Below are 252,734 nucleotides of genomic sequence, written 5' to 3' on the forward strand. Positions count from 1 at the left end.
GGTCTTCCTGATGCTGGGGAGGGAGTCTGGGGTGGAGACGGTTGAGCCTCCAACACACCAGGCACGTTCCCACCCCAGGGCCTTTGCACTTGCTGTTCTTTCCTAGATGATTCTTCCTCCAGATTTCTGTGTGGCTCACCTCCTTACTTCCCTTGGTCTCTGTCTTATTCTCACTTTCTTTTTTTTTTTTTAAAGATTTTATTTATTTATTTGACAGAGAGAGATCACAAGCAGGCAGAGAGGCAGGCAGAGAGAGAGGAGGAAGCAGGCTCCCCGCTGAGCAGAGAGCCCGATGCGGGACTCGATCCCAGGGCTCTGAGATCATGACCTGAGCCGAAGGCAGCGGCTTAACCCACTGAGCCACCCAGGCGCCCCTTATTCTCACTTTCTTAGACAGTTCTCTCCTCATCTCTCTTTTTAGAGCTGCCCACCATCTTCATACTCCCTTCCTGTCTTCCTCTGAACGCTTATGTGTAAAAATATATATGTATCTTTTTCTTCCTCTTCCCCTAAACCTCTGTATATTTGCATTGATTGTGGTTGGCCCCCTCTGGAGTGTCATCTTATAAGGTCATGATCATGCTCGTTTGACTCACCACTGCTTCTCCAGGGCCGTGGTGCCTCCGTGGCACAGAGTAGATGCTCAGTAAGTGGTTGATGTATGAACAAAGGCCTCAAGGGGCAACAGGAAGGGGCAGGTGTAGGCAGCACTGGCCACCAGGGTGCCCGTGTACAGAGGACCCTGGAAGCATCATCTTCCTCACCCAGCCCAGCCCCAGGGGTGGCCTATGGTCATAATAAGCACTGCCTCACCAGGCTGGCTTTGGGGAGAGAAGGGGACTCAGGACATCTTGGGCGCTTGCTCCTGGGCTGGGCCAAGGCCACTGGTTGCACCCCAGTACCCTTTGGCAGCCTGCCTCTCAGTTGGGAACAGTGGGCAACAAGTGCCCACCACATTCCCCTAGCCCTCTCCCTCGGGGGGAGGCATTTGGAGCCACCCAGGGCAGAGCCCCTGGCCATGCAGCCCAGCAGGCGAGGGCGAGGGTGTGATGCTGGGAGGGGGTGCTGGATGCCGGGCTCTGGAGGTACCCCTTCCAGGGGACTCATTTCCAGTAGTTGCCCTGACAATGCGGACAGGCCAGGCAGGTCATTTCTGAACCTCTGGCCTGGCCCTCATGTTCCTCACCCTGCCTTGCCCTGGGCGGGAGGCGGGGGTGTTTCTTTCCTTTGCTGGAAGCAGGGATTGTGTGGGGACCTGGAGGGCAGAAGAAAAGGGGTATCATGGGCCTGTGAGCCCTCCCTGCCTATTTACCTTCCCTCCCCGAGTGGGCTGCCTCCAGCAGCCTCTGCCAAGCCCAGGCCAGCCAGTATCTCTGCCTTCCAAGGGGTTTGTTTGGGCAAATTTTCCCCATAGAATAACAGTGTGAAACTGGCCCCACTAGGAAGTTCTATTTTAAGACACCAACCCTATGTTAGAGGCCATAGGGCCCACGCACACACTCTTGCTTCTATTTTTAGATCCAACCAGACCTACTCTCTGCCCCCGGAGCCCAATTTGGAACTTGAAAGGGGCCCTTTCTATTCTGGGTCCCACTTCCGGGGGCCCTCAAGTTGCGGGGGAGATGGGTGTTTGTATACACGGAACCTTCTCCATTCTCCTCTTCAACCTCCCCACTCAGAAGCTGCTATACCCCGGAGGCCCACGTGACCTCCAGGAAGGCCCCGGGGTCTGGAGGGGGAAGCCCATGAGGCTTGGGAAGGGGAAGCTGTGGCCCTCAGGATGGGATGGCCTCCTGGAGCCCCCAGTAAGCCCCATGTATCAACCTGCCAGGGTCAGGGGACACCCAGCCCTCCTGCCAGCAGTGGACACTGGGATGAGGTGGGACCATGAAGCCTTCCTCCAATAGCCACAGGAGGAATGAGGGTGGTGATCTGGGAGGGCCTCAGCAAGGGAGAATGAGAGAGTCGCTCCCCCAGGCTCCCAGGGCTTCTTTCCTGCCCAGCTGGGCGTCTCACAGGCTCTGGGAGAGTCTCACAGGGCCTGCTGCCACCTGCCCAGGGGCCTACTCCTTTCCCCCTTCCACTCACCCATCCTTGAGAGCAGGCTTTGGCTTCCACTCCCACTCTCATGTCCCACCCCCATCATAGGCTGACAGCTCTATGGCTCCCAGATGCTGGCCTGGGTACCATCCCTCCAAACGTGCCAACCCCGGCCAATCTGTCGAACTGACCTCATGGTGCCCTCCCGTGTTCAAATTCCCACCCAGGCTGAGGGGGAACCCCTCGGCCCCAGGCTCAGTCCCCAGCCAGTCCCCATTGCTGCTTCTGAGCCCCCTGCCCAACCTGCCTTTCCTCCCAACCTTGGACAGTCAGTGGTGGGACCAGAAAGGACGGACATGGCCCGCCCACAGTGGACTTGGGAGCAGCGCCCAGCCCAGAACTGGCTGTGAGAGGGGTGGCAAGTCCAAGGACTCCAAGAACAAAGAGGCTTCCATCTCACAGGGAGGGACAGGAGGTGCATGAGGAGGGGGCTCACTGGGGTGTGGCTGAACCAGGCCCAGGCAGGGGCACCCATGGCCTGCCCCAAGCGCCTCTCATATCCCTTACCCCAACCTATCCTGCAGCCACCACGACATGGCAGGGAGCCCCATGTTCTGAGGCGAAAACCAGGGCTCTGAGAAGTGGAGCTTCTCCACAACCAACTCTGGTTGCAGAGTCTGAGCAAGGCTCTCAGAACAGTGATACAAGGTTGCTGCTTATTTCCTGGTTTCATACTGCCAGAAATTAAGGGAAAGTCACCTGCATTTATCTCAACTCATTCGCAGATAGAGTTGGAATGCCTGACTAACCATTAGACAGAGAAAGAGATCCTACCTCCCATCTTAGGACAAAATAAGTTTCACGCAGATCAAAGACTTAAGATGTGGAAGGAAGGGAGGAAGGGAGAAGAAAGAGATAAATAAATAAATAAGTAAATGGAAGAAGGAAGGAAGAAAGGAAGGAAGGAAGTGGGGAGGGAGGAAAGAGAGAGAGAGAAAGAAAGAAGGACAGACAAACTATGCAAACAGAATGAAGGTGATTATATGAGAAGGGCTCTCCAGGCACAACAGAAAGGCGAAATGACCAGCTTCTGAGGACCAAGGGAAGAACCAGCAGATATGGCAGCATAAAAGTGACCCCCAAAAGGTGAATGTCAGAAACGCCATAAATAAAATTGGAAGGAAAACCACTAGCTGGGAAAGAAGACGTGTAAGAGGAGTATACCGGGGGGGGGGTGAACATAAAAAGCATTTTTACGCTTTATTTACAGGTTTCTATCTTTAGTTAAAAATGGGAACTATGGGGGCACCTGGGTGGCTCGGTGGGTTAAAGTCTCTGCCTTCAGCTCATGTCATGGTCTCAGGGTCCTGGGATCAAGCCCCGCACGGGGCTTTCTCTTCAGTGAGGAGCCTGCTTCCCCCTGTCTCTCTGCCTGCTGCTCTGTCTACTTGTGATGTCTCTTTCTCTGTCCAATAAATAAATAAACTCTTTAAAGAAAAATGGGAACTAGGGACGCCTGGGTGGCTCAGTTGGTTAAGCAGCTGCCTTCGGCTCAGGTCATGATCCCAGCGTCCTGGGATCGAGTCCCACATCTGGCTCCTTGCTTGGCGGGGAGACTGCTTCTCCCTCTGCCTCTGCCTGCCACTCTGTCTGCCTGTGCTTGCTCTCGCTTCTCTCTCTATGACAAATAAATAAATAAATAATCTTTAAAAAAAAAAAAAATGGGAACTGTGTGTTACCATTAACACAACTTTAAACACGTTTTACCTCATTAATAATGAATGAATACCAACAGGAACAATGAGATGGCATTTTCTTATTGACTGAGCTCAAACCTTCTTCCTTGGCACCCCAATATCTAAGAGCATTTTGTCGCTACCTGTTCATGTATTTACTTACTATAAGGAGGCCCTTCCTAGGGCCGCACGAAAATGAGCTGATCTCGAGGCCCACGTTCACATTCCGCCAGTTCACTGGCTCAATGAGACTGGCCATGCAGCCCATTTGAGCGTGTGTTTTAAATTTAGTTTCGACCCATTACCGGAGTTAGAGGTGCATGTAATTTAGAGAGTGACGTCGTTTTATAAGCCTCCTACAAAACACAACTGTCCCCCACCCCTCATTTTCCATGGCAACTTTTAGCTCATTCTTTTGGTTTCACTTCTTTATTCCCAAGTAACACGCCGTTATCACCACTTCCTGACTCTGATATCATGACTCCATCATTTTGTTCAGGTCGACAGTCCTTAGCACATAAACACTGTGCCTTTCTAAGTCCCATGATGTGTCTCAATCACTTTTCCTCTCTTGCTCCACTTCTTGCTTCCCTGAACCTAATGTCACCATTTCTCATGTGGCTGAATTTCTCATAACTAATGCAACTCTAAATTCTGTCAAATGTCCACCTCCCCTCCAAGATGTCCTGGTGTATCACAGCTTCTGTCCACTCAAAATAGACTCTGTTTTCTCAGCTAGGGTCTGCCCCAGCACCCTGACATTTCTTTCATCTTTTTTTCTGAGGATCCCCTGCTTCCTCCGTCCCCTGACTTCCTCTGTTTGGTGGGGCACACTTCCAAGTAGCTTCCCATGAAAGGAGGCTGGGACAGAAGATTTTTGGGGACTTAGCTTTCCAAAAGGTGAATTTTTTTTTTAAGATTATTTATTTATTTATTTATTTGACAGAGAGAGGTCACAAGTAGGCAGAGAGGCAGGCAGAGAGAGAGGAGGAAGCAGGCTCCCTGCTGAGCAGAGAGCCCAATGCGGGACTCGATCCCAGGACCCTGAGATCATGACCTGAGCCGAAGGCAGCGGCTCAACCCACAGAGCCACCCAGGTGCCCCCAAAAGGTGAATTATTATGTCAATTATATTATTATATCAATTATAGGAGGAACTGTCAATAACAGATCTCGAACAGAAGTGTCCTTAGCAGCCTGGAATCCGCGATGACAGGCCCCAACAAGGAAAGATGGACACCACAGCCTCCTACACACTGGCTGTCTTGCAACTCAGTCGATAAGAAACCCTTATCCCCCAATGGGTTTTTGTTGGAAACAGCCTCTCCCCAACGTCCTCCTCCTCCTCCTTCTCCAGAAAAGAAGGTTCCGCTCCTTTGTTTGTTGGACTTGCCTATGGTTTTGCCGTAGCTCGTGTGTCCCAAATAAACCCCATTTTTGCCAATAAGAGAATTTTGATTTTTAAGGTTAACAGAAAATATCTTTCTTCTACCCTCTCTTAATAGTCTGGTTGACTTAATTTCTGGCTTAGAAAGCATTTAACTTTGCAATATAACCTTTTTTTTAAAAAGATTTTATTTATTTAGGGGCGCCTGGGTGGCTCAGTGGGTTAAAGCCTCTGCCTTCGGCTCCGATAGTGATCCCAGGAGGAATTGAGCCCCGCATCAGGCTCTCTGCTTAGCAGGAAGCCTGCTTCCTCCTCTCTCTCTCTCTGCCTGCCTTTCTGCCTACTTGTGATCTCTGTCTGTCAAATAAATGAATAAAATCTAAAAAAAAAATTTTTACTCATTTATTTGACAGAGATCACAAGTAGGCAGAGAGGCAGGCAGAGAGAGAGAGAGGAGGAGGCAGGCCTCCCGCTGAGCAGAGAGCCCAATTCGGGGTTCGATCCCAGGACCCTAGGATCACGACCTGAGCTGAAGGCAGAGGCTTTAACCCACTGAGCCACCCAGGCGCCCCTGGAATATAAACTTTTATCCATTGTCTTCCAGTGGCAAGCTTTGCTGTTCAGAAGTCTGAAGACATTCTGAACCCTGTTGTTCGTACAGTATCTACTATTTCTGTCCAGATACTTGGAAGATCTCCTTGCTCTGGCGCTCTCAAATTCCCCTTTGATGTGGCTTCTGTGTTCATCCACACTCATGCTTGGATTGGAGTGTTTGTAGGTCCTTTTGATCTGGAAATTCAGGTTTCATCTTTTTAAATATTTAATTTATTTATTTAAGAGAAAGAGAGAGAGAGCGAGCGCGCACAAGTAAGGGGAAGGGCAGAGGGAGTGGGAGAAGCAGACTCCCTGCTGAGCAGGGAGCCCAATGTGGGGCTCGATCCCAGGACCCCAGGATCACAGACTGAGCTGAAGGCAGATGCTTTACCTCCTAGACTAGTTCTCTTCCACTTTCCTCTTTTCTTCAACTGTTTGCTTTACATTCTGCAAGATTTCCTTGACCCTAGCTCCTAGCTCTTCCACTGAGTCTTCAATCACCATGACCATATTCTTCCGAATTTCCAAGAGTTCTTTGTAGTAAATGTTCCTTCTTGATAGCACCCAGTTCTTATTTCATGACTATACTTGCTGCTTCCTGAGGACACTGATGATGGTTTTTCTAAGTCATCTTCCAGCACAGTCCCTGTGTCCTCCCAAGGGACCTCTTCTGTTTCATCTTGATCTTCCAGATCACAGGTGTCCCTCAGACATCTGGTCATCCCGGCTAGCTGTTCAGGCTGGACAGTGGGACTTGGGAGTTCAGCTTGTTGACTGTCAGCTTTGCCATGCAGTCAACTGGCAGGAAGTGGCCCCCAGTATCTCCTGGCTGATCAGAGGCCCTGGACCAACTCCCACCCCCATCCTGCCTGGAAGGGAAAGACCCAGTTTCCTGTGTTCTGGGCACAGAGGGTCAGGGGCAGGGACAGGTCTGGGGTTGTGGCATCGTGCAGCTGTGTCTGCACCCTCTCCCCTCTCCTGCCCGATGGCCCAGTCCAGTGACCCTTTGTCTAGCCCACTCCAGCAGAGAAGCCTGGAGCACATGGCCTGGTGGAGGAGGCCTAGAGGCCCCCACTGTGGGTGGGCACTACGGACAGATCCGGTTTTCTGTCCTTTCCCAGCCAGCCCTGCTTACTTTAACTCCACCCCACCCACACTTCTAGAAGCCCCTGGGCCATGAATTCCCCGAGCCTTTTAAAGGGAAGTGGGAGGCCCTGAGGTCAGAAGACATGGGGGGCCCTGCCTCTGTCCTGGGGCCACCAAGGCTAGAGTTAGTCCCTTCCTCTGAAACCCAACTTCCCCATGCATTGGGGGAGGACTGCATTTTCCTGGGGCTCCTCCCACCTGAAGGAATGTTACACCAAAGCATGAGCTTTCCCAGGCTTCAGCAAATACCCTGGGGACCCAACTTACAACCCTAAGAACTCCACTCTTTGGGTCTGTCCTCGGCAGTCTGTTTTCAAAAGTCTTTGTTAAACCCAGGGGCACCTAGGTGGCTCAGTTGGTTAAGTGTCTGTCTTTTGATCTCAGCTCAGGTCTTGATCCCAGGTTTGTGAATTTGAGCCCTGCTTCGGGCTCCACGCTGGGCAGGGAGTCTGCTTAATAAAAAACAAAACAAAAATAAAAAAGCAACATCAGACCCCAATCAGCATTAGGCTTTCATGTTGAACGTCTTAACTCATAGATAACACTTTAGCTGTCACCTGACCCCTATGTGGACAGGTAATATGTTCCTTATCAGCTGACACCTCAAATACCAGCCAGTACCCTTGCTGATTGCCAAGCAGAAGGCTCTGTCTGGGAATGAAATACAGACAGTCCCCCGTGCATGTGAGGGAGGTGAAGCGGGGTGATGGAGGGTGGCTCCGGGAGGAGGAAAACATACCCATGGGTAATGGAGGATCCCAGACCACGTCAGCCTAGGGGACTGGCTAGGGGCTCCAGCGGTATCACCTTCACAGGTGAGGTCATGGTCAGCTTCTGAGCCCATTACCTGCATCCGAAAAGGGTGTCCTCCTTGGGAACAGGGATCACAGCACATGCTGGCCACACTGTGGACACTCCATACAAATGTGTTTAATTAATAAGAAGGTTAGACTATGTATGCCTTCTCTCCAATGAACAGATGCAAACGTTGAGACCAGAGAGGAGATATTTGGGTGTTTTTTAAAAAAAGATTTTATTTATTTATTTGAGACAGAGGGAGAGCGCAAGCGGGGAGGAGGGCCAAAGGGAGAAGGAGAATCAGACTCCTTGCTGAGCAGAGAGCCCGATGAGGGACTTGATTCTGTCCTGGCAACACGACCTGAGCCAAAGGTCAATGGTTAACCAACTGAGCCACCCAGGCTTCCTGAGAGGAGATATTTGTCAAGGGCTCCCCCTCCCCAGGGCTGCACTGGCTTCCTCCCCTGCCTGCCCATGCCCCATAGCCGCCTACCCCTGAAAAGTGCCAAAGGTGCCCAGCCTTCAAGTGCCCCCACCATGGCTCTTGTTTCTTCCCAACCCTGGGACCCTGGCTGGAAGAGCCCTGCGTTACTGATCCCGTTAGAAACCTCCTGCTGCCCAGGTTGGGAAGAGGACACTGAGGGACCCAAGAGTCGGCTTCTTAGCCAAAAGTAGGGCTATCTGGGCCCCTCTGCTTCCAGAAGGCTCAGAACCTTCTTGAATTCTCTCTCTGGGGCCAAAAGTTCTGGAAAGATGTCCCGGCACTCAACATGCCCTGGAAATGAAGCAACATGGAGAGAAACATGACATTTGCATACGGCTCTTGGGGATGTCGCATATGCAATGGGCAGGGAGGGGTCTGCAGGATGGGACTCAAAGGGCAGTCGTAGGGGGCAGCCCCATGATGCCCCAGCCAGGCTTGCCTATCACTCTGGCTGGGCAGGACGAATGTGGAGGCCCCCACCCTGTAAGGCCCCTGGAGTGTGTCTGAGCTCCAGACACTGGCAAAGGGTATGGTTGTCCCTGCCTTCTCCTGGCTTCCCACCCCAGCAATCCCTTGAGACCAGGGCAGGTGGGCGGCGGGGGGGGGTGTCCCAAGCTCAGCCTCGGCCAATGACTTAGTCATTCCTACATGCCACATATATTCACTGAGCCCCAAAACGTTCCCTCCTTCCACAAAGCTCAGTGGGCAGATGTCTCCCACGTGAAGCACCGAGCCAGGTGCTGGGGTGACGGTGAGCAGGCTGGTGGGCTCCTTTCCCCTCCGCACCCCAGGTGGGGGCAGTGCCACCCTCCTCACAGCACAGCCCCACGGTGACTCTCTCACACCCCACCCTGCCCTGTGCATGTTTCCTAGGGCTGCCATGACAATGACATGCATTACCTGACGGTTCCGGAGATCAGAAGCCTGACGTGGGCCTTGTGGGCCTCGAGGGGCGAACAGCAAGGCGTCTGCAGGGCTGCATTCCCTCCATTCCCAGCCCCCCTCCCCCGACAGGGCCGCATTCCTCAGCGGGTCCTCCTGACACTGCCCTTCTGCCCTCTCGGAGCCACAGCAGCAGGCAGGGCCTCTGGGCCTCTCCAAAGCTCCTCCCTCTGCTTAGGAGGCTCTTCCCTCAGATGTCTGCACTTCTCCCTCCTTCAGCCCCTGCAAGTCTTACTTAATGCTACCACCTGCTCCCTGTCCTGGTGTGGCCACCTGGGGCAGCCAGCTAGCAAAGGAGCAAGGTCTCCAAAACTAGATCATGCAGCGAAACCGTAGCCCTGGCTGGTCAGGCCCCGCTTTGTCAGGCTTCTCACGCACTCTGTCTTCTTTCCCTTGGTGGGGCCACAGACTTGCAGCACCCTGGAAAGCTTGTTCAGGGTTCAGAGTCTTGGGCTCCCCTGAGTTCTTTGCATGAACGGTTAACGCAGAGGGAATGGTAGCCCGGGGCCCCTATCCTGAGACCCTGAGCCTCCCCCATTTGCACCCTGTCAAGGGGTCCACGCAGCTCACTACCATGCTCTGTGGACATATCCCTGGGGCTGCACACACCAGCACCACCACCCGCCCTTAGCAAGACAGAGCTGGAGACAGCTCCTGCCAGGGTCGCTTGCCTGGGGACTTCCAGGCCCTGGCCTCCAAAGTGTGGTCTAGGAGAGGGACACAGGCTCTTCTGGCCAAGAGATTCCTACTGTATGGGGAGGACACGGACAGAGGAAGGCAAAGTGGGGTCCAAGGCAGGAGGGTAGCTGCAACTGGAAGATCGGGATTATCACTTGACTAATAGAGACCAGTCAAGATCAGCAAGCTCAGCTAAGGCCCACACCATGTCTGGGAGCCAGCCTTCCCGAAAGCGCTGTGGCCCCTGAGGTCCCTCTCCCAACCCACTTGGACGCCGTCTTAGGGAGAGAATCAGAGGAACGAAGCAATGTGTGAGGGCATGTTTCCTAACAAAGTCTGAACAAACACCTCCTTCAGGTAGCTTCTGGATGTAACCACACTCTGGACCAACAGGACTGAAGTCCAATTTTCCCCCTAGCACACAGGGGCCTGCGCGAGAGAGCAGGCTGGTGTCCCCGCCTCTGCCAGGAACTGGGAGATGAACGAGTGTGGTGAGTCAAGCACAGAGGGCTCCGGGCCAGCAGGGGCAAGCTGTGTACTCCTAGCAGCCAGTGACTGGTTCACAATGAGACGCCCAGGCACCCAGGGCTCAGTTGTGAGGGTTCAAGTGCAGAGTGAGGCTGGGGTTCACACATACTTGGGGTCCTGCCTCTAGTCCCCAAGCCGCTGGTCCCTGGAAGCACTGGGCCACACTGCCCCCTTGTGGATACTCACTTAGAGGATGCCCCAACCCCCACCAAGCAAGGCTGAGGATACAGCCTGGGCATCCAGGGCACCCTAGCCCTCTTGTGAAGGAGGGAGTGCGGGAGGGGGCAACCCAGGTTCCAAGCCAGATGTCCTCGGTGCCCGGGGGTGGGGCTTGGGGGTGCTTTCCTGGGCATCTGACATCCCTGAGCTCTGGCCAGGAGGCGAGCTGCCTTAGCGCCTGTGTGCCCACCAGGAATGAGATTTGAATCCCGCTTGATATGCATTTTGGTCATCAGTCAAGAAACGGCTGTGGGCGCTGGCTCAGGTTCAGTGCCCCAGATGGGACCAACAGTGCCTCTGCTGAGCCCGTTGGGCAGTGTGGCAGGTCCCTCAGCAGGAGGGCCTTCTGGGGGGTGGGGTGGCACCTACACTGAGGGGCCTGTGCAGGCTGCTTCTCTGCTCTCAGGGGCTCTGCTCTCCCTGAAGCTGAGTCCCACTGCTCTCAGCCCCATGCCCACAGGGAGAGAGGGCACAGGTCAGAGATGGCCACGTGGATAGCTGGGGGCCAATGGGACAGCAGTGGTCATCAGGACAGAAGCAAGGGGTGGCCTCCAGCTCAAGCCACCAGGGGTTTAGGCTGTGTGGGGCAGGCTGGCCCTACAGCACCTGAACACAACCTCACCAACTTTGGTCCTCAGGTCCTAGACTTTTCTGTCCAGAATTTTCTGTCCCTTGTCTGCCTCTTGGCGGCAAGTGCTGTGGTGGCTACAAGCATTCCTGGGGGCATACGCTTCAGTTGCATTGGCAGAACGAGGAGGAAAGGATCCCACTGCCCTCGAGCGGAGCTCAGAACATCTGGGAGAAGACCAAGCAGTGGCCCTTGTGTGCACAGGGCATGCTGAGAGTTTTGGGGAAGACCCTGGGCCCCACTGGGGCCCACCGAGTGTCCACATCAGAGTCTCCATCTGTCCGAGTCCCTCTCTTGCCCTTTCCTGTTGCCCAACTCTGGAGGGTCCAGCTTTCTCCGAGGGTCTTGGCCAGACATAACACTCACCCCCAAGACTATGCCCTTGCTGTTCCCTCCACCAAGGTTCTTTGCCTTCTCCTCCCTTCTGGTGTCACGTCATAGGCCACCTGTCTTTCCTGAGATTTCTGAATGGAAACCAGGAAGAGTAGGGTTGGAGCTGGGCTCCTGGTGGGGTCAGAGAAGGCACCTGGAGCAGGAGGGGACATGGAAGAGTGTCTAAAGGTGGGGGGCTCTAACCTCCCCTGTTGCCCCCGGCCAACCGTCCCTCGTGCTTGCCCTTGGTACTTGCCCTCGGTGATAGTCTCCTTGCTGGACCTCTGGGAGCCTCTTGGGGAAACGTGGAGGGATGGAAAGAGGCATGGACTCCGGGCCTGAGAGGGGCAGTGGGGAGCTCAAGACCTCTTCCCCAGGAGCTGAGCCAGCACAGTCTGTTCTATGACCTCCGCAGTGGCCACCTGTGAGCCCCGCCTCCTGGAGGCACCATCACGCGCCCCTGATCCCACAGTCTGATGCCCACTCAACAGTCTGCCACCACTGTCTGATGAGCAAAGCCCCACTCATCATGGCAAGTGGTACAAGACAAACCAGCAGGAACGCCTGGGTGCCTCAATGGGTTAAGCCTCTGTCTTTGGTTCAGGTCATTATCCGGGGTCCTGGACCCCGTGTCGGGCTTTGCTACCCCCTCTCTTTCTGCCTGCTTGTGATTTTTCTCTCTTTGTCAAATAAAAAAATTAAAAAAGACAAACCAGCAGAAGAAGCCAGTAGCACTGATGCCTGAGACCCCTCTTTTAGGATCACCCCTGTGAGGTTGGCAGAGGGCACCTGAGATCGGGGTGCACGGGGAACTGTGGGTTGAGGAAGGCTAGCCCCCTTGGGGTTGGAGCAATGTGGTGAATGTCAGCAGGGGTTCTGAAAAAGCAAGAGAGCATGGCATACCACGAGGTGGGACTCCTGGGTGAGCACCGGGGGTAGTCCCCGAGCAGGTGGTGTGGATGGAGCAGGGTTGGCTTCTGGTATCTGCTGGCCTCCTTGATGTGCGTCGCTCTGTGACTCTGTTTTCACATGGCCTTCTTCTGTGTGTGTCTGTGCCTTCCTTCGTCTGTCTTTTATAAGGTTACTTGTCATCAGGTTTAGGGCCCATCTGGAAAATCCAGGATGATCCCCTCATTTGAGATTCTTAGAACCCATCTGCAAAGGCTTTTTTCCCAAATAAGGTCCCATTCACCAGTCTGGGAGTCAGGATTTGGACATGTCTTTCAGGGGGACACTCTGTAACCCCCTGCTGGAGAAAGCCACCTTGTTGCTCAGGGAATATATCATTTCACGGAAAGCCCAGTGCTTGCCAAGAAGTCCACGAGAGGGCTGGGGATCTGCAACCTTGGGGGAGAAGCATTTGCCCAGCACAGGCTGGGGGCAGCTCCCGGGGGCCACCAAGCTCCCCGAGCTTAGTTCTCTCACCTGCTATCTAGTTGTCCTCCCATGCGAGGTAGCTGTTAGTTGTGCAAAAAGTGGCAGGAACAAACATTCCAGGCAGAGGGAACAGCAGGTGCAAAGTCCTGAGGTGGGAAAGCACTTTTTTTTTTTTTAAATTTTCAAAGACTTTATTTATTAAACAAATAAGGAGATGACAAGTAGGCAGAGAGGCAGGCAGAGAGGCTGAACAGAGAGCCTGAGGCGGGGCTCGATCCTAGGACCCTGGGATAATGACCTGGGTCAAAGGCAGAGGCTTTAACCCACTGAACCACCCAGGCGACCTAACACTTGGTACTTTTAAGGGGCTCTCAGGATGACTGGTCTGCAAAAGGACTATGGCGAGTGGGTGCAGACGTGCATGAAAACAGACAGGGCACAGGCCTCTGTGGCTGCAGCCTCTGGGTAGGGCTTGGCCTAGTTCCACTGTCTCATTCCCATCTGAAATTCCCAGGACTTGCTCTTCAGGGCCCGCGGGGGCCAAGGGGTCAGCCCAAGCGTGACCTCCTCTTGTATGACCTCTGCTGACACCCACAGGCCGGATTCAGTGTCAGTGGCAGGGACATAGTTTTGGCCTACCCTAGTGCAAGTACCCAAAGTCACTTGGCAAAAGGGCATGGCGAGCGGTGGTAGGAGGCTGGGGGCAGCGATCGGTAATGTGCATTCAGTGGGAAGAGCCCTGTTAGGGTTCCCAAGACGCGCTCAGGCTCAGGGACTCCCTAGAAGACTCACAGAACTCGGACATGGTTTTATACTCACAGTTAGGATTTAGTACAGAGAAGGATACGGACGACAATCGGCAAAGGTAGAAGGCACATACGACAGGGGCCAGAGAGCCCAGGCAGCAGCCCTGTGGTCCCGGCCCAGTGGTGTTTATGGACAGCACTTATCGCTCCAGTGACATTGGCCCCAGCAATGGTAAAAATGAGGCTGGACGCAGAATTTAAAAGCACAGGCAAGGTTTTATTGGGGTTTATGCTTTATTTGTTTTTTTTGTTTTGTTTTGTTTGTTTGTTTGGGTCGGGGATGGGGCAGAGGGAGAGGGAGATTTTTTTTTTTAAGATTTTATTTATTAGAGAGAGAGATCACAAGTAGGCAAGAGAGGCAGGCAGAGAGAGAAGAAGGGAAGCAGTCTTCTCGCTGAGCAGAGAGCCTGATGTGGGGCTCAATCCCAGGACCCTGGGATCATGACCTGAGCTGAAGGCAGAGGCTTTAACCCACTGAGCCACCCAGGTGCCCCCCCTTTTTAAAGGTTTTATTTATTTATTTGAGAGAGGGAGAGAGAAATCAAGAGAGGGAACACAAGCAGGGGGAGTGGGAGTGGGAGAAGCAGACTTCCCGCCAAGCAGGGAGCCCGATGTGGGGTTGGATCCCAGGACCCCAGGAACATGACCTGAGCTGAAGGCAGCTGCTTAATGACTGAGCCATCCAGGCACCCCAAGAATCTTGAGCAAAGCCCGAATCGGGGCTCGTCTCATGACCCTGAGATCATAACCTGAGCCAAAATCAGGAGTTGGACACTCGCTCAACAGATCAAGGCCCCTAGGCACCCCTATTGGGGTTTTTGCCAGAACGTGAGGAAGGCAGCACAAAGGAAAGACTCCTTGGGTGGCTCTCCCAGGGGAGGTCAGGGAGTGTTTCTAAAGGAACAGGTGGGAAAAGGGTGCTGTGGGAGCATGAAGAGTCTGGAATTTAGTAGCACCCGTGTGCTTCAAGGTTATGCTGCTTCTTCCTGGCCATGTTGTTTCTTCCTGTGGCTCGTGTCTAATTTGCATGGTAAATATCCACTCCTGGGTGTGATTTTTTTATAAGGAGCAGAAAAGTCAGTGAAAGGTCAGTGCTGGGGTCCATCTTGGTGCAAAATGATTTGGTCCTGTCTTTGCCAGTGTTCATCATAAGTATCCTCCCTCTATGTTCCTGCCAGATAGGCCACTGGAGAGGTGTAGAAGTTTAGCTTCATCCCCTAGACCCCACATGGAGGTAGCCAAAGATTGCTGGATTTGGGGGTCCGAGATGGAGGACCCGAGTCCAGTCCCTATTCTGTCTCACTGCCCACCAGGAAGCTCACCCAACCTTGATGTCACTGTGGAAAGTCAACAAGACTGGCCTTAGTACACGGTCTCTAGTCCCTCCAGGGGGCAAGCTGGTACATCATGCCCCCAGCCCTGCCAGCAATCCTATCATCAGTAAGGAAAGGGCTAAGGTACAGGTACGGAGAGGAGGAGGCCCCTGGCTGGGTTCTGAGACTATTCCTGGCAGCTGGAGTGAACAAGAGGTAGGGAAGCAGACCCCCTGGCCTCGGGGGTCAGAGGTAGGGAGTATTTTTCTTTGGCGGCTACTGTGTAATCACAGAAAATGACCAAACCTCAAAGAATTAAGTCATTAAAAAAAAAAATTAAGTCATTGGTTGTCCGTACTCAAACCAAGACGACACAAGAAACTCCAGGCCACACGCTTGCGGTCAGTTCTCTGGAAACGACTGCCACTAAAAGCCCTCCGTGGCAATCCTTTCTGGGGACCCTGTCTCTCTAGGAGTCTCGCCTTTCCTTTCTGCTCTCACCTTGATAAAATTCCGCTTCACTTCAGGCTGTCGTGTCCACGACATTCATTCTTTGGTTCTGCAAGACAAGAACCCTGAGGTCCTGTGACATCAGCACGCAGTATGAGGGGTGGCCCGAGGCCTCCCTCTGGGTTAGCAGACAGGACAGTCCAAGGTCTTAGAGACGCTCTCCCAGGAGTGGGTAGCTAATCCGTTATTGCACAAAACCAAATACTGCGTAGATGCAGGTCATGAGGGACCCTCTCCCACTGTGGGGCAGGTTCCGAAGAGCTTTATTTCGGGCACGTGAGGCTGGCCCGTGGATTAGGCAGAGGACATTCTTCTGGCTAGGGGGTGCGGAGTGGAGAGGGGCCGGTGGCCAGCCCACAGGGAGGGTAAGAGTGCATTCGCCCCCAGAACTGAGGACTCTTTCCTCAACCTGCCTTTCTTTCTGCTGGTCCAATGTCCAATGCACCAGGTGTAAGGGCTCCCCAGAAAAGCCCACAGTGGAAACAGTACCCCACATGTGAGCTCACTGTCTGCGCGACTGGGAAGGCATGGAGACACCAGGAGCCACAGGGTCTGGGTCCTCTGTCTGCCTCTGCTGGCCAAGGCAGGTATGACAGGACCAAACAGCCTTTCCAGGGGCTGTGATGGGCTCACAGTCCAGGCTCTTAATGGCCACTCCCTGTCCCCGGTCCGTCTCTGTGTTCTCACTTCTTCCCTCTTCCAAAGGGAACTCTCCTCCGTGTGTAGGGCACCTTCTGAAAGAGTAGAAAATACCTTCGTGCTACTCAGTAGTCCCCCACCGTTATAGACTGAATTGTGTCCCCCCCCCCCCAAAACTCATGAGTTGAAGCCCTACAGCCTGAAAGTGACTGTATTTGGAGACATGGCCTTTAAGGAAGTGATTAAGGTTAAATGAGGTCCTTAGGGCGGAGCCCCGATCCAACAGGACTTGGTATCCTTCTAAGAAGAGAGAGACAGCAGGGAAATATGTACACAGAGGAAAGGCCGCATGAGGACTCATGGGGACGGGGTGGGGGGTGGGGGGTGGGGGATAGGGGGGTCTGTGCCAGCCCAGGAGGAACCAGACTGGCTGGCCCCTGGAATTACAACTTCCAGAAGTGGGAGAAATGAAGCCTGCCTTTTAAATTCCGGCCCCGAGGCATTTTGTTAGGGAAGCCAGAGCTGCCTAAGATACTCACCTTCCTCCCAGCAGGAACACTGCATTACAAACACATTGGGAAGGAAAGGGCTTGGGTTTGGGGAGGAGGGGAGGACATGACAGCAGGTGTGTCCAAATGTGAGGTGGTGGGCGGCTTAAGCCCCATGAGTAGCCAGCCTGAGCGGTCACTGTTTAGTGGGTGTGCTTGGCCTGTGGACAGGCTCCCAGGCCCTCCTCATGGTCCTTCTTGGAGCAGCTGTGGCCAGAGGCTGATGGCCCCACTCTGACTGGTATGTCTCTGTAACTCTCCCCAGGCACATTTCCCTTTGCTGGGGGCTCACTCCCTTCTGTGCCTTGGATTGTCCCTGAAACTCCCCTCCATCTGGCTGCCCTCCTGTTTCTCGTCTCTGCTCCTTATTTATTTCCTTACACATCCCCTCTCTTTCCTGTACAAAGTTGCCTTACTTTGCAATCTTTCTTTCCTCCTTCCTTCCTTCCTCCCTGAAAGAGGGTCTGCCTCCACCAAGTGTTTGCCCGTGAATCCCCAGTGCCTGACTCAGAGCCTGGATTTCAGTTGAAGGTGCCAGCATGTTGTTAACAATGCTATGAAGGGTGTTAACCTAAGAATCCTCACAACACCCTGCAAGACACCTGTTATGGGAAGTCTGCCATCCCTCATCCAGAATTCTGAGATCCCAAAAGCTTGGAAATGCAAAATGTTTTTCTTAAAGTTGGTGAGAAATCCTACCTGAAAGCTGTAAGACTTTTGATCATCTTTCTCTCAGTCTGAATAGTCTTCTTGTCTTTGGAGAAATACTAATGGATCTGGTTTTAGGGTGCCGTCCTATGCCTCAGGAGGCACACCACAAGACACTACATGTTGGTTTTCTACTTCTGTGTAACCAAGTACGCACACCTTAGTGGGCAGCTTAACTCGATAAACATGGACTCCGTACAGGTTCTGTGGGTCAGGGGTTCAGAAGCAGTTTCTCTGAATGGTAGTGACTTGGGTGTCCCATGAGGGCATAGGTAAGATGTTGGCTGGGGCTGCATCACCTAAGGGCTTGACTGGGCTGAAGGGTGCAATTCCAAGGAAGCTCACTGACTTCGGTGGGGAAGTTGACTTGACTCTGGCTGTTGGCATGAAGTCCCTCCCCACCCGCATATCTCCTCAGGGCTTCTTGATATCCTCACTATGGTGATATGGCGGGTGGCTTCCCTCAGAGCTGGTGATTCAAGAGAGGGCAAGGCAGTAGCCACAACACCTTAAATTACATTCTATCCTCTCTGTGATGTCCTATTGGGTACCATGGTATTAGGGGCTGAAGTCACTAGAGCTGGATCCCAGGAGCAGGGGGTGGGGGGATTCTTCCTGGAGTCTGGCTACCCCAATTATACGTCCCTACATAAAATCCAAAGATTCTGATTTCCAAAATACATGTGATCCCGAGAGTGTTGGATGAGAGACTGGAATGCCCATTTCACAGCTGAGAACCAGGGTCAAGGGCACTTGAGTGACCTGCCCCAAGTTATACCTATAGCAATAAAATGAGGACTCATCCAGCCCTAGCAGAGCTGGAGCCGCTCCTTTGTGTTCACCTCTGCCTCAGCCAAACAGAATGTAGCGTCCACAGCCATAGCCACGGGGAGTGTGCACTTACACCTTACCTTGTACTCCCCAAAACACCAGCAACACCGTACTGGCTCTGACCTTCCCTGCGCAGAGGAGGAAGTGTGAGCTGGCTTTGCTCATACGCTGGTCTGATTTACAAGCCTGCCAGGGTTTTCCCTGGGCGCAGCCCAAGCTCGTCAGTGGACACATAAAGGGGAAAACCAGATGGGGACAGGGCGGAAGAACGCAGCGGCCGAGAGGGAGGGAGCGGCGGAGAGGGAGGGAAGCTTCGAAACAGCACAGGTCTGCGCGGGCGTCATTGTCGGGGGCGGGGGAGCTCAGACTGTGAAAAAGAAAGCCTGCAGCCAGAAAAACCCTGGGAGTCGGTCTGGGAAGTTGGAGGAAGGAAAAGGATGGAGAAGTGAGGGTAGAACCGGGCAGCTTCCTCCTGCTTTCCGCTCTAAGAATACCTTAGAGAGGGGCACGTGGTGGGTGGGGGCTCCTTGCTCTGGGTCACTGTCCTGCAGCTGGGGGGGGCGGGTAGGACATCGCCCTGGGCTCAGTCTTGGAACCTTGGAACGTTGCCCTGTTCCTGTCGCTCTATGTGGCCAACCTGGCCTGCAGCGCCGGGATGTGGACCCACGCACAGGTCCAGCACTTGAGGTCGCCTTCACCCCTTCTTTCCCTCCCATCATCGCCTGCATCAGGGGCGGGTTTCCCTCCACCTTTCCGTCCCCGCCTTTCCTCCTCCTCCTGGCAGTCTCCCTAAGAACTCGACGCCGGGGCCAGGGGGGAGGGTAGGGGGTGGACGGGAAGGGGGCGGGGCTGCTGGAACAAGGCGGTCACTCCGGGACCTCGGGGCCACAAGACTCGGGCCCACAAGACTCGGGCCTGGGGAGAGGCCGGACTGTCCAAAGGCCTGGGGCGGCCTTTCCGCGCGTCAGGGGCCAGGCAGGTAGCAGTCTGCGAGGCCTGACTGCCTGCGGGGGGCGGACTGCCTGCGGGGGGCGGGGCCAAGAGCGTCTCCGTGGGCGGGGCCGGGCAGGGTCGGCGAGAGAGGCGGGGCGGCCGGGGAGTGGGGAGAAGTGCGGGGCCTGGAGAGTCGCGGTTAAGGGAGGCCGGGCACGTGGAGGAGGGGCGGAGCCAGGCCAGTCGCCGTGGGCGGGGCAGGGCAGTCGGCGGGGGGCGTGGCCAGGAGAGTCGCGGGGGCGGGGGAGGCCGGGCTCCCGGCGGAGGGGCGGGGCCAGGCCAGCTGCCTAGAGCCGGGCCGGGTTGTTGAACGGTCTGGGACGGCCTTTCCGCGGGCCAGGGGCCACGCCGGTTGCCGTGGGCGGGGCGCGCCGGGAAAGTTCCCGGAAGGTGCGCGGCTCGCCCGGACTGGGCGCGGAAGTTGGCGGTGTCAGCGCGGCCGCCGGTCGAGGCCCGCGGCTATGTCCACAGGGGGCGCCGGGTCCGGCGGGCAGGAGGGGGCCGCGCGCGCGGCGGCGGCGCTCTGCGGCCTGTACCACGAGGCCGGGCAGCGGCTGAGGCGCCTGGAGGACCAGCTGGCCGCTCGGGACGCCCTCATTGAGCGCCTGCGCGCCCGCCTGGCCGCGCTCGAGGGGGACGCGGCACCCTCGCTCGTGGAGGCGCTGCTGGAGCAGGTGGCGCGCTTCCGGGAGCAGCTCCGGCAACGGGAGGGCGGCGCGGACGAGGCGGCGCTGCGCCAGGTGCGTCCCCGGGGAGGGAGAGCCGCGCTGGCTCAGCCGGCAGCGGGTTCGGAGCGGGTGAGCCCACACCGAGGCTGAGGGTTTGCGCGGTGCCGGACTCCGAGCGGTTTGCGAGCTGGGGTCCGGTGTGGGGTGTGAGGACGGTGGGGGGCGGTTTCCGAGGTCCGGGGGGCGTCTGCGCGCGTGTGGGCTGTTGTGCCCTCCAGTCGGTTCCGAGGGCGAGCGTCGGCGCTGTTCGCCTTAGAAACACCACTGCCGGGCATTTCCTCAGCGCGGACTGGCCGACTCGCGAACAGCAGAGAACCGCAGACCCGCGAAGCCACCGGGCGGAGGAGGGGAGGCTCTTTTCCAGAGGCGGGGTTGCGGGGTCTGGAGAGCTCGCGCGGCGTGCAGGGCCCCTCTGCTCCTGCTGGCTTCGCGACCGGGCGGGCCGGGGGAGCGCCTTCTGCTGCTGGCTTCGCTGGGGCGGGTGTAGGCGCTGCTTCTGCGGTTTGTGCGGGTTCTGGATTCTAGAGGAGTTTGTGCCCCGTTGGCGGTGAAGGTGGTTCTGGATGAGGGCGTTGGTTCTGGTTGGTTGTGAGGATTGCGTGTCTATGTTAGGTTCTGAGGGGTGCTCTCCACGTCGTGTCAAGGATTGGGTGTCCATTTCTATCTGAAGTTGTGTCAGGTTTAATGGTTGTGAGGCCCTGTTGGTTCTGAGGGGTGTGTGTGCCTGTTTTCGTCCGAAGGTTTGTGTTGGTGTTGCTTCTGAGAGTGTGTTAGTGTGGTAGATTCTGAGCACGGTATCCTGCGTTGGGTCAAAGGCTGTGTATGCTCATGTTGAGGGTTGTGGGTCCTTGTGGGTCTGAAGGTGTGTATGTTGCCATGTTGGGTTTGAGGCATATGATGCCCTTACTAGGTTCTGAGAGGGGCTGTCTACTCCCATGTTGGGTCTGAGGAGGTACGTGTTTGTGTTGGTTCTTAGGGGTGTACTTCCATATTGGGTCTGAGGGTTGGGTTCCACTGAAGCGCTGTCTGTCCTTTTTGCTTCTGAGAGCTGTCTCTCTCTGTTTTGGATCTGAGGGGGTATGTGTGTGTTAATTTTGAGGGGTGTGCTCTCATCCTGGGTTTGAGGTGTGTGCCTGTGTTAGGTTTGGAAGGATGTGTTCCCAAGCTGGGTGAGAGTGTCGTCTGTCTGTTGGTTCTGAGGAGTGTGTGTGCCTGTGTTAGGTCTAAGGGTTATGTGCCCGTGTTGGTTCTACAGTGGTGTGTCTTTGTTGATTTGAGAGGTAATGTACCTGTTTTAGGTTCTAAGGGGTGTGCCTTGGAGTTAGGTTCTGGGGAGTCGGTTCTTGCGTGCCCATGGTGGGTTGTGAGGGCTGTATGTGCCCATGTTAAGTCTGAGGACTGTGTGCCTGCATAGGTTCTACAGGGTTGTATTTATGTTGGGTTCTGAGGGGCATGTGCACCTCAGTGGCTTCTTGGTGGTGTGTGTGTCCATTTTAGGTCTGAGGTGTGTATGTGCATGTTGGTTTCAGATGTTGCGCTCCCATGTTTGAGGGGTGTGTGTGCCCATGTTGGGTCTGAGAGGACTGTGTCTGTGTTGGTTTTGAATAGGGTTTCTGTGGTGGGATCGAGGGGTCTGTGCCCATCTGGGTCTGTGGGGTGTGTTTGCCGGTGTTGGCTTCTGAGAAGTGTGCGTGCCCATCTGGGTCAGAGGATTGTGTGTCTCTTGGTTCTGAGGGGTGTGTATTCTTGTGCTGTGCCCGTGTTGGGTTCAGTGGTTGTATATCCATGTTTCTTTCTGAGGGGGGTATGTGCCAGTGTTGTGTTCTGAGGGTTGTGTGTTCCTGTTAGTTTTGAGGGGTCTTTGTGTTCTTGTGTTGGGTCTAAGGGGTGTGTGTCCCTGTTTTGGGTTCAGAGATGTGTGTTTGACCATGTAGGTTTGAGGTCTGTGTGCCTGTGTCGTGTCTGAGGGATATACATACTCATGTTGGTTCCTGAGGGATTTTTGTGCCCAAGTTGTATATAGAGAGCTGTGAGTAGGTGTTCATTGGGAAGGGGTGTGTGTGTTGGTGTGTTTCCGCTTTGAGTTGAGGATGTGTGCTCTGTGTTGAGTTCTGAGTGGTCTGTATGCCTGTGTTGGGTCTGAGGGTTGTGTGTCTTTGTTGGTTCTGAGGCTGTTTCTGTTTGTGTCAGGATGAGTGGTGAGTGTTGTTGCTGGTTGTGAAGTTTTGTGATTAGGTTTTGAGGAGGCGCTCCCATGTTGGTTCAGAAGGAAAGTTTGTGTGCCTATGGTAGATTCTGGAGGCATGTGTGCATGTTTGTCGTCTTCTTTTTTTATTTTATTTATTTATTTGACAGAGATCAAAGTAGGCAGAGAGGCAGGCAGAGAAAGAGGAAGGGAAGCAGGCTCCCTGCTGAGCAGAGAGCCGGATTCAGGGCTCGATCCCAGGACCCTGGAATCATTACCTGAGCCAAAGGCAGAGGCTTTAACTCACTGAGCCACCCAGGCGCCCCCATGTTTGTCTTCTAAAGTGTCTGTGTGCTGTTATTAGGTGTAAGGTATGTCTGTCCATGTTGGTTGTGAGGGGGATGTGTCTGTGTTGGATCCGAGGGGTATCTGCCTGTCTGGAGTCCTGATGGCTCTGTATTTGAGTTCTAAGAGGCCTGCCCCCTTATTGGGTGTGAGTGTTGTGACTGTATTGTGTTCTGATGGGACGTGTGTGAACATGGACGGTTCTGTGAATATGCGTGTTCATGTTCAGTTCTGTGTTGTGTGTGTAGACACTGGGATCTGGGGTGTTTGTGTGTGTGTAGTACACGAGCATAGGCTCCTGGTATGTATGTATTCATACTGGGTTCTGGGTTATGTGGACCCCGGTTATGTTCTGAGGTGATTTTCAGCTCCAGTCATAAATGAGTCTTTCAGTAGTAACAGCTCTCTTGTGCTGGGAGCGATGACAGCGCTACGGTGCCTGTGAGTGTCGGATAACACACTTTAGTCTCACTTTCCCTCCTCCTCGTCCCTGTCATTGATGTTATGTCTGTCTTTGTGAAGTACCATGGATGCCCAGAACAGGAGCAAGAGGAATAGTACTTGTCTGTAACAGCTATTTGAAGTGCCATACGCATTGAGTGTACTCTAGTGCCCTGTTTGGGCCTTAGCTATTATCTGGATTGTCCCAGAAAAGAAACTAGGTCTGCAGAGAGAGGAGCTGCAGAAGACAATTTTCACTTCTAGACTTGGACCTGCAGCCAGATTTTAGAGTGAAAAAGAGACATGCACCCCTCTGCCCCCCTTTTATTTTACTATAAAAGTTATTTTAAATATCTGAAAAACAGAGGAAAGAGTAAAGAATAAAATAATAGCCACCATAATCCCACAGTCTGGGGATAACTACTGTTCATTTCTTGGCATGCCTCTTCCCTGTTTTTCCTTTACACACCGGGTGTATACACAGTGGCGTGCTTGAGTTCTCGCTGTCTGTACATCTTCATATCACGTTGCAAGGATTTTCTCATCTGCCTCATTTTAGATGCAGGAGCCAGACAAACAGATCTATAATCCTAGATCTATATGTTCCTTTACCCCTGACATACAGGTTTTGTTGTAGGATTTTTAATTATTTAAGAGACATTTTAATAATACAGTATCTTACGCAGTTACATGTTTGTGGCTTACTCCTCCATCTATCTGGGTCTGTCACAGAACTGTGGAGGAATGGAGAGATTTCACACTGTGCAGAGTGAAAACAATGAGAAGAATTGATCAATAGCTTGGTCTCCTCAATGGTCATGTCAGCCAGCCTCTTAGGAATAGCATCGCTGGGTTGGTAGAGTCTAGGGGCTCCCAGAGAGGAGCTGAGGCTGTGTCCTCAGGTGTGCAGAGACTTCCAGGTGACTACTGCATCTGTGGTTGAGCTGTCGCTAGCATGTGATAGGGCCAGGTCGGTCTTGAGAATTCTGGTTCTTTTTGCCACCACAGTAAGACTTGAGACCTTACCTTGCTTGTAACATGAGCCCTATATGGGTAGCTTTACAAAGCTCCTCCAATTAAGACTTTCTGGGATAATGGTGTTAATTTACTATGTGGCCCTTAACTGCTCTATCCAGTCTCATCACCCCCCAGGGTACTAGCCTCACGGGCCCTGCTTGGTCCTGACATACCAGCTTCTTCTCCCGGCTTTTCTTTCCCTGTTCTGCCATGCTTTCTAATGAGAAGAACAGCATACACCCTTTACTATACACATAGGCTGTGTTAGCTGTATGTTTTGTTTTTAACCGTCTATCTCCATACCTTTTTTGATCTTGTAAAACTGAAACACCATACCCATTAAGCAGTAACTCCCCACCTTCCTGTCCCCCAACCTCCACCCTTCGCAGATACCATTCTTCCGTCTGTCTCCATGATTTGACTACTCTAGAGACCTCACAGAAGTAGAATCATCCCTTTGTGACAGACTTATTTCACTTAAAGTCCTACAGGTTTATCTGTGTTGTATCATGTGCTAGAATTTTCTTCTTTTTCAGGCTGAGTGATATTCCATTGTACGTATATACCACATTTGGCTTATCCAAGCTTATAGACACTTGGGTTGCTTTCATATTTCAGCTGTAATGAATAACAGTGCCTCTAGGAATATTTGAGTCCAAATGTATCTTTGAGACCCTGCTTTCAGTTCTTTTGGTTATGTGCCAGAAGTGGACTTGCTAGGTCATAGGGTAATTTGGTGTAGTTTTTTGAGGAACCACCACACTCTTTTTCCACAGCAGCTGCACCATTTTACATTCCCACTAGCAGCGCACAGGGTTGCAGTTTCTCCATGTTCTCCCCAGCATTAGTTATTTTCTGTGTTGTTGTTGTTTTAATAGCAGCCATCCTGATGGGTTTGTGGTGATTTAATACAAAATGATTGTAGTTTTGATTTGCAGTTTCCCAATGATTAGTGATGTGAACCATTCTTTCATGTGTTTATCTTCTTTGAAGAAATGTCAAGTTCTTTGCCCATTTTTTTTCCAATTCATTTATTTTCAGAAAAACAGTATTCATTATTTTTTCACCACACCCAGTGCTCCATGCAAGCCATGCCCTCTATAATACCCACCACCTGGTCTTTGCCCATTTTTGAATTGATTATTTTGTTATTGAGTTTTAGGAATACTCTTCAGGCATACCTCATTTTGCTACACTTCTCAGATTTTGTGTTTTTTTATAAATTGGAACTTGGACGGGGCACCTGCGTAGCTCAGTAGGTGGAGCACGTGACTCTTGATTTCAGGGTTGTGGGTTTGGGCCCTGCACCAGGTGTAGAGATTATTTAAAAGAAAAAGAAAGAAGGAAAGCTTTTAACAGCTCTGCATCAAGTAAGTCTACTGGTACCATTTTTCTAATAGCATTTGCTCACTTCATGTCTCTGTGTCACAGTTTGGTAATTCCTGTGATATTCCAAAATTTTTCATTTATTATTATGTTCATTTTGTGATGTGTGATCAGTGATCTTTGGTGTTACTATTGTACTTGTTTGGGGCACCATGAACTGTGCCCATAAAAGATAGCAAACTTAATCAGCATGTGTGTTTTATGACTGTTGCACTGACCTGCCATTCCCCCATTACTCTCCCTTCTCTGTTCTCTGAGACACAACAATATGGCAGTTAGGCCAAATAATGACCTGTAATGGCCTCTAAGTGCTCAAGTGAAAAGAGTCACACATAACTCACTTGAAATGAAAAGCTAGAAATGATTAAGCTTCGTGAGGAAGGGATTTCTGAAGCCAAGATAGGCCGAAAGGTAGGCCTTTTGTGCCAGACAGCCATGTTGCAAATGCCAAGGAAAAGTTCTTGAAGGAACTTAAGAGCATTACTCCAGGGACCACATGAATGATAAGAAAGCCAAACGGCCTCATTGCTGATAGGGAGAAAATTTGGGTGGTCTGGGTAGGAGATCAGACCCGCCCCAGTATTCCCTTAAGCCAAAGCCTAATCCAGAGCAAGGCCCTGACTCTCAAGTCCAGGAAGGCTGAGGGAGGTGAGGAGGCCGCAGAAGAAAAGTCTGCAGCTAGCAGAGTGGGTTTGTAAGGTTTAAGGAGACACAGAGGGGCCGGGGGGACCAGCATGTGCTGATGGAGAAGCTGCGTTGGGTTCTGCTGGAGATCCAGCTCAGATTGCCCATGGAGGTGACTCCTAAACAGCAGATTCTCCACATGTAGATGCAACGGCCTTATCTGGGGGGAAGATGCCATCTTGGACTGTCTTCGCCGGAGGACAGGTCAGCACCTGGCTTCAGAGGTTCACGGGATAGGCTGGCTCCCTGTTAGGGGCTGGCTCCCTGTTAGGGGCTAATGCAGCTGGTGACTTTCAGCTGAAGCCGGTGCTCCTTTACTATTCTGAAAATTCTTAGGACCCTTAAGAATTGTGTTAGCTCTCCTGTGCCCATGCTCTACCCACAGAACGACACAGCCTGGACGGCAGCATATCTGTTCACAGCGACGTTTACCAAACGTCTCAAGCCCACTGTTGAGACCTACTGCTCAGAAAAAAAGGTTCCTTTCGAAATATGACTGCTTGTTGACGTTGTACCCAGTCACCCAAGAGCTCTGGTGATGTACGGCAAGATGAGTGCCATTTCCCTGCCTGTGAACACAGTATCTGTTCTGCAGCCCACAGAGCAAGGAGTAATTTTGACTTTGAAGTCTTATCATTTAAGAGACACATTTCGCAAGGCGGTAGATGCCGTGGATGGTGATTCCTCCACTTGATCTGGGTGGGATACATTGAGAATCTTCTGGAAAGGATTCACCATGCCAGATGCCATTAAGAAAATGTTCCCATGGCTCAATGTCAGTAGTAACAGGAGTTTGGAAGAAGTGAGCTCCAGCCCTGGTGAGGACTTTGAGGGCTTCAAGACTGAGTGGAGGAAGTCACTGTGCAGATGTGGTGGAAACAGCCAGAGAACCAGAAGTGGAGCCTGGAGAGGTGAGCGACCTGCTGCCCTCGCAGGATAACACTTGCACGGGTGAGGACGTGCTTCCGTGGAGGAGCGAGGAAGGTGATTTCTTGAGCTGGAGTCTGCTCCTGATGACGATGCTGTGGAGATGGTTGAAATCTGACAAGGACTTAGAACATTGCATGACCTTAGTTGATAAGGTGGCAGGGCTTGAGAGGACTGGCTCCATTGTGGAGAGGAGTTCTACTGTGGGTGAGATGCTACCAGACAACATCACATGCTGGGCGCCTGGGTGGCTCAATTGGTTAAGTGACTACCTGTGAACACAACATCTGTTCTGCAGCCCACAGAGCAAGGAGTAATTTTGACTTTGAAGTCTTATCATTTAAGAGACACATTTCGCAAGGCGGTAGATGCTGTGGATGGTGATTCCTCCACTTGATCTGGGTGGGATACATTGACTGGTTAAGTGACTGCCTTCAGCTCAGGTCATGATCCTGGGGTCCTGGGATTGAGTCCCACATTGGCCTCCCCCTACTCTGTGGGGAGCCTGGTTCTCCCTCCCCCTGCTACTCCCCCTGCTTGTGCTCTCTTTCTCTCTGTCAAATAAATAAATAAAATCTTTAAAAAAAAATCACATGCTACAGAGAAATTATTTTGCTTCCTGTGTCCTGGTATCATATCTAAGAAATTATTGCCAAATTCAGTATTGGGAAGCTTTTGCCTATGTTATCTATATATAAGAGTTTTATAGTTTTAGGTCTTATATTTAAGTCTTTGATCCATTTTGAGTTAATTTTTGTATATGGTGTTTGATAAAGAGTCCACCTTTTTTCTTCTGCATGTGGATGTCCAGTTTTTGCTGTAGCATTTGTTGAATAAATTATCCTTTCCCCATTGAATGGTCTTAGCACCCTTATCAACAACCATTTGACCATATATGCAAGGGATTATTTCTGGGATCATTATTCTTTTTTTATTTTTAAATATTTTATTTGAGAGAGAGAGAGAGAGAGCACACAAGCACAAGCTGGGGCAGGCAGAGGAAGAAGCAGACTTCCCACTTAGCAGGGAGTCTAATGGGGGGCTCGATCCCAGGACCCTGGGATCATGACCCTCTGGGCTCATTATTCTGTTCCCTTTGTGTAAATGTCTGTCTTTATGCCAGTACTATCCTGTTTTGGTTACTGTAGCTTTGTAGTCAGCTTTGAATTCAGGTAGCATGAGTCTTGCTTTGTTCTTTTTTTCTTCTAAGATTGTTTTGGGTATTTGGTGTCTCTTGGGATTCTATATGAATTTTAGGATGAATTTTTCTATTTCTGCAAAAAAAAACCACTGGATTTTGATAGGGATTATATTGAATCTGTAGATCACTTTGAGTAATGTTAAATTTAAAAATAAACCTGTCATTTATTTTACCAGCAAAAGTGGGTTTATTCCAGATAGCAGAGATTTGCAGTCCATGCAACCTACAGCAAAACCATAGACAAGTCCAGAGAACAAAGAATGATCTTCTTTGGAGGAAAGGGGGAGCTGGGAGGGCTCTTATAGACAGTCCATTGCTGTAAACTGGGAATTGAAGTGTAGTGACTTTTCATTGTCTGAGTTGTGACAGTCTGTCATGGGCCGGGCTGTTGTGGGGCGAGGAGAGAACACTTCTTCCTTCTGCTGGGGTGGTAAAGTACAGTTAACCCTTGAACAACATGGGGGTTATGGGTGCTGTCCCCCTGTGCACTTGAAAATCCATGTATAACTCCTGACTCTCCAGAAAACTTAACTGTTGATAGTTTGCTGAGAATGGGAAGCCTTACCAATAACATAAACAATAGATTAACACATACTTTGTATGTTACATTTATTATATGCTGTATTCTTGAAGTAAGCTAGCAAAAAGATATGTTCTTGAGAAAATTAATAACGCGCACCTAGGTGGCTTAGTCATTTAAGCGTCTGCCTTTGGTTCAGGTCATGATCTTGAGGTCCCGGGATCAAGCCCTGAGTTGGGCTTCCTGCTTCAGTGGGGAGCCTGCTTATCCCTCTCCTCTGCTCCTCGCCACCCCCAACTTGTACAGTTTTGTGTGCTCTCTCTGTCTCTTCTTCTTGTTTCAAAAATAAAAAATCTTAAAAAAAAATTAAGAGCATTACTGGGGTGCCTGGGTGGCTCAGTTGGTTTTGGCTCAGGTCATGATCTTGGGGTTGGGAGATTGAGCCCCATATTGGGCTCAGTGCTCTGTGGGGAGTGTGCTCGAGATTCTCTTTCCCTCTGACCCTCCCCCTGCTTGCATGTGCACTTGCTCACTCTCTAAAATAAATACATAAATCTTAAAAAAAAATTAAGAACATTCGTATCCAGAATGCAAGATATATCTTTTCCTATTGGTTTTGCAGTTGACGAGTGGTAGGGCATGAGGGCTCCCTGCACTGGCCTCTGATTCCATTTTAGTGAGGTTTCCCTTCATAATTTTCACATTATATTGACATCTTAACAATATAAGTTTCCAATTTAAGAACATGTGTTTCCATTTACTTCTGTCCTAATTTTTTCAGTAACATTTTATATTTTTCACTGTATAAGACTTCCACTTCCTTGAAGGAATTAATTCCTAAGTCTTTTCTCCTTTTTGATGCTGTTGTAAATGGAATTGCTTTTATAATTTCTCTTTCAGATTCTTTATTGTTAGTATGTAGAAATACTGCTGTTTCTCATGTGTTGACTTTGTCTTCTGATATTTGCTGAATTCATTTATTCCAAGTTTTTTGCGTGTCTGTGTGTGTGTGTGGAATAATTAGAGTTTTCTAATAATATTTATTATTATTATTATGTTCATTTCTTTTTAAATTAATTATTTTATTAATATACAATGTATTATTTGCCCGCGGGTACAGGTCTGTGAATTGTCAGGCTTACACATTTCACAGCACTCTGCATATCACATACCCTCCCCAATGTCCATAACCCAACCACCCTCTCCATAACCCCACTTGCCCCGGCAACCCTTAGTTTGTTTTGTGAGATTAAGAGTAAGAGTCTCTTATGGTTTGTCTCCCTCCCAATCCCATCTTGTTTCATTTTTTCCTTCCCTACTACCAAACCCTCACCCTGATTCTCAAATTCCTCATATCAGGCTGATCATATGATAATTGTTTTTCTCTGATGACTTATTTTGCTTAGCACAATACCCTCTAATTCCATCCAGGTTGTTGCAAATGGCAAGATTTCATTTCTTTTGATGGCTGCATAGTATTCCATTGTGTATATATATCCCACATCTTCTTTATCCATTCATCTGTTGATGGACATCTCGGTTCTTTCCATAGTTTGGCTATTGTGGAAATTGCTGCTATTTGGGTGCATGTGCCCCTTTGGATCTCTACATTTGTATCTTTAGGGTAAATACCCAGTAGTATGATTCCTGGGTCATAGGATAGCTCTATTTTAAAGTTTTTGAGGAACCTCCATGCTGTTTTCCAGAGTGGCTGCACCAGCTTGCATTCCCACCAACAGAGTAGGAGGGTCCCCTTTCTCCGCATCCTCTCCGACATCTGTCGTTTCCTGACTGATTAATTTTAGCCATTCTGACTGGTGTGAGGTGGTATCTCATTGTGATTTTGATTTGTATTTCCCTGATGGCGAGTGATGTGGAGCACTTTTTCATGTGTCTGTTGACCATCTCGATGTCTTCTTTGCAGAAATGCAGAAATGTCTGTTCATGTCCTCTGCCCATTTCTTGATTGGATTATTTATTCTTTGGGTGTTGAGTTTGATAAGTTCTTCATAGATTTTGGATACTAGCCCTTTATCTGATATGTCATTTGCGAATATCTTCTCCCATTCTGTCAGTTGTCTTTTGGTTTTTTTGACTTTTCTTTGCTGTGTAAAAGCTTTTGATCTTGATGAAGTCCCAATAGTTCATTTTTGCCCTTGCTTCCCTTGCCTTTGGCAGTGTTTCTAGGAAGAAGTTGCTGTGGCTGAGGTCAAAGAGGTTGCTGCCTGTGTTCTCCTCAAGGATTTTGGTGGATTCCTGTCTCACATTGAGGTCTTCCATCCATTTTGAGTCTATTTGTGTGTGTGTGTGTGGTGTAAGGAAATGGTCCAGTTTCATTCTTCTGCATGTGGCTGTCCAATTTTCCCAATGCCATTTGTTGAAGAGCCTATCTTTTTTCCATTGGACATTCTTTCCTGTTTTGTCAAAGATTTGTTGACCATAGAGTTGAGGGTCTGTTTCTGGGCTCTCTATTCTGTTCCATTGATCTATGTGTTTGTTTTTGTGCCAGTACCATACTGCCTTGATGATGACAGCTTTGTAATAAAGCTTGAAGTCTGGAAATGTGATGCCACAAATCTTGGCTTTCCTTTTCAACATTCCTTTGGCTATTCAGGGTCTTCTGGTTCCATATAAATTTTAGGATTATTTGTTACATTTCTTTGGAAAAAATTGATGGTATTTTGCTAGGGATTGCATTAAATGTGTAGATTCTTTTAGGTAGCATAGACATTTTCACAATATTTGTTCTTCCAAACCATGAACATGGAACATTTTTCCATTTCTTTGTGTCTTCCTCAATTTCTTTCACGAGTACTTTATAGTTTTCTGGGTACAGATTCTTTGCCTTTTTGGTTAGGTTTATTCCTAGGTATCTTATGGTTTTGGGTGCAATTGTAAATGGGATTGACTCCTTAATTTCTCTTTCTTCTGTCTTGCTGTTGGTGTATTGAAATGCAACTGATTTCTGTGCATTGATTTTTATATCCCCACCCCCACACTTTACTGAATTCCTGTGTGAGTTCTAGCAGTTTTGGAGTGGAGTCTTTTGGGTTTTCCGCAGAAAGTATCATATCATCTGCAAAGAGTGAGAGTTTGACTTCTTCTTTGCTGACTTGGATGCCTTTTCTTTCTTCTTCTTCTTCTTTTTTTTTTTTGGATACCTTTTATTTCTTTTTGTTATCTGATTGCTGAGGCTAGGACTTGTAGTACTATGTTGAATAGCAGTGGTGATAGTGGACATCCCTGCCGTGTTCCTAACCTTGGGGGAAAAGCTCTCAGTTTTTCCCCATTGAGAATGATATTTGCTGTGGGCTTTTCATAGATGGCTTTGATGATATTGAGTTATGTACCCTCTATCCCTACACTTTGGAGAGTTTTGATCAAGAAAAGATGCTGTACTTTATCAAATGCTTTTTCAGCATCTCTTGAGAGTATCATATCATTCTTGTTCTCTCTTTTATTAATGTATTGTATCACATGGATTGATTTGCAGATGTTGAAACAACCTTGCAGCCCAGGAAAAAAATCCCACTTGCTCATGGTGAATAATCCTTTTAATGTACTGTTGGATCCTATTGGCTAGTATTATGGTGAGAATTTTTGCATCTGTGTTCATCAAGGATATTGGTTTGTAATTCTCCTTTTGATGGGGGTTTTTGTCTAGTTTTGGGATCAAGGTAATGCTGGCCTCATAAAATGAGTTTGGAAGATTTCCTTCCATTTCTATTTTTTGGAACAGGTTTGGGAGAATAGGTATTAATTCTTCATTAAATGTTTGGTAGAATTCCCCTGGGAAGCTGTCTGGCCCTGGGCTCTTGTTTGTTGGGAGATTTTTGATGAGTGCTTCATGAAATCTCCTTACTGGTTATGGGTCTGTTCAGGTTTTCTGTTTCTTCCTGGTTCAGTTTTGGTAGTTTATACGTCTCTAGGAATGCAACCATTTCTTCCAGATTGTCAAATTTACTGGCGCATAGTTGCTCATAATATGTTTTTATAATTGTTTGTATTTCTTTGGTGTTGGTTGTGATCTCTCCTCTTTCATTCATGGTTTTATTTATTTGGGTCTTTTCTCTTTTCTTTTTGTTAAGTCTGGCCAGGGGCTTATCAATCTTATTAATTCTTTGAAAGAACCAGCTCCTAGTTTTTTTTTTTTTTTTGACAGAGAGAGATCAAAAGTAGGAAGAGAGGCAGGCAGAGAGAGAGGAGGAAGCAGGCTCCCTGCTGAGCAGAGAGCCCGATGCGGGACTCGATCCCAGGACCCTGAGATCATGACCTGAGCCGAAGGCAGCGGCTTAACCCACTGAGCCACCCAGGTGCCCCCAGCTCCTAGTTTTGTTGATTGTTCTACTATTCTTTTGGTTTCTGTTTCATTGATTTCTGCTCTGACCTTTATTTTTTCTCTTCTTCTGCTGGGTTTAGGCTTTCTTTGCTGTTCTTTCTCCAGCTCCTTTAGGTCTAGGGTTAGGTTGTGTGCTTGAGACTTTTCTTGTTTCTTGAGAAAGGCTTGTATCACTATATACTTTCCTCTCAGGACCACCTTTGCTGTGTCCCACAGATTTTGAACAGTTGTGTTTTCATTTTTATTTGTTTACATGAACTTTTTCAATTCTTCTTTAATTTCCTGGTTGACCCATTCATTCTTTAGTAAGATGCTCTTTAGTCTCCATGTATTTGAGTTCTTTCCAACTTTCCTCTTGTGATTGAGTTCTAGCTTTAGAGCATTATGGTCTGAAAATATGCAGGGAATGATCCCAATCTTTTGGTACCGGTTGAGACCTGATTTGTGACCCAGGATGTGATCTATTCTGGAGAATGTTCCATGTGCACTAGAGAAGAATGTGTATTCTGTTGCTTTGGGATGGAATGTTCTGAATATATCTGTGATGTCCATCTGGTCCAGTGTGTCATTTAAGGCCTTTATTTCCTTGTTGATCTTTTGCTTGGATGATCTGTCCATTTCGGTGAGGGGTATTAAGTCCTACTATTATTGTATTATTGTTGATGTGTTTCTTTGATTTTGTTATTAATTGGTTTATATAATTGGCTACTCCCATGTTAGGGGCATAGATATTTAAAATTGTTAGATCTTCTTGCTGGACAGACCCTTCAAGTATGATATAGAGTCCTTCCTCATCTCTTATTATAGTCTTTGGCTTAAAATCTAATTTATCTGCTATAAGGGTTGCCACCCCAGCTTTTTTTTTTTTTTAAAGATTTTATTTATTTACTTGACAGATCACAAGTAGGCAGAGAGGCAGTCAGAGAGAGAGGGGGAAGCAGGCTCCCAGCCGAGCAGAGAGCCCAATGTGGGCCTCGATCCCATGACCTGAGCCGAAGGCAGAGGTTCAACCCACTGAGCCACCCAGGCGCCCACCACCCCAACTTTCTTTTGATGTCCATTAGCATGGTAAATTTTTTTCCACCCCCTCACTTCACTTTTTAAAAAAAATTTTTCTTTTTTAAAAAGATTTTATTTATTTATTTGACAGAGATCACAAGTAGGCAGAGAGGCAGCAGAGAGAGAGAGGGAGGCAGGTTCCCTGCTGAGCAGAGATCCCGATGTGGGACTCGATCACAGGAACGTGAGACCATGACCTGAGCTGAAGGCAGAGGCTTTCACCCACAGAGTCACCCAGGTGCCCCCATCCACTCACTTTAAATCTGGAGGTATCTTTGGGTCTAGTTTTATCTTTGGGTCTTAAATGAGTTTCTTGTAGACAGCATATTGATGGTTCTTGTTTTTTTATCCATTCTGATACCCTGTGTCTTTTGATTGGGGCATTTAGTCCATTTACATTCAGGGTAACTATTGAAAGATATGAATTTAGTGCCATTGTATTACCTGTAAGGTGACTGTTACTGTATATTGTCTCTGTTCCTTTCTGGTCTGCTATTTTCAGGCTCTCTCTTTGTTTAGAGGACCCCTTTCAATATTTCTTGTAGGGCTGGTTTGGTGTTAGCAAATTCTTTTAAATTTTGTTTGTCCTGGAAGCTTTTTATCTCTCCTTCTATTTTTTTTAAAAGATTTTATTTCTTTATTTGACAGAGAGAGATCACAAGTAGACAGAGAGGCAGGCAGAGAGAGAGGGAAGCAGGCTCCCTGCTGAGCAGAGCGCCTGATGCAGGACTCGATCCCAGAACCCAGAGATCATGACCCGAGCCGAAGGCAGCGGCCCAACCCACTGAGTCACCCAGGTGCCCCTCTCCTTCTATTTTCAATGATAGGCTAGTTGGATATAGTATTCTTGGCTGCATATTTTTCTCATTTAGTGCTCTGAATATATCATGCCAGTTCTTTCTGGCCTACCATGTCTCTGTGGATAAGTCTACTGCCAATCTAATATTTCTACCATTGTATGTTACAGACTTCTTTTCCCAAGCTGCTTTCAGGATTTTCTCTTTGTCACTAAGACTTGTAAGTTTTACTACTAGATGATGGGATGTGGACCTATTTTTATTGATTTTGAGGGGGATTTTCTGTGCCTCCTGGATTTTGATGCTTGTTCCCTTTGCCATATTAGGGAAATTCTCTACTATAACTCGCTCCAATATATCTTCTGCAATCCCAATTATTCCAATATTGTTTCATCTTATGGTATCACTTATCTCTCGAATTCTCCCCTCATGGTGCAGTAGTTGTTCACCTTTCTTTTGCTCAGCTTCTTTATTCTCCATCATTTGGTCTTCTATATCACTGATTCTCTTTTCTGCCTCATTTATCCTAGCAGTAAGAGCCTCCATTTTTTATTGCACCTCATTAGTAGCTTTTAAAATTTCAACTAGATTTTAGATTTTAGTTCTTTTATTTCTCCAGAAAGGGATTTTATTTCTCCAGACAGGATTTCTCTAATATTTTCCCTGCCTTTTTTGAGCCCAGCTAGCACCTTGAGAATTGTCATTCTGAACTGTAGTTCTGACATACTACCAATGTCCGTATTGATTAGGTCCCTAGTTGTTGGTACTGCCTCTTGTTCTTTTTTTGTGATGAGTTTTTCCCCCTCATCATTTTATCCAGATAAGAATATATGAATGAGAGAATAAAATACTAGAAGGGTGACAGAGCCCCCCCCCCAAATGTACAGTAACCAAATCAGAAGAGACTCGAAACTGGGGGGAGAATGGGGGGAATAATCTAAAAAATAAAAAATAAATATCTATATCTAAATCTATATCTATATTAGACTGGTGAATAGAACAGAGCCATCCACTTGATTTTGGGTGTATTCTGATCTCTTAGAAGAAACTACCTCTCAAAATTTTAAAGGAAGAAAAACATATATACAAAATAAAGGTAAACATGATGAAGGGCTGGAATATGACTGTAATGATGAAAATTTAAAAAAAACTAAAAAATGAATTGATAAGTTGGTTGGAAAAGGAAAAAGAAAAAGGAGGAGAGAATGTGCTCACACTGGAGACTAGAGCAAAGCCATGTGCTAGTTTTAGGGTATATTTTGATCTGTTAGAAGAAATTGTATCCCAGGGGCACCTGGGTGGCTCAGTGGGTTAAAGCCTCTGCCTTCGGAGCAGATCATGGTCTCAGGGTCCGGCGATCAGGGCCCATGTTGGGCTCTCTGCTCAGCGGGGAGCCTGCTTTCCCTTCTCTCTCTGCCTGCCTCTCTACCTACTTGTGATCTCTGTCAAAATAAATAAATAAGGGGCGCCTGGGTGGCTCAGTGGGTTAAGCTGCTGCCTTCAGCTTGGGTCATGATCTCAGGGTCCTGGGATCGAGCCCCGCATCGGGCTCTCTGCTCAGCGGGGAGCCTGCTTCCTCCTCTCTCTCTGCCTGCCTCTGCCTGCTTGTCATCTCTCTCTGTCAAATAGGTAAATAAAATCTTTAAAAATAAATAAATAAATAAATAAATAAAATTTTTAAAAAAGGAAGAAATTGTATCCCAAAATATTTAAAGAACAAAAACACCTATATGTATACAAAAAATAAGGTTAAATACAATGAAGGGATAAAATATGACTATAACAATGAAGGTTTAAAGAGGTTTTTTTTTTTGAAAGGTATTGTTAAGATAAACTAGTTAAAAATGTTAAAATAGGGAAGAGGAAAAGTTAAAAAAATAAAATAAGAAAATAAAATTTTAAAAAATTTAACTTTGCAAGACTAAAGGATCATGAGGGGAAAGTCATGAATTCTATACTCTGCTTTCCCCTAGCTCTGGAGTTCCGCTGTTCTCATTGATTGGTGAACTTGGTCTTGGCTGGATGTTCTTGGCTAATCTGGGGGAGGGGCCTGTTGCTGTGATTCTCAAATGTCTTTGCCTGAGGTGGAATTGCAGTGGCCTTCCCAGGGGCCAGGCCTGGTAATCTGCTCAGATTCACACCTGGAAGCTTTTCTTCCCTAAACACTTTCTATAGAGCTCTGGAAGACACCATGAAGATGGCAGCCTCCCAATCTGTGGCCCTGTAGGAACTGAGAGCTTGGGGCCCCACTCCTCAGTGCGCCCTCAGAGAGAAGCAGTCAGTCCACCCCCCCAACCCCCATCTCCCTGGTCTCACACTGCACTCTGAGCACACCTGGCCTGTGACTGAGCATTTCTGTCTCTGGCACACACCCCCGTTGGGAGTTTCCAAACCCGGCAGTTTCCTGCCACACGTTCCTGTGCTGTTCCTCCTGGAGGAAGAAGGAGGGGGTCTCTCTGGATCTGCTACTTGTTGGGTCCTGCTCGAAGAGCAGTGGCCCACCTGTGCCTTGGATCATGGTTTAAGGTAACCCGATCTGAAAGCTCATTCCTCGGCTCGTCTCTGTAGCTGGCTTCCCCAATCTGATACCTGGGAGCTTTGCCACGATCAGACACCCCTGGTCTTTCTGTGACCCTGAAGGTCCTGAGACCATGCTGTCCCCATGAGGCCTCCAGCCCCGCTTAGCCTCTGGAGTGATGTCCCTCAGTGGAGCTGACTTCTAAAAGTTTTGATTTTGTGCTCTGCTGCTCCACTGCTTGCTGGGAGCTGGCCCCTCCGCCTGTGGTCTGTCTTCCCGTCGCTTCAGATTTACTTCTCTGCAAGTCCTACCTTCCAGAAGGTGGTCGATTTTCTGTTCCCAGAATTGCTGCTCTTTTCTCCTATCTCCTATTGAGTTTGTAGGTGTTCATAATGGTTTGATAACTACCTTGCTGAACTCCTGGGACCTGATGTCATTTCAGTCTGCTATTCCTCTGCCATCTTGCTTCTCCCTATTATTATTATTATTATTATTTTAATTTGATGGCAAGAGAGAGTGCATGCTTACAAGCAGGGGGAGCAGCAGGCAGAGGAAGAGGGAGAAGCAGGTGCCCTGCTGAGCAGGGATGGGGCTTGATTCCAAGACCCTGGAATCATGACCTGAGCTGAAGGCAGATACTTAACGGACTGAGCCACCCAGGTGCCCCTAGAGTTTTCTACATACAAGGTTATGTCATTTGCGAAATACCATTTTACTTCCTGTTTGGATCTTTTTCTTTCTTTTCTTTTTTTCCCCTTAACTTATTCTGCCTCGAATGTCTAGTCCTATTTTGAATAGAAGTGTTGAAAGTGGGTACTGTTGACTTTTCCTGATCTTAGAGGCAAAGCTTTCAGCCTTTTAACATTGCATATGATGTTTGCTGTGGGTTTTCCAAATATGGTTTTTATTTTATTTATTTTTTAAAAAGATTTCATTTATTTATTTGACAGGGAGGGGGTGAGGGAGACAGCATGAGCCAGGGGGAGAGGCAGAGGGAGAGGGAGAAGCAGACTCCTTGCTGAGCAGGGAGCCTGACACAGGGCTTGGTCCAGGAACCCTGTGATCATCACCTGAGCTAAAAGCAAAAACTTAACTGAGTCACCCAGCTGCCCCAAATATGGCTTTTATTATGTGGAGGATAGCTTTTGCTTCAGTTGATATGATTATGTGGTTTTTTTCCCTTCATCCTGTTAGTGTGGTGTATTACACTGATCAGCTCTCTTTTCTTTCTCCTTCTTCTTTCCTTTCTCTCTTTTTCCTTTTTTCTTTTCTCTTTTCTTCCAAGAAATATATTTGTGAACTTAACTGCAGCAGGATAGTGTATTACCTAAGTCTGTGTTTAACAAATCTAGTGAAAAATTGTCTGATTGGAAAAGTTTAATAACATTTTTTTCAGTCCAAGGTGTTGATGGTGACTCATAGATAGAAAATAAACATCGAGTACATATGTTGTGCTCCTTGTCACCCGAAAGGCTTAATTCTCATGCTGTTATTGTTAGATATTTAGCAACAATTTCTCATTGTCTTTAGGTAGTATAAATGAGAATAAATGATAGTATGTCAAGAACATGACCAATCTGTAACATGTAGAAAGTAGAACTAAAGTGCAAATAATTCAGGAATTCAGGACTTATCAGTACGTAACTAAGATGCTGCTCAGTAATTGTCCAGTTTGGCTAGCTATGCCTCTGATCCTTCTACACTGCTGTCCAGAAGATAAATATGCTGCACCTCTTACTCTTTCAAAAAGCCAGGGATAACCTTTGTCATGAGCATCACCTTTTCATTTTTTTTTTAAGATTTTATTTATTTATTTGACAGAGACACAGCAAGAGAGGGAACACAAGCAGGGGGAGTGGGAGAGGAAGAAGCAAGCTTCCTGCGGAAAAGGGAGCCTGATGCAGGGCTTGATCCTAGGACCCTAGGATCCTGACTTGAGCCCAAGGCAGATGCTTAATGACTGAGCCACCCAGGAGCCCCACCTTTTCATTGTCTTTAAGAGATGAAACTTGCTAAGTTTCCTTGTGGGAAGCTCACAAGAGTAGAAGTACTCTGGGCTATAATACTTGTTCATTATTGGGCACCAAGGGGAAGCAAGTTTTACATTAAACATTGAAGAACAGTATACTTTAAATCTGGTTCTGATGCTTTCTAGCTATGTTACTTTGGGCAAGTCATTTAATGTTCTAGTTTTCTTATCAGTAAAACTAAAATAAGACCTACCTTATAGGACTAATTATGTATTTATTCATTCAGTCATTAGATATTTGTCGCATGCCTATTGTATGCTAGATGTTGTGATAGGCCCTGGAAATGCAGAAAGAATCAAGAAAGGCAGATTCCTATCTTTATGAAGTTTATATACTGGGTGACTGGGTGGCTCAGTCGGTTAAGCATCTGCCTTTGGCTCAGGTCATGATCTCAGGGTCCTGGGATCACAACCCACATGGGGCTCCCTCCTCACCAGGGACTCTGCTTCTCCCGCTTCCTCTGCCACTACCACCCCACCCCATACCCCACTCATGCTCTCTCTCTCTCAGATAAAGTCTTAAAAAAAAAGATGCTGATATGCTAGTTGAGAAAATAGGGATTGTAGCCTTTGTATAAAATATAAAAGTAGATATATAGTAATTATGAGTTTTTATGTTGTAAGGAACGTGATTTAACATATATAAAGAACATAGCATAATCTTTTACATTTACTTGGTACTCAGAAGATGGAAATATCATCCACCATTGCCACTTAAGTGTTTGTTTATTGAGCATCTTCTGTGTAGGAATGGAGTGTGTATGCACAGGCACTGTGGGTTATGTTTTTTCATTTCTCCCAATATTGAGTATCATATATTCATTTCACAAGCTTGTGTGCAGTGTCAGTGTTGTGCCAGGCTCTGGAGTAGTGTTAATCCAGTATAATTAGAGTGAAGAGTGTAGAGAATAACATAGGAAGTGGCTATAAAGTTAAATTGGGGGCAGATTGTGACTACCTTTACTACCTTATAAAGGTGTTAACTGAACATTCTTTTAAGCATGAGCCTAGGGGAATGCCAAGATGATCAAGGTCCAGTTCTTTCTCTTCAAATTTTGGAATCACAATTTGCACATAAATGATCACTTTTTTTCTTCCTTAGCAATTTGGATGCCTTTTTTTTTTTTTTTCCCCTTGCCTGATCACTGTTGCTAGGACTTCCAGTACTATGAAGAGTGAAAGTGGTGAGAGTGGACATCTTTGTCTTGTTACTGATCTTAGAGGAAAATCTCAGTTTATCACCATTTAATATGATGTTAGCTGTGGGTTTTTCATATATGGCCTTTACTATGTTGAGGTATGTTCTCTTTAAATCTACTTTGTTGAGCAGTGGGTTTTTTTGTTTGTTTTTGTTTTAGATTTTGTTTATTTGACAGTGAGAGAGAAAGAGCAAGAGGGCACACGCAAGGAGAGGGAGATGCCTGCTGAGCAAGGAGCCCGATATGGGGCTTGATCCCAGGACCTTGAGATCATAAGCTGAGCCCAAGGCAGATGCTTAACTGACTGAGGCACCCAGGTGCCCCTGTTGAATGGATGATGTACTTTGTCAGATGCTTTTTCTGCATCTATTGATATGATCATATGGGTTTTACCCATTCTTTTATTAGTGTGATGTATCACATTGATTGATTTTTGAATATTAAACCACTGTTGGATCCCTAGAGTAAATCCCATTTGATCATGGTAAAAGATTTTTAAAAAAAATGTATTGTTGGATTCAGTTTGCTAATATTTTGTTGAAGAGTTTTGCATGTATGTTCATCAGAGATCCTGTAGTTTCCTTCTTTCTTTCTTTCAAGTCTTTATCTGGTTTTCGTTATCTGGAGAATGCTGGCCTCATAGAATGAATTTGTAAGCTTTCCTTCCTCTTCTATTTTTTTGGAATAGTTTGAGAAGGATAGGTACTGACTTGTCTTTATTTAAAAAAAATTTTTTTTTTAAAGATTTCATTTATTTATTTGACAGACAGAGATCACAAGTAGGCAGAGAGGCAGGCAGAGAGAGAGAAGGGAGGAAGCAGGCTCCCTGCTGAGCAGAGAGCCCGATGCGGGACTCGATCCCAGGACCCTGAGATCATGACCTGAGCCGAAGGCAGCGGCTTAACCCACTGAGCCACCCAGGCGCCCCTGACCTGTTTTATTGTTTCTTAGTCTCTCATTTATTTCTGCTCTAATCTTTATCATTTCTGGAAGGTTGTTTGAAGTTTTTTTTTTCCTCCTGCTTCTTGAGGTAGACCTGGGTTGCTGTAATCTTCTCTGTTAGAACAGCTTTTCCTGCATCCCAAAGATTTTGGACTGTTGTGTTTTCATTTTCATTTGTCTCCCTGTATTTTTTTGTTCCATCTTCAATTTCTTGATGGATTCATTCATTGTTTAATGGTATGTTATTTAGCCTCTGGATATTTGTGTTCTTTCCAGATTTTTTTTCGTGTGATTGATTTCTACTTTCATTCTGTTGTGGTCAGAAAAGATGTGTGGTATGACTTTGATCTTTTTCAGTTTAAGACTTCTTTTGTAGTCTTACTGTGGAGAATGTTCTAAGAATGTGTAGGGGTGCTTGACTGTCTCACTAAGTAGAACATGTGACTCTTAATCTCAGGGTCGTGAGTTCCAGCCCATGTTGGTTGCAGAGCCTACTTGAAAAAAAAAAAGAAAAAAAAAGTGTATTCTGCTGTTTTTGGATATAATGTTCAGAATATACTGTTAGTTCCATCTGGTCCAGTGTGTCATTCAAAGCCACTCTTTCGGGGCAGCTGGGTGGCTCAGTTGGTTAAGGGTCCTGCCTTTGGCTCAGATCATGATCTCAGGGTCCTGGGATCAAGCCCGGAGTCAGACTCCCTGTTTAGTGGAGGGTCTGCTTCTCCCTCTATCTCTGACCTCCCTTACCCCACTTGTGCACTCTCTCTCAAATAAATAAAATGTTTAAAAAAGGGGGGTCACTATTTCCTTGTTATTTTTCTGTCTGGATAATCAATTGGGTGTTAGAGTCCCTTGCGTATTAGTATCAATGTCTTCTCTTATGTCTATAAATAGTTGCTTTATATATTTGATGCTCCTATGTTGGGTATATTGTAAATACTGTAAATATTTACAATTGTTATATCTTGTTGGAGTGTTCCCTTTGTGATTATGTAGTGTCTTTCTCTGATTTTTTTTTTTAATTTTTAAAAAGATTTTATTTGAGAGAGCGCGAGTGTGGGCAAGCACGAGTGGTGGGCAGAGACAGAGGGAGAAGCAGACTCCCCACTGAGCAAGGAGCCTGATGCAGGGGTTTACCCCAGGACCCTGAGATTTTGACCTGAGCTGAAGGTAGATGCTTAACCAACTGAGCCACCCAGGTAATCCTCTTTGTCTCTTGTTATTGTCTTTGTTTTAATGTCTGTTTGTCTGATACAAGTATTGGTACCCCAGTTTTCTTTTCACTTCTGTTTGCATGATCCCTTCACTTTTCCATCCTTTCACTCTTAATCTACGTCTTTTTTTTAATGTCTCAAATGAGACTCTTATAGGGAGCATATCGATGTGTCTTGCTTTTATATCCATTCAGTCACTCTATATTTTTTGATTGGACCATTTAGTAAATTTACAGTCAAAGTAATTGTTGATAGGCATAGGCTTATTGCTGTTTTGCTACTTGATTTATGGTTGTTTTTGTAGTTCTTTTTTTTTTTTTGCCTCCTTATCATTTGATGGCTTTCTTTAGTGATAAGCTTGGATTCCTTTCTCTTTATATTTTGCTTATCTGTTACAGGTTTTTGATTTGTGGTTACCATTAGGTTTATATATAATATGTTATGCATATAACAGTCATAGTAGGCTGATGGTTGCTTAAGTTTGAATCCATTTGAAAGCACTAAGTTTTTACTCCTCCCATCCCCATGTTTTATGTATATAACATAATTTATATCCTTTTTATTTTGTGAATCCCTTTACTGATTTTTTTAATAGATATCATTGATTTTGCTGCTTCTGTACTTTTTCCTCTGTCCTGGTTTTACAGATGATTAATCTGCTTATTACTTTATGTTTGTATGTACCTGTGAAAATTTTTTCTTTCCTAATTTGCTTACTCCTGATTATGGCCTTTACTTTTTATTCACATAATTCCCTTTAACGTTTTTGTGAAGCTGGCTTAGTGATGATGAGTTCCTTTAGGTTTTGTTTGTCTGGGAAACGCTGTCTCTCCTATTCTGAATGATAACCTTGCTGGGTAGAGTATTCTTGGCTGCAGGTTTTTTCCTTTCAGCACTTTGAATAGGTCATGCCACTCCTGTCTGCCTGGAAAGTTTCTGCTGAAAAATCAGCTGACAGGGGGCGCCTGGGTGGCTCAGTGGGTTAAGCTTCTGCCTTCGGCTCAGGTCATGATCTCAGGGTCCTGGGATCGAGTCCCGCATCGGGCTCTCTGCTCGGCAGGGAGTCTGCTTCCCTCTCTCTCTCTCTGCCTGCCTCTCTGTCTACTTGTGATTTCTCTCTGTCAAATTAATAAATAAAATCTTTAAAAAAAAAATCAGCTGACAGGCTTTTGGGATTTCCCTTGTATGTAACTGTTATCTTTTCTCTTCCTGCTTTTAAAATTCTGTCACTACTTTTTGCTGTTTTAATTACTACGTGTCTTTGTGTAGACCTCCTTGGGATTTGTTGGGGGCTCTCTGTGGATCCTGAATCTGGATTTCTTTTCCTTCCCCAGATTCAGGAAGTTTTTAGCTATTAAGTTGTCAAATTCTCAGCCCCCTGTTCCCTCTCTTCTCTTTCTGGGATCCTTATAATGCAAATGTTGAGCTCCCTTAATCTATTCTCATTTTTTATGTTTTCTTTTTTGCTCTTCGGCTTGTTTGCATTCTATTACTCTGTCTTCCAGTTCAGCGATCCATTTTTCTGCCTCTTCTAATTTGCTGTAGATTCCCTTTAGTATATGTATTTTTTCAGTGATTGGATTATCGCTGATTTTTTTTTTTTAATATTCTCTGTCTCCTTGTTAAAGGTCTCACTGAGGTCCTCCACTCTTCTCTCAGCATAGTGAGTATCTTTATGACCATTATTTTGAATTCTCAATCAGGTGTGTCACTTATCCCCATGTCACTTAGGTCTCTTGCTGTGATTTTGTCCTATTCTTTCATTTGGGGTGTATTCCTTTGTCTCCTCATTTTGTCTGAATCTTTAAGTTTGTTTCTGTGTTAGGAAGTTCAGTTTTGTCTCCTGATCTTGAAAGTAGTGGCTTTAGTAGGAGGTCCTCTAGTGCCCTGCCTGGTCCCCTGTTCACCAGCACCTGGCACTTCAGGGCTGCCTTCTGTTAGTGTTGTGTGTACCCCACTCTTGTGCCTGAACTGTGCTTGCCTTCTAGTCGGCTGCAATGGTCCCCTTTGCCTGTGTGGGTGGGGTTTAGTCTCTGTGTTAAGGGGCCAGTCTGGGGCTGCCTTGGGCTTCTACTTGGTTCAGACCAGATGCCTGCCTTCAGCCTGTTTGCCAGAACTGTGGTTGCACTGAACTGCAGGGTGCTTTCCCTGTTGTCCCGTGCGAGGCTTTTATGCGTGGGCACCAGCTGCAGTCAGACCAGATCCTGCCCCATCTGTTTGTTAGGGCTGCAGTCTCCCTGAACTACAGAACTCTTTCTTCACGTTGCTGTGTGGGAGGTTTTTGTTCATGGATGGGGCGGCCATCAGTCTGCGCCCAGCCTACCATTGGGGCTGCAGTGGAACTGGTGTCTGTGGTTGTCTTCCCTTCTCCCAGGGTAGGAGTCACTTTGGTGTCGGCCACTGTCAGTGCTGCTTGCTGAATGAGATGTTAGCACCTTGGAGGGACTCCTGCTCAGTAGGGCAGGTTGGATGGGGTGGGATCCACAGAAGAATCTGGGGCAGGGAAAGGGGCGTGGTGCTGGCAAGCGGGGTAGTGAGTGTTCATGCTGGTTCTCACAGATTTCTGGGTATCTGGGGTGGCAGGGAGGGGAAGAGAAATGGTGCCCACTAGCTCTTTTCTTTTTGGACAAGGCTGCTAAGAATTCCTGCCCTCCGGTGCATGTTCTGAGATTAGTAAAGAAACTTCCTATATACACCAGGCACTTTTCAAATGCTGCTTCTAGGTGGAACTGTTTGTTGTGCTGTCTCTCTAAGGGTGGAGACTCCGTGTTCTTGATGATAGTCCCCACTGATGTTCCCTTCCGTTTGTGGTTAATCTTGCAGGTTACGTTGGGCCCTTCCGTTTGTGGTTAATCTTGCAGGTTATGTTGGTCCCCAACTGGGACTCTGCCCTTCCTATCATTTTTCATTTTTCTGTGTGACCTTCCCTCTATAGTTAACTGTGGAGAGTCTTTGGTTCATTCTCTGGATTAATTACACTGATGCTTAGATGATCACTTCTTGAAGCAAGTTGTGAAAGGGATGGAGAGATGTGTAGTGGGGAAATACTGAACTCAGTACGTATATAAGTAAGCCAACTTGAGTTTCCGAACCAGAACACTGGTATTACAGTGTCAACTGCTTTTTTTTTTTTTTTTTAATTCAGATATAGTTAACATATCATTGTATTAGTTTCAGGTATGCCACATAATGATTTGATGCTTGTATATATTAAGAAATATAATAATCACCACAATATGTTGTTAACATTCATTGATCAATTTTTTTATGTTTATAATAGCTTTACATTCCAGTAAAAAAATTCCACTTGGTTGTGGTGTATAATGCTTTTAATATGCTGCCTAATTTGGTTTGCTAGTGTTTTGTTGAGGACTTTTACATCTGTGTTCATTGTGGAGGTGAGTCTGTAATTTTCTTTTCTCACAGGGTCTTTGTCTGGCTTTGGTGTCAGGGTAATGCTGACCCCACAGGATGAGTTGAGAGGTGTTCCCTCCTCTTTTTTTGTTTTGGTTTTTTTTGTTTGAAAAGCTTGTGAAGGATTAATATTCTTCAAATGTTTGCTAGAGTTCACCTGTGAAGCTATCAGTTCCAGAGCTTTTCTTTGTTGGAAGAGTTTTGATTACTGATTCAGTCTCCTTACTAGGTAGAAGTGTATTCAGTTTTTCTGTTTCTCTGTGATTTAGTTTTAGTAGGTTTTGTGTTTCTCGGAATTTGCTCATTTCATCTCGGTTACCCAATTTGCTGGTGTACAATTGTTCATAGTATTATAATTCTTTTTATTTCTATAGAATTGGTAGTAATGTCCCCACTTTCATTTCTGATTTTAGTAATTTGTCTTTTTTCTTTAGTCTGTCTAGCTAAAGGTTTGTCAGTTTTGTTCATCTTCTAGAAAAATCAACTATTGGTTTTGATTTTTCTCCCCCCCCATGTCACTTTGCTACAATCTTTATGATTTCTGCCCTTCTGCTAACTTTGGTTTTAGCCTGTTCTTGTTTTTTTAGTTTCTTAAGCTATAAAGTTAAATTGCTAACTGGAGATCTTTAATTATAAAGGCAAGTGTGTATAGCTATAGAATTTCCCCTTAACATTGTTTTCACTGGATCCCATAAGTTTTTTAATTTTCTCTAATTGTTGCTTAATTTTCTTGTGAGTTCTTCTTTGATTAATTGATTTAAAAGTGTGTTGATTAGGGGCGCCTGGGTGGCTCAGTGGGTTAAAGCCTCTGCCTTCGGCTCAGGTCATGATCTCAGGGTCCTGGGTTCGAGCCCCGCATCGGGCTCTCTGCTCAGTGGGGAGCCTGCTTCCTCCTCTCTCTCTGCCTGCCTCTCTGCCTACTTGTGATCTGTCTGTCAAATAAATAAATAAAATCTTTAAAAAAAAAGTGTGTTGATTAATTTCCACAGTTTTGTGTATTTTCCAGATTTACTTCTGTTGTTGTTAAGATTTTATTTATTCATGGGTACCTGGGTGACTCAGTTTTAAGCATCTGCCTCTGGCTTGGGTCATTATCCCGAGGTCTGGGATTAAGCCCTGCATCAGGCTCCCTGCTCAGTAGGAAGCCTGCTTCTCCCTCTCCCCCTGCCTCTGTTCCTCTCTCGCTGTGTCTCTCTCTGTCAAATGAATAAATATTTTTTTCCAATTTATTTATTTTCAGAAAAACAGTATTCATTATTTTTTCACCACACCCAGTGCTCCATGCAAGCCGTGCCCTCTATAATACCCACCACCTGGTACCCCAACCTCCCACCCCCCGCCACTTCAAACCCCTCAGATTGTTTTTCAGAGTCCATAGTCTCTTATGGTTCACCAAATAAAATCTTTTTTTAAAGATAAAAATTTTTATCTTTATTTTTTTTAGTCTTTTTTAAAATTTTTATCTTTTTTTAAAGATAAAAATTAAATCTTTATTTATTCACTTGAGAGAGGGACACACAGCACAAGCAGAGGGAGAGGCAGAGGGAGAGGGAGAAGCAGACTCCCCACTGATCTGGGAGCCTGACATGGGGCTCCCTCCATCCCAGGACCCTGAATCACGAGCTTTCAGCTTAACAGACTGAGTTAAGCAGACACTTAACTGACTGAGCCACCCCGACGCCCCATGTTGTTGATTTTTAATTTCATCCTGTTATGGTTGGAGAAGGCACTTGGAAGATAATTTGTATTTTATTTTATTTATTATTATTATTTGAAAAGATTTTATTTATTTAACAGATGGAGATCACAAGTAGGCAGAAGCAGGCAGAGAGAGAGAAAGGAAGAAGCAGGCTCCCTGCCGAGCTCAATCCCAGGACCCTGAGATTATGACCTGAGCCGAAGGCAGAGGCTTTAACCCACTGAGCCACCCAGGCGCCCGATAATCTGTATTTTTAAATCTATAAACTGTATTTTTAAATCTACTGAGATTTGAGGTGCCTGGGTGCCTCAGTCGGTTAAGTGTTTGTCTTCATCAGGCTCCTTGCTCAGCAGGAAGCCTGTTTCTCCCTCTGCCTGCCACTCCCTCCTGCTTGTGCTCTCTCTTGCTATCTCTCTCTGTCAAATAAATAAAATCTTAAAATAAAAAACAAAACCTACTGAGACTTAATAACGTGGTCTAACATACAGTCTGTTCTGGAAAATATCCCAAATGTACTTGAGAAGATCTTGTATTTGGCCATTGCTGGTGGGTGTTTTGTACATCTGTTAGATCTAGTTGGTTTACTGTAAGTTCTGTTTTCTTACTTAAGTCTGGTTGTTTAATCACTGTCGAGTGGAGTGTTGATGTCTCTAACCATTAGTGTAGAAATATTTCTCTCTTCAGTTGTCAGTTTTTGTTTCATATATTTTTCCAGTCTGTTAATATGTGCACAAATATGCTTATAATTGTTTTATCTTCTTCTTACTGTATTAAACCCTTTCTTACTATATTAAACCTTCTTATTGTATTAAACCTTTTTTTAATGTATAATGTTCTTTGGGGTGCCTGGGGGTGCCTGGGTGGCTCAGTGGGTTAAAGCCTCTGCCTTCAGCTCAGGTCATGATCCCAGGGTCCTGGGATCGAGCCCCACATCAGTGGGGAGCCTGCTTCCTCCTCTCTCTGCCTGCCTCTCTGCCTACTTGTGATCTCTATCTGTTAAATAAATAAAATCTTAAAAAAAAATAATGTTCTTTGTCTTCTGTAACCTTTTTTGCATTGAAGTATTTTGTCTCATATTAGAGGTACCCCTACTCTCCTTTGGTCACTACTTGGAATATGTTTTTCCATCCTTTTTACTTTCAGTCTGTTTGTGTCTTTGTATCTCAGGTGAGTCTCTTGTAGAAAACCTATAGTTGGATCTTTTGTTTTATCCATTCTGCCAATTAATATTAATATTAATTCCATTAATATTTAGGGTAATTACTGATAAGGATGAATTAGATGTCTTATAGCCTTTTTGTTCCTCATTTTCTGCTTTCCTGTCTTTGTGTTTTTCACATATTTGTAGTGAAGTATTAACTTTCTCATTTCTTTGTGTATATTCCACAGCTTTTTAAGTATATGTGCTGCCAAAGCGAGCATTGTTCTACAGCTTTTGTGTGTGAGAGTGTGTATGTGTTTACAACGGGAGTTATGTTTAACATCCTAAAGTTACACTACTCTAAGTTGCTTATCAGGTTAGCTTAAATAACATAAAAAACTCTGCTCCTTTACAATTCTGTCCTCATCCCTTTCAGTTGTTGATGTCACAAAATTACATCTTTATACATCTTGTGCCCGCAAACATAAACCAATCTTTTAATTTTAGAATTAGTTATTTATTTAAGTAGGCCCCATACCCAGTTTGTAGCTCAGTGCAGGGCTTGAACTCATAACCCCAAGATCGAGACCTGAACCAAGATGAAGAGTCAGATCCCCAACTTGTTGAGCCACCCCGGAGACCCATAAACTAATCTTTTAAATACATTAGTAAATACATAAACTAATTAGTAAACACATAAACTAATCTTTTAAATACATTAGTCTCTTAAATTACATGAAGAAATACGAGGTTATAAACCAAAGTTACAATAATACTAGCTTTTAGACTAGTAACTTTTAAAAAGTATCTTAGTCTTTTAAATTGTGTAGAAGGGAAAAATGGAATTATAAACTCTTGTTACAATAATACTAGCTCTCATAGTTGCCCATGCGTTTACACCTTTATTTCTTCATACAGTTTTGAGTTACAGTCTGGTGTCCTTTAATTTCACCCTAAAGAACCCCCATAAACATTTTTTGCCAGGTGGGTCTTGTGGGGACAAACACCCTCAGTTTTTGTTAATCTGGGAATGTTGTGTTTCTCCCTCACTCTGGAAGTACAATTTTGATGGATATAGAATTCTTGGTTTACAGTTTTTTCTTTTAGCATTTGAATATATGGGCTTGCTGCTTTCTAGCTTTAGAAGTGACAGATGAGTAATCTCATGATTATCTCATTGAGGATCCCTTGGATGTGACGAGTAGCTTCTCTCTTGGCTTCCTTCAAGATTCTTTATCTTTAGCTTTCAGAAGTCCGATTATATTGTGTTTTGGTGTTGGTCTTTTTGTGTTCATCTTATTTTGAGTTTGTTGAGCTGCTTGGATGTTTATATTCATGTCTTTCATCAAATTTGGGAAGTTTTTTTTTCAATTGTTCTTTCTATCCCTTTCTCTCACTCCTTCTGAGACATCCACACTGTGTGGACGCTGGTCCGCTTGATGGTATCCCACAGGCCCTAAGGGCTCTGTTCACTTCAGTCTTTTTTTTTTCCTGTTCCTTAGCCTTGATGATTTTCCTTGTTCTAGCTTTAACTTTGCTGATACTTCTGCCAGTTAAAATCATCTTTTGAATCTCTAGTGGATTTTTCATCTCAGTTATTGTACTTTTTAGCCTTAGAATTTCTTTTTGGTTTCTTTTTAGGTTTTTAGAGACTCTTTATTCATATTTGCATTTTGTTCATATTACGCTTTGTTGACATTTTCCACATCTTTTCATTTTCTGTGTATTTTTTAAGACGGTGGTTTTAAAAAGTCTTTGTATAGAAGATCTGCCATCAGGTCTTTTTTTTTTTTTTTTTAAAGATTTTATTTATTTATTTGACAGAGAGAAATCTCAAGTAGATGGAGAGGCAGGCAGAGAGATAGAGAGGGAAGCAGGCTCCCTGCTGAGCAGAGAGCCCGATGCGGGACTCGATCCCAGGACCCTGAGATCATGACCTGAGCCAAAGGCAGCGGCTTAACCCAGAATTAAAGGGATAATTCTATTGATTTAATTTTTTTCCTTTGAATAGGCCATATTTTCCTGTGTCTTTGTGTGCCTTGTGATTTTTTTTGGTTAAGAACTGGACTTTTGATCTAATAGTGTTTTATGTCTGGAAATCAGATTCTTCCCCTTCAAGATTTTATGTTTTTTCCTTTGATTGTTGTAGGCTGTCTCTGTGCCAGGGATCAGCCTGAGGGGTAACTCAGGGTTTGTCAGGTCTCTTCTTAGCCTGCACCTTTTTCTGGTCAAATGTGGGCACTTCCTAAATTTCTCTTTATATGTAGTTGCTTCTGAATGTCCTTGTCTTTATTTTGTGTGTGTATTTTTATGTACATATGTATATATGTAAGTAACCAGGCCTGATATTCTTGTCTTTAGTGTCTGGTTCCCAAAGGGGGTAAAAGAGAAAAATGTAAGGAGGGAAAATGGCTCCCTCCCTTTAAATGTTCAAGTCACTTCAGCTAGAGGAGAGGGTCTTTGCAACCATGGGGGGCAAAGTGGCTGTCTCTTCTCTGTGTCACCCTTGTGACAGGAAGGAGTACTCAATGATGAGAGCATAGACTTCTAGTGTTTGGAAGACAGAGTCTTAGCCTGCCCTGGCTCCTGCAAGATGTGTGCTGGTTGCTGCAGAGACACACACAGGTGGCTGAGTGTGGGAGATGCGCTAAGAGCTGAAATTAGTTGAAATTAACCTCAGTTGAAGGGCCAAGTCCTCCCCTGGAAGTTGGAATGCTTCAGTAGATCCCAGCTTTCCAGAATAATGACATTAGATGGATTTTGCCATTGCAGATGTTTTTCAGGTGGGGAGATAGATTCCTGGTGCTTCCTGCTCCACCGGCTTCCCAGAATCCTCGAAGCTGTGTTAGGTTTTGTCCTTGTCTGTTCGCCTTGCTCTCCACTGCGCTCTTCTGGAGGCCAGGGAGCAGGCTCCTCTCTTATTGCTGCGTCCCAGGGTCCCTCTGAAGTGTTTGGCTCTTGTGTAAAGGCTCAGTTAACTGGCCTTAAAATTCCTGTTTGTTTTCATTCTCTTGCAGTCCCATAGGGGCTGGTCCCATGCAGCCCTGCTCTGGGCTACGATGCTCAGGAAGGAGAGAGAAGGGGGACTGTACTGGGTTGAACAGTGTTCCCCTCACTTTCAAATTCATTTCCATCTGGAACCTGTGAATGGGACCTTTTTTGGAAATTGAGTCTTTGCAAGATGTGATGAATTAGAATGATGTCATATAGATTAGGGTGAATTGATGATTGTTGTCCTTATCAGAAGGCCATGTGAAGACAGAAGCAGAGATTGGAGTGGTGTGTACAAGCGCAGGATTACTGGCAACCACTAGAAGCTGGAAGAGACAAAGATTCTTCCTTTTTGCTGTGGAAGAAGCATGGCCCTACTGATGTCTGGGTTTTGGACTTCTGGCTTCCAGAACTGTGAGATTAATCTTCTGTTAATAGGGTAGCCTGAGCACACTAACAGAGAGAAGAGGACCAAGGGGCTATGCCTCTTATTTTTAAGGCTGATCCACAAGACTACAGAATTCTTCACACTTTCATATTCCCAGCTGCATAGGGTACGTTCCCCAGCAAACCTCCATGTGAGCTAGGTTCGTTTTCTTTTTCCTTCCTTCCTTTCTTTCTTTCTTTCTTTCTTTCAAGACTTTATTTATTTATTTGACAGAGAGATCACAAGTAGGCAGAGAGGTAGGCAGAGAGAGGGAAGCAGACTCCCTGCTGAGCAGAGAGCCCGATGCGGGGCTTGATCCCAGGACCCCTAGATCATGACCTGAGCCAAAGGCAGAGGCTTAACTAACTGACCACCCAGGTGCCCTGAGCTAGGTTCTTTCTAAAGTGGTGTTTGAAAGCTGGTTTTTAAGACAGAAATAAGGCTGGTGAGTCCTTTAGAACTAATCTCACCCTTGTAGTTGGCCATGTGTCTGTGGGGTTTCCGTGTTTGTATTGTGAGCAACCTGAGCAGAGCCCAGGTCCTGACCCTTGTGCTGGCCTGTCTTACTCCCAGACAGTTACTGGGCATTCACATGGGGCTGGGCCTGGTGCACAGGGCTGGAGTGTGGAGACGGAGCATGCAGTCGGGAAGCTCCATGAGCCCCTGAGCCGGGGCACATGCTGCCCCCCCGCCCCCATTTTTAGAGATGATTGTTTCTCCTACTGTCTCCTGTTAACCAGTGAGGAAGGATGTTTAGAACTCAGGTCTTGCCTGCAGCTCCTCCAGCCCCAAGAGGACATGCAAGAGCTAGCAGGGATGATGTGGTGGCCTCTTTACCCAGTCACTCCAGCGGCTGCCGACCCCATAAGCCTTGTCTGCCCGGCTGCTGAATGGGAGAGATGGCAGAAGCTGTCTCATAGGATGTGTGGAAACTGCTTGACTGGTACAGAGAGAGGGTGTAGCAGGCAGGAGCTGCTCCTGCTGTCACTGTGGTCATTTGCTAAATTTATGAGTTTCCTGGAGACCAGCCTTTATGGCTACTGTTTATGGGACTCCCGTCTGATTTCACGTTATGTGTATTTGTAGATGCGTCGGTAATCTGTTTCACACACAGAGATGTATTTACCCTGAACAAATTTCAGTGTTAGGTATCGACAAGGATAGAGACATTTCTCCACTGTGCTAATTTGAATAACTTCAAAATTTTAATGGAAACTACGCTGTCAGGGGGCAGACCTCTTTAGTCACTGTATGTTCACTTCCTACACATCTGAGCCACTGTTGAGGGTAACAAAGTCCAAGATCACAAGCACGGCAATGAAAGGTCTCTGCCCTCAGGCACCTCCTTCCACCAGCGGCAACAAAGCAAGACCAAAGCTGTGATGTAGGTAGAGAGAAACCAAGGCCAGGCCAGGGGATGGACATGCCAGAGGGTGAGGCTCCTGCAGTTCTGTCCAGACATGAGAACATGGGATGGGGCACCTGCTCTCAGTTTTTGAAGAAATTCAAGGCGAATAAAGAGGCCTAGTTTTCAGGCTCAAGGGCACAGGAAGGGTTAGCAATGGGAACCTGAGTTTAGCTTGGGATTTGGCCTTACTTTTCTTATTTATAGAATTTTATGTTAAGGAGGCCGTCTTTTTGGTTCTCAGATTCATGAATGCCCCATCTTGCTATGTCTGGTCATGGCCATGTCCAGGCCAAGCAGGTCCTGCCTCGTTCTGAAGGGCCATCTGCTGGGAGGAAGTACCGATGCTGACAGGTCTGCTTTCAGGGAGGTGACTTCTCTTCCTTGAGTCCAGAAAGGCCTGGACTCTACTCAGGAGTGAGGTCATCATGGCCCTAAAGTAGAAAAGGGAGAGGAATGGCGTCAGCAGGCTATGCAGCCGAGGTGCCCCTGACTCTCGGACATCTGGGAAGGGATGAGGGGACATGGGTGCCAGACACATTGGACAACAGTCCCTGTTTGGGGCTCCTTGCCTACTGTGGTTTCTGTCTTACGCTGTCCCTATCCTGTCTCTCTTGCACTTGCTGTTGGACATGTTCCACTGGCCTCTCTTTTCAGGCCTGTCTTGGGTGTGGGTCTAGAACAGCCTCTTCCTCTAGGCCTTTGCTGAGAGAGCCAGACTGACAGTCCTGACGAGGGCTTTTCTTTCTGGTCTTGCTGTTAACTTCTCGAATGAAGTTGAAGGGAGTAAGAAAGAGAAGGTTTTTTAAAACTCCTTGAGAGGGTGTGAGACTCCCAGAATGCTTTCTGGGTCACCTGGTTAGAGCGATGGAGGTCACTGCAGGCGCATGGGGTGTTTGGGTGCAGGAGCCTTTGTCTCATGGATTCGGGTATGGGCCCAGGAGCTAGGGTGGGCCCCTGAATTCTACCAGTTCTTTCTTTCCTTTTTTTAAGAGATTTTATTTATTTATTTGTCAGAGAGAGAGAGAGAGCGAGCAAACACACACACACAAGCAGGGGTCACAGTAGGCAGAGGGAGAAGGCGGCTCTCCACTGAGCAGGGAGCTCAATGCAGGACTTGATGCCAGGACCCTAGGATCACGACCTGAGCCAAAGGCAGACATTTATCTGACTGAACCGCCCAGGCACCCCCACCAGTCCTGAAATGGTCCAGCTGTGTGACTTCTGGGCATGTCTCTGTGGGGGTACACGCACTCCATCAGCTGAAGGTGTGCTTCACAAACCTGGAATCTTCTCCGGGGTTCCAGGCTGCGGTTGGAAGGAATGAGGCATGTCTGTGCTGCTGTGGAATGAGGTAGTAGGAGCAAGGTGAAGGGCACGCTGTTGTTGGCCCCATCTGTGTGTGAAGACTGCCGCTGTAGATGCTTAGACACATTCTGGAAAGATATGTGCCCAAATGGTGAAGAGGAAATACCTCTGGAAAGTGGTGCTTGAGGTGAAAGGGTCAGTGGGAACAGAGGAATTTCAGTTTTCACAGAATTTCCTTCTGTATGTATGAATTTGTGACAACCACATGCACTGTTTTTGCTTAAAGCAAAATAGGGGTCCTTAAGTAACATGGCCTAGCATCGCCTTCTGCTGGGGGTCCTGGAGTCTGTCCCTCCTCACAGCTGTGGGTGGGGTAAAGGGGCACAAGCTGCCTGGGACTTGGCAGGGAGGCCAGCTCCATTCCCTGCATGCCCTCCTGCCGAAGCCCAGCCTTGCTGGTTTTGCACCTGCAAGCCCCACTCGCTCTCCCTGCCCACCTGCTCTCACTGCAGGTGCTGCAGGCTTCCTTGAAACGGAAAAGCACAAAATTAAGGCCAGACTTCAAACAGACTATAATTTTAAGTTCTTCTTCTTCTTCTTCTTCTTCTTTTTTTAAATGAAGTGATTGGGGTTGGGTGTATTCGTTTCCTTTACCTGCTGTAACAGGTATAAACGGGGCTAGAGTGGAAGCAGTGTCATCTGTCATCTTCTGCACTTCTAGAGGCCAGAGCCTGAGCTGAAAGTGTCGGCAGGGCCACACTCCCTCTGAGGCTCTGGTAGCTTCTGGGGGCTTTCACGGCCCATGCTGCATCTCTTTGCCCTCAGCCCCGTCCTCACTCAGGCTTATGTCTGTGTCCGTACTTCCTTCTCCTACGCACAGCAGTCACTGAATCAGGGCCTGTTCTAACACAGAATGGCTTCCTCTTAACTGGTTACATCTGCAAGGACCCTGCTTTTCAATAAAGTCCTATTCCAAGCACTGGGGGTTGGGACACGAGCGTACTTTGGGGGTTGGCCACTGCAGTTTCTAGCCTTTCCATGAAGAAGCCTTTGGAGCTACCACATTTAGTAATTTGGTGATGTACTATCTAAAATTGTGAACTTGCTCGTGAAAGCTGAATTTTAGATGAACTTTCAGAAAGAACATCAGAAGCTGAGAACCCCAGTTAATTACAGTTCCGAAGCTGACCTCCGAGCGACCTGGTCAGTTAGCGATGGCAGGTCCGTGCTGCTGCCTCTCTTGCTTTATGAACATCTGTTTCTGGCCTTGCTTCTTTCATTCAAATAAACTGTGCTTTGAAATCTTCCCCTTAGGAAATTGAGAGACTTTCAGAGCAACTAGAAGAGAAAGAGAAGGCGGCGCAGCAGCTGATGAGCCAGCCAGAGCACGAGCGGGAGAAGGAGGTGGCCCAGTTGCGGAGGAGCGTGGCAGAGAAGGAACGTGCCCGGGCTGCCAGCGACATCCTGTGCCGCTCCTTGGCTGAGGAGACCCATCAGCTGCGGAGGACTCTGGCCGCCACCGCCCACATGTGCCAGCATCTGGCTAAGTGTCTGGATGAACGACAGCGTGCTCAGGGAGATGTGGGGGACAAGAGCCCCGAGGTAAGCCCATGCCTTTGTGTGCAGAGGACGGAGAAGGCCTCACCGGGGTGGGAGACACAGCGTCAGGGCTGTACCATCCTGCTGCCGTCAGAGGTATTGGGGCACCCAGAGCCCACTGCTCTTCTCAGCCTGAGACCCAGCTGTTGTGGCAAAGCCCAGCCACCCAGAGGCTTCTTCTAGAAGGAGGGAACATGCAAAATGTGATAGGAAGTGAGGGCAGCCTGTTTTACCAGCACCTGCCTCCCGGGATGGCCCTGAGTACTTTGGACTCTTCGGCCTCACTCAGCTGAGGAGCAGAGGGCAGAGCCGGGGCTGCAGGCCTGCTCTGAGCAAGCGTGAGCCCTTGCACATTGGGTAGATGGCAAACTGCCCAGTCCATGCCCCAGCCTGCCACAAGGGCAGTGGGTGCCGGCCTTGCCTGGGGCCTCTTGCATAGCTGGCCGGAGGCGTGTGGGGCAGGGTACTCACGGAGCAGGGTCCTCTCTAGGTGACTCTCTGGAGCTGCCACCACATTCATTTTGGAAACACACTCTGCAGTGTTCCAGGGGGACAGGTACTTCGCAGCATCTTCACTGAGAGCCCGTGTGGGGAGAAGCTTGATCTGAGAACCACTGGTTCCCATTAGTGGGGGGCGGGATTCCATGAAAAGAGAACCTCAGAAAGAACATCTGTATATTCAGAAGCCAGAGGATGAGTGGGCACGCTCAGCTGACTTTGAGTCACTGTGTCATTTCCTTGTGGGAACTTGGAAGTAGCTACGCAGGAGGGGTGGCCTGGGGCTGCTGTGGGGTCGGTGAGGCCCCAGCATCTTTTTCAGCCTGGGATGCAGCTGAGTCACCTGGGGCTTCCTGGGGCCTGCTTGGTGAAGACACACACTTCCTTTATCATTCAAGGGGAATTTTCAGAAACGAGTCACCAAGATACAGCTCCCCATTCTGTGAAATGCACTGAATTTCTCGGATTCAGATGGGACTTCTCATGAGACTTTCCGCTTAGGTCTGCTCACCACTGTTAGGGTTGGTTTGGGATGTGGCTTTTAGGTGTGAACATGGTGTGGGTCAGATTGCTGCATATGGAACCACCGGGGCTGACTGTGACTCCGCAGACACGATGCTGTCATGGGCTTGGAGGAGGGGAGCTGGCTTCCTGGTCAGGCCTGCGCCAGGCAGCCCAGGGCCAGAGCCTTCCCTGCTGCACCATGGGGCTAAGCTGCCTACCCTCCTGACTCCTGTGATGATGGAGCATCTGAGGCTGTGGGAGACCGTGTGACTGTGTGCGAGTCCACGGCAGGGGCGTGGAAACTGCTCTCCGTGGCGGGCCTGGGCGGGGCCAGAGCAAATTGCACTCCCCACCCCCAACCTTTTGACTCTCTGCTTTGCTTCTCTCCTGAATGCACGGCTACCAGGGGACGTGTTGCCAGATGTGGCGACCATCTGGTGCCTCAGTCTGCAGATCTAGCTTCCTCCCTTGTTGCTGCATGTGTCATGTTCAGCAACACGGCATCTTCCCTGTTCCTTTCTTCTGCAGCCAGAGTGTACAGACACAGCTGCCTCTGTCCAGGCCGTTATTGAGAAGTTACGGGAAGAAAATCGACTATTACGACAGAAGGTGACTCATGTGAGTATCTGTCCCCTTTTATTCAACTGTAGGAGAGGGTCCTACCCTCTCAGTGGTGCTCAGGGCTCGTGTCCCCCTTGGGCCACTTGGGCTGACACAAACAGTCCGAGACCTACACATTTTGCCTAAGAGTGCAGAGACCCGGCCTGTGTTCTGCTGTCCCCTGGGTTAACTCTTGGGTCGAGAAAGGAGGTGCAGGAGTTTCTGTCAAGCATGGCTTTTAAGGCAGGAGAATGGCACCCAGTCCATTTCTGTGGAAGACGGTGGCTTGTGGATGTCCTCTCTGCACCTTGTGTGTCTGGTGGTCTCAGTGTCCCCTTGGGACAGAGCAAGCGAGGCAATATGCATTTACGGGGAAGAACTCAGCAGCGTATTATTGCTCACAGAGAGCTTCCCGGCCTTGGCCGCGTCCCCTCAGGTGGAAGACCTTAATGCCAAGTGGCAGCGCTACGACGCCAGCAGGGACGAGTATGTGCGGGGGCTCCATGCGCAAATGCAGGGGCTGCGGGCGCCCCCCGAGCCCACCAGGCCCTCCTGCCCCGAGCTGATGAGGAAGGAGATTTCTAGGCTCAACAGGCAGCTGGAGGAGAAGATCCGTGTCTGCGTGGACGTGAGGCGGGAGCTGGTGGCCGTGCGGGGGGCGCGCGACGCAGCGCTGGAACGGGTGCAGATGCTGGAGCAGCAGGTGTCCGATCGGGGCGCCCGGGGCCCAGTGGTGGGGGTGGTCCGTCCACGGGAACCTTCTCCTTCCCGAGTGAACGCACCTCAGCACCAGGACAGCCCAGTGTCTCACCTCCTTTCAGATCCTCGCTTACAAGGATGATTTCACCTCAGAACGCGCGGACCGAGAGCGGGCCCAGGGCAGGATTCAGGAGCTCGAGGAAGAGGTGGCCTCCTTGCGGCAGCAGGCATCCTGGACACAGGTAGGGCCCGAGCGCTTTTCTCCTCGTTTAGGCTTGGCGTTTCTCTTGTTTTCCTTCTCATGAATTTCGAGCGTCGGTCCAAGACATTTGTCACGGTTCAAGCCCCTTTTGCCCCGCTGGGGTCAGAGCTGCCTTGCCTGGCGCCTGGGGCCTGGGGCACGATGGCGGAAGCCCTCTGTCATGGTGTAACAGCGGAGGTGGCTGGCTGTGGGGCATATCCTGGGCTCCGAGCTCCCTACCAGGCCTTCCTTCATATATGTCCCCTCCTTGCTGTGAGACGGGTAGCGTGGTTACGCCATTCTACAGACCTGGGTACCGAGGCCCCAGGTGCCCACTGGTGTTCCCCAACTCATGGCCTCTGTGCGGAGAGATGGGCCTTTTGGGCCACTGGGCCCACCACCCCACCCAGGGAGGCCTCAGAATTGATGAAGTCTCTCACTGCGGGACCCCTGGCACCCACCTGCCTCTTCCCCTCTCTGCCCTGACCTGCTCACTGCCCTGCAGACGCCCTAGGAAAGCTTAGTTTCTTTAGCCCCTCAGCGAGTACCCACCACACCCCTGGCCCCGGAGTGAACCCTGGGCCCCTCAGAACTTCCATCTGGACGCAGACTGGGCAGTAGAAGCCCCTCTGGGGCTCAACATACTGGGCGGACCTTGGAGCTGCCCCTTCTGGCCTGTAGCGTGGCCACTGGGGTTCGTTGATGTCTCATGTGTTCCCCACTGCGGGTGGGGTATGGGAGTCATGGGGGACCCCCTTTCTCTTTCACACTCGTGTATGCAGTCAATAGCAGTGGGCCTGGCAGAGGCAGCTGTTCCGACTTGTGGGTAAAGTGGGTGGGGACTGTGGCTGAGCTGTGTCCCTGAGTCTGTAGGAGCCCCTGCAGCCTCCTCAGTGTCCTGCGGGGGTTCCTGCTTCTCCTCGGGCACTTGGACTGCAGGCTGTGGTTGAGAATCCTGCCATGTGTGCTGGGTGGGAATGGGGTGTTGTCTGGCTCAGCTGGGCATTTCTTCCCACCATCTGCCTTGGCCTGCGGGTTTTCTTGAGGAAGCACGTGCTCTTGAGTGGAAAGGTCATTAATGGTGTGGAAAGGTCAGTAGCCGTTCAGTGACTCGGGGTTAAGAGGAGTGACCAGAACCAGCTCCAGGTCCCATCCCTGTGAGTGCACGCTGGGGTGCAGGCGTGTCGACTCTGGTTCTGGTCGGAGCAGCAGCACGTGTGGGCTCTGGGCCACTTCAGGAAGTGGGGAGGGGGAGGGGTGCAAGTCCCTCGCAGGATAGAAGAAACACCTCAAGTGCGAGAGCCCAGCACGTGATTTGGGGGCCTCTAGGGCAACCCACATACATGGACCCTTGCCTCTTTTCTAGGAGCGTCGAGAGCCAGGCTCCTGCCGGACTCACATGGGAAACAGAACCTCCAAGTACTTAGAGGCCGATGCTCTGGAGCTTGTGGCGCCCAGTGGATGGAGGGCTGGGACTGGATCTCAGGGGCTAGACTCCCCTGCTGAGGGCCGGTGCCCAGGGGCAGCCCGGAGAGGACAGGGGGACCTTCAGTGCCCTCACTGCCTGCGGAGCTTTGGTGATGAGCAAGGCGAGGAGCTCTTCAGGCACGTGGCTGAGTGCTGCCAGTGAGCCCCATGCCGGGAAAGGGGAGAGCCCTCGAGATCTGGGGCCCAGAATGGGCTGAGGGGGCTTCTGATCCATCTTGGTCCTCCCTGGGCAATGGAACAGACTGGGGACATCTCCTGGGAGGGAGAGTGGCCCCCCAGCTGCCAGACTGAGGCTGGGAACAGCCAGGAGCAGGGAGCCAGCCAATGCCACCAGCCCGCGCTGCCCACCTGCAGCTGGGGCACTGCAGCTGCTGGCAGGAGCGGGCTGCCTGCGGGGATGGCACGTGTGGGCCCCAGGGTGAAAGGTGGCTTGCCTTGTTGTGTTGAATAAGGACCAGGAGGTTTGCAGAAGTGAGCATTGTGGCAGACCTTGCACCTGGGGGCCGGTGTCTGCCACCGAAGAGCCGTGCCTCTGCTCTGTTGTACTGCAGTCGCCTTTGCCACGGATCTGCAAGTCAGGGGACATTTCATATGCACTTACTTTCATAATAAACGTACTTGCCCAGGTGACTGCTCTGCGAGTGCATCCTGGGGGCTGGGGCGCGGGGATGGCAGTATTCCCAGTCAGGAGGGACTTCAGACCAGCTGGTGAGGAGAAACACTCTCGTGTTTGCCACCTGCCAAGGGACAGAGATGGACTGGCCGGAACCCAGGCAGGCATGCCTGTCAGGGCCCACGGGACCTGGGGCCAGCCCAGCTTAGCCTCTGGGCTAGTTCAGCCCCACCCCAGGGTGTGAAGTCAAGGGCTGGAAATAAGGAAAGGAAGCAGATGTGACAGTAAGGGGAAGGTATGGCTGTGTAGGGCCTGTCAGTGGAGCAGGGACAGAAATGAGAAGGCAGGAGGGGAGACCGACGTGCTGCGTTTATTTGCCAGAGTTCATTCATTTAACCCTTGTAGCAATTCCAGGATGTCAACACAGACAAGGAAAATGAGGCACGGAGGGATTAATTAACTTGCCCAAGGTCACACAGTGGTTGAGTGACAAAGCTGGGATTTGAACCCGTGTTTTTAATTGCATAGTCTGTACTTCTTCCTGGAACTCACCCCTCTGTGTGGTTAATAAGTTCTCCTCATGTCAGAATTCAGATGTCTCCTCCTCTGGGACTCCCTGCGCACCTGTCTGCTGGAGCCCAGCTAGAGGGGATCCGGCGTTTGTGGCATGGGGTGGGTAGGCTATAGCAGAAAAGCCTGTCAGAGCTGGAAGAGTCTGTGGACATCTGAACACTGGAAAGAGAGGATGGGGACATCCCAGAGAGAAGGGAGCCACAAAAGGGGGAACCCTCAAATCCTTGGCTGACCTGAAATTGTGTGTGCTTCGAGTAAGACCCCAAGGATTCTGGGGTGAGAACAGCAGATGGAAAACAGCTAAACAGGCATCCCAGTGGCTGAATATTACAGGGTGACAGCTTTAAATCTGGGTCCCTTGAGGTGAGAAGGGCTTGGTAAACACTTTGGGTTTTCCTCTGAAACCCCAGAAGGGCCATGCCTCAGGAATAAAGTTGACATCCCGGGGCCAAAATGGAAATAGCCCTTGCTCTAGGAAGGCATACGACTCCCAGGTAATCAACCAACAAATCATGTGCCTATTGGACTAAGAACCAGCTTTCTTTAGAGACAGGCAGAACCTCGGACCTTGCACTGTACTAACCACAAGTGCGATATGCAAGAGAAAATACTAGATGGGCGCCTGGCTGGCTCAGTCGCTAGAGCATACAACTCTTGATCTTGGGGTTGTGGCTGAACTTAAAAATAAAATCTTGGGGCACCTGGATGCCTCAGTGGGTTAAAGCCTTTGTCTTCGGCTCCGGTCATGATCCCAGAGTCCTGGGATCAAGCCCTGCATCGGGCTCTCTGCTCAGCGGGAAGCCTGCTTCCATTCCTCTCTCTCTGCCTGCCCTTCTGCCTACTTGTGATGATCTCTGTCAAATAAATAAATAAAAATCTTTTTAAAAAAATCTTAAAAAAATACTAGATGTAGGAAAATTAAAAGCAGGATGAAGGTATTTTCAGACCGATACAAGGCAATTAAATTTATATCCGACACTCTACTACAAGAAATCTGTACTATAGAAATGACTCCAGCTGAAGGGAAGTGATTCTGGATAAAAACAAATACAGAAAGGAATGAAGATGGGAGTGGGTAGATAAGGATTACTGACTGTTTAAACAGTTCTCTTTCCAGGCCTTTAAAACATGCCAACGTGACCACAGGAGCTTTCTAGGTGGCAGAGGGAGTATTTGATGACCTTACACAGAATTTTTTACATCGACATAAGGTGGACTGTAAGGCAGTACGGAAGCATATTATAATCTCTTAGAGTAACCACTAAGATAATAATACAAATATTTAACTAAAAAGTAAACAGAACAGAGAAATGTTTTTATTAATCCAAAGCAAGACAAGTTAGGACAACTAAAGGAATATGGAAGAGATGAGACAAACAGAAAACGGATGGCAAGAGGATAGACCTAAACCCAACTCTATCAATAGTTAACTTAAACGGATCAGATACTGACCGAAAGATGATTGTCACGCTGTGTGAAAATAACGAAGTTCACCCATGTACTTGTGAGCAGAGACAGAAACATAAGAACAGAGAATGAAAAGGATAGAAAAAGACATGCCATGCCGAAGCTAACCAAGATAATGGGAATGTATGTAGCCACTCCCAGACCTGGACAAACACACAATCACAGCTGAAGACTGGAACACACCTCTCAGAGAGAAGCAGGAAAAAAGTCAGCAGGGATACAGATTTACCCAAAATACTTAATCAACTTGGCCTTGTTAGGTCCAACAAAAGCCAACTAGAATTCTTTTCAGCTCTATGTGGAACACTTAGCAACAGAGACAAATCTGTGGGCGATAAATCAAGTCACAACATAACCTAAAGAACCAAATCACTGAATTTATGTTCTCTGACCATGGTCAGATTAAACCACAACTCAGTAACAGATAAATACCAAATTCTCAAAACACCTCTAAGTGATCTGTGCACAAAGGGAAAAAACACAACAGAAATGAGAAAATACTCTGAACTGAGTGAAAATGAGGTTAAAATTGAGTGAGCTGAGTGCCCATCAAGAGCTAGGAGAACTGCATTTTAAACTCAAAGAAAGGAAAGGAGAGAATAGAAGAGCAGAAATCAATGAGACAGAAAACAAAATTCAACAAAGCCAAGAGTTCTTTGAAGTGGCAACACCACTGACAAACCAGTAACAAGACATGAGGAAAAGAGAGGAGACAAACTCCCGATAAGCAGGAATGAAAAGGGGGATGTCACCATGGATCTCTAAGAGGACTACTATGAACACTTTATGCTAATAAATCTGACAGAGGAAATGAATAAAATCCTTGAAAAATACAACTTACCAAAACGGATATAAGATACAAAACTTGAGTTGCTCTGTAGCCATTAAGTAAACTGAATCAGTAATTAAAAATATTGTCACACAGAAAAAAAATATATATTGTCACAAAATTATAGACCCAGATGACTTCACTGGTGAACATCTGAGAAAGATATACCAATCTTACACACACTCAGCAAATAGAAGGAATGTTCCCCAACTCATTTTTCTGACACCAAAACCTAAGAAAATGACAAATCTTGCTCATGAACACAGATGCAAACATACTAAACAAAATATTAACAAATTGGGGCACCTGGGTGGCTCAGTGGGTTAAGCCTCTGCCTTCGGCTCAGGTCATGGTCTCAGGGTCCTGGGATTGAGCTCCCCATCGGGCTCTCTGCTCAGCAGGGAGCCTGCTTCCCCTTCTCTCTCTGTCTGCCTCTCTGCCTACTTGTGATCTCTGTCAAATAAAATTTTTAAAAAATTAAATTGAATTATATATAAAAAGGATAGTAAGTCATAAGCAAGTAGAGTTCTAATCAGAGATACAAGATTGATTATTTAAAAAAAAAAAAAAGAAAGAAAAGAAAAAGAAAGCACTAGGGCACCGGGCTGGCTCAGTCAGTTAAGTGCCTGCCTTCGGCTCAGGTCATAATCCCAGAGTCCTAGGATTGAGCCCAAATTGGGCTCTCTGCTCAGCGGGGAGTCTGCTTCTTCCTCTGCCCCTCACCCTGCTTGTGCTCTCTGTCAAATAAATAAATAAAATCTTTATTTTTAAAAAATTTTATTTATTCATTTGTCAGAGAGAGGGAGAGAACATGCAGAGGCAGGGGGAGTGGCAGGCAGAGGGAGAGGGAGAAGCAGGTTCCCCACTGAGCAAGGTCCTGGACGTGGGACTCGATCCCAGGACACCAGGATCATGACCTGAGCTGAAGGCAGCTGCTTAACCGACTGAGCCACCCAGGCGCCCCAAATAATTAAAATCTTGATAAAAACCCCAACACTGATTGTAATTCACTAGAGTAACAGAAAAAACATGATCATCTCAATAGAAGCTGAAAAAGCATATGACAAAATTTAATGTCCACTCATGATAAAAACACTCAGCAAACCAGGAATAGAAGGCATTTCCTCAATCTGATAAAGACATATGTCCAAGACCCTACGGCTACCGTTCTGTCTGATGACAGATACCGAGTGCCATCTGTCCCTGCTCAGGTTTCCATTGAGGCAAGGGTATGCGCCCTTATGGCTGCAATCCTACGTTGTACCAGAGGGTCTACCCAGTGCAGTAAATTAATAAAAGGAATAAAGAACAGAAAAATTAGAAGAAACGGTCCTTATTTGTAGATGACATGATTATAGATGTAAAAAGTCCTAGCTGATCTTGAAGTTTAGAATTGAGTTTGACAATCTCAAGATACAAAGTTCAATGTATGAAAAACCTATCATACTGCCATATATTTGCAGGAATTTAAAACCTGTTTCCCCAAAATGTAAGGTGACTAAAAAGATGTTAAGTCCTAACCCCCAGAACCTGTGAATATGACCTTACTTGGATATAGGGTCTTTGCAGATGTCCTATGAGATGATGATGTGCTTGGATAAGGGTGGGCCCCAAACCCAGTAACTTGCATCCTTACAAGAAGAGGAGAGACAGAGGTGCTGGCTCAACTGGTGGGGCACACAGCTAGCTCTTGATCTCAGGGTTGTGAGTTCAAGCCCCATGTTGGGTGTGATTACTTAAAATCTTAAAAAAAAAAAAAAAAAAAAGACAAGCCACAAATACAGAGATACAGGGAGGAGACCGTATGAAAATGGAGAGAGCCTGGAGGGACATCTCTACAAGCCAAGGATTGCCAAGGAGAAGCCAGGATGGGGACATGGAACTGATGGTTCTTTACAACCTCTAAAAGGAACCAATCCTGTGGATACCTGTGTTTTGCAGTATATATCCCCCCAGGGATTTTGGGTTATATCCTCCAGGACTTTTGAGAATAAACTTTTTTTTCTTCAAGATTTGTTTACTTGACAGAGATAGAGAGAACGTAAGAGAGGGTACTGGGAGAGGGAGAAGCAGGCTGCCCGAGGAGCAGGGAGCCTGATGCAGGGCTCGATCCCAGGACTCCGGGATCATGACCCGAGCTGAAAGCAGATGGTTAATGACTAAGCCACCCAGGCGCCCCACGAGCAAATTTCTGTTGTTAGAAGCCACCCAGTTTATAGCACTTTGTTATGGGAGCCCCAGGAAAATAAAGCATAACCCCATTTACGAGAATGTCAAAAACCTAAAATGCTTAGAAAAAATTCATAGGAAGCATGCAAAATCTCTACAATAAAGGCTACACAATACTGTTGAAATTCAGAGAACACATAAATGAAATCATGTCTGCAGACTAGGAACTCTGTTGTATCAAGATGTTGCTTCGTCCCAAACTGGCCTACAGCCCCAGCACAGCCTCGTCCATAATCCCAGCAAGCTTGTGACAAGCTCATTTTAAATTATGTATGTTGTATGTGTGATACATATGTATATGATACACATGGTATCATATGTATATCATATATTAAGTATTGAGCATTCTAACATACACATGTATCATGATGATATGGTGATCTCATCATATGTGCCATATATGTATGTCATATATGTATCCTATATGTATATCACATGATATACCACATGTAGATCATATATTATATCCTATATGTATGATACATATGATGAGATCACCATATCATCATATGATACATATGTATGTTGGAATGCTCCATACTGTCCTATAGGCTACCATTTTCCATTCTCTTTTCTTCTCAGTGCTTCTTTCTGGTAGTTTCTCTTCTGTGCCATCAAGTTATCAAGTTCATGGGTGTTTTCTAAGGGGTTTTGGATCTGCTGTTAATTCTATCCAGGGTATTTTTTCATTTCAGATATTGTATTTTTTCTTTAGAACTTCATTTAGGACTTTTTTGGATTTTTCATTTCTTCATCTTGTTCGTGATTTCTTTTACATCTTATGTGTATTTTTAAGATGTTTTACAATATCCATTTTACGGTCCCCGTCTGCAAATTCAGCAACTGTCATTTTGTGGTCTGCTTAGTATTTCTCTTGATCATGGTTTTTATTTTCTTTCCTCTTGGAACGGTCTGGTAATTTCTACCTGGATTCCACCATTGTGAATTTCGTCCAGTGTGGGCTGGTTTTGTGTTCCTTAAAGAATGTCGGACTTTGTTCCAGCAGGCAGTTAAGATACTCAGGATCAGTTTGATCCTTTTGGGGTTCTTTATTTTGCTCGAGGGCTGATTTCACCCCACTGCTGAGGTCACAGCTTTCTGAGGCCTCTACTCCGAGGTCTGCACTGTGTGTTACATGGTTTTCTGCCGTGGCTGGTAGAAACACTATTCCAGCCGTTCTACTCAGGAGGTCTGCAGGGCTCTGCCTCCACCCCCAGTGCTGGGCCTGGAAACTGCCTCGGGGCTGGAAGCTGGGGCACCAAGAGACTTACCTTGTTTCCTCCCCTTCGCGCAGAAAACACTGTCATGTGCAGCGTTTCTCCCAACACCCAACACACTGTGTACACAGCTTCCTTGGGTTCACAGTTGCGTGTGGCAGTCTCCGTGGCTGTCATCCTCCTTCCCGGGTGCCACTGCACACGTTTAGGACTCTTCCTTGTAACCACATGGTCTCCTCCAGGAAAGCCAGCCAGGGGCTCCTGGGCACAGCGGGCTCCCGGCTCGTTTCAAGCATTGGTTCCTAACAGTTTGGAAGAACATGGAAGTTGTCCACCCCTCGGGGCTTACGCTTACATTTTAATAGCGGATCCAGGACAGTGGTGCCTGTCACTGTGAAAATGAAGGACCAGGACTCAAGTTACTTCAGTTCCGTCACTCTGTGGGTGACTGAGCGCTTTTATTGGTGTTTAAAACCGAGAAACAGGGGTGCCTGGGTGGCTCAGTGGGTTAAAGCCTCTGCCTTCGGCTCGGGTCATGATCTCAGGGTCCTGGGATCGAGCTCCGCATCGGGCTCTCTGCTCAGCGAGGAGCCTGCTTCCTCCTCTTTCTCTGCCTACTTGTGATCTCTGTGAAATGAATAAATAAAATCTTAAAAAAAAACAACACAAGAAACAGCGGGACCTGTTTTTCCTTCTCCTTTAATATTAATTAAATTAAGAAGCGTTCATCCTTTCTGGTACCATAATACTCCTTTTGATACTATTTTGGTTTAATGGCATGAGGATGTAAACAAAGTTCAATAAAAGGGCATTTTCCTGGCCATTGTTATTTTATTTCATCTCATGATTACCGTTGCCATGTAAAGGAGGTGCTAGTCCATCGTGGTCTATGCGAGGCTCCCCCAGGGATCGACTCCCAGGTCTAGGCCCCATGAAGACAGGAGCATTGGAGCTGGATGTCCCACAGATGCACCTTGGACCTTGGCTTCCCCATCTGTAAATGCAGTGTCTGGGCATTAGGATCCGCGATGACAAGTCTCTAGGCCTGGGCCTACCTCTGGGGACATGGGAGGGGCTGAACCTGGGAAGCCCTGCCAGCCTCGGCCCTCCATCTCCCCGACCCCTGGACTCTCCTGGGCCTCCCAGGCCCCAGATCCATCCTCTGAGAACTGGGATGGTAAAGTGACGACCCCCTCCCCTGCCCTGGGGTAAGAGCCAAAGGAACCAGCAGGAGCAGAAGTGTACAGACCTAGAACAAGGCACAGGTGGCTCGCTTGTGTGTGAGGGGAGCAAGGGTGTGGAAGGTGGCAGGTGGGGCATCAGGAGTGGGCACCCAGGGATTCCCCTCACCACTCATGGCCCTGACAAGGTCCTGCTCATGTCATAGGTGAGAACCTGTAGTTCTTCAGCAGCCAACATGTCCCCCAGATGGAAGTGGAGGCTCAGAGGTGGGACTGTCCTTGGGGAGAAGAGGCTAGGGCAGGGACAAGGTCTTGAAGGGCCTGGGTGGGCAGCTTCCCCAGAGAGCAGGCTCCCCCCACCCCCAGAACCTTCCCAGCCTTTGTTGCTCTGGCCCAGCCAGCCCTGGCTCTCCCTTGCCCTCACCGGGAGCCATGGAGGCCCAGGCCTGGGCTTGGGACTCTTGGAGGCATCAGGGCCTTTTGAGGACACGGCTCCTGCTGTGGTCACTGCCCAGCCCATTCCTCGCTTTGCAGGCTCATTCCATGAGCAAAGGGATATGCTTGTTCTTCCCACCTAGTTAGAAAAAAGCAAAACAAACCAGCCAGCCTCTTGCCTATCTCCTATTTACAGGACCTGCCATTCCCACCCTTGTTTTCCTGCAAACCAGCTCCCACTGGGTTGTGGTCAAAGTCCCCAAAGTGTAGGAGCCCCGGGGTCAGTCCTTGGACCTCACCTTGACCACAGCAGCCCTGCGGTGGCCATTCTTTCCCTGTCTTGTGTCCTCTAGGCTGCCCTCCTCCTCCCACCCTAGTCAATGCTTCTGGCACCTGGACCCCTGACCTGTCTGCACTTGTTCTGCAGTGGCCTTCCGTCCATGAACGGCAATTCCAACGCCGGACGTCTCACCTGGGGGGTCAGATGGGCACGTCAGACTTGACCCCTGCCCCAAGGCAGGCAGCCTCGTGCAGCCCGGGGCTCAGACCAAAGCCTTGGAATCCCTCTTGCCCCCCTCTCTCCTACCTGTATCTCGTCTGTCCAGAAATGCTGCAGACAAAACAAGCAGAGTATTTCCAGAGGCCATTTCCTCTCTTTCCGTCTCCACATGGACGCAGGACCCTCATTGCTCCCCCTTCACTTGGGGACACGCCACATCCCTGCAGCTGCACACAAGCAGGTTTCCCAAGAGGCAGGGCTTGGCCGGGCCCTGGGAAGTGGGTGGGAGCGGCTCCCGCAGAGACTCCTGCAAGCAGCCTGCCTGCAGAGACCGCAGAGGAACCAGGCAGCCGTCCCCCTTCACCCTCCATACCGCCCGTTATTCCTCGTTCACACCCAGTTGAACGCCCATGACTTTTCAGTCTCATTAGAGATCACGCCGCCCCCCCTCCCCTGGGGCTGGATGGGAACCTGCCCGTAAGGCTCTGTGTGGTCCCAGCCTGCTGACCCTTGGGCCACCCGGCTCTGCCTTCCCAGCCCCGTAGGTTAGGGTGTGGTGAGCCCATGCCACTGCTGCTAGGTGTCAGTACTGCTCTCACCAAACTCTCTGGGCACTGGGCTGGACTCTGCCCTGGGGCCTGGTGCTGCCTGGCACGTGGAAGGCCCCGGAGGGTACAGAGGCATGAAGGATACTGGGCAGGAGCCAGGACCCCTAAACTGCTGCCACAGGTGACCCGGGAGATGCTCCAGGGTTGGTGGGCCAGCTTCCCCTTGGGGGGCACTGCCCCCCACTCTCCCCGCACCCTGCCCCCATGCACCACACTCCCCACCACCCCCAGCAGAAAGCAGCCAGACGAGGTCTTCTGCTGTACTAATGTATTCCATCTTTCAAAAAGAAAGACATGATTTTAATATTACTTAACAATATGTTAAAAAAGTAGCCAGGCAGGCCTCCGTGTTAATACAGTCGTACACTCTCTAACAGACTTGATGGTGTGAGTACTGGGTGGGGTTTTGTTTTTGAACTTTCTCATTCTGCAAGGGATCTTACACAAGCTGGCTACAAGTCAGGGGGGTCAGACACAAACAGCGCAACGTGTACACTCTTAAACAGTAGATTGTGGAGGAGAACGGAAGAGCGCCTGCCCGCCCAGCCCGCTTCGGGTGGGATGCAGGGCACACGAGAGCTGAGTGACAGCAGTGCCCTGGCAGGGACAGATGACAGGACAGGGCGAGATGCAGAGGCAACGAGCCACGTGGATGATGAAACGCGTCTCTGGCCACGGCCCCGGCTCCTGGGCCACGCGGTGGGAAGCCGGCGGGAGCTACTGTTGCAATCCAACGGCCGGCGCTGTGCTCACGCCTCACTCACAGATACACGCACAAGAGCCACTGACACAGGCCGAGCGGCAAGTTCTCGGTCTGGGGGCATCAGGTGCGGTGGCCCACCCGGCACAGCCCTGGGCAAGCACAGCAGCTCCGGGGCCTGGCCCACCTTCCGTGCGTCCCTCTCCAGGTGGTCCTCATTCAGTGGGCAGCAAAAGTGGCTTTTTTCAAGCTAAAATTGGACCAGTTGATGGACAGTCTTTGTCGGGTCTGTCTAGCAGAATCCAAACAGAATCTGTGAAGACAAAGAGCCAAACAGTCACAGAAGGAAACAGCCCACAGCTGAGCTGTGTCAGCAAAGTCCAGTGTCCTCCCAGGATGGGAGGGTGGGGGGAGGGCGCTCAAGCATGCCAGACCCGCCGTCAAGGACCCCTCCACATCTGGCCACCCTTCAGAGTGGGGAAAGGCCCTCAGGAGGACGGGGATCCTCTTCTTCAGGGCATAGGCGAGTACCCTCAATGTCCTCTGGTGTCCTGTGTCCTTCTTTTCCAACTTGTCCTCCAGGGAAGCTGCCCAAGGGATGTTTCTGATGAGCCCATCTGAAAACGTACCAATGGCCACCACCCTGCCCTTCTCCACGTGTTAAGCCACGGAGATCCCAGCTGCCCTCACTGATCCACGAATGCACACCCGAGTGCGAGAGGACACAGGACTTCACACGGTGAGACTTGGTCACAGCGCTGCCACCGACCCCCCCCCCCGCACTCAGGGTGGCAGCAGAGGCAGGCCTGCTGCCCTGGGGTCCAGCTCTGGGTCACCCCTGCACACCCAAAAGCATCTGAAAAACACCACGTTCTGCCACCTGCTTCTCAGGAAATACTGGCTGACTCTCTACTAAATGAGGAACACTTCCTTTCAAAAACCTTAACTATGCAGTTTCTGAAGTTCTCACCTGTCCAGCTCTCATCTGAGTAGCAGAAACTTGAATTAAACCTGAAAATGGTTACTGTGGTCACACAGTGTAGCCCAAGTGTGTTCATTTACATCACTCAACCACAACTCCTTGTGCTGCCTGCTAGGCAGTCTGTGTCCAGGTGGATAGAGCCGTGTGTCCGTCCCTGCCCTGCCCCCGAGCAGTGTGCCACCTCCCAGAATTCAACTTCTCTTTCCCTGGCCACAGCTGGTCGAACTCCGAGTCCTAGTGGCGTCACTTTTACAACCTTCGTTGTTCACCTTTACAACCTTACAACCAACCTGCCTGGACCGTGTCCCCCTGCTCTGGCGGCACTCCCAGTGGTCCCAATGAGGCTACATGCATCCTGCCTCTCCACGCGTGATGGCAAGAACGTCCATAGGTGTCTCTGAGCCAGCTGGAGCCAGGCCCCCAGGCCCCCAGCTCTGCCTCCCCGCCAACACCCAAGGATCTGACACTTCCTGCCCATCGGGCCTCCATGTGGTCTGCCAGGGACCGTATTACACGTCTAGAACATGTGTACCCAGGTGACCAGGACCACAAAAGCCTCGATCAGCACACTCCTAACTCAGGTAAGGAAGCCCAACCCTGCCAACCCCATAGCACCATGCCGTCCTCTCCCAGGATGCAGCCCGCACCCTGGTATCTGTGACAACTGCCCACAACCTCGCAGACCCTCACCCATGGTCTGTGTGCGCTGATTTCTGCACTTACAGGAACAGAGTCATCCTGTATCTTTTTCCTCCCGCTTTTACGCAATTCCCCAAGGAGGCCACCATGTGCCCGTTTCCAAGGTTGGAAGAGCTCCCCCCACAGAATAGACAGACAACCGCGGGGCTCCGTAAAACGGATAGCTTCGACTTGACCCGATTCTGCCAAACTTCTGCATGGTCGTTGGAGCCACTCTGTGCCCCCGAGGAGTGGGGGAGCCACTGCCCCTGCACGCCCAGCCCATCAGGCGGGAGGTCTCTCCACAAGTCCCTGGTCACGGGTTTCTGTGACAGCCCATCTGTCCACGCACTGGTCTTTTCCTGTTCTGTCATGTGTATCTGTTCTGGTACTAACCCTCCGTGAGGTGCTGCACACACCATTTCCTCACTTTCTTTAAAGAACTGTTGATTTTAATGTCATTTAATTTATCAATCTTTTTTATTTTATGGTTGGTATTTTTAAGAAATCTGTTCTTACTCTGAGGTCAAAAAGATACCTATATATCAAATAAAAAGGTTTGCTTGTGACATTTAGAGTCTTCCCACCTAGAGCTGACCTTTGAGTAGGATGACGTGAGGATCCAACCGAAAAGTTTCCCTTACATAAACTTTCACAGCTGCATTTATGAACACACCTTCATTTCTACTGCTGATCTGTCTTTTGTCATAAACCAAAGCTCAGCATTGTGTAGTCTGTTTCTGTGACTTTCTAAGTCTTTGTAATGGACAAGAAAAGCAGCTCTGTTCTTCCTATACTTCTAGAAGGATCAGATCAAATTCAAGTTCGTTTGTTCTTTTGTTTTGTTATATATGTATATATATATATTTCAAAGATATTATTTATTTGATGAGAGAGAGCTCACAAGTAGGCAGAGAGGCAGGCAGAGAGAGAGAGGGAAGCAGGCTCCCTGCTGAGCAGAGAGCCCGATGTGGGGCTGGATCCCAGGACCCATGACCTGAGCAGAAGGTAGATGCTTAACCGAGCCACCCAGGCGCTCAGTTCATCTGTTTTTTGTGTGAACATCACACACATGCAGGAGAGAAACCAGATATGCACGCTGAAAGAAACTGAGAAGGCAAACACTGGAGCACTAGCAGCAAGCCTGGGACACCACCTCCAGGCAGTCCCCACCCCAAATCCCAAAAGTAATCACCGTTCTGGCTTTTTAGGATCATTTCCTTGCTTTTCTTTATAGTCTTAACACCTATGTATGGTATAGTATCCCTGAAAATATACATCACTGAGGTATAATTTATGTACAATAAACTGCAGTTACTACAGAGCTCATAGTGCTGATAAATAAATCCAGGTAACTATCCCTCCAATCAAGACACAGAAAACTTCCAGGAAGTCCCTTTGCTGTAATCTCCTCACTGCCCCAGCCCTAGGTGAACAGTGATCTGCTGTCACTGGGATGAATTTGCATTTCCTGGCATCTCAGGTACATGCAACTTCACAGTATGTACCTGCTGTATGCCTTCTTGGCCTGAGCAACTGTCTCTGGGCTCCATCTCCATGTATCATCGGGAGTAAGCTTTTCCCCGGTGAGTGGCATCCACTGGACGGATAGAGCCCAGTTTCTCTGCTCATCTGTGCATACCTGGGTTGTCCCCAGTTTTTGGCTATTACAGGTGAAACTTCTGGAAACATTCACGTACAAATCTTTGTGTGGATACATACTCTGGCTTCTGTTGGGCAGACAGTCAGGAGTGGAGCTGCTGGACTGAATGGTGTACATTAAAAAGTGTACTTCAGTGGAAAGAGCCTGGATGTGCACAACAGGCAAATGGATAAAGAAGATCTGGTTCATCTATACAATGGACTATTACTCAGCCAACAGAAAGGATGAAATCTTACCATTTACATCAACATGGATGGAACTGGAGGGTATTATGCTGAGTGAAATAAGTCAGGGAAAGGCAATTATCATATTATCTCACTCATGTGGAACTGAAGAAACAAAACAGAGGATCAAAGGCGGAGGGAAGGAAAAATAAGAGGAAATCAGAGAGAGAGACAAATCGTAAGAGCCTCTGAACTCTAGGAAACAGACTGAGGGCTGCTGGAGGGGAAGGAGTGGGTGGAGGGAGATGGTGTCCCCACGGGCACCAAGGAGGGCGCGTGATGTAAGGAGTACTGGGTGTGATATGTAACTGATGCATCACTGACCTCCACCTCTGAGACTAATAATGTTAATAATGTTATATTATTATATATTATATAATAATACATACTATATAATACAATATATAATATTAACTAAACTATATTATATAATACTAATAATATGCTAGTAAGGCTAGTATGTTAATAACTGATTTTAAATACAACAATTTAAAAAAATGTAAAAACTGGTTGTGTCTAAAAACATTTGGTTGTGTCTAAACTGAGCTTTCTATAAACAGGGTATCATGTATAGTTGCGTGCTGTGCCTCTGTCCACTCCCGAGTTTGTAGGATCCACACTGCAGACTGTTCTAGCCTGTTCCTCTCCATGGCTGAGCAGCATTCTATGTGTGACTGTATCACATGTCCACCCTACACGAATGTGTTTTAAAAACACTCAATTTTACAAAATCCTTCTTGGGCTTTAAAATCTACAGATAAATTTTGGGAAGTGAGATAGCTTACACGTTTCCTATAAATGAATACGGGATCTATCCCAGGTCTTCCAAATTCTTCCCTCATGCTTGATCTCTTTCTATGCACAGGTCGTTGGCAACTTCTATTAGATTTATTCATGGAAACTGCATAGATTCTGGAGCTGTTACAAATACCGTCTTTATTTAAACTACATTTTCAAATTATGGATGGTATGGAGAAATGTAACTTCTGTACACAGATCCTATAGCCCGTCCCTTCACTAAACTCTTTCTCTTGCTAATTTTTTTGTAATTAACTTTGTAGTCAGTTAGATCAACTGTTAAGTAAAATGGAATTATATCTCCTGCTTTCCATTCTTTAAGTCTTTTCATTTCTTTTCTTCTCTTATTATGCTGCCTAGGAACCATGATTTAAGGCTGAACAGAGATGGAAACAGAGAGCATCTCTGTTTTGCACAAGCTTCCATGCTTCCCATTTGAGAAAATGTTTCATGTAGCATTTCTTTTCTCTCTTTTGGTAAATCTCCTTTTCAGGTTAAGGATATTTCCTTCTACTACTAGTTTACCTTTTTCTTTTTTTCTTTAATTAATGGAATGCTAATATTTTATCAAATTTTTTTTCTGAACCTATGGAAATGATCATATGGTTCTTCTTTAATTATCAATTTAGCAAATAGCATTTGTGGATTTCCTAATAGTAAATATTCCTTGCATTCATTCCTAGGGTACACCAGTTTGGTCAAATATTACTTTTAAAAATACTGTTGGAGGGATGCCTGGGTGGCTCAGTTGGTTAAGTGGCTGCCTTCGGCTCAGGTCATGATCCCAGCGTTCTGGGATCGAGTCCCACATCGGGCTCCTTGCTTGTGGGGAGCCTGCTTCTCCCTCTGCCTCTGCCTGCCACTCTGTCTGCCTGTGCTTGCTCTCGCTTCTCTCTCTATGACAAATAAATAAATAAAAAATCGTTAAAAAAAAATACTGTTGGATTTGGAATGTGAAATTTTTTCACATCCAATTAATACTCATGACCAAAACAGATCTGTGATTTTTCATGTTTTCTGTATTGCTTTTAGCAGATTTTGGTATCAGAATCTTCCTTCTCTCGTAAAATGAAGTGGGGAGTCTTGTGTTGTCTCCTCCTTTCAATTCTCTGGTAGAATCAGTAAAGGGCTGGATCATCTCCATCTCTTTTTTTAAAAGATTTTATTTATTTGACAGAGAGAGAGACAACAAAGGAAGGAACCCAAGCAGGGGGAGGGGGAGAGGGAGAAGCAAGCTCCCCACTGAGCAGGGAAGCCCAATGTGGGGCTTGATCCCAGATGCTTAACCGACTGAGCCACCCAGGTGCCCTGGATCATCTCTTTCAAGTTCTGGGAGAATTCTCTGCACAAATGTCAGAATGCATTGGGATTATCTGTAACTACTACTCTGATTTCTTTGATGGTTACTGGATCATTCAGGCTATTTTGTTACTGCATTGATTTTGTATTTAAGTTTTAAAATTCATTGTGAAGTTGTTCCCAGTGTTCTTGTAGAGTTGAATCACTACAGCACCTGTAGCTATGTCTTCCCTTTCACTTATATAGTCACAGAATTTAAAAAACTCTTCTCATTATGGAAGATGTCACACACACACAAAAGCAGAGTGTGGTGACATCGGTACAGCCACGGTCCAACTTTGATAATTATCAACATGCTGGTTCTTTTTCATCTAATTACTGTATTGTGTCGTTTCTCCCTATTTTATCTTGATCAGTCTCTCAAAGGTTTATTTATCTAGTTAATATTTTCAAAGAGTCAAAGTTTGGCTTTGTTGATCTCCTCTGTATTTGTTTTCTGTTTCATGATTTATGTATTATCCTCTTTTATGCTCTTTGGGCTTATTTGGTTGTTCTTTCCCTAACTTCTCAAACAAAATCCTTAACTCATTAATTTTCAGGTTTTTAAGAACTCACTCGGCAGCCTTAAGGCTTCACTGAAAGAGCACTCAACAGCAAACTGTCCATAGCCCACAGTTTTCATAGTCAGTGTTTTCCTTCTCTTTTAGTTCCAGGTATTTTTAAATGTCTAGAGTGGTTTCTTTTTTTTTTTTTTTTTACAGTGGTTTCTTATTGAACCCATGAGTTAAACATATATACTTTCAGATATCCAAATACTTAGGGACTTAAAAATTTACTTTGGTAAATTGCCAACTTAAATGTGATGCGGTGAGGGCATACAATTACACATATTCATTCCCTTAAACTTCTGACCCTTGCTTTCTGTGGCCCAGTACCCACTCCACTTCTGTGAGTGTTCCCTGTGTGCCCAGAACACAGATTCCCTGTTCCCTGGATGCACTCTCCTCTGTACTCATCTTCCACATCCATGGGGACGATGTCCGAAAGGGACGGTGGATCTAATTCTCTATGCAGCCCAAACTAGTTCCTATTTGTATTCTGAGGCTATTTCATTAAGCACCTAGTTTAAAATTTCTGTGTCTTCCTCACACATTGAATCTTTTAGCACTATACAGCAACCTTTATCAGTCCCTTTTATTAATCCATATTCTCTTTGATAATAACATAGTTATACAACAGCTTCCTTTTCCTCTTTACCTTTCTATTCACTGTGTTTTAGGTATGTTCTTATAAATGGTATGTGTGTGTGCACATCCGCATGTGTGTAAGCGTGTGTGTGTGTGTGTTTAAAACTGTCAACACAATCTGAGAAACTTCTTTATTGTCTATCAAGGCTGCTGATAAAGCTGAACTTGTGTCTCCTGTGTTCTTAAACTTTATTTACTATATTTCTTTATGTTTACTTTTTTGAGTTTTTATTTTTTTCCTTCTACAGATTAGCAATTTACACATCCTATTTCTATTCTTTTTTTTTCTATTTCTATTCTTTTAATGCTTACTTGTAAAAGTGTATCACCCATTTAGCTTCAAGTCTGAATATTAAATATTTAACTGTTAAATACCTCAACAAAAAAGGACTTTTTTTTTTTTTTAAATCTAGCTTATATACTATTGCTGTTCAGTACTGTGGTTCTTTCAGACATGTCAATTAGACATTATTACTCTGTGGTTACAAAGAAAATGTTTTATTTAACATTTATCAGGCAGTTTTTCTCTCCTTCCTGCAAATCACACTGTTTTTCTGAGATGAGTATCTTCTTCTCTTGAAGATATATATATATATATATATATATATATATATATATATATATATATTTTTTTTTTTTAAACACAGATCTCTTTGGAGCAAGTTCCTGCAATTTTTCTTTACTATGGAAAAGAATAGGTTTGTGGGATACATAGTTACAGACTGAGAACTTTCTCTCAAAGCTGTAAATCTCACTCCATGGTCTTCTGGTTTCACATCTGCTATGTTGAGGAATGGATTTTCATTTGTTTATCCCACTGGTGTATGTTGTACAGCTTTTGCATTTGTAGATCTGGATTTCTCATTAGCTCCGCACAATGCCCAGGTGCTGTATCTCTTCAAATACAGCTCTCCTGTAGCCTCCACCATCTCCTCAGGCAGCTCCAGTCAACCGTCTGTCAGACTCAGTCTCTCCTTCATGTGTCTGAGCCTCTTTCCTCTTTTCTAATGTCCTTATATGTGAGTGCATTCTGGGTACATCTTTCAGATCGTTCTTCCAGTTCACTAATTCCCTCTTTAGCACCGTCTACTCTGCTTATCACAAATCTATTAACATCTTGATTTTAATCATTACATTTTTCATTTCTAAATGTTTCTTTTCCCCAGGTCTTATATGTTTGATAATCTTTGTTGATAAGGTCATGCATGATTTTTTTATTTTTTAAAGATTTTATTTATTTATTTGTCAGGGAGAGTGAGCACAGGCAGACAGAGTGACAGGCAGAGGCAGAGGGAGAAGCAGGCTCCCTGCTGAGCAGGGAGCCCGATGTGGGACTCGATCCCAGGACGCCGGGATCATGACCTGCGCCGAAGGCAGCCACTTAACCAACTGAGCCACCCAGGCGTCCCAGGTCATGCATGATTTTAAAGGATATGGTCTATAGGTCTACCTGAGGAAAATATCTCTCCAAAGTTCCGCATTTATCCATGAAATGCTCCCCAGAATCCAGTTTCAGGGCAAATTGTCTTAGTAACTCAAGTGATCTGCCTACAGATTCTTTCAGACTTTGTACATACTTCTGTCACCTGAGAATGACAGTTCCATTTCTTCCTTCTGATTCTTGTCCCTTTTGTTTCTTCTTACACCTTCACAAACAGAAGTTGTAACAATGGGCATCCTTATCTCTTTTCTTTTTTAAAGATTTATTTATTTATTTGACAGACAGAGATCCCAAGTAAGACAGAGAGGCAGGCAGAGAAGAGAGGAGGAAGCAGGCTCTCCGCTGCGGAGAGCTGGATGCGGGGCTCGATCCCAGAACCCTGGGATCATGACCTGAGCTGAAGGCAGAGCTTTAACCCACTGAGTCACCCAGGTGCCCCTTCTTTTTTAATCTCAAGGGACAGCTGTTAATGTTTCACTGTAACTATGGCATTTATAACTATGGCATTTATTGTATTTTATGGATACCTTTTATTATGTTAAGGATATGCCTATCTAGTCCTATGTTAAGAGTTTTTATTAGAATGAACATCCAACTTTAGCAAACACTTTACTCTGCCTGTGGAGATACACACACACACATACACATTATAAAAAAAATATAACTTCCAGAATCATCTATAATTCTATAATATTTCATTTATTTTTATCTTTTGTTTTTTCTAAATAGACTCCACGCTAGGCATGGAGCCCAATGCAGGGTTTGAACTCCTGACCTTGAGATTGAGGCCTGAGCGGAAATCAGTAATCAGATGCTTAATCAACTGAGCTGCCCACACAACCCCACATATTTCAGAAAGGAGTTAATGGCTTTCTGCACTGCAAACTAACTGCTTCTTTGGTGTGTGTATGTGTGTATTATCTGAAACAAACAGGTTAAAGAAGGAACAAGGAACTTTAAAATGAAATTTTCTTGCCATAATTCACAAAGTAGATAAAATACTATTGAACACAGTACTAATGAAATCTGCTTATCAGGAAAACTGAGCGAATCTCTGAAATGTTACCTTTCTCCTTAAAAGTGTGCCGTAACAGTGTGTTCCAATGTTAGCACATGTGGATGGCTGGGGCCACTCATGAGAACACAGCTGTTGGGCCCCTCCCCAGAGTGACTTTGAAGGTCTGGGCAGGGGCCTGTGTGCCTGGGTGATGCTGCTGGTCTGGAGCCACGGTCCTCAACCAGTCTTCACACACAGGGGTGGGGACCAGGTGTGAGGGCGAGTGAGGAGGCCCCTGTGTGTGCTAGCGCTGTGAGGGAACGTGTGTGACAGGCCACTCTGCTAGCTGACAGAAGCTGTGTCCAGGACAGCCGGCAATGCTATGGGAGGGTCAGGAGGGTCATGTCTGGCAGTCATGAAAGCCTCATTATTTCAGACAGAAAGGCTTAACACTTACCTTTTGAAATATTCCACTTCCCTCTCTGTCTCATCCATATCCACACTGTCTAGGTCGATATCTTTAGGCAGAAAGACATCATCTGTAAAATGAAAGAAAAGAGGCAAGTCAGATTACAAAAGAACAGATCACCTGGCTTGGCTTAATTTTAAAAATTTCACGAACTAAAAATTTTCTCAAAAATGAGACTTTACAAATAGCCAAGGAAGGGCAGATATCTCTCACCTGCTTGTGAACATACAGGTTCAACTTCAAAATTATGGAACTCACAAGTCTGCTGAGCACAACTGTGGATCCAGGTCCCACCAGAGACCTGACACCTGGATGCCTGAAGGGACTGGCCTTTACTTGACACATTTACCTGACACGTTTCCATGATGGGAGAAACCTTAAGAAGATTCCTAGAAATCCATCATGCTTGCAAGGCTCAGAGTCTGTCCTATGTCGCTACTAGAGGGTGGGAAGGAGTGAGGCATGCTAGTGAACAGAACCCGAGAAGTCAGCCTCATGGGGAAACAAACACTATCCCTTGCAAGTGTCCCTTGCAGCAACAGGACATGACTAAATCAACCTCTATAGGAAGATGGCTCCCCCAGGCATTTAGTTTCTACATGTAACATCCCACAGACATCATCAAACACTTTTCAGGCTGTTCCAATAAAAAGCAAGGCTGTATTTCACTTTTCAGTTAAATCACCCTCTCCGAAACAGGCCAGATGCAGGGAGACTAAGGATTCAGGATTACTCCAACTCCTAGAATCTCAGCAAGTTTGAGGGCTTCAACTTCTTGCTTCTCTGCCCACCCTGTCTGCTGGGCAGGGTGGGACCTGTGGGATGCTGGGCACTTACTGGCCCTCGGGCGCCAGAGGCTACACCAGTGCACAGCTAGGCTGCTAGGGAGGCTGGCAGTGCAGACACAACACCTTTCCCCAACATCAGTAACACCTGGCCCCATCATCAACAACACCTGGCCCCATCATCAACACCTGGCCCCATCATCAAAGGAACGTACAGAATCTCCACTTCCCTGCAGACTTTAGCACGGGATAATTTTTTGTCATCTTTAAAAAAAAGACATACTTTTTTCCCTTCACTGGGGCACCGCCACAGGAGCATAAGACATGGTTCAGCTGTGTAACAGCAGCTGTCATTTTTGCTGACTTAGACCATCAGGCAGAGGGCCATCCCATCTGCAAGCTCACAGAAAAGTCTGGGAAGAGCTTCCCTACAGGGACTCCTATGACCACAGCCCCTCCCACCACACCTCTGCCAGCACCCAAAGCTCCCTGTGCCCAGCTTTCCTTCCTCCATGGGGATGCCGACACCCTCAAACCTTTACCACTGCCCTAGACTGCTTTCCTGAGTTGCAGGGCCCTGAAGCTAGCTCTACGGGTGCCGTCGGGCATCTGCCCCCTGGTAAGGGCAAAACTGTGTCCCTCACCATCCGCTGCGAGCCTGCTCAGTTTCTGACGGGGTCCCTCTGGCCCTGTGTTACTCTCATGTCAACAAACCTTCTACGGGCCAGGCAAGTTCTCTGTGAACAGTCTGGGACCTCCTATCTCTACCCACTGCTGCCACAACAGTGCTGGCCTTCACCAGCCTCCCAGCTGGGCTCCTTGGGCCCAGTTCCCACCCTGCCCAAGCCAGGCAGCGCAGAGTCATCCTACAACACATCGAGTCACAGCTGCCTGCTTCCACAGCCCAACCATTCTTCCTCAGCCACCAAGACTATTCCGACTGGAACTCCGTCTAGGTGTTCAACATACAGACCTTGCCTGGCTGCCGAGCAGACTTGCTGAGGCCTGGTTCAAAGAAGCGCTAATGCATGAAGAAGGGTGACATGGGGCAGGGGTGTTTAGAGATATAATGAAAGTGAAGTCTAGGAAAGCAAGTCTCTGATGAACAGCTTTCATTACTAGTTCTGGAAGAGGAACAACCACGAAAGGAAACAGATCAGGTATATCTGCTGAAAAAGCTGCCGTACAAATGAAAAAAAATTTTTTTTAAGATTTTTTATTTATTTATTTGACAGAGAGAGATCACAAGTAGGCAGAGAGGCAGGCAGAGAGAGAGAGAGAGGAGGAGGCAGGCTCCCTGCTGATCAGAGAGCCCGATGCGGGACTCGATCCCAGGACCCTGAGATCATGACCTGAGCCGAAGGCAGCGGCTTAACCCACTGAGCCACCCAGGTGCCCCCGTACAAAGCAATTTTTAATCTTCTTTCTTCTGGTAAGAATAATTAATACTGAACATCTTGGTATAAGAAAAAAAAGTGAGAGAACCATAACCAGATTCAGTACCAGGAAGACATTTCTCACAACAGCAAAGCTATGTTAATCAGAGTAGAAAGTGTGACCCAAGGATTCATACCCAGCCAGGCTAGGCTTTCTATATAGGAAACATTTTGCTTTGCAGAGCTCCGAGAATTCTGTACCCCTGACCCTGACTTGAAGACATGTGCCCAAGGGTGAAGAGGACAGGGAACACTTCACAGGAGGACCAACACAAGCATGGGATGTCATCAGCTGGAGACCCATGAATACCCTGTGTCTGACACAGCAGAAATAATCCAGCTGGGAAATGGGAAGAAGACTGTAAAAGGGGGAAGTGAGAAGGATGGAAGCAGCTCATGGACTGTTGTCCAGGAAGAAAGTAGGTGTCAGAGAATCTGCCTTGAAGCCCACTGTGGAAGATAAGCAAGGAAACCAAGGATGCCCAAGGATGGGGCACCAAAGGTCCAAGTGTGGAGGAATGCACTCAGGCAAGACTGCCAAGTTTCCCAAACACCAATGATTTTCAAAAATAAAAGCTAAGAAAACACATCATACAGAAAAAGAAACAGCAAATATAAAATATATAAATTATAAAATAATATAAATTATAAATGTCATTGGAGCTGAGAAGACCACACACAGTAGTAATAAATGCAAATGGGCTTATACAGATAAGATTTTCTATTTGTGGTTCACAAAGCAGGATTGAAGATTTGTGCTGTCTGAAATCAGAGAACAAGCTAACACTAAGGGACGAAGCGATGAGAGCAGAGGTGCCCCGCCAGGTGAATGGAGACAAGGAGAGAAGGGTCAGCGATCACCATCTTAGACAAAGTAGAATTCAAGGCAAAAGCACAAAAACACAACAAAAGGACATTTCTTAGCATTAAACCCCACAATTCACTAAGAAGCTATTACAGTTAGGAATGGGCACCAAATACAAATACCACCTTTATAAAGCAAAACTGCAAGAGAGACAAGAAAACTTAGAAACTCATTAAATAATGAATAACAGAGGACAGGTCAAGAGGACAAAAAACCAGGAAGGAAACAGAAGACCTAACCCTAAATATTATTCATCAATACATCATGCAGCTATATACATTCAATTTTCACCATGGTAACAGAAAAAATGCACATTTATCTCAAGGGTATATAAAGCAGTCAGAAAAGCTGGTCACAAGGAAAATATCAGTAAATTCCATAAAGCAGAAATATTATGAACAATACTCTCTGATTATAATACAGAAAACTTAGAAATTATTAATATAAGACAGGCTCTCCCAGGGGAGCCTGAGTGGCTCATGCTATGATCCCGGGGTTCTGGGATCAAGCCCAGTATTAGGCTCCCTGCTCGGCAGGGAGTCTGCTTCTCCCTCTCCTTCTGCCACCCCAACATCTCCCTCCTTTTCTCTCTCTCAAATAAAAAAATCTTAAAAAAAAAAAAAAAAAAAAAGACTCTCCCACCTGGAAACCTAAAAGGCACTATTCAACTACTGGACAAAGGGGGGATAAAAACAAAGAAATTCCTGAACTTCTTAAAACAAAACAAAACAAAACAACAATACACCAATGGAAACATCATCAGACTGAGGTATATTTAAAGGAATGATCAAAGGAAAATTTGCAATGCTAAATACTAAATACTAAATACAATAAAAATGATGGAATAAAAACAAATGAACTAAATTCCCAAATCAAAAAATTAGAGGGGCGCCTGGGTGGCTCACTCGTTAAGCGGCTGCCTTCAGCTCAGGTCATGATTCCATGATCATGCTCGGCGGGAATCCTGCTTCTCCCTCTCCCACGCCCTCTGTTTGTGTTCCCTCTCTCACTGTGTCTCTCTGTCAAATAAATAAATAAAATCTTTTAAAAAAATTAGATAACGGTAGGAATTGATGAGATATTAGAAAGAACAAAAGTAAACCTGGTTAATGAATTAAGAGCCTGTTTTTGTTTTTTTTAAAAATATGAATAAAACAGATGAACTATTTTTTCTTTTTTTCTTTTTTTTTTAAAGTAGGCTCCATGTCCAATGTGGGGCTTGACCTCATGACCCCGAGATCAAGAGTCATATGTTCCACCCACTGATCCAGTCAGGCAGCCCCAAAATAAAAGACAAACTATTAACTAGCTGAAAGAAGGAGAATGGGAACAGAACACAAATATATAAAACACCGAAGGGTGATGAAAATAAAAATAGCCTCACTGGGAGGCAGGCTACAACGGCACCAGGAAGTAGGAGTAGAAAACCTTAGTTTTATCTGGCCTCAGGAATTCAGCTAGATAACTACCAAATCATTCTGAACACCTGCGAACTCAACCAGAGATCGAAGATAAGAATAGCAGCAACTCTATGAACAGGAAAGCAATCACTTTCTGGACGGTAGGAGGTACGGGAGAAGTGAATCTGGGGCAGTATATGGGAGGACAGACCATGGGGGAGGGAATCTCCATTAAGCCGGCTCCTGGCAGTGAGAGAGCTGTGGAGCACAAAATCAGAACTTTTAGAAGTCTGCTCCATGGAGGGACATCGCTCCAGAGGTTTAAGTGAGGAGTAGAGCCCTCGTGGGGACACTGTGGTTTCAGGACCCACAGGGTCACAGAAAGACCAGGGATACCTGCCTGAGTGTGGCAGAGCTCCCAGGTATCAGAGTGGGAAGGTGGCTACAAGGATACCTAAGATAAATCTAACCCAAGAGGCAGAAGATCTGTACTCAGAAAACTATAGAACACTCATGAAAGAAACTGAGGGAGACCCAAAGAAATGGAAAAATGTTCCATGCTCATGGATTGGAAGAACAAATACTGTTAAAATGTCTATGCTATCCACAGCAAGCTACATATTCAATGCATTCCCTATCAAAATACCACTCACTTTTTCACAGAGCTGGAGCAAATAATCCTAAAATTAGTGTGGAACCTGAAAAGACCCCAAATAGCCAAAGCAATGTTCAGAAAGAAAACCAAAGCTGGGGGCCTCATAAATCTGGACTTCAAGCTCTATTACAAAGCTGCGATCATCCAGACAGTATGGTACTGGCACAAAAACAGACACACAGATCAATGAAACAGAACAGAGAGCCCAGAAATAGACCCTCAATTCTATGGTTAACTAATCTTTGACAAAGCAGCCAAGAATAGCTAATGAAAATAAAACAGGCTCTTCAACAAATGGTGTTGGGAAAATTGGACAGTCACATGCAGAAGAATGAAACTGGACCATTTCCTTACACCACACACAAAAACAGACTTAAAATGGATGAAAGAACTAAATGTGAGGCAGGAATCCACCAAAATCATAGAGGAGAACACAGGCAGCAACCTCTTCGACCACAGCCACAGCAACTTCTTGCTAGACATGTCTCCAAAGGCAAGGAAAACAAAGGCAAAAATAAAACTACTGGAACTTCATCAAGACAAAAAGCTTTTTCACAGCAAAGGAAACAGTGGACAAAACCAAAAAACAACCAACAGAATGGGAGAAGATATTCGTAAATGACATATCGGATATAAGGCTAGTATCCAAAATCTATAAAGAACTTATCAAACTCGATGCCCAAATTATAATCCAATCAAAAACCGGCAGAATAAATGAACAGATATTTTTCCAAAGAAGACAGACAAACGGCCAACAGACATGTGAAAAAATGCTCAACATCACTCAGCATCAGGTAAATACAAATCAAAATCACAATGGCATATTACCTCACACCAGTCAGAACGGCTAAAATTAACAAGTCAGGAAACAACAGGTCTTGGTGAGGATGTGGAGAAAGGGGAACCCTCGTGCACTGTTGGTGGGAATGCAAGCTGGTGCAGCCACTCTGGAAAATATGGAGGTTCCTTAATAAGTTAAAAACAGAACAGCCCTATGACCCAGCAATTGCACTACTGGGTATTTACCCCAAAGATACAAATGTAGTGACCCAAAGGGGCGTATGCGCTCCAATGTTTATGGCAGCAAAGTCCACAACAGATGTTCATTGACATCTGAATGTCATGGATAAAGAACGAATGGATAAAGATGTGGTATACATATACAATGAAATATTACACAGCCATCAAAAAACCAAAATCTGACCATTTGCAATGATGTGGAAGGAACTAGAGGGTATTATGCTAAGCAAAGTAAGTCAATCAGACAATGACAATTATCATATGATTTCAAAAATCTGTGGAACTTAAAAAACAAAAGGATCATAGAAGAGAGAAAAAAATAAGATGAAACAAGGGAGGAAGACAAACCATAAAAGACTCTCAGTCATAGGAAACGAACTGAGGGTTCCTACAGAGGAGGGGGAGGAGATGGAGGGATGGGTAACTAGGTGATGGATGTTAAGGAGACCATGTGATGTAATGAACACTGGGTATTATAGAAGACTGATGAATCACAGGCTTGCACCTCTGAAACCAGTAATACATTATAAATTAATTAATAGAATTTATATTAAAAATGTTAAAAAAGAGAAAACAGCCATTGAAAAATACATTTTTAAATACTATATAGTTTCAGATATCTATGTAAATAAGCTGGAAAATCTAACTAAAAGAATAATTTACTATAGAAATATAGTTTATTAAAATTAACCTTATCAGAAACAGAAATACCAAATTGACCAATTTCCATTTCTCTCTTTCTCAGAGACACCAACGAAGGGTTCCGTGTGGCATGCGGGCACTCAAGTTTGTATGGAAGCACAGACACACATGAACAGCTGGGACCACAGTGGAGAAGAGTAGGGAGGAGAGGCTTCCCTGAAGTGCACGGGGCCCCAGAGTAACCAGCTCAGTGCAGCAGCGGCACATACGGAAGCAAGGAGGAAACGACAGGAAGTCAGTAGATGCAAGGTCACAGGGAAACTGAGTGTAGCACAAGGGAGGCACCCTGAACCATGGGGCAAGATGAATTTTTAGTAACTGGTACTGGGTCAGCGGGCTAACCATTTAAGAAGAGATAATCCTGGACCCATGGCTCACACGATAACCAAGAAGACACTCTCAATGCACCGAGGCTAAATGAGAAAGGCAGAACCCCACAAATGCTGGAAGACACAGGCACACTCCTCTCCTGCTTCAGTGTTAGAGTAACGCTTTCCGACCACTTTATAATCCAGAGACACTGAAATGACTATATAAAACTGAGAAAGAAAACCTCTGCATGGCTGGAAAGCATCACAGACACGGTCCAAAGAAGTATGTATCTGCAGTCTGTGATGCAGGTAAAAGGCCAATTAATATTCCTAATATATGAAAGACTCTTAAAAATGCAAGGAAAGAGACCAAAAACCTAATTCAAAAATAAGAAAAAATACGAACAGAAAACTCACAAAAAAGAGAAAACAGTCCTTTAAAATATGACCTTACTGTAATTAGAGAAAAATGCAAATGAAAGCTACATCGTGGAGTGATGTCACCTCCTGTCTTGGCTCAAGTCACCAGCCTGACAAGACTGTCTGTGCCAGGCCTTCGCCTTCTGACTCGGCACTCCGCTTTGCTGGGAGTTCCCTACCAAATAGCTCCCAGGGCAGCCCCGGGAACCCAGGCGGCCGAGGAAGAGCTCTGTGCTCCCCACGCACCGTGCTTTCTGGAACATGTTCAGTTGGCGGGAGGGGCAGGCAAAGGGCAAAAGCTCTAGCATGCTACCTTTTGTGAAAAAGAAAGAAACTGAGTAGTTAACTACAGAGAGTGGGTGGAAGTGAGGAAGAAAAGGGAAAACCAGGCTGGGGGCGGGGGAAACCAACCCAGAGGAAAGGCAAACAGAAACAAAGGCCTCAATTCAAGCCAGAGTTGAAGCTGCACCTCAATGTGCTGGAGTCCTGGCCCGCTGCTCCCTGCCCCTGCCCACTGCTCCCCACCCTGGGCTGCTGCTCCCTGCCCCAGGCCACTCCTCCCCACCCTGGGGCTGCTGCTTCCCTCCCCAGACCACTGCTCCTGCTTGTGCCCTCAGCCTGGAGATAAAAGAACCATGAAGACATCACTAAGCAAGCCCACTGTTTTTCACAGCAGGGAGGGTGAGCAATTCTAAACCTGCTTTAGTAAAGCACAACCCTGGTGAGAGGAGGCAGGGGGAGAGGTGATGGGGAGTGCTGCTGGAGCCAACCGTGTGAACTTGTGGTTTTCACTATAGAAATGACATCAGATGCTAGTGTAGGCTGTGTGCACCAGCCCTGCTCCACGCCCCGACTCCTGGCTGTGTCAAAGGGAAGGGCCTGGTAGCAACAACACAGCAGCAACACCAAGTTTCTAAATGCCACTCTCCTCTGGAAAGAACCAGGGCTCCCTGGAAAATGGCAGATTCAGCGCTGGGACCGGGAAAATACAGAATAAGGCCAGAACACCTCCCAGTGCAGGGAAGTACGCAAGTGCTCCAAAAATAGTGGGGGACCTTCAAGGGGGCACCCACTGACTGCATCTAGGACAGCCAGAGGACCAAAACATGCAGCGTCAGTAAAGGACTATAATCTATAGCACAAAGTAAGTCTCCATGAATCCACCGTGATATAAATAACTAAACAAATGAAAACCATACATGGGGCATGGGGGAAGGAAAGTGCTCCCAAAGAGCACCAAATAAGAGATGTGCAAGGAATAATGATGTTAGAAACACCACTACGTGGCAAACAACTCGGGAACAACCAACCACTCTGGGCAAGACTTGCCAGTGGATGTTCCCAGCAGCAGGAGACCTACATCCCCCATCAGACACTTCCCCTTCCGTGAGCAGAGGGGGAAGCATGGCCCCACAGCAAGGAGACTCCATGCCCCCCGTGACAGACACCAGCAAGGACCCTGCAACTCCATGGCATTCCCACCCAAAACACACAATCTGAATCTGACCATGAAAAAATGGCACATAAAACCAAACTGAGGGGCACCTGGGTGGCTCAGTGGGTTTAAGCCTCTGCCTTTGGCTCAGGTCATGATCCCAGGGTCCTGGGATTGAGCCCCGAAACCGGCTCTCTGCTCAGCAAGGAGCCTGCTTCTTCTCTTTTTCTCGCTGCCCGCCTCTCTGCCTACCTGTGATCTCTGTCAAATAAATAAATAAAATCTTAAAAAAATAAAGTTGGCCTAATGCTCAGGGACTGATTTATTTAAAAAAAAAAAACTGAAATTATTCCAAATAAATTATTCTAAAAAATAGAGACTGACTCTTTAGAAGTGTCAAGGTCACGAGAAACTGAAGAACCAATTCATTCAAGGAAATTAAGGAGATCTGACAGAGGACCTGGACTGAATCCTGTGTCAGGAACAGGAGAAACAGCATGAAGGTCTATAATTAGATCATTCTACAGTATACAGTATACATTAATTTCTTAATTCTGATAACCATATCTGTGGTTTTGTAAGAGACTATCTTTGTTTCAAGGAAATATACAGTGAAGTATTTAAGGGCAAAGGGGCTTCATGTCTGAAATTACTCTCCTTTCATTCAGAAAAACAATAAAAAAGGGATAAAGAGAAAGCAGATGTGGTAACAGTGATTGGGGGGATTCTTTCTACGTCTATAATTATTCCAAAAGAGCAACACAGAACAACAAGGGCCACATGTGTCTCCTGGCTATGGCAAAGCCACAAGAAGCCCAAAGCCATGAGAGAGGCAAGGCAGACCCGGCGACAGGGGGGCCGGCCACACTCCCCCGGCTCCCTATTTACCGATTGAACTGCTGACTCTGTCTCCTTTCTTCTTCCTGTTTTTCTTGCCCTTGCCCTTGGGCTGCGGAGAGTCCGCAGGCACCAGCTTGCTGTCCTGAGGGTGTTCACTGGGAGAGGCGGGCTCTGGGGGGGCTGGATTCAACCGTTCTTCCTTGACGTGGTTCAGCTGCTTTTTGTTATTGTTGTTACTGTTCACTTTTCTCTCCTCCCTCTTCTGCTCCGCCAGGGAAGTGAGGTCAAGCACTTTCGCCTTCGACTCAGTCTGGGGCCGGGGTCTGGGATGGCCCTCGGAGACTCTGGGAGGCTCGGCCGGCTTCCTTGCTGGCTCGCTGCTGGCCTTGCTGGTCTGCTTGAGCTTCTGCTTGCCGCTCCCTTCTTTGTGCTGATGCACCATGTCAAGGAGAAAAGACAGCGGCTCCTGCTGCTTTGCACTGACCTCCTTTGGGAGGAGGAGCCTGGAGTCCCTGGAGTCCATGGGGCTGGCAGTGTCCCCGTCAGCCCCCGGCCCCAGCCTGGGCTCCGTGTGGTCCCCATGTCTGGCAGGAGAGTGAGATGAGGTTTCTGGTTCTTCCGTTTGCTCTAGTGAGCCATTGTGCATGTTTTCAGAGTTAGATACAGACTCTGCTGCTGCCTGGAAGTTTCTAGCAAGCATGTCCAACTTGGGACAGTCTTTACTTGGCCTCTCCTTCTTCTTCTTTTTCACAGCCCTCAGCTTCTGAAGCTCCTGAAGCCGCTGAAATTCCTCCTCCTCCTCCTGCCGCCTCTGCTCCTCACGGAGGTGGAGGTGCCCCCGGGCCCGGGCCTCTGCTTCCAAGCGAGCCTTCTCCTCCAGCTGCCGTGGGAAAAGAAGAGGCAACTTAAGACAACAGTTGAGTTTTCTTACGTTAAGGCATTAAAAACAACAACAACAACAAAAACCTTAAAAACAAATCATATAGTAAGAACATAAACCCTGAAATAGCTTATAATAAGCCAAATAGCTTAAAACATACCTAGTCCAAATCATTTTACTCTCAAGAATGATCAGATTTAATCTTTCTACTAAAGTGTACACTTGTACTTTATTGGTTGTAGCAGGGGTGGGGGGTGCTGGTTAACAAGATGTCCCTTAGAGCTTTTGCCCTAGTGGCACTTCTTTAAAACAAAGTCAGGGGTGCCAGGTGGCTCAGCCAGTTCAGCATCTGACTCTTGATCTTGGCTCAGGTCTCAATCTCACAGTCCTGAGTTCAAGCCCCGCATCAGGCTCTACACTGGGTGTGGAGCCTGCTAGAAAAATAAATTAATAAAATAAAAGCAAGGTCAAAGCAGCTGCTACATCAGAATCCCGTTGTTGTGCAGCGGCTGGATGACAGGACTCACCAGCTAACCAATGGCTGGCGTGCTGCCTCTCCAGACCAGGCTGGGCCTTCAAGTACATGTCAATGGGGCGGGTACAGAATGTGTACTGAAAACTTGAATTCCTTTTTTCCAGCCTAGCAGAGCATTGAAACTCCCAACATATGTCCACCAGTGTAACAGAGCAAGTGGCACCCTAACATGTTTCCACGTCACACAGCCAACAGACACTAGCTACTTCCGCCCTCCAGCTTGGCATGAAGTTCATTTTCAGTCAAGTGAAAACTGGACTTCACTGGTGACTCCTATTCCAGTCTCCACGGAGACTATTCCTTTTGCTCAGAAAACAAATGAAGGCTGTGAAGAGTGCATGACTCTGCATCCCTGAGCTCCTCCAGTAAAAGACTTTGGCAAATATATTTTATATTTAAAAGTCCTTCCAAAAAAAGAAAAAATGGAATTCAAAAAAATAAAAGTCCTCCCAGGTTTTAGTTATTTTTTACAACATTCCAGTATGCAATATTTGACAAAGACAAATGCTACTTCAAAGAACTTAAATATAAAATTATGTTAAAAATTTAATGGCAGATGTTTTAAAAATTTAACTCAACAGTTCAAGTAAACCTTATTTAAAATCCTTGTTTCATGTGTTCAAAGTGAAGCCTTGGAGGCCACTCCCAGAGTGCCCCCACATCCAGAGTCCAGTGAGCAGAGTGTCTCCCCCAGCACAGGTCGGAGCAAGCCCGCCCCAGAACAAGAGCTGTAGGGAACCCACAAGCAGGTATGTGGGGCCTTCCTTTCAACAACCAGCCTGTCACCCAGACACTCCGCTGAGATGGGGTGCAGGGCACCAAGCACACAGGGTGAGGGGGCCCTGACCTAACACCCAAGTGGAGAACAGGTCTCACTGCCCCGCTCTAGTGGGGCAGGGCCAACCCCCATCTCCTCAAACCCATGAACTGGACCTTGATTAGGACCGTGAGGTATAAGCAGGGCTCCTAGCGGGTGATCCAGTTACAACGGTCTCCACAGCACAAGCAGCTGAAAGTGGAGGCACCATCCCCAGTGCTCTCTGGGAGTATCCTCTTGTTCCATGTCTGCTGGGCCTCGCAGGGGCCTCACCTCTTCCCCAGTCACCCATCCTGCCAGCAGAGGCCCTATCACCCTTGCAGGTTCCCCTCTATGCACAGCCTGGATCTGCCTGCTGCGGCCTGGCTTCTTAGGAAGCTGAAACCAGGACGGCCGCAGTACCACGCAGTCCCGGGCCACTGAGGCATCCCAAAGAGCAGAAGCTATTGGTCCCCTCGCGTGGAGCCGGAACAGGAAATGAAGAGCACCGTGTCTCACTTGCTAGCGGACCGCCTCTGCATGCCATGTCCGCCGCTGGGCCAACTTGTCTAGTCTTGGTAGATGCCTGCTTCCATGCAATCCACACCCTGTGGGGAGGTGCCCAGGGCTGTCCGCAAGGGCTGTCCATCTTACTCTTTGACCCTTGACACCAACGCCGTGTGCCTGCCCTCTTCTGGGATGGCTTTGCCTGACTCTCCTCTGCCAGTGGAGACAAGGAGTGGGGGGTGGGGAGCACTCGGACTATGTCCTAAGAATGCTGCTGTGGCAAAGGGCCTATCCAAGCCTCGTGTCAAAGTAACTTCTTTGCCCACAGTCTCCAAAAGCCCACAGTGGCCCCCTTCTACTCCCTCAATGCCAGGGGCCCCGTCCTCAACCTCCCTGGGAGAGAGGCCAAGGATCTGCTGTGGCCGCCCACATGGGGCACAGGGACCCAAAGGCTTGTTTGAGATCCATCAATAAACCCATGACACAAAAGGGGAAGCCGTGTCCTGAAAACACATCCTGGGGCTTCTGCCCAGCTACGGCTCAGGCTGCAGAGATAGATATGGTCAGGGGCCGTTGTGGCAGCAGCGTGGCCCTGTGGCCCCGAGGCCCGCCACAGCCTGCGCCGGCACGCGGTTTACCTTCCTCTGCTTGTGTCTGGCTCTCTTAGCGGCTCGAGTGCTGCTCACGGGCTTGGTCTCTGAGCTGTTGATGAACTGCAGTAGGTCCTCCACCCTTCGATGGTCAACCACACTCTCTCTGTCCGAGAGCTGGTCTGCTTTTTTAGGCTGCTCTTCCTTCCTCTTGGTCAGCCGCAAACGAAGCTTCTCCCTCATCTCTGCGTAGTTTCTACTTGTCGGAGCGGCCGGAGGCTAAGGCAGTTAAAGGAGAGCGTGTCTGAATGAATCTTCAAGTTTTAATGAGGCTGAATATTGCAAATTTCAGAACATTATTTTTAAAAATGAAAGTTTTTCTTATTACGCCGGTAATACACGTTCACGGTGAAAAATAAGGAAGGTAAACAAGTGGCAGCAGCAAGGAAAACCTGTCCCAGAGTGACCAGAAGGTTAATTCTGGCACCGACCCCTCAACCTTTACACGTTCATGAAAATTATGGTAAAGCATGTACACAAGTAGACATTTTTAAACCAGAAAAGAAAAAAAAAATCACACATACCAATTAATCTACCTCTTACATAATACAGAGTGATTATCTTTTCGTGTCAATAAACGTGTTTGTAGAATCTTTCCGTCCCTTTGTGGGTGTCTTGTTCAGTGCCAAAAGGGAAAAAGAAAACTGCCCTCAACCCCGCTGCCAATACTTCTTCCGGACACTGAACACGTGTGTGCACATGTTTAGCAAATGCAGATGGAACAAAGGTAGAGAAAGAGCAACGACCAGCCCCTGCTTTTCCTCCCAACACCTCCCTCGGCCCCTGCCTGCCCCCCCACCGCCCGGGGCACCATGGCTGCCATGACTTGGAGGGACAGGCCATTAGGAGTCCCCCAGCACACCCCGCACAGCGAGCGCCCCACTGCATGGCCTGCCACGATCCACACCTAATGACTCCCCAGTTGGCTGGTCAGGAGGTCCCCTGCTCCCAAAGAAATGAACACATGCAGTCATGAAACCCTTACAGGGAGATCTTGGGGCGAACATCTGTTACTGTTTCTGGAGGACAAGGGTACCCAAGCAGGAGGCGCCGGCTTCAGAGCTCAGTGCCGACGGGGCCTGCCGGTGCCCGGCGCCCACCCACGGTCCCCGGGGCACTTACCCCGCCATGCCCGAAGAACTCACAGTAGCAGCAGTCACAGTACTTGCCCTCCTTCTGGTTGGTGGAGGTGGAGGTGCTGGAGCTGTGCTCGGAGCAGCTGTCCTCGTCTGCACTCTCATCCCCGTCGTCCTGCTGCGGGTCATACACGCCATTCTCGCAGCGGTGGCCCTCGCAGTCAGGGTCGCTGCAAAGCCATACACAGGCCAGTTACTGGCTGCGCCCCCCTCCCCCACCCACACCAGCGCCCTGTGGGGGAGAGTGGTGGGCAGGCACCAGCTCACCTGCAGACGCTGGGAGGGGCGCTGAGGGGGCCATCAGTCGTGGGGGGCGGGGGGGCTCCTGGGGCCGGACAGAAGCTCTTGCGTGGCTCCACGAAGCCTGGGGACGTGGCGGCACCGCTGGGGAAGGCGGGGGCTGCGAGTCCGGCCAGGTGCGGCGAGGAGGCTGGGCCAAGCGTGGGAAGTGGTGCCAGGCCCGTGGGGCTGTTCCTCGGGGCAGCTGGCACCGTGTGTCGGGGGTCCTCCTTGTTGACGCCGTGGAACACCTCACCTGCGGGCGGGGAGGCGGAGGGGCACTGAGGATGGCAGACCGGAGTCTGTCTGTCTTCACTAGAGCATCCTCGACTGCTTGGTGTGAAGATGCTCAGAGCTGCATGAACTCTGAGGAACGGTGCCAGGAACCCCACCTGTGCCCCTCACCTGCACCCGCCACTGCCAGACACCCCATGGTGTGTATCCCACCCACTCACGCTGCGGGGGCTGCACTCACCCTCTATATCTCAGCGCAAGCCCTGGGCACAAAGCTGCCTGGTGTGACCAGAGCCCGGGCCTGTGCCATCCACGTGACATTCCCAACCCAAGTGCGACCCCATCCCTCTCCCGTCTTCCCTGCAAGGCCATTAGTAGCTCTTCTCCAACCTGGCCTCTTCTAAGCATTTCTCCTGCAGCAACACAGACATTTTCTCCACCAAGGACAGCTGCCCCCCAGTCTGGGCTCATGCTGTTACGTCTAAGTTGACCAAAATATCTTAGGGGCACAACTTCTGCCAAAGCTGCATTGGCTCCTTCCCCCATGACCACACAAGAGGCCGTCATAGGGTCGTTTCATGATGGAGCGGCCACATCCACGATGCTGCTCACACACAGGGAGGACACAGTGTTCCCCACACAGACAGCCACTGTTCTTAATGACCACTGGGGATGATCACCTGGGCTGACAGTCACCCTGCTGGCTGCATGGGGGCATTTTTCTGTCTGTCCTATCAGGGAGCAGCTTCCCTACCCCCTCCTTTCTGAACACCTGGGGGATTCCTGACCATGTGTGCTACTGTCCATCCCATTACTCTTTCCAATGCTCCAGCTGTCCTGACTGTGGCTAGCAAGCGCCCTTAGAGCCAGTTTTTGTGGGCCCCCGACCTCTGCTTCCAGAACCCTGCTCCCTATGCTCATGCCAGCACAGGCAGCCACGTCCTCCACACACCACAGACGCAGTGGCAGCAGGGGCTGCACCCCAGGCCGGCCAGCAGCCCTACCGGCTCCCTCTCCACCAGGCTTCTGTTTTCAGGAGACTAAGAATTCCTCCATGTGACCCGACAGCAGCGACCTCTTCCTCTCACAAAGCAGCAGGTACCGAGAAAGGCAAGCCGGCATAGCAAATCCCCAGAGGAAGTTTGTGGGGCAGTGAAACTCAGGTCCAACTCCCAGAGGATGTGCTGTCTGCATGAGAGCATTCTCTGGCATTGGTTACACCAGGCCTCTGGCCACACCAGGGACACGGCAATCACGGAGATGCTGAGGAAGCAGTGGACACACTGAGCTGCCCTGAGGGTCCTGTGAGCTGGTGGGCCTTACCTATGGAAGGAGGCCTTTTGGACGACACTTTGAACTGGCTGTTGCTGGACTGCACCGTGGTGGCTGTGCAGGACACGGAGGACGTGGCTGACGATGTGGCCATCACAACTTTGTTCACTTCCATGAAAGCATCTTGGAAATTGTACAAGCATTTCTTTTTCGCAGCATTTTTTTTCTCCTTGCTCTCAGAAACCACAGGCGTTTCACCACTAGATGGGGGTGGAAGGGCTTCGGGTCTTGTTTCTGAGAGTGTTGGTCCTAGTATGTCACTCCCTTCAGAGAAGAATGAGACAAGTAAGGCCTCTAGAAATACTTCGCTAAAACCTAAGGGACATCTATTGACTGAATTAACACTGGGGCTGTTACCGAAGCTGGGACTTCACTGAGAGGATGCTAGTCAATCAGTTTCTCTCCAAGGTAAAAAAAAAAAAAAAAAAAAAAAAAAAAAAGGCACTGAGCATCTACTATGTACCAATCCCATGCTAGGTGCCTTCCCAAAGTTATTTTACTTATTTTCTTAAAGCTATTTGGTATTATTAGTCCCATCCTAAAGATACAAGAACCTGAGGCTCATAGAGGCTAAACAACTTGCACAAGGTCACACAGCTAAAAACCCCTTCCACGCAGAGATGTCAAGTGTAGTTAGCTTTTCTGAGCACATGCAGGGTCTGGGTGTGGGGCCACTGTGAGCTCTAAACCTTGTGAAGACACAGATAAGTGTGCAACCAGCCCCACTTCAGGCACACCTTTCCCTGCGCCTGAAATGACAGCTGTACCCGGGCAGCCGAGGGCTGTGAGGAAGGAACTTGTTAGAGAGGACAGACCCCTTGTAAGGTCAGTACAGCACCAGGAAAGGAACCTACGTCACAGCACTGAGGTGGGTGGTGGCACGACTGCAAGGCCCCTGCTAGCACCACAGGCCCAACACCAAGGCCTAGAGACAAGAGGCTCAGCCGTGCCCCAGCATGGAGAGATCTGTCGTGCACAGGGCCCCAGAGAGCCCGCTGTACTGGAAGCAGCCACAGGGTGTCAGCACTTGCTCTACCCCGACCAGGCAGCAGGACTTGGGCGGTGGCAGACGTAGATGTCTGGGGCAGGGGGATGAGGTCGAGGGGCCTTCCAGGAGCAGCTGAGGTGGGGGAGGACCCAACTAGCCTGAGGCATCTACTGGGGGACCGAAGTAACAGACACAGCAATCTGCCCAGCTCAGGTCATTTTAAACCTTTAAGAAAGTTTTAACAAGTTCCTTACCAGAAATTGTATCTGGCAAGAAAGTGCCAGGATTCCAGTTCTTATCATTCATCACTTCTGATCCCCAAAGACTTATAAACTTAGAACTGTTCCACTCTGGAGTGTTCCCAAAACAGCTCGGATAAATATGGTCTTGAAGAGACGCGTTGAATACCTGATGCTTGTTTGCGGGATTCGGAACAGGGGCTGGCGGTAAACCCTACAAAAAAAAAAAGGCTCTGATCACATATCAAAATTCACGTTCTGCTTATGTATGTAGTTAAACTACAGACAGATCCCACGATGGACACCCCTGGGGGGTCGTGCTCACTTTGGGTGGTATCTTGCAGAGCGCGGACCTGCCCGGCGGGCACACCGCATGCCATTGCTCACATGTGAACCAGGAGTACATCTTCCCAGCCACTGATGCTTCAGGGAACCTACCAGACTCGAGATGACTCAGCAGCTTACGGCATCCCTCCCTCGGCACAGGCTGCGTGCAAGTCGCTCCCAGGGCTGAGTCTCAGCGGACATTGCAAGGATCACTGCTCAAAAGCCAACTTTGGAATCACTGACAGAGAGTGGTAAAGCTCTTCAACTGTGTCTCATACCTGGGCCACGTGCCATGCAGTCTAAGGAACTACGGATTTTATGGGGCCCTGCTGGGGCAGACTGCTGTCTGAAGGCACCGAGGAAGGGTGGCTGGGACCACACGCTCACCAAGTGGCTGCTGGCTGCTCCCTGCACACCCTGGCATCCTTGGGCCCTTCCTCCTCTCAGCTCACACCCCCCAGCCCCAGCCTTTACTACCTGAGCCGAAAACCCCCACGGCTCACCCCCAGCCTCCTCCCAGTCCTTTCCCTCACAGCAGCCAGAGTGCGCTTTGGTGAAGGTAAGAGTGAGTCACTGCCTTAGGGTGCACCAAGGTCTTCCTACTGCTCTTAAATGGAACTTAAAGTCTCTCACGTGGCCTGGCCTATCCCTGTCCTTCCTGTTCCCCCAAGCTCCTGGACACACAGGCCTTCCCCTGGTCCTCAAACCCAAGTTCCTTCTTGACCCTGAACTTTCCTTGTGCTGAATCCAGTTTAAGGTTAAATCTAAGGTTAACATCTTAACCTCAGCCCACAACCTTGCTGACTCATATTCATCCTTCAGGCCTCACCTAAATGTCCCTAAATATCATCACTGCCTCCTGTCCTCGCCATCCAGCACCTAAGACCAAGGTGGGCTTTCCCGTACAACACACCCCTCTCAGCACTTACCACAGTTAGAATTCATGACATACTGGTCGCCTGCTGGTTTAGTACCTGCCTTCTCTCAAGCAACTCTCTGGTTCTGTGGCCCCCAGCACCTTGCTGACACAGGCACGAGGCTCCCCCTAGCCCAGCATCCACTGCAACAGGCCCCATCCCAAGAGCTACAGGTCTGGCACCGGGAACAACGCCTGGGAATCTCATCCTTGGGGACACAGAACTGGGCACTAAATGCTGCGAAGTCGAGTGGGAGGGTTTCAGGAGGATTCCCAAGAGTAGAACCCAAGCAGCTGGCTAGGGCAGAGATCAGGAAGGAAGGGCACAGCCCCACGGACAACTGCACCACAGCCAGACAGACTGCAGAACCCAAATCAGAGCCACTGCCACCTGGCCTCTGCCTGGCGGGGAGAGGCCAGCACAGGAAGCAGTCACAGTCAGGGCCTGAGAGATGAGGAGGCAGTGGTAGTGGAGACGAGGGGTTTTGGGGCCATCAGGGCAATCGCTGGGGCTGTGGGAGCAAGAGCCCGAGACTCCAGTCCCTGGGAGGTGTGGCCAGTGACAAAGTTGGACATGAACACCAGCTCTGCTCTCAGCCTTTGGGACGCACAGCCTGACGGGGTGGGACGCCAGCTCCCCCTTTTACTAGCTGTGTGACCTCAGGCAAATTACTCAATTTTTTTTGCGCTTTTCTCGTCTATAATTTGTAAATACCTACCTCCAGGTGTTGTGGTAAGAATTAAATTGGACAACGGGTTCAAGTGTGCAGCACAGTGAGGGCTAAGGGACACTGTCACCACTTTATTAAGACTGGTCCCGAGTCACAGAGTACCCCCGCTCTGCCTGTCTTGGGTGCAGAGTGAAGCGGGGGTCCCTCCACTCAGGCAGTTTGGCACACTTTCCTCAACAGGATCAGGGTGGCAGAGGGTGAGAATGGCATGGCCATGCGGGCTGTGAAGTAGGAAGAAAGAAAGGTCTAATCTAGTGCTTCCGGCAGGGGAGCTCTGGGGCAAAGAGTGAGGAAACCAAGAACATGGTATTTCCACAGATACCAGTTCCCACAAAGGAGTGATGAACAAAGAGCTGCTTTACCAGGAAGGAACCGAGGGGTAGTGACAACAAAGCAGAGGGTGGTTTCTCAGGGTTGCAGATTCCTGCTGCGGGGCAAGGACAGCCAGCTCCCCAGGCAGAAGCAGCGGGGGCTTCAAGGGCCTCGCAGAGCAGAGCCAAAGGCAGGCTCCAAAGCACTTCATGGCTTCCTGACGCCCTCCCCGCTCCTGGCTGCCAGCCAACTGCCTTCCCCCCAGGAAGCCGGGCTAAGGGCCCAACCCACCACCCGCACAACGTCCAGAGAGCTTGTGCTCAGCTCTCGACCTGCAGCCCAGCATCCCCTCCTCCACGAAGCCACCCACTAGGCCCCGGGCGCCCCCCTCCCTCTTCAGTGTGACTTCCCTCCTGGCAGTGGCACAGCACGGTGCTCTGAGGTGCTGACATGATGAGACTGCACAAGCCCTAGGGAGAGGGACCAAGTTCCTCTGGTGTGTGTGTGTGTGTGTGTTTTGTTTTGTTTTGTTTTTTCTTAAAGGTTTTATTTATTTATTTGACAGAGAGAAATCACAAGTAGGCAGAGAGGCAGACAGAGAGAGAGAGGGAAGCAGGCTCCCTGCTGAGCAGAGAGCCCGATGCGTGACTCGATCCCAGGACTCTGAGATCATGACCTGAGCCGAAGGCAGCGGCTTAACCCACTGAGCCACCCAGGCGCCCTCTGGTGTGTGTTTTGCTGGCATGTAGCACAGGAGCTGGCACTCAGTGAATGTTCAATAAAGGGAGAACAGACTGAGCTTAGATGGATGAGGGAACACAGCTAGGAAGCTCTAATACTGAAAATGGCAGTTAAATTCACTTCGCCCACTTCTTCAGAAGCCCTTTTACTCAGAATGGGAGGTCCAGCTGCAGAGACCAAGTGAGCAAGGGGTCTGTAACAAACAAGCCACATTTATGTGAACGCTTCCCCGCAAGATGGCTCCTCAACTTGACAGACGTGGGCTTCCTTTTGATAAACACGGGCCTCTGTCAAAGAGACCACCTGCTGGCCAGACTTCACAAATGATTTAGGCACAGAATCAGTCTCTCAACATGTGGACAATGCTATTCAATGAGAACAGATTTATTTCACTCTGCACAAATACACACGGTTCAAGAAAGAGAAGTTTTGAATGGTTCTCTGCCTTAAGACCTAAGTCATTCACAGAAAAGTAAAATTTCTGCTTTAATGCAGAGCTCAGACAAACACACTGACAGATGCCTTCTGAACACCTTGGGAGTCTACACAGGAGCCGGGAGAGCCAGGCTCCACCACCACCACCAAACCTCCCCAGATTCCTGGAATACGGTTGCCAAACACAGCAAGCTGAGGGGGCGAAGGACCAAGTCAGGCATATGTGTGTGGGGGGGTGGTGGTGGCCGACAGGCACATCTCACTGACCAGGAAGCTGGACGCATGACTCTTCTGCTTTTTCCAAAGTTCTTCAGGACTCTTGCCAGAGACGGTAGAGGCAAGAGCACCACGTTTGTTTTGGTCTTGCTATTTCTCAAGCCAGAAGAACTGAGACTGCCTCCAAAACAAAATACCCATTTGAGATCACAGTGGGGCCCTGACCACCGTCTGTCTCTGTCCCTGTTTCCCACCCCTGTTTTTCCCTCTCCAATTCCAGCCTGAACTTAGACTTGCCCCACGTCTGACTTCATCACTTCTGCAATGGTTGCGCCTCCGTCCCTCCCTCAGGGCCCAGAGCCGCACAGGAGCCAGTCTGCAGCTCCACTCACCCTGAACTCACTGAGGGCCAGAATGTGGTGACCATTTTCAACAAAACTCCCCATTCTCCAGTGGAGTGTTCAAGACATCCCTCTACCTTCATTACTAGGACATTTCCTACATGATGACTGCTTCAGAACTCAGTTTCTAGATGGAAACAACACAGACTTAGGAGCTGGGAATACCTGGGTTTCCAAACCTGGCCCTGCAGTTGTGGCCCTCTGCTCCTGGGCCATGTGGGTCAGTGGCTGGGAACATGACCTATGAATGAGAGGGGGCAGGAGTGGGGATGGGAGTGTGGCCCAAGAACTCACATGGGCTCTTCCCTCTGAGGCTGTGCGGTACCCCTCTGCTTGGGCTCTGTCCAGGAAGGGGGACACAACACTCTACACCTTTGTAACAAGGTGCTGAACCCTAGAGAAAGCTAGGGAAATCTTTCACAGAACTGATCAGAACATGGTGAGGAAAAACGGCCAGGTGGAGGTGTAGGGAAGGGAGGACTGCCATGAAGAAGCACACACCATTGTCACAGTGATGGGGGCAGACTCATGGTCCCATAGGAGGCAAGAGAGCTTGAGCTCACAGGTGGGGCAGCACTACACTGGTACCTCAGCCCCTACCTGGGGCCTTGTGGTTCTCAGAGTAAGCTGAACAAAACATACCTCATGAAAAATCACTGTACATCCAAGGACACACACCCACAGGAGCAACCAAAAAAAACCCAGATTCAGATCCTCAAGATTTCATTCAAAAAGAGAACTATGTGTAAAATGCATAAAGAAAGAAAATGTGATCAAGGAACAAGAGAACACAAAAAGTTGCTAATATACATTAAAAATAAATTAAGCTTACAGGTAAGAATCATAGCAGGAATTAAAAAGTCAGACTTAAGTAGTAGGTGAGACATATCACAGTTACTTAAGTGGAAAGCTGATGCAAAAGGGCTCTCTGGATAGACCAAGGGGTGAGGGGTGAGAAGACAGGTGTGGGACACAGAGCAGGGCAGGCAGGCTGGCTGCAAGCAGACAGCATCACGACAGACGAGGGGCATGAAGATAAAAAGGGCTCAGCATCATCAGACATGGATTCAAAATGATGAAGATGATGAGGCCTCCAACTGAAAAAGCACACAATGGGGGCACCTGGGCAGCTCAGCTGGTTGACTAGTGGTTTCGGCTCAGGTCATGATCCTGAGGTTGAGGGACTGGGCCCCACACTGGGCTCTGTGCTCAGCAGCGAGGCTGCCTGGGATTCTTTCTCCATCTCCCTCTGTCCCTCTGCTCACTCACTCTATAGTGCATACATAAAATCTTTAAAAACTAGCACACAATGTGCAAAAACACATAGGTAATATGAACAGTGAGAGGGACTCTCTAAAAATGAATAAAGAAAACTAGAAATAAAAACACTGAAAGAAAACAGAGTGCTTTTGATGAACAGGTCATCAGTGGACCAGGGCATAGCCAAGGAAAGAATCAGTGAACATCAAGATAGGTCAACAGGAACTCCTTAAACTGAAATGCAAAGAGAAACAAGAATTAAAAAAAAAAACAAAAACAGGGGCTCAGTGTGTTAATCCTCTGCCTTCGGCTCAGGTCATGACCTCAGGGTACTGGGATCGAGCCCCGCATCAGAGTCTCTGCTTGGCAGGGAGCCTGCTTCCTCCTCTCTCCCTCTCTGCCTGCCTCTCTGCCTACTTGTGATCTCTGTCTGTCAAATAAATATAATGAAATCTTTAAAAATAAACAAACAAAAACAAAAACACCCACCAAAACTAGAAAACTACCACCATGGACACGAAATAGATAAAACAACTAATTTCAAAAGATAGTAACAGGAAATAGAATACCAGAAAGAGAAAAGAAAGAAGTATTTGAAGGAATATTGGCTAAGGACACTCCAAATGACAGACACCAAAATTAATGACAGACACCAAACTACAGATCTAGGAGGCACAGAGTACACCAAATAGAAAAAAAAACTCACTCCCAAATCTACACTTAGGCATTTCATAAAAAAGGGGGGGGACAAGAAATCAAAGACAAAACAAAACCCAAAAAACCACAACCCTTGAAAGCAGCCTTGGGGAAGAAGTGGAAGAGGGTGGGGGGGGTACCCTGTGCCTCTAGAACAAGGAGGAGAATCACAGAGGACATCTGGTCAGAAACCAGGCAAGCAAAAGAAGAGCAGAGTGAAATTTTTTTATAGTGTTGAAAGAAAAAAAAACCCACCAACCTAGAATTCTGCATCCAGTGAAATTACCCTTCAAAGGTGAAGGAGAAAGACCTCAGACACACACACACACACACACTAAACACTGAGGGAACTCATCACCAGCAGACCTGCCCTGCAAGAAAGGTGAGGATATTTTCTTTAGGCAGTGGGAAAATTTAAGCTGTCAGAAACCTGGATCTACACGAAAAAAGGATGGGCAATAGGGAAAGAGTAAATACCAGTGAAATGAACTTATTCCTGCCTATTAATTGATCTGAAAGGTAACTTAACTCTGTGTGCAGTATTTGCAGTAACAACGTACTGGGCCACCGATGAACAGATCCATGAGAACAGCAGCAGCAAAGTCACAGGCGACAGGAGGAGGGATCGGGAACTCTCTGAGAAAAGGTAGCTACACTAACACGAAGCAGAACAGTGTTACCTGAAGGGGACTCAGATTAGTTAAAATGCATATTCTAATGCAACTGCTAAAAAACGTTTTTTAAAAGCATAACCAATAAGCTAAAGACAGAAGATAAAACAATCAAAAAATATTTAATTAAAAGTAGAGAAGACAGAAAAAGGAAGTCTCTGGTAATGAACAGAAAACAGAACGATGGTTATTATTAACCCAAACACAACCAAAATTACTTTAAATGTGTCTAGCCTAAATATACAGATGAAAACACAGAGATTATCAGAGTATATTAAAAAAACAAACCCCACGTAGAGGTGTTGACAAGAAACCTACTGGGAGCATAAAGACTCCTGTGAGTTAAAAGAAAGAGATGGAGAAAGAAATATGGTGCTGGCGCTCACAGAAAGCCAGAGCACCTGTATTACCTTCAGACACGTCAGACCTCAAAGCAGAAAGATTATCAGGGATAAAGAAGGGCATTCCGTAATGATAAAAGGGTCAACTCCCCAGGAACATGTAACAACCCTAAATATGTAAGCACCGAACAACACAGTGCCAGACTCAGTGTGACAAAAACAGACAGGACTGCAGGAGGGGGAGAGTCTGCTGCGGAAGCCAGAGACGCCGACAGCACTGTGCCCCGAGCAGGCAGATTCAGCAGCAGGTCAGGAAGGACATCTCAGACTTAGCAGCACCGTCAGTCACCCGTAAGTGATGTCTGAGGACAGCCTGCCTCATGTAGCGACAGCAGAGTATGCACGTTTCTCCAGCTCACCTGGAGTGCTTTCCTTAGCACGTTCAAAAGAACAAAAGTCACACAATGCCTGCTCCCAGACCATAGTGGAATTAAAGCAGAAATCAGTACTAAAAAGATAGCTGGGAAATCCCCAAATATTTGCAAATAAATTTTTTTGCCATACAGTTCTAATTTTTATCTAGAATTTCACTACTGGATCTTCTCCCTAACTACTTTTTAACTTTCAAATAACTTGTATCTCAACATATAAATTAAATGTATCACTGGTACAAAGACATTTGAAAACAAAAACGGTCCTCAAGTTATTCTCTAAGTTCAAAAACAAATTTTTCAGGGCATCTGGGTGGGTCAGTTGTTAGGCCTCTGATCCTGGGGTCCTGGGATGGAGTCCCGCGTCATGCTCTCTGCTCAGCGGGGAACCTGCTTCTCCCTCTTCCACTCCCCCTGCTTGTGTTCCCTATCTCACCATGTCTCTCTCTGTCAAATAAATAAATAAAATCTTAAAAAAATATTTTTTTCTATACTACTCATCATTTTAAGTACTTTAAGCATTTTAAGTACTAAGTATTTACCCACAATAGCCAGAGTATGAATTAAAAGAATTACAACTACAATAGCATAAAGTCCTAACGGCGACAAATGCCACCTCACCACAGCAAAAATCCCTAAAGGCCTAAAGAACACAAACACAGAAGCAGCTGAGCTTCACACTCACAGCTGCCCTCCACCATTCAGCTGGCATCTCTGCCTCCCACCCACATGTAGGGGATTCCGCTGATAAGCCTGCTCTGACGTAACTGAAGACATGTGTGCATCTCTAGAAGGGGCTTCTACCAACTCCTATGGGGCTGTGAACACACCATGGACTCACAGTATGCAACTAAGTCAAACTAACTCAAATAACACAGACTCAAGTGACAGTGCAAGCTTGTCTAGGGAAGCATTTTTATATCAGATTCAAGAGAAGTATTTTGCCAAATGCATCTCATTTTTCTAAATAGACGTGGCATCTAGCTAATGTATCTTAAAAACATCAGTGGGGGTGCCTGGGTGGCTCAGTCGTTAAGTGTCTGCCTTTGGCTCAGGTCATGATCCGGGTCTGGGACTGAGTCCCACATCAGTCTCCCTCCTCAGGTGGGTTCTGCTTCTCCCTCTGCTCCTCCCCCACTGCTCGTGCTGGCAGTCTCTCTCGCTCACTTTTGCAAATACAAATAAATAAAATCGTGAATAAAATAAAATAAAAGCATCTGTGAATAGTCCTGACATCAGTAGTAAAGTGACGGAAATAAAAGCTTACTAGTGCATCCTCTGCACTTCCTACCCATGAACCCTCCCCAACTATCTACTGGATTGAAGTTCACAAGGTATTAAATACATTTTATATACAGATAATACTCCCCCAGAATATTTTTCTTCTCTTATACCCTTTTATGGACTACCAATAATGCCCTGAGAAAAGGCCAAAAGTCAGGGGGAAAAAATCAATTTTTAACTGAACGTCCCAATAGCTTTTTGGAATAATCAGTTTCACTACTTTACTTCAAGGTGTTTAGGAACTGATTCTTCAACAGAAAAACATTAAACAGAACATTCTCTACTCTCTCCTGGAGGCGGCTCCCAGGAGCTAGAAAGCAGCTGTATTCAGGTAAGAACAGAATGGACAGCCTCCCAACCATACACTCACCCAGAGGGAAAGAGGCTAGAGACAAGGCAGACCATGGAGACAGCCTGGCTTTGAGTACACACCGGAAAATCCTCCTTCAAATCACTCTACTAATAAAGCCTCATTAAATGTCCAAACTAAGCGACATACAATCTAACAAAATTCAAGCATCACATCAATGTGGCAGTTACCAAGTACTTATTGCAACAGAACGTGACAGACTGACTTTATTCTATTCTAAACCAGTGGTTAGGTGCCCCTTCCCAGCAAACAAATAGCAAAGCCCACTGATAGGCTACACACACCCTACTTCACAGCAGATGCCCCGTGGGGAAAGAAAATGTTCATGTAGTCTAAAAAACCCCTTCCATCCCATGTCGTCCTCCCTTCTCCCAGCTGAGAATCTCTGTTTTAAATAATATATCTGGAAAGTTTGGGGAAAACAAAAAATTTCACTGTAAAATCTAAGCTATGAAAATAGAAGCATGGGGTTCTCTGAGAAGAACTATGTAAAAAGCAAACCTTTTCTACATGCTCACTCCTTCTCGAAACAGCCTCTGAGCACAGCTGGTCTGGGAGGCCCTTTCCTTTGTGCCTCCAGTCGCCTCCCAACAGCCTGCACGGCACTTCGACCTTCTCTCGCACTACGCTTAGGATTCTTCCTTTAGTAATTTCAGACACTGAAGAGCCCAGCTAGTGTCAGAGGACCCAGGCTGTACTCAATGTATCCATCTGTGCAACATTACAACAAACAGCCAGGCCTTTGGGGTGCCTGGGTGGCTCAGTGGGTTGAGCCTCTGCCTTTGGCTCAGGTCTTGTTCTCAGGGTCCTGGGATTGAGCCCCACATCGGGCTCTCTGCTCAGCAGGGAGCCCGCTTCCCTCTCCCTATGCCTCTCTGCCTATTTATGATCTCTCTCCCTCTGTCAAATAAATAAATAAAAATCTTTAAAAAAAAAAAAAAAAAAAAGAGCCAGGCCCTAGGAGGCCACAAGCAAAGAAATGAACTGGCATATGGGTGAGCAGAGCCGTGTATGCAGTTCCCCCAAGTACAACCCGTTACACCAACATCATTTGGAAAACTTTACATTCTAGGTAATTCTGAAGGAGTACACCACAACTTTTGTGATTGTTTTTTACAATTGTGAATGTTCAAAATTCTGAGAGCCTAAGAGATTATGGTAAAAGGAGACATTTGAGGACCTTCCTACCAAGAGTAGATTTGGTCCTAGACATTGCCGATTTATGGATTTTTGTTTGTTACAATATGCACTTCTTGTACAATCTTAGTGACAGGTGAGCTTCCCGGCCCTCTTTGCCCTGACTTACCTTACTGTGTGCGAAGGGGGGCGCCGTATACAAGGTGGGGTGGATGAGAGGGCGGGGCAGGTGCGGGACGGCGTGCAGAGGCACATGTCCATGGATGTGGGGGTACAGATGCAGGGCAGGGTGTGTGGGCTTCTCGGGGCTTAGGAATTGATGGCCTGGGGGAAGGGCTCCTGCGGTCATCGCTGATGCCGTCAGTCCGGAAGCTTCTTGCTTACAAACATGACATTCACAAGCGTTTGCAGCTTGTTCTGCCTAAAAGGAAAGAAAAAAAAGAAAAAAAAAAGTAAAAAGTTCAACCTAAAAGGAAAGAAAAAAAAAAGACTGGTGTGAATTAAACTAATGTCAGCCACATTCTGTTGAGCTGGGCTCCCGTGACACCTGGAGTTGTCCAAAGCCCTCCTTGTAAAGTACAGAAGGGACCCCAAGAGCCTGGGATGAAGGGGACCTGTGGATAGAAGAGACGAACACCTCACGCCCTGGCTGGGTGTCAGCTCAGGTAGCAATCACACCCATCTGCGACTGGGCCTGTCTGTGCAGGGACAGGGGACCGGCAAGGGTGGCTTAGGGGAGGGGGAGAGAAGAATTGGAGCCCAGGAGGACAAAGCACTGGCGTGGGCGGGGCTCCCGCGGCTCAGGAGTGGTTCCACGGAGATGCTGCCAGACGAGGCACCAGAGATGGGACTCAGCGAGGGTGAAATGAAACAGTCGGTAGCTCCTCTCCCTCAAAACAAGGGTAAAACTGAATGCAATTGTCAAAGCAATCATTTGAGGATCTGAAAATCAACCAAGGGAAACAGCAAATCCAGAAGCATTTATTCATGCCAATCTGCTAGAATGTAAGAGCAGCAGCAGCCTGGGGGCACCTGGGTGGCTCAGTGGGTTAAAGCCTCTGCCTTCGGCTCAGGTCCTGATCTCAGGGTCCTGGGATGGAGCCCCACATTGGGCTCTCTGCTCAGCAGGGAGTCTGCTTCCTCCACTCTCTCTGCCTGGCTCTCTGCCTCCTTGTGGTCTCTGTCTGTCAAATAAATAAATAAAATCTTAAAAAAAAAAAAAAAAAAAAGAGCAGCAGGAGCCTGGCCTTTCTGCCTGGGGCTCTTCCCATTCCCAACAGCCCTTAAAAAAACAAACTAAAAAGACCAAAGAATCAACAGCAGATTTAAACGGGTACACGAAAAATTTTAATACAAAAAAGAGAGTAAAGGGGGAACAGAGGAACAAAAAACACGAAACCTACGGAAACAAAGTGGCAGCTGCACGTGGCACAGCCATCGTGACTGACATCAGTGCCCTCCAGACAAAAGGCAGAGATTGATGGACAAAGTACAAATACAAAACCCAACTAAAGGGTTCAAACACAAATCTTAAACTCAAAGATACAAAGAAGCTGAAATTCAAAGGATGAAAAAATAGATACCATGCATACAGTAACCGTCCGGCTGCCGGAGCGACTCTGCTGGTGGGATGAAATGCTCTCTCAGATGAGAGAATCTAGCGGAGAAGCATCTCATAATGACTAAAGAGTCGACGTGTATCAAGAAGGGGTAACAATCACACACATACACCGCCAACGACACTGTCCCAAATGCATGAATTTGGCTCATCTGAAAAGGGAATAGACACTCTAGCAGTGATATGAATACGTCAGTATGTCTCTCAGGAATTTTTAGAACCATGCAGAAAAGATTCAGGAAAGATTCAGAGAATTGGAATAACGCTATCAATTTGACCAAATTTTATTCATAGGACACCCCATCTAACAAGAGCAGAACACAAATTATTTTCAAGTATACATAGAACATTATGTAGGACAGACTAGATGTCAGGCCATAAAACAGGTCTCACTATATTCGGAAGTCCTAAAATCCATAACCTAAACTTAGAGTCAACAAGCTAGACAGGGAATAACAAACTAAACCCAAAGTCAATGGAAAAAAATAATGGAGATTAGAACAGAAATCAATGAAATAAAGAGAAAAACAGAAAATTAATAAAACGCCTTTTTTTTTTTTTACAGAAATTGGTAATTCTTTAGCCAGACTGAAGGTTTAAAAAAAAGGCAGACAAAATTATCCAACTACTGAATTAACATCACTCCATATCCTGAGAACTAAAAGAATCATAAAGGAATATAATAAACCACCTGATGCCATCAAAGGAGACAGTGCAGATGAAATGGAGGAATTCCTAGAAAGACATAAAAATTTTAAATTAAGAAGAAACAGAAAATCTGACTAAACCTACAACAAGTAAACAAAATTTGGATTAGTCATTCTAAATCCTCCCACAACACCAGGCCCATGGGATTTCACTGGTAAATTCTATCAACTATTTAAGAAATCTCAACTTTAGACAAATTTCTTCAGAAAATATAGGCAGAATAAACACTTCCCAACTCATTCTAGGAGGCCAATATTATTCTGATATCAAAGCCAGACTGAGACACAAGGATAGATAACTATAGAACAGTACCTTTTATTAACATGGATGCAAAAATCCTAACAAAGGATTAGCAACCAATCCAGCAACATGCCAAAAGAAAAAAAGTTTATACACCATGACCAAATGGGATTTATTCCAGCGACACAAGGTTGGTTTAACATTCAAAAATCAGGGGCACCTGGGTGGTTCAGTCGGTTAAGCATCCGACTCTTGATCTCAGGGTCGTGAGTTCAAGCCCCATGTGGGGCTCCACAGTGGACATGGTCTACTTAAAAAAGAAAAAAAAAAAAAATTCAAGAATCACTTGATACAACACACCACAGTAAAAAAATGAAGGATGAAACCACAAGAACATTTCAATAGATTCAGAAAGAGCATCTGGAGAACCCAATATATGTTCACAATAAAACTCTTAGGAAATGAGGAGCTGACAGGATTTATTTCCTCAACCTGGTAAGGTCGTCCTCGACAGATGCACAGCTGGGATCATCCTAGTCACAGACTGGGCGGCTCCCCCCTGGGACTGGGAGCAAGGCAGAGTTGTGTGCTTGTACCTCTTCTCTGCCGTGCTGTGCTGGACATTCTGGCCAGCTCAGTAAGCAAGAGGAAGACACTGTGTTTCCAGACTGAGAAGGAAAAAGTAAAATTGTCTTTATTCACAAACAACATGACCTTGCATGTAGAAAATTCAAAGGAATCTTACCAAAAGAGAGAGACAGAGAGAGAGAGAAACCAAAGAATAAACGAATTAAAGCTGCAGAATATAAGACAAATACCTGAAAATCAACTGTATTTCTATTGTATTACAACAATAAATTGAAAATTGAAATAAGAAAATATCACTTTCACAGAATCAAAAACATCTAATACTTAAGAATGAATTTAAGAAATACATTCAAGACCCACTAACTCTAAATTTTTTAACTGCTGGAAGAAATTAAAGATGATTTAAGTAAATGGAAAGAGAACAGCACATTCCTAGGCTGACAGATGCAAAGCCATTAAGACTGGATTTTCTTCCAAGTGATCTACCATCACCTCACAAAGAAGAGAGCAGGCCCAGAGGAGTCTGCTGTGAATTCTATCAAGTATTCAAGAAGTCAATACAATCTCTATCAAAATTCAAGCAGTTTTTTCATAGAATAAGCTGATTCTAAAACTTACACGGAAACACGAAGGGCTCTGAACAGCCTACATAAGTTTCAATAAGGCCCACCAACCTGGGGGACAGATCCTACCTGCTATCCAAACTTATTACCAAGCAGGTCACACACACTGCGGGAAAGGACCCAGAGGTCCAAGGAGCAGAGAATGCAGAATGCAGACAGCAAATACATGTATTTAGAGCCCCTCAATGTACAACAAACTTCTAATGCAACTCAGCGGGTAAAGACAGACTCTGTCAACAAATGCTGCTGGGCAACTGGATGTCGACATAGCAAAAAGCTGAACGTAGCCCCTTGCCTCATACTGTGAGGAAAACTGAGTCAAATGAGCCACACCTTATGAGAGCTAAAGTTAGAAATCTTGCAGAACGAAACAGAGCTTTCTTGGATATAACATCAAAAGCATGATTTGTAAAAGGAAAAGTCGAGGAATTGGAATTCACCAAAATTAAAAACTTCTGCTTTTCAAAAAATACCGTAAAACCTAACAGACAGGGACGCCCAGGTGGCACAGTCTAAGCATTGCACCCGGTTCAGGTCGGGATCTTTGGGTTGAGAGATCAAGCCCCTCAGGTGATTCTGTAGGCTAAGCAAGGAGTCAGCTTGGGATTCTCTCTCCTTCTCCCTCTGATACCTACCGTGTGCATGCACACGTGTACTTTTTCTCTCTCAAATAGGTTAAATAAATAAAATCAACCAACACCACAAAAACAAAACTAACAGACATGCCACAGACCCAGAGAAAATCTCTGCAAATCACATACTAATAAAAGACATAAAATAGCATAAGAAGAAGTCTGACATCTCAACAATAAGATGGAATGGGAAATGCAAGGAAGACAGAAATCTCAAGGGGCTGCCATTTCTCACCAGACTGGCCAAACCCCAAAACTACAACATTATCCTCTCCTAGGGAGCAGGGGAGACCATCTCACTCTAGACCCAGAGAAGCCACCACTGGTGACCACTCCTAGGAACAGACCTACTGAGGTAGGAAGGTCAGATGTATAAGGTCACTCACCGAATAGCATAAAGGGAAACAAACACAACTGCCCACCAGCAGGGACTAAAAAGAGAAAGAGAATTCTGGTATGTCCACCTGCTGGCACACAGAGAGGGCAACAGACAAGGACGAGGAAGTGTGCTCCACACAGAATCAGTCAGGATATGATGCTGAGAGGAAAAGCAAGGGGAGCTGAGTGTGCATTAGTATAAGCCTTGTCACAGAAAAGGGAAAGAATAAATATTAGCATTTGCATATATAAACACTGGAAGGACACAATAATAAGACTGGTTACCTACTGGGACTAGAACTGAGGATGGGCAGGTGCTGGGCAGGGCAGAGGGTGAACAATGCCAGGGCCAGACTTCTTTTTTTTTTTAAAGATTTTATTTATTTATTTGACAGACAGAGATCACAAGTAGGCAGAGAGGTAGACAGAGAGAGAGGGGGAAAGCAGGCTCCTTGCCGAGCAGAGAGCCCGAAGCGGGGCTCGATCCCAGGACCCTGGGACCATGACCTGAGCCAAAGGCAGAGGCTTTAACCCACTGAGCCACCCAAGCACCCCCAGACTTCTTAATAAAACACCTTTTTGTATCACCTTTCTTGTTTCAACTATGGACCTATACTGCCTATTAAGGAAAAGAATTTAGCCAAGCAACCCGACCATCATTTGTTCTTCCTTTCATTTAAGAACTACATGAGCGGGGTGCCTGGGTGGCCCAGCTAGTTAAGCATCTGCTTTTGACTCAGGTTATGGTTCCAGGGCCCTGGGATCGAGTCTTGCATTGGGCTCCCTGTTCATCGAGGAGTCAGCTTGTCCCTCTCCCTCTGTCCCTACCCACTGCTCAAATGCGTACTCTCACTCTCTCAAACAAATAAATAAAAGCTAAAAAAAAAAAGAAAGAAAAGAAAAAGAACTATGTGAGCATCTATTCATATAATTAGGAGTCTCTAAGAGAAAACACTCACCTTTTGGAAACAGAAAAACAGACCTCCATCAGAAAAAAACCTCCCTTACAAAATCAACTTTTTTCTGAAATTTTAACATTCCGTTATTTTATTTATTTAAAAAACCCTCCCTTTGCTTCTTTACACACACACAAAAAAAACCCTCTACGACAGCTAACTGTCTAGAGCAACTCTGGGATGCTGCAAAATCGAGACCGTCGAGTGGATTCAAGCAAGAGGAACAAGATGAAAAACAGGGTGAGGAGCCATGTTTGTGTATTTTATCAGTGGGCCTCAATCCTCTCCAGTTCTAATCTTTAGAAGCTATTCAAGATAACACAATTTTGCATTCAATAATGCTCATGTTTAGAGAAAATATACACAAAGACAGACACCCTCAGCAAAACATAAAGTTTGGGAAAACGAAATCGTACCTGCTGAGTAGGGTAAGACGGGGGTGGACTGTCCGCTTTCCTCTCCTCGTTCCTGGGACTCCCACTGCCTAGAGCTCCTTCTTGCTCTGGGGCTCCCGGAGGCTCCCCGCTGCTCTCGCCGTCTGCCTCCTCATCGTCAGCCTCTGAAGAGCTGCTGCTGGTACTGCTTACCTGAGGGGACTTCAAAAACAAACTTCGTAATTTATATTTCTCAAAGTAGAAGAACTAAAACAAGACACCAGATCACCACTTGATGCCATCTCTTGTCACTGTGAAGAAGTGGTGTCCGTACCTCATCTTTCAGGGCCATGTTTTCCCCGCCACCATTCAGCTCGCTGTGGATTCCATTCATACTGGCCACCACCTCGGTATCATCGTAGTTACTCAGTGGATAAATATCAGCAAATTTAGCTGACAACGGTGCAACGTCTTCATCGTCACTACAACTGAGACAGGCAGAGACGGTCACCACGAGGCTGCTCACCCGGGGATAGGGAGTATGCCACCCACGGAGCCCGACGCTGCCTTTACAGGCTGTCTGGTTTGCGGAAATATTACACTGAGCACCACGCACACTTGGTAACATCTCCTGGTAACCTGAACACGGGGGGAAAAATGCCTGAAAGATTACCATCTGTGCTACACAGAAGAATGGAAAACAAAACACCAAAAGAAGAAAAATATCTGGGCAACTGCCAAAATTTAATCGGATTAATTATTACTGCATTTCCATTGGGCTTGAAGTGCCTCAGTGTACAACTGTTCGCTGCCATTTCCAAGCAGACACAATTAATTTTTTATTAAAATTAAAGGGGGTACACAGAACCACCAAAAATTCAGACGTAGCCAGTTGAACAAAACTTTAAAGGCACTTAGGTGACAAAATACTAGAAGTTTTTTACTACAAGGCCTGCCTTCGACAAGTCACTCATAATCTGAATTAAATATCAGCTTTAACAAGACATCTAAACAATGGGCAAATGGAAGATTTACTTAAAAAAAAAAAAAAAACTAGTAGGCAAATTTCAAGGCTATAGCCAATGAAGGACACTTCAAACATAGGCTTTTCTGTTTTCTGGTGTGACAAGGGCGGGCACACAGTTTCCACATCAGGGCAGACTGTGCAGGGCACGGACCATTCGTGGTCACCCCACCGTGACCATAAACATGCCTCTCAGTCCGTCTTCAGCTCTGCATACAATAACTTCCAGAAGGAAAAATCCTACAAACTGGTGACCTTTCAGATTTAGTGGAGTGTCCAGAATTGCTCAACTCAGATGTCCTTCCCATTTTTGGAAAAAGAGGGAACACAATATGCCGTAACCTGGAGCTCACCACGGTTAGCACCCACAGCACCTACCAGGTGAAGGCTGCTCAGGTCTCCTGAGGCCCGTGGCACCTGAGGTGATGGAATGTGTGGCCTTGGCCAGCACTCGTACCCACTCCCGAAACATCACCACCTCCAAGAGTCACAGATGACATGAGGTGATTGAGTCATTTGCTCAGTGTAATGAAGGCAGGCTGCAGCTCCCCTAGAGCCCCTGAGAACCAAACAGCCCTGCGGCACAGAGACTCCAGGCACACGATTCTCTCCAACTGACTTAGTGCTGACACCAAGAAAGAGATGACACAAACCAAAGGCAACAACGGAGGCCTTCAAGTCCTCGCAGTTCATGTTTGGAAGACATTAATCCTAGCTGCTGATGGACCAGAGGTCCAGCGCAGCCACAGGCAGTCCTGGCCCACAGACAAAGGTGCCCCAGAGCACTTCCTCCACTGCGCAACACAGCGCAGAAGCCCGCACCTGACATCAGTGTGACACAGTAGCAGGGATGGGCTTTCCCAACATATTTATTTATTTATTTATTTATTTATTTAAACACCATATGTGTTTAATTTCAGTCTGTTTTAGTTAGAGGTTGCCAAACAGCTAGCTGGGAAAACCTCGACCTTCCCTCCCAGGCCCCAGAGAGAGCACAGGGTATCCAGGTCTAGAAAGCAGCCCGAACTCAAAGGAGTCAAGGCATTCAGGCCAATCCCTTCAGAATTATTTTGTGTTTTGAGACCAGATCCATACTGAGGACTGCAAGACTCTGAAGGAAAGCCTCAGAGTTGTCAGGAGAAATCCAGTTGGAGGTGGTGAGCAATCTGAGAGACACTGAGTAGCCTGAGGCCAGGGCCACAACCCCTCCCATGGGGAACCACGCTGGCGGGCATCGCCTCCACGGGGCTCCTGATACCCACACGCTCTATGATAAGCAAAATGCAAACCTAAGTTTACCTAAATAAAATAAAGACACACATCCATGTGCAAACTGTCCAGAAGTTCGAAAGGGAAGCCTCAACAAATGACAGGATCACAACTCTGAAAAAACGTGAGGCCACTCACCTACAGTGTGAACTGGCGACGACCGCACAGCCCCCTCGCTCATACAAAATGTACTTCTAGATAATGTGGGAACACGGAAAACAGAACCTTTCAATCGCTTGCTAAAGTGATCTTCTGAGTTTTTAGCAAGACATGGAATAAGCATGAATGCTGAACGGACAATGAGGCGGAATGAACTTTGGGCTGATCACCCTCAAACGAAATGGGAAACATGAAGCCAGAACTGAAGAGACACTTCCCTGCATACCAACATGGTTTTTTCTTTACTGGCATTTATAAATTTACCGTATTTTTTTTTCATGTAATGAAATAGTGTCAAAGTTTGGGTTTACTGATTTCGTATTTTAAAAGTTGCTTAAAAAATGAAGGATCCTTTTTCTTGAAAAGCACTATAATGATATCCATACTTCTGTAGACATTACTGTCCATATTTCTCATCATTGGGTTATGTAAATTTCTGAAATCTTATTACAAAGTCACAACTTACAAAGTTGGTGCAGAGCCACTGTCTGTGAGGATGAGTCTGGGATGTTGCTGAATTGTAATGGGAGAGCTGGAGCCTGACCCTGAGCTTGCTGAGGACACGCTAGGTGGACGCATCTCAGAGAGATAGTCAGGAGCGGAATCCACTTGGAGGGGCAGCTGGTGACTGTGGATGTCGCCAGTGACGGGGGGGTCCATAACACCACAAGTGAGGATGTGTGAGAGGCTGCAGTCATCACAAGCACATCTGAGTGGGAACGAAGGACAGTTACCCAGAGAGCCGAGAGAGCTCAGACGGAGCTCTGTCGGGCTCGGAGCCCGGGCCAAGGCTGTGGCTCCTGCAGGCCCGCCGCGCCCACACAACTTCGAAGGCTCACCTTCTTCTGTAGTTACAGTTGGGGCAGTCGGGCATGCTGAGCCGGGATGACAGCATGTGCCTCATGGCATCTGTGAAGTTGTTCTCGCCAGTGACTGCCTTCTTGTTGGTCAGCTAGAGGAAACCATCAAATGAGAGGTTAACTTTGCAAGACATGCCCCGGGTCAGGTGGTCCAGCTTCTCTGTAATCATGGTACTGAGTGCCATGCTCATTCAGAAGCCAGTGACCACAGTTTCCTAGAGTGGGACAGGGCCGGGAAGGGGCAGACTTGAAATGCATGGCAGCCACCGGCCTGAGTCTCACAAAGGCCAGGGAGCAGGAAGCCCTGGCTGGTGCCTCACCAGCAGACACCCAGCCTTTACCTGGAATCAGCTGTGTGCTCGGTTCTCACTAGGGACCAGGAGCGCAGAGCTAAACCGCAGCCCCCCAGGGGCTTAGACCCTGGAAGAGGAAACCATGATGTGGGAGGTGCCCTGGCAGAAAAGCAGCAGGGCGCCGGGCCCACATAGGCCCAGAGGAAGCACTGTTCATAATGCTGTCAGAGGCAAAGAGGGAATCCAGGTCAGGAGCAGAGCACCGAGCCAGGCATCACTGAAACACCTCTGGAAGGCCTGGCTGACCCTGGGCTGGGCAGGAGGGAGTCTTGGGGGATGGGACAGAGGGTGTGGGGGGGGCGTGCCCAACAGAATAGCCTGGAGGCACACAGGCCCACACATGAAGAGCTGCAGCATTAGATGGCCAACGAGTTAAAAGGCATTTGTGACACAACAGAAGCAGGCAGGTGGGAGGATGGCCAGCTGGGGAGAACACCCACTGCAGGAACAAGGACTGGCCCGTGAAGGGTGCAGATCCAGGAGCTACCTACCAGTCGACAAGACAAGCATCTGGATTGCAGAGAAGAAACCTACAGACCAGCTCTGGCAACGGGATGGGTGGTGCTAGAAGGGCCATCTGATAGGGTTGGGGGGTGGGAGCCGGTGAGCAAGCCCAGTGTGGGTGGAGACCACAGGGGCAAGGACACCAAAATGGGGGAAGGGACACCAACGCCTGAGGAAGGGGGAGACAAAGATGCCAGCTTGTGAAGAAGAATCAAGGGAGTCAAGTTTCCAAAGTCGAGTGCCCTGAGGCACTCGGGGCAAGGCTCCCAGCCAGCCACAGGGAGGTGCAGAGGGTTATGGAAGTCTGTAGGGAAGGAGGGAGTGAGCTGTATTGTCAGCAGCTACATTGAAAGCTCGGCCCAGGACCATGTGGGGAGGCCTGTGAATCGGGCCTGAGGGAGGCAGGCTGGCTTCCAGTTCTGTGACTTGACGGCACCAGCTGCCTCCGAGACCAGACACCAGGGACTTGGGTGGCTGTGGGCTAGTGTGGTCACTCAATAAATGGGATTTCCTTGAGAAATACAGAAGAGAAGGAAATGGATAAGGAAGACTAGCTAGGAGCAGACCCATAGTGTGGCCTTGGAATGGTGTTTTTCCCCTGCACAGGCGCACAGTCCCCCCACACCCCCAAGTCTCACCTGCTCCTCAATGAATCGCCTCTGTTTGAAAAGCTCCCAGTCCTCCGTCAGCATGCGCTGTTTGGTTTTCATTGTCATCTAGGAAGGATATGCGAACAAAAAAACCTTAGTGTCAGCAAGAGCCAGCCAGGCTTCTGCGAGGGGAGACCTCAGAAACGGTGCCCAAGTCACTCCCCCTGCAGATGAGGAAGGCACAACAAAGACTTGTGGTACCGGCGCTCCATCTCCTTCACGGGTTCTGCTCGCATGGGAAACATGGAGGAGCGCACACTTAAAAAACAACTGAAGGTTCCAGAGCTGAAGCTGTCCTTGCAGTAAGTGAGCATTCAGCCCGTACTGGCTTATGCGTGTGAAGAGCCCTAAGCAGCCTAAGCTGCAGACTGTGCGTGACTTCATGCCCACGGGGCCCTAGCAGAGTCAAAGGCACAGAGACAGCAGGTATATGGGGAGCGAGGGGCTGGAGGACAAGGGGGAGTTAGGAAGGGGGGAGGGCGGGCACGCTACCATGGGAACAGACTTGCTGCCACTGAATTGGACTCTGAGCAATGGTTAAAATGGTATGTTTTCTGTTATGTGTATTTTACCACAATTAAAAAAGAAACCACTTTAAGAGGAATAGGGAATTAAGGATGGGTTCAAGGTATAGTTTTACTCAGGTGGGAGAGGCTATGAAACAATTAAGTCTTGATGTTTATCTATATGTGTTCTTGTAATTACTGAAAACTTAAGAAAAATTCCTAACAAGAGAAATATGAGATATGTATCTTCTAAATTATTAGAACAAAAAAAAAGAGAGGGGGACATATTTAATCCCACAGGCAAGAAAATACTACCGATAAACCCTCCAAAAGAAGAGTAATTTCAAAAAAAAATTCATGCATTTGAAAAAAAATTTATGTAGTTTAAACTAGAAGAAATCAAAGTTGAAATTACAGTCCATGGAAATCACTGACAATGAAAGCCCTACAAATCAATTACAGAAGATGTATCCAACACATAGACGAACATGTACAGACTTCAATGTGTTTATGAGAGAACGAAACAGAGGAAAAGACTGAAACGTGTGTGTTCCACACAAGAAGCCAAAGAAACAAAACAACATGAGAAACCAATAAAGCAGGAAGAAAGTAAAGTAAAAGCAGAAATTATTGGGAAGATGAAGCAAATGTGTTCAATAAATCCCCAAACACTGGTTCTCCAGATTCCCTCCTGGGCGGACCCAGGAAGAAAAGGCCCTGCCGACAAAGTGGGTATGAGGCAGGACACATATGGGCAGAGGTTTCCTTTAACCCACAGAGGGAAGGATCTGTGCAATGCAGACTTCCACCTGCACAGAAACACTGCGAGCCAGAGGTTCATGGGCTATTCTGCTGAGCCTGCCCAACATGTTTGAAAAGCTAAGTCAACATTAGATAGCTCTTGAGATAGCACCGAACAGCCCAGACTCTGGCTTCTGTGGACATCTCCATGGCTCGGAGGCTCCTGCCCTTCGCTGCCCTCCTGGCCGAGGGCATGGCATTTCCTTCTGGCACATTAGATGCTCTCTCAGCAAAGTGGGCCAGGAAGGCAGGCCAAAGAACACAGCAGCTCTCCTACAGCCACCACTCCCCTGACTTTCATCACTCCTCTCTGAGCACAAACTCATCATCCCTTGTCTCCACAATGTGGACAATCTTCTAGGCAAACATCAGTTGTGGAACTCACTCAAGAGGGAGGAAACCCAAAACAGATGACAAAGTTTAATATGAACTGAAAAGGTGGTATAAGACCCATAGACCTCATTCCTACTCCTTGCAAAGAAAGATCATGCCCTAGGTTTTAGGGTGGATTCTATCAATCCCTTTACGGAAAAGAAAACTTAAACTATTCCTGAAAATTAAAGCAAACATGGAAAGTTTCTAAATGCATTCTAGCATAACCTTCATACAAAACAGACAAGGCCTCAAACACTCAATGAAGCCTCAGAATACAAACCCCAAAATCCTAAATAAAGTATCAGCAACTTAAATCTAATAATGAATTAACAGAATATATATCATAATCTAGTAGGCTATAATCCCAGGAATGCAAGCATGTCTCAAAATTAGGAAACCTAATGTCTTATTTGATAGAGAAAAACACACGGAAGAAAACCATATAATCAAATTCAGTTATCTATTCCTGTTTTTTTACAAAAATTGTAACTTAAGTAAGCAAGAAGAAAGGAACTTCCTTAATTTGCTAAAAACTCCCCAATACTCACAGGAGGCATGTGACTTCATGGGAAGCATGCACAGTAGTCCCCGTAAAGCCAGAGCAGCAGACGGAGCCGCCCACTACACCCTCGTGACAAGCCAAGGGCTCTAAGTGAAACCAAACCAACAGTGCAAACGCCAGAAGCTAAGACAAAGCTACTTGTAGGAGATGTGGACTCAGGGTGCTGGGTGGAATGCCAACAGCTGGACGGCCCCAACCCCAGAAGTTGCAGGGGTAAACTTGACGGGAAGGGAATAAACTGTGAAACCATCAGACAGAACAGAATACACAACCAAAACACAGAAACGTGCACCATCTTCCTGGATGGAAGACTCAGTGCTGAGGCCAGCTCTCCCTTTACATCATGTATGTCCACAGCTTTCAGGAAAAACATTTTCCTCTTACAAGCAGCAATTACGGTCGTACGTTTAAAAAATGATTTTGGTGGCCCTATAGCTCAGGGGTTAGAGCACTGGTCTTGTAAAAAATGATTCTGGGGTTGGGGTGCTGCGCCTGGGAGGCTCCATCAGCTGAGCATCCAACCCTTGATCTCAGCTCAGCTCTTGCTCTTGGGCTCTTGAGTTCAAGCCCTGCCCTGGGCTCCATGGTGGGCATGATGCCTACTTAAAATAAAATCTTAAAATAAAAAAATATTTTCAATGAGCTAGATATTAGGAAAGGTAGTCATTTCTTTTAGTACAGTAATCAGTCCAGAGTTGTTTGATAGTTAACAACATCAATAGAAACCTCCTCTTTGACCCCCTCCTCACATCCTCTGGGATTAATTCTTCCAAACATTTGGGTTCCTGCAGGCTTATATATGTGTCAAACAACAAATAAAGGACACATTTATGAGAAAAAGAGCAGAAGAGAGAGCAAGAGCTGGTGGAGGGGCAGAGGCTGACTCCCCAGGGAGCAGGAAGCCCAGTCATGGGTAGGGATCCCAGGACCCCGGGACCATGACCCATGAAGGCAGACAAGTGACTAAGCCACCCAGGCACCTCAAGGATACATTTTATTTTTTATTATTATTTTTTAAAGATTTTATTTATTCATTTGTCTCAGTGAAAGAGCGCAGAAACAGGAAGAGTTGCAGGTAGAGGGAGAAGTGGACATGACACTGAGCAGGGAGCCCAATGCAGGACTCGATCCCAGGACCCTGGGACTATGACCTCAGTTGAAGGCAGCTGCTTAACTGACTGAGCCACCCAGGCACCCCTCCAAGGACACATTTTATAAAGATTTTTTTTAATCTTGTTTATTTATTTGAGAGAGAGAGAGAGATCACAAGTAGGCAGAGAGGCAGGCAGAGAGAGAGGGGGAAGCAGGCTCCCCGCCAAGCAGAGAGCCTGATTCGGGGCTTGATCCCAGGACCCTGAGATCATAACCTGAGCCGAAGGCAGAAACTTAACCCACTGAGCCACCCAGGCACCCCCTTTTTTTGTAAAGATTTTTTATTTCATTTTATTTTATTTTATTTTATTTATTAAGGACACATTTTAAAAAGCAAGCAAAAACAAGTGATTTCAAAACTGTCATCCATGTCCCACGTCCATACTTATTTATGAATACTCAATCATTTACAGACGTTTTGAAACCTTGGAATTACTAATAATTTCTAAGCTACTACTTGATTAGAAGCCACTGATGTCCATTCTAAGGATTTCAGAATGACTGGTGCCCTCTGGATGCTACTAAAATTGCTCAGTTTCTTTAATTTGTATTAATGGCATCACAGTTTCTTGATAGATGAGTGAAAATAATAACTTTCTGCTTGCTTTAGTAAGGAGGACGGTTTGTTTGTTTTTTTCTTTGTGAGAGAAAGAAATGATAAATAAGACCCTTTTTTTTTGTTTTTCTTATTGTAGTAAAATACACGTAACATAAAATTGATCATCTCAACCATTTCTTTTTTAAAGATTTTATTTATTTCACAGACAGAGATCAGAAGTCAGACAGAGATTACAAGTAGGCAGAGAGGCAGGCAGAGAGAGAGGGGGAAGCAGGCTCCCCGCTGAGCGGAGAGCCCGCTATGGGGCTCCATCCCAGGACTCCAGGATCATGACCTGAGCCGAAGGCAGAGGCTCTAACCCACTGAACCACCCAGGTGCCCCATCTCAACCATTTTTAAAAATGATTTTAGGGGCGCCTAGGTGGCTCAGTGGGTTAAGCCTCTGCCTTCGGCTCAGGTCATGATCCCTGGGTCTGGGGACTGAGCCCCACATTGGGCTCTCTGCTCAGCGGGGAGCCTGCTTCCCCCTCTCTCTCTGCCTGCCTCTCTGCCTACTTGTGATCTCTGTCAAATAAATTAATAAAATCTTTAAAAAAAATAAAAAATAAAAAGATTTTATTCATTCGAGAGAGAGAGAGAGAGAACAAGCTTGGGGGTAGAGAGGCAGAGTGAGAGGGAGAAGCCGACTCTCTGCTGAGCAGGGAGCCTAACATGGGACTTGATCCCAGGAATCTGTGATCATGACCTGAGCTGAAGGCAGATGCTTAACCAATTGAGCTACAAAGATGCCCTACCATCTTAACCATTTTTAAGTGTACAGTTCAGTGGTATTACATACATTCACATCATCGTGCAAACATCCCCACCATCCCTCCCCAGAACTTTCTCATCTTTCCCAACTGAAACTCTGTCCCCACGAAAAAATCCATTCTCCCCTCCCCTAGTCTCTGGTCCCCATGAGTTACACTTTCTGTCCCCAGGAGTCTGACTACTGCAGGTACCTCATGTAAGTGGAGTTCTACAACAGATGTCCTTTTGTGTCTGGTTTAGTTTACTTAGAATAATGCCTTTAAGGTTCTTTCATATTTTTAGGTCTTCCATTTAGGTCCTTTTCCATCCTGAGTTAATTTCTGCATGTGGTGTGAGGTAAGGCTCCGATGTCCATCTTTGGCATGGGATGTGCAGTTTCCCAGCACTGTCTGTTGCAAAGACTGGCCTTTCCCATTTGAGTGGTCTTGGGACCCTTATTGAACATCATGTGACCACACAGGTGAGGGTCTATCTTACGTCAACACCACACTGTTTTGATTACTGTAGCTATGCAGTCAGTTTCAAAATCAGAAAGTGTGAGTCCTCCAGATTTATTGTTCTTTTCCAAGATTGTTCTGGCTATTCTGGGTCCTCTGAGATTGCATATGAATTTTAAGATGGATTTTTTTTTCTATTTCTACAAAAATGACTCTAGGATTTTGACAGATACTGCTGAGTCTGTAGACCACTTTAGCTAACACAGACATTTTAATATTAAGTCTTCCAACGAACATGGGATGTGGTTCCTTTTATGTTTCTCTTTTTTAAAATTTTTTAAAAGATTTATTTATTTCGGGGGGGGGGCAGACGACAGTGAGCTCAAGCATGAGCACAGGAAGGGCAGAGGGAGAAGCAGGCCCGGCTGAGCAGGAAGCCTGATGCGGGGCGGGGATCATGACCTGAGCCAAAGGCAAACGCTTCACTGACTAAGCCACCCAGGCGTCCCTCTTCTTCAATTTCTTTCAGAAACATTTAATAGTTTTCATTGTGCAAGTGTTCTACCTCCTTGAGTAAATCACCTTGTAAGTATTTTACTCTTTTTTTTTTTTTTTTAAGATTTTATTTATCTGTTTGTCAGAGAGAGTGAGCACAGACAGACAGAGTGGCAGGCAGAGGGAGAAGCAGGTTCCCCGCCGATCAAGGAGCCCGTTGCGGGACTGGATCCCAGGACACCAGGATCATGACCTGAGCGGAAGGCAGCTGCCCAACCAACTGAGCCACCCAGGCATCCCAGTATTTTACTCTTGATACTGTTGTAAATGGGATTGTTTTTGTAACTTCCTTTGCAGATTTTTTTGTTAACATACAGAGATACCATTTTTTGTGTATTTACTTTGTTCCTGATGCTCTGAATTCATTTATTCTAATAGTATTCACTTATTTTATTTTTTTTTTTTTACAGTCTTTAGGATTTTCTACACATAAGGTCATATCACCTGCAGAAATAATTTTACTTCTTCTGTCCCAATTTGGAGGTCTTTGATTTTTCTTGCCTAATTGCTCTGACCAAAACTTCCAGAACCATGTGGAATGGAAGTGGTAAAAGCAGCAACCTTGCCTTGTTCCTCATAGAGAAAATGCTTCCAGTCTTTCACTGCTGGGTGTGATGCTTCCTCTGGGTTTTCATGGATGGCTCTTCTCATGTGGAGGCAGGTCCCGTCTGTTCCTAGTTTGTTGAGTGTTTTTTTTTTTTAAGAATTTATTTATTTATTTTGACAGAGAGAAATCACAAGTAGATGGAGAGGCAGGCAGAGAGAGAGAGAGGGAAGCAGGCTCCCCGCTGAGCAGAGAGCCCGATGTGGGACTCGATCCCAGGACCCTGAGATCATGACCTGAGCTGAAGGCAGCGGCTTAACCCACTGAGCCACCCAGGCGCCCTGTTGAGTGTTTTTATCATGAAAGCTAAATACTGTCAAATGACTTTGGGGGATCAATTAAGATGATCCTGTGTTTTTAACTCCCTCCACTGTGTTGATATGGCATATAACATTGATCGGTTTTCATGTATGGACCCATACCCGCATGCCAGGAATAAATTCCAGTTGGTCATGGTGTACATAGTCCTTTTAATATGCTGCTGAATTCTATTCGCTAGTATTCTGTTGTGGATTTTTTCGTCAGTCTTTATCATAGATGTTGGTCTATAATTTTCTTTTCTTACATTGTCTCTGTTACCAGGGAAAGGCTGGCCTCACAGAATAGTTGGGAAGCTTCTCTCCCCTTCAATTTTTGGGAAAAGTTGGGGAAGGACTGGTGTTAATTCTTCTTTAAAGGTTTGGTAGAATTCACCTGTAAAGCTGTCTGGTCCTGGGCTTTGCTCTGTTGGGAGTTTTTGTTTTGTTTTGTGTTAAGATTTTATTTGAGGTGGGGGCGGAGAGAGAACACAAGAAAGGGAGCAGGAGGCAGAGGAAGAGAGAGAAGCATGCTACCTGCTGAGCAGAGAGCCTGATATTGGGGCTCGATCCCAGGACCCAAACTAAAGTCAGATGCTTAACCAACTGAGCCACCCAGGCACCCCTGTTGGGGATTTCTGATTACTGGTTCAGTCTCCTTACCAGTCCTAGGTCTAGTCAGACTTTCTGCATCTCTGTGATGCAGTCTTGGTAGATTCTGTGTTTCCAGGAATTTGTCCACTTATCTAAGTTATCCTATTTGTTGCTGTACAATGGTTCACACCACTGACAATCCCTTTTATTTCTATAGAATCAGTGATAACGTTCCCACTTCATTTCTGACTTTAGTAATCCTCTCCTTTTTTCTTAGCCCACACAGCTAAAGTTTTAAAGCTTTCATGATCTTAAAGAACCAACTTTTGGTTTCACCGATTTTCCTCTATTCCCCAGTTTGCTGATCTGCTCTAATCTTTATTACTTCTTTCCTTCTGCTAGCTTTGGGTTTAGTTTCTTTTTTCCCTAGATACTTAAGCTGCCAAGTTAGGTTACTAATCTAAGACATTTCTTGCTTTTTATTGTAAGCATTTAGAGCTGTAAGAGTACATATGTGTACTTTTTTTTTTTAGGACTTTATTTATTTGACAGACAGAAATCACAAGTAGGCAGAGAGGCAGGCGGGGGGGGGGGGAGCAGGCTCCCTGCCGAGCGGAGAGCCCGAAATGGGGCTCGATCCCAGGACCCTGGGATCATGACCTGAGTCGAAGGCAGAGGCTTTAACCCACTGAGCCACCCAGGCGTCCCCATACATGTACTTTTAACGAAATAAATTTAATTTCAGCCTTACTTTTAAAAATAAGACTGGGGGCACCTGGGTGACTCAGTGGGTTAAGCCTCTGCCTTCAGCTCAGGTCATGATCTCAGGGTCCTGGGATCAAGCACCGCATCGTCCTCTCTGCTCAGCAGGAAGCCTGCTTCCCCCTCTCGTCTGCCTGCCTCTCTGCCTACTTGTGATCTCTCTATGTCAGATAAATAAAATCCTTAAAAATAAATAAATAAATAAGACTATATTTTCCTTTCTAGAGAAAACAAGTATACCGTTACTTTTATACATACCCCATTTTCATCAGAATAGCAGTGATAACACTGTGTATTATATTCCTAAATAGACATTTAATTTCAGGTACATATACATCAAGAAATTACTATTCCAAAAGGTTTTCTCAATCTTGGCAAAGTCTCAGTCTTTCCTTTCTTCTTCTTCTTCTTCTTCTTCTTTTTTTTTTTTTAAGATTATTTATTTATTTATTTGACAGAGAGAGAGAGATCACAAGTAGGCAGAGAGGCAGGCAGAGACAGAGGAGGAAGCAGGCTCCCTGCTGAGCAGAGAGCCCGATGCGGGGCTCAATCCCAGGACCCTGAGATCATGACTGAGCTGAAGGCAGAGGCTTAACCCACTGAGCCACCCACGCACCCCTCTTTCCTTTCTTCTAAGAGTTGTCATGGGGCATTTATGGGTTTAGTCCCAGTTCAAAACTGGAGAAATGAAGAACAGATTTCTGAAACTATAACTGCATTTGTATCCATCCTACCTACAAAGTGAAATGAGAAAGAGCCCATGGGGTCTGCAGCAGGCAGGATGCAGACAGCCCTGGTCCTACCCCAGAGTCCCAAAACTGTAACACAGAGGGCGCCTGTGTGATGCCATCTATTAAATGTCCACCTCTTGGCATCGGCTCAAGTCATGATCTCAGAGTCCTCGGATCGAGCCCCACGTGAGGCTCCACGCTCAATGCAGAGTCTGCTTGAGATTCTTTCTCCCTCTGTGCCCATCCCTGTGCTCTCTTCTAAAATAAACAAAGAAATCTTGAAAGAAAAAAAGTATAGCACAGAGCTCTGTCAGTGCTCCCTTGTTACTCCCTAGATCCTATTACCTTGCACAGGGCTGTTCTAAATGCCTCCACCTCAACCCCACTCTCCAATGTTTCAGAAAGGCAAGCAGGCAGGCTTCGAGGCCCTCTGGGAGTCCTGCTGTGTCCCCAAGAGGCTCCAGCTGCCCTTCAGGCCCCACCTTCAAGAAGAGCACCCTGCCTTCTTGGGTCTCCCTTCATCCCTGTCAGCCACCTGCCAAGCACAACCAACTATGCTCTGTCTGCATAGTCAGAGTCAGAGAAGGGGCTCTGAGTAGCAGAGCGCTATGTGAACGGCTTTGGAAATTACATGGCTCAGCAGCTCCCCAAGGCCCCAGAGGCTCTTGTAGGTGGCAGCTGAGCCAGGTGGCAGCCTATGCAGGTGACACTGGGTGTGGCCAGTCTGTGCTGACCCAACGAACAGCTGCCGCCACCCCCAGGCGTAGCAGGGTGAAGGCCGCCATGGTTCCCTCTGGAAAGACTCCTTCCACCTGTACCTCCCCTGTCACCCTGCACACGTACTTTACCCATGGTAGGTCCTGGCGGCACACACTCACCTGCTCGTCGACGTAAGCATCAATCCTCTGCTGGCATTCCAGCCACTCCTCGGCCACCCTGCGCAACTCCTCCTCGGAGCGCTGGTACCGCTGCAGTAAGGTGCTGTATGTGTCCTCGTTGCACGTGTCATGTGTCGTGGTTCCCAGCCTAGGGAGAGAGGCATTTCAGCAAAAGGAAGGAGCCCAAAGGCTCTGGGCCAGAGACCAGAGGTCTGCTTCTCTGTAACCTCCTCTCCCAATGTGACAAGTAGGACACCACCACACACCACACAAGGCTGCTGTGACGGATTAGCAAATACATACACAAGGCGCCCCAGGCCAGAATCCGGCATAAAGAAGCTCCAAGAAGAGGTCCAAAGGGAAAAAGTCAGTGGTGAAGAAGACTGTTCTACAAGACTAAGGCCTTGGGGCGCCTGGGTGGCTCAGCCAGTTAAGTGTCTGACTCTTGGTTTCAACTCAGGTCATGATCTTGGGGTCATGAGATCACACCCCACACTGGGCTCTACGCTCAGCTGGGAGTCTGCTAGAGATGCTCTCTCTCCCTCTGCCCTTCCCCCAACTCCCTCTCTATGGAAATAAATAAATAAATAAATAAATAGGCCCTAGCAGTTCAGTTTACTAAACGTGGAGTTGTAACATATTTTTCCCCACTGAAATACACTGACCCAGAGAAAACACAACATTTAATGGGAAATACACGACTCGGACTTGGTTTTCCAATTAAGTAAAACAGATGATTTGATCCAATCAAAGAAACATGTTTTATAGTTTTATTTATTCTATATTACTTTAAAAAGTTGGTAAGACAGCAAATGAGAAAATGAACCAAAAACAAGACATATAAACAGTAAACAATGAGGAAAACACCTAGACTTCCAGGAAAGAGTATATGGGGCAGGAGGTGGCCTGGGAAGAGCAGGAAAGCCAAGCAGGGTGGCAGGGACAAGAGGGTGAGCAGATTACACGCCATCCAAAACTGCTCATTTTCTGAATATCTAAATACCAAAACAACTGTAATAAAGGCATCCTGATAAGAAGTTTCAAAATCGAGACAACATTTATAGTCGCTCAAGGGAAACAAGGCTACGTGCGCAAAGATCATCAGAGTTGACAGGAAAACATTGGGAGCTACGCAGTGGGTACCAATAAGATACTTTCCGGCACATCTAGATGAAGGAATTCCAGAGAACCGGTGCCTCTTATGAAGCTTATTACATCTCTTCATTCATATACACTATACTTGCACGTGTGCTTTGAAATAAACTATGCCCATGTTAAGTAAAGATATGATGATGGGCACATTTAAAGATGTGGTGTAGGTGTGGATATAAAAAAAAAAAATCTAGAAGCAGCATCGAATTGTATATAGCATCTATTTATCTTCATGATTTTCTGTATTTTCAGAGTTTCACTGCATCACAATCTAATAATTTTATAATAAATATAAACGATACAGTAATTTTAAATTTAGGACCCTTTCAATGGGCACAAACAGCTCCCTCTCCTTTCTCATCTCTGCCTGTGGGTGGATCCCACTTATGACTATTTTGTAAAAGGGAGAACCTACAAATGAACTCACTGCCGCTGAAGTTATCTGCACACACAGTGTCCAACTGTGAAGTTCACGCCAAGGAGGGAGCAGGCAGCAGCAGCCACGCCTAACCGAACAGGTGTTTAGGGGAGGCCAGAGACAGGAAAGGAACTGACACTGATCCACAGTGACTGAGGCTCCCTCAAACACCAAGGCTGTCCAAGGCTGTCCTTCTAAGGCTGTTTCTGCCCCCGAGGACACAAAACTCCCCAAAATGCGGCATCTAGCGACTCAGAGGCTGCTCCGGGCTCTGCACAGAAACCAGGTGGCCCTTGGGCCTGAGAACACAGCCTGCTGTCTTGCTGGCTGCTCACGGAGCAGCTGCTTTCTCCCCATTCCTGCTTCCACAACCTTGCTCATTACAGACGGATTTTCCTGCTTCACGCAAAGCCCACCTTCTACAAAATGCCACCCTGCACATCGCGTACCACTTGGAACATGGGGATGTTAAGGGGACCGGCATCTGCCCGGCACACACTCCTCTTCCCTCCTACTGGAAGTGAGAATTGCTCTCCTCTACCGTGATACAGGTTCCATTTTGAGCCAATGGAGAGCAAAGCAGCCAGGGGTCCTGGGACATCTTTGATGGGGTGATCAGAGCACAATGTGTGGGCACAGGGCTTACATTCAAGCCGAGCTGGGCTGGAATCCAGAGAGAAAACAAGGAATTGTCCTCATGGTCGCACGACACGAGTAGTTCAGCAAACAGGTTACTGTCTAAATATTCACTCTGTAAACACAGACTAGTGCCATGGACAGATCCTCATGGTAACGTCTACCACAAATAGTGTGCACATACAACACAAGGAGAATGAGAAAAAGTCAGTTTTGCAAGTTTATGCACAAGCCTAATTCAACATCTCCCTAACAATATCATATACTTAAAATAAAAACCAAATGGGTAATCGCTAATAACACCCACAACAAAAACAAGCAGACAGTGAGGCTCCTGGTCTTGCCACGGGCACAGACACTAGTCTGATGAAGTTTCTGGACCCCACCACCAGTTCTCAGGCAGCACAGACAGAAAGCCTATGCGGTGCTCCCTGGGCACACATGCCAAGGGGCCTGGACCCTGGACCTCGCTGCAGGGCTGACAGTTCAAGTTCCCAGAGAGATAAATTGTAAGGGAAAAAGGGGTGGGGTGGGGGCCTGCAGGTTAAAGAATTACAAGACACGTAGGGAAAAGAAAGGGTGGGAGTCACTGCTTCACAGTGACAGTCTCTGGGGTGATGAGGAAAGGTCTGGAAACAGACACTGGTGATAGCTGCTCAACACTGTGAATGTAATTAATCCCACTGAATTGTACAGTTAAATGTAGTTAAAATGGCAAGTTTCATGTTATATATATTTTATCACAATTTTCAAAAAATTAGTAATGTAATATACCAACAACCATCGATTTGTAGACTTTAAATGAGTGAACTGCAACGGTATGTAAATTGTATCTCAGCAAAGGTGTTTAAAAAAGGAGAAATAACTTCCCTAAACTAAGTCAGTTTCTTTACATGAGGTCCACCTCATGTAGATTATTTGTATTAAAAAAAACAAAACAAAACAAAACACAAAAGATACATCAAAAGAAAAAGCAGGCAAGCCTTGGAAAGGCATACTTCAGTAACAGGAGAATAAACAAAGAAGGAGTGGGGCTGCCGTGGCAGGCAATGCTGTGGTGGGAGGTCCCGTGGCCACTCTGGCAGAGGAGGAGTCTGTGCTTGGAGGCCGCACGCAGGAGGAACTGACTTCCTGGGGCCACGGTCAAGCTCGCAGCTGCACATGTGCTCAGTGCCATCTTTTCTATCTATATTTTACCTTAATAAAGTCAAACAAGCACAGGGCCAGAGACCAGGAGTCAATATGAAAATACTCCCAACTAGAGAGTCTATGTGCCACAGATACAATTCTTACTTTAGGGGCTGGTACTGGTATATAACTTCTCCCAAACCTTCTACAAGTTGTTCTGTGGGATCTGCACACTAGAAGCTCAGACCTGAATTACTGCTGGGTCTGACAAGGGAATCTGCCAGGGAACCTAAGGGAACTGTCCCTTCTGGCATCACCAGCTGCCGCTGGGAATGCTGTGCTTGCCTCCTCCCTAGCTCTGTCCCTGTCTCTATGTCCCTCGCTCCCTCACCTGTCCCCAAGAGCCCTCCTTCAGCCTGACCCCAGAATTAACATTCAAGATCAAAACGCTGCCAATCTTTTGGAGTCTGACCATCATTTGCACTGAGTGATTAAGAAACCCAGAACTAGGCACCTGGGCGGCTCAGTTGGTTAAGTGTTGGACTCCTGATTTCAGCTCGGGTCAGGATCTCAGGGGTGTAAGATCAAGCCCTGTGTCAGGCTCCACACTCAGTGCAGAGAGCTGAGGACTCTCTCCCTCTACCCCTCCCCCTCGTGTTCCCTCTCAAATCATCTAGAAAGGGAGGGAGAGAGAATGAAAGAAAGAAATTAATCTGGAACCAAGGCACAGCCAAGAATGGAGTATCAGGATACATTTCAGCTCCCTGTCACTCACCCCAAGTTGATGACAGGCCCATCAAACTAACTGGCTCACCAGCAAAAGAAAATACAAGGCCCTAGAATCTTGCTGTAAGAACCCCCACCTTCCCAAGATGCACGTTTTTGGTTGGCTGTCTCCCCCGCCCCCAATAAAAAGTGCCTTTGGTGGATGTAACTGGGGACAAAACCATGTTCTGCATTTCAAACTCAAGACCTGGAATACTTTCCTGACCCTTTCTTTGGTGGAGGTGAAAGCCGGGACACTCAAGTCTCCATGCCCCACCACGGAACATGCCAGATGCTTTCAGACTAGACATAGAGGGAAAGGGTGGACAGGGAACGGGCTGTGGGGAAGGGGTGCCGGGAGGGTCTGGGGCTAGACAGAGCACTGGCCACAGCCACACAACAGTGTGTTCTGGTCTCTTTCAGGGCTACTGCTTCTCTAGAGGGGAGGGTGTGAAGTGGGAAGAGTCATGACCCCTCAGATAAGATACAGGAAGACTAGGTTGATACAGGGGTTTCAAAAGAAATAAAGTGACCAGTCTAGAAGTAAACTACAATAATAATTTATTTACTTAGAAATAATTTCCCTTCTTTGTGAATTTGGTCCCAACAAACATCAGCACAGACACTTAAACAAAGATGAGCATGGTCTGTGTTGTTAGGAAGCGTCTTTGGCACAGGACCCTGACTCTACGCGGTAAGTCCATGGGAACAGAAGCACCATGTGGCAGAACTGTGGAAGCGGGTGCCTGACTCAGCAGCAACCACAGAACCAAGGAGCCTCATCCCAGTGGACTCACGCGGGGCCAACACCCTCCTACCGCGTGGCCTCCAGCTGCCAGCAGGGCAGATACCAAGTACTGTGCTTGGGACCACTCATCCTGGCGCACGTGCGGAAGCCCTGGGACACCCCACGCCATTGAGACACGGCCACACCACGAACAAAGGCACAGAGGGAATGCTAGAGACACACACATCCCTGGCCTCTGTGCCCAGGAGCCCTGTGGCACCATCAGGCCCCTTCTAGAGCCGTCCCCGTCCTCTGACACCCCCTCCCCGTCTCCCCTGAACACCCAAGTGCCACAGCCGTCTGGCCAAGCCTGAGTCTCTTCAAAGTAAAACTCTACGTTTACCACGGCCTTTCCTTATTCACAAGGAATGTGGGATGTTAAATCTCAGTGGCATTACTACTGAGTCTGTTATTTTGAAAGTTTAATTTAGTACTCCTGGGATTCTGAGTTTCCGCCCAAGTGGTACTGTTCCCTGAGCAAGAACGTCCACACCGCAATGGTGTTCCAACACACACCCACTACAACACAGGGAGAAGGACTGTGCTGTCACACCATGGAGACATACGCAGACAAAGACCAGATACCTGATCTGTGACACCAGTGCTGGCAAGTTGCTCTGAAGAAGTGGCTCCGAAAAGACCAAATTTTCAAATAGATGCTTATTATGCAGTTCCCATGTCACCTGGAACTTTTTCAAGTGTTCATTTTCCTAGTTAAAAAGATAAATAAATAAATGGAAGATATACTGAATTGATGAAGACTAAAACTCCCCAGAAGGATCTGCCCCCTCCAGCCCTCTTTGCAGGCCCATTCCGCAGCACATGGAGAACCCTGAGGCACACTTCTGGCCACACACACACACGACCCCATTCTCCTCCCTTCTAAGACCCTCACACAGAAAAAGGGGGTAAGATGCACACAAATACACGACAGAGAGAGAGAAACAAATGCACGTATTTGACAGTCATTCCTTACACTGTGCTTCCAAAATGCACTGAAAGCCCTACTCTTCAAACAATTTAAATGCACGCAAATCCTCTGATGTCGAAGGGCAATCATTTTCTTGCCTATCTTGAGAAATCTGCCATTCTGGTGTACGCAAATAACTTCTCCACTAGTGCTATGCCATGGAAGGTCAGGTGTTTCCTCTCCCTAATACACAAAGGCAAACTCAGCAGTTACTTTAAATAGCTTTTAAACATTTGGGAGCGTCCTGGCCATTAGAGAGAGTGATACCAAAAGAAACATCCATCTGCCCTCAACACAAGGTGACCAGGACAGAGAGGGTGCCTTTCCTGAGCATAGATCTCCCAACAAGCATATGCATGTGGGACTCCATGTGTCCACCCGTAAGCTACGTGATGCTGTAGGGCTCCGTGTGTTTCAGTCATCACACATCCTTCATACATGTTCCTTCCCTAACTCACTGACAACTGGAGGAACTGCTTAACATGATATAGCGATACTCCATGAAATGGGCTACTCATGGTGATGCCTTCTACAACTTAGCCATAGTGAATTGACATGACCACACCTGCAGGTGTTAGTAAACAGTCTACACATGAAGAGCCCACTGTTTGCCCAGTAACTGGCTGGCATGGGGGCTGAGAGAACGAGTCAAAGTGAGCATTTCCTGTTCCTGAGCACAGCCAGGGAGACAGAGCTCAGGGCATACTGGCGGCACCACTCTGGCACAAACAGATGCCAGCTCTGCCACCTGCCAGCCCCTGCTCATGGCCTGCAGACAGACGGGGCCCTGCAAGGAACCTGGACACCTGCACAGACCCTCAAACCCTCTGTTCTGCCTGTGTTTCCAGAGCTTGCTCCCACTGCCCCAGGTGTGCACTTCCGCACCCTGCAGTGCCACTACTCTGTATGGGACAGCTGGCCGAGGAGCTGATAAACTCCGCCCAATCTCTGGAATGAGAACCTTGCCGAAGAAGGTACCAAGGACGTGGCCACAGATGACATGTCAACCACACTACGTGTCACAGACGTCAGCAGAGACCACTCTGTGCAGGCACTGGGCCAGGTACAGGGTCACAAAGATGAAGCCGGCAGGCCCCTGCTCTCTAGGAGTCACCAGGGGACAGAGGAGTAGGCAGTGATCCGATTTATGGTTTGTCTCTACAACAACGAACAAGCAGGAGCGAAGGCAGCAGCCAGACCAGGCCCCTGGCCAGCTGAGGAAGGTTCTGGGGAGGGCACTCAGGAGAGCTCAGTACTTGCTGGGCTTCCCCCATAAACCTCCACAGCTGCATGCGTGGTCCTTGCCTGCCTGCCTGCCTACTTGCGGGGGTGGGACACAGCTCTGGCTTTTGGGGGTCATGTTACTACAGGTACCTGGGTGAAGGCTGACTTAGTAAGATGTTTGGCATTTTTCATGAAATCTATAATCATACTTCCAAATGAGGCAAGCAAAAGAAACAGCACGACCCAAACTCATTTCCCAGCTCAGAGTCAACTTGGGAAAACAACGTGTGCTAGCAACAGTGCTTCCTGCAGGCCAGGCATGGTTCTTAGTGCTCACAAGGGTCATTTCAGTAGCGCCCTCGACAACCCTATTCTGAGTGCTGCCAGGCCCCATTCACAGGCCAGAGACAGCCTACAGAGGCTGAGCGATGGGCCTGGAGCTGGGGGGAGGAAGTCTGCGGGCTGCTGGGGGTGGGGGGGCTGTGCAGGAGCGCAGCCAAGACTCAGCACCACCTGAGCTAGAAGCACAGAGAACAAGCTCGCCAGTGACTCAAACTCAGGCTTTTCCACCCAAACTAGTTTTCCTTCTTACACTCAACTGCAAAAAAGTTTTTGGGGTCTGGAAGGAAAATGAGGCGGTGTTCAGAATCAAGCTGTGTAACAGACCTCAAGAACTACCAGGCTGTCCTTAAGGATGGAAATTCAGATTTCATGATTACTACAGCCCTGGCACAGCATTTCCCAGACGGTGGGAAGCACAACCTATGTGCAGGCTCCTTCTATTTTAATATTTAAAATAAAATCTTAAAACATGAAGCTATCATCTTGTTTGATCCCCAGGGCAGTGTAGAATATACCCACAAGTGCATTTCCCACGAAAATAATGTTTTTAAAAATACCCTTCTATGTCTAAATGTCCTCCCTGGGTTCTGCAGAATCAGAAAAACGGGATGTTTTTTTCCAGAGAAGCCAGTTGAGAAGGCAGAGAATTAGCCGGCAGGGTTTGTGCAGCAAGCCAATGTGCTGCTTTAAGAAAAACAAGCCAATGTGCTGCTTTAAGAAAAACAATTTGTGGCCAATCATAAAATCTGAGCTTTCATGCAACAATCTGCATTTTGGGAAAACTTGAATCTGTCACTGTGGCCTTGAAGCTTCTCCGTTCTGATGAGGATCAGTGGTGATAGCTACAAAGGTCATTTTTTACACTGAACACCATCAGGCAGATGGGCACTAAATTACTCGGTGAGTTCATGTATTTCCAATGACCAAAATATGATGTTGGAAAACCACGTGTGGGCAGACCCATTCTGAGCATCGGCTCCAGCACTGGTTCTGATATAAGAGGCATGCTCAGAGACCCTACACCACACCTAACCATTAAGAAGCCCTCAGGCAGGGCACCTGGGTGGCGCAGTGGGTTAAGCCTCTGCCTTCAGCTCAGGTCATGATCTCAGGGTCTTGGGATCGAGCCCCCATTGGGCTCTCTGCTCATCGGCGAGCCTGCTTCCTCCCCTCTCTGCCTGCCTCTCTGCCTACTTGTGATCTCTGTCTGTCAAATAAATAAATAAAATCTTTAAAAAAAAAAAAAAAGCCCTCAGGCAGGGCACCTGGGTGGTGCAGTGGGTTAAGCCTCTGCCTTCAGCTCAGGTCATGGTCTCGGGGTCCTGGGATCGAGCCCCACATCAGGCTCTCTGCTCAGCAGGGAGCCTGTTTTCCCCTCTCTCTGCCTGCTCTCTGCCTACTAGGAATCTGTCAAATAAATAAATAAAATCTTAAAAAAAAAAAAAAAAAAGCAGCCCTCGGGCTCAAGTGTACTCCTGATGAATGGCTGGAAAGGCTATTAAGATATTCCTCCCTTTGCCAAATACAGATCTGCGTGAGGGAGAATTTTCTTCAATTAACTTCAGCCAAAGCAACCTATGACAACAGTGTGAATGCAGAAGCAGCTACGAGAATCAACATGTCCTCTATTGAGCCAAAAACTAAGGAGATCTGCAAAAATGTAAAGGAAGCCCCTCTTCTTACTAAATATGTTTTGGAAAATAATTCTTTTTGGGGGTACCTGGGTGGCTCAGCCGATGAAACGTCTGCCTTTGGCTTAGGGCATGATCACAGGATCCTGGGATTGAGCCCCGCATCGGGAGTTTTCACATCCCACCAACAGCACTTGTTGAAACCACAAACGTAGGTGGCAGCTGGCTTATAATGACAAAATTTCTTGGAGGCTATACTTCGCCTCCGCCCTCCCCAAGATCACAACAGGCACATGCCCTTGCCATCCCTCCAGGGCCTCTCCTTCACTCTCACACAAGGAGGTAGCCATCTGTGGGCCCAGCACTGTGTGTCGATGCCACCCAGGGTGGGACCGAGGCAGTATCTCCCATCTCCCAGGTTTAGAAGTTCCTGGAGTGAATGCTGGCTTTGGGGCACACAAATTTCTCAGGATTCCAGCTTTTAGTTTGTTTTTCACCCCTAAGTCTTCTTGCCTTTCCTGCCACCTCAGCAATGTGCTGTAAAAGCTTTTATCTAGTTTCAGTTTATGTGATCCAGTAATTCTGTTATTTCCCATGAAGGAAGAAGGATTTCAGGGTGTCACATCTGCTGTACCACTGGAAACCAAAGTGAGTACCTCTATGTATAATGAAAGTGACATTAATCACTGAGCAAACAACCATATTTTGTTCTTAGTATTTACGAGTTTTTTCCAAACCCAAGAAAGTATTCCTATGTAAATTGTTAGGCATTTGCTCCAACTAGCAGGGCTGAAATAAATTTCTGTTTGTTTCAAAAATCGCGCTCCACGCTAACTGCCTGAGGGGGGCCTGGGCGGAAGCGCCACCTGGGGCAGAGCTGTGCTTTGTACTGCTTGGCACAAGGTTCGGGCAGCTGGGAGACGCTCTTCACCTTGGCGGCCTCCTCTCCCGGTGGACTCAGGAAGGTCCGAGGATGCGGTCCTAGAGGAGGTGGCACTGGATGTGAACTTCTTTTTTTTTTTTTTTAATTTTATTTATTTATTTGAAGAGAGAGATCACAAGTAGGCAGAGAGGCAGGCAGAGAGAGAGAGGAGGAAGCAGGCTCCCTGCTAAGCAGAGAGCCCCATGCGGGACTCAATCCTAGGATCCTGAGATCATGACCTGAGCCGAAGGCAGCGGCCTAACCCATTGAGCCACCCACGCGCCCTGGATGTGAACTTCTGAAGAGCAGGTACTTTCAGTAAGTTGAGGCAGAAGAGGGAGAGCTGCGTGCAATGTGACATTTGGGAGTGAAGCACTGGAGGCCTGCTGGGCCCTGCTCCAGGCACCGGCATGCCATTACAGATTCTCACGACGCAGAGACAGCCGTCCCTCCTGACTCAGGCTCCTTTCCTCACATCGCGTGCTTTCCTCCAGGCTGTCAAGATTCACCGGCACAGCATGGTCTACTGCAGGGATGCCCGAGGAGGCCCTTGAAGCCCACCCCCGCTGAATTTACCTGCAAAACTGTGTGTCTGTAAATTTTCCTGGCAAGAAGATCTATCAATTTTAGAATCACAAACACCATGCATTTAAAATCTTAGGAACTACTGGTGCTGTATTTGTTTCAAAATGTAGTTTTACCAGGAAGAAAGTACCCAAACCCAGTCAAGTATTATTTAATAACTAAACTGAGGTAATGGCAAACAAATCCACAGACTATCACCAAATCGGTATTTCTCTAACAGTCTGGAAGGCCTGAATGACCGGTTTCTCAGGCAGCACAGCCTCCCTGCACCGGCAGCTGCACCGCTGACAGGGTAGACTGAAGCTTCTGATGCCCGGCCTGGCTGGTTTCTAGGAGCTGAGATTCTACCACATGCCTCCTTCCACCCATGTGTGCTAGGTTACCTTGTGAGGTGGTCAGAGACCACCTGCTTGGTGTAAGGGTAAGACACCCCTGCTTGTCTCTTTCATGAGGGCCACTGGGCAGGGATGGGGGTGGGCATGAGGGTGGGTTCTTATCGGACTCTGGGAACCCATCCCTAACCCAGGGCTGGACTGTGGAATCGACAACTGAAAGCCATAGGACCAGAAGCAAGTGCTCTCCACAGGAGTCATGCCCTGCGTGTCACACTGACAACAGAGATAACAGCTTAAGACAGAAACCATTTGTCTTTCTTCTCCCTCCTAACGTACACACTGGTCCTCACCTCACATCATCCCCATCTCTCGTTCCCTAGGCCTCAAGGTCTCCAAACTGTATTTCCATGATATGTTACCCGAACAACAATCCATGTGATACCTTCCTCCCACAGCACAGTCCAGAGAGAAGAGAGAGGGGAGAGGAAACAGGTTCTATTCTTGGTGCCTGAGCGCCACAAAAGAGGGGCTGGTGATGGCACACGAGGGCAACACACAAGCCTTCCCACGACCTCATCCGAGCACAGTGGTCTTCTCAAGTTCTTCCCCACAGAACCAGAGGAAGGCAGCCTTCGCTCTTACCAGCGTGCCCAGGAAGGTGCTGATCGTGCGTGCCGCCTGGCAGAGGGCACCGTACTCCTCGAGGAGGAGAGAGATGAACTGGTGAGCCTGCGGAGGGCCCTGCAGGGCGGACGGCGCCTTCACCTTGGACGCCGCCGACAGCTGCCGGAGCAGTCGGACCTTCATCTCCAGCACATACTCTCTGGCTTGTTGTTCCAGCCGCTGGTACAGCTGGTAAGGGTCCCTCTCGCAGAGCCTGCATGGAGAAGAGATAGTCACCGCTCACCCGTGACCCGCCCACACACGGCCCTCCACAGAACTGCCATCAGCGAGCTGAGCTGCGATCAGCGCCCACCCGGCCATGGCTACAACCACCATCTTCTCAATATCCCGTGAGAGGTGCCTTCACCTCACTCACCACAAAGGAGCACTGGCACAGACAGCATCGAGTCAAAAAGCCATCAGCTAAGAGCCCAAAAATCCCAGCATTTACTCAAAACTTACTCTGCACTAGCACTGTGTCTCCCACGTACCGACCCAGTTAATCACCAAGTTCATCACTCAGCTGAACGGCGCAGCCCGCCTGGGTGGAAGGCAGGGAGCTCACACAACCAGCAGGTGGCAGAGTGCACATAGTGGCGCCTCCTCTCAGGAGCCCTAAGACAACTCATTGTCCACGCCCACATGCTGGGCAAAAGCAACCATCCAAGCAGAGGTGACACCTGGCTTGGGGGACTCTAGAGCCGACTGCTCTGTCCTTTTTCCAAGGAATTCAGTATATAACGCAATTGGGCTTGCATTATTTTTATAATCAGAGGAAACTATAGAAACAATGTCTCTTTTAAAGCTATCCCACAGACACACACACACACACAAAATGAGAATGTATAAAATAAAACCCCTAAACTGAAGAGAATTAATTAAATTTAAAATTTTAATTTAAAAATTAATTTAAAAATTAAATTTAAAAATAAAAAAATAATTAAAAATTAATAAGTACCTTTCTACCAAGCCACAGTAGCAGTTAACATTTTTATGAATTTCTTCCCTAATTTGGAGATAACCTACTAAAGCAGCTGCTTCTCCCGAATGCACAATTCTGAGGGGTCTGCAGACGGAAGCCCAGGACCGCTGGGCTGACAACAGTATCTGTCTGCGAGCTGCCACCAGGAGGGAGCTCTTGAGGCCAGCACTTTATCAGACACAAGTTGTAAAACATATCAAGCCACAGGTCCTGGATTTTACACAACGGATCATTTTACCTTCTGGGCACCACTTTTGGTCAAAAAGAGAAGAATGTAAGTTGCCCTCTATTCCAGTTTTAAATTAGTGCACCACCTAAGTTATAAAGACAAGAGGCAAGTAAAACCCAGCAATGGAGCACGGGAAGCCTTGCACAAAATGTGGCTAGAGAAATAATAAAAACTGATGGGATTCCCACTGGGGTTAGCACACTTCAGAAAGACATACTAGTTAAGCGTAGCAACCACAATTTTAATTACCAGTACAACTGTCCTACAAAGTAGACTGTTAAAGGAATGCCCCAGAAGGCTCAAATGACAGAGGGACAATCAAACTTACAGCAGACTGGATGCCTCTTAGTGAGGTGAATTAAACATCCATTTTACTTTATTTCTTTGTCCATTTCAGTACCTTTGAAATTCAACAAAATGCGGTCCTCCTGCAAATAGATTTTTTAAAAAGCCATATGACCAGGAGGCAGGACTATGCCAAAGTCACTGAGGCGTAGTGACTTTGAGGCGGCTCATCCACATACACAGCCAACAAACACCAGTGTATGTGCTGAAGGTTACTCTACAGTGGCTTGGCTGCAGCACTGAAGAAGCCAAGGAAATAAACTCTGCCCTCACGACGCCGATGGCCCATGCATACAGGTGATGGGATTCTGGGTAATGGTAGGAAATAATGAAAAAGGCGGCAAGGGAAAAACAGCGATGGCAGAGAGGCGCCTGGGGTCTTACACAGGGTAGCCTCTTTGAGAAAGTGACTCTGAAAAGTAATGTGAACACCGGAAAGGAGAAAAAAAAATCCTGAGAAAGAAGAACACGGCAAACAGAAAGAAGAATAAATGCAAAGGCCCTGTGGCAGGAGTGAGTGTGGCCAGCAGAGGAAGGACAGGAACCAGCACAGCTGGGATGTAGTGAAGAACGGTGTGAGGGCAGCACAGAGCAGGACCATGTAGGACACCAAGGGCCACAGAGAGGAGGAAAGGATTATGACCACCAGCTGTACAGACTCCCAGAAGTGGGATTCACGAACACTCCTCTCTTGATGAGTATCGCCATGTAAACCACAAAAGCAGCCATGCTCTTAGGACACAAGGGTGAGTACAGCAGATCTGACACAGACACACTTCCAGCTGGGGCTGTGACATTTCCACATTCTTAACAGTGTATATCACTATCAGGGCAATGCCGTTTTCCAAACCTCAGCAATTCCCATTACCGGCTTTACACTCTCTGCCATAACCTCGCCCACCGGTACTAGCACTTGCCAAGTGTCTTCCTCCAGCCACCTCTCCTTTGACTTCGGCTGCTTCCTAAGCACTGGTAGTCTAGGACGTCATGTGTCTGAATGGCAGGCCCTATGTTTTTCCCTCATACTCACTAGGAAACCTAACTCCTAGAAGTGGCACAACCACCCAGATCCATCTCCTGTAGTGCAAGGCGTTGAGCCCTGAACACACTGGCCGCGTTCCTCCACAAGTTCACAGAACCCACAGCCATACACTGCTCCTCACTCCAGGATAACCTGTGCTGCACAGCGAATAAGTCTGCAGAGCCCCCTTCAAAATGTGGGAAACACAAAGCAAGAGGAGAAACGATCCATGAACTGCCTTGCTCAAATTGATCCCTTTTACCTGGAACATTTCAAAGAAGAGAAAAAAGACCCTACAGACTATAAGGAAGAATAACAGTCTATCTGTCACCGGGCACATGGTGTCCGCTGAAGAGCACACGCAGAGTCACAGGCCCTCCACGGGATACCCTCTTGGATGGGTCGGCCACAGCGGGTGCTCCACTCCCACACCAGCGCGTTCTCAAGCTGCCTGGCCTCAGGAAATGTCTTCTCACCACAGTGGGCACCTGCCTGTCCTCCTGGGGCTGATTAAACACAAGAGGGCTTGAGACTGTGCTCAGCACCATCCCTCGCACAGTCAGGACTCCAAAAGCAGTGCTGTGGTCAGTCTCAACACTAAGAAAGGACAGAAACGTGTCGATTCATTTGTTTATTATATAGGCAGTGAGCATTTCATCAGAATGAACGTGAATCTCTGCCCAGAGGGCTTGCTTCTGGCAGTCTGTCTGCCTGCCAGCAGGGTACCAGCAGTGAACAGGTGCAGCCAAGCTTATGGGGTCCAGAGAGCAGAGCCCAGCCCAAGCAGAGAGTAGGCTTCCTGGGCAGCAGGTGAGGGAGGGACACGACACAGGGGCAACGTGTACCTATCCACGAGCTCCTTCACCCCCTCCTTGTCGGGCACGAGGCTCTGGTCTTGGTCGTCGGCCAGCGGGGTCCCCGCCTGGCGGTAAATGCAGCGGACCGTGTAGCGCACTTCTGACCAGTAGTTCTGTAGCTGCTGAGGTTCACGGTCCGTCTCTGCTGAAATCTCTCTGTGAGATGGCACAAGAGCAAGGAGGTCAGGGTTAGCGGACAGTCTGGGTCACCCTTGCCCTCCAGATGGCCTAAGGGAATGAGGCATGGACTCCCAACAGCATCCTCTACCTTACTCTGCTCCTAGAGCAGCCTCCCACTTGCTGTGGCCACAGGGAGGCCTGGTGACCAGGCTTCAGGTGCCTGCAGCTGTCTGGTTCCCCAAACCCTCCTCCCCAGGAGACCACAGCCCCTCCTCGCACAACAGGAATGAACACACCTGGCGTCCCACATCGAGGACACCGATGCTCCCCTCCATCTCAAGGGGCCCATCAGGCAGCTCTCTCTCCCCACAAAGGCCCTGCTCCCCACTCGGCTGCACTAGCTTCAGGCCTGAGCCGAACACAGAGCGAGTTCAGAGCCCCCAGGCCTTGGCCTCTCCTCCTCTATACTGCAGCAGCATCCCAAGGAAGGGGTGGCTCTCCCCTTACCCAGGCCAGTCTGTGACTCTAATGACTTGGCTCTGCCTCCCTCCCTCTATGAGTGCTAGCCTGCTGTTGTCAGCCCTCACAGGCCGGGACTCAGAAGAGCCTCATCCCGCTAGTTCTTCCACTGACACCCAGGCTCCTATCTTAGTCCTCAGGAATCGATCAAGTGCCTGCCGTCTTTATGGGAACGGCCCCTTTCCTGCTCCAGCTGCAGCGCAGGTCAGGCAGGCCCTGCTCCCGACTGTCCCACGGGCCCACACTGGTACCTGCGCTCGCTGCAGGCCTCACAGGCACACGAGGAGTCTGAGGGCGCAGTGCCCAGCCCCGCCGAGGGCAGCGTCTGCGCACCAAGGGCTAGCCTCCCGCCGCCTGCCTCTGGCTGGGACCCGCCAAGAGGGGAGTGAAGAAGAAAGTCTTGGCCCTGCTTTGAAAAGAGAACAGAACAGACTATGTTCAAATGTTCACGGTAGAAATTTGTTATTAACGTGTTAGAAAAATGCCTTTTAGAAACAAATTTAAATTCAGATGCTGACAAGATCTCTAAGGACATCATCTGGGTAACTTTCTGACATCTAAGAATTTTGTTTGCAACCAATTATTTACTACCTTTGGAGAGTTCTACCATAATCTCAGGAAGACAGTAAGTTTCTTTCATGCTTTAGGAGAGCAGCTCCACTCTCAGCGTCCTCATCAGTGGACGCACTGCCCTGCACGGTCAGGGCTGGTGCTTAGTGCAAAGCCAGCGGCCTGCAAGCCCAGCGGGAAGCTGGGGGGCAGGGGGAGGTCGGGAGCAGAGGCCTCTCGTCCTGGTCCCGTGGAACTCCACAGCTGTGCTGCCTGCTCTAAGGGACAGGAGGCTGGAGAAAGAGAACATTCTAGGCAAAGATGGCAGGATGAAGCAGGCTCCAACCCTCTTGCCTGGAACCCAAGAGCCCCTAGAAGGTTCTATTAGCAGCCATTACACGGAATATAACTACAACCCTCTTCCCTCCCACCCCCCTAGGTGGTCCCTCGTCCCTCAGGGACAGGATCTGAGAGGGATTCTATTACATTAGGGACACATGCACTCCAATCTTAGAACAGATGATCTCCGTAGTGAAGAAAGGGCACTAAACAGGGCAGCCAGCCCCACAGCCTTCACCCCACCAGTCTAAGGAGAAGGAAGCCACGGAAAAGGGCCTATGAAGGGAGCACACACACTCGGAGAGAGAAGACAAGCCCTGGGAGGCTGTGGCAGCTGGTGGGTGCTTCCTCAGGGTGGTCAGACACTTGCGGCACCACCAGTGGCAAACCGGGCCTGTTGTGTGCCCCTTGGGAGTTTGGGCACACAGACATGGGAGGGAGCAGTAGTGGGCCTGCCTCCATCACATGGTAGGCCGGGTCCCTGCACTGAGAGCAGGAGCTTGTGTCATCAAAAAACCCACCTGATAAGGTTCCTGCTAGATGAGTGGGTCCCAGAATTATACCAGGGGGCAGAGCAAGGGTTGGAGGGATGCGTCATACAGAGTATGTATGTGGCAGACAGTGAGAAGTCTAGACCGAAGTCTAGGAAACCCTAAAGAAAGGCCTCTTATGGGGGTACCTGGGTGGCTCACTCAGTTAAGTGTCTGCCTTCAGCTCAGATCATGATCCCAGGGTCCTGGGATTGAGCTCCACATCAGGCTCTCTGTTGGGGGGAAACCTGCTTCTCCTCCTTCTGCTGCTCCCTCTGCTTGTGTTCCCTCCCTAGCTCTCTGTCAAATAAATAAATAAAATCTTTTTTAAAAGGGGGGGCTTCTTACAATCAAGAGCCACTCACCAGTGGAACACCTGTTAGAATCCTGGGCCCTGGTCACCAAGGAGAACCACAGACAGCCTATAAAGTATGGAGACTCCCCCCAACTCCTACTGCCCAGAGCCCCCTCTCCACCCAGGCAGAGCAGGGAAGGCCAAGGAAGCAGGACAGGCACCACTGCCCTCCACCCCCATGATATGCCCTTGCTGACCCCAAGGGGAGATGCTCTGAGGGAGGAAGGGAGACACTCGGGTTTTTTGTAGATTAGACTAGAGTATCCAAAAATAAGATGATTCTAATACCCATGGCGACTAGAAAGGCTTGACAGGTCTGAGCGCAATGCTGGCAGAACCAGACTATCCCCCAAGAGCAGCAGGTCATTGCACTGCACGAAGGAGGTTTCCTCTCCCCTCCATTCCCTTCATCCAACAGCAAGGCCACCCATGGGACTCCAGCCCTCAGCAGATGCACAGTCTGATTCTCCCTTCCCTGCTCCCAACAGTCCAAGCTACTGTCACCTCTGCCTGCCAGGTGAAGGTGGGGCGGCTCTCCGACAGCACCGCTGCCACCCACACTCACAGCCCTCCCGCAAGCAGCAGCCAGAGTGGTGGTTAAAGTAAGAGACACCCTGTCACTCCCCTGCACAGAACCTTCCACACCACTCAGAAACAGACTCTAAATTTCTTACCCATCTTCACGGTTTCCCAGAACACATCTTTGCTTTTCTTTCATTGCAGCTGAGTCTTTCGCTGCCTAGAGCGCTAACCCACTAAATGTGTGAATGGCCTAAGGGACAGAATCCTACCAGTGACGCCTTCCTGCGGAGGCGGGTAAACCAGGCATCAGGTTTCCCCTGTCCCTGCTCCAAACCCACCCTTCCCTGCACTGCTGGATGTCAGAGGGGCTCCAGCGCTGTGTGGGGCCTTGCCAGCAGGGGACATGGGAGGGCCACCTTGGAAGCTTCCGCGTCCCCAGCACCCAGAGGCTTGAGAGGAACACTGGCTGCCCACCCCTATGACAGTTTGTCAGATGGGCCTGCGGCTTCTCAGCAACTGCTCTGCTACCCAGAGAGCCTCTCCCAAGGGTGTCCTGCCTGGAATCGCATCCCTAAGCCGCCTCTACCTGAGATTGGCTGCTCCCCTAGACGCACCACAGCCAGACTCTTCAGCATTTCCTTCCCAGATCTGTGCAGCTGATCTCCTGTTTCTAGTTAACAGTTGGTTCTCGATGCAAAAGCAACCTGTTCAAATTACTGGTGTGGGTGCCCATCTCCTGAGCTTAATCACCCTGTTAATCTCTTGTATCACAAACTGCTATTTGAAATCCTGGTATTTCCCTTGTTTTCTCGTTTATTTTTTGTTGTTTTGTTTTTTACCTGTCTTCATCTCTAGAAGACCAGTCCCCAAGAATGGGACCTTTGTGTCCTGTTTGCCACTGTGCACTAGCACCAACAACGCTGCCTGACACGCAGGACAGACTCAGAACAGCAGCCAAGAACCTGGAAAGTAACACTTCCTGGTGACAAGGGATGAAATGAGGCCTTTTAAAACAGCGCATGATGACTATACAGTAAATCCTTAAGTGTCTCACCTTCTGGTACTCATCTCATACAAATTTAGCTTCAGTTATTATGTGTTCTCCAAGTCCAACATAGCTGAAAAGAATACAACAAAATCCAGCACTCAACAATGTGAAGTACGCAAAGTCCAGCATCCAATGACAAAAACAAGAAGGAAAATAGAACACATAACCATGAGGGAAACAAATCAACAGAAACAGACCCAAAAACAACAAAAATGATGCAACCAATGGACAAGAATCTGAAACTGGTGATTACAAACTCTTACATGTCAGAAAGCAGAAGAAAACATAAACATGAGGAGGAAAGTGGAGATGTAAAAAATTACCCAATGGAACTTCTAAAGAGGAAAAATATATCTTACAGTAGAATATCAATAAATCTGAAGCGGTAAAAAATCCAAAATGAGGCAGAGCAAAAAACAAGACTGAAAAAAAAAAAAGCATTTCTAAAACAAAAGTCAAGATGTCTAACATGCAGGTAATGGTGTCCCAGAAAAAAAGGTTATATAAAGAAATTGTTGAAAATTTTCCATATTCAATGTGACTGTAAACTGGCATGTCTTAAAAACTCATCTGAACTAAAGCGCAATAAACACAAAGCGAACCATATCAAGCACATCAGTAAAAGGCTGAAAAGCAATGATGAAGTACAGTTCTGAGAAGCAGGCAGAGAAAAACATCCTTTCTATGCAGAGAAGCAAAGGCAAGGATGACAATATGCTTCCACCAGAAACTAGGGAAGCCAGCAAAGAAATGACCAACAATCTAGAATTTTGAATAAAGATGACTTTTCTTTAAGATTTATTTATTTGAGTTGCGCCTGGGTGGCTCAGTGGGTTAAAGCCTCTGCCTTTGGCTCAGGTCATGATCCCGGGGTCCTGGGATCGAGCCCCGCATCGGGCTCTCTGCTTGTCGGGGAGCCTGCTTCCTTCTCTCTCTTTGCCTGCTTCTCTGCCTACTTGCGATCTCTCTCTCTCAAATAAATAAATAAATCTTGGGGAAAAAAAAAGATTTATTTATTTGACAGAGGGATCACAAGTAGGCAGAGAGGCAGGCAGAGAGAGAAAGAGAAGCAGGCTCCCCACTGAGCAGAGAGCCCAATGTGGAGCTTGATCCCAAGACCCAGAGATCATGACCTGAGCAGAAGGCAAAGGCGTTAACCCACTGAGCCACCCAGGCGCCCTGAATAAAAATGACTTTTTAAAATGAAAGCAAAATAAAAACTTCAGACAAAGAGAAGCTCCCCTAAACTACAAAAATGTTCAAGGCAGCCCTTGAGGCAGAAGAACAGGCACAGATGATCGAAACTACATGCAGGAGGGAAGAGCACCAACTCAGTAATGGGGAAAAGGCAAAGGTTCTTCTCATTTTAAAAGTCTTTTAAGAAGATAACAGATGACTACATAGCTGGTGGAACTCAGAGTAAATATTTTAAGGCTCCTTACACTACATATCAAGTATATAATATTCTCTGAAAGTAGAAGTTGAAAAGTTGAAGATCTGTATTATGAATTCTAGAATCACTAAAAATAATGAAACAAAGCGATACAAGTAATAAGTCAAGAAGACGTAAAACAGAATCATAAGAAATATTCAAGGGGTGCCTGGGTGGCTCAGTAATTAACTGACTCTTGATCTCAGCTCAGGTCCTGATCTCAGGGTCATGAGTTCAAGCCCCGCGCTGGGCTCCATGCTGATGGAGGGAGGGAGGGAGGGAGGAAAGACAGACAGACAGAAGGAGAAAATATTCAATTAATCCAACAGAAAGAAAGAGAAAAATAAAAAATTAAATTAATCCAATTAGCAATAATCGCGCCTCGGATAAACCTCATTGGCTACGATACTGCCACTGCGCAAATTAAATTAATCCAAAGGAAAAAAAAGGAAAGTAGCAAACAACAAATGGGCAAAAAAAGGAAGGAAAAAAAAGTAAGATGGTAGATTTACATCTAAACATATCAATTATTACATTAAATGGAAATACTTAAATTTTCCAATTGTCAGAAGAGATGGTCAGGTTGGATTAAGCAAGAGGCACCATGCTTTCTACAGTGGATTATAAAGACACAGGTAGGTTAAAAAAAAAGGGAGACATACTGCATGCAAACACTAACTTAAAAAGGCTGAGTAGCTCTATGAGTATTAAGACTAAGTTGGCTTTAGAACAAGGAATACTAACAGCAATGAAGGAGATGATGACGGTCAAAATAAAATAAATAATAATAATGACAACATGCCTAATTTAACAAGAAGCAAGAGCAGTGGTAAATAAGTAAGGACTCCAATAACAGAACTCAAGATACATGAAGTAGGAATTAAAAAGAGAAATACAAAAACCCGCAGTTATGTTTGGAATTTCAGCAGTCCTTTCAGTAACTGACCTAGACAAAAACATCAGGAAGGACGCAGAAGATGTGAACAACCACATCAACCAACCTAAAGTACCTAATAGTACACTCTTCCTGATAAAAGAATACAAATTCCTTCCAAGGCACACAGAACAATAGTCAAAACTGGCCATAAAACAGATCAGCACATTTCTAAGAATTAGATCATATATTAAGTATGTTCTCTGCCTACAACAGAATTAAGCTAATAATAATAAAGAGGGGGTCAAAAGGTACAAACTTCTAGTTATAAAATAAATAAGTCATGGAAATATAATGTATAGCATGGTGACTTTGATGAATACTGTATTTCAAATTTGAAAGTTACTAAGAATAGATCTTAAAAGTCATCACCACAAGAAAAAAAATCTTTTTTGGGTAACTATGATGTGACAGATGTTAACTATAGACCTACTGTGGATTATTTTGTAATATACACAAATATTCAATCTTTATGTTATACTAAACATATAATGTTGTTGTGTCAATCATACTTCAATTAGAAAAAGGTATCTGTGGGGCACCAGGGTGGCTCATCCAGTTAAATTTGCCTTTGGCTCAGGTCATGATCCCATGATCCTGGGATCTGGCCCCATGTCAGACTCCCTGCTCAGTGCTTAAATAGGATTTTATGAAATTAAACCAATTAACTATGAAGTTGAAAGACAGAAATAATAAACCTAAGAGCAGAAATTAATGAAACAGAAAAATGGAAAATCAGTTCAACCAAACTGTGGTTCTTAGCTTAATAAAAATGATAAACCTGAAGCCAGGCTATCGGGGAGAAAACAGACAAAACTCAAAAAACTAGTGTCAGGAATTAAGTGGCACGGGCAAATCACCACAGATCCCATGGAAATTAAAAACACAGGTAGGAGAATATTCTGAGCAACTTCACGCCAATACATTTGATATAAAATGGGCAATTTCTTTTTTCCCAGTTTTGCTGAGCTGTAACTGACAGTACTGTGTAACTGTATGCAGGAATGCAGCATAATGACATGACTTGCATACACTTTAAAATGACTACACAAGGGCGCCTGGGTGGCTCAGTGAGTTAAGCCACTGCCTTCGGCTCAGGTTATGATCTCAGGGTCCTAGGATTGAGTCCCGCATCGGGCTCTTTGCTCAGCAGGGAGCCTGCTTCCCTCTCTCTCTCTCTGCCTGCCTCTCTGTCTACTTGTGATTTCTCTCTGTCAAATAAATAAATAAAATCTTTAAAAAAAAAAATGACTACACAAATTTCTTTAGAGACAAAAATTTGTAAAACATACTGGAAGAAACAGATAGCTTTTATCAAATAAATTAAACTTGTAGTTCAAAATCATCCTAACAAGGCAACTCCAGGTCAAGATAGCTTCACTGGTGAATTCTACCAAATATTTAAGGTAGAAATGGTAGAAATCAACTCCACACAAACTTTTCCAGAAAACTACAGAAGAGAGAATACTTCCTAGTTCATTCTACAAGGTATTAATTACCCTTATACCAAAACCACACAAAGATACTGTAAGACAAGAAACTTACAGACTATTATCCTTTGTGAATACAGATGCAATAGTCCTTAACAAAATACCACCAAACCCAACATAGCAACCTATGGAAAGGATAATACATCATGATCAAGTGTGGATTATCACAGGAATATATCACCATAATTAATATTATTAAAAAACTAAAAAAGAGAAACTCCGTCATTTCAATAGATGCAGAAAATGAATCTGACAAGATTAAATATCCATTCATGGTAACCTCTAGCAAACTAAAACCAGAAGTAGGCTTTTCCCACCTGATACACAAAATCCTACAGCTAACATCATACTTAATAGTGAAAGACCAAATGCTTTCCCCATAAGACTGGAAACAGGGAAGGATGTCTGCTCATATCACTTCTACTCAATATCACACTGGAGGGCCTAGCCAATACAGAAAGGGGGGGATAAAAAAGATACAGATTGGAAAGGAAAAAATATATTATTTGTAGATGATGTGTAGAAAATCTTGAGGAATCTACCAAATAACCAACAGAATAAAGAAATGAGCTTTCATAGGATACAAAGTAAATTAAAAAACAAACAAACAAACCTGTATCTCTATATATTAGCAATAAACAATTAGATATTGTATTTTCTTCGAAGTACCATTTAAAACATCAAGAAAATATGAAATAGGGACGCCTGGGTGGCTCAGTTGGTTAAGCAGCTGCCTTCGGCTCAGGTCATGGTCCCAGGGTCCTGGGATCGAGTCCCACATCGGGCTCCTTGCTCGGCAGGGAGCCTGCTTCCCCCTCTGCCTCTGCCTGCCATTCTGTCTGCCTGTGCTCGCTCTCTCTCCCTCTCTCTGATAAATAAATAAAATCTTAAAAAAAAAAAAAGAAAATATGAAATACCTTGGAAAATTTTCAGCATACTATGTACAAAGCCTACGTTAAAGACTACAAACTATTAAGAAGAAATTTAAAAGACCTGGGGCGCCTGGTGGCTCAGTGGGTTAAGCCTCTGCCTTCAGCTCAGGTCATCATCTCAGGGTCCTGGGATTGAGCCCCACATCAGGCTCTCTGCTCGGCGCTCCCCCCCACCCCCTGCCTGCCTCTCTGCCTACCTGTGATCTTTTTCTCTGTCAAATAAATAAATAAAAATCCTGGAAAAGGAAAAAAAAAAAAGAAATTTAAGAGACCTAAATCAATGAAGAATCATACTACATTAACAGACTGAAAGACTCAGTATTATCAAGATGTCATTTTTTGGCAGTCTGAGTGGCTCAGTCGGCTGAGCAGCTGACTCTTGATTTCTGTTTAAGTCATAATCTTGGGGTCCTACAACTGAACCCTGCACGGAGCTCCCTGCTCAGCAGGGAGTCTGCTTATCTCCCTCTGCGCCTCTTGCCCCTCACCTTGCTCATGATGGCTTACATTCTTGCTCTCTCTCTCTCAAATTAATCAATCTTGGGGGGAAAAAAAAAAGAAGAAGAAGAAGAACCACCCAAATTGGTAAATAGACTCAATACAACATCCGTTAAAATCTCAGCAGGCTTTTCTGCAGAAACTAGAAGACGATGCTAACCCTTATATGGGAATGCAGAGGAACTAGAATAGCCAAAGCACTGTTGAAAAAAGAACAAAACTGAAGAACTTCTACCTTGTTTCATGACTTACTATTAAAAAGCTTCAGGAATCAAGACTGTAGGGTACTAGCAAAAGGATAAGTATATATGTAAAGTCCAAGACAGAATCCAAAATAGACCCACACATTAAAAAAGAAAGAAAGAAAGAAAAAGATTCTTTTACAAAGATGTCAAAATAATTTAACAAGGAAAAATAGTATTTTCAGCAAAGAGTTCTGAAACAAGTGGATATTCACATGCAAAAAGGATGAACTTTAACCTTACTTTATAAAAGATATAAAACTTCACTCAAAATGGATCACAGAGCAAATGTACAAGCTCAAAACATAAGACATCTAGAAAACAAACAGAGCAAAAAATCTTATAACCTTGAGTAGCCAAGATTACTTACATAGAACACAAGAAGCCCAAATCATTTAAAATTGATAAACTGGACTTGATCAAATTTAAAAATTTTGCTCTTCAAAGAATAGTGTTCTGTAATGAGAAGGCAAGCCACACACCAGGAGAAAATATCTGAAAAACATTATCTGATGAAAGGTTTGTATCCAGAATATACTACAGAGATCTCTCAAAATTCAGTATCAGTAAGATAAACAACCTAATTAAAAATAGGCAAAAGATCTGAATAGCCGTGTCCCCAAAGTGATACAGATGGAAAATAAGCACATGAAAAGATGTTCAGCAAGTCATTTAGAAAATGCCCATCAAAACCATGAGACAGCACTACAAGTCGCTAGAACAGCTACAGTTAAGGACTGTCAATATATCCTGCCTCAGTAAGGACGCAGATTAACAGGAACTCTCATTCATAGATGGAAAATAGTATAAGCACTTTGAAAAATTCCAAGACAGTTCCTTAAAATGTTAATCATGCACTCACCCCATGACCTAGCAATTCTACTCCTCAGTATTTATCAAAGACAGATTAACTATGTTCACAAAAAGCTTGTACTCAAATGTTATTAGTAGCTTTACTGTTTTGTTGTTGTTGTTGTTTTAGTATATGTGCTGCCGAAGGCTCCACACCCATCCAGGAGCTCTAAACAAGGCTTAAACTCATGACCCTGAGATCAAGACCTGAGCTGAAACCAAGAGTCAGATGTTTAACAGACTGAACCACCGAGGTGCTCCTGAAATGTTACTAGTGGCTTTAATGTTAACAGCCAAATGTCCCCCTACTGGTGAATAACAAATTGTGCTTCCTCCATACAAAGGAATACTACTCTGAGATAAAAAACAAATGAACCAAACAGACACGTGCAACAACACAGATGAATCTCAAAAGCATTTTATTAAGCAAGAAAAGCCAAAGACCACCATTAGGTTATCTTTCCAAGAGGCTGATTCAAGTTCTGTCTTTCCAGTCTTAGAGTTCTGAGCAGCAGTGAAAAATGTTATCAGCAACCACTTTCATGATGCTCATTATAAAGGAATTTTTTATGTTTGTATTAGGAACCAAGACCAAAAGGGCAAACGTTCAAGATACAAACAAATATTAGCAAACTCTTAAGTGACTGGTTTAAATTGACACTATCTGCCTTGATAAGACCTGAGGGCACATAACTATTAGGAGAAGGCAGTTCCTCGGTGTAGAATGGAAGACTTCTACTTCAATGATATGAGAACCAAGACATAATCGCTGATGTCCAGAATCAAAAGAAAGCCTTTAAAATGATCAACCTTGAAAACAGAATACTAATTTGCCCAGTCCTCTTCCTTGTGGTAGGATGTCTGAGTGCTCCACAGACCCCTTCACAGAGAAAACAGTAATTCTCCCAAGTATCATCTCCCATGCCCGCACACCAATTCACTACTTAAACATACACAAGTATAAAATACAATAGACCTTACACTTCTAAGACTTTGTTTAATTCTAAAAATCTAAGCTTGTCTACAACTTAAAATTTTATAAACCTAAAAACCATTACTCAAATTAACATTATTATAAAGAGCCAAATGAGTAATTAACTGAAATCAAATTCCTAAATTCAACATAGGCCTTGGTTCTGACTACTAAGCAGAAGACTCCTTTTAGTCAGGCCTGTATTCATATAGGTCTCTCTACAAATCATCTCGGCCATCCCACCTGTCTGCCTGTACAGAGTAGGCCATACCTTGGTGGGTCTTTTCTTGGCTTCAGCAAAGAACCTAAGTATTAAGACAACCTCCGTTCCTTCTTCAGTAGCCTTTACACGCACTGTACCCAGGCTCACCAGGTCACAGAAGACAGGAGCTAAAGCCCTCCGGTACACAGGAGGCCCTCCAATGATGTCAGAATGCCCTCCCCCATTATCAGAATACAAACAAAAATTGTTTTAACCTTCAGGGAATTCACAGAATTCCTTGAAAATACACCCACAGCCTCCCAAGCTGTAAAGTCTACTGGGCAGGATCAGTACTTGCAAATATGTTGAGATCCCAAAACATTATTTTCAGATATAAATTAAAGGTAGACTCATCCCTTCATCCAAACACCACCCGTGGGTGCCTATTCTGTGCCCAGCCTGTGAAGATACCTTGAGCTGGCGGAGCTAGGAGCCTGGACAGATGGCTGGGCTGGGGCAGGTGCATGCACGTGTCAGGCTGATGGGACGACGCCTGCTTGTGGGAGGGGTGAGCCAAGCAGGGACCCAGAGGCCTGGCTTCTGCTGAGCCTGTGCAGCATCCCTGCTCCTTCTCAACCAGCCCATCCTTGCTCCCCTTGTCCAACGCCGAGGACTAAGGGACTCTGCAGAGGGGAAGGTGCTGGGTGACAGGCAGGTCAGGGCCCCAGCACAGCAATGTGTCCATCTTCAACAGGGACCTCAGGCTAGCCCCAAACCTGCCACCCTGACAGCTCACTGTTCTCATTTCTCAAGGAGACCATCTGAAACCTTAGCCACTCCCCAGATCCTTCCCAGTCTTGTGAGATTCACTCTCCCTCTCAAAAAAAATTTTATAAAGATGATTCCTGGCAGCAATTTTCTCAACTTCCACACTCCCCATCCCACCTTACTTGACACCTACACAGCCTTGCCTGAGAGTCCGGTCTCAGGATGAGTCTTCTCGAGAGCCCCCAGTTCCCCTGTCCGAGTGGAACCTCATGGGCACCACCACTTCTCAACCTTACTCCTTCCCACTCTCAAGCAAGTTCAAACTGCCTACCCAGTGTTAAGTGTGGGCAAGAATATGGGCAAAGGGAACTCAAACACTACTGGTGGGAACAGAAACGGGAACAGTCATTGGGGAAACTGCTGTATTTTACAAATGTAAGCATTTGAATTACTTACAACCCAGCAATTCTATTTCATAGATAAGCACTATGTTAATTAATTTTATATGTCAACTTGACTGGGCTAAGAGATAACAGACAGTGGGTAAAACAGTATTTCTGGGTGTTTTGTGAGGGTGTCTCTGGAAGAGATGAGCATTTGAATGCTTAGACTGAATGAAGACAATCCCCTCACCAATGAGGGTGGATGTGTTGTCCACTCCAGAGAGGGTCTGAAGAACAAAAAAGGAAGGACTGATTCATGCTCCCTGCTTCTGTGGAGACACCCATTTCCTGCCGCAGAGGTCAGCGCTCCCGGTTCTTGGGCCTCTTGACTCAGAGTGAAGGACACCAGTTTTCCTGGGTCTCCAGCTTGCAGATGGCACACTGTGGGGCTTCTCAGCCTCCATGACCACACGAGCCAATCCCTGTAATAAATCTCCTTCCTTCCTTTCTTTCTCTATCCATCTGTCTACCTCCTCCTGACCCCTCACTGGTTCTGCTCCTCTGGAGAATCCTGACCAACATACACTCTTAACAAAACTCTTACAAATGAGTACCTGGAGAAAGGTATACAAATGTCCTGACAGCGTTTTTTTAAAAAACTGATCACTGTAAAAAAATGGAAATCTCTGGGGGCACCTGGGTGGCTCAGTGGGTTAAAGCCTCTGCCTTCGGCTCAGGTCATGATCTTAGGGTCTTGGGATCGAGCCCCACATCAGGCTCTCTGCTCAGCGGGGAACCTGCTTCCTCCTCTCTCTCTGCCTGCTTGTCATCTCTATCTGTCAAATAAATAAATAAAATCTTTAAAAAAAAAAAAAAAAGGAAAACTCTGTACCTTCTAACAAAATTACTGATGAATAAATCATATATAGTAACATACTGAACTATACGTACATCATGGATGAATTTGTGAAAATGAGTAAGTGCAGCTACCCAAACAGTAGAAGGATCTCATAAACAAAGACGCATAAGACAACATAAACATATACCACTTTCATAAAGATCAGAAACAAAATCAAACAACTTATTATTTAGAGATACACACAGAGGCAATAAAATTTTTAAAGGAATTTTAAAATAAGGGAATGATAAATCTAAAATTCAAGGACAGTGGCCACTCAGAAAGAGGAAGAGGAAAGATGGGAGGACACAGACTTGCACCCTAGTATCAGGAATGGCCTGGGTGTGACCCCTGCTGGTGGTCATTTTACTGTCTTCATGCTTATTATATATGTATGCATATATAGCTCTCTCAAATATTACATAATAAAAAATGAAATTTAAGTAGGGGGGGAACACCTCTCCCCAACCAGCAGCTCTTTCCTTCCATAGTTAAATGTGCTCAGCTCCTCCCTCCAGCTTCCCCCTTCTGATCTGTCTTCCCTGCCTTCATAGTCAAGCACCTCGAAAATCAGCACCTTGAGTTGACTTTCTCAGCTTCCTCACCAGTAATCTACTCTTCAAGGAGCTCAGTCTGGCTTCTGCTCCCACACTTCCACTAACATGAATCTGGCAAAGGTCAGATACGATCTCTTTGTTGCCACATCCAACACTTCCTATCCTTTCTTGGTTAACTTTATAAAACCTTCGTTCAGAGGACAGCTGGGAGACAGCTCTCCTTGGGTCTCTCAGACCAACTCCCAGTCTTGATGGATATGCCAAAGCTGTAGGGCTCTGCCTATCTCCCCCCCACCCCAGGAGGCTGTTTCTCTGGCTTTGCGCTGCATATAACCTTGGGACAAAGTGCAGGCTTGCCTCCTACACACTAGGAGATCCTAGTGGCAGATCCTCACACCCAGGGTTCCTGAGCTCCAAGACAAAGTCCCTGCACCCGCTGCAAGGATACAGACCTCCCCACTTTGGGCAGGGAGGAGCAAGGGGAGCAGACATGCTCATGCTCATGCTCATGCGAGCTGCTGTGCTGTGAGCAGTAAAGTTCTCTGTCTCTGACCCAGGAATCTCATGTCCCCAGCCAGCACCCATGAAATAGTAACAAAGTAGCTTATCATCTTCAAGTAGGGCAAAAAAATCCAATCCCAGGCCCAACAACTACCAACCACACCATCCTTTAAATGATTACCATCACTTTGCTCTACTTATCACACTTTCTTGTTTTTCCTTCTATTTCTCTGGTATCTGCTTTTCACTCATCTTTGTCTCAAACGTCGGATATCCTCTAGAACTGCCTCCTTCAGCTTGTACTTCTCACTCTGCCTTCGGTCTTCAGGGTTGTGCCTGTGACCAAGGTTGAGAGGTGAGTAAAACTCATGTGTGTTCAGTGAGTGTTGCAGGTCCACCCAACAATACAAACAACATCTGAAGCAAACTGACTGTAACTTGAAATTGTAACTCTTTAAAAAAAAAAATTGGGATTCCACATCAATTAAAAAAATCAAGACCTATTTGACTCATAAAATAGGGGTCTTGCAATGTCCTTTTAATTAACAACTTAGAGAAGTTGGGATGCCTGGGTGGTAGAGTTGGTTAAGCAGCTCTTGGGTTTTTGGCTCAGGTCATGATACAGAACTCCATGTCAGGCTCTGTGCCCGATCCAGAGTCTGCTTGAGATTCTTTTTCTCCTCTCTCCCTCTGCCCTTGCCCTGTCACATGCACATACATGCATTCTCTCACTCATAAATAAATAAATCTTAAAAAATAAATTAAAATAAAACATAAAAAGGTAAATCAATACATCTGTACTGATAAAGTTAGAGGAGAAAGAATGGAGAAGATATCATTTAAAATAGAACAGATAAAAGTCCAATACCTATGGGACAATCTTTTTTTTTTTTTAAGACTTATGTATTTATTTATTTGAGAGAGAGGGGGGAGGGGCAGAGGGAGAAAAAAAAATCTCAAGCAGACTCTGCACTGAGTGCAGAGACCAACATGGGGCTCAATCCCATGACCCCAAGGTCATGACCTGAGCCAAAACCAAGAGTCAGATGTTTAAATGACCACATCCCCCTGGCAACCTCCACCCTTTTTAAAGGGCAGTATAATGATACTGAAAAAATATAATAAAACACATATAAATAGAAAAAGATTCCATACTCAATGGGGATTATTAGATTTTTGTTTAAAAAGATTTGTGTATTTGAGAGAGAGAGAGAGAATCTCCAAGCAGACCCCTTGCTGGGCCCGGAGCCAAATGTTGGGCTTGATCCCAAGACCCATGAGATTATGACCTCAGTCAAAACCAAGAGTCAGACATTCAACCGACTGAGCCTTCTAGGTAGCCCAGGATTATTAGATTATAAGGAATATTAGAAAGAAGTTAATTCCCCTCCTATTGATTTGCAGACTCCATGTAATCCTAGTCAAACCACAACAAGGTTATTCTTCTATTTTGGGATTCTGTGTCTTTGTGTGTGTGTATACATTGACAAGATGGGATGCCTGGGTGGCTCAGTGTGTTAAATAAGCCTCTGCCTTCGGCTCAGGTCATGATCCCAGGGTCCTGGGATCCAGCCCCACACCGGGCTCTCTGCTCAACAGGGAGCCTGTTTCCTCCTCTCTCTCTGTGATCTCTGTCAAATAAATAAATAAATAAATAAATAAATAATTTAAGTAAATAAATAAATAAATTGACAAGATAATTTTCAGTTTTACAGAAATGCGAAGAATGAAGAATAACTAAGATATGTTTGAAGAGTACAAGGTAACAGCACTTTTTCTCTGAAAATGAGATTTATTACAAAACTACAGTAATTAAGACAACATGCTGTTGGCACAAAAACAAACAAAGCCGTGGAACAGAACCCAGAACCCAGAAATACATCCACACATATACAGACACTTCATTTATAACAAAGGTGGTGTTGAAAAGTGGGGGCAAGGAGGAGGAGGGAGCAACAGTCATTTCAATAAACGCTGCTAGGGAACTGATTTCCACATGGAAATAAATTTAATTTGAACTTTACCTCACACCATATAAAAATAATTCCAATTCAAGGAGGGGTGCAGGTCTAAACATGAAAGGCCCAACAACAGAAGTAGAGGCCTGTGCTGTTTACTGTGTCATCTGTGGCTACTGAGCTGTGAGATGCAAGCATCCTAAGCAATGCATGCTATACATGTAAAAACATACGAAGGACTCTGAGTATTTGGCACAAAACAAAATGACATTAACATTTTTTATACTGAGTACAGGTTGAAATGATAGTTTGGATACACTGAGGGAAAAAACAGATGGTCATATCACCTCTTTTATTTTAGTTTTTGATACGTGGCTACTAAAATATTAAAATTATTTGCATGTGGCTTTCATTTGTCATTCACATATTTCTTTGGGCAGTACTAAGAGAAGAAGAAAAATATGTTTATGTCATGGTAGGACAGAACTAATAAACTAATAAACAGAACTAAAAAAAAGTGGTAACTACTGAGGAAAAATGTGAGAAATCTGACTAGATTAAACATGAATTTGTGTTCAGGGCTCCTGGATGGTGCAGTCAGTTAAGTGTCCAATTCTTGCTTTGGGGTAAGCTAGTGATCTTGGGGTCGTGAGATCGAGCCCCATGCTGGGCTCCACGCTCAGTGTGGGGCCTCCCTGAGACTCTTTACCTCCTTCCATGTCCTCCCTGCCTGCTCACTTGCTCTCTCTCAAATAAGCCTCATAACAAAATGAATTTGTTTTCATCAAAAGACACTATAAACAGTGAAAAGGGAAGCAAAAAAAAAGTAGCAGCTGGCATCTGCAATGCATAAAAGCAGCAAAGGGGTCATGTTCAGCGCACATAAAGAAGTTCCATACATCTATAGGAAAAAGACAAATACAGTCATCCCCCTTTATCAGCAAGGGATATATTACATGACCCCAGTGGATGCCTAAATCCACGAATATACTATATCCTATCTATACCATGTTTTTTCCTGTATCTACGATAAAGTTTAATCTATAAATCAGACACAGCACGAGATTAACAACAGTTATAATAATATTCATATATAATAATAAACTAGAACAAGTGTCACAATACACTGTAATAAAAGTTGTATGAATGTGGTCTATCTCTCAAACTGTCTTACTGTCCCCTTCTTTCAATGATGTGAGATAATAAAGTGCCCATTTAGGAGATGAAGGAGGTTGAGTGACATGGGTGTTGTGACCTCACATCAGGCTACTGCTAACCTGGTGTCCACACATCAGGAGGAGGATCACCTGTTTCAGGGACATGCCAATGACAGAACTGAAACGCTGGAAGGGGGAATCACAGATGGGGGGCCACTCTATTCCAAAGGACAGTGGTTCTCCAAGCATGGTCTGTGGTCCCATGACAGCCCCAGACACCCTTTCAGCAAGTCCACTAGCCAAAATTATTTTCACACTAATATCTAGATATTTGCCTTTTCCCGTGTTGACATTTGCAGTAATGGTGCAAAAGCAATGGCGGGGTTAGCTACCCGCATCTGGGCAAGAATGAAAGTTGCACAATGAAGTGTGCTAGTAGCCACCATCCTTCACTTCCACACACTTAGTTTAAAAAAGCCAAGTTCCACTAAAGAATGCCCTGGATGCATTAAAATTATTAATTGTATTAAATCTGAACCCTCAAGCACACACCTTTTAAATATTCTATGTGATGAAGAAGGGAGCACACATGAAGATTCCAGCAATGTTCTCAGTAAAGCAGTGTACACTGTGAGTGGAAGGGGCCACTGCCACCACAACATATCTGGAATGCCTGACAGACCAAACCATGGGTGTTCAGACTTGGATAGTGGACATTTTCTCAAAAATAAATAAAATGAACCTGGCAATTCAAGGAAAACAGTTGACACTACTTGTGGCCAATCAAAATCCGAGCTTTCGGGCAAAAATCAGAAGGTTGGATGGAAATCATGAATTCATCACTGTGGGCTCCAAAGCCTCTGCATTTTAAGACTTTTCTGTTGAGACTAGTGGTGATAACAGAAATACATTTCTTTTAAGATTTTATTTATTGGGACGCCTGGGTGGTTCAGCCAGTTAAGTGTCTGCCTTCAGCTCAGGTCATGGTCCCATGCTCAGCAGGGAGTCTGCTTCTCCCTCTGCCTGCTGCTCCCCCTGCTTGTGCCCCCTCCCAAATAAATAAATAAAGATTTTATTTATTTTAGAGAGAGAAAGAGAACACACACGAGCAGGGGGAGGGACAGAGGAAGAGGGAGAGGGAGAAGCCCAAGTAGACTCCTCACTGAGCACAGAGCCTGAGCTGGGGCTCGATCCAAGACCCTGAGATCATGACCTGAGCTGAAATGAAGAGTCAGAAGCTTAACCAACTAAGTCACCAATTCACCCCACAAATGGAATTTTTTTATACTGTATAATGAAAGGTTATCAGTACCAGTAAGATCTGCCTAACTCAGTAAACCATTATTTTACAAATGCATGCTGTTAAAAAATCATCAATGTGTAAGAGATACTCATTCAGAATGCAAGAAAGACAAAGTATTTTAACCACACAGGAAAAATTCATTGATATCGTTTCATACTCTACATCGCAACTAACCATTAAGAAACCATTACTTGGGGACGCCTGGGTGGCTCAGCTGGTTAAGCAGCTGCCTTCGGCTCAGGTCATGATCCCAGCATCCTGGGATAGAGTCCCACATCGGGCTCCTTGCTCAGCAGGGAGCCTGCTTCTCCCTCTGTCTCTGCCTGCCATTCTGTCTGCCTGTGCTCGCTCTCACTCCCTCTCTCTCTGACAAATAAATAAAATCTTAAAAAAAAAAAAAAAAAAGAAACCATTACTTGTCATGGTTTGAAGCAGTATCAAAAAGGAATATCCACAAATCTCTGAAAAAGCTATCATACTACTTGCTTCATATACTTTAATCAAAACAATCTATAATAACAGCTGAACACAGAAGCAGATATGAGAGTCTAGCTGTCTTCTATCATCCAAACACTAAGATTTATAAAACAGTGCTACCCTACTCACGAAATTATTGTTTTTGAAAAATAGTTTTCACTTAAAAATATGCTATTGATCTTCACTTGTAATCAGTTAATTATATAAGTTCTCTATGACTCAATGATTCCTTTCCCACATGTATATACAACAGAATGTGTGAACATGTGTTCCCAGAGCATCATTCATAACAGTGAAATTTGGGAGCAACCAAAATGTAGTGTATTCAAAGAGGCAGAGAGTATATAGTGATGAAAATGAAAAAAACTAAAGCATTAATGAATCTCAAATATAATGTTGAACAAAATAAATCAGGCACAAAATAATGCACACTGTACAGTATTTTTATGAAGTTCCAAACATCAGGAAACTAGACAAGAGTGTTTAGGAGCATGGCTCGTAAAGAACATCAGGAGGGTGTTGACTCCATGGCGAAGGGCAGGGCTGGGAGTGGCACAAGAGGAGATCTGAGCTAAGGGTGATGCCTGTGAGGTGACCCCAACAGGTCAGCCCTAATTGCTGAGTGACAGAGTCATTTCACCACTGAGAAACAGACTCTCAAAAGTGACCAATTAAGTCAACCTTTCTACCAAGTGCACAAAACCACATAAAACACACCAACACCAAGAGACCGAAAATAATAGTACATGAAAGGAGGGGAAGAGAAGGAGGGAGCTCACAGAGCCCCACAAACAGTGAACAAAACGGTCCTTCTGGAGAAACCACATGAGGCTTCACTACAACAAAGGAATAATACACCAAGACTGAGCCATTTTAACATGTATTCACCAGCACAGCTTTAAAATGTAGAGTAAAAATGAAAATATTTATAAGGAAAAAAGGACAAAAGGAGAGCTTAACTGCTTACTCAGAAACAGACACATTAAGCACACTGAAAAACTAGTAAAAACACAGAAGGAATTAAGAGCACAATTAACAAGGGGTTGAACTAATGGGGGAACAGAGTCCTCTAAATCCTGGGAACACATTTTCAAGGACACATGGAAATTTAGAAAAACTTAACCATGTATAACTACCTGGAGAGGAATCATTATAATAGAGATCATGACATCCAACAGCATTAAATTAAAAGTCAATGATTAAAAGTAACCCCAAAGATCTGTTTGTGTATTTACAAATACTTCTAAGCAATTCATGGTTGAAAACAGAAATAATGAAAACTGAATAACACTTAAAACTGAGCCACTAACATTTCAAAATCTAGTACAATGAGAGATTTCCAGCAGATACCAGAGCAGAACAGAATAATAAAAACGGACGGATGAGAACTCAGGAAGGCAAAAAAGCAACCACAGAGCAAAAAGAAAAACCAGGCGCCTGGGTGACTCAGGTCGTTGGGCGTCTGCCTTCAGCTCAGGTCAGGATCTGGGTCCTAAGATTGAGCCCCACACTGGACAATGGACTCTGCTCAGTGGGGAGCCTGCTTCCCTCCACCATGCTCCCCCCCATGCCTGCCTCTCTGCCTACTTGTGATCCCGCTCTCTCTCTGTCAAATAAATAAATAAAATCTTTAGAAAAAGAAGAAGAAGGAAAAAAAAATAGATTTGTGGTCACAACCAGCAGGAACTGTGTGGTGATGGCCCAGGGGCTTTTTGCCTGGAAGCCGGAAAGTGGGACAGGGCTGTCTCCCTGCCTGCCCCCAAGCAGGCTCAGGTTCCCTCCTACAAGGTCTCCAAGTGAGATCAGCAAGGAATTCAATTCCCTGAAGCAGTTGGTCCCCCAGAGCTGGTGCCCCAGACACCTGTCAACAGCCCTCAGAGAGGCTTAGAAATGGACAGCAGCCCCCCACCAACGTGCACCCCACCTTGCCATGGCATCCATACCCCTCTCTTCCAAGGACAAGAAAGTGAGAGGACCCCAGGTGTTCACTTACTGACAGATGTCTACAATGCAGGATACTGTGGTGTGTGCCATCACCACCTTCCAATACACAAAAAACAGAACATTTTTGGAGGAACGGACAAGAATCTGCCAACACTGGAAGCCTCAGGAAGATAGAGGACAAGTAGAAGACAAGTCAGAGAGGGACCGTTCTGCTCAGCTTTCAGCTCTGCTGCAGAACACTTCCTTACCACACATGCCCAGCATTGCCTAATCATGTCTACACCACATACAACAGCAGCAATTAATGAAACAGAAAGGAGAGAGATTTAAGTTAAAAAAAAAAAAAAGTTAAAAAAATTTAAATTAACTAAACTTAAGATTTGTCCTTTCTTTGAAAAGACAAAACTAACAGACTTCAGGCAAGACCAGTTCACAAAAAGAGAAAGCACAAATATAAGGGATCAAGATTTGTATGTACGGTATGATAAGAAGTGAAGACAGGGTCTCCACACAATTTTATACCAGGAACTCTTAACAATTTCTCAGAATATAATTCACCAAAACTAACTGGAAAAGAAATGGAAAACCTCTTAACCACGAAAAGAAACCAAACCAGGAGTTTGTTTCCCCAGAGAGACAAACGACAGGAGTGGGAGAGATGGTGACAGCTGGGAGGGACCTTGAGGTCAGAGGCAGGTATTTGAAGAATGAACAATTCTAGAGCATCTGCGCTCTCCTGGGCATGATCTTGGTGCCTAAGAAGAAAAGACTAACCCGAGCAGCGAAGCCCCAGAGAAGAGGAGAGGGGAGAGGCCCCGAGAGCCCCAGGGAGGCGAGCCTCCCCTGGCTGCAGGGGTAGCAGAGACTGGGGTAAGTAGGGGTAGCCAGGGTCTGAATGTCCGCTTCGACCTCTGCCCTGGAGTGTGAAGGTTAGCAGCACCTCTTGTTGTTGTTGTGCATAGCAAAGAGGGTGCGTGAGGTTTGGAATGAAAGGAGAAGGGAAGGTTTGTGCTCTTTTGAGGTCAGGTCTGAAGCCAGAGCAACACGCCAAATGCCCACCCACAACCAGGAACACCACGATGTCAGCGGGCACTGGGGAACCTGGCCTGCAGTGTCCCCAGCAACACACCACCAGCTGGAGGGAGGGGCAGTGCTGAGCCAGGTCCCAGGCAAAGGAATCCCAGGGCTTTGCAAGCAAGGGATGGCGACGGAGTCCTGGACCTCTGGCTGTTCTAGGACAACAGTGCCGTCAGAAGGCCCTGCCAGTGTGAATGGGGTGTTTCTGCAGGAAGACACGGGCCCGGATGACAAGGTCTGGCAGTGGAGGAAGTCTGCAGTGTGACACTGTAAAGGTAGGGCGCTGGGCAAAGTCTCACTGATAATCTACCACAACCTGCGGTAACTGCCTGCTTTCCTAGAAAACAGCAGTTCCGTTCCACTCCCACTTTGTAACTCGGAGCTCCCACCCTGGCAATAAGAAACTCCCAATGCCAGGCCCACCAGAGAGCTCAGGAGACCACGAGAGCCAGACAAGCACACAAAGCCCCTCTTACGATAAGGGGACACACGGGCCACTTCACCTTCGGCAGACAACAGAACGCAGACAACTCTGAAGTGCGTCAGAGAATGACAACACTTGTCAAGAGCCCTTAAAGGCTGAGTATGGCCAGTGCAACCTTGCTGGGCCCCACCCTTCTCTGGGAAGAAGACTCTTGCTGTGGGGGCAGCAGATGCCCTCCCCCCTGAGGCATAGGCCTGATCCACTTCAGGAGGGAACCAAGCTGTGCCCCACAGCAGAAAGCCACAAGCCAGGGATGCCTGGGTGGCTCAGTGGGTTAAAGACTTTGCCTTCAGCTCAGTTCATGATCTCGGGGTCCTGGGATCGACCCGAATCGGGCTCTCTGCACAGTGGGGAGCCTGCTTTCCCTCTCTCTCTGTCTGCCTCTCTGCCTACTTGTGATCTCTCTGTCAAAGAAATAAATAAAATAAAATAAAAAATCTTAAAAAAAAAAAAAAGCCACAGGTCAGCCACCGTGGAGAGAGGGGAGGGGATGTGTCCCACCCAAGACCCCTAGAGATACTGGCAGACTTTGGCTTACATTGGGCCGGGGGTTTTGGGGGGTGGTCACTGGGAGAGAGCCGCACCTGATGTCCCAGGCACCAGGCTGCCCCAGGTTTGGGCTGAATGGGTCAGGAGGCCAGGCGGGGAAAACACCACGGGGAGGCCCAGCGCCACACGAAGGGGGCCAGCATGTGCAGGGAGACCCCTTCCCAGCCCACATAAGCAGCAGGGCACAGCACACACCACCAGAGAAGCGAGCGTGTGCAGCAACAAGAGCAAAGCCAGGCCAGCTCCAGTGTGGCCAAAGTGAGCTGGCCCCCCAGGTGCAAAGTGGGGGGGACAACTGAATAACCAGGCCCCCGCCCCCCATGGTCTCTTCCAAGCACGGCTCAGCCTTCCACCAAACTGTCTGGGAGAAACAGAAACCAAGAACCAGCAACGTGTTAGGAAGGACTAATGACAGTTCTGCACAAACTCTTCCAAAAAAGAGAGGAAGCAGGAGTACATCTCAACTCCTCTCAGGAGGCCCTGAAACATCCTTCATGAGCACAGACGAAAAGTCCTTGACCAACAAAAGCACATCACCCGCAACAAAGAATGTAGAAAGAATGTGCAGAGAAGGACCTGTACAAGCTTCACATAGCTTCATGCAAAACCCGAATCTGTAAACAGTGCAAACACCTGTCTGCGGCAAATGGATCAACAAAGTGGGTGCATCTCTACAACTGATCCAGCCACAGAGAGAACAAGCGGCTGTCGCACAGCTCACAGCTCCCAAAAGTATCACACCCGCCTGAAGGCATCTATGTGACACTGAGAGAAAGCAAAACCACAGGACAGAATCAATTCAGTGGTTACCAGCCAGGTGGGGATTGGGGGGGGGGGGTGTTACCAACATGACCAGGGAAACTTCTGGGGTGATGAAAATACTCTACATCGTAACTGAAGTAGTGGTGGTTACACAACTGTAAAATTTGTCAGAACTCACTGAATTATATATACACACTTCTAAAGAATTTTACTAGATGTAAATTATATCTCAATTTTTTTAAAAAGGCCAGCAATTTTAGCCAGCTTGACCAAAGGCACCAACTTTACAAAAGTAGCAGAAGGTCTAAGTCTGCAAACACAGTGCCCAGAGTCACTTTTTTGGTGAGAGAAAGCCTCGTCTGACAAGGCGGTATCCAGGACAACTTCCAGCAGATCATAGCTGTTTCCACTGGCCACCCTTCCTGCCTGTGCCGGCCAGGCTGCAAGGGCGCAGCAGGGCCGCATGGAGGAGACAAGCCCGGCGGCGGGACAGGCACATGCACACTGGCCAGCACCGCTGCACCGCTGCCCTCCAGGAACAGCCCAGCTAAGGTAATGCTTTCAGAGGCCCAGGAAAGGAAACTAAAAGGAAAGTAAAACAATACAGCAGTAAAAGCAAGAAGACCTGAGGGAGAACCACTGGGACTGATGAGGCTATCTTCTTAACCTTGCTATGGGGCTCTGAGGTTTCTTCCCTTCCACGCTTGTTCGTTCACTCAGAAACTGTGCTTCCTAGAACAGGCCGGGCTGAGCATGGCTCCTGGCTAGAAAACACACAAAATCTGCTGCCCTTGTGGGGTGTCTAGGCCAGTGAAGGGCACGAGCAAAATGAAGTTGACTGTGCTAAGAATAATACGACGCAGGGGAATGGGGCACAACAGGGGAGGTGGGGTGAGAAGTACATTTTTATCCTGATAAACAATGCAGTCTCAAGGTTTAGCTGTTCACATCCCAGCGCAAACTTGTGGTTGGGCACTGCCTTCTAGGAAGCCCTAGATCAGAGGTCCCCAGCACAGCAGCTGGCAGGAGGGAGGCTGGGGAGACCGGAGATGAGATCGACTCGCAGAGTGCAGCAGCGCCCAGGGAGTGGCCCAGGCACCACATGGGCCTGGACAGCAGGTCCCGGACACAAGAGTGTGTGCTGCAGGTGGGCGCTGGTATTGGCGGCGACGTGCAGGGACGTGTTAGAAGAGCTCAGAAAACAGCTGCCCACAGGCAGAAGTAAAAGGAAGAGAAAAGCTCTAGAATGTGGGGTCTCACATGCTTGCAAAGCCAAGTCCTTCGAGAACCTAAAGAGCAGACTCAAAGCCCTTTCAGGCACATAGCCCAAGACACACGTCTGGGCCAAAGAGCAGACTAAGGCTATGGCCTTCCCATATAAGCCTGAACACCTCAAGAATGACTCCATTCAGCTGAGGCAAGAAATCAAGAAAAAATAGGGTGGGGAAATCCAGGCTTGAGAACCGTGTCTGGAAAAAATTTCAGGTGAGTTACCAGCACATGGACCGGCCAGAACCAAACACTGTAACAGCTTCTGAGCTTTCCAGCAAAGGGCATTGCCAAAGACATCTTGAGGCCAGATGAAAAAAAGCCAAAACACATCCTTTGGGCCCCCTAAGCTTGCTGACCAAGTTGTGAGACCAAGGAGGGGAGGTCCCCTCCTACTTCCCACAGGTATAGACAGAAGACCACGAGGAAAACCCCAGAGGGTAGAGCGAGGGACCAGAAGATGGAGTAAGAGGGGTTTCCTTCCAGAATGCTAACCCCAATTATTTATTTCACTGTCCACTGAGCTATGTAATTCACAGGGTAAGAAAGCCGACAAGCCCATGCACCCTGGGCTGGGCACTCACCGACGGCTGATCAAGGCCGCTGTGCCGCTCCTCCTTCTCCACAGTCCGCCGGCAGTCCGGGCACACCCACAGGGGCAGGTGCAGCACGCTGTTGCCCTTGGGAGCCATGGAGAGGGCCAATTTGCTCGCAGTCTTAATTCCACTCTCTAAGAATGAAGAGTCCTTCCGCTCACTTCTGCACAGAAGACAATAATCCCCGGCGGGATAAGGTGGTGTTCTATGATTCATGCCAAAATTAAAAGGAGTCTGGAATAGAAAAAAAAAAAAAAAGTTTCTATTTTCAAAACATGATCCACAAAGCCAAGATCACACTTAAAAATACAATACAATTTTAAACCTACTACGTACATGTATGTTTCCATAAACAACAGGGAATTTGTTAAATAAGATTATATCCAATAAACTAAAAACTCATAAAACTTTGAAGAAAAAGACCATAAAAAACATCTTAGTAAGAGTTAGAAAACTGTAAAATTGGCCCCTTCGCCCATACTTCTGTATTACTCTCCCTCCACCCTGAGAAGGATCCATCTCTGTCTTCACATGACACCTGGACTCTTGGCAGAGTTTAAAGCCACTATTTCAGAGGTGTGTGCAAACGAGGGCTCACACCCAAGGCAGGTATTCTGGCTGAAGTGTATGTGTGCAGATCCCAACCATGTCAGAGGTGGTGTTCCAGTTCCAGAAGGAAGCTAAACATCAGCAGTCCAGCAGCACCACACATCTAAGACCCAGCCTCCCTTCCAGCTCAGCAACAGCTCTGCTCACTTTATCTCCAGCTACCCAATTTCAATGTCTGCTTTTTCATATAGGTAAGAGGCAAGATCATTACCCTAGATTCTCTTCAAAAGATTATCAATCACCCTATCAGAAAAGGAAAAGTAGACTTAAAAACACACACAAGCCTCACAGATTTAAAACAGGCCTGGAGTCACAAGGTCAGCAAGCAGGGGCCAAGACTTTAATCCAAATCAGTCTGAGCCCAAGATGGGTCATTTGCACAGAGGAAACGCCCTGCAAATCCTGAAGAGAGGTTCAAGAGAGGTTCACCTCGGCAGCAGGTGAGCAGGAAGCTAGGCATGGCCTTCCAGAGGCAGGCACAACTCTGCTAAGGTTCCAAGCCAGAGCACAGGTTGGGATCAAGGTAAGAGAACTCCCCCAGGCCTCTGCTGCCATTCCCAGCCACGGGACACAAGGGGTGCAAAGAGGGACCAGGACCAATGCCAAGGTTATTCAGGCTAGAACCTCAAAGTATTTTCTAAAGTCTCCAGTTCCACCCAAAGGCTCCCCTAATACCTTACCCAACCCTGCCCAGCCAGCAGCCCAGCTGTTTCCTTGACCCACAGCTCTCTCCCTGTTTTCCTGCACCAAGGGTCACACAGGTCTTTTGCTGTGCTGGTTAGCTGGACTTCAAGTGTGCCTTTCCATGACCAGCTCCACAGCCAAGTGAGTACTCTCAAAAGCCACAGGCTCCGTCTCTAAAGCCCAGGATGGCTGGCAGGCAGTCAGGTGCTTACACAGTGGGGCTGAATGAATAAATGAATGAACGAGTTAACTAAAAGAGCAAAAAAACGGCACCACTAAGACTTGCACATGTATTTTTACCTGCTTTTATAATCCAAGGACCAAAACTGCTTACACCTGTCACATCTGCAGCTTCCATGGATTTAACCAAACCCACCTCAGAAGCCACTCGAATGTCTGGGCTGTGAGGCAAGGGAACCAAGTACTATATCCGAGTAAGTAGTATTCTAGAAAGCTCCAGACTACCCCTCCAACCACGGCATACCATGAGAGGGGAGGTCTTTTTCTGTCCAGATCCAAGATGCAGAAATTAGACAATTTCCAAAATCACCCTATGTAACTGATTTACAAATTGATTTACCCTATGTTGATTTCCAAAATGAACCCTATATAAAACCATCTCTTGTCCCTCAGCCTGGGGAAAAAAAATCCCCATCATCACTAGAATAGCCACAGCCTTCAGATCTTTCTAGGCCACCTTTTTACTCAGAAGGAGCTGCTGGGCTTTAAGGCTATGAAGTCTCCCAGCCAGAGATCAGAAGAGCCATACCTGACCTGAGGTAACCAGTTTAACCCCAGATCATCTGTCCATCTACCCACCGGTCAGCCTGTCTGTCCAGTATTTACTGGGAGATACCATGTGCCAAGGCACTCGTCCAGGTACTCGGGACACAGCAATAACTAAAAGTTACTTGCCCACAGGGAACTAATATCACTGTCAAAGACAAAGACTACAAATAAGACAAATAAGGAAAAAATACCAAACATTAGACAGTGGTCACTCAGAAGGCAAAATATAGAGAGCAGGCAGCAGTGTCTAGGGTTGGGAACAATGCCTTCCCATTTAGGATAGCCCATTTAGTGAGAATTTCCTCAAGGAGACACCTGATGTCTGGGGCTGGTGGAAGCCACACAGGTACCCAAGAAAGGGATACTCCTGAGAGCAAGCAGAAAGGCCCTGGGGCAGGAGGCCAGAGAGGGGAAGGGGGAAGTGCTACCAGGACAATGAGGCTATATGTGGGGAAGAGACAAGATAGGAACGGGTGATCAGGGAGAGTGGACAAGACTGCTAAGGAGCAGATGTTGGAGACAAGAGGAGGAAAGGCAGAAACAAGCCTTTTTCAAACTGAGTGCAGGAAAGAGCTCCGAGATGATGAAGCCCTCTGCCATAAACATTTGGAATACATGCTGTGCCAGGCATCCTGACAGGTTAGATCACAAAAGCAACTACGAATAACCCAAAGGGCCTGCTGGCTCCAGAGACACATCGGACAGGCAAACTCAGATAGAAGCCCCACCATCCACTGGGGGTACAGAACAGAGCCACAAGGACGTTGTTTCAACAAGGGTGAGGCGAAGCTGAGGCCCAGAAACTAAGGCCAAACAGAATCAGATGGAGCCGTGTGCACATCTGGGAAAGGAGCACTGCTAGCAGAGGCCACAGCTGTGTGCTCGCTAAAAGGCCAAAACGGAGGCCGGGGGCACTGCCCGGGGAAGGGGGAAGAGTGGTGGCTGCTCACCGGGGCTGGGAGCCAGGGAGAGAGACCTAAGTGTTCATGGAAGGGCACGTATGAGCCAGCTGGCATCTTAAAAAGAAACTTGACTATGTCAAAAATGAACTCTGGCAGAGGGAAGGCAGTTCCCGGCAGGTCCAGGCACAAGCAGGGCCATGCAGGAACAGAGCGGTCAGACTCAGGAGTGCTGCAGGCACAGCCACAGGGCTCGCCTGCCAACAGATCCGAGGACGTGATGAGGACAGGTCCGACCTCCCAGGCAGTGGGCAGGGGTGCCAGACACAGCCAGACAGGTGAGGCCAGTGGGAAGAACCAAGGCTTTGCTTTAGATGTTGTATGCACCAAGTTTGTATCAACCAACCAAGCAATGTGGTAGGCTTGTTCTGCACAAGTGAGACACTAGAGGAACAAGTCCCAGCGAGACGTATGATTCGGGATCACCACTCGAAGCTAGATCAGATGATCCAAGGAGAGAGGGCGGACAACATCCTGAACCAAAGTCAGAACTTTAACGCTTGACCAGCGTGTCCAAGTATGAAGCTGGTCTTCTCCAGGGTGGCAACCTCTACTCCCCACGCCTTCTTCAGACGAAGCAAGTACAGAGTACTACAAGAAACATATGTGACTAAAATTCAAATTAACCAAATACTCGTGCCTCACCGCGTGGTTACTCTCCGATCTGTGATTAAATGGGAGGTACAAATATAAACACCACTGATTCTTTTAAAAGGATTTACAGGTGTATTGAAGTATGACCAGGTACAAGAAGCTGAAGATATCTGAAGAACGCAATCAGAACAGTCCTGACATATATACACACACACACCTGTGAAACCACAGTAACTTGCCCTCCAAGTTTCTTTGTGCCCCTCTGTACCCCCTTCCTCCTCACTCCGGTCTCTTCCTACCCCCACTCACAGGTGACCACTGGACTGAGTTCTGTGTGTCTCCATTACTACGCAGCTTCTAGAACTGTTTATAAGTTGGAGCACCTGGGTGGCTCTCAGGTCATGATCTCAGGGCTGTGAGTTCAAGCCCCATGCTGGCCCCACACTGGGTGTGGGGCCTACTTTAAAGAAAAAAAAAAAATCAACTTTTGGTCTTACGGATTTTCCATATTTAAAAAATGTTTGTTTTGTTGGTTTTTGTTTTTATGGTATTATTTACTTTTGGGGATTACTTTGGGTATAACTGGCTCCTTCTCATGGTGGAAGCAAAGTCATTCAGCCCTTCCTCTTGCATAAAGAGGTGGTTAGTGCGAGCATCTCCACACGGCGCGTTGGCAGCAGTCTGCAAACGCTGAGATGCTGTGTTTTCATTCTCATTAGGTCCAAAATACTTCCCAACCATCCTCTGGATTTCTTCTTTGGTTCATGAGCTGTTTAATGTGTGGTATGGTTTCCTCATGTGTATGGTTTTCTGCTAGTGATTTCTAATATAATTCCATGTAGTCAGAAAAGCTGCTTTGTACAATTTTAATTCTTAGTCAAGACTTTTCGTGGCTCAGGATATGGTCTATTTTGGTAAATGTTTGACATTTACTTGAATGTGTAAGCACGCTGCTATTGTAGGGCAGTGTTCTATAAACCTCTCTCAGGCCAAGTTGGCTAACAGTCTCATTCGTCTTCTATAGCCTCAGTGATTTTCTGTTTACTTGTTCTATCAATTTCTGAGAGGTCTTAAAATCTCCAACCATAATTTTGTATTTGTCTATTTTTCCCTGAAGTCCTATCAGTTTTTTGTCCACATATTTTGAAGCTTTGTTATTAGGTGCAAAGACATTTAGGACTGTTACATCCTCTTGATAAACTGACCCCTAAATCGGCATGAAAGTATTCTCTTTAGCCCCGCTAATATTCTTTGCTCTGGTGTCTGTTTTTCTGTTCACTACATAGCCAAATTTCCTCTCACTTATAAAAGCAAAGCATATCTTTCCATATCACTTTATTTGTAGCCTATTTGCATCTTTATGTTTAAGCATGTTATAACAAAAATCATATCATTGGGTCTTGATTTTTTCCCAACCTCACGATCTTTTAAAATTGGGATGTTGGGGTGCCTGGGTGGCTCAGTGTTGGTTAAGGCCTCTGCCTTCGGCTCAGGTTGTGGTGTCAGGGTCCTGGGATAGGGCCCCACACTGGGCTCTCTGCTCAGTGGGGAGCCTGCTTCCCCTTTTTCACTGCCTGCCTCTCTGTGTACTCATGATCTCTTTGTCAAAATAAATAAATAAAAATTTTTTAAAAATTGGGATGCTTAGACCACTTATGTCAAATATAATTATGAGATACGGTTAAGTTTATTAAACTTACCATCTAATTTTTTATTTTTCTGGTGACACATTTCCTCTTTTTCTACTTTTTAAAAATTGAGTATTTTTTATAACTGTATTTTATCTTGTTGGACTGTGACCTACACTTTTCCATTTGGACTGTTTGCTTCAGTGTCACGGTGTACATTTTCTTAAAAATTATTAACATATAATGTATTATTTATTTCAGGGGTACAGGCCTGTGATTCATCAGTCTTACACAACACCTGGTGCTCACCTTAACACATGACCTCCTCAGTGTCCATTACCCAGCCACCCCATCCCTCCACCTGCCTTCCCTCCAGCAACCCTCAGTTTGTTTCCTGAGATTAAGAGTCCCTTATGGTTTGTCTCCCTCTCTGATTTCATCTTGTTTCATTTTGTCCTCTCTTCCCCTATGATCCTCTGCCTTGTTTCTTAAATTCCAAATATCAGTGAGATATGAGAACTGTCTGTTGATTGACTTATTTCACTTAGCATAATATCCTCTAGTTCCATCCAGGTCACTGCAAATGGCATGGTTTCAATTTTTGATGGCTGCATAATATTCCACTGTGGGTAGGTACATATATCTATCTTTATAGACAGATTTTTGAGAGATAGAGAGAGAGAAAGCATGAGAAGGGAGAGGGTCAGAGGGAGAAGCAGACTCCCTGTGGAGCTGGGAGCCCGAATCGGGACTTGATCCCAGGACTCCAGGATCACAACCTGAGCTGAAGGCAGTCACCCAAACAATCTAGCTACCCAGGTGCCCCTAGACAGACCTCCTTTATCCATTCATCTGTCAATGGACAGCTGGGCTCTTCCCATAGTTGGGTTATCCTGGACATTACTGCTATAAATACTGGGACGCACATGCCCCTTCGGATCACTACATTTCTCTCTTTGGGGTAAATACCCAGCACTGCAATTGCTGGGTGACAGGGTAGCTCTATTTTCAACTTTTTGAGGAACCTCCATGCTGTTTTCCAGAGTGGCTGCACCAGCTTCCATTCCCACCAACAGTGTAGGAGGGTTCCCATTTCTCCACATCTGTGCCAACAACTGTCGTTTCCTGACTTGTTAATTTTAGCCATTTGGACTGGTGTGAGGTGGTATCCCATTGTGGTTTTGATTTGTATTTCCTTGACGCCAAGTGATATTGAACACTCTTTCATGTGTCTGTTGGCCATTGGGATGTGTTCTTTGCAGAAATGTCTGTTCATGTCCTCTGTCCATTTCTTGATTGGATTATTTGTTTCTTGGGTGTTGAGTTTGATAAGTTCTTTATAGATGCTGGATACCAGCCCTTTATCTAATATGTCATTTGCAAGTATCTTCTCCCATTCTCTTGGTTGTCTTTGGTTTTGTCCACTGTTTCCTTCATCGTGCAAAAGCTTTTTATCTTAGGGCACCTGGGTAGCTGAGTGGTTAAGTATCTGCCTTCGGCTCAGGTCACAATCCCGGGGTCCTGGGATCAAGCCCGCACTGGGCTTCCTGCTCAGCGGGAAGCCTACTTCCCCCTCTCCCACTCCCTCTGCTTATGTTCCCTCCCTTGCTGTGTCTTTCTCTGTCAAACAAATCAATAAAATCTTTTAAAAAAGTTTTTTATCTTGGTGAACTCACAACAGTTTAATTTTGCCTTTGTTTCCTATGCCTTTGTCAATTTGTCTAGGAAGAAGTTGTTGCAGCTGATGTTGAAGAGGTTGCTGCCTGTGTTCTCCTCAAGAATTCCGATAGGTTCCTGTCTCACATTGAGGTCATTCACCCATTTTGAGTCTATTTTTGTGTATGGGGTAAGGAATTGGTCCAATTTCATTCTTCTGCATGTGGCTGTCCAATTTTCCCAACACTATTTGTTGAAAAGACTGTCTTTTTTCCATTGGACATTCTTTCTTGCTTTGTCTAAGATTAGTTGACCATACAGCTAAGGGTCCGTTTCTGGTTCTTTACACTGTTCCACTGATCTATGTGTCTGTTTTTGTGCCAGTACCATACCGTCACAGTGTACATTTTAACCTACCACAATCGGCCATCAAGTAAAGCTTTATGACTGCGCACACAAGAGCCCTATGTTCCCTTTCCTGGCCTTGGTGGTACTCTTGTCAGACATGTTATCTCACATATAAGCCCTATAATGCATTGTTGGTTTTGATTTTTTTTTTTTTGAAGATTTTATTTTTACGTAACCTCTATGTCCAATGTGGGGCCTGAACTCATGACCAAGATCAAGAGTCGCACACTCTACAGACTGAGCCAGCCAGGCTCACCATTGTTTTTGCTTTAAATAGACAACTGTATTTTAAAGTAAGAGAAAAGGTATTTTCCCCATACAGTTCCAATCTCCAGCGTCCTTCCTGTCCCTACGTAGACCCAGACTGCAGTCTGGTGTCATTTCTCCTAAGCTCAGAGCTTCCTTTACCATACCCTGTGATGAAGACCCACTGGCCATGAATTCTTTCAGCTTTTAACATCTGAAAATTTTTTATCTCATCTTCACTTCTGAAAGATATTTCTGTGGTTTAGAATTCTAGTATGCTTTTCCCTTTCTGTACTTTAAAGCTGTTCTTTCTCCATTTTCTAGCTTGCATGGCTTCTCAAGAGAAGTTTACTATCTTTGTCATTGTTCAGTACGTATGCATCTTTGTCATTGTTCAATACGTATGTATTTTTTCTTTAACCATTGTTCTCAGTAATGATGATGACAATGGTGACAACACAATGATGACGTGTTGTGGTGTATTTTCATTATCTTTCTCATGCCTGAGGCTTACTGAGCTTCTTGGGATCTGTGGGTTCACAGTATTCAACAATTGTACATTTTCCAGCCATTACTCCTTCAAATATCTTTCCATATTCCCTATACCCACTCTCTCTTTCAGGGACTCCAATGACACATACACATGCAGTGGGCCATATGAATGAAGTTGTTTCAAGGCTCATAGACACTCACAGTTCTTTTTGGATACCTTCTATTGCTATCTCCTCAAGTTCATTAATCTTCACTCAGGCAGTTAATCTGTTACTGCAATCTGCAATCTGTTACTAAGCCTCACGTAATGTATTTTTCATCTCAGACACTGTAGTAATATGTATGCAACTCCAGAATGCAGTAGTAGTATGCAACTCCAGAAGTTTATTTGGGCTTCTTTACTTTCTGTGTTTCTTCTTAACATGTTCCTGCTTTCCTCTATTTTCTTGAATACGCAAAATATAGCAATAACTACTGTGTTAATGTCTATCTTATAATTCTACCACACGTGTCATTTCTGAAACTGTTTCTATTTATTTTGAACTTCATTATGGGCTGTATTTGCTTGCTTCTGTCTCTGTATGTCTGGTGATTTTTGACTAGACTGTGAATTTAACTGTGTTAGAGAATGGGTGTTGTTTTACTCCTTCAAATATTTCTGGGCTTTGTTGTGGGCCATACTTAGCTTATAGGAAGAGTCTGGTCCTTTCAAGGCTTGCCTGTAAGATTTGGGAGATGGGATCCGAGTTTTTTAATGTTTTGTTTTGTTTTGTTTTTGTTTTAAATCTAATCGGCTTTATTAAGTGATTCATGAATCAGGAGCATCCTATTTGGCAAGTAGAGAGAGATGCCCCAGGATTAGAGCACCTTTAATCTTTCCTACTACTGAGGCAATACCCTTATGACTTCGCTGTGTTACAATATTCTCCCATTCTGGCTGGTGAGAACACAACCCGTTTGGGGTCCACAAGCTCTGAAGATTGTTCCACCACTTACTTCCTGGGTTCTCTCCCTGATACACGAGTTTCCAATGTACGTGTGCTCATCAATACCCAGGTGAATATTCAAGGAGAACCATGCGGCTCTCCAGAACTCTCTTTTTCTCTCTGCAGCCCTCTCTTCTCTGGTACTCTGCCCTGCAAATTCACTTTGGCCTCCCCAAGTTCTTGGCTGCTTTCCTGAACCCAAAGAACCACCAGGTCTCTCTGGGCTATTCCCTCCTTTCTTTCTAAACCATGGACCCCAATTTCTCTCCAGACAGTAAGCTTGGCCAACCCTAAGCTTGTTTAATTTATTTTCTGTCTCTCAGGGGTCACTGACTTGCACTGTCTGCTGTCCAATATTGGAATACCGCTATTTTCAGGTATCTTGTCCTTCATTTAGTTGTTTAAGGCAGGAGGATAAATCCAGTCTGTTCCATTAATATTCTTAAAAAAATAAATGTACCAGAATAAACACTAAACATGTGTCATCCCCCATGTCCATAAGATATATTTATATAAAAGTATTTATTTACTTACATAAGATGCTATGTTGTAACAGAGAAATTTTTCCACAAGAGAATGTACTTATTCCTAAGTAGGCAATACTGCTGAAAACACTCAAAAATGCCCCCAACAACTGAGTTCTACACCTATGATGTAAGATATTTTACCCTTTCTGAGTAAACTGGTTTTCCACTCTGGTATAAGCTATCATTTGTGGCCAACGTGTATGTGTAATAAAAGATACCAAATTCATTTCCTTGCTGGGCTTATCTCTAGTTCTAAAAGTAATTGCCAAGGGACGCCTGGGTGGCTCAGTTGGTTAAGCAGCTGCCTTCAGCTCAGGTCATGATCCCAGCGTCCTGGGATCGAGTCCCATATCGGGCTCCTTGCTCAGCAGGGAGCCTGCTTCTCCCTCTGCCTCTCCCTGCCTCTCTGTCTACCTGTGCTCGCTCTCTCTCCCTCTCTCTGACAAATAAATAAAATCTTTAAAAAAAAAAATAAAAGTAATTGCCAAAAAGAAATTTTTATTTAAAGACTTTACAGGTAAACTTCATTATAGACACAAAGAAAACATGGTGCCTCAGGGCATAAAAACACATGGTGGTCAGGTGATGGTGGCGCATCTCAGGTCACACAGCCCACTGGAGGCTGAAGCCAGGATTCTCATGTACACAAAACACAAAACAAATGTGCCTGCTTTTGTCCCATTAGTGTCTCCTGCCTCAGACACTACACAGTTGTCTCTTCCCAACTGATCCCCAGCCCATAGGTCTGTCTGCTTCCCTCACACCCTCTACCTCCTGTTGGGATGGTCTTCAATACTGTACATGTGAGCAGAATATTCCACTGCTCTGAACCCTTTGATAGTCCCCTGACTAAAAGGATCAAGCATGACATACAAGGCCCTTGTCACACAGTCGCTTCAGAATGACCCAGTTGGGACTCCTCACAATTCCAAACCCCTGCCCCATTCTTAGTACATGCCATCCCCACCCTGAAAAACCAATCTCCCCTCCTTTACTAGGCAACCGTTGGGCATCCTTTCAAATCGCACTCTGCTATCATTCTTTTTCTGTCAGTTTTGCTGTTCCCCATCCCTCAACGAATACAGGTCCACAAACTACTCCAACTCCCGTACACCTCCATACTTTACACAGACTACCATAAGCTTTCACACAACCATCTTCTCATTAGACACTCAACAGTTTTTCAGTCCCACAAAGCACCCAGCATACAGTAGGCATCCAACAAATGTGCAGTGAAGGAAATGACTAGTTCAAATCAGTAATTCACATTCTGTGTTCCCTAAATCAGCTTCAACTCTCCTTCCTTATTTTGCACACGATCTTTTATCAGCTACCTACCTGTGCTGAAGTCCAGGGATGAGTGCAGGTGTGGTCACTAAAATATCTACCATTTTTTCTGCTTCCTTACTGAACTCAGCTTTCCCAAAGCAGGTCCAAGTTCTTTAAGCAAGTGGTACTGCTTGGAATATAACTATTAACATTAATACTTAAGCTCTCTTCCAATTAGTTACCAAAAAATTGGTAACAGAATCCTAAGTTATAGGTAAAATTACCTTAAGTATTTGTAACATGTAATTTATATAATCACAGAGTAAATATTCAGCAATTCATAGACTTCAAAGGTGTTTCCTAAAAACTCAATAAACACTAATTATTTATGATCCCATATTATTACATTATTACTGTATCCTTTTTATAGCTAATGTAGAATTGAGATTTCTTTAGGATTTACTTTCAGTTTACATATTTTTTTTTAAAAGATGTATTTATTTATTTGACAGACAGAGATCACAAGTAGGCAGAGAGGCAGGCAGAGAGAGAGGGGGAAGCAGGCTCTCCGCTGAGCAGAGAGCCTGATGCAGGGCTCGATCCCAGGACCTTGGGATCACGACCTGAGCCAAAGGCAGAGACTTTAACCCACTGAGCCACCCAGGCGCCCCTCAGTTTACATAAAAAAAAAAAATAAAAAAAATAAAAAAACAGAGAAAGCCTAAAAACCTGCAACTATTTTTTTTTTAAAGAGATGTATTTATTTGCTTTTTTGAGAGAGAGAGAGAGTGAGCCAGCGCACATGTGTGAGCAGGGGAGAGAGGGAAAGGGAGAGAGAGAACCTCCAGCAGACTCCCAGCTGAACGCGGAGCCCGGCAAGGTGCTCAGGCTCACAACCCCAAGACCATGACCTGAGATGAAATCAAGCAAGAGTTGGACTGAGCCACCCAGGCACCCCAACCATTTTTTCTATGACTGCAAGTTAAGCTCCTAAACTGGCCTCCCTGTGGACAACCAGTGGCTCTGTGCATTAAGGAAGGCACAGTGGTATTGGCTATCTGCCAGAACTGGAGTTACATAAAATGGTCTTAAGTATGTACCTGTTATTAAGATGGTTTTTCTATACAGATGAAGTCATGTTCCAGGTCTAGTCAACAATGTAATTGTTTGTTCTGACCCAACTTATGTGAAGAAAAGACAAATCTGAGGCAGCCTCAGAGCCAGCCAGGATCAGGGCTGGTGCAGCACCACGGCTCCATCAGCCGGCAGCACAGCAATTCACACGTTCAAATATTTACAAAATACTTCAGGTTTCTGCATTTAAGCTCCATATGGCAAAAGAGAAAAAGAACTTGAATTTATTAATAGCAACACATCACACAGTTAAAAAAAGACTTATAGCTTTGGAAATATGTATTTCTTACATTCCTCTTTACTGATCTTTAAAATACAAATAATCTACTGGGTTCAAATGACAAGATGATATCAAAATACTACTGACTTCTCTGGCTATGTCTGCACCCCCTTTAAAATCTGAAAGTCCCGAGGCACCTGGGTGGCTCAGTGGGTTGAGGTCTCTGCCTTCGGCTCAGGTCATGATCCCGGGGTCCGGGGATCGAGCCCCGCATCGGGCTCTCTGCTCAGCAGGGAGCCTGCTTCCTTTCCTCTCTCTCTGCCTCTCTGCCTACCTGTGATTTCTGTCTGTCAAAATAAATAAAATCTTTAAAAAAATCTGAAAGTCCCAGTAACCAGTCATTTAGTATAGAGTGCTAATGGTCTTTACAGCAATACCCACAAATCACCAGGGCGGAAGAAAAAACCACATAAATAGAACAGGAGCTGCGAAAGGCTTTGAATCAGAAACCCTAAGTGGGAGAGGCAACATTTGAAAACTGAGTGACCTAAGGTGACTCCAAAAGCAACCAGCAACTCACACACTTGGCAAGCCCATCATCAATATGGCCTTGTTAACCAGGCAGTCAGGCCAGGGGCAGCCCCCACCGTTCACCCCACTCCCATCACGATCACCACTACTCACCTGGCTACAGGGAGGCACTTGGTTCCTGGAGAGCCAAACCAGAAACTAGTCTAAAATAACAGCAACAGAAAGTACTTGCTTCTTACAGAATCCTCAATTTCCCAAAAATACAGACTTCGATAACACTGAATTGGTCTCTGGGACTGTTACTAAAATGTTTATGGTCCAAGAAATTCACAAGGCCAGGAGATGAGTCTGAATAAGGAGACACAGAAACTTCCACAAAAGGCTAAGAGTTTAAAAGAATGGGGGGTGGGGGGGGAGAGGTGCGTCCTGGCAGGAGCTGGAGAGGAACGGGAGCAGACTTGGAGATCAAGCTAAGGGAAGGAAAGGAGAACTTCCACAGAAACGGCGTGCGCAGGCAGGTGGCAGCAGGAGGCGGGATGCACAGAGCATGTGTGCATCAACAGGGCACCATGGCCAGATGAGCAGGTGCCTATCAAAGCTCCGGTCTCCGCAGGGCTCCCAATAAGGGGAAGACCAGAGGCCTTTCACTAAAACTTTGCAAACATTTAAAGACGATGACAACACTTCATGCTGCAGAATGAAGGAATGTGGGAAGACACACTTCCTGCTGCTGGGGGCACGAAGGCCTAACACTGTGTTTGAAGACCCATGTGCAGTGTGTGTCCACAGGCCCCACACCATGCACCTGACACTGTGCCCTTCCGCATGCTTACCCATCACACACGCCTCCTTGCCTAAGTGAAGCCTCTGCTCAGGCAGCAGCCCCGCCATCTGCTTGAGGACTTTGCTCTATGGAGTCTCCCCTCCATTCTTCAGATCATCAATCTTTCCTTCTTTCCTGCATCATTTCCATGAGGATACAAGCACACTGTTACTACGAGGCTGAAGAAACAAAAAGCACCCTCCTCGGGATCACACTTCCACGTCTACCTACGAAAGGCCTCCTTTCTTTCCTTTCCAGCTCCTTCAGAGGTGTCCACCTGTCTATCTGAGAGAAGTGCAAGCCACAAAAGAGAGCTATGTAATAAGCTAAAAAACCCTGAAACAGAAACTAACAACACTGATGAAAACAGAATACCGCATCACACCTATCAGAATGGCCGAAGTCCGGGACATGCTGGGGAGGACGTAAAGCCACAGACATTCTCACCCATGGCTTGTGGGAAAGCAGAACGGCACAGCCACTTTGGAAGAGAGTTTGTCAGTTTCTTACAAAACTAAACATACTCTAACCGTATGCTCCAGCAATCATGCTCCTTGGTATTTACCCAGAGGAGCTGAAAACTTTGATCCACACAAAAACTTGCACATCAATGTTTTTAGCACCTTTATTCAAAATTTCCAAAACCTGGAACCAAAATGTCCTTCAGAAGTTGAATGGCTAAACTATGATCTATCTGGACAATGGAGTATTATTCAGTACTAAAAAGAAAGAGTTATCAAGTCAGGAAAGGACATGGAGGAACTTCAAACGCACATGATTAAGAAAAAGAAAACAATCTGAAAAGGCTACGTACTATAGATTGCGTCTACAGGACATTCCAGAAAAGGAGAAGCTACAGAGACAGCAAAAGATCCACTGTTACCGGGGTGGGGAGGGGGGTGGTAGAGCACAGAGATTTTTAGGGGAGTGAAAATAATCTGTATCACACCCTAGTAATGGATACCTGTCGGCACACATCTGTATAATGATAAACCCATAAAACGTACAATACCCAGAGTGACCCCCAGCGGAACTATGGACTCTGGGTGATGATGATATGTCAGTGTGGGTTCACCAGATATAACAAATGCCCCATTCGGGTGGGGGATGCTGATAGTGTGGGAGCATGTGCATCTGTGAGGATGGGAGAGGGGTACATGTACTTACTGCTCAATATTCCTGTGAACCTAAAACTGCTCCCCAAAAATTGTTAACTATGTATGATAAGAGACTAGACTTACTGAGTGCAGTGATCATTTTGCAATACATACAAATACTGAATCATCATAATATTGTACACCTGAAACTAATATAATGTTGTATGTCATCATACCGCACTAAAAAAATTTTTTTTAAGATTTTATTTATTTATTTATCTGAGAGAGAGAGAGAGAGAGACCGAGCACAAGCTGGGTGAAGGGCAGAGAAGCAGGCTCCCCACTAAGCAGGAATCCCAGATGCAGGGCTCGATCCCAGGACCCCGGGATCATGACCAGAACTGAAGGCAGATGCCCAACTGACTGAGCCACCCAGATGCCCCTCAAAAAGTTTTTTTTTTTTTTAAAGAGTGAATTCAAATGCAATTTTAGACGGCTGTAAGTTAATCTCCAAACCAACAGAAGCCAGAGCTGCACACCCAGTGTGGAAGCCACTGTCCAAATGCAGCTATTGTGCACCTGAAATACAGCAAGTCCAAGCTGAGAGATGCCAACCATAAAATACACACCAGACTTCAAAGACTTACTATGAAAAAAGCAATGTAGATATTTCAGTAATAATTTTTACACTATTCCATGCTGACATAATATTGTGGCAGGCTACTTAAGGCTAAGTAAAAGACACTAGGTAAAACTGATTACATGTATTTCTTTTTATTTTCACAATATGACCACTGAAAATTTTACAATTACATATGTGGCTTACTATTCATTTCTGTTGAGCAGTACTGGGCTGGAGTATCACTACTTCTCCCTTTTCCCATCTTCTATGAGTGCTAATAAAGAATAAAATATCCAACCCTGGGCAGCAGAAGGAAAACGAAACCACAAGGAAAAATTTACAGATAGGAAAAAGAACAGCTAGAAAATCAGAATTTGACTACAGCTGGCAATAGCTCCACATACCAATGTTTAATTGTTTTAAACCCCAAAGTCTTCTAACACAGAAATTTTAAACTTCTATAAAGCATAAAGTTTTTTTAAAATACCAACTTAGGGGCACCTGGGTGACTCAGTTGTTTAAGCAGCTGCCTTCAGCTCAGGTCATTATGCCGGAGTCCTAGGATCGTGTCCCGCATCGGGCTCCCAGCTCCACAGAAGTCTGCTTCTCCCTCTGACTCTCTCCCCTCTCATGCTCACCCATGGTCTCTCTCTCAAATACATAAATAAAATCTTTAAAAAAAAATTTTTAAAACAACTTAAACAAAAATCTGCAGTACAGAGGCAATATGTTGATTTCCTAAGTATGTACAGCAGCTCCTAACCATCCCAACAGCCCTATGTTGTTTGTACATTACCATCTTCACCTCACTGAAGAGAAAATTAAGGTGCTAAGTTTAAGAAACTTATCCACGCTAGTGAGCATCAGAGCAAGGATTCAAACCTAGGCATGGTGGGGGCACCAAGGCAGCTCAGTCGGTTAAGCATCTGACTTCAGATCAGGTCATGATCCCAGGGTCCTGGGACTGAGATCCACACCAATCTCCACACTCAGTGGGGAGCCTGCTTCTCCCTCTGCCCCTGCCTGCTGCTCCCCAATTGTGCACATGCTCACTTGTGCTCTCTCTCTCTCTGACAAATTAATAAAATCTTAAAAGCTCTCTGATAAGTATTTGAAAAAAGAAAGTGAGAAAGCAAGAAAAATGAGGAAAAGATATAAAACTCAAGAGAAAATAAATGAGAAAAAGACTTGAACAGGCTTTTCACAAAAGGTTTTTTTCACATAGGTTCACATGAAATCAAAGAGTGTAAATTTAATCACACTAAAATAATAAGCAGAGTAGCTAAAACAAGATATTGTGAAAATTTAGGCAAGAACATGGAACAATGGCAACACTCAGGCACTGCCTGTGTTGTAGAAATGGGAACAACCATGCTGTGGAATGTGCACTATAGTAAGACTGAAAACACATACATATATATCTTTTAAAGATTTTTTAATTCTTTTATTTGAGTGAGAAAGAGAAAGAGCACGAGATTACAGACCGAGAGGGAGAAGCAGACTCCCCACTAAGCAGGGAGCCCAACGCAGTGCTCCATTCCAGGACCCTGGGATCATGACCTGAACCAAAGTCAGACGTTTAACTTGCTGAGCCACCCAGGGGCCCTCAAAACACTTATATATGATGACCAAGTAGTTTCTCTTCTAAACACATATTTTTCCTGATATTAAGGTTTATATGCACCAAGATACATGTACAAGATTATTCATACCAGCTCTAAACTGGAAATAGCCCAGATACCCATCAACTGTAGAATGGATAAGTACATTGAAGTCTATCCATATAATGGAACGCTTCTCAGCAATTAAACTGTCACTCAATTCAAAACAAATCTTAAAAATATTATTGCATGAAAAAAACCATATACCAAAGACTGTATGTAGTATACTTTCACTTACATATCATTCAAAAACAAACAAAACTACAGCATTAAGAAATGTGGCTACCTGCCAAGGGAAAGAAAGGGAATTGTAACTAAAATACAACCTTTGGTGGGCTTTCAGAGTCCCCAAAATGTTCTATTTCTTCATCTGAATGATGCTTATACTAGAGGTCAAATTCAAGTAATTTGTAACGCTACACATTCATTTTATGCACTTTTATATATTTAACAATTAAAAGGTTTTGAAAAAAGAAATGTTTGACAAAAGAACAAGGTAATTCAGTTGGAAAAGAAAAGACTTCTCAATAAATGATACAACTGGAAATCCATAAGAGGAAGACAACAGGCCAAACCTTACCTAACTCTACTGTAAAAATTAATATGAAATGAATAACAGACCTTTACATAAAAGGAAAAATTACAGAGGTGCTGGCTGACTCAGCTGGTGGAGCATGTGACTCTTGATCTTGGGATTTCAGTTTGAGCCCCATGTTGGTAGTAGAGATCACTTAAAAATAGAATTTTTTTTAAAAAAAGCTAAAATTGTAAGACTTTAATAAGAAAATAAAGAAAAAAAAATTCCCAACTTTGGAGTAGACCAAAGATTTCTACTTAAAGTAGACAAAATATTTCAGCCTTGGGATGGACAGAGATGTCTTAGGATCCTAAAAAGCACTAACAAAAAAAAGAAGAAAACTGATAAACTAGACTTCATTAAACTTAATAAAACTTTGTTCCTCAAGACATGGTTGCTTCTGGGCGCCTGGGTGGCTCAGTGGGTTAAGCCATTGCCTTCGGCTCAGGTCATGATCTCGGGGTCCTGGGATCGAGACCCGCATCGGGCTCTCTGTTCAGCGGGGAGCCTGCTTCCCTCTCTCTCTCTCTCTCTGCCTGCCTCTCTGCCTACTTGTGATCTCTGTCAAATAAATAAATAAAATCTTAAAAAAAAAAAAAAAAAAAAAAAAAAAAGACATGGTTGCTTCTGATTTTTGCCCCAGAATGGAGAGCTGGGGGGGTGGGAGTGGAACACTGCTCCCACACTTAAAATGCAAACCAACTAATTTCAAGTCCATGACTTTTTCTGAACCTATCAGGGAACTGAGGTCACAGAGCAAACTGATACAAAAACGAAATGCCTACACTGACAGAGCACACTTACCTGAGGCAGACGCAGCGTGACTCTGGCAGGTGAGTCTGTTGAGAACAGACGTCGTACTGTGAAGACTGAGTGCAAGCTGTCACGATAATTCCTAGAATTACAGAAATTCCTCTGCAACCTCTCTAGGAAACCCAGTGGGTGATCACTGAAAGGATCTCAAAAGAGCTCTAAAACTCAAGGACCATAGTACAGAATTAGGGCGGGGAGTAGCAGCCATGTGGGAGGGGCAAGAAACCCCAGCCAGGTCCTTCCCCCTCCATCTCCAATAAGGAACAGCCTTACTCTATACAGGGAAGGGCTCTGGTGAACAGTCTACAATGTCGACAACTCCAATTCCAGGAGAAAAGACAGGATCACACAACGAGCCCACAACTTCAGCCAAGGAAGCAACAGGAAAACTGAGCAGGCCCTACCCCAAAACTCAGGGCTGCCATACATGTCCAAATATAAATGCTTCAAATGAAATTTATTGGAAGACTAGCACCAGGAGGGACCTGAGAGAAATAGGGTATGCAAATATACACTCTGTGAAGCAAAACAAAAAGGGAAGACTTAAAACAGAATTACAGGGATGTCTGGGTGGCTCAGTTGGTTAAGCAACTGCCTTTGGCTAAGGTCATGATCTGGGGACCCTGGGATCCAGCCCTATGTCGGGCTCCCTGCTCACCGGGGAGTCTACTTGTCCCTCTGCCTGTGTGCGCGCTCTCTCTCTCTCTCTTTCAAATAAATAAAATCTTAAGGAAAAAAAAAGAATTACAGAGTTTGAGTAAGTCACCCTCACACTAGACATAGCTATAGAAATTTGAAGGCTATGGTGCACTGACAATAACCATAGCAACAACAAATCCTAAAAGCTAGGCCAACTCTTAACAAGAGGAATGTAAACTACAGCCCTAAGGGCCTAGTAGAAAGAAAACTGTCCATTTCTGGGTTTAAAAGTGATTTATTACAGGGTTGCCTGGGTGGCTCAGTCGTTAAGCGCCTGCCTTCAGTTCCGGTCATGATCCCAGGGTCCTGGGACCAAGCCCCACGTCAGGTTCCTCAGTTGGTGGGAAGCCTGCTTCTTCCTCTCCCACTCCCCCTGCTTGTGTTCCTTCTGCCCCTATAAAATAAATAAAATCTTTTTTTTTAAGTGATTTATTTCACTTTCTACCATCCTATACAATATGTCTGGCTTTGAAGAATAACTGCAATTTTGTAATAATGACACAAAAGGCAAAAAACAAACCACTCCAAAGAAACAGAGCAATCATCAAAACAAGACTCAGATATGAAGCAGGTTGGAACTATCTAACAGGGAATTTAAATACCTTAAAGACTATTAACAGAAAAGGTGGACAACATGCTAGATCAGGGGGGTAACTTCAGCAGAGAAATGAACTCTACAGAACCAGTGAACCTGAAGACAGGTCAAGTCACCTGAAGAACCAAAAAGAAAAGGGGCTGGGAACAACCAAGAAGTGCAAAACAGTATGAAACATTCTCATATATATATAATTGGAATCCTATGAAGAGGTGAAAAGAGCAGAAGAACAATGGTTGAGAACTTTCCCAAATGAATCAGACACCAACCCACAGATCCAAGCAGCACAGAGAATATTAATTAGGATAAATAACAAAAACAAAGCAAATCTGCTTCATGATTATTGCCCCCCAGCCGCTAAAAACAAAAAGAGAAAATCCTGAAGGCAGTCAGAGATAAAGGAGACACTACATACAGAAGAACAAAAACAAGAATTACACCAGGCTTCTTGTGAAAAAACAAAAACAAAAAACCCAAAACAAACAACAACAACAAACCCATGAAAACCAGAAGACAGTGGAGTGACTTTTTTTAAGTACTACAAAGGAAAAACCACCACCACCTGTTAAGTCAAAATCCTATACCCAGCAAAGATACTTTTCTAAAAATAAGGAGGAAAAACTTTCTCAGAAATAAATACTGAAGAAATTCATTGCCAGGAGACGTACAAGAAACGTTACAGAAGGTATTTTAGGCAGTAAGAATTTGAGTAAGATGGAAACTTGGATATACAAAAAGAAATGAAGAACCCTAAAAATGTAATACAAGTAAATTGAAATCAATCTTTTCTCTCTTTTTTTTAAGAATTGCACTAAAAGATGACTTCTAAGAGCAAAAATAGCAATGTATTGTGTATTTACAGCATATGTAAAAGCAAAATGAATACCATCAATAGCACAAAGAAGAACTGGGAATATACTGTGTAAGGCATTTCTACAGGCATACCTTGAGAGAGACTATGGGGGTTCAGCTCTAGACCACTACCAGTAACACCAGACAAATGAATTTTTTGGTTTCCCAGTATACTATACCATAGCACACTGAGTGTGCCACAGTGTTATATCTAAAAAAAAAAATTACGTAATATCTTAATCTTAAAATGTTTTATTTTTAAATTATCATAAATATAAATACTATATCTATTAAAAAATGCTAACCATCATCTGAGCTTTCAGCAAGCTGTAATCTTTTGCTGCTGGAGGGTCTTAAAGTGGGGGTTGCTGAAGGATGGGGTGTCTATGGCACTTTCTTAAAACAAGAGAATAAATCTGTTGCACTGATAGACTCTTCCTTTCCCAAATGATTTCTCTGCAGCAAGCGATGTTGTCTGGTAGCATCTCACCCACAGTAGAACTCCTCTCCAAATTGGAGCCAGTCCTCTCAAGCCCTGCCACCTTATCAACAAAGGTCAAGCAATGTTCTAAGTCCTTGTCAGATTTCAACCATCTCCAGAGCATCGTCACCAGGAGCAGACTCCAGCTCAAGAAATCATTTCCCGGGCGCCTGGGTGGCTCAGTGGGTTAAGCCACTGCCTTCGGCTCAGGTCATGATCTCAGGGTCCTGGGATCAAGTCCCGCATCGGGCTCTCTGCTCAGCTGGGAGCCTGCTTCCTCCTCTCTCTCTCTCTGCCTGCCTCTCTGCCTGCTTGTGGTCTCTCTCTGTCAAATAAATAAATAAAATCTTTAAAAAAAAAAAAATCATTTCCCGGGGTGCCTGGGTGGCTTGGTGAGTTAAAGCCTCTGCCTTCGGCTCAGGTTGTGATCCCAGGGTTCTGGGATCGAGCCCCGCATCGGGCTGTCTGCTCCGCGGAGAGCCTGCTTCCTCCTCTCTCTCTCTCTGCCTGCCTCTCTGCCTACTTGTGATCTCTGTCTGTCAAATAAATAAATAAAACCTTTAAAAAAAGAAAAAAGATATCACTTCCCTTGCTCCTCCATGGAAGCACATCCTCACCCGTGCAAGTGTTATCCTGCGAGGACAGCAGGTCGCTCCCCTCTCCAGGCTCCACTTCTGGCTCTCTGGCTGTTTCCACCACATCTACAGTGACTTCCTCCACTTGGTCTTGATCCCCTCAATATCCTCACCAGGGCCGGAGCTCACTTATTCCAAACTCCTGTTAGTATTGACATTGAGCCATGGGAACATTTTCTTAATGGCGTCTGGCATGGTGAATCCTTCCCAGAAGATTCTTAATGTACCCCACCCAGATCGAGTGGAGGAATCACCGTCCATGGCATTAACTGCCTTGCAAAATGTGTCTCTTAGATGATAAGACTTCAAAGTCAAAATTACTCCTTGCTCCGTGGGCTGCAGAATGGAAGCTGTGTTCACAGGCAGGGAAACGGCACTCATCTCCCGGTATGTCACCAAAGCTCTTGGGTGACCGGGTATAACGTCAACGAGCAGTCATATTTTTGAAAGGAACCTTTTTTTCTGAGCAGTAGGTCTCAACAGTGGGCTTGAGACGTTTGGTAAACCTCACTGTGAACAGATACGCTGACGTCCAGGCTGTGATGTTCCATGGATAGAGCACGGGCAGAGGAGAGGTAACACAATTCTTAAGGGTCCTAAGAATTTCCAGAATAGTAAAGGAGCACCAGCTTCAGCTGAAAGTCACCAGCTGCATTAGCCCCTAAAGGGGAGCCAGCCTGTCCCCTGAACCCCTGAAGCCAGGTGCTGCTTGTCCTCTGGCGAGGACAGTCCGAGATGGCATCTTCTCCCCAGATAAGGCTGTTGTGTCTACATGTGGAGAATCAGCTATTTAGGAGTCACCTCCATGGGCGATCCAAGCTGATCTCTGGCAGATCCCACCGCAGCTTCTCCGTCAGCACGTGCTGCTCTCCCGCCCCCCCCCCGCCCCTCTGTGTCTCCTTAAACCTCATGAACCCACTCTGCTAGCTGCAGACTATTCTTCTGCAGCTTCCTCACCTCCCTCAGCCTTCCTGGACTTGAGAGTCAGGGCCTTGCTCTGGATTAGGCTTTGGCTTAAGGAAATACTGGGGTGGGTCTGATCTCCTAACCAGACCACCCAAATTTTCTCCCTATCAGCAATGAGGCCATTTGGCTTTCTTATCATTCATGTGGTCCCTGGAGTAGCGCTCTTAACTTCCTTCAAGAACTTTTCCTTGGCATTTGCAACATGGCTGTCTGGCACAAGAGGCCTACCTTTCGGCCTATCTCGGCTTCAGAAATCCCTTCCTCACTAAGCTTAATCATGTCTAGCTTTTCATTTCAAGTGAGTTATGTGTGACTCTTCCTTTCACTTGAGCACTTTAGCACATTACAGGGTCATTAACTGGCCTAATTTCCATATTGTTGTTTCTCAGGGAATAGGGAGGCCCAAGAGAGAAGAGGGGGGTGGACTGACAGTCCACAGAGCAGTCAGAACACACACAACCTTTATCAATTAAGTTCAACATCTTTTTTTTTTTTTGAAGATTTTATTTATTTGGCAGTCAGAGATCACAAGTAGGCAGAGGCAGGCAGATAGAGAGGGAAGCAGGCTCCCTGCTGAGCAGAGAGCCCAATGTGGGGCTTGATCCCAGGACCCCTGGATCATGACCCAAGCCAAAGGCAGAGGCTTTAACCCACTGAGCCACCCAGGCGCCCCAATTAACTTCAACGTCTTAAAAAAGAAGTTCCCCATCCTAATGGGCACAGTTTGTGGCACCCCAAAAAATTACTACAGTAACATCAAAGATCATTGATCACCCATCACCATGACAAATGTAATAATAATGGAAAAGTCTGAAATACTGAGAATTACCCACCTGTGAGCCAGAGATAAAAAGGGAGTCAATGCTGTTGGAAGAACTGCACCAATAAAAAACCCTGCTCAACAACACAGGTTGCCACAAACCCTCAGTGTGTAAAACAAGCGCAGTGTCTGTGCAGCACAGTAAAACCGAGGACGCCTCTACTACACTGTGAAGCAGCACAGCAGCATCTGAAGGGAAACCGTGGGGTGAATCTAAAATGTGCAGTGTAAGGCCGAGGAAGATGTGAGGCAAGAGAAAGTGACACGAGCCCTTCATTGTCATGCAGCAGGGAGCAAACAGCCACTTTTTGCTCCCATGGGGAGCAAAAACACCCCACCCCATGGCTGCCCATGACGATTTCCAAAGAGATGTAAGCCACTGGCACTGGGGGCCTTCAGGCCACCTACCACCCAATCCTTGAGAAAGTGAAGCTCCTGCTGGCGGAGAAATTGAGGCTGTTGTACTACATGGCAGGTCCCAAACAGTCTTGTTCTGGGTTCCAGCATGCACTGGACTGGCTGACATGGCCAGACCTGCACAGAAACTCAGTCTATCATGCTGATAGCTACAGGATTTATGTGGCCAGGATATTCACTGGTAATTGCGCCAAAAAGCTGGAGTCTGTTTGCTGTTAATTTTTTGCAGGGGCAGCAGGAGTTTTTCATTTCTTTTACATTTGGAGATATAAGCAAGAACTAAAAGCTAACGCAAACAAGTAAGAGTTCCTGACCACCCAAACAATCTAGATGTGGACATAACCACTGGGAGGAATTTGATTTATAACTTGGCTATTGAAAAGGTGATAGTCACTGTGCTACTGTTTGGAAGGCATTAAAAAAAAAAAAAACCAGACTGGCGCGCCTGGGTGGCTCAGTGGGTTAAAGCCTCTGGCTTCAGCTCAGGTCATGATCCCAGGGTCCTGCGAAAGAGCCCCACATTGGGCTCTCTGCTCAGTGGGGAGCCTGCTTCTCTGTCTCTCTCTGCCTGCCTCTCTGTCTACTACTTGTGACCTCCATCTGTCAAATAAATAAAACCTTTAAAAAAAAGCCAAACTGTAAACTTGGGGGTTAATACTTGATTCAAAAGAAAAAGGGCACCTGGGTGGCTCAGTGGGTTAAGCCGCTGCCTTCGGCTCAGGTCATGATCTCAGGGTCCTGGGATCGAGTCCCGCATCGGGCTCTCTGCTCAGCAGGGAGCCTGCTTCCTCCTCTCTCTCTCTCTCTGCCTGCCTCTCTGACTACTTGTGATCTCTCTGTCAAATAAATAAATAAATAGTCTTAAAAAAAAAAAAAGAAAAAGAAAAAGAAAGCAAATTTTTAATAACAAACAAATAAAATACACACTGTAAAGCCAGGGCTGGACCTGGCAAGGCTACAACAAGGAGATGCTGTACCAGCAAATGCACTAGAGGGTCCGTAAGACCTAGTCTCACAAGGACGACTTGAGATGGCAAATAGTCTCTGCACTTAGTAGAAAACAAAATCCAAGCAAACAGACCAGATATTCAGCCATCTAGAACGTCTAGAGATTCTGTCTAGCAAGGAGCCCTCTGACAAAAGACAGAATGCCAAACTTCATGTGGACCACTGAAAGTATCATGTTCAGCACCTGTAGCCTATGTGGAAACTTCCAGCACCAGTGATACACAAGGGAGCAGCAGGGATGGCAAGAGGAGTTTCTGTACCAGACTTACACCACTAATGACTCAAGATACCGCCATCCTAATGGATGACTTGTAGCAATTCAATTCCTCCCTCCAGAAAATTCACTACAGCTTAAGAAGACCTCACTGGAGCTGGGTGCGATACTCTGGAAGGACTCAGGGCCCAGAGACTGACCTTGAAGGGGGCTCAGATGAAGATCTTTGATGCTGCCAACATGCTGAGCTTGTTATAGCATGAGGGGAGAAGCGGGCTTTCCAGAACAAGTACTTTCTGATGGGTGGGTTGCTGCTCACCTGTGTGGTCACGTTCCTCGTGGTACAGTACCTGACGTGAGCCAGCCAATCCCATCAATTGAACAATGTTACCACTGTGTAAGAGTCTGTGTGAGTGTGTGTGTGTGAGAGAGAAAGGAGAGCCCAGAAGCTGCCTTCTGAAATATATGCCCATCTTAACTGTGAAGACCCTCCGGAAATAATCGTGATCTGTAACCCAGTGGGAGTTGCAAATCTGCTCTGTTTTGTGTGACTCCTTGATGGGGAAGCTAGTGCCACCAAGAAGCATGGCGCTTACGGGGTGCCTGGGTGGCTCAGTGGGTTAAAGCCTCTGCCTTCGGCTCAGGTCATGATCCCAGGTCCTAGGATAGAGCCCTGCACCGGGCTCTCTGCTCAATAGGGAGCCTGCTTCCCCCGCTCTCTCTGCCTGTCTGTCTGCCTACTTGTGATCTCTGCCTGTCAAATAAATAAATAAAATCTTAAAAAAAAAAAAAAAGAAAAAGCATGGTGCTTAGGAAATAAAAGAAGTTCCTGTTCTCTTTCTCAAAATAAAAAAACAGAAAATTTTTAAAAAATGTACACTGTAGGGGCGCCTGGTGGCTCAGTGGGTTAAGCCTCTGCCTTCAGCTCAGGTCATGATCTCAGGGCCCTGGGATCGAATCCCACAACAGGCTGACTGCTCAGCAAGGGGCCTGCTTCCCTTCCTCTCTCTCTGCCTGCCTGTCTACTATTTGTGATCTCCATCTGTCAAATAAATTAATAAAAATCTTTATTTAAAAAAATAAAACAGGGTGCCTGGGTGGCTCAGTGGGTTAAGCCTCTGCCTTCAGCTCAGGTCATGATCTTAGGGTCCTGGGATCAAGTCCCGCATCGGGCTCTCTGCTCAGCAGGGAGCCTGCTTCCTCCTCTCTCTCTCTCTGCCTGCCTCTCTACCTACTTGTGATCTCTGTCTGTCAAATAAATAAATAAAATCTTAAAAAAAAAATAAAATAAAATGTACACTGTAAACCCAAAGGCAACAAGTATAAAAATATTTTAAGAGGTATGAATACATCAACAGAAGAGATAAAACAGAACCATAACATGTTAAATTAAACCCAGAAAAGGCAGAAAAAGAGGGAAATGAAAACAAGAAATAAATGATGACCAGAAAACAGCTAGCAAGATGGTAGATTTTAATCAAATCCTATCAATCCTATCAATGGCTGCCTCGGGCCAGAGGAGAAGAGGGACTGGCAAAGGAGCACATGGGACCTATGCGAGGTGATGGACACTTCCTAAGTCTTTTTTTTTTAAAGACTTTATTTATTTGCATCAGCAGAGAGCCTGATGCAGGGCTCGATCCCAGGACCCTGAGATCATGACCTGAGCTGAAGGCAGAGGCTTTAACCCACTGAGCCACTCAGGCGCCCCGACACCTCCTAAGTCTTAACTGGGGTGGCAGACATTTGTCAATCCTCCTAGAACTGTATGTTTCAAATGGGTGCATCCTACCATGTGTGAATTATACCTCAATAAAGTTTATTTTTCCAAGTAAAGAGCGAAAAGTTAAAGAAAAAGCAAACTACTGGAGTAATTAAGAATGCCTGCTCCAGACCCGAAGGCCCAGCCTCCCTCACTGGCGTGTCCATGCCGGCATTACTCGCCCTCCCCTCACCTTAGCTCTCTCGTGCTGGAACACCCCTCATCCACCGACCCTGAGGCAGCAGCAAGAGCTCTGGGCCCCAGGCCAGCACACATGGAGCACCCGTGCAGTGCAGGCTAGCATGAAGGGGACTCATGAAGAACGGGACTCAGGAAGAACGACCTGTGTCCAAACAAGAGATCACACAGGGTGGCTCCCCACAGGAGACGCCACTATTTCTGCTCTAGGCAATCAAGTATCATCTGACTAAAGGCTCAGAGAGCATTTTCTAAAATCGCTGTGGACAAGACAGCTCAAAAAGCACTGCACATATGTACTATATTCTTATTATCTCAAGATACATTTCTTAAATTACTCACTTTTTTCGGGTTAAGATATATTTTTATTTTTTAAAATATCTGCTCTACGTTTTCAGAGATGTTAACTAACATCCAACGAGAAGAGACTAAGTGCTCACAAGCTTAAAGGTCTGGAAGCTTCCCCTTGGAGAAGCTGGCTCATCTAGAGGCTACTAGTCAAGGGCTGTGGGGTTCCCAGGGCTGAGCATCTACTCAGATCCACGCTTGGAAGCTCCGGGCCAGACCCACGGGATATCGACTGCAGCGGTGCAAAAGGGACTCCAATTTAGAAGCCCGTTAGAGCTGTCTGTTCTCACTGAAGGTGAGCGCAAAGAAAAGTTAAATGCAAACAAAACATTATCAGAAATAAATTGATAGGGTGCCCAGGTGGCTCAGCTGGGCATCTGCCTTCAGCTTAGATCACGGTCCCAGGATCCTGGGATCAAGTCCCACATCAGGCTCCCTGGGAGCCTACCTCTCCCTCTCCTTCTGCTCTTCCCCCTGCTCATGCTCTGTCAAATAAGTAAATAAAATCTTTTATTTAAAAAAAAAAAAAAGAAATTGACAGAAACACACCTCATGGTTAGAAAATACTCCATTTTCCTACATTCCTACTTTCATACAGCTCAGTCCATATTTATGGAAGACCTACAATTTGCTGAGATGGACCCAAAGCCCACATACATGTTCTGGCTCTTAAGAAAACGTCATGGGAGTGGACTGTTTCAACATCATGAAAGAGATAGTATTAATATAAAAAGATGTGCACATTACTACACAGCAGCCCCAAGAACAAGAAATGACTCACGTGAGAATACAAAGCTAAGCACCAAGTGCCGGGCATTATGCTAAATAAATGCCATACATGTATGTCCTCCAATAACTCTTAGATGACCCAAAAGGCAGGTACTACTGTCTCTTTTTTGTTGTTGTTAAAGATTTTATTTATGTATTTGACAGAGAGAGAAAGCACACAAGCGGGGGGAGTGGCAGGCAGAGAGAGGGAGAAGGAGAAGGAGACTTCCCACTGAGCAGGGAGCCCGATGTGGGGCTTGATTCCAGGACCCTGGGACCGTGACCCGAGTCAAAGGCAGATGCTTAACTGAGCCACCCAGGTGCCCCACTACTGTCTCATTTTAAAGCGGTGGCACCTGAGAAGCAGAACCAATGGGGAGGCCCATCGACACCACAGGGTAGGATGCACACCCAGAGTGTGTGAACCCCGCACCACCTGTGTGCACAACACCCCAACAGGTCTGCCTGCTGGCCACTGGGAACACGCATCTCCTCTGCTGATGCAGCGCACACATTTTCTCTTTAAAGGCTGACTCACCCCGCTCCCACTCTCTCCCACTCTCGCCCAGTCTCTCCCAGTCAGGCCGGCCACCTCCTGTGTGCACAGCACTTCTGGACCACACGCGCTCCTCTCCCTCTCCCAAGAAACTGACCACAGACTTTGTCCTGAGCACATTCTTCCTTCTAACACCTTCCATAATGTCACTCCTAGGACAGGCAGCGTCCGTGGAATGAGCAAGCAGAAGACTTCTGCAGTGGTTTCCAAGCAATGGCCACAGACAGGAGGCTCCCAGGCTGTCCCCTGGGAGAACATGAACAAGATGACCATGAACGTGCACACGTGCCTCACAATCAAGGGCCAGCACCACCAGTGAAAGACCGACACCTACGACCAGCAACAAAGGAGAGAATGCGGAGTCCCTCCACGGACGGCTCTGCATGAGGACACCCACCCCGGCCAGCAGCGGACGGCTGGACCTGCCACTGTTCTCAGACAGGGTCCTGGAGGCCCAGCGGAAGGGAAAATCCAAGCAGGGAGCACAAGTCGGAGAAGTGTGCTTGCCTGGGCGCTTTGCCAGGGAGAAGAAATGGCCAGATCTATGCCAGTGTATGGCAGAAGCTGGTATCTGGCTGGCCGGCCTAGGAACCTGGAAAGAACAAGGAGGGATAACTGGAGGCAGAGGGTTTTAGAGAAGGGGTCTAAGGATGGGCACGGAGCGCAAGGCAATCTGTGTCCTCTGAATGCTCAGCAATGACAACCACTGCCAAAGCAGCTCTCAAATGCCTGCGCACATCTGCCTCTGAGCTTCTTTCCCCAACACTTCCCCAAATGCGCTCATGAACAAAGAGACATGACCACAAGGATGGGAGGGAGGACTGTGCTCAGTGACATGAACTTCCACCAAGATGATCTGGATTCTCCAGCTCCAGGTGCCTGCAGGGCAGAGCTTCTCTGGTGTTTGGCATTTGTGCCTCCTCCAGCACGGGACTCAGGGTGCAACAACACAGCTGGGAGGAGCCCCAGAGAGCCTGGGCTTGTGTCCCAGCCTCAGTGACTGCTTCCTGCACCCTCTCCTCAGCCCCATGTCTCAGCACATGGAAGGGTTACTGCAGGGCTGGCTGGCTAGTGAGCCCAACCTTGTTCCACACAGGGGTCTGGAGATGCCCTGGCCCCAGCAACAGACAGAAGTGTGTGCATGCCTGGTTAAGGGGGCTGCTGCTCCAGCACCCAGTTCCAGCAGTGCTTCCCAGATGCCTGCATGCCTGCCCATCCCACTGGCTCACCTGAACCCTAGACGTATGTTCCCACGGCCCTCCCCACAAAAACACGATGCACCCCAGGCAGCGCACCTACACAGGAAACTAACTGCCTCTGCATGGCCTCCCACCTGCCTCAGCTGGCCTGCACCCCAGACTGATCCTGCTTGTCTAGTGAGTATGGACTAGCTATGGCCAGGCAACCCAGCTACAACCATTTGTATTCCAACAAGATATGAACCCCAGTCTTGGGGTGTGGCCCCTTCCAAATGTATCCATCCTTGGGGGTACTATCCCTCAGCCCTGGAGTATACCTTAGAGTTCTCTTTCCAGTTTATGGCTACCCTGTCAAAGCTCACTAATTTCTTAATATATTAAATTTCCCTTGTTTAAATTACTACATGGTGGGGCGCCTGGGTGGCTCAGTGAGTTAAAGCCTCTGCCTTCGGCTCAGGTCATGATCCCAGGAATGATCCCAGGTTCCTGGGATCGAGCCCCGAGACGGGCTTTCTGCTCAGCAGGGAGCCTGCTTCCTCCTCTCTCTCTCTGCCTGCCTCTGCCTACTTGTGATCTCTGTCTGTCAAATAAATAAATAAAATCTTTTAATAAAAAAATAAAATAAATTACTACATGGTTAGTCTCCTGTTTGGATCCAGAAGGATATACCCTGTTCTCCAATGTCACCATTTATGGACTTGCTGTACAATTTTTCACTATTATGACACAACACTGACCAAGGAATTTGTTTTAGGGTAACAGTGAGGTGATGACCCATGGCCATGGGATTCACTCATCTTGTCACATACTCCATCACCCAAAACAGCTGGCTGCAGATAATGTTGAAATGGCCCACTGGGGACACAGGAGACCTCTGGGTCCCACAAGATGTAGCTTTATATATTCTGTACAGATGTCCAACAGATGGTGTTGCTTCTACAGGAAAGAAGGGTCCAGTGCAAGTAGCATCTCTGATTTATACTTTCTGGACCAATCCAGAAACTTTTTCCTTCCAAGCCCCATAACTCTGGGTTCTGTTAAGCTGGAAGCCTTAGTATCCAAGAGGTGAATACTTGTACCAGGTGATAGTAGTATCAGTACACCAGAAGCTAACCTGACCGTCTGGACTTGTGGTACCTCTGAACCAACACGTTCAAGACCACCACTACACACTGACTAGATACTGTGATGGGCAAAGGTAAAGAGAACATGAGACAAGTTGCGGAATACCAAAAGTATGTCTTTACAAAAATATGTATTTCTTTTTTTGTTGCTTTTTTGTTTGTTTTTTCTACCAGTTTTGTTTTTTGTTTTTTGTGGGTTTTTTGCTTTGGTTTATATTAGTCACCATACAGTACATCATTAGCTTTTTATGCAGTGTTCAGTGATTCATCATTTGCATATATACCCAGTGCTCACTACAACACATGCCCTCCTTAATACCCATTACCTGGCTAGACCATTCCCCCCACCCTGCTTGCCTCTAAAACCCTCAGTTTGTCTCCCAGAGTCCACAGTCTCTCATGGTTCATCTCCCTCCCAAAAACATGTATTTCTGAATTAAGCTTCCTTCTAAAATGTTGACATATCGGGACGCCTAGGTGGCTCAGTGGGTTAAAGCCTCTGCCTTCAGCTCAGGTCATGATCCCAGGGTCCTGGGATCGAGCCCCACATTGGGCTCTCTGCTCAACAGGGAGCCTGCTTCCCTTCCTCTCTCTCTGCCTGCCTCTCCGCCTACTTGTGATCTCTCTTTGTCAAATAAATAAAATTTTTAAAAAAATAAAATAAAATAAAATGTTGACATATCTTCCAAGAACAGCACATAAATACTAATAAATTTTTCCAGCTATCTGAATTTAAGTCACAAAACAGCATGAAGAAAAATTAATAAAACATTACCCCCAAACCATATGTCCCACCCCAAACAAAACTGAGTCAGCTATGACTTTGTTTTCACATACACATACATGCTTCAAACAAAATATGCTTGGAATAAATAGTGCCCAGCTGGCTCAGTCAGGGGAGCAGGCAACTCTTGATCTCAGGGTCATGAGTTGGGAGCCCCAAGCTGGCATGGAAATTACTTTACTAAACAAATAAGAATATACTGGAATACTTTCACCTCCCAGCACCATTTAGAGTCAAAGGCAGGCTAACGCAAGTAGAACAGCAGCAGTGGTTAAAAAGAGAAACTGCAGAAAGGCAGCAGTGTTTGGTACAGAGAGACTGGAGCCAGGATATCTGGGTTCAAATCCCAACTCTACCTCCTAATATGCTGTGTAACCTTGAGAAGTCACTCATATTTGTAAAACTCATTTTTTTCCTTTTTTTCCCCCAAAGATTTTACTTATTTCAATAATCTGGACCCCCAGCATGGGGCTAGAACTCATAACCCCAAGATCAAGAGTCACATGTTCCACTGACTGAGCCAGTGATGTACCCCTAAACTCATTTTTCTTCTTCTGAAAAACAAAGATACCCCATAAAGTATTTTAAAATATTTTCTTTTCTTTTTTTAAAGTAAGTTCCACACCCAGCATGGAGCCCAACATGGGGCTTGAACTCACAACCCTGAGATCAAGACCTGAGCGAAGTTCTAGAACTGGATGCTCAACCAACGGAGCCACCCAAGTGCCCCTAAGTTTGTCTGCTTTTTACTTTTTTATTGCTTTTTAAAGATTTATAAATTTACTGAAGAAAGCAAGAACAAGTGGAGGGACGGGAGGAAGGGATAGAGAGAGAGAATCTCTCAAGCAGATGTCCCACGAAGCACAGAGTCGGACAAGGGGCTCGATCCCACCACCAAGAAGATCGTGACCCGAGCTGAAACCAAGAGGTGGACCCCAACCAACTGAGCCCAAGTACCCCAGGTTTGTTTATTTTTTAACACAACACTGAACCCTATGGCTGCTTAGAAAATATATACTTAAAATACTGTATAACTGTGGTTGAAAACTATTCACTGTTCACCCATAAGCAAGTCACTAACACTGCAAGCCTCACTTTCCTTATTTGTAAATGGAGGATTAAAAAAAATCCACTTAGGGGGCACCTGGGTGGCTCAGTGGGTTAAGCCTCTGCCTTCGACTCAGGTCATGATCTCAGGGTCCTGGGATCGAGTCCCACATCTGGCTCTCTGCTCAGCAGGGAGCCTGCTTCCTCCTCTCTCTCTCTCTGCCTGCCTCTCTGCCTACTTGTGATCTCTCTCTGTCAAATAAATAAATAAAATCTTAAAAAAAAAATCCACTTAGAAGCTTGCCACAGAATCAAATGAGATTATGACAAGTGCTTAATAGAGTGTAGGACATAGTAATCATTAAGTCAAAATGGCAGCTGTTTATTTTCATTAAAATGACAGAATATTTTAAATGAGCAAAATAAAGCAGGCAAATGCAAATAAAATGAACGCATGGGTAGCAATTTAAAATCAGAGAAACATAAGTGGGCTGGTGCAGTCAGGGAAGCACACAACTCTTGATCTCGGGGTTGTGAGTTTGAGCTCCACACGGGGTGTAAAGATCACTTAAAAATAAAATCTTAGGGGTACCTGGGTGGCTCAGTGGGTTAAAATCTCTGCTTTTGGCTTAGGTCATGATCTCAGGGTCCTGGGATCAAATCCTGGGGCTCTCTGCTCAGCAGGGAGCCTGCTTCCCTCCCTCTCTGCCTGCCTCTCTGCCCTACTGGTGATCTCTCTCTCTCTCTGTCAAATAAATAAGTAAATAAAATCTTTAAAAATAAAATAAAATCTTAAAAAGAAAGGAAAAGGGGTGCCTGGGTGGTTTAGTGGGTTAGGGCCTCTGCCTTCATTCAATTCAGGTTATGATCTCAGGATCCTGGATCGAGCCCCTCATCAAGCTCTCTGCTCAGCGGGGAGCCTGCTTCCCTCTCTCTGCCTGCCCCTCTGCCTACCTGGGATCTCTCTGTCAAATAAATAAAATCTTTAAAATAAAAAAAAAGAAAGGAAAAGAAAAACACTGTTAAGTAACAAGGTTACTCTGTTAATAGGAGGTATACTTTTAATAAAAAACATGAAAGTCAGGGCGCCTGGGTGGCTCAGTGGGCTGGAGCCTCTGCCTTCAGCTCAGGTCGTAGTCCCAGGATCCTGGGATTGAGCCCCGCGTCGTGCTCTCTGCTCAGCAGAGAGCCTGCTTCCCTTCCTCTTTCTCTCTCTGCCTGCCTCTCTGCCTACTTGTGATCTCTGTCAGATAAATAAATAAAATCTTAAAAAAAAAAAAAAAAAGACATGAAGGTCATAACTCAGTACAAAATAAACATACTGAGGGACACCGGGTGGTTTAGTCAGTTAAGCAGCTGCCTTCTGCTCAGGTCATGATCCCAGGGTCCTGAGATGGAGTCCCACATTGGGTTCCTTGTTCAGAGGGGAGCCTGCTTTTCCCTCTCCCTCTGCCCCTGCTCATGTGCATGTTCTCTCTTTCCCTCTGTCAAATAAATAAATAAAACCTTTAAAAAATAAAAATAAACATGTTGAATATATAATGCAAAAGCCAGTAGTCTCCAGTAAAAATGAAGAGATGTTACCAACCATCAAACAGGGCACCTATCAATCTGTAACAAACCAAGTAGAGAAAAACATAAATGACAAATTTAAATAAGGCTTAATTGTTGGATTTATGTCGATTTAAAACTCCACTGAGAAGCACCTGGGTGGCTCAGTGGGTTAAGCCTCTGCCTTCAGCTCAGGTCATGATCTCAAAGGGTCCTGGGATATTGAGCCCTGCATTGGGCTCTCTGTTCAGCAGGGAGCCTGCTTCACCACCGCCCATCCCCCAACCTGCCTCTCTGCCTCCTTGTGATCTCTGACAAACAAATAAATAAAATCTTTTTAAATAAATAAATAAATAAATTGGGGGCGCCTGGGTGGCTCAGTGGGTTAAAGCCTCTGCCTTCAGCTCAGGTCATGATCCCAGGGTCCTGGGATCCAGCCCCACATCAGGCTCTCTGCTCAGCAGGGAGCCTGCTTCCTCCTCCCTCTCTCTGCCTGCCTCTCTGCCTACTTGTCATCTCTGTCTGTCAAATAAATAAATAAAATCTTTAAAAAAAATAATAAAATAAAATAAAATAAATAAATAAATAAAACTCCTCTGAATACTTCTAGTGCTGGGCTCCATAAAACACTGGGAAAACCAATCAAATAAGCTACTAAAAATCAAGAACCTACATTTTACAAAAGATCAAAGTTATACAGGCCCTATTCATTTAAAAACAAAAAACAGGGGCACGAGGGTGACTTAGTCCATTAAGTGTCTGACTCTTGGTTTCAGCTCAGATCATGATCTTGGGCATCATGGGATTAAGACCCATACTGGGCTCCACGCTTGGCACAGAATCTGCTTGAAATTCTCTCCCGCCCCCACTTGTGCTCTTTTTTTCCCTCTCTCTAAAATAAATAAAATAAATCTTTAAAGTCCCAGTACTTACCTTAGTAACTAACACATAATATGCACTAACTAAATGTGTGCTGAGTAAAAAGACTCAGAAAAACAACAACATTGAGAACACCATGTATCAAAACCTCAGGTGTCGGGACAAAGTTGTACTTAAAGTTAAGTTCATAGTTTTAACAACTACTATTATTTTGAAGTGAAAAAAAAAAAATTCAGTTCAAGATCAGAAATCAATTCAGAAAGCTGCTGCCCTCCCCAAAATAAGAACAAATTATTATAAATATGAAAAGGTAATGACTTAGTAAAGAGAATTGTTAAACAATAAAAAGTAGTTAAAATGTGGCAAATCTCTCTGAATTGTATGCTTAAAAATAGTTAAAATGGCACTTTTAATGATATATATTTTTACCACCATTAAAAAAAGTTTGTTTTTTGAGAAGGGCAAATTTAAGGGGAGGGGGTAGATACTGAAAATTTTAAAAACCAACAGATTAAAAAAGGACAGTTCTAGAAAGTTTAATAGACGATTATTCCTTAAGAAACAGAATATTCCTGAGCACTAGCAATGTGCATACTTCACAGGGTTAAAAATTAAATACTCTAACACCAGAAACATCATAGAATCATGAAAAGCACATGGTAACAATTAGCATTCACCAAGTCCTACTAGGATTCTCACTCTCTCATCTACTTCAAACCACCCACTCTCCTCAAAGCCACGATTTTAAATTAACTCCTACCACTGTTCCACCATATATGGATTTCTGAGTCGGTTTATTGTCTACAACAGACTTCTGATGTTCTCAGGGACACATGACGACCTTCAACAAGACCGGCTGTAACAAACCACTAAGACATTTAAATATCTCATCAGACCTTTAAGAAGCATGTAAGATTAAAATAAGTTCTGCCCCTAAGTACACACTGCACTTCTGGACATTCTCACATGAATCTTGGGAGACAGTCACTGTTCACAGGACAGGAAAACCACAACAAAGCTCAAGTGAAAGGACGGTGGGGTGTGGGCACTCAGCAGCCAAGCAACTTCCAGACAAAACCAGGAGCTTCAAGATTTCCCCTTTCCAAATTCATGCCTTCACAAAATTGACATTAGAATGGTAACCATTAGTTACATCAAAAATAATGAATATCTGGAGTAATTACTATATGAACTCTACAAGGTTCTCAAAATTCTCAGGTATTTTAGATCTCATGTGAACTAATAGCTTGAGGTAATATAATTTTGAGTTCAATACCTGTACAAAGTCCAATAAACTCAAGCAACCATATTAAATCCTCAAAAAATGCTGTATGGCAATCACTGTCTAAACCACAAGATTGGTCAGAGACTCAGCACATCATCATCTAGAACAGCCTTACACCTGCCACGGCCCCTTGCTCCTCGCTGTGCAGCTGGCCCTGAACAAGCCCTTGGCCTTCCTGCACCTGTGTCCTCAACTTAAATCAGGGATGAGAGCCCCTCGGCTTCAGGTCACTATGAGGACAAGAGGGAGACACATGTGGACGGCACAACAGGGCCTGACATGGGAAGGGCTGCGGGAACGCCAGCAAACGTTAACACAGCCTATTCAGCTTGTGGTAGAGCTGCTCAACAACTAACTGCTTACACTGTGAACTAATGCGAGAAAAACGATATAAATTAAATTCGGACTTCTATTATAGTTCTGGACTGCTGCTATTTATATGTCACTGCTGTCCAGCTCACCTACAACATAAGCCTCCTGGGAGCAGAAACCACTCCACCCGACACTTCCTTATCACCCGAGCATCTAGACACAAGATTTACACAAGGTTCTCCAGTGTTACAATCCCAGTATCTAGCATGTACCCAACATAAAACTTCAATGTTTGCTCAGTGAATACATCTGCATTCTTTCAACTATTTCAACTTGAAGTCCAAGGCTCTGACACCCCCTGGTGAGTCTGGCCCTAGGAAGCACACTTTTTTTTTTTTTTAAGATTTTTATTTATTTATTTGATAGACAGAGAGAGATCACAAGTAGGCAGAGAGGCAGGCAGAGAGAGAGGGGGGAAGCAGGCTCTCCACTGAGCAGAGAGCCCGATGTGGGGCTCGATCCCAGGACCCTGAGATCATGACCTGAGCTGAAGGTAGAGGCTTAAACCACTGAGCCACCCAGGCGCCCCAGGAAGCACACTTTTGCAAAAACTGCCAATGACCAGATTCTATTCGGCCGCTGGGCAGCTGTGACTACTCTCACTTGGGCAACGGCTGGAGGTCTTGCTGTGGTTCTCAGTCGGCATAGAACAATGCACTGTCCTTGCTGCCCCCCCCTTCCCCTGCATGGACAGGTCAGCATACTCTCTAACCTAGGGCCTAGGCCAAGAGTAACTCAAGTATTTTCGGAGGGAGGCAGTTAGAAGAGTGGGGACCCTCAGACAGAGGGGAGGGAAACTTATTCTCAGTGGCTGTTTTTTTTTTTTTTCATTCGCCTTTTCAGTACTTCCAAGAGGGCAGAGGGCTATTATCTGTACCCAAATAACTCTTCGGTAACCAGAATTAATTGATAAATTCATGTTGCTTCTGATTTTAATGTTCATTTTTCATTAATGCCAAATGATTAATTCATGTAATAAAAAAGTTATGCATGTAATATTTATTGAAAACTCCTCTGTTCCAAATCTATTTAAGGCAGTTAGATATAAGCATTAAAAATGTAAGAGAGGTGGGGCGTCTGGGTGGCTCAGTGGGTTAAGCCTCTGCTTTGGGCTCAGGTCATGATCTCAAGGTCCTGGGACCCTGAGCCCCACAATGGGCTCTCTGCTCGGTGGGGAGCCTGCTCCCCCTCTCTCTTTGCCTGCCTGCCCACTTGTGATCTCTGTCTGTCAAATAAATAAATAAAATCTTTGGAGAAAAAAAACGTAAGAGAGGTGGGCACCTGGCTGGCTCAGTCAATGGGACTCTTGATCTCGGGGTCATGAGCTTGAGCCCCATGTCGAGCTTAGAGATTACTTAAAATAATGATGATGACGATGATGATAATGATGATGATGGCTGCCTGGGTGACTCAGTTGGTAGAGCTTCTGTCTCTGGTTCAGGTTATGATCTCAGGGTCCTGGGATCAAGCCTACACCAGACTAGCTGCTCAGTGGGGAGCCTGCTTTTCCCTCTTCCTCTCCCCAATGCTTGTGCTCTCTCTCTCTCTCTCACTGTGTCAAATAAACAAATATATTTTTTAAGGTTTTATTTATTTATTTGACAGAGAGAAAGACAGCGAGAGAGGGAACACAAGCTGGGGGAGCACCACAGGGAGGAGAAGCAGGCTTGTTGCTGAGCAGGGAGCCTGACACAGGGCTCAATCCCAGGTCCCTGAGATCATGACCTGAGCCGAAGGCAGACACTTAACAATTGAGCCACCCAGGTATCCCTAAATAAAATCTTAAAAACTAGTAATAAAAATAATGATGATGATGATGGAAGAGGAATCACAGGTTCTGAGTGTTACAGAACCTCAAAGGGTGTTCTTGGCCCCCCCACCAATGCTGCACTCCACCAGCCACAGCCACACCATCAAGCCACACTCAATTCCCAGAAGTTGGTTTGGGGCTCAGATGTTTATGATGGGGAGAACTGGAAGATAGTGAAGTAGGAGGACCCTAAGCCTGCCCTGTTCCACAGATACAACAAGATAACAGTCAGATCAGTGTAAACAGCCCAGAAAACAGATCTGAAGACTGGCAGAACAAAGTCCACTTAGAAGGCTGGAAAGGTGAAGACACAGTTTGAAAGCAAAACAGACCATCATCCACAATGAAAAGGGAGCATAGCATAGAGAAGAGCAAGTATCAGATGTCTACAGAACAACTGCCTAATCTACATCTCCTCTTGGGTGTCTCAAGGCTCCTGGAGTTCAACATGTCCAAAACCAAACTTACACTGTGGCAGCAGTGAGCCAGAGAACCTGGGCATGATCAATGCAAAGAAAATGAAAGGTTGGAAGGCATGGCCAGCCTGGTGCATGGGAACAGTCCAGTCTGCCCCATGTGAAGCACACCTGTGCTCCTGAAAAGATGCCTATGCCCCCCCTCCCAAACCATGAACAGAAATCAAGGGGGTGTACCACATTCCCCTATTGAATCCTACCCACTCCACACCTGACACCAGGCCTCTAACAGGTCTTCTTGCTTCAGTCTTTGCCCCTTACATCCACAAAGCATCAGCAATCATTCTCATACAACCTAAGTCACAGCATATCACTCTTCTTCTCAAGATCTTCCCATGTTCTCATCTGAACATGATTAAAACCAGTGTTGGAAGAGTGTCAGACAAGGCCCTCCATATCTGTCCACAGATCCTGACAAACCAGGACTCAGCAGACACTCATGGGACAGATGGATGGAAATGACATACACATGGGAACAGATGATCTTGGACATGGAGCTGCGTGAAGTGAGAGCAGGACCTGTGCCTCATACCATTTAATAAATACATAAAAGGGATTTTTTGAAAACAGAGATTCATACCTATCCAAATACACAAACCTATTAGACTAGAGCAGACTAGGGGATGGGGGTAGTAAGCACAAAATGAAGCTGGGTTGGGAGCTCTAGGAAAGCAGGAAAAGGAGACCAACACTTATCAGATGCTGGGCATACACTGTGAACCAAGGAGTACGAGGTCCTGAACAAATGCAGCTAACACACCATAAGACCTGTTCCCCATCCAGCCCTTTGGTGGGATCTCCTATCTCGGGGGAAATAATTTCTGAAGTCAGACTCCCAAGAATTTGCTTTGTCCATCCCACAATCAACCCACCTCACTCTCCTATGTGTCTCAGAGGTGTGCCTTTCTGTCCATTTTCACTGCTGCCTTGCCTCTCACCTTTCTCCCCATACCCACTGTCACCCTCCAAACCATTTCCCTCACTGCCACAAGAGACGTCTGCTCAGCTTTGCAAGGCCCTCTGACTGTCTGCAAGTGCTCTAAATCAAAAGACCCAAACTCGGGCCCCAGCCCTCAAGGTTGCACAGGGTGCTTCCCATCACCGCTCCTCCTCCAGGCCCCTTGCTCCACTTCCCCAACAGGGCTGGGCGCAGCGTTGGGCTTTCCTCCTACCTGGCCTACTGACAGCTCCCGCCCACAAGCCGCAGCCTTTAACCTTACCTTATCTCTCATCTAACAAATCAGGGGAGGACCAGAGACTCTCTCTGGGTCCCACAGTGAATTCCTGGCAAGGCTGGAAAGTCAACCAGGCCCAGTCCAGCCCTTGTGTGAGGCCACACCCTTGGACAATCTGGTTTCCGTTAGGTACCGTGCAGGACTTCGTTTGGCAGAAAGAAGATTAGAAAGAAAGCTTCAAATGTTAGTTTGGGCTTAACTTTTAGTTAAATTCAGTCTCTATAATCGGTTTTGATATCCTGAGCAGTATTCAGAAAGTGCCAAATATAAAGTTCTGGTCTGGGAGGCGCCTGAGGGGCTCAGCAGGTTAAGCAACTGCCTTCAGCTCAGATCATGATCTCAGGATCCTGGGACAGAGCCCTGCATCAGACTGCCCGCTTAGTGAGGAGTATGCTTCTCCTTCGCCCTCCCCCCTCCCCCTCGCCGTGCTTGCGCTCGCTCTGTCAAATAAATAAAATCTATAAATAATATAAAGATGCCTTGGTGAAGGGGAATTTTGAGCGACATATATAAACTAAAATCCTGGACCAGAACTTCCTTTTTTCCCCCTAAGATTTTAATTATTTATTTGAGTCAGAGAGAGCACAAGCAGGTGGAGGGGCAGACAGAGAGGGAGACTCTCACTGAGCAGGGACCCAATGTGGGACGTGATCCCAGGACCCTGAGATTGTGACCTGACCTGAAACCAAGAGTCAACCAACTGAGCCATCCGGGCACCCCAAGACACCTTTAAATAAAATTGCCTTTTGTACCTCTGAAGTCACTCTTCTAAACTCATACTACATGTACAACTTTTTTTACATATAATCAAACAGAAGGTCACTATTCTAACGTGTATGTGTCTCCAAGCTTGTCTGTAAGGTGACTCTCGTAGGTAAAGTGCCTTAACCATCCCCCTGCTTAGTAGCCCATGCCCTCTCTCTCATGCCTACAGAGGGGGGTAAGGAAGAAAGGCAGCCCATCACAGTATGCCCAAGGACCCAAGATGAGGCCTAGCATAAAAACATGGTCTGGACTACTTCTGAGAAATGTGAATCAAAACCCCAGGTGAAATCAGCTAGTAATCACTAGAGGCTGCCAAGAGGAAGGGCTCCGGCCATGGCTAGCAGAATCACCAAAGAGCAGAAGCCTTGGGTAAAAAGCACCAGCCAGAAGCGCAGCTCAGCAAAGTCACCCCACATGGAGAAGGAACAATGGTACAGGTAGGGTGGCCTTCTGCTTCTTGCAATCTGAACAACCCTGAATACACCACAGATCAGGAAGGGGAAGGAAGGGGCGGGAGGGAGAGGAAGAGGCACTGGTGTGGTCAGCTCTTGGAGTGCTCCAGTTCAATCTAGGAAACCAGACCAAATGCAGCCCACCAGAGCATAAGATCTGTCTGGAACAAAAGCTCCCAGCCCAAGGAGTAAGGACTAAAAATGAGCCAGGGCTCCTCTAGCCAAATCCTGCTCTGCAAAGGAGCTCTCCCAAGCCCCCAAACGATGGGGTATTTTGCATACCTTCTTCCAAATTGCACACTGCCTTAGAAGGTTTATCCCCTATGTCATCATGGGACCTCAGTAATGAAGGGGAGAAAAGAGTTTTAATTATCCCAGTAAAGAGAGAGGACTGGAGGGCCCGTTACTACTGTGCCCCACACTAAAGACTGTGTTGTCTCAGGAGGAGTAGCAGAAGAGGTGGCCAAGAGTCATATTAATGTTCTCACCCAGTTCATAGAATACTTTGAACAAGTTTAAAATATATTGGCTGAATTTATAAAATATATGGAGAAAAAACATGGAGGTTTGGTTTAGAACATGTCATCAAAACTCAGACTTGCTGCTTCAGCTCCGAATGGCTCTCTAAACCTACCATGCCATAAGAAATCCACAGCCAAGTCCCCAATGGCTCAGAGAAGGTACTGCTTTCTTATAACTGGAGGATCTGAACACACTAAATTCAACCCTGCGGGTAGAAATCAAAGTAAGAGGATTTGTCAAAGCAGCACAGATTCGAACTGGCCTCTCCAACAAGCAGACCGAAACTAGAGACTCCAGACACTCACTACTGTCCACCTGCCCAGACGCACACATCCTAAAGAAGGGCTGGGCTATTCAGAAGCTGGTCACAATTTTGGAAGACATTCAAAAGCAAAGATTAGAGGTCATGCTTTAAGTGCCTGTAATCTTAGGAGTGAAAACCTCCAGATGTGTGTCAATTATGCAGCATCTGACCCTAAGCATATGGCCCTACTTTCCAGAGCACCTAAACGAGATGAAATCAAATTATGCTCATCATGACAATATGCCAGTCCTAAAATTCTGAGGAAGAATATATATGGTATTAGGACCATCCAGAAATTTGTGACTTTGTGACCAGATTCTAGGTAGTATTTCAGTCCACCTGACTGGGAAAGCATCTTTTCCTTTAGTGGAATTAGCTAAAATTATAAAGGAGAGTCACAGGGTCACAGGCCCTTGGCGCCTGCTGTTCCTCTGTCTACAACACTCTTGTCCAGATGTCTACATACCTTTGCTCCCTCACTGCCTTTGAGTCTCTGCTCAGTGCTACCTTCTCAGGAAGTCACATCCCCTGACCTCCTGCCCCACCACTTAAGCCTGGAGGCATCATGTCCACACCACCTACTTCGTTGCTCACCATCCCACCACTTCATCTAATTTACTGTCTTCTGGTGATAGGGGGGAGGGAATCTTCATGTGCTCTGTTCCCCAACAGAGCCTCAGTGTCAAGAACAATTCCTGACACATACTAGATGCTCTACATGTATGATGAAGGCAGACAGATCTCAGGGGAGCCTCTGTCCGAATCTTCCCCACAACTCTTGAGAGCACTTCCAGATGTTAAGCACCAGAGCTCTCACTATTAAAAGAGGCAAACTGCTCCTGTCTGCACACTTTGTTTAAACAAGACTGAATAAGCCAAACTATGGACTGCTTTTGTATTACTGCTAAATAAAACTCAGTTTTTAGAAAGTTAGAGTCCACCCACTGTTAGCAACCAAATTTCTCAGTCCCACACATGAGTTTCTAATCAGCTGGCTCTTCACAAGAGTCTGGATGAGTAAGCCCAGGAGTGTTTCAAGAAATAACAAGGATCATTTGAAACAAGTTGTGTTTAACTCCCAGAGTGACCTACAGACTTAACCCTACTCAATCATGAGTTTCTCTGCCACAGGAAAGGGAGGCCAATGATTGTCCACACTCGAGAATCAACTAAATCTGGACCTAAGCTTGTACACAGGAGCTGTATCCATCCCATTACCTCCTAAGACCTGAGTCCTACATCTCCAAATACCACCCCTGCTTTCTCGCAGTAGCGCCCCTCCTGTCTTCCCCTTACTGTGGGAGCTATGCCTGGTAATGACACTCATACCCTGCTATGGGAAATGCTGGCCTAGAAGTTTTCACTGTGCCTCTTAATTTAGTAGTATGTTCGAACTTCTGGACTACATTACTGGACTCTGTCTAAATTCACATGATACAAAACTTCTACACTTCAAATGTGATAATGAAATTTTTAGACAACTTTTAAAAATTCCTAATTCTATACCTCATTTGATTCATTTAACAAACACTTACTGGCTATGAACAAGGTAGTTGGCCTTGAAATCCCTCTGACTACCAATCTAGTAAAAGGCAATGAACGCATTGGGTAAGTACAAATGTATTCAGTGTCATCAGAAGTAACTGCTGTCACTGGGAGATCAGGGTGAGCTGAATGGAGAAAAGAGTAACAAGCTAGGCCCCAAATAACAAAGAGCAGTAGGGTGCTCAGGAGGCAGAACTGGAAGGAAGGGATGCGGAGTGGGAAAAGAGGATGTAAGAGAAAAAGCTTTCCTGGAGAGCAACGGTAGGGAGCCAAGTTCCAGATGTGATGTATGAGAAAGTACAAGGTAATGAGAGAAAGAAGGAGGGGATCTAGCTGGAGAGAGGTCCTGCTTGCAACAGCGGGTGAACTCCTCTGGAAGGACTCCCAGCCAGCTTCCTCCACCCCACCCCCATAACAGACTATACATCCAGGCATGGCACAAAAACATGTCTCTGAGGTCATCCTACATCTCTTACCAGTAATGTAGAAGGCATTTAGATGCAGTTGATAAATGTAATTTACATACAATAAAAAATACACAAGGGGCATCTGGGTGGCTCAGTTGGTTAAGCGCCCAACTCTTGATTTCAGCTCAGGTCATGATCTCTGGGTTGTGGGATTGAGCTCCATGTGGGGCTCTGTGCTCTGCATACAGTCTGCTTGTCCCTCTACCTCTGCTTCTCCCTCTGCTCCTGCTCTCTCTCTCTCTGACTCAAAAGCGATTAAAAATCTTTTTTTAAAAAGTACACAAAACAAAAAAACATATAATAAGATAAAAATGAAATCCTATTTTTGCATACTTTTTTAAACACTGAAAAACTTTTTTTAAGAGGGGGGTGGGGAGTGGGGAAGGAGAGAAAGAATCTTAAGCAGGCTCCATGCCCAGCACAGAGCCCAACCCTGGGCTTAATCTCACAACCCTGAGATCATGACATGAACCAAAATGAAATCAAGAGTCGGACGCTTAACTGACCAAGACCCTGGAAAAACTTTTTTACAACAAAGAATCATGAGAAAAAAATTTAAGGAGGCCAGTGTAATTGAATGTACTTTATTATTTTTCAAAATCTTGGTATAATACTTTGTGTTAAAACCAGATCTTTGGGGACGCCTGGGTGGCTCAGTCAGTTAAGCCGCTGTCTTCGGCTCAGGTCATGATAGCAGGGCCCTGGAATTGAGTCCCACATCGGGCTCCTTGCTCGGCAGGGAGCATGCTTCTCTCTCTGCCTCTGCCTACCACTCTGCCTGCTTGTGCCTGCGCTCGCTCTTGCTCTCTCTGACAAATAAATAAACAAAATCTTAAAAAAAAAAAAAAAAAAACAGATCTCTGGAATACTGTAAATTACATTACATAGAAAGCTGGTTTTGCTGGCAGTCCTTACTGAAAAAGGTCCCTCTCCTATTTAAATACATACAGATCTAAATGGAAGAAATGTATCATTTGCACTTACTAAATCATGCTAATTGATTTTTTTTCCCATCAATAAATTACACAAAGATTTTTACTGAAATTCAGCTAATCAATTTTTATCTTCCTCACAGAGTTCTTTGTTTTTACACAAGTCAGAAGGTATCACATTTTTGTATTTTTAGTAAGTTCAGAAAAAAACTTTAGGAAAAGCTTATAGACAGTATAAAAATTTTATTTCCCAGTTTAAGTATGCCGTAAGATGAACTACTTATATTATTCTTAGCAAGAAAACAAAACAAAACATTATGGCTACAACTCTAAACATCCATTTTCAAGATGCTCTCTACAGCAAAAGCTTCTTTCGAAAAGCAATTTTCTACCCATTGTTAAAATGTCACCTTTACCTGGAGGGGGCAGAGTAAGTATTTATTTTCTTAAAAATACTGAATTTGCTACGTAGCTTTCTACTGAAAGTCACTTATTATTACAGAAAAGATCAGCAAATTTAGACCACTTGTCTTTGTGTAAAAGAAAAACACTCAATTCACCTTCAGAATAGGCAGAGCTTTTAATTTTACCACAAGATATCCAGAAAAGCTCTATATCTTGGCAAGGACTCTCATAGTTATTCCCTAACTCATTACAAAACACTGTAAAGATCTATACTTCTGAAAAGGGCTCAGGCTGATCCCATGCATGAGTCTGGCTTTAATTCATTGCTGTAAGAATTTATTTATGCATCATGTGAATAAATTTCACATGCGTTGTCCTTTCTGCCATCCTACTCTATCCAAGCATCTCTCTCTCTCTCTCTCTCTCTCTCACACACACACACACACACACGTACACACAGGGTACCCAATCTGAATCTACAAAAAAGCCTCTCTCCGCCTCTGCCTGCCACTCTGCCTGTTTGTGCCTGTGCTCGCTCTTGCTCTCTCTCTCTCTCTGACAAATAAATAAATAAATAAAATCTTTTTAAAACAAAAACAAAAACAGATCTTTGGAATACTATAAATTACATTACATAGAAAGCTGGTTTTGCTGGCAGTCTTCACTGAAAAAGGTCCCTCTCCTATTTAAATACATACAGATCTAAATGGAAGAAATATATCATTTGCACTTACTAAATCATGCTAATTTAGTTCCACCCGAACTTTCCATGATGTTATATGCTCCTAGTTCTCCATTTAAGATGGAGAACTGTGCAAATTAGCTACAGTTGCTTATCCAATGGAACCTTTTAGAAATGTAAAACCTCAGGAGGAGTTCATCCTTAAATTTAATGAAATTCTATAAAGTACTAGATTGAGTAACCCCTAACTTGAAACACTGTTACAAAATTTACTGCAGTTTCTCACCTGGTAAGTCTTTTGCTGACTGTAAAGGCTCACTTCTCTCCTTCCCTAACATCTCAAGGCAAGATAACCACTTTGGAGTAGCTCATCACTAGCAACTGCACATTTTCAACAACCTTTAAGAGTCAGTTCTCGGCTCTGCTTCCATCATTTTCCTAACTTCGTTACATGGCTAATACAGAGCCTTACAGGAGTGGCAGTGATGCTCCTGCCATCAATTCCCCAATTATTCCATACACTTTCATCACCGGGACTGTCTTCAACCCAGGGTTTCTTTGAAGACTACGTATTTTGTGAGGACCAGTTTAATTAAAATTAGAGGATCCATGAACATACTTCATGAGCGCTTCTTCGACATGCTCTAACTGACCGAACCTCCCCTCCCGCCTCAGGATACCCCAGCAATCATGCAAGACTCAAAACTCTGAAATACACAGCCAAGTGAGGCTGCCGACCTCAATCCACGGAGCCAATGTTTGCACAGCCTAACATCTTACTGGAAAAGGTAAGGACTAACACGTCCTTCCCGCACCACTGCTACTCCCAGAGTGCCTCTTAAGCACACCTCACTTTAGAGACCCCTACAGCAGGTCTGCAGTAGGCGATGGGCAGTCTCTGAAAGCGTGTGACCAAAGGACTGACAATCATAAAATCATAAAGTTGGGAAAGATCTTCAAGATTACCTGGCACAGCCCCGCCTGACAATGCACCACCCATACGGCTAGCGGGGGATCCTCAGACAAAAACTTATTCTGAGGGGCGCCTGGCTGGCTCAGTCAGTGGAACGTGTGACTCTTGATCTCGGGGTTGAGTTCAAGCGCCACAGTGGATATAGAGATTACTAAAAAATTTTTTTTAAATATTTAAAAAAAAACTTTCTCTGATAAATTAGCTAGCAAATAAACCACTATGCTATTTTGTAATGTGAAGAGACGAGTCTAGTCTAAGCATGGATAGGCTGGGTTCACTTGCCAGAAATGAGGCAAGAAAGGCCGTAGCCATCACTCTAGTAACCAAGGGCAACCACAATGTTAGAGACAGACTAATCAACATTCGAGTGGCTGACTATTATCAGAAATCTCTACCAACATACCAATTATCAAGTGTAAGAATGAACGAGAGAGAAAGAACTGGATATAGACTCACCTGCATCAAGGTGGGTATCGTAGAATGGAGGACTAAATGAGTGCACCCAAAGCCAGGTAGGAGGAGAACCAGGATACTGCCTGTTAAAGAAGGCAAAAAGGGGTGCCTGGGTAGCTCAGGTGGTTAAGCGTCTAACTTGAATTCATTTCGTCTCAAGTCAAAATCTCAGGGTTGTGAGATCGAGCCCCGCGTTGGGCTCTGCACTGGGTGTGAGACCTGCTTAAGATTCTCTCTCCCTGCCCTTTCCCCCTTCTCCCCCTCACATGCTCTCTCTAAAAATAAAATAAAATAAAAATAGAAAGCAAAAGAGTTCCAGAAAGCTGTATATAAGCAAGAACAAATGCAACGAGCTCAAAAGACATCAGGACTGAACAACTACAGGATCTGGTAACAGAATGATCACTTAATGCCCCCTGGGAAAGCTGATTAAAATGGGAGATGGATAAGGAAGTGAAACAGGGACTGAAAATGAAGAAAGTAGAAGCAACTAATAGTAACCAATATTATTAACCAGTATATTCAAGTTATTTAGTGGCAACCAGTAGGACAAGAACAGCTAAAAAGGTAGTTGAAGTCGTTAAGCAAGGTCAAGAGAAGGACTGAGGGGGAAGGGAAGACAGGAAATTCAAAATCTGGATGCCAAAGAAACTAGCCCAATAAAGGATTAAAGATTCCACATCCAGGAGAGAAAGAACAGAGGTTTTGAAGAGACCTCAAGATAATGTACTCACATAAATTTTGCAGTGAGTTTCCATGGGTTAACAGACTCACTAAAATTGATCACTTAAGAACCTCAGGAATATATATAAATAAAAAAAAAAAAAAAAAAAAAAAGAACCTCAGGAATATAAAATTAACTTCGGAAAAATGGATAATGCTTTCTTCCATATTCAAAGACAACTAAGACAACAGATTTCAGGACAAAAGGGAAAGAGGGAAGAACTGCAGGAGTGCACACCAACCAGACTGGATCCCAGAGCAGCAGAGTAAGAGTAAGCCACAGACCACAGTTTAGAAGAAAATGCCCCAGTGAATGAGGGATTACTATCCAGTCTAAATGCCGTGGTGAGCTGAGGACAGACACCAAAAGAACCCGGAAAGACAACAGCCTGGCCTAGGACAATGCAGGCACATGCCCCACAGGGACAGCCTGTCACCTCTTCTGAGAGGGAAACAGTGGCTAACCAGCAAAGAAGCGAGAGAAACAGGGTGCAAAGGCAAGAAGGATAGGACCCACTCACACTGACACAGGCAGAATGGTGTGACTGCTACAGGGTCAGACATAGGTGGTGACAGCAGGAGGACAACAAAGCCCAAGGAAATGAAGAGCAAGAATGAGAACCTCTCCATTCGACCAGAGCGTTGGTCAGGCAAGGCCTGGAAGAGCAAGTGAAGGTGTCACCGAAGGGAAGTGAGGACCTGATTTCCAAGTGCTCAGGCGTGTGGGGATTGTGCTTAAAAAGTGGGGAGGAGGTCGTACAAAGGTCACTAACAAAAACTAGCTTAAAGAAAGTGATGAGAGGGGGCACCTGGGTGGCTCAGTGGGTTAAAGCCTCTCCTTTTGGCTCAGGTCATGATCCCAGCATCCTGGGATCCAGTCCCACCCACATCGGGCTCTCTGCTCAGCAGGAAGCCTGCTTCCCCCTCTCTCTCTGCCTGCCTCTCTGCCTACTGTGATCTTTGTTTGTCAAATAAATAAATAAAATCTTAAAAAAAAAAAAAAGGAACAGCAGGGGGTTTGTATATCGGGTGGTCACTGAGAAGGGATAAATGCCACCAGGAGCTGAAAGGTGCAACAGGGGAGACTGACTGATGAAGGCAATTAACGGGATTTTCCAAACTCAATTCTTTGGGCCCCGGCTTCCTCAGCTAGCAAATACCATCTCAGCAAAAAGCATATGTTCCGTTGTTTTCCTGTCCAGTTCTCAAGTCCTATGATTCTATGATTTGCCAGTCCTAGCATTCCAACTGGAATACTGGTGTGGGCATCTGCAAATGTGCAAACATCAAAAGAACAGCTCAGGGGCACCTGGGTGGCTCAGTGGTTTAAGCCTCTGCCTTCAGCTCAGGTCATGATCTCAGGGTCCTGGGATCGAGCCCCACATCAGGCTCTCGGCTCATCGGGGAGCCTGCTTCCCTCTCTCTCTCTGCCTACTTGTGATCTCTGTCTATCAAATAAATAAATAAAAATCTTTAAAAAAAAAAAAAAAGAAGAACAGTTCAACTCACAGTTTGTAGAGACGCAATTAATTATAATGACTGGTTGGTAGATCCAACCTTCCTATTAATCTTTTTTTTTAACTGAGATACAACTGACCTGCTACAATTTAAGGCAGTTATTAAGTCATTTTTTTATGCTTTTAAAAACAGGAAGCAAGCACAATAGAATAAGCATAGTCAATAATTCATTTCTGGGGTTTCTTTATCTAAAGCAACTGAAAAGCTTTGCAAGGGGCTGGCAACTCCCTTCTCTAAATGTCCTAGTCCTTGACTAGGGAGGCACCTGCACTGACAGATCCTCACCTTCAGGGGCCTCTACAGAGAAGGCTAACCTCTCAGCAGGCACTGGTAGACAACATTTACCCTGCCGGGCTACTTTCACCAGTGGAGTAATTGCCAAGCATGAAGAGAAAAAATAAAAGAATTAGGAAAAGAAAGAAAGAAGAAAGAATTAGATTGTAACAAACTATTAGTTAACAATTTCACTGAATTTTGACATTAATGCAAAATTACGACACTTTAAAAATATATATTAATTAGCTTTTTGCAGAACTACCTTCAGGAAAATAAAAATTCATCCCATTCCATATATAAAGCAGCTAAAAATAATGAAAGTTAAAACTCAGAGCCACTAAATGCAATGTGGTGTCCCATATTAGGTTTTTGGAATAGAAACAGAATAGTGGAAAAGTTGGTGAAATCAAAATAAAGTCACCTAGGCGCCCCCATAAATAAATAATCTTAAAGAAGAAAAATAAAAAGTTTAATTTAAAAAACCCAGGGCTGGGGCGCCTGGGTGGCTCAATGGGTTAAAGCCTCTGCTTTTGGTTCAGGTCATGATCTCAGGGTTCTGGGATGGAGACCCGCATTGCGCTCTCTGCTTGGCAGGGAGCCTGCTTCCCCCCCACCCCCTGCCTGCCTCTCTGCCTGCTTGTGGTCTCTTCTCTGTCAAATAAATAAAAATTAAAAAAAAAAAAAAAACAAAAAAAATCCAGGGCTGGGCACCTGGGTGGCTGCCTTCAGCTCAGGTCATGATCCCAGGGTCCTGGGATAGAGTCCCTCTCCCACTCCCCCTGCTTGTCTTCCATCTCTTTCTGCGTGTCTCTCTGTGTCAAATAAAAACCCAGGGCTGGAGCGCCTGTGGCAGAGTGGGTTAAGCATCCAATTCTTGGCTTTACCTCAGGTTGTGACCTCAGGGTCTTGGGACTGAGCCCTGTGCTGGGCTTGCACTTGCATAAAGTCTACTTAAGACTCTCTCCCTCTGCCCCTACATGCTCACTCTCTCTCTCTCAAGTAAACAAATCTTAAAAAAACAAAAGAACAAAAAAACAAAAAAAAAAACACAAATCCTGGGCCATAAGCAGTTAAATTCTCCAACTTCTCACTCAGTTTCACAATGTAACTAATATTGTACTCAGAATATTTAAGAGAAAAATGCCAGGGCTCCTGCTACCTCAGGCGGTAGAGCAAGCAACTGTTGATCTCAGTTTTCAAGCCCCAATTTGGGTGTAGAGATTACCTAAAAACAAAATTAAAAAAAAAAAGAGAGAGAGAGAATGTCCTTTGCATTCTACTAAAAGTCCATTTCCACAGAAAATGTGATTAATTGAATGCCACATAATTATTAGATAATTTAGAAACGGGCCACCTGGGTGGCTCATGTCATTAGGTGTCTGCCCTCAGCTTAGGTCATGGTCCCAGGGTCCTAGGATGGAGTGAGGAGCCTGCTTCTCCTTCTCCCCTGACTGTTCTCTCTCTGTCAAATAAATAAATAAATAAAATCTTAAAAAAAAAAAAAAAGTTTAGAAACTAAAGTTGATTTCTACAAGAAAAATATAAATAAATAAATCTTTTGTAGTACCATGAGATACAAATTATTTGATCCCAACTCATACAGTTTAAAGTCTCTCTAAAGACAGCTTGTGTCTTCGTGCCAGTGTGTTCCAGCAAGCGAGTTCCAAAAGCCAAATGGAGCAAAAGAGTCACATAAAGCAAGCTACACAGTGCACAGCAGCAGCTCACAGTACACCAAATACATATATTCAACCAGTAATTAGACCAGGAAAGAAAGGCCTCAAGTTAATAACTATATTTCACATATACCTTATAATTAAAAGTAAAAACAAGAATATAAATAATTAATGAAAATTAGTCAAGCAACTATCTGTAAAAAACACACTTCAAATATAATTACACGGGTAGGTTAAAATTAAAGAAACAGAAAAGATATACCTACCATGCAAATACTAATGAAAAGAAAATTAAAGGGGCTCTGTTAGTATCAGGTAAAGTAGACTTAAGAGCCAAAAATACCATTTGGATAAGAGGGACATAATTTAAATGACAAAAGGGCCATTGCACCAAGAAGACATAACAATCCTAAATGTATATGCACCAAATAGCCCAGTTTCAAAATACATGAAGCAAAAATGAAACAAACTCTGAGGAGAAATCAATTTTTGCAGGCTTCAACATGACTCTTGGCAACTAAGTATCAGTAAACAAAAAATCAGCAAGAATATTAAAAAAAAACTCAAAACATCATCACTGACTGCATCCAAATGGCATTCAGAGAACATTCCACTCAATAATAGAATATATATGTTTTCTGTACATAAGTTACATTCACCAAGATACACCATAAAACCTTAAAAATTGGGCACCTGGGTGGCTCAGAGGGTTAGGCCGATGCCTTCGGCTCAGGTCTCGGCTCAGGTCATGATCTCCGGGTCCTGGGATGGAGCCCCACATTGGGCTCTCTGCTCAGCGGGGAGCCTGCTTCCCCCTGCTGAGGGCCCCTTGCTGAAGGCCCCCTGCTAAGCCTCACCCCCCCCCACCCCACCTGCCTCTCTACCTGTGATCTCTCTTTTGTCAAATAAATAAATAAAATCTTTAGGGGGGGGGAATCAAAACAAAAAGCTGTTTCTTCATGGGGCACCTGGGTGGCTCAGTGGGTTGAAGCCTCTGTCTTCAGCTCAGGTCATGATCCCGGGGTCCTGGGATCGAGCCCCGCGTCGGGCTCTCTGCTCAGCAGGGAGCCTGCTTCCCTTCCTCTCTCTGCCTGCCTCTCTGCCTACTTGTGATCTCTCTCTCTCTCTCTCTCAAATAAATAAATAAAAATCTTTAAAAAAAAAAAAAAAGCTGTTTCTTCAAAAACATTAAATACTTGAGGAACTGTACAGCAACCGTGGAAAACATATGGAAGTTCCTCAAAAAGTTAAAAAATAGAGCTATGCTAGACCCAGCCATTATACTACTAGGTATTTACCCAAAGGATACAAACCCAGTGGCACCTGAAGGGGTACCTCCACCCCAATGTTTACAACAGTAATGTCCACAATAGCCCAAATATGGAAAGAGACCAGATGTCCATCGACATATGAAGGGATAAAGATGATGTGGGGTATATATACAATGGAATACTACACTGCAACCATAAAAAGAGATAGAAATCTTACCATTAGCAATGACATGGATGGAACTAGAGGGTATTATGCTAAGTGAAATAAGTCAATCAGAAGACAATTATCATATGATTTCACTCATATGTGGAATTTAAGAAACAAAACAGAAGATCAAAGGGGAAGGGAAGGCAAAATAAAGTAAGATGAAATCAGAGAGGGAGACAAACCATGAGAGACTCTGGACCCTAGGAAACAAACTGAAGGCTGCTGGAGGGAAGGTGAATGGGGGATGGGGTAAATGGGTGATGGGCATCAAGGAGGGCATGTAACATAGAGAGCACTGGGTGTTACATGTAACTGATGAATCACTGACTATCTCTAAAACTAATAATCTACTATACGTTAATTAGTTGAACTTAAATAACACTTGAGGAAACCCTAGCCAAGACTGGCTGGAAAAAAAAGAGAGAATTATCAATCAGTATCAAGAATGAAATAGGGAAGGGGCGCCTGGGTGGCTCACTGAGTTAAGCCTCTGGCTTCAGCTCGGGTCATGATCTCGGGGTCCTGGGATCGAGGCCCACATCGGGCTTCCTGCTGAGCAGAGAGCCTGCTCCCCCACCCCCACCTACTTGTGATCTCTGTCAAATAAATAAAATTTTTTTTAAAGAAAGAGTGTAAGAGAGGACTTCACTGTAGACCCTCACAGACATAAGACATATTACATTATAACACTACAGACAACTCTACACATTTAAATTCAAAAATTTAGGTGAAATGGGTCAATTCTTCGAAAAGTACACACTACAACAGAGAGAAAGTAACAATTCCTAAGTTACTTAATGCACCCAACATTATACTGATATCAAAACCAGGCAAAGACAAAAGAATAAAAAAACTAGTGACATTTACTTCATGAAAACAGACACAATAAAGCCCAACAAAATATTACTAAACTGAATCCAGCAACTAAAAAAAGAGTAATATACCTATATACAATGGAATATTACGCAGCCATCAAAAATGAAATCGTGCCATTTGCAACAACATGGATGGAACTAGAGGGTATTATGTTAAGGGAATAAATCAATCAGAGCAAGACAATTATCATCAATTATCATATGATCTCACTAATATGAGGGATTTGAGAAATAAGAATAACAGGGGAAGGGAGGGAAAAATGAAACAAGATGAAACCAGAGAGGGAGACAAACCATAAGAGACTCTTAATCTCAGGAAACAAACTGAGGAATGCTGGAGGGGAGAGGGGTGGAAGGAAAGGGGTGACTGGGGTATGGACACTGGTGAGGGTATGTGCTATGGTGAGCACTGTGAATTGGGTAAAACTGATGAATCACACACCTATACCCCTGAAACAAATAATACATTATATGTTAAAAAACAAAACAAAAAAAACCCAGGAGACCACATACAAAAAGCTGGAACTGTGAGGTCTGACAGATCTTCTACCCTGCTGTCCACTCTGAGAACAAACAAGAACTGTGGAAAAACAGAAAGGCCTCATCTGTATCACTGTCTTTCCCTGAAGGGGCAGAAATAAGGGACAATATTAGGTTATATATTCTTGTGAAGGGGGCTAGTCCTATTCATTTTTGTATCCTACTTCTTTGCTAGATCATTCTTCTAATTTCTACGCTCCAGGACATACACAAATAAATCTTATAACATTTGATATTAAAAAAAAACAAGAGTAATATACCATGATGAAGCAGGGTTCATTCCAGGAATGCAAAACTGGTTCAATATTCAAAAATCAGTGATGGGAGCTACCACAGTAACAGTCTAATGAGGAAAAACGTGATCTTCTCAATTTGATTCAAAAAAGCACTTGATAAAATCTAAAATCCATTAATAAAACTCTTAGCAAACTAGAAGTAGAAGTAGAAAAAAATTTCCTCAGCCTAATAATGGACATCTAAAAAACTACAGCAGGGGCGCCTGGGTGGCTCAGTGGGTTATAAAGCCTCTGCCTTTGGCTCAGGTTGTGGTCCCGGGGTCCTGGGATGGAGCCCCACATCGGGCTCTCTGCTCGGTGGGGAGCCTGCTTCTCCCCCACTCTCTGCCTGCCTCTCTGCCTATTTGTGGTCTCTCTCTGTCAAAATAAATAAATAAATAAATAAGCTTTAAAAAAATAAATACATAAATAAAAAATAAAAAACTATAGCAGACACACTTTATGGTGAAATAATGAATCCTTCCACCCTAAAATCGGGAACAAGGAAATTGTACTAGAAGTCCTAGCTAGTACAATGAAGGAAGAAAAAGAAAGAAAAAGCATACAGAATGGAAAACAAACAAAATCAATACTCAGACACCATGACTATCTACACAGAAAATCCCAATGAAAATTTAATTACATTTCTATGGACCATCATGATATAAATAAATGAAACTGAAATTTTTCAAAAACACATTTATAAATGTTGACAAAAATGAATACTTAAATATAAATCTAACAAAACATATACAGAATCCATCTGCTGAAAACTACAAAACACCAATGAAAGAAGTCAAACACAGGAGTGCCTGGGTGGTTCAGTCCTTAGGCTCTGCCTTTGGCTCAGGTCATGATCCCAAGATTCTGGGATCAAGCCCCGTATCAGGCTCCCTGCTTGATGGGAAGCCTACCTCTCCCACTCCCACTGACCCTGCTTGTGTTCCCTCTCTCGCTGTGTCTCTCTCTGTCAAATAGATAAGTAAAATCTTAAAAAAAAAAAAAAAAAAAAATCTGGGGCGCCTGGGTGGCTCAGTGGGTTAAGCCGTTGTCTTCGGCTCAGGTCATGATCTCAGGGTCCTGGGATCGAGTCCCGCATCGGGCTCTCTGCTGAGCGGAGAGCCTGCTTCCTCCTCTCTCTCTCTGCCTGCCTCTCTGCCTACTTGTGATCTCTCTCTGTCAAATAAATAAATAAAATCTTTAAAAAAAAAAAATCTAACACAAATTAAATGTCAATTATACCTCAATAAAAAAAAAATCAAAGATCACCAAATAAATAGAGATGCATAATATGTTCACAAATTAGAAGACGTGACATAGTAAAGATGTCAATTCTCCACCAACCTGATCTATAGATTTAGGGCTATCCCATTCAAATCCCAGAATTATTTGTAAGTATAGGTAAGCTAACTCTAAAATGTATGGAAAAGAAAAACAACTAAATAGCCAAAACTTTTTTTTTCTTTAAAGTTGGAGAATTTCTTTAAAGAAGTCACCTTGCTCAATTTTAAGACTTGCAGTAACTAAGACATGTGGTATAGGCAATGAAATAGACCTCTAAGTCAATGGAACAGAATATAGAGTACAAAAATAACCCACTCAAATAAGATCAACTAACTTCTGACAAAGGTGAAAAGTCAATTCAATGAAGAAAGATTATCCTTTCAATAAATGGATTTGGAACAACCTAATATCCATATGGAAAAATTTAAAAATCCCCACCTGAATCTGATACCTTATATAAAATTAACTCAAAATGAATCACAGATCTAAATGTAAAACTGTGAAACTTCTAGAAGAAAACATAAAGGAAAAATACAACCAGAAGTTTTATAAAACAAAGAGTTCTTAGATGACACCAAATATTGTGATTCATAAGAAAAAACTGGGGGCGCCTGGGTGGCTCAGTGGGTTGAGGCGCTGCCTTAGGCTTGGGTCATGATCTCAGGGTCCTGGGATCGAGTCCCGCGTCGGGCTCTCTGCTCAGCGGGGAGCCTGCTTCCCTTCCTCTCTCTCTGCCTGCCTCTCTGCCTACTTGTGATCTCTGTCTGTAAAATAAATAAATAAAATCTTTAAAAAAAAAAAAAAAAGATTAAAAAAAAAAGTTAATAAAAACACAAATTACAGGGGTGCCTGGGTGGCTCAGTGTGTTAAGCCTCTGCCTTCAGCTCAGGTCATGATCTCAAGGTCCTGGGATCAAGCCCCACATCAGGCTCTCTGCTTGGTGGGGAGCCTGCTTCCCCCTCTCCCTCAGCCTGCCTCTTTGCCTACTTGTGATCTCTGTCAAATAAATAAATAAAATCTTAAAAAATACACACACACACACAAATTACAGACTGTAAGAAAATGTTTGCAAATTACTTATCTGTCATAGGACTCCTATCCAGAATTATGAACAACTCTCAAAACTCAAAAGAAAATAAACCCAATTAAAAATAGGCAAAGTCTGAATAAATACTTCACCCAAGAGGACACAAGAATGGCAAACAAACACATAAAAAGTGTTCAATATCGGGCGCCTGGGTGGCTCAGTGGATTAAGCCACTGCCTTCGGCTCAGGTGATGATCTCAGGGTCCTGGGATCGAGTCCCGCATCGGGCTCTCTGCTCAGCAGGGAGCCTGCTTCCTCCTTTCTCTCTCTCTCTGCCTGCCTCTCTGCCTACTTGTGATCTCTCTGTCAAATAAATAAATAAAATCTTTAAAAAAAAAAAAAAAAAGTGTTCAATATCAGTAGTCTTTAGGGAAATGCAAATTAAAACCACACCACACCGGGGCGCCTGGGTGGCTCAGTGGGTTAAGCCGCTGCCTTCGGCTCAGGTCATGATCTCAGGGTCCTGGGATCGAGTCCCGCATCGGGCTCTCTGCTCAGCGGGGAGCCTGCTTCCCTTCCTTTCTCTCTGCCTGCCTCTCTGCCTACTTGTGATCTCTCTCTGTCAAATAAATAAATAAAATCTTTAAAAAAAAAAAAAAAAAACCACACCACACCTATTGAAAGCCTTAAAAAAAACTACTGACAACACCAAGAGCTAGCAAGGATGCAAAGTAACTGGAACTCTCATATCTTGCTGGTGGGAAGTTGAAAAGGTAAGGCCACTCTGAAAAACAGTGTGGCAGTTTCTTATAATATTACCATACGGCCCGGTGCCCACTCCTTAGAAAAATGAAAACTTACTTCCATACAAAAACCTGTACACAAATTTTTATAGCAGCTGTATTAATGTTCACCAAAACCTGAAAAAAACCTCAACGTCCACCACTGGGAAAAGGGATAAATTGTGGTACGTCCATACAAAGAACTACTACTCAGCAGTAAACAGGAACAACTCAAAGGAGTCTCAAAGTTATTACACATACTGAGTGAAAATAAACCAGCGTGAAAAAGTTACATACTATATGATTCCATTTAAGTAACTTCTCCAGAAGACGAAATCATAGTAACAAAGTACTGACTGCCAAGAGTTTAGCGGTGGGAGAGAGTGTGATCGCACAGGGATTGCATGAGGGAGCTTTTGTGGGCATGAAACTGTTCTGTACCCTGACAGTGGTAGCGGATACATTAATCCGTGTATGCATTACATCCAAAGACCTGTACATCTTAAAGCATCAATCCCACTACATGTTAATTTTTTAATCAGCACTCAATAAAACCACTTAGAGAAACTGGTGGGCAGTTACCTACTGAAGTCACACTGCACAGCACTCCAGACACACAGACACACAGACACACACACACACACAGATACAAGACTGAAAGGAGTACTCATGTCCACCAAAAGACATGTACAGTAAAGTGCATATCAGCCATAAAATAAAATAGCCTATATGTACATATGTCCCTCAATATCAGAATGAATCACCTGTGGCATACTCACACAATGGAAAACCACATGCCATCAAAGAGAAGGGTGAACTGCTCCCTCAATGACTGTGTCTCAGTGTGGAGCCAGAGAGCACTGGCAGAGCATTTTCATGTGAAATTCAAATGTAGCCAAAATGCACAACAGTGGTGGGGATGACTGCAAAGGTGAACAAGTGAGTGTCCTAGGGTATTGGGAATATTCTATATGTATCTCGATACATTGGTTATGTGGATGTACACATACATAATAGACTGAATCACAGAGGGAGGTGCTCTTTGCAGCTTCACCACATTGTTAATCTTAATTAAATCACGTTAAGGTTCTAGATCTTTATTTGACATACTTCCTCAGGTCACTAAAGCCAATGTGAACTTGAGAGAAAGTTATGAATGAACCTCATTTCATCACCACAGCGATTTCTGCCACACACCCAAGGCACCCCCAAATCCGTAACTGTATCATCTAACTATGGATATACTGTAGGACAGCCTTTAAACATTACTAACATTATCTCCTTCTTACCACCTTTTCATCAATGAAAAGGATTTACGTTATTACAAATGCCTCCAACATCACAATAGGTTACTCTGACTTTACAACTTTAGTATCACTGTTGAAATGTACTTTGATCCCTACCCCCCCAAAGACTTCCTTTTATAAATTTCTAATAGCATTGCAAAAATAGCTCTAAATTCCCTTTTGAGCTATGAGTGTAAACTATATATAATTTGATAGCCCAACAGCTCGTGACCTGGGTCTATTTCCACAACAAAGGAATTCTGGTTTTTGTAAATATGTATATGACTGAATTTTGCACACCTATTCAGAAAACATAATTCTGATAGTGTAAATATTTTTATTTTGTATAATACCTAAATGTTTAAGTGTAAAAAGGTAGCAAAAGCCAAAATCAGCTTTGTTTGGAAAAAAATAAAAAATGTGGGGCATCTGGATGGCTCAGTGGGTTAAGCATCTGCCTTTAGCTCAGGTCGTGACCTTCATGTGCTGAAGCCTAGCTCCTTGGTTTATGCAGAGTCTGCTTTGTCCTCTCCCTCTGCCTCTCCCTGCCCCCCCCATTCTCTCTATCTCTCAAATAAATAAATAAAATTTAAAAAAAGAAAGAAAAATGTTAGTAATATCAGGTTGTAAAAATAACATTCACCTTTTTGGTCCACAAGTAATGCTCGTTGTAGTCTTAAAGCTTGAGGCATGCGCAAAAAGGAAAAAAGAAAGCCATCAGAATTTCCACCACAAAATATTTTGATGTATATCCTATCAGACGAAATTTCCTATGCAAATATGTATGCACACAGACACTTTACAAAAGTGGGTCTGTACTACAAACATTTTCTATTTTGTAAGCTTCCTTCTTCACTTAACATATCATGAACCTTAAATTACATTTAAAATAGAAAGGCAGAGGCGGGGATGCCTCGGTGGCTCAGTCGGTTAAGCATCTGCCTTCTGCTGAGGTCATGATCTCAAGGTCTTGGGGATCAAGTTCCACATCAGGCTCCTTTCTCAGCAGGGAGCCTGCTTCCTCCTCTGCTACTCCCTGCTTCTGCCTGCGTGCGTGTGCTCTCCCTCTGACAAATGAATAAATAAAATCTTCAGAAAGAGAGAGAAATGAATGAATGAATGCATGCATGCATGCATGCAGGGACATCTGAATGGCTCAGTCAATTAAGCATCTGCCTTTGGCTCAGGTCATGATACCAAGGTCCCGGGATTAAGCCCCACAATGGGCTCCCTGCTCATCAGGGAGCCTGCTTTTCCCTCTGCCTCTCCCTCTGCCTCTCTCCCCACCCCTGCTGGCTTGTGCTTTCTCTTGATCTCTCAAATAAATAAGTAAAATCTTTTAAAAAATAAAATAAAATAAAATAGAAATGCAGGGGTGCCTGTGTGGCTCAATCAATTAAGCACCTGCCATTGGCTCAGGTCATGATCCCAGGGTCCTGGAACTGAGCCCCACATCAGGCTCCCTATTCAGTGGGGAGTCTGCTTTTCCCTCTCCCTCTGCCCCCTACCCCCTCCCTACTCATGCTCTTGCTCACTTGCATGCTCTCTCAAAAAAATAAAATCTTTTGGGGCGCCTGGGTGGCTCAGTGGATTAAGCCGCTGCCTTCAGCTCAGGTCATGATCCCAGTGTCCTGGGATCGAGCCCTGCATCAGGCTCTCTGCTCAGCAGGGAGCCTGCTTCCCCTTCTATCTCTGCCTGCCTCTCTTCCTACTTGTGATCTCTCTCTCTGTCAAATAAATAAATAAAATCTTTAAAAAATAAATAAATAAATAAATAAAATCTTTTTAAAAACAGAAAAATGCAAAATAATAAGATATAGTCACGATACCCTTCACATACCAACTTTCCATTTCAGGGCAAATCCTTTATTGTCACATCAGAGCAGACCACCAAACACGGCTATCAGAATAAGGCCTTGTCCAAGATGCAGCTGTGTCCACTGTTCTTAACTGTATACGGTTTTCCCATTCCACAAGTGGAAAAAGCTTCATCAATAGTAAGCAAGGACCCTGTAGCAAAGTCCCTAATAAAGTCCAACCCAGCCTCCTGGTAAATAATGACCATGTGCACACACAGCGCCGTGTGTCACCAGACACTGTTGACTTGTTTAATTCTTACAATAATCCTAAGAGCTAGGTGTCATATCACTTAGGATGCCAAGGCAGTTTGAGGTTTGACACCATGCCTGAGGGCACAGAGCCTATCAAATTTGTATACCCTAGTCTGGGTGGGCAAAAGTCTCCATAAACTACATTATGTTTTCCTACTTACTGCCAAGCCATTGTTTCTATGTAGAAACTACTCACATGCGGAGAAGCCCTCTTTGCCTTGATGAAGGTGGTCCTAGGACTAACAATCAGGGCTGTGCCCAGCACGCGGGACCCCACCTGAGAATCAAGACAGTCCTTCCACTCTTACTTTTCTCTTAGGCAACTTCTACTCTGGTGACCCTACAGAGAATGGGAAGATGCCCCCCCTAGAAGCAATCATAAGCTTCTCCCAGAAATGGAGGGCTGGTACCCACTCCCTATTACTTGTTGACAAACACTGGGGTTTTTTTTTTTGTTTTTTTTTTTTTTAATTTATTTGTCAGAGAGAGAGAGCACAGGCAGACAGAGTGGCAGGCAGAGTCAGAGGGAGAAGCAGGCTCCCCACCGAGCAAGGAGCCCGATGTGGGACTCGATCCCAGGATGCCGGAATCATGACCTGAGCCGAAGGCAGTCACTTAACCAACTGAGCCACCCAGGCGTCCCTTGACAAACACTGTTTTGGGTGCCTCTTCTGCACGAGACAAGGTTCCCACAAAGAGGTCATCATCTACGGGGAAATAATTCAGAGGCTTCAGAATTATAGTAAGAATTTTTGTGATCAGTGTCAAAAACACTTATATCCCTGCCACCATGGGGTATCTTTCGCACACCATTAAAAACATTTGCACTGGGGCGCCTGGGTGGCTCAGTGGGTTAAGACTGCCTTCAGCTCCGGTCATGATCCCAGGGTCCTGGGAGCCTCACATAGGGCTCTCTGCTCAGCAAGGAGCCTCCTTCCCCCTCTATCTCTGCCTGCCTCTCTGCCTACTTGCAATCTCTGTCAAATAAATAAATAAGATTAAAAAAAAAAACTTGCAAAGAGGGGCACCTGGGTGGCTCAGTCAGTTAAGCATCTGCCTTCAGCCTAGGTCACGATCCCAGGATTCTGGAATCGAGTCCCACATTGGGCTCCCTGCAGAGCAGGGAGCCCACTTCTCCCTTTGCCTGCTGCTCCCCCTGCTTGTGTGCTCTCTGTCAAATAAATAAAGTCGTTAAAAATATTTCTGGGGGGGGGGGGGTGCCTGGGTGGCTCAGTGGGTTAAGCCACTGCCTTCAGCTCAGGTCATGATCTCAGAGTCCTGGGATCGAGCCCTGCATCAGGCTCTCCACTCAGCAGTGAGCCTGCTTCCTCCTCTCTCTCTGCCTGCCTCTCTGCCTGCTTGTGATCTCTCTCTCTCTGTCAAATAAATAAATAAATAAAATCTTAGGGGCGCCTGTGTGGCTCAGTGGGTTAAGCCGCTGCCTTCGGCTCAGGTCATGGTCTCAGGTTCCTGGGATCGAGCCCCGCATCGGACTCTCTGCTCGGCGGGGAGCCTGCTTCCCCCCCTCTCTCTCTGCCTGCCTCTCTGCCTACTTGTGATCTCTCTCTCTCTCTCTCTCTCTGTCAAATAAATAAATAAAATCTTTAAATAAATAAATAAATAAATAATAAAATCTTAAAAAAAAAAAAAAAAATTTCTGAGGAGGGCCTGGGTGGCTCAGTTGGTTGACCATTTGCCTTCGGCCCAGGTGTGATTCCAGGATTCTGGGATTGAGTCCCACGCCAGGCACCCTGCTCGGTAGGGAGTCTGCTTCTCCCTCTCCTCTCCCTCTGCCTCTTCCCTTCCTCACATTTTCTCTCTGTTAAATAAATAATTTTTTTTTTATTTATTTACTTGACAGAGAGAGATCACAAGTAAGCGGAGAGGCAGGCAGAGAGAGAGGAAGCAGGCTCCCCATGGAGCAGAGAGCCTGATGCGGGGCTCAGTCCCAGGACGATGGGATCATGATCTGAGCTGAAGGCAGAGGCTTTAACCCAATGAGCCACCCAGGTGTCCCTCAAATAAATAAATCTTAAAAAAATTTTTTTCTTGGAAAAAAAAAGCTTGCGAAGAAATTTTATAGTTAATGGGTGCCTGGATGGCTCAGTCGTTAAGTGTCTGCCTTCGGCTCAGGTCAAAATCCCAAGGTTCTGGGCTTGAGCCCTATATCAGGCTCCTGCTCCGCGAGAAGCCTGCTTCTCCCTCTCCCACTCTGGCTCCCCCTGCTTATGTTCCCTCTCTCGCGGTGTCTCTCTGTCAAAATAAAATCTAAAAAAAAAAAAAGAAAGAAAGAAAGAAAGAAATTTCAGAGCTCAAGATAAAAATTTGAAACTTTAAAATACAGTAAAATAGAATGTTTCTCAAGGTGATGGTCACAAATCAATGGTACACAGTAAAGTAATTCTGTGTACTAAAATCACTTTATTAATGAAATGGAATAAAATAAAAAAGACAAAAAAGCCAGAATATCATCTTGTAAAACTTTTGTTGTATAAGTGGAAGCACGCACTACAGGTCTTAAGATGTCTTATTTCTTACAGGGTCATGTCAAAAATCTTGATTCGTAAGTTTAACAAAATAAGATAGTCCTGTCAAAAATCATACTAGATGGGGCACCTGGGTGACTCAGTTAAGAGACTGACTCTTGGTTTCAGTTCAGGTCATGATCTCATGGGCAACAGGCTCCCACTGGGCATGGAGCCTGCTTATGTGTCTCTCTCCCCCACTCCCACTTGCAAGCACTCTCCCCCCCTCTCTCTCTAAAAAATAAAATGATAATAATAATACTTGATAGATGGTTACATGAGTTTGACTAATGTGATCAGAATAATAAACTAAAGGAAAACTACTTTAGCTAAATACTGCAAAGTAAATGGGGCTTATTGAAACCTAAAACAACAGTACCACAAACTTGTTTTTATTGAATTGATCGAAATGGTAGATTATACACCATGCTACAGCAAATATTATCAACATTTTCATAAAGGATTTGCATGGGCAGACCTCCTACCCTCACCTCCCCAGGATCCGCAAACATGGCCCTTAATTTATAGCCCAAAGATCCAAATGCCCAAACCTCATCCTTGCTCCCAACCCCTGTACCTGTTTCTCTCTCCAGGGTATTGGAAAGGGGCAGCCTCTGGAGGCTGAAGTCCAGGGCTGTGTTCCAGGATCCCAAACAAAGGTAACAATATCATCTAGAGAAAGATGCAACAACTGCACTTACTCCACAACAGAAAAGGCTGGAAATCCTTTAAACGGAAAATAAAGTACACAAACGTTATTGTATATTCAATTAATGCAAAAGCATGACAAAGCCACGCCATACACAATCATTTCTCTTTTCTGCTCTCACTCCGTGCCATTCCAACACGATATTTAGAATCTTGTATAAAACAATTTGTGTCACAATGTGGCACACCAATACTGATGAGGCTCTTTTTTCCAACTGCAAATGTCTTTAAAACAACTTAACAGTTCTAACCACTCAACTTTGGAGAAGTCCATTATCTTAGAGTCGCCACTGGAACCACTGGAAATGGCTGTCACCTGCACACCCTCGTACCACCTTGTGTCTTCTGAGTGCTGTGACCCACCGCGGAACAAAGGTGCAGCAACCCACAACGTGCGCTAGCTGCTCCCATGGACAATACAGGAGAAAGTACTTTTCCAATGCCCTGAGTTCCAACACTACATACACTCCTTAGTAACCAGACCACCAACTGCCCCTGGAAGTTTTTGAGACGCTGGAGGCACAGAGCCAGGCCTCCGGAAGGCTGTCAGGCGGCTCCCCAATGATCACATCGGAGCAGAGAAAGAAAAGTTCCCGGCGGGCGCTGCCGGGTCGCCTCTCGCACGGGATGGAGAATTCTGGGCGGCATGGCGAGACAACGGCGGAGAGAACTCCCGACCACGCAGGGAAGCCCCGCTCGCCACCTGACTCCTAATTACTCTGGAATTGCACGCGAGCAATCTCAAGGACGAGCTCCGCGCGGGGCGAGAAGGCACCGCCCCCGGGTCCGTGACAGCGACGCGCAGGTGGGCAGCGGCACAGGCAGCACGGCGCGCCGCACCCAGGAGATGCCGGCACCCGGCGCGAGCAGCCCGCCGCCCCGCGCTCACCGTCCCCGCGGGAGGGCTGTCACGGCGCAAGCCGCCCGCGCCCCGGATCCCCGGATCCCCGGCCCCCGTTACCCGCGCGGAGCCCGGCCCCGGCGGGAGGTCCGCCCGCGTTCGCCCGCCCACCCCGTACCCCCCGCCCCCGCCGCGCCGCAGCTTACCTCGAAGTAGCCTCCGGGGGCGGCACCGCCCACGCCCGCGCCGGAGCCGAGGGGCCCGTTGGCCGCTGCCGCGCCGCCCGGGGCCGCCAGGCCCGCGGCCTGGGAGCCGCGCAGCGCCGCCGCCGGGCCGGCCTTGCCGCCGCCCGCGCCGCCGTTGCCCCCCGCCCGAGCCGCCGCCGCCGCCCCGCTTGTTCTTCCGGCGCTTGGCCCCGCGCTTGGCGTCGGCTGGGCTCATGGCGGGCGGGCGGGCGGGGAGAGGGCGCGGAGCGGGCGCGGGGCCGCGGGCGGCGGCGGAGGGCGGGGAAGGCGGGGAGGCTGAGGCGGCGGCAGGGCGCTCCGGCCGGCCGAGGGCGGGGGGCGCTGCGCGGGGTCGCCTCCGGGCGGGGAGGGCCGGGCGGGCGTGAGCTGCGGGGAGGCCGCTGGGCGGGAGAACGGCGAGTCCACCGGGCCCGGCGCCGCCGCTGACCAGAGTTAGAGTCCAATATGGCGGACACAAGGGGAAAGGGATCCCAGTTTACGTCGGGGGAGGGGGAAGGAGCGGCGGGGAGGGGGAGGGGTGTGGGCGCCCTCCCCCCCCCTCCGCCTTACTCCGCCCTCCCGAACGCCGCTCCCCCTCCGCCTCGCCCGCCCCCTCCCGCCGTTAACGAGGGCCGGTGCGCAGGGCACGCCGGGAGTTGGAGTCCAGGCGCCCCCGTCAACGCTGGGGGTATAGGGCGGGATGACCACGATTCCCGTCAGGCTGCGCGCAGCCGCTCGCCAGGTCGCCGCGAGGGGCTGGCACTGGGTGGGGGGAGCTGGCTGAGCCGGCGACGACACCCGCGCTCTCCGCGCCCCCTAGCCACGCCCTCGCCGCTCAGCCTTCTGGGAATTGTAGTTGGGCGGAAGGGCCAGGCTGGCGCGAGGCTCGGTCGCCCGCAGTGGAGGAACTACAGGACAGGAGACTAGGAGTTCCGCCTCTTTGACAGGCACGCACACGCCCGGGCGCCCCGCGCCCCGCCCCCCACCCCCAGAGTGCTGCAGGCCGGCCCGGCCCCGGGGATGCACCAGGCCGGCAGCCGGCCTCTGGCCCGCCGGGAGTGGCCCGTTGACCTTGGTGGGGCCCTGGGTTCAAGTGCGCCTCCTCCACGTGCAGGCTGTGACCTTGGGACGGTCCCCTAGCTCGAGTCCTGGTGACTCGCTGGGCATAAGAACAACCTGCCTCGTGGGCTTGGGTGGGGTTCCGTGGGCGCCGGGCCTGGCGGTGCCCGAGAGCGCGGCCGCCGCCCGGCCGGGATCCAACCTGGGAGATGGAACAGCCTGCGCGGAGCAGTCGTGGCTGCGCTGGGATCCCGCCCGGCACACCTGTCGGTTAACCTATACGCCCTGGGCCTGCGGGCTCCCTTACCGAGCCGGCCCTCTCCCTGCACCCTCGTTTAGCCTCTGCTCAGGTACAAGGTTCCGAATGGTCTCGACATGTCTCACGACCTAACGGGCTGTGCAGCCGGTCAGACCCTCCCGGGCCTTCGCGTGCTCTCTGCGCCGCGGGGCCTCAGATTCCCCGGGTCAGAAATCTGAGCTCTCCTCCGGGACCCTCTCCTCCCTGGGCCGCCTTGCCCCTCACCAGCCAGCCCCAGGTACAGTTCTGTCCTTAGGACAAAATGGGCCCCTTGCTGAGGCCCTGCGTTCCCGAGCGTTCCTCTTATCAGTGTCTGAGACAGCAAAGACATCTTTTCCCCTCTGTTCTATGGGTGGTTACAGGGCTGAGATACCGTTAGCTGTGGGCCTCACCATATCTCATTGCGGAGCCTCACCTTTGCCCCAGCTGCGGCCACGGGCTTCTCATTCTTTGACCCATCCTTCATGACAAAACCAGAATGAGCTACGATCAAATCAACCCTCGCTGAAAGGCCTTCAGGAACTCTACTTAACAGTGGAATAAAGACCCCTTCCCCTCCCAGAGGGTTTTGGATGACTCTGCCCTGCAGATGGTGGATGAAAGAGTGGGTTGGGGCTCCTGCCTGGCACCCCCCACCCCAGGTAGGCAAAGACTTGGACTGCTCCCCACCCCACAAGGGCTGGATCAGACACCCACTTCTCCCACAGCACCTATGCTTTCCCTTATTCTAGCACACTGACACTGAATTGGGATTCCTGGTATTCACCAGTATCCCCAGAGAGGTCTTGGGGGACTGGAGGGCATGGGAGTGCCTGCCTCATGCACCTCTGAGTCCCAGACCCTGATAACCAAGGACTGGGCGCACACCAATCCAGTATTTTGCTGGATGAATGGATGCCGTAATCATCACCATTCGTCAAGCAATTATGTACCAGCCATTCTGTCTGCTGCTGTACATCTCATCTCATCCAGGTAACCACTGTTGAGATAGGCACCATTAGGTGAGATAGGCACCTATGAGAAACTGAAGTTCATCGATGTTAAGGAATTTGCCCACAGTCATCCTGACAGTCAGAAGTGTGGCTGGTTCCAGCTCAGGTGTGGCTCTGGTTTGACTTTTGGGTTCTGGCTGGGCACAGGGAGTTCCTCTGAGGACCAGGGACAGGGGAAACCTCTGTGAGGAAATGAACTGAGCCAGAGCCAGTCACTCACAGAACAAAGGACTTTCAGCAATGCAGGATTCTGGAGCAGAGAAAGGCCCCACATGTTCCAGGAAACTACAAAAGCCACTGTGGCTAGAGCAAGTGAAAATGGCAGAAGCTGCAGGTTTTATTCAAAATGCAGCTGGGAGCCATGGAAGGTTCTGAACAGTGTCAGGGCAGGATGCATATCTGTTTTAAAGATTTTAAAGATTATGGGACGCCTGGGTGGCTCAGTTGGTTGAGCAGCTGCCTTCGGCTCAGGTCATGATCCCAGCGTCCTGGGATCAAGTCCCACATCGGGCTCCTTGCTCGACAGGGAGCCTGCTTCTCCCTCTGCCTCTGCCTGCCATTCTGTCTGCCTGTGCTCACTCTCCCTCTCTCTCTCTGATAAATAAATAGAATCTTTAAAAAAAAAAGATTTTAAAGATTATATCTATTTATTTGACAGAGCGACAGAGAGAGGTCACAAGTAGGTAAAGAGGCAGTAAGAGAGAGGGAGGAAGCGGGCTCCCCGCTGAGCAGAGAGCCCAGTGCGGGACTCGATCCCAGGACCAGGATATCATAGCCTGAGCTGAAGGCAGAGTCTTAACCCACTGAGCCACCCAGATATACGCCTAGGATATATATGTATATATATATATATTTTAAAAGATTTTATTTATTTGACAGAAATCACAAGTAGGCAGAAAGCAGGCAGAGAGAGAGGAAGGGAAGCAGGCTCCCCCCCACCCCGAGCAGAGAGCCTGACTCGGGGCTCAATCCCAGGACCCTGGGATCATGACCTGGGCCGAAGGCAGAGGCTTTAACCCACTGAGCCACCCAGGTGCCCCTAGGATGTATATTTTTGAGAGAACTATGGCCGTTGTGTGGAGAATAGATATCAGGGGAGCAAGATTGGAATACAGGACACTTGTGACAACCTTGTAGGGAATGGAGAGGGTGCTTCTGGCAATGAGTGATGACGTTTCATTAGCTCCCCCATAAGAAATTAAGGGACAAAAATTAAATAGGTATAAGATTTTGTCTAGTAAGGCTGAGCTTTGGAGGGCCATAAATTATTGTAATATTTGTTTCTCCCCCTAAGAATCCATTTTCGCCCCCTTGAGGTATGTATTCACATCCTCCAGAGAAACAGAACCAATTTCTACATGTGTGTGAGAAAGAGAGACGAGACTGATTTTTTTTTTTTTTTAAGATTTTATCTATTTATTTGACAAAGATACAGCAAGAGAGGAAACACAAGCAGGGGGAATGGGAGAGGGAGAAGCAGGCTCCCTGCCAAGCAGAGAGCCCAATGTGGGACTCAATCCCAGGACCCTGGGACCATGACCTGAACCAAAGGCAAACACCCAATGACTGAGCCACCCAGGCACCCCAAGATTGAATTGTTATAAGGAATTGGATCACACAATGATGAAGGATGGCGAGTCCTGAAATCTGCAGGCAGCAAGCTGGAGACCCGTCAAGTCCAAAGGCCTGAGAATCAAGAGGGCCAGTGGTATCACTAATGCAAAAGCCAGAAGGCTGGAGACCCAGGAAAAGCTGATGTTTCAGTTTGAGTCCCAAGGAGGAAAAAAACAATGATCCAGCTCAGAGGTACTTGGGTAGCAGGAATTCCATCCTTTCCTTCTATTCAGGCCCTTCTGTTCTATTCAGGACTTCAACTGATTGGATGGGTCCCATTGACATTGGAGAGGACAATCACTTTACTCAGTTTACTGATGCAAATGTTAATCTTATCTAGAATCGTGTTTGGCCAAATGTCTGGACATGCTATAGCCCAGTCAGGTTGACACATGAAATTAACCATCACAAGCAAGAATGTACAATGGAAAGGCTGGAAAGGGTCTTGTTTACTCTTGGAAGTAAGAGCAGCTCAGTCAAGCAGGAAAATGAGTGGTCACAGGGAGGTGTGGGCAGTGACCTTGGAGAGGATTTAGGCTGGAGACGGCCACTCAGAGCACTCATGCCCCTGGAAGTCTCTTAGAACTGATTTGCAGGGAAAGGTATTATATGTTGGATATTTATTGTAAAAGTAAAGTTTTATTACTTCCATAATGCAGTAAATATTGTTGACCAAGCCATGAATACGTACTAAAAACACAGGACAGCTTACAACAAAAAATTAGGTAAGTTAATTATCTCACAATTCACAACCAGTAAAATTACATAATAATGACTCATTATCTAGAAAGCCTGATTTCTGGCTTTATTAAGTCTGTAGAAAGAACGATTGGACACTGCATGCTCAGGCCACTCCTTGTCCTAGGCAGAACCACTGCAGCAAGCTTTTACCCCCAAGCAGGGCACAGGGAATTCTCTGCAGAAACTTACAATGTGAGAATGGATATGAACATACTATTTTTTGGGGAGTCCAAAGAACTAAGCAGTTCCTGATGCTCACCCAAAATTCAAGTCTGTAGGTCAATAAGCTCTACCCATGTGGAGCTTCTAATCCGCTTTTACATGTCATTTGTAAACATGAGAAACAGTCAAGGATCACCAGTCATTTAAGAAATGGCTCAAGGTCAGATACAAGAAATGTGGTGGGGGGTGAGGGAGCAGGGGCAGGCAAAGAAAAGCATTAAAGGAAGTAATCAAAAAAATTTCAAAAAGCTGCTAATAGCCTGAAAGATAGTTAAAAAAGGAGTCCCAAAAACTAAAAATATAGCCAAAATTGTCAGAAATTCAGCAGAAGAGTTGCAAGATAAAGTTCAGGAAATTACCCAGAAAGAACAGAAAAAGACAAAATCAGAGAGAAATGAGACTTAGAAGTTCAAATCAGGAGGTCCTACAACTTTCTAAGAGTTCTAGGGAAAAAAGTGGAGAGAAATAACTTTTGGGGGCACCTGGGTGGCTCAGTCGGTTGAACGTCTGCCTTCGGCTCAGGTCATGATCCCAGGGTCCTGGGATCAAGCTTGGCATGGGGCTCCTTGCTCAGTGGGGAGCCTGCTTCCCCCTCTGCCTGATACTCCCCCTGCTTGTGCTCTCTCTCGCTCTCTCTCTGACAAATAAATAAAAATCTTAAAAAAAAAAAAAGAAAAGACTTTCAAAAGAAATAATACAATTTATCAGAAATAAGGACTTGAGTACCCAGGTTGAAAGAGTCCACTAAAGATGGTGACTTATTTATTTGTTTGTTTGTTTATTTGACAGACAGAGACCACAAGTAGGCAGAGAGGCAGGCAGAGAGAGAGGGGAGGAAGCAGGCTCCCTGCGGAGCGGAGAATCCAATGCGGGACTCAATCCTAGGACCCTGGGATCATGACCCAAGCCAAAGGCAGAGGCGTCAACCCACTGAGCCACCCAGGCGCCCCAAAGATGGTGACTAATTGTGGAAAACCAGATATAAACAAAACAGTCTAAAACATAAAGAAAAAAAAGGAAGTCACATTTTTAAAAAAGGCAGGGAAATGTATCTCACTAAATGTCTTATCAGTAACAACATTCAATTCTATTTAGATAGTGGAGCATGGGAAATTCCAAAAGAAATTCTGAAAGAAAATTACATACAATGTAGAATTGCATAGCTAGATAACAATTTTGGACATTCAAACTGTATTTTTTTCAGGTAAACCAACTGTAATATAGGAAAAATAAACCCTAAAGTACTAGTATAGCCATACTGGGGGTTTTGGTTCCAGACCATTGCAGAATACTCTAATAATGTGAGTCACATAAATTTCTGGTTTCCCAGCACATATAAGAGTTTTGTTTGCATGACCCCTAGGTGTGCACTAGTGTTTCATACACAACAAAATGCACACACCTTAACTAAACCCTTTATTGCTAAAAAAAAATTTAATCATCCGAGCTTTCAGTGAGTTGTAATCATTGATTACAAATCACCGTAACAAATCCAATAATGAAAAAGTTTGAAATATTGAATTACCAAAATGTGAAAGACATAAACTGAGCAAATGTTGAAAAATGGTGCCAATACACTTGTTTGGCACAGGGTTGCTGCAGACCATTAATTTGTAAACTGTGCAACATATGTGAAGCTCAATAAAATAAAGCACACTGAAATAAGATATGCCCATGGGTCTATTTCTCACATACACCTGAGACTGTTAAGTGTCTCTCTTCCATCTTACAACTGACATGTGACCTCAAAGGTCATCCAATCTTTTTTTTTTTTCTTTTTTCTTTTTTTTTTTAAAGATTTTATTTATTTATTTGACAGAGAGAGATCACAAGTAGGCAGAGAGGCAGGCAGAAAGAGAGAGAGGAGGAAGCAGGCTCCCTGTCGAGCAGAGAGCCCGATGTGGGACTCGATCCCAGGACCCTGAGATCATGACCTGAGCCGAAGGCAGCGGCTTAACCCACTGAGCCACCCAGGCGCCCCAAAGGTCATCCAATCTTGATAGTGATGTAGAAAGGCTTGCAGATTAAAAATACAATTGAGAGGTGCCTGGGTGGCTCTGCCTTTGGCCCAGGCCATGATCTCAGGGTCCTGGGATCAAGCCCCGTATCGGGCTCTGTGCTCAGTGGGGAGCCTGCTTCTCCCTCTCTCTGCCTGCTCCTCTGCCTACTTGTGATCTCTCTCTCTCTGTCCAATAAACATATAAAATCTTTAAAAAAAAATACAACCAAAATTTAAAAGAAAGCCAATAATGGGGTTGCAAGATAAAGTTAAGATTATCCAGAAAGTAGAAAAAGACAGATGGAAAATAGGCGAGGAAAAAAGAATTACAAGTTCACTGGAGGAGGTGGGATGACTTCTTAGTAGGGGTGAGAAGAAAAAAAAAGAACCATCCCAAATTAGAACAGGACAATGGAAGCCTGTGAGGAAAAATAGCACCTGACATTTAAAGTGATTTGATGTCTGAATCTGAGGTAGAAAATTGGATACATGGCAGGTATGACAGAACATACACTGGGCACTATCTGATACAGGAAAATGTGGAGTCATCATGATGCATACCTGATTATTGTCTTAACTAAAACATATGTGTTGTATATATATGCACATAAACAAAATATAAGAAAAACGCATGTTTAAGAAATTGGAGTGCTACTAAACACAAAGATCCAGGGGTCCAGTTTCCCCTGTTTTCCAGTTCTGAGGACACTGGGTTAAGAAGTAAGGCTTTGTCTGATAAGAGGGTACTATTGGGGAGTTTTCTGGGTGAAGATACCAAACTGACTTGGGGATACAATTCCAGCAAGATGGGATGAGTAAATCACTGAACCTGACAGTTTTCTCTCAAGACACTGATTCTCACACTCTACAGGCAGGAAGCTACGAGACAAAGCTTCAGAACAAAGACCCCAGGAAGCAGAGGAGAGGTTTTGGTAATTGCACTAGGCTGAGAAGACAAGGATTATAGGTCAGGACTAAGTAGAGAGCGGCACCCTGAAACCCCAGTGGGAAGCTCTCGACGGCATCCTGACAGTGGGAAGCGAACCATCAGTAGACAAAGTTTGACGAACTGCAGCATGGCCTTAATACAGCTCAACATGGCATTGGACTAAGTGACTGGCAGCTGCTCTATTTATCCAGCACAGGAAGACATCTGTAGCCACTACCATTCCTTGTGTATGGGTTCAGCTTTCAGTTAAAAATTCTTTGGTGTGGGGCGCCTGGGTGGCTCAGTGGGTTAAAGCCTCTGTCTTCAGCTCAGGTCCATGATCCTAGGGTCCTGGGATCAAGCCCCACATCAGGCTCTCTGCTCAACAGGGAGCCTGCTTCACCCCCCCCCCGCCTACTGGTGATCTCTGTCTGTCAAATAAATAAATAAAATCTTTAAAAAAATATTCCTTGCTGTGTCAAGGCACAGAGCCTTTTGACTGAAAATAAAAAGAAAAACGACTCTAAAAAGAAATCTGTGGGTGAGTCACATACTGGAATTAGTAAGCAGACTGTAGAGTAATTGCAGTTCACATGCTCAATAAAGAGAAAGGTGTAAAAGCAGATGAAATAATGGAGAATTTCACCTGGGAATTCAAATCTGTATGAATTATTAGCTAAAACTAAAAGATAAAATAACTGAAATTAGGAATTTAGTAGATGAACAACAGGTTAGACACAGATGAGAGGATTAATGAATTGGAAGATAATTCAATATAAAACATCCTAAACAGTACACACAGAAAAAAAACAATTGTTAAAACAGGAGGAAAAAAAAAAGACAAGATATAGATGAGACAGAGTTGAAGGTCTAACACTGTGTAATTGGAGTCTCAAAAGGCAAGAGAGCAAAGGCCACAGAAGCAGAGCTCTCCAAAGCTGATGCCAGACAGCCACCCAGTTTCCAGAGTCCTTGTAAGTCCCAAGCAGGGTGAATACCAGCAAAACCACACCTAAGCACATCACTATCAAACTGCTGGAAACAAAGACAAAGCAAAATATGAGCCAGAAAAAATATTCATTTCTCTTCAAGACATGTGGCAGCTAGCCACAGCAGAAATGAAGCTGGAAGACAATGGAATGACCTAGTTGTTACACACACACACACACACACACACACACACACACACACGCACCAAAAAACCCCTGCCAATTTACAATTTTAAAAAATCTTATTTTATCGGGCGCCTGGGTGACTCAGTGGGTTAAGCCGCTGCCTTCGGCTCAGGTCATGATCTCAGGGTCCTGGGATCGAGTCCCGCATTATGCTCTCGGCTTGGCAGGGAGCCTGCTTCCTCCTCTCTCTCTCTCTGCCTGCCTCTGCCTACTTGTGATCTCTATCTGTCAAATAAATAAATAAAATCTTTAAAAAAAATCTTATTTTATCTAATGCAATATATTCAAAATATCATGAGCTAAACATATAATCAATATAAAAATAAAATATTTTATACTCTTTCATACTAAGTCTTAAGAATCCCATGTGCATATTAAGTTCCTGTCACTCCCCCTTTGGATTCACCACACTCCAAATGCTCAACAGCCACAAGTGGCTCACAGTGACCACATTAGACAGCAACTTAGAATTTTTTACTCATAAAAAAATGTATCGTGCAGGAATGAAAGTAAAATAATAGCATTTTTGGATTAACAAATAGAATTTATTGCCACAGGAATTCACTAAAAGAAATACAGGGTGCCTGGGTGGCTCAGTGGGTTAAAGCCTCTCTGCCTTCAGCTCACGTCATGATCCCAGGGTCCTGGGATCGAGCCCCACATTGGGCTCTCTGCTCAGCGGGGAGTCTGCTTCCTCCTCTCTTTGTGCCTGCTTTTCTGCCTACTTGAGATCTTCATCTGTCAAATAAATAAAATCAAATAAATAAAATCTTAAAAAAAGAAAAAAGAAAGAAATACTGAAATACTGAAGAAAGTTCATTGGGCAGGAAGAAAATTATTACAGATGGAAATGAAAACAGTATAAAGACCACAATAGGGGCACCTGGGTGGCTCAGTGGGTTAAGTCTCTGCCTTTGGCTCAGGTCATGATCTCAGGGTCCTGGGATCGAGCCCCACATTGGGCTCTCTGCTCAGCAGGGAGCCTGCTTCCTCCTCTCTCTCTCTCTCTGCCTGCCTCTCTGCCTACTTGTGATCTCTGCCTGTCAAAAAAATAAATAAAATCTTTTTAAAAAAAAACCACAATAAATGGAAATCACACACATATGAAATTAGATATATGGAATTTTCTATCTATATGGAGATATAAGCTTATTTTATTTTATTTTATTATTTTTTAAATGATTTTATTTATTTGACAGAGAGAGATCACAAGTAGAGAGCAGAGAGCCTGATGCAGGACTCGATCCCAGGACCCTGAGATCATGACCTGAGCCGAAGGCAGAGGCTTAACCCACTGAGCCACCCAGGTATTTGACACAGAAAGAGATCACAAGTAGGCAGAGAGGCAGGCGGAGAGAGAGGAGGAAGCAGGCTCCCTGCTGAGCAGAGAGCCCCACTAGGGGCTCAATCCTAGGACCCTAGGATCATGACCCGAGCTGAAGGCAGAGGCCTAACCCACTGAGCCTCCCAGGCTCCCCCTGTGACTATCTTGCTCAGCATAATGTTATCAAGGTTCATCCCTCTTGTACGTGTCAGAATTTTTTTTAAGACTAATTAATATTCACTTGTTAATTTTATTAATAGTATTATTAACTTATTAATATTATTTATTATCTTAAAGTTGCTGGATCTTATGATATTCTATATTTAACTTTCTGAGAAACCACCAAACTTTTCCAGAGAAGCTTGGACATTCTATGTATCTACCAGTAATACACGAGGGTTCCAATTTCTACACATCCTGGTCAATACTTAATGTGTTTTTTGGTAATAGCCATTCTAATGGGTGTGAAGTGATATCTCTCTGTGGTTGTTGTTTTTTTTTTTTTTAAGATTTTATTTATTTATTTGACAGAGAGAAATAAGTAGACAGAGAGGCAGGCAGAGAGAGAGAGAGGGAAGCAGGCTCCCTGCTGAGCAGAGAGCCCGATGCGGGACTCGATCCCAGGACTCTGAGATCATGACCTGAGCCGAAGGCAGCGGCTTAACCCACTGAGCCACCCAGGCGCCCTCTCTGTGGTTTTGATTTACATTTCACTAGTGGCTAATGATGAGTTCCTTTCATGTTCTTATTTGCCATTTGTATATCTTCTTTGGGAAAGTATCTATTGCAGTACTTTGCCATTTTCTAAATTGGATTGTCTTATTTTTTGTTCTTGTTGAGTTTTAAGAACACTGTAAATATTCTGATTATTAATGTCTTAGCAGATATTACAAACAAATGATGGGCAAATATTTTCTCCCATTCTACGGATTGTCTTTTCATTCTGTTAATGTCCTTTGAAGCACAAAAGTTTTTAATTTTAATGAAGTCTGATGTATTTATTTTTCCTTTTGTTGCCTGGAGTTTTGGTGTCATATGTAAGAAACCATTGCCAAATCCAAGACCAAATATAATGCAAAATTTACCACTCGAATTCTTTTCAAGTGCACATGTTGTACAAGTTGTTTTCAACTTGCCTCTATGTTTTCTTCTAAGATTTTATTTTTTAAAGTAAGCCATAGGCCCAACATGGGGCGTGAACACAGGACCTGGAGATCAAGAGTTGGTGGTGCATGCTCCACCAACTGGGCCAACTAGGAACCCCCTTTTATGAATTTTGTAATTTTAGCTCTTAAATTTACACTTTGATCCATTTAATGTTAAATTCTGTGTATGGTTTAAAGACACAACATCGGGCACCTGGGTGGCTCAGTGGGTTAAGCCGCTGCCTTCGGCTCAGGTCATGATCTCAGGGTCCTGGGATCGAGTCCCGCATCAGGCTCTCTGCTCAGCAGGGAGCCTGCTTCCCTCTCTCTCTCTCTGCCTGCCTCTCTAACTACTTGTGATTTCTCTCTGTCAAATAAATAAATAAATAATCTTTAAAAAAAATAAACAAATAAAGACACAACATCACGTTCATACATGTGAATATCCAATTTTCCAAGCACCAGTTGTTGGAGAGATCTTTCTCCGTTGAATGGTCTTGAAATCTTTGTTGACCGTAGAGGGGAGGGTTCATTTCTGGGCTGTCAATCTTACTCCATTTGACTATATATTTATCCTTTTGCCAGTAGCATACTGTTTAATTCCTGACCTTTTTATGTTTTCAAATTGGGAAGTCTTCCAACTTTCCTCTTCCGAGATTATTGTAGCTATCCTGGGTCCCTTGAAATTCTGTACAAATTTTAGGATGGATTTTTCCATTTCTATAAAAATTGCCATTGGGGTTTGAGAGGGATTGCACTAATTCGCTATACTGTATTAGATAGTATTGCCGTCTTAACATTAAGCCTTCCAACCCATAAGCATACAGTGTCTTTCTACTTCTATTATACCTACTGTATACAATCTGATTTTTAAAATTGTGGACATGTATGATCTTGGTTTAATGTGTTTTTTTAAAAGTGTTATTGAAAAAATGGAAAAACAATGAAGCAAATCTGCTAAGGAGCTGTCAGTTTTCATTACTGACTCTGTAAAATACACTGTTCTTTGTGTACTGTGTGTTATTTTGCCAGCTGCTGCATTAGCCTTCAAAAGTATTTGGAAACTTCAGATGAACCTACATTTCTTTTTTTTTTTTTTTTAAAGATTTTATTTATTTATTTGACAGAGAGAAATCACAAGTAGATGGAGAGGCAGGCAGAGAGAGACAGAGGGAAGCCGGCTCCCTGCTGAGCAGAGAGCCCGATGTGGGACTCGATCCCAGGACCCTGAGATCATGACCTGAGCCGAAGGCAGGGGCTTAACCCACTGAGCCACCCAGGCGCCCCGAACCTACATTTCTTGCAAAGTATATTCCTGTGGTATCTTGTCCTGTAACTGAAGTATAGTAATTATTTTATGGAAATGTTATTAGCACTTCTGTACCAACTTTGAATAAAATGAAAAATTAAAAAAAAACTGGGTTTATTTCTTTCAGCAAGTTTTTGTAGTGGTTTCTTCCAACCATGTTTCAGTGTACAAATTTTATACCTACTGGTTACATTTATTCGTAAGGATTCATTCCTTTTGATGCTGTAAAAATAAAATTGTTTTCTCTTTCAGATTGTTGAGGGGGTATAGCTCAGTGGTAGAGCATTTGACTGCAGATTGTTTTTTTTTTTTTTTTAAAGATTTTATTTATTTATTTGACAGAGAGAGAGATCACAAGCAGGCTGAGAGTCAGGCAGAGAGAGAGAGAGAAGCAGGCTCCCGCCAAGCAAAGAGCCCGATGCGGGGCTCGATCCCAGGACACTGAGATCATGACCTGAGCCGAAGGCAGCGGCTTAATCCACTGAGCCACCCAGGCGCCCCTGACTGCAGATTGTTAATTGACCAGTGTATTCACTCATTTGTGAATTCGTATCCTACAACTTTGGTGAATTCATTTATAAGCTCTAACAGTTGTTTATGTGTATTGTGGGTTCTTTAGTTTTCTACTGTTGTGGCATCTGCAGATGCTTTCCTTATTCATTTCCAATGTGTATGCCTTTTTCTTTCGTTCTGCCTGTTTAGCTAGAACTTCCAGTACTATGTTGGATAGAAGTGATGAAATAAGGCATCCTTGTCTTTTTCCTGATCTTAGAGGAAAAGCTTTGTCTTCTCACTGAGCATCTTCACTGTGAGCTTTTTACTATGGCCTTTGTTATGTTGAGGGTTTTTTTTGTTTTTTTTGTTTTTTTTTCTGCTCTTGATTTGTTGAGTGTTATCATGAAAGGGTGTTGGGAAACACTTTTTCTGCCATCGGTTGAGGTGATCATGTGTTACTTTTTCTTTCCTACAGTCTATAAGGTAGTAATTGCATTGATTTTCATAGGTTGAGCCACTCTTGCATTCCTGGGGCAAGATCCACTTGGTTATGGTGTGTAATGTTTTTAGAATGCTACTAAATTCAGTGTGTTAGCCATCTGTTGAAGATTTTTTGCATCTATATTCACAAGAGAAGATTACTCTGCAATTTTCTTTTCCTGTGTCTTTGTGTAGCTTTGGTATCAGGCTGATACTGACTTCAGAGAATGAGTTAGGAACTGCTCTTTTCTCTTGAAAAAAAAATTTTTTTTAAAGATTTTTAATTTTTTTTTAAATTTATTTGACAGAGAGAGATCACAAGTAGGCAGAGAGGGAGGCAGAGAGAGGGAGGGAAGCAGGCTCCCCGCTGAGCAGAGAGCCCGATGTGGGGCTCAATCTCAGGACCCCGGGATCATGACCCGAGCCGAAGGCAGAGGCTTTAACCCACTGAGCCACCCGGGCGCCCCTCTTGAAATTTTTTGAAGAATCCAGAAATCAGCATTCTTTTTTACGTGTTTGCTGGTTACAATTTCTGGTGTCCCTGGTTTTGTTTTCTATTGTCCATTTCATTTATCTCTGGCTTAATCTTTACTATTACCTTCCTTCTGCTAGCCTTGGGTTTAGTTTGCTCTTCTTTTCCGGGTTCCTTAAGACATACAATTAGGCTATTCGTTTGTTTCTGCTTTAATGTATGTATTTACAGCTATAGTTCCCGAGCACTGCTTTCACTGCATCCCTCAAGTTTTGTTGTGTTTTCATTTTCATTCTTCTCAAGAGAGGCAGGCAGAGAGAGAGAGGGAAGCAGGCTCCCTGTTGAGCAGAGAGCCTGATGCGGTGCTCGATTCCAGGACCCTGGGACCATGACCTGAGCCAAAAGCAGAGGCTTTAACCCACTGAGCCACCCAGGCACCCCTCAAGGTATTTTCTAAGCTCCTTTGTGATCTCTTCTTTGACCCACCGGTTAATTTCCACTTACAAGTTTTCCTGAATGTTCATATCCTGTAACACAGTAACTCACATTTTAATATATGCCCAACAGGTATGGGAGCAAAACTGCTCCACAAAAGACTTACAAAATGTTCACTCGGGGCTATTAGTAGCCAAAACACTTAAACAGCTGAAAGAATGGATAAACTAAAGCACATCATGTCATGAAATACCATAGCAAACAAAATGAATAAACTACACAACATGAATGACTCTCAAACGTAACATTGAGCAACAGACGCTCCTCCCAATCCCAGTACACAGTGAGAACTTTCAACTATCTCAGGTTCGGAGAACAGGTAAAACAGAATTATGTGATTATGGTTGGATTTTTGTTTAGTTTTTTTTTTTTTTTTTTAATCATGAAAAAACTATTTAGATTTAGCCAGCTGGACTCTGTTTAGATGATCCCAATTTTGTTGGCAACACCCAAAGCATCATAGTCAGGGGCCAGTTGAACGTATGCCTTCTCTCCATCAGGCCTCATTAAGGTGTTGACCTTGGCTACATCAATGTCACAGAACTTCTTCACAGCCTGTTTGATCTGGTGCTTGTTGGCCTTAACATCCACAATGAACACAAGTATGTTGTCTTCTATTTTCTTCATGGCTGACTCAGTAGTCAGGGGGAACTTGATGATGGGATAGTGATCAAGCTTGTTTCTCCTGGGGGAGCTCTTTCAAGGGTATTTGGGCTGCCATTGGAGACGCAGTCTTGGGTCATCAGAACATAGGTGATATGTGGATCTTCTTTTTTTTGGGACTGTGGACGCCTTTCAGCACCGCTTTCTTGGCCTCCAAAGCCTTTGCTTTGGCTTCAGCTTTGGGAGGGGCAGGGGCTTCTTTCTTAGCTTTCTGCGCCATCTTCGTAAAAGGGCACGGTTGGATGTTTTGGTTAATTAAATGATAATTACAGTCAAAGGAGTGATCTCCATAAAATTCAGTATAGCTATTTCCTTGAGAGAGAAGGCAGCATGCTGACTGGGAGGAAGGTCAAGTAAGGGCTTCTGAAGTATTAACAATATCCTGTTTCTTTTTATGGTTGGTTGTTTCATAGGTGTTTGAATTATGGTAATTCACTGAGCTATACTTTTTTTTTTTTTTTTTTTAGTATTTTGTCAGAGTGTGCGTGAGAGCATGCACAAGCCAGGGGAGCAGCAGGCAGAGGGAGATGTAGGCCCCCGCTGAGCAGGGAGCCTGATGTGGGGCTCGATCCTAGGACCCTGCGATCATGACCTGAGCCGAAGCCAAATGCTTAACCAACTGACCCACCCAGGAGCACTGAGCTATTCTTTTGGGTAATTCAGTGAAGTGTGCTTTTTTGTGTGCTATGTTTCATGGCATAAATGATAAATACAATGGCCTTATGTCAGTAACAACCTCAAATGCCTCCTAAAAGCAAAGGCAAATATTTCCTGGAGGAACCACCTTCTGATAATTCTTTGAGAATTATCAGATCA

At 46.0% G+C, this 252,734-nt stretch overlaps 2 protein-coding genes and 3 pseudogenes across 6 annotated transcripts; 3 read left to right on the plus strand and 2 right to left on the minus strand.

Moving 5' to 3' along the window:
- The first annotated feature begins 19,595 nt into the window (after positions 1 to 19,595).
- TNIP2 (TNFAIP3 interacting protein 2) lies at positions 19,596 to 72,050 on the plus strand. 3 transcript variants are annotated; one of them, XM_044267913.1, is made up of 6 exons: positions 19,596 to 20,016; positions 56,504 to 56,791; positions 58,319 to 58,408; positions 58,827 to 59,093; positions 59,212 to 59,331; positions 71,752 to 72,050. In XM_044267913.1, the coding sequence occupies exons 1-6, from the start codon at positions 19,738 to 19,740 to the stop codon at positions 71,788 to 71,790; spliced, it is 1,083 nt and encodes a 360-aa protein (XP_044123848.1). In that variant the 5' UTR covers positions 19,596 to 19,737; the 3' UTR covers positions 71,791 to 72,050. The 3 variants fall into 3 exon arrangements, with proteins under 3 accessions (XP_044123848.1, XP_044123847.1, XP_044123849.1); XM_044267912.1 differs by lacking the exon at positions 71,752 to 72,050 and adding an exon at positions 60,697 to 61,445; XM_044267914.1 differs by lacking the exons at positions 58,827 to 59,093; positions 71,752 to 72,050 and adding an exon at positions 60,697 to 61,445.
- Positions 70,721 to 236,543, minus strand: FAM193A (family with sequence similarity 193 member A). Of its 3 annotated transcripts, none has more exons than XM_044267911.1 (21): positions 236,490 to 236,543; positions 170,440 to 170,685; positions 145,122 to 145,276; positions 144,220 to 144,387; positions 140,777 to 141,011; positions 134,711 to 134,835; positions 129,240 to 129,387; positions 119,606 to 119,683; positions 118,090 to 118,202; positions 117,717 to 117,959; positions 115,133 to 115,286; positions 114,841 to 115,020; positions 108,851 to 109,102; positions 98,428 to 98,626; positions 97,177 to 97,449; positions 95,608 to 95,875; positions 95,327 to 95,510; positions 94,193 to 94,423; positions 90,885 to 91,716; positions 80,956 to 81,037; positions 70,721 to 71,482 (listed from the first exon to the last, which is right to left on the minus strand). In XM_044267911.1, the coding sequence occupies exons 2-21, from the start codon at positions 170,665 to 170,667 to the stop codon at positions 71,389 to 71,391; spliced, it is 4,242 nt and encodes a 1,413-aa protein (XP_044123846.1). In that variant the 5' UTR covers positions 170,668 to 170,685; positions 236,490 to 236,543; the 3' UTR covers positions 70,721 to 71,388. The 3 variants fall into 3 exon arrangements, with proteins under 3 accessions (XP_044123846.1, XP_044123845.1, XP_044123844.1); XM_044267910.1 differs by having other exon boundaries at positions 145,122 to 145,279; XM_044267909.1 differs by lacking the exon at positions 117,717 to 117,959 and having other exon boundaries at positions 145,122 to 145,279; positions 236,490 to 236,531.
- LOC122890659 lies at positions 149,897 to 150,071 on the minus strand (annotated as a pseudogene).
- On the plus strand, positions 190,110 to 194,656 carry LOC122890238 (annotated as a pseudogene).
- On the plus strand, positions 195,283 to 196,118 carry LOC122890239 (annotated as a pseudogene).
- Positions 236,544 to 252,734: the final 16,191 nt, after the last annotated feature.

This window comes from Neovison vison, chromosome 11 (assembly GCF_020171115.1).
Source record: "Neovison vison isolate M4711 chromosome 11, ASM_NN_V1, whole genome shotgun sequence".
NCBI lineage: Eukaryota > Metazoa > Chordata > Mammalia > Carnivora > Mustelidae > Neogale > Neogale vison.

Coding starts and splice junctions, on each gene's coding strand:
- TNIP2 (XM_044267912.1), top strand. CDS start 19,738: ATGTCCACAGGGGGCGCCGGGTCCGGCGGGCAGGAGGGGGCCGCGCGC. Junction 20,017..56,503: donor ACGAGGCGGCGCTGCGCCAG/GTGCGTCCCCGG, acceptor TCTTCCCCTTAG/GAAATTGAGAGACTTTCAGA. Junction 59,332..60,696: donor AGCAGGCATCCTGGACACAG/GTAGGGCCCGAG, acceptor CCTCTTTTCTAG/GAGCGTCGAGAGCCAGGCTC.
- FAM193A (XM_044267910.1), bottom strand. CDS start 170,667: ATGAATCATAGAACACCACCTTATCCCGCCGGGGATTATTGTCTTCTG. Junction 98,627..108,850: donor CCCCCTTCGCACACAGTAAG/GTAAGTCAGGGC, acceptor TTTTTTTTGTAG/GGTTTACCGCCAGCCCCTGT. Junction 81,038..90,884: donor CAGAGTCAGCAGTTCAATCG/GTAAATAGGGAG, acceptor TTCATTTTACAG/ATGATGTCTTTCTGCCTAAA.